Source organism: Anabrus simplex, chromosome 2 (genome assembly GCF_040414725.1).
Source record: "Anabrus simplex isolate iqAnaSimp1 chromosome 2, ASM4041472v1, whole genome shotgun sequence".
In the NCBI taxonomy this organism is placed as follows: Eukaryota; Metazoa; Arthropoda; class Insecta; order Orthoptera; family Tettigoniidae; genus Anabrus; species Anabrus simplex.
Genome location: NC_090266.1, coordinates 404,623,718 through 404,912,075, shown reverse-complemented (window position 1 = coordinate 404,912,075; position 288,358 = coordinate 404,623,718).

The following is a 288,358-nucleotide window of genomic DNA, read 5'->3' as shown; positions in this document are numbered from 1 at the left end:
ATGTATATTATATCATGATAACCTAAGATTCTTACAATGTTTATACGATTGTACGTTACATTCATCTCAATGAATGTGAACCAAACCTGCATTGTAGTGAAATTGAAATCGTATTTAAGTCATCTTAGAATACTCAATTAGAGCCTTGCTTAAGAGGATATCAAGCATAGGTTATGAAATCGATGTATTTGGCTAAGTAGAGGTCATCTAAGGAAGAGAAGACCTAACTTACAGTACATTGTTTATTACTCGTATTAGAATTGATTATGCCGGGTTAATTCAATTGGCAGGAATTGCTTAATTATATGGAAATGGGAAACAGAGCGCAAATGTGAGAACACAACTTGGAGAAGGTATATTGGTATATTTTATTTAATAAGAATGATACAACATATGATGTTATATATGTTGTGTAGTGAAATATGTCTTTGATAGTAAAGAAATAAGTTATCCAGAACATGTTTGGTGAAAGTTACGTTGTTAATGGGCTCTTCAGTCTGCTGAAACTAACGTTGAGTAAAGATATTTATACACTGCCTGAAAGAGAAAATGTTTGGTAACAGTATTACACCTGCAAAAGAAACAACTTATTTAAGATAGAATGAAATGTTTTGTTCTTGAATGAACATCATCAGATTCTATCAAATCACACTCAGATATTTAGAAATAAATACAAGGTTGTTGTAATTAAACATTCACTACTTCAGAAGGCCCCCATGAATAACAAGAGATCGTAGGACTATGAAACTTTGTGAAAACATTTGTAAGGATGTGTGGAAGAGAAATAATAAATAAACAATTGAAAGGAACACATTTTAATTTCCATATGAGACGTTAACATTTGTTAATTGCGTACTATGTTCACATTCCAGGTTACTTAAGTTGCTCACTGTGACGACCATCTGCATCCACGACAGCCTGGAACCACAATAGATATTGCTCTACTGCTCCCCAAAACATCTTGGGTGGGATGTTGGCTACCTTCCTCGCTATACTCACCTTCAACCTCCAATGTATGTTAGTGTCCTGTTGATATACCCTGTTCTTCAGGTAATCCCACAGCTAGAAATCACGCGGGTTGAAATCTGGTGATCTCAGTGGCCATGCAGTTTGGAACGATCGGCCAATGATTTGGTCTTCTCCAAATGTGTTACGGAGTACCTGAGTGACCTCATGAGCAGTGTGAAGTGGAGCTCCATCGTGTATCAAAACAGATGAGTCCAAAGCACTTCTTTCCCGTAGAGAAGGGTTCACATGTTGGCGAAGCAGATCACAGTAATGTGTTCCATTCATGCTGCATGTCTGTGGTCCTTGGGGTCTGAGTTCCTCAAAGAAAAATGGACCAAAAATGGACCACTTATGAACTGTGCCATGAAGCCACACCACCCAGCAATGCGTTCACTATGCAGGGGAACTTCATGAGCGTTCGTTGGCTGTGATGATCCTCAAATGCGACAATTGATGCTTGTTATTTAAAGGGGCCTAACATCGAAGGTCATCGGCCCAATGCGACAATTGTGTGTGTGTAAAGTGTGATTCATCACTCCACAAAATGTTCCATGGCCGCATGTCATCAACTTGAAGCCTTGCATGAAATGTAAGAGCAAAGTCTACTCGAATGTCTGCATCACATGGCAACAGTTGGTGAGTAGGGTGAAGTTTGTACGGATACCATTTCACAATTGTTTGCAGCACTTTTTGAACGATGGACCATGGAATGTTCAGCTGTGTTGACATAACTCGTGCACTGCTTGAAGATCGCACATTGCGTCCAGTATTTATAGCCATGGTAACAGTAACTTCTTCAACAATTTCTGGTGCAATTGGCTGTCGGCCTCTCCCAGAAGCAATTCCAGTTAATCCAGTTAATTCAGACTCCCGAATCATGTTGTTCAATCCCGGTGCGGAAAGAGGACCTGTCCATATTCCCTTAATGCTTCTATACTCGCGAAGAGCAGCAGCACTATTGCTGTTGTTTTGATAAAAACAGCTTTACAAATAAAGCCCTGCTCACCTTGTCCAGACCCATGTTAACTGTCTGTAATGCACACTGATGCCAGTGTTTCAGTCCTTTGTCACTAACGGCAAGTCATGACACTAACAATACTAATAATGCAGATCTTGCAGCACACAATCTGAACATCATTGCTATAAAGTTGGGTACCCGTACAGTACATAGTATTCTGTCTACACTGGCTTAAGTAGCGAAAGTTTAATTAAAACTACATGTTTATTTCTGTTTAAACACTTAGGAAGCTGAAATCTGGAATTTATCTTAATGATGTCCTCCTTTGTCTCTAGTCCAGCACATACTGCAAGGTGTTCAAAAAACCATTGCTCTGCCATTGGTACGGATCCAAATGGCTGCAGTCCATTGACCTACTTCCGCTATATCATGCCCCTCCCTTTGGGTAGGTCAATAACACTCTTTGTTTTATTTTTAGTGCTTTCCTCAGTATTATTATTATTATTATTATTATTATTATTATTATTATTATTATTATTATTATTATTATTATTATTATTATTATTATTATTATTATTATTATTATTGTAAACTATGCAAGGGCTCTTAATGAGCATCTGATGGGCTGCCTATTATATCAATAATTTTTATTTTATTTTCGCTCACTTCAACGTTTTGGGAACTGCATTTTAGTTCATTTAGATTAATCAACCATTATCATTTTTATTATTGTTACATTGTTATCGTAATTTGAATTGTTTTTGAAAATTATTTGGGATTTAGAACCCTTGCATAGTTTACAAAAAGAATTGTAATACAAGAAAAGTAGTAGTGGTGGTGGTGATGATGATGATGATGATGATGATGATGATGATGATGATGATGATGATGATGATGATGATGATGAGGGAAGTGCTAAAAAGAAACATTAAAAACCCAGCGTGTTATTGACCTGACCAAGGGGATGGCGGAGAAATGGTTTTTTAAACACCCTGCGGCAAATGCTGGAGTAGGGACAAATAAGGACATCATTAAAATAGGTTTCAGGTTTCACGTTCGTAAGTATTTTAACAGAAATAAACATGAATATTTATTTCTACATATTATTTGAGTGAGATTTGATAGAATCTGATGACGTTCTTTCAAGATCGAAACATGTCAATGTATTTTAATTAAGCTGTTTCTTTTGCAGGTGTAATACTGGTACCATATGTTTTCTTTTTCAGGTGGTTTATAAATTTACTTACTCAAAGTTAGTTTCAGCAGACTGAAGAGCTGAACAGTTAGTTGAAACTAAAAGGAGATGGCTTCAGATATGACAAAAAAAGTTAATGGGAAAAGAAGTAAAGAAGTGAATAGATCTTCAAAAGAATACTAATGTGGTAATGTGTAGTATGATGAATTTTAAGGTAAGTTTATGATTACATTACCATCTCTAATTACAACATATGTTTCCAACGAAATATGATTTGCGTGTAAGTGTCAAATGTGAGTCCTCGAAGGTTCATCAGTCCAGTATACAATTGAAGAAGTGGCTCACACAACAGAATACGTATATGAGATAATTACCATGTTATCAGATATCTGTTGGCGAGGTGTTGTTATGTAAAAGAGGGTATCTTCCCAAAAACTTAGATTATGAATATAGAAGAGTTTGTTGTTGAGTAAGGTCCTCAAAAGATAAAAATTATATTATAAATGCATATTTGGTCAGATTCTGGAACAATATCGAATAATGTCATACAGAGACTCAGTATACTGTCAAATAGCATTATTATTCTTATTTGTTTTCTTCTTTTCAGGTTATTAATGAATTCAGTGCCTTAATTCTGTAGTTTGAGGTGGAATGCGGATTTCTTTGATTTATTTCATATTATACAGATCTAGACGTCTTGATCTGATGTTAGTTGATTAGAAAGGAGTCATTTATATTTATTAGATAGTTTCCTCGGTATCGTTTACTTTATTTGATGATGTGATTTCAGGCCTTTTCGAGGTTCATCATGAGTTAAAATATTTAAATATGTTATTGTATGTTATGAGACTATTGAGTGTCGAGAAGGAATAATAATAGGGTAAGAAGTAAAATACGCCGGGGAAATTGCTGTGAATGAAGAATTTTATTTTGGGAATGATTTAAATTTCAATCAATTATAATCTAAATATATCCATAATAATGGGTTCAAGTTTAAATTCATTTACTATATAAGGTTTGGCATGTCAGTAAATTGAAATAATTATTTGATTGTCTATGCAAGCTGAGATAGTAATTCATATCAAATATTAATAAATGATCATGACTAATTATGAGACCTTCGTTTATTGTCATAATAATAAATAAAAATTATATTGTTGTAACCAATCTCATAATACGTAATGTGAATGTAGTTGAATATGTTGTCACGTGATTGTTTATTCCGTTCGAGGTAGATATTTGTCGATTCTCTGAGGGATGTTAAAGTGAATCAATTATACACCTTTTTTTTTTATTTATAGATAATTGCTATTTTTTTGATGCTATTTTGCTTTACGTCGCACCGACAGAGATAGGTCTTATGGCGATGATAGGACAGGAAAGGCCTAGGAATGGGAAGGAAGTAGTCGTGGCCTTAATTAATTTACAGCCCCAGTATTTGCCTGGTGTGAAAATGTGAAATCACAGAAAACCATGTTCAGGGCTGCTGACAGTGGGGTTCGAACCCACTATCTCCCAGGTGCAAGCTCCCAGCTTCACGCTCCTAACCGCACGGCCAACTCGCCGGGTTTAGATAATTGCAAGGAGTTATAATTTAACAGATTAAGCTTTTTAATGTATTGTTGTCAAATTATGTACCAGTGACTACGGGAATACTTCTACTTTAACCCTTGTTTTACCATAGCCCCTGATGAGATCTCATAAAAGAAGACTGAGCAGTGCTGCGGATAATTCAAGTAGAATTAGAGTAGGCAAAGATTTATCTGGGCCTGTAATAATTAAGGGACATTAGGACTGAAATTTTGGCAAAATATATGAAAAATATTGATTTTCGGTTTTTTCCATATTAATACACCCCTGACCCCTGTGGATCAGATAGGAGTGTTTTTGTCTGAATTTTGCCATTTTTAAAGCTCTAGCATAGCTTTTAAATGCCTGGCATGCAGTCCTTTAAACGCCTACTTTTGTTCGACTTACGATCAGCGCACATTAGTGGTGTATTCAAGCAGATTTCTTTATTTCATTTCATAGGAATAATTCAAAAAGGCCTCCTACATCTGTTGGTCTGCATTGTGCTGCTGTATAGTGGAGGAATGTGCCAACCGTGTGTCAAAGAGAATGGGAACAGGCTTGCGACATGTGGTACAGACTTGGAAGCTAAAAGGTGTACTGATGCTATGATAACAAAACTTACAAATTATTATAGGAATGCAATAGTACAGAACATAGCTAACAATGCAGATATGAAGAAAGCAGTGTATGCCACTCTATGCCACTACATGTCAACTGACAGTAAGCCCCAGCACAGAAAGTGTCCTGAAGGTTCTGAGTCTTGGTGCTTTTATTATCAAGTATCACAGCAGCTAAAACCCCACAGAGCCATGACAAAATGGCTGTAAAACTTTCAGAACATTTAGTTGTAAAGATTATGCCTATTTATGAAAGGCTGGCATCAGATGAGCTACTATCCAGGTACATCCGGGGTGCAACTCAAAATCAGAATGAGTTTCTGCATTCTGTTATCTGGAGAAAATGCCCAAAAGAGATTTTTATTTCAAGGAGGAGACTTGAAATTGCTGTTAGTAATGCTGTAGCAGAATTCAACATGGGGTGTAGTGCAACAAGAGAGTTGAAATCAAGAATAACACAAACTTCAGTATCTCATGTCACAGCACAAGCACTTAAAAGATGTGACAGTCGCAGGAAGTATGAAAGTCTGCGGTCATCAATGGAGAAGCGCAAGGCATGTCGACAGAAGGTGAAACTGACCAAAATGGAGGAGGCTACAAAAGAGAAGAAGGAGGGTGTCACCTATGGCGCAGGACAGTTCTAATGTCTTTGGTAACGTGAAACCATGTAAATTGTTCATTATTTTAGAAAATTGCTTTTTACTCCGATTCACTTTTTCAGGCATTCAAAATGTTACACACATCATAAATCTTATGATATTGCTTTCAAAATGTGTATGTATTATTGTCATTGCAATGACAATAAACCTGCGGACCGATTTTAGGATTGCACTTTTGGTCTGGCTGCAAAAAATTTTCAAACTTAAAAAATTGAAAATTTTTTGGTAGAATACAACTTGGATATAAAAAAAAAAAAAGAAAGAAATTTCTTCGTACTCATTAATGCAATTCAAAAACAATTCCATAGGTTTCTTCCAGTTGTTTTAGTGCAATAGATTATTACCTAAAAGTTACACTATCTTGATTGGTTTAATGCGGCAGACCTTTATAAATCTCAATAATTTGTATATGAAAATGTGCAAAATAATTAATATCTCAAGAACTGATCAACTTGCAATGCTCAAATTTCCCATAGTGGTTTATATTGTAACTATTCATAAGCATATAATGTTTCAAAGTTGTACCTCAGTTTATATAGAGTTCGGAATTTCAGTCCCAGTTTCTCTTAAGAGGGGAATTCCTCAAGGCAGTATTATTGGACCTTTGTTTTCTTGTATATATAAAGGATATGAGTAAAGGAGTGGAATCAGAGGTAAGGCTTTTTGCGGATGATGTTACTCTGTATAGAGTAATAAATAAGTTACAAGGTTGTGAGCAACTGCAAAATGACCTCAGTAATGTTGTGAGATGGACAGTAGGCAATGGTATGATGATAAGCGGGGTTAAAAGTCAGGTTGTGAGTTTCACAAATAGGAAAAGTCATCTGAGTTTTAATTACTGCATTGATGGGGTGAAAGTTCCTTTTGGGGATCATTGTAAGTATCTGGGTGTTAATATAAGGAAAGATCTTCTTTGGGGTAATCACATAAATGAGATTGTAAATAAAGGATACAGATCTCTGCACATGGCTATGAGGGTGTTCAGGGGTTGTAGTAAGGATGTAAAGGAGAGGGCATATAAGTCTCTGGTAAGACCCCAACTAGAGTATGGTTCCAGTGTATGGGACCCTCACCAGGATAACCTGGTTCAAGTACTAGAAAAAATCCAAAGAAAAGCAGCTCGATTTGTTGTGGGTGATTTCCGACAAAAGAGTAGCGTTACAAAAATGTTGCAAAGTTAGGGCTGGGAGGAACTGGGAGAAAGGAGACAAGCTGCTCGACTAAGTTGTATGTTGAAATAATAACAATAAGTTAATTTATTAATTTGACCACCTAATCAATACAATAAATCTTGTCTTTGTTGAATTACATTGACATGTTAATTAAAATGGTACATGTTTTGCCTTACATACAAGCATCATCAGCCATGGGTTTAACCTTGAAATAAAATCAGACACATGATTTACATAAAAATAAAATAAAAATAATTTATAAAAAACCTTGAAAAGACTTGAAAGAAAAACTACATATGGTAAGGACTAGTACAATGTTGGTTTTAAAGATCTTTTTTTGTCATGGCTGATGATGCCTGTATGTAAGGCGAAACATGTACCATTTTAATTAACATGTCAATTTAATACAACAAAGACAAGATTTATTGTATTGATTAGGTGGTCAAATTAATAAATTAACTTATTGTTATTATTTCAATTAAATATCATCAATACGGATCAAAAATTATATTTATCACATGTAATAAGTTGTATGTTCCGAGCTGTCAGCGGAGAAATGGCGTGGAATGACATTAGTAGACGAATAAGTTTGAGTGGCATCTTTAAAAGAAGGAAGGATTACAATATGAAGGTAAAGTTAGAATTCAAGAGGACAAATTGGAGCAAATATTCATTTTAAGGAAGGGGAGTTAGGGATTGGAATAACTTACCAAGGGAGATGTTCAATAAATTTCCAATGTCATTGAAATCATTTAAGAAAAAGCTAGGAAAACAACAGATAGGGAATCTGCCACCTGGGTGACTGCCCTAAATGCAGATAAGTATTGATTGATTATTATATCAAATCCAACTTATGATGAAAGAAGGTCATGAAATGAGAGACCATCATTCGGGTACGGTATCCTCAGCAGTGTTTAAACATTGTCTTTAGACAGTGTCTGAGTGATGAATATCTTCTACCTGCAACAGTCATATTTAGGCATTGTTTAACAGTGAACATTGTCTAAATACCTTTTCTGCAGCCAGTCTTCATCATTTTCTTCTCTCTTATGTAGATGGAGACTGCACAAAAAATAGTGGACCATGTGAATTTTCTTCATGGTATTTGTTCGATATCACATTCTAATTTAATGAGTCACTGCTTTTCTTCTATTTACTTAATGTATTGTTATGTGCCAGCCTCGTGGTAGCGCCTTTCGGTACTTCTAAGAAGGGGCTAGTGAGTCTGATGACTGGGGGTCTCCCAGCCAGCCAATTGGGTGGGGCCGACCTGTCCGTGTGTTCTCGCCCTGTGAGTTTCTGGGAGATGCAACGAGAATGTTCCATCTCTAGACACATCACAAATACTCTGGTACACATCATCCGAGCTGTAAAACAGGAGGTTAACCGCTGACAGTCAGTCAGTCAATGTTGGCGCTGGACTCTGAGTCAGTATTGGACTCCATGGTGGAGTCATTGTTGGACTCCGTGGTAGAGACAGTGTGAGACACAGTGTGTTGGTATTGGATGGCTGAAATGAGGGTGACAGGTGTTGGCTCTTGCTAATGTCCCCCTGAGGTCTGGTTGTCGGAGTGTCCAGTGAGTATCTGGACTGCAGATGGCTTACAGGACAGAAGACTGTGTACTGCTTTAAGGTACTCTGTGTGCATGCACGCGCGTGCATTTCTGTGGACTGAAGAGTGCTGTGAGTCAGCTACAGTGAGTGTAATTGGATTGGTGGTAATAGTCACTGTGCGGAGTATTGCCCTGCTGTTTAACACTGTTGAGCTGTTGCTGTTCAGTTGTTCTCTGTGTTTGACTGTATGAATTCCTGGACTGTCTCTGGAGTCAAACCAGTGTGTGTTGTGTGACGAGTAGCCCTGTGTTCAAACCCAGCAGTCTGTATGCAGTTGCTGTGTGCTGTGGCTGGACTGGTGAACACAGGTGAAAGCCCTGTCAAACAGGATTAGAGCTTCCGTCAGGTAAAGACAGTCCAGCTGAAGTCCTGCTGTGAGAGAATAAACAGCAATCAGTAAGTGTGGCCATTCGTGGTTGAATAGGTGTATATATGTGTTTGCATTTATTGGGTCATCCTGAAAGAAATTAGAGTAATGAAACAGTGTTTCGTTCATAACAGTATTATCTTCTATGCTCAATTTTCTACCTGATTGAATATTTTTTAAGTATATTTGTGTAATTGTATGATTTCCTTTTCTTTTTTGCCTAGACCTGCTGGGAACAGAAAGTATTGCTGCTGTCCTTCCTGCTCCAGATCCTCAGGTAATATGGAAGTACAGTAAATTCCTAACTTTTTTTTTTTTTTTTTTTTTTCAGTGGATTGATAATGAGATCATTGTTTGGATTATGTGATGTAGAAGAAGATCATTCCATTTTGAGTGACTTCTCCTCACTAACTGGACTGAATAAGAAAATGTACATACATACATACATACATACATACATACATACATACATACATACAGTTGAGGGTATGTGCAGATATACACCATTTACCCTCTGGTTAACACTCATTAGAGTATACCTTCTGATTTCTTGCGTATGCCTTCTACTTTTTCTTGCGTATGCCTTCTACTTTGGCTTCTTTTCTTTTTAATTTTGCCATTGGGTTTTAACTCTCCAGCTATGGTCGTAACTGTGAAGATTGAAGGTTCAGCTTGATGAGTAACATTATTAGTCATCACTTATTTAAGGTTACCACTGTTCTTTGCTTACATCTTTAACCTTATGTTCGTACATTCAAATGCCTCACCAGGTGACCGATTTAAACCTGAGAAATATATGAAGACGTGGCTGCAAAGCCACCGTACTGCTACATACATCAGTTCTAGAGTTTGTTCCAGTGTTTAGTGTGACTGCAAATTAAAAGAGGCACCTTGGATTGTTTTTTAATAAATAGCTGGAAGTAGGGCCAGTAGAAGGTAACTTTGTAAGCAAATTAGGATTTTTAAACTAGCGCATTCAAATATGAATTTCTTCTTTGTTATCATAATGTATCTTCTATATGCCTGGTTTATGTCAAATTGAGGGAAATTTGTTGTAACTAGCTGTAACCCACTAATTTGAAACGTCAGGGTGGTCTTGTATCCGGGATTTGTCATGCCTTGTCTTCCAAGGGACACTTATGAGTGCGAGGTTGCCGGTGCGATGTCTAGTAAGAGGCAGTTGAAAGTTTTATAGTAACAATTGGGGCAGGAAACAGTATTAACTGCTAATGACACACCATGTGCATAGGAGGGCAACAGCAAATGAGTGTCCAGGTGGTTCAGAGATCAACCTTCTATGGAATGTTACTTGTGTGTTACACTTCACAAAATGGACTTCATTCAAGTTCACAGAAAGTTCAAAACAAAACTTTAACTTGCACTATGAGCACCAAATAAGAAAGGACACACTGAGTGATCGCAAAAGTTAGCGCCAGGAAGATTGAAGGAGAACACTTTGGGAGTTATGAATCATTCAGGATGATCAGTCAGGTATCCACTCTTACATAATGTATAAATAATCATGTTGATATAACGCGGTGACGAGAACTGATGGAAAGTGATGGCGTGCAACCGAATGCGAACCAGTCTGTAGTGCAGTTTATTGTGAAACTAGCTATCCTTTATGGTGTAGCTGCAGGTGGTGCGATAGTATGTTTTATAGGCACAAAAAGCAGGCATCCACAGGTTGAATTTGTCCTATGGTTTCATGTGGTATGAATTGCAATGTCGCACACTTTCTGGGAGTGATGATTTTGTCTAACTCATTATGATTTTTTATAGGCAGACCAGATGTCAACCAACAGGAAGTTATTTTCACCGGCTATGGGCCGAAAGCAGTGTTCATACCATAACTGTAGTTCTGGTAAGCCCATTTTCCCACTCTTGCTTGATGTGATGTAAACATTCCCTACTGCCCTTGCTAGGTTCCTGACACGCAACAGAATCAGTGTAGGCAAACTACCTCCAACATCTTGCAGCACAATAAGTAACTTCGAAGCTAATATGCCATCCGAACTAACAGTAGGTGTAACTGTATATGAATGCATTGGGACATTGATGTTCGTTCCTCGTGCCATAACTCTCTTGGTACCTCTAACTCCCAGAGTGCCTTTCGTATGCATTTCCATGTCAGATCTTTATTAGACATTGTTGAAAACAAATTCCGCACTAAACGATAGGGTAAGGTTGTTTACCTCATCTACGAATGCTCGAGCTGATTCTGCAGTTTGCTGTGCATTGTCAAGTTGCTGCTAGGTTTGGAATCTTGTTATTTTGTGTTGTCCAATGCTGTAGCTCCATTTGAAGTTGTTCAACCACCCCTCGAATTCATTGTAACGTATGTCCTGTGAAATTTGATGCTCATAACATAGCAGGTCATTATCAAGTAAGTCATGTAACTTGTCTCGGTTGTCCTTGAATAGTGTAAACAACAATATTTTTAACAGGTTCGCCTTGTCCTCCCTTGAAGTACCATTGTTTTTCTCATGCACCATACAGTCATATTGCTAGAGACTTTTTCAAAATCTGTTAGTAATTATGTTTTTACTGTTTTTAATGTATGTAATTATGTCTTGTACCTGCTTTCTGGACAGCAATTGTTCTTTACTACGCTTCACTGGAGCCGGGAGTTGTGGCTTGGGTATGGATGATCAGCTACATGCCTGGACGTCTATTTCTATATCACTTTCACCTGCATTGTCGTCAGTGCAATCTGCATGTGCAATGTCCACGTAGTCAAGAGTATATGACACTACACATTCCACCGACTCATCTTGCGGAAATGCTAATATGTTATCTGCCACTTGCTTCTCACTGTGTGAAATGTCTTTTGTTCCTTTTTTGCGGAATGTTACAGCCTGCAACTGTTGCTGTAGATGTAAGGCAATGTTGGCATCATTTATGGTTGCCATTGCACTGGTTTATATCAATACTACTAGCAGTAAAACACTGTTGTGATGTATGTGTCGACTATGTGGTTTAACTACATCTCATAGCTTCGCATTCTGTTCACTTTTGGATACCTACAGTACCGCACCCTCTTGCATCAGCAGCCAATACTGCACAAGTGGGGTAGACGATAGATGGGGCTTCGAACGCATCAATACCATTAGCCATTCACAACCTTGCACTCGTGAGGGTCCCTTGTTAGGGTGTACCCTGTGAGAATTTTGGGACTACGGCACTCCATACATACATACATACATACATACATACATACATACATACATACATACATAGTTATTATAGGTACAGGTACTGGTACTTCAGTAGTTGTTGGAATCCTCCCTATCCTGTTGCTTATAGATTGATTCAATTGATATGAATGAAATGAAGTTCATGCTCATTCTCAGCCCAACTAGTACCTAACGTACCGGTACTCACTTTGTAAGAATGAAAAGGTTCTTCAGTATAGTAGATACTGAAGCGCACCACTAAGTGAATCATATGGAACTGTGTGGATGCTCGTGTTGTGTAATATCTTTTCATAATTCAACATAACCTCAACTATTGAGTACCAATTTCCAACCCGTCTGCTCACAAATTAAGTTGTAGTTACAGAGAAAAATACTCCAGAAATGAAGTTCAAGACTTTGGTATTAATTCAAATTGAATTACATGCCATGTGAAAGAAGACGAGTGAAGTATGTACAGTAAAGAAAAATATAAACATTCTAAAATTCAGAGTGAAATAAAACTATGATGTTAACCAAACATGTATGTTAATAATGTCATACCCTTTCCTATTTATATACCATCAGAGGAGGTTACTTGGGACAGTCCGGACTGTTACAGTGGTGTCCCTCTGCCTACAGATGTGTTGGCGAGGTCACACAAAAATACAATAAATATGTATGCTTAGATTCCTACTTGAAATATATACCCATTCTGAAGTAAAATTAAGGTAAGTGTATAACTGACATTCACTTGACATTGTGTAGGTGAATTTCATTCAAAATCAGCTTAAAAACGTTTTGTCAGTGGAATCTAAAGTACTAATGTTAACATTGTAATCTATCTCCAACTACTGCTCCACTGTTGAGTGATGGTTGTAATCTACTTAAAATATCCACCCTACTGTTGGATGCTAGTTGTAATATAAATAAAATACATAATTTCACTGAGCAAAATATGAATTCTTTATACCATAATTGAGTGTAAATATCACTTGGAGACTTCCATGGAAATAAAATTCAAAATGAGTGAATAAACAAATAAATGAAGATGATGATGATGATGATGATGATGATGATGATGATGATGATGCAAGAAAAAAGGGTTTATCTAAAAACCTCAAAATACAGTACTACAACACAGTAGTCAAACCGGAATGCCTATACGTGAGTGAATGACTAGTACTGAATTACAAGCTGAATAAATTAGAAGTATTGGAAAGAAAACTTGTACAGAAAATACTCGGTCCACTAAGATGTACAGAACTCTGGAAATCAAGAAGTAATGATGAAATGTACCGGAACACAGTGTCGGGGCGACGATATAATTAATATTATAGTAGAATATATCACAATGAAATAAAATGTACCATAATTGATAAGACAACGTTAGGTGATCAAACGTGCTTAATAAAATATAATAAGAAGTAGGCTATGATGAGGAAAATCGCGCAGTAAGGAAGGAACTAGGCCCAAAAGAAGATGACCAGAATAACAGTGCAAAATAATATATAAATATATTTTAACAACCATAAGTTAACAACCAGATAAAAATTTGGAAATGGAAGAAAAATCTAAAAAAAGATGTGCCACATTTACTAAAGTATACAATATGCATCGAAACCAGAACCCTGAAAAGAAAAAGGACGCATGGGAAGGGAAAGGGGACTAGGATGAGAAAGGATCTTCTTCACCGGGTAATTGAATAGTTTAGCAGTAGCAATAGATCATAAATGAGAACTGAAGAAGCTTTCTTTTTTGCAAATAGTCCGTAGCGCAGTTCATAAGTAGAAAAAGTCTATGTGAAAGTTTTTAAAGCGAAGCATTGCCACTCGACTGAGTAAAGTATTTATAACAGGCAAATGCCAGAATGAAGGTAAAGTCAAAATGTAAACAAATGCGTTATAAGCCTTGCTCACCGAGTTGCAGCAGATACTGTCCAGCTGAAGTTGACATAATAACACAGCACACAGTTGTTAGCGTGTGTAATCCACCACTCCGCCACGTAAGCCCAACTCAAGGATGGATGGGCGGAGAGGGCAATTTAAAGAGGAAAGGAAGTTTCCAGAAACGAAGCAAAGGCTATACACACTAGCGAGTTCTAGAAAGAATAAAGTCACGTGGTGCACAGTACACAAGCACGGCAAAGTGTAGCACAGCTGATGTAATCAGTCGAGGTGACAGTAGGTGAGCAGAATACAGCATGCGGCGAGTGTGGAGTTGAAGCAAGCAGCGCCAGGCAAGGTAGGGAAACGTAGAGTATATACGGAGATCGTAATAACAGAAAACTTTCAATGCGGAAGAGGGGATTGATATTTTATGGACATTTATACAGAATGGATGACAATGGATTAACCAAACAGATCTTCAAATATCTTTGGAACAAGAAGTCAACAACAACTTGGATTCATGAAGTCAAGAAAGATTTGGGAAGAAGCAGCAACAGAAAGAGAGATTTTTAGAAAGAAAGTGTCAAAAATGGAAGGATTCCAAGGTCGGGAGGGAAAGAAAACGGGCCCAAAATGGTCCAAGGAGAGACAAAGAAGGCATATTGAGTAAATTGGAGGCAGTGGTGGCCGGTCACTATGTGCTACCGGGCTCCAGCACATAGGAATTAATTATATTCAGTACAGTTATCCTGGTGCCTTGTCTTTGTTTTGAATACGATATGAATTTGTGTTTAGTGAAAATCAGGACGAGATCTGTTGAACACCTAGCTCCGTTATCCCGGAGAACTTGGCTCGTGCTCATGTGAAATGAGCTCTGGCGTGTAGCCTGAAGGAAGCAGTACGCAGGCGCTGCCACGCTTGCAACATTCCCCGTAGCCGGTGGAGTATACCATCGACCGGGATCTACTTTCACTGATCTCGTCTATAGTTACTTTTCCTCCCGCAAGGGGGTAGAAGTGCTCGATGCCTCCTGCTACCCTGTGGTTGAATGTGATAAGCGATTCTGAACTAGAGAGTAGCATCATCTGGGCTCAAAGGTCAAGAGTAACTGGGGGCTATCTATCGCAAACAGAACATTCTTATTAAGGTAACCAACCAATGCTTATTAAAATATCCATCTTCCTTTTGTGTCAAAAATAAGGAATTCGTACGTGAGTCAAAGAATCTTGGACTGACTCTAAATGTTATCCCGCATTAGAATGTAATTATGCTGGTAATAGAGAGGTCTCAATGATTTAGTTGGCAGCACTTTCACTTGCTTTGTGCGGTGTTTGATCTTGCACTTATATTGTTGGTGCGTGTTTTTCTATCACTGTGTTAGTGCTAAAGTTCATACGGAGATTTATCCAATTATTTATCCACTACAGTGTATATCAAGTGAAATTAAACTAGTGTTCATAGTGAGGATCTATATTTCCATAATCCTATTTGCACTGATGTAAGTTGGGAAGTGAGTATACAGCATGAATAGTTTGGACAGTTTGATGAAAGAACCACTTTCTAGGAGAACATTAGAAGAAAAAGTGAACATAAAAATTATAGGTCGCCCCACTCCAGTCTTAAATTTAACCCAGAAGGCTACGAGAGGGCAAAATTCCAGTTATATCGGACATTTCAACTGTAAAGTTTATGACAATAACAGTGGGATATGTGGCTGTGATATAAGAAATGCTTTGTTTTGTTTTCCTTGCGTCTTATTTGGAAATAATGACATCTGGAGTACGAAAGGTGTAAAGGATCTGGGGCATTTAAACGAGTATATGAAGAAGCATTCTTCGAACAGAAATGACATTGATAATATAGTGGACCTAAGTGCTCTAGGAAATGTGAATATTGCAACACAACTTACAGTAGTAGGGCATATCATGACAATTTGCAGACATAATGCAGAAATAGAGAAGAATGTTTGTGACCCTCCGTGGCTCAGACGGCAGCGCGTCGGCCTCTCACCGCTGGATACCGTGGTTCAAATCCCGGTCACTCCTCGTGAGATTTGTGTTGGACAAAGCGGAGGCAGGACAGGTTTTTCTCCGGGTACTCCGGTTTTCCCTGTCATCTTTCATTCCAGCAACACTCTCCATTCTCATTTCATAGCATCTATCATGCATTAATAAATCACTTTGAGAGTGGCGACCCCATCGTACTAATAGCCTATATCTGCTTCATTCATTACATCCCTGACCCGGTCATTGACTGGAAAACAGGTTGTAGGTCTTCATTTTCAGGTATATTTTGTCTAAAATAATTGATTGTATAAAATTTTGTGGAGCATTCGAACTAGCTTTACGTGATCATGATGGGTCTTCCGTATCTGAAAATCCACAAGTATTCTTGGGATTAGTTGATTTCATGAGGAGTCTAGACAGTGCCATTAAGGAACACATAGAATCCAATAAGGTATGTAAGGGCACATCAAAAACCATCCAGAATGAATTGCTAGACTGTATGCTGGAAGTTTGCCGTGAGAAGATACTGGAGGAAATACATAACACTAAATACACTGCTATCATGGTAGATGAAACTACTGACGTTTCTGAAGAACTTGAAAGATTTTGGGGATTCTTTAATCCAGACGGACAAACTGCAGATGCATAATGCAGCAGATCAATAGTAATTTTCGGGTTAATCCAGATAAAATTATCGCCCAAACTTACGATGGAGCATCTGTGATGAGTGGTGAAAGAGGTGGAGTTCAAAGGAAAATCAAAGCTCGCTATCCTCTAGCCAGTTATATTCACTGCTACACCCACCTGCTCAACCTCGTATTAGAACACGTGGCCTCTCAAAATCAAGCTGCGCGCGTATTTTTCTGCAGCCTATCTGCATTTCCTGCATTCTTTTCAATCAATCAATCCATCAATCAATCAATCAATCACTACTGATCTGCATTTAGGGCAGTCGCCCAGGTGGCAGATTCCCTATCTGTTGTTTTCCTAGCCTTTTCTTAAATGATCGCAAAGAAATTGGAAAATTATTGAACATTTCCCTTGGTAAGTTATTTCAATCCCTAACTCCCCTTCCTATAAACAAATATTTGCCCCAATTTGTCCTCTTGAATTCCAACTTTATCTTCATATTGTGATCCAGACCACTTCAACGCCTGGCAGCTTTGGAAAAAGTGGTAGCACGAAGAATTCCAGCATGTTCATTAACAGGGTGGAACTTGAAGTCTAGAACCGTCAATGTCGTGCATGAAAACAAAGATGCTTTGTTGCAATACTTTTTGGACCTGGAAAAGACAAAATCTGTAAGGACAGTTCAAGATGCATGTGGAATCAGACACAATTTAGAGAGTCAAAGAGTTCTTATTTTGGCTGTCCTTCTTTCACAGAATAATGCCTCATGTGGATATTTTGTACTCCCAGCTAGAAGCAAGATTGACAGATGCAATCAAAATAGGAAATGCTGTTGGCATTTTTAAGAAGACTGTTGCTTCAGTCAAGGATTCTGTCGATAACATAGCAAATGAAGTTTCTTCAGAAATACCACAAAGCAAAAAACACAGAACGGAATCCTACAGGACAGCTGATGCTAAGGATGTTTGTGATCGAATCACTGAAGAGTTAGATCGTAGATTTTAGTCTGTTTCTTATTTAGAGGTTGCAAATTTATTAGATTCAATGAATTTTAGTGAATATTCAAAACTGTTCCCTGTAAAAGGAGTTAACACTGTATGTGACGTATACAGACTCCCACAATTAGAATTAAGGAAGGTTCAACCTTTTCAATACAAAATGTGTTGTATAAGGTGTTCACAACATATTATTTATTATATTATTAGTACCGGTTTCGACGCTTATTGCGTCATCATCAGCTAAAAAATCACAAGTGGGCAAAGTACATATCACAAAAGTTGTATAAATAATTCTTGCATTGCAAACTACAAATGATGGACTGCTTTTCTCTTTAAAGGCTAGAAGAAAAATGAGTAAAATATGATATAACACATAAAAGCGTTATAGTCTAATGAGGTGAGTATTGTGCTATAAAATTGGTCTGATGATTGAACATAAAAGTCTGAATGTGATAATAAAACAATGTAGTAAAATTGTCCACTCTTCTGTTGCTGTTCAATGGAGACACATAAGTCCGGGTCCGATGTTATGTGAGGTTGGCAAGCCCATCAAAAGGATTTTGTCTAAGGCCGGGACACCTGATGTTAAGCGATGCTTTTTGATGCGATCAACAGTATTCTGTAAGAAGGACGTCAGCTCCCAGATGAAACTGTGTTTACATCGGTCTGTTTTCAGACCAACTTTGCTTTACGGGAGTGAAAGCTGGGCGGACTCAGGATATCTTATTCATAAGTTAGAAGTAAGAGACATGTAAGTAGCGAGAATGATTGTTGGTACAAACAGGTGGCAGAAGGGTACTCAGAATAAGGAGATAAAGGCTAATTTAGGAATGAACTCGATGGATGAAGCTGTATGCGTAAAGCGGCTTCTGTGGTGGGGACATGTGAGGCGAATGGAGGAGGATAGGTTACCTAGGAGAATAATGGACTCTGTTATGGAGGGTAAGAGAAGTAAAGGGAGACCAAGACAATGATGGTTAGATTCAGTTTCTAATGATTTAAAGATAAGAGATACAGAACTAAATGAGGCCACAGCACTAGTTGCAAATAGAGGATTGTGGCGACATTTAGTAAATTCACAGAGGCTTGCAGACTGAATACTGAAAGGCATAACAGTCTATAATGGTGATGTATGTTATTATTACTATTATTAATAATAATTTATGGCCACTAGATTATTATTATTATTATTATTATTATTATTATTATTATTATTATTATTATTATTATTATTATTATTATTATTATTGTTCCGAGGTTTTGGTGGATCAGCAGAGGTGAAAGAAGGTGCGGGCTGGAATGGGTCTAACTACAAGTTCGAAAGATGAATTAAAATTTAAATAAAGGTTATATTTTCAGAACAGCCAAACTTAACAGATTGATATAGACTTTGAACAAATAACAAGAAGTTAAATCAGGTACAAGATCAAGAAAGCCAAAATTTAGATAGACTTTGACAATCTGGGCCACAAGCCCTAATTTTTACAATTCCTGAGCACTCAGCTCATAATCGACATCTTACCAAAGGGCAGAAATTCCCTCAATACAATGGAGCGTTTGCTCCCACCTTTAAATCTCAAGTCTCTCTGAGGCACGTTTACTACAAGAGGAAAGAGCTAACCCGCTCTCAATTTTTCAAGCCTCTTAAAGGCATTACCTAGACTTCAGAATTCACTGCCATCAAGGCACAACTTACAAATATAAACAGGGGTATCTCGTACCCAATCTACTGGGCCTTCGTGGAAAAGAACAGATTAATTAAATGACCGCACAATACCAAGATGAGTGGAGGCGTAACCTTGCACTCCTACATGAAGCTTGTTAAAACTTAAGTGGCGCTAGGCCGATACTATGGAGGTGACACGAATCTATATATATAAAATAAGAGTTTTGTCTGTACATTGCTCAGAATTTGAAAATAATGGCATTTCTGTATCGGTCATGTCCATAGTAACAAGAAAATGCACTTTTTACTTTTCCGTAATGTCTGTCTGTCTGTCTGTCTGTCTGTCTGTCTGTCTGTCTGTCTGTCTGTCTGTCTGTCTGTCTGTCTGTCTGTCTGTATGTCTGTCTGTATGTACACGCATCACGAGAAAACGGTTGAAGCGAATTTAATGAAAATCGGTATGTGAAGTCGGGGGATGAGCCTCTACAATCTAGGCTATAAATCATTTTACTCATGCTGAGTGAAATGGTAGTTTAGGGGAAGGCCTAAAATGTAATTCTCAAATATTTCTTATTAGAGGTGTAATCGATGAATGCTACATAACTAAGGTTTTATAGTATTGTTAAATTTCCTATTATTCATGTCTTATACATTGTTACCGTACTGGCTATGATCACAAAGATATTAATGAATTTTGATTTTTGTTACTAAATCCATATCAGCGCCGAATAACGAGAAAATGGGTAAACAGTATCTAATGAAAATCGGCATGTAAAGTCGGAGAATAAGAAACTACAGTTTATGGTATAAAATATTTTACAAATCACAGAATCGAAAGAAAACTAAATGTGAAGGCCTACAATATAGAAAGCTCATAACATTGATCAACAATAACATTACATTGACCATTGTTTGTCGTGATGTGCTTTGTGTCTTCTGTTGCCCCTCATCTCCAGTAGATAAGATTACTGCTGCGTACAGAGTATTTTTATTTGATTTACGTCGCACCAACATAGATAGGTTTTATGGCAACGATGGGATAGGAAAGGGCTAGGAGTGCCTTAGGCCTTAATTAAGGTACAGGCCCAGCATTTGACCGGTGTGAAAGTGGGAAACCATGGAATACCATCTTCAGCACTGCCGACAATGGGGTTCGAATTCACTATCTCTCGGATGCAAGCTCACAGGTGCGCACTGCTAACCACACGGTCAACTCGCCCAGTCGTACAGAGTGTAACAGCCTGCCTGAATATTGATGGGAAGTAGCTGGGGAGTTAGATAACTTTCTTCTTTAGCATGCCATTCCCCTGGTTTATAAATTTTCTGATATTACTGGTACGCAACACACTGGATCATCATAGCATTCGGGCTATTCAATCCCTACTCTGAGGCACTGACTGGAATGAACAATGTGCATATTTAGCGGAATAATGGCAGATGAGTGTTCATGGCAATCTGCGGCCTGGTCATCCCAGCTCTGGAACTTTGGATTATTAGATTGGCACCGCAATCTAACCGCAGCACTGTTCGTTAAAAGTGATAAAACGTGCGGCTTTCCATTTGATCGAGTATTTTATATGATAGCATTGCTTTTAATCGCTACATTCATACTTACGTTTTTGTAATGACCTATGTTGATTTCAGGTTAGGAAAACCACAAAGTCAGTCCTTCTGAGAATCCCGTAGCGAAGCATGGGTACATCAGCTAGTACAGAATAAATTTAATACATTAAGAAGGAATAGAAGAACGGTTACAAAAACGTAGTCACCTCAAATTCAAGATGAAGGGGAGCTTGAGAGGGTAAGGCACTCTCTCTCCCCGATTTACAGTTAAAGTTAACACGTTCCCTGCGGCAGTGAATTTCGATGACTTAATGTTACGTCGTATCGGCCCACCGGTGACCCGATGCTGCCTTTAGTTATTATCGGTTCGGGTCACCGGTGACCTGACGAATTTGACTTTGATTACTCCCTAGTATTAAATCCTAAAGAATGCAAGTGCACTTGTTGTGTGCGTTATTGTTGAGGAGACATTCCAGTGTATTTATCTGTGCGACAGTGTTCCGATTCAACAATTGCGTGAAACAGAAATGACCCCGAAAATAATTGGGTCACCGGTGGGCCGATCAAAACTAGCAGTATGCCTCGATCCTTCACTTCAATTGGAACACTATGTTGCCATTAGTTAACAGAAATTCGTAACTAGGACGTAGTTACTTACTTCGCAATTATGGGAAATTCGCACCGACGGATAAGAGTAACATGTTTCGGGGCACATGGTGACCCGAACCGCACGGAACGTAATATAGGCCCACCCCAGTGCTGTCCTAACCCTCTTTCTTTTCCGTGCCACCGGTGTGTCAGAATGTGAAAGCTCCATACCTAAAAAAGGACTTGAAATTGCTTGTAAATATTATATACGGAAGATAGTAAATATGTCAATAACTATTCCAATAACCTCTATTGGCTTTCCTAAGAGCAATGTAGAAAGCAGATATCAGAAGGGTGGTACTCCTTAAACAACAATCTACTATCTGCGGGCAGCAACACTCTATTTTTCATTCACCGTAACCGCGCCAAGCGATTCCCGCGTAAAAATTTAGGTCAGACAACAATCGGGACTCAGGGTGACCCGAAGCGATATGAATGGAAGATGAAAAAAACTACTTTCGGTTCACCGGTGGGCCGATCAAAACTAGCAGTATGCCTCGATCCTTTGCTTCAATTGGAACACTATGTTGCCATTAGTTAACGGAAATTCGTAACTAGGACGTAGTTACTTACTTCGCAATTCTGGGAAGTTCGCACCGACGGATAAGAGTAACATGTTTCGGGGCACATGGTGACCCGAACCGCACGGAACGTGTTAAATGAAAAGACCGGAAAGATTTACACGTTTCAAAGGATAGTTTACATATTAAAGTTTTCGGACCTGCCCCGAGAGATAAACTGCTGAGCTGGCAAGAAATAAAGATGTTAAACCGCCATTACCTTGTTGAAGAACTGCTTCCAAAAGAAAGGGCGCTTCCCGCCCCCTGCTACATATTCACACACAGAGCTAGATGTTGTTCGAGTGGCGAAGAGCCGAGAAAATCAGCAGTTTTAAACCCTCGTGGAAGATTCGAGACCCTTCATGAATAATAAAGGCACACCCACTCAACTTTATTGGGTAGCTAAGAGTTACACATGGAAATTCGAAAAAGAAAGCTATGATTGGAGGAAAATTAATTACAGAAATTGCTGATTGGCTAAATTCAAAACTGGTGGAAAGAAAGCTTAATATTGCCAACCCACAAAGGAAAGAACAAAATTTAGTAAAGACAAAAACTTTTGAACACAAAATTTCTTGGAGAAAGTTCATTTCTTCGCACCAGGGTGAATGATCCTAGTTTTTTTTTAGGCAGTGACATCTACGAGAGAATGTCCACACTTCTTGATCCACCAAAAGAACAAAAACAAATCGAAATACACACAGTGGCATCTTCTGAGGAACTGTTGAATTAATTCAGTTGTTAAAGTTCAGAGTTTCTCCAGTAGATAAGTACTTTATTGGCGGAAGATTTAAAACTGCGCGTAGAGGTGTACCGCCCGGTACAATTATTATTATTATTATTATTATTATTATTATTATTATTATTATTATTATTATTATTATTTCACCGTCATGCAAAAGTTATGTTTATTTTGTGTTCATAACTTCCTTATTATTATTACTCCTCCATTTAATCCTTTTAATCTGTCATGAGTAAGAATCTACCATGTCATTCAGCGACAAATTGCCGGTTTAATATTTTGAGTCTTAACTCTTTGAATAACCATACAGGCAGTCTATCTCAGTGGGGTTCAATCCATAGACAATCCGTGATTCAATCTTCGTTTATCTGTGTCCAATGGGCCTGCAATATCATCTGTCAGGCATCTGGATGCTTATTTTTTCTGTTATTTCATCGCAGCTTATTCCTTATTTTATTCGACTTTAGATTAATTTATATATATTCGTATTTCGGGAACCCTCTTCCCTCTGACACCCAAAACATTATTTATGTCATTGTTGCATTTTCTTTATTAGTATCCATGTTGCGGGAATCCTTTTTGCCCCTTTACACCAAACGGAGCTTCTTTATATTTATATATTCAAGACTGATTATATTCTCTCATGACCCAGTACCATCAAACGTGGTGATTTCAGATGGTTTTGAGGTTATATTTATTGTAATTCACGAAGGGAATCTTAAATTGTATTGTTTATCATCCTAATAATGAGGATATATCCAATTAATACAGTACCCTACAAACGAAAAATTTACACCAACATGTATTCCTGAGAAAACAAAGGAGTGTCCGAATTCACCCCGTACACCAGGGTGATTTTGGGCGCACATGCTTTTTAAACTGCTGTCCGAAGTTTTAAAGTGTATTAGGTGATTTTGGACAAAATAGTCCGTTATTTTAATTCTACGTCCTTTCTGCCTTAGTGTTGTAATATTTAAAGTGTTCTGAGGGTGTCCAAATTATGACTAGCTGGTTAACATCATTGTAATGATAAATTTAATGTGTTATTGATCGATCTTTATTTTCTGACAAGGTAAAAATTTTCTGGTATAAATTGAAATATTAATAGTTATAAACTGCACATAAATCCTACTGGAAGTTCTTAATCATTTTTCTTACAAACAGTACAAATCATAATGATATAAATAATGTTTTGGGTGTCAGAGTGAAGATGGGTTCCCACAATATGAATGTATATGAATCTAAAGTCCAATAAAATAAGGATAAGGTGTGATGAAATAAAGGAATGCAAAGAAGGAAAGCCTCTTCTTGCAACACCAGAATGTCATTACCTTGGTCTTCAATGTGTATTTCATCGCATTCATTTTCACTGCTGCTGCCCATTATCACTTACTTCTGCACTGCTTTCATCTCGGCAAAAATCAAGTCCAAAAATTGACTTCCCAGGAAGAATATTTAATTTGCAGCACCGGGAAGTAGCAGGTTGTGTTGGAGGGTAACAAGCTTCCTTCAGTATTTCCTTCTTCCTCATTTAGCACTGGTTCTCCTCCCATTTTTTTCGGATGTACTTTCTGCACTTTATTTCTCTACTTGGGCTGGAAGTATTTTTAAAATTTGTTCTTTAGTTATTGCATCCTCGTCAGGGATATTAGGCAACACAAGCACTTTTCTGCTGATTTTATGTGGGTGCAAGTATTTCCACAGCAGTTGTTTATAAACACTTCAATCAGTTGATCTCACTAAGAACCATACTTATAATGAATGCATTCCTTCCATTTGCAACAATCGAAAATATCCACTTAATGGTAATGCATGAGCATTCAACAATGCTGGTGCACACTAGAAATTTTCCGAAGTATGAAGTCGACTTGTAATAAAAAATGCAGAACGCGGGAAGCATAACCTCAAGGTCAAACTAAAATGCGCGCGGAAGTGCAAAGCAGCAGCAACTCATTGCTATACAACAAACCAATCCACCTTCATAAAAGGAAAGAAAATCTAGGACCGGTTTCGACCCTTCATAGGTCATCCTCAGCTATATCAGAATCACATTTGCATTTCTATCTTATACCTCTGAAAGACCTTCATGATGTATTGTTTCATAATTTTCAGTGAAAACTTATCTAAAAAACTTACAAATTTCTAAGCGTTGTGTTAAAATTAAAAATTAAAATTACAAAACTTTGTCTATTATATACATGCCCTTGGGCTGACAGAATGCATCCTTGGGTTGATTAAGCATCTATCTTAAGTATTGCTTATTCTGTTGAATCGAAACCCTTTTATACTTATGTACAATCATGAATAGACTATCAGTAAAATTTGATAAATAAAGCTTGCGTGATAATTATAATAAAATATCATGTTACATCTTTATACCTTATTGCTGGAGTGATATTATTTTAGGCAAAATATAAATGCGTGTTGATCTCTATAAAATATTTTTACATAAACACACTAATGTACTTTAAAGTCTAATCATTGTACTTTAAAGTCTAAAATACTTATTGCTTGGATCTTGCGTTGTTATGTAGTAAAATATTATAACAATTTGTCTTATATAACATCAGATATTGATAATGTTTAAATATGCCGTGTATGGTTGGCTTTTAAACCTAATGATTAAATGTCAGTTCCTTCTTGCATGAAATTACAAGTTTCATATTATGTTGATTATGTATTGTATAAAACATAAATGTCTATTAAATTGAATGCTTATCATTTACTACAGAAGTTTTAAAAACACTTGAATGTCTAGTAATATAGTCAGTGTGTTTAGTGACACTGAAACATGTTGGCCTTGATTCTTGCGTTATATTTCCATAATTTGCCTTTTTTATATATGTCGAATGTTGATCTTTATAGGTTCCATTTGTAAATAACAGCACATACCTATAACTGTGAAATGGATCAATATAAGCTTGATACGTGTTAAATTATGGAATATATGTGTGGTTCAGTTCTGGCCTAACTTCTGGAGTTTTCTCCCATCGAATGCCGTAAGACTGTGGTGGTTCCTTTCCCTTTTTTAACGCTGGTAAAGTTGCTGGATGTTTGAAATGCAAGTTTCTTGGCCGTTTGACGAGTAATGTACCTCGTACTGATTCTGAGAACCAGTACGAGGTACATTACTGATTCTGATTCTGATCAATCAAGAACGCGGAATCCACTCTTCAAGACTTGAATAATATTGACCCATACATTAAATTCATACTAGAGTCAGAAACCAATAAAGCAATCAATTTTCTAGATATAATCATTATTAGAAATACATCTGGCCTGTCTTACAAAATATACAGGAAACCTACACAAACTGCTAACACTATACACAAAGATTCCATACATCCCATAATGCACAAACGTGCAGCATACAATAGCATGGTATATCGAGCCTTCGCCATACCCATGGCAAAGAAAGATCTTAATAATGAACTTAATACCATAAGGGCAATTGCTAAGTTCAATGGGTACAACAGGCAGTTATAGAACAAATAATAAACAAATATAGGTACCGGCCTAAAACCAAACTCATAAAAGAAAAAGAAAAAACTCATATTTCAACCACCTTCACTTATAATAATGACGTCCACAAAATCACCAAACTTTTCCGAAAACACAACGTAAGAATTTTATTCAAAACTAACAATAGAACCTCCGAAATTTTACACAACTCTGCATCAATCAATACCCCCAGTATCTATTCCAAATCTGGGATATATAGACTAAAATGCAATGAATGCAGCAGCTCCTACATAGGTCAAACAGGACGCAACTTTATGATTAGATATTCGGAACACGTCAACGCGATGAGACACAATAAGTTCTCCGCCATGGGTGTACATATGCACGACACTAATCACAAATTTACCGACATTGAACAAGATATGGAAGTTCTTCAAACAGTAAACAAGGGACCCACAATGAATATCATTGAAAGTTGTTACATCAACTACGACCAATATTTTAACCCCAATTATAATTTAAATGAGATTTACGAGAAACCCAATATCCTTTTTGATCTTTTAATCGATTGGCTTAAAAATACCAAACTATCGAAAAACAGTTCGATTTTCCAAGTAATCCGGAATACACACTCCCGTCAATTACCCCCACTACCCCATCCTTCCGCCCGGCCGTAGTTCCATTCCCTCACAAGTGCTCCGCCTCCTTCCTTCCCCTCGCCTTCCCCTAGCCTCCTTTACCGTTGCTCACACACTTCGTCCGGCTCCGTCTGTGTAACAACACGTTCACATGCTGCTCAAGATGAGTCAATCATCATTTAACGATTCTAATGTTTCTAGTAACTTCCATACATTGCTTCCAACATCTAACTTAGCTATTTTCTCCTTCAGGTTCAAATTGAAGTGGGAATTCATCTCTAAGTACATCACGCTCTTACATGATCAAAGTAAACTTCCCTGGAACCATCTAATATCTAAAGGAACAAATGTCATTCACATAGACAGCATACAACTGTAAAAATTCACTTATCCCGGATGCACACAGACTGAATTATGTAACGAACAGCCGGAATTTTTAGAATTTTATATCACACCAATTGTATCATAATTTTATCGTATTTCACGTATCACCACATTAATTGTATGTTATTTTATAATGTGTTAAAATGTGTTTTAGATGTTTTAGGAATATATATCTTGTTTTAATTTGTACTCAATGCTGATGATGGCACATAGATGCCGAAACTAGTACCATTTGACTATTTGACATGTGATTAAATCACAATAAAACGTCATTGTATTGAATAGGTGGACCTTGAAAGAATTTAATTTTGTTGTAATCCCACTTCAATACGGAACCAATGAAATTCATAACTATAAGTACTTTCAAAAGAGTAGAAATTGACATATCAGGAAAATCCGCCATATTTTCTAACAGTTTCATGCGGAGGCTTTTAATTGTAGGAAATACCTTATTCATATAAAAATCATGCATATTTCTTCGTATTGTGCTCAAAGTAAAATCGAGATGGATTTTCGGACGCCCCGGTCTCACACACTGCTTCTATCTTGACCTGAATGACGTATTTCCATCATTCTCCTTTGAAGCGGCTCCTACTCTCTTGCAAGTGACTAATCTCATGTTTTAATCCGTATTGAAATCTGTTGATATACCATAATAAAGTTTTATTATGAATCCACCTGTTCAATACAATATAATGTTGTTATATTTAAAATAACTTCATTAGTTAAAAAGTTATATATGGGAAATGTTTCGCTCCCTTATAGAGCATCATCAGCCAAATCTGAATCTCAAATAATTGTTATTTACATAAATAAAGACTTAAGAACTATTAGAACATTTTTGACAAACTTAAAACTTATTCTATTAGAAAATCATAAAATATAAAATCTTTGTATACATGGCTTAATTACATGTGCTTAATAGGAAGATACATTAAAATTATGGAAGAGAGAGTACTAAAATATAAAATAAATAATATATATATCATGTCCAAAATCCTAGAAAGACGTGAAGATCAATCTTAGGAGCTAAAATTTTAGGATTTTCTTAGCAATGAGATCTGGTAAAAAAGATATTTATCCCTTGTGGATAAGAGTCTATAAAGATTCAAATTTATCATCAATTTGATGATTGAACTTATAACAGGATAAATGTTGGTCTTCAAGAAATTTAAATGCTTGTTGTCATGTGACCTCGGCGAATGCTGTTAAAAAGATATGTTCTTATAGATGCCAATGACCGTTCGTTGAACTAATGGATTTGATAAGGTGATTGAAAGGGACGTAAATCAACGTTATATTGAAAGCTGCTGCTTGGTTTATCTTGTTGAATGTCTGTAACAAGAAAAGGAATCTTGTAAGTAATCGGAATTTGTGTTGTTAGTTAAGAGTGTGCTTCTAGAAACTTCACTTACCCCTCCAATTGCTGTTTGTCGGTTTGGTGTTGTCCGAGGTTATGTGATGACTGTCTGTTCTGTGTCTACTCCTTGTGTTGTAAGAGTGAGGTGGTGGGGGTTGAGGGGGGGGAGTAGGGGTAGGAGGAGAAATGTTTGTGGGTGTGGTTTTGGAAGGGGAATATCTAGTAGGAGCGCAGGGAGGGGTTGAGTTCTTTAATGTTGGATGATTATTAGTTGTTTTGGGAATGAAAACTTTGGCAAAAAACTAAGCAGTCCAAATTCGCAACATTTACATTCACCAATCCAGCCATTTTTCAAATAACTAATCCTATCAAAAAACGAGATGTGAATGTAGCATTCAAAACACAAAATACAAACAGAAACATTTTTTTCAACCACAATAGTATAAATTCCAACAAGAACCCTTATCTAAGTTCTGGCATCTATAGATTAACATGTGTAGAATGTAAATGTTCATATGTTGGCCAAACTGGCCGTAACTTTCTCACAAGATACTTAGAACACGTTAATGCTACAAAGCACAACAAACATTCTGCGATGAGTGCTCACATGAGAGAGTCAGGCCACCAATTTACAACCATAGAGAAAGACCTAAAAATTATAAAGAAGATAGAAAAAGGTAAACTAATGACAGAATTAGAAAATATTTATATCCACTTAGACCAGTATTTCAATAAGGAAAAAAATTTAAATGATGAAATTGAAATAAGAAATCCGTTACACGAACAATTACCGAAACTCTTAAAGACGCTTAATCTAGAAAAAAGTAATTTTGCCAAAGTTTTCATTCCCAAAACAACTAATAATCATCCAACGTTAAAGAACTCAACCCCTCCCTGCGCTCCTACTAGATATTCCCCTTCCAAAACCACACCCACAAACATTTCTCCTCCTACCCCTACTCCCCCCCTCAACCCCCACCACCTCACTCTTACAACACAAGGAGTAGACACAGAACAGACAGTCACCACATAACCTCGGACAACACCAAATCGACAAACAGCAATTGGAGGGGTAAGTGAAGTTTCTAGAAGCACACTCTTAACTAGCAACACAAATTCCGATTACTTACAAGATTCCTTTTCTTGTTACAGACATTCAACAAGATAAACCAAGCAGCAGCTTTCAATATAACGTTGATTTACGTCCCTTTCAATCACCTTATCAAATCCATTAGTTCAACGAACGGTCATTGACATCTATAAGAACATATCTTTTTAACAGCATTCGCCGAGGTCACATGACAACAAGCATTTAAATTTCTTGAAGACCAACATTTATCCTGTTATAAGTTCAATCATCAAATTGATGATAAATTTGAATCTTTATAGACTCTTATCCACAAGGGATAAATATCTTTTTTACCAGATCTCATTGCTAAGAAAATCCTAAAATTTTAGCTCCTAAGATTGATCTTCACGTCTTTCTAGGATTTTGGACATGATATATATATTATTTATTTTATATTTTAGTACTCTCTCTTCCATAATTTTAATGTATCTTCCTATTAAGCACATGTAATTAAGCCATGTATACAAAGATTTTATATTTTATGATTTTCTAATAGAATAAGTTTTAAGTTTGTCAAAAATGTTCTAATAGTTCTTAAGTCTTTATTTATGTAAATAACAATTATTTGAGATTCAGATTTGGCTGATGATGCTCTATAAGGGAGCGAAACATGTCCCATATATAACTTTTTAACTAATGAAGTTATTTTAAATGTAACAACATTATATTGTATTGAACAGGTGGATTCATAATAAAACTTTATTATTGTATATCCTACTCTCTTCACTAACGACAGCGATAATCCAAGACAATCTGCCACCTTCTTGTACACAGAGAACCTCTTGTCCCCTACCTTTCCCCCTCACATTGAAAGAAACAAATAGCACTCAAAATCATTGCAAGTTAACCCTCTGATAACGGCGGTCTCGGAGGCATCCTGAAGTGACGTCGCCAATATGCAGAACATAGGACAACTGAAAATAGCTTGCGGACAAACCAAGGCCACGGGCATTCCGTTGCACAACTGCCCGGAACGAGTGTACTGTGTTCGTTGCGCGTGTGATTACTACTGAACGCGGCAACACTGCGCCCGATATCACCACCCGGCCTGCTGTTAATCGCACGGTCCGGCGTACACAAAACCTCCTTTCAATATTACTCTTCATAAATTCGGTACCACACTGTACAGTTACAGTTGTTGTAGTTTCTGATAACCATCAGTGAGTGCTTCAAAACAAGCCCAAGTTTGCTGTTGTACGTTTATCCTGGGCTGAGAAAGAGTTGCTTTAGAAAAATGATAAGAACGTTTTTCTGGGTGGTTGAAAAACATTGTAACTTGAGTATTACACTACAAATACATGTGGTTATAACATATAAGAATTTCATTACCATCAGATAAGTAGTTTTCCTCGTATGTATTCCTAAGTGAGCGCTTCCTAGAGAAGAAGCCAAAAACTCGGGCAATATTTATTACAACCACAATAAAAAATATTTAATGAATGTCGAAAACAATGTGTCTTATATACGCTAATGTAGAATTAAACAAGGAGAATATTGGTGTAACTTGCATTGCAATAGGCCTGTTGGTTCGTTTGTAATTAAAGCCTAAACTCGGGTGTCCATAATAAAAAATCCGACAGTAGAAGTCCATGGTGCTGATATCCATTACAGGGTGCAGAATTAATTCAATACACACACATGCCATACACATTTTAACTTAACGTAAATAATTACAACAATTACTAATTTAGTACAGAATCACATGAATGAAAGTTTCCATCATAGTACATAGCTTTTGGTATTTGACTGTTGCTCATTCAGAGTAGAAGTAAGGGCTGTTTTGTTGTAGACACTAGTAGTTCGCGTGTTGCAACGATAGCATGCATCGTGTGCCGGAATACCTCGGGAACAATAGTGCTCAGTTGCAGCTCTGTTGCTAACCTGTACGGTTCTGTTCTGTGCTTGCTCAAATGTTTAAGATTATAGACTCGCCTGCCCTGTTGTTTCTGAAAACCTAAACTTTAGGAAATTGTGCTCCCGTTAGGTTCCTAAACTCCTAACGGAGGACCACAAAAACAAAAGATTTGAGTGTTTGATGAAGTTTTTGACTTGGTATGCCGAAGAAGGTGATGACATGTTGAGTTAGATCGTAATGGGAGATGAAACATGGGTTTTGCATGTCATGCCCAAATCGAAGACAGAGCATGGAATGGAGAGACACACATTCGCCTGTAAAGGTGAAGGCAAAACAGACTCTGTCACAGCACATGGTTAATGGAGCAGGCAGCAAGTTTCTCTGAAGAGGGTGTTCAAAACTTAGTTGTAAGGTATGATAAGTGTTTAAACAAACTTGGCAGCTATGTTGAAAAATGGAGTAAAGTATGTAGAATCTGCAAATAAATGTGGTGTTTGAAAACCGTCTTTCCTTACTTAAAAAACACGCCTTGGAGCATTCCATTAGGGACATCTTGATATATTGGATGGAACTGTGAAAGCAAGTAAGGTTTGTTTTCCAATTCAGATCAAGTTCATAAATTGTCTGAAAAAAAGACGATAAAGTAAAATTAACTATGTAATTGAAAAATGGGGAAATATGGCCATATTAATATGAGACTAACCCCTTGATTGTGAAGCCCAAGGTATTTCAAACAACAAGCAGAACTGTGATGCAGTTTTTAATTCGATGATGTATAGCAACCAAGACTGTCAATTTTAATTTCTTTCATTCTACAGAACTTTATTTTAACAATCATTCATTGTATATTTTCATGTCATGACTTGTTAATTTTAAAATTTTTGGCTGAAAATAACCTCATGTGAAGGTCGAGACGAATCCCAATTTAATGGAGGTCTTATATTAAGAAAATATCGAATAGGTGGAACCATTTTTAGCTTTTTAGCATTCTAATTTGTTGTAATTTTATCAAAAATTGATTGTGGATTTAAAAGATATCAATAAATTTCCTTCTGTTCATTTTTTGGGGTTTTATGGTTTCCCTCTTGGTGTCCTGTGCCTCTGACCAATAGCAAAAGAGCTGGGGTTAATTTTAGGAAATTGACACACTAGATTATTAAAGTTGTTGCAAATTGTCATGAAGAAAACCTTCTAAAATCCTGACAGTTGAAGTCCCCTGATTAGAATAATAATTTATTATCAATTGGAAAGTTAGCCGGATCACATTTTTACAGAATGAAAGCTGGACCTCCTGTATTTCCGTAACATGGTAACAGAAATTTTGTGACTGGACTAGGGATTTTAAATATTCCTTCTTCTTCTCTATAGCCAATCTTCACGAGTATTGGGCTGCAGACTGCGTATTTTTTGTTTCCCTATTTCTAGGAATATTTGGCATACACGCCACCTCGCACGGAGCAGAAGTTTCATCTTGATTTCCGTGTAGCAATTAGTGACATAGTAATCTTGGCTCCCCTTTCCAGTTTGGCAGTTAAGGGAATGGCCACTTCCTATGTTCTCTGCCTAGATAAGCAGCTAAACTTAACCATGCTGTAAACGTATAGAAATTGTTCATTACTATTGTCCATAAATAATCTGAATGGAGACAGCTCTGTCTATACTTCCAGGTGTGGTAAATGTTTCCCAGAGCCGATGACCTTCAATGTTAGGCCCATTTAAACAACAAGCATCATCATCAAATGTTTCCCAAGTGAGCTACTCATATCCCCAGGGCTGTATGCTTGTATGATGGTAATCTATATATATATAAAAGAACATGTCCTGGCTGGCTGGCTGGCTGGCTGGCTGACTCATCATTGCCGAGACAAAACTACTGGACATAAAGAAATGAAACTTTGAAGATACATTTATATTACAATGTAGGTGCTCACTAAGGGAGGATTTTGGGATATTCCTTCGCTAAGGGGGTGAAAAGGGGGGTGAAGTTTTGAAGTGAGTGTACCTATATCTCAAAACTTTAAAAGTTTACAGATGTAAAAATTGGTATTTAGAATCTCCTCTAAAAATAAAGAAACACATCCTTCTTTGTTTTTGGAAAATCCTAATGGGAGGGGTAAAAAGGGTGAAACATGAGTTGAATGCCTTTAATGAGGATACTTATATCTCAGAAACTGAAGATATTACAGATCTGAACATTTGTATTTGGGAACTCCTTTAAAAATAAAGAAACACGTATTTTTTCGTTTTTGGAAAATCCTATTAATGGGGGGGTGAAAAGGGGGATGAATTTTTAAAATGAGTGTATGTACATCTCAAAACTTTAAATGTTTACAGATATAAACATTGGTATTTAGAGTTTTCTTTAAAAATAAAGAAACATGCAATTTTTGTTTTCGGTAAAGCCCAATAGGAGGGGTGAAAAAGAGTGAAAAAGCAGTTGGATGCCTTTAATGAGGATACTTATATCTCAGAGACTGAAGATATTACAGACCTGAAAATTGGTATTTGGGATCTCATTAAAAAAAAAAGAAACACATATTTTTATTTTGTTTTTGGAAAGTCCAATTAATGGGGGTTAAACGGGAGTGACAAATTGGGGTGAATTTTTAGAAATTATAACTACAGTATATCTCAGAAACGTAAAATGTTACAGACGTAAAAATTGATATTTAGAATTTCCTGTAAAAATAAAGAAACATAGGTGATTTGTTTTTGGAAACTCCACTTAAGGAGAACTAAAAAGATGGTGAAATTTTAAAATGAGCATTTGTACAGTATATCTCAAAAACCTAACATGTTACAGAAGTGAAAAGAGGTATTTTTTTAATCTCTATTATAAATAAAGAAACATGTATTTTTGTTTTCGGAAAAAACACTTGGGTGGGGGTGGGGGTAAAAGTCACTGAAAATGGGGTTGCATTCTTTTAATTAGGATACTGATATCTCAAAAACTGAAGATGTTACAGACGTGAAATTTGGTATTTGAAATCTCCTTTAAAAATAAAGAAATACGTAGTTTTTGTTTTCGAAAATCCGCTTAATGGGGGGAGGGAAATTGAAAAATTTGTTGAAATATTTGTGTGGAGATATTATCTCAAAAATGAAAGATTTTGCAGACATGGAAATTGGTATTTGGATCACCTTTAGAAACAAAGAAAACACGTTTTGGGGGCAAATCATCTTGGGGGCGGGGTGAAAAGGAGTCCTTTTATGAGGACACGTATCTCAAAAACTGAAGATGTTAGAGTCATGATAATTGGTATTTAGAAGATTCTTTACTATTAAAGAAACAAGTATTTTTTGCCGGAAAATTCACTTGGGGCGGATAGTGTGAAAGGAAGTTAGTGAATTATTTTTATGGGGATACTCATATCTCAAAACTGAAGGTAACAGGCGTGTACATTGGTATTTGGAATCTTCTTTAAACATAAAGAAACATGCCTTCTTTATTCTTGGGGGGAAGTAAATCAACTTAATGGCAGTGGGGTGAAAAAGTAGTTGAGACCAATTGATTTTACTGTTCATAATGTACTTATTGTGATCACAAACCCTGGGTTCGTCTTCAAGAGCCATCTTTTCCTTTGGAGAACTTAAAGTTAGATTACAGGAGATTCTCCTGGCATATAAATAAACATTTAAACAAATTTGAAATAAACGATAGGAATGATATTGACTGTGGAATTGTTCACCTCTATAATAAGGTCAATAATGCACGGAAGTATATCATTCGTATCGCCAGAAATCCCGCGCACTTGCCTACACGCGACATTGTCACATAGTCAGCAATGATAATGGCAGCAGATGTAATTTACTGCCAAGTAGCGGTCTTGCATCTTGCTGTGGTGTCCAGAACATCAATAATAATAATAATAATAATAATAATAATAATAATAATGTACTGGACCGTCTTCAAAATGTGCGGACCGCGCTGGAAACGGGACCTGGCTGGGTAATAACTATGATTGCAGTCCGGCCACGGGTTCAGTACCGCCAAGGCACCCAAGACGGCACCACGTCGGATCTCCTCAAAGATTTGATCCATATTAAAAATGCTTATAGGAAAAATTGGCAAATATTTAGGGACCCAACTGACTGGGTGGAATACCTGGACCTGGCCCGGGAAGTACGAAATCGATTGCTGGAAAGAAAGATTGAAAAATGGGAGGAACTTTGCCGTAATCTCTCAGAAAACGAATTTTGGCGGATTCTCTCGGAAAACGAGTCAGATTGCGAATTTTTGGAGGATTATATTTAAAACGTTAAGCATTCAATTATAATATTTATTATAATACTGTAGCGAAGCATGGGTATCTTGCTAGTATATCAATATCAATCATGATGTGATGTCCATCCTGTATGGGTACTGTTATGGAGTTGTCCGTGGTAGGTAGAGGTGAAAGAAGGTGCTGGGATGAACAGGTCTCAAGCTACGAAATTAAAGTTAATTTAAAATTTAACAAGGTTATATTTTCTTTGCAAAATCAAGAAATAACAAGAATGGCAGGTACAGAGTAGCAAAGCAACTATTCGAGAATGTACAATTACAGAGTTACAGGATTTGGGCTCCGAGAGCCAGACACACAATTGTTGAGCAATGAGCCCAACTTTCCTTCTATACAAGGTTCAACAAAGGGGCAGAAAACCCCAATCATGCCTAGGAGCACTTGCTCCCCTTTACACAGTAAAGCCTCCTCGAGGCACGCAAAAACAAATTTTTATTTTGGAAAGAGCAACCTGCTCTCAAAGTTCTAGCCTATCAAAGGCCACACCAAATTCCACCTTCAAGCTGTCCTCCAAGGACATAGACACAGGGGTACAAATACCCAACCTACTGAGGCCTATTAAGTGAAGAAACAGAAATATTACATGGCCTCGATAACACCAACTTGAGGGGAGGCACAACTGCACTCCTAATATATTTTACTAAAACCTACTTGGCACTAGGCCGCTTATGCAAGGGCTAATCCCATACTAAAGAGGTGACTTATATAAGAAAATGATTTACATTACATTAGAAGGGAAGAAATGGTTGTGAAAGTAAGTTCACCTCAAAGCAATATGAGTGGGAGCTCGAGAGGGTTAAGCACTCTCTATCCCAATTTGTAGTTTAAAAAGATAGAATAGATACCAAGTGTTTTTACATTCTAGGGGAAAGTTACATGGTAAAACGCTTCGGACCTGCCCCGAGAGTTAAACTGCTGAGCTAGCAAGAAAAGAAGTTATTAAACGGCCATTACCTGGTGGTTGAACTGCTGCCCGAAGAAAGAGGTGCTACCCGCCCCCTGCTACATAATTTACACACTGATAGCTGTTACTGAAGTGGCCCGGAGACCCGAAAATCAGCAGTTTATATACGCTCATGAAAAGTTCGAGGCGTTTCAGGAATGAGAACACCCGCCCACAATCATTTATTGGTTAATAACGAAAACCCCTACACTAGATGAAGAAGAAACACATTATTGGTGGAAAATTAATTACAGAAATTCCTGATTGGACAAATTCAAAACAAGGGGAAAGAAAGGGTTAATATTGCCAACTTAAATAAGGACTGAAAGAAATTTAACAAAGAACAAACTTTTGAACCCAAAATTTCTCCAAAAACACAGTTATTTCACTTCGCACTAGGGTGCACCATTGTAGTTCTTCAGTAGTGTCCTCTAGAAGAGAATGTTCACACTTCTTACTACAGGCAAAACAAAAATACATCGAAAATGACACTGTTCAGAACACTTCAAAATTTACAAGTGGTGACATCTTCTGAAAAACTTGAGAATTAGCACTGTAGTTAAAGTTCAGGCTTCCTCCAGTAGGAGAGTTTCAACTGGCGCAAATTTTAAATTAGCGGCGCGGAGGTGTACCGCCCGGTACAGACCTCCCCCCCCAAAAGTCCCTCCAAGGGGTTACACATCAAATTTGTTTGAAAGCAAAGTTCAAGTTATGATGTTGATATAGACATTAATTGCAGAAGAAAAAAAATTTTCGTAAATGATCGGATCCAGTTTCAGATTTCTTGTAGTAACTTTTGAAGTAATGTCTTTATGCTTGTAGAAGTTGAATTCAGAAGGAAAAACTTTTAATACTTGAAAGTGGAGAAAAAATTTTCTAAGTCCACCAAATATTGCAGTTGAATTCAAAATTGTAGTAATTGTTGAGATTAAATGTCCATGTAACTGATTCAGTATATCAGTTGCTGATGACTTTGACAGCCAGACCAGCCGCCGCTGTTTGAGTCCAGAGGAGGCCGCTCGGACCCCTCAAGTACCCTGAGATACCGCTCGCCCGCACTATGAGAGGAGCCGTGGAGTTGAAGCACGCCGCGCCCGCGGCGAACATGCAGGTCGCGGGCAAGTTGCAGGTTGTGCGCCGCACATCAACCTTGGCCGGGAGGAGGGCTCCGGCTCGCCGTACACTGGTTGGCCTCACTGAAGAGGAGCGGGCCCATACCCCACCTCAGTGGTGAACGGCGCCGCGCTGGTGCGGGAGCACTGAAACATTAAAGCTCGGCGGCAGAATTTTGTTGGACCAGATGATTTTAGGGTACATTCATTGTGGTGGAACTGAGGGGCCAGCGGCGTGGAGATATTTATTTCATTTCACTCAGCCACTGTTTTATGTAAGCAGGAGACGGGAGCAATGTAATGGCCATGGCAAGGACAGGATGGCAGTTTAACTAGTCGGGGAAGGTGTACAGTAAATGCTTAAAGAACCTGACTCCAAGGGCAGAAGGCCTCAAAATGTAACCAAAAAAAAGAAAAATATAACCTTCTGAATTCTTTCAAAAATGTTAAAGCAAACATAAAATCAGCTACGTTAGCGCGGAAGCTACACAGGTTTCACCTGCGACAGGTGCACCCTAAATATCCTCTCGGTGGCTGGATTGCTTAATAACAATGTGACCGGCGTAAGGAAATCTAGAATTACGCACGGCCCATGAAATCTGGGGGCAAGCTTGCCCGCAGGAACAAAATTTTTGACCATCACCTGGTCGCCTACCTTCAAATGGGTGGGTCTCCGTCCACGATCATATCTTTCCCTAACTTTTTCATGAGACACTTTAAGATTGGCTTTAGCCTTCTTCCAAAAATCTTTAATGTTATCTGGATCTATTGTCTCAGGTAGAATGTCACTCAGAGACCAGAGGTTAGAGAGCGGCGTGTTGGGAACAAACTTGAACATCAGCGAAGCTGGAGTAAATTTATGAGATTCATGAACCGCCGAATTCAAAGCAAAAGCTAACCAATGCAGGGACGTGTCCCACCTAGAATGATCTTCATGATGATAGGCAATCAACGCGGACCTCAGATTACGATTAACCCGTTCAGCCAGAGATGGTTGAGGATAATAAGCAGAAGTTGTCACATGAGAGATGGACAGGTCAAAACAGAATTTACGAAATAGATTAGATGTGAAAGCCTTGGCATTGTCAGACACAGTATATTGACACGGACCGAAAGAAGCAAAGATTGAATTTAAACAAGTAATGGTGGACTGAGCGGTAGCCAGCTTAGTCGGAAATAACCAGGAAAATCTAGTAAAACCATCTACACGTACAAAGATGAACTTGTGGGCATTTCCCTTTGACTGGGGGAAGGGTCCTACATAATCAATATACAGGCGTTCCATAGGGCGCGACGCTTGATGAGAAGACAACAGGCCTACCTTGGTGGACATGGTTGGTTTACTAAGCAAACAAGATTTACAAGCCTTTACTAGTTCACGAATTTCACCGTCCATACCCTTCCAGATGAACCTTTCACGAATCTTTTCACGAGTTTTAAAGATTCCTAGATGCCCCGCTAATGGGGTCTCATGATAGTACTTGAAGATCATAGGTACAAGAACAGCTGGAACGACAACCTTCATCATCTTATCATGCCTCGAAGGGCAACATAAAACACCATTCCTCAGTACATAAGGGACAACATGTTCCCCAGAAGAAAGGGTTTCCATTATCGGAGCCAGTGTCGGATCTTCACGTTGATATTTCTCAATGTCCCTAAAGAGCATGGGAGCATCTGTTAAGATGGCATTAACCTCAGATAGTATGGACTCGGGAGGTGATGAACTATCGTCCGGTTCATGGGTCTCGATGTCGTTGGAAAACATACGGCTGAGTCCGTCTGCAACAACATTTTCAGTACCTCTGATATGCCTGACATCAAATTGGAAGGCAGAAATTCGGATGGCCCAACGGGCTATACGACCAGTACGACGCGGCCTACCTAAGACCCAGCTTAAGGCTTGATTATCCGTCTCCAGGTCGAATTTGACATGTTCCAGATAGAGACGGAACTTTTCTAAGGCAAATAAGACTGCCAGACCTTCGAGCTCATAGATGGAATACTTGGCTTCTTGAGCCGATAGAGTCCTAGATGCATAGGCGATGGGTCGCCTCCCTAGTTCAGTCTCTTGAAGAAAGACTGCAGCTACCGCCGCCGCCGACGCATCGGTTTGGACGATGAATTTCTTCGAGAAATCAGGCATAGCAAGGACAGGTGCGTTACAGAGAGCTAATTTAAGATCTTCAAAAGCGGCTTGTTGAGAAGGTCCCCACTCAAATTTGATGCCTTTCCTACGAAGAAGGTTCAAGGGCGCCGCTCTATTATTCAAGTTAGGAATAAACTTCCTGAAGAAATTCACCATACCAATGAACCTGGCGATACCTTTGATGTCCTTGGGAGGTTTAAAATCATGGATGGCCTGTGTTCTAGAGTGATCGACTGCAACACCATCGGGCGAGACAATATGCCCTAGGAATGACATGGAGGGTTTAGCGAAGGCGACCTTGGACAATTTCACAGTTAACCCAGCCTTACGAAGGCGATTGAGAACTTCCTTTAGATGATCTAGGTGTTCTTCAAAAGTCTCCGAAAATACGACAACATCATCAAGATAGTGGTACAAGTACTCGAATTTGATGTCGGAGAAGACTCTATCTAGCAGTCTAGGGAGTACAGCTGCTCCCGTGGGGAGCCCGAAAGGCATGCGGTTGTATTCATACAAATTCCAATCTGTGGCAAACGCTGTAAGATGTTTAGACTCTTCCGCTAGGGGAATTTGATTATAGGCCTGATTCAGGTCCAAGATGGTGAAGAATTTAGCTTTACGAAACCACGAAAAGCAAGAATGAAGGTCAGGAAGGGGCACATATTGTAACACCACCTTCCGATTGAGAGCCGTATAATCAATGACAGGCTTGAAGCCACCTTGGGGTTTTGGGACTAGAAAAATAGGCGAAGAATACGCCGACTTAGAGGGCCTAATAATACCATCCTTTAACATCTGCCTTTAACAATGCCTTCATTTTAGGTGGAGATAGCCTATAAGGTGGAAAACAGACAGGAATCGAATCCGTGACCTCAATTTTGTATTCAATAAGGTCAGTAACACCAAGAGTATCAGAGAACACCTCTGGAAACGACTGACACAACTTACGAATACTATCAGTCTGCTCCTCAGGTAGATGTCTAAGGTCGAACAACATCTCATCCTGGGTAGGCGAAATAGATGAACATGATGCAGAATTACATTTCAATAATGGGATTTTACAATTAGACGCAAATTTGAAAGTGCACGACCTACTCTGAAGATCGAGCACAAGACCAGAGTGAGAAATGAAGTCGGCTCCCAATATAATGGGGCAAGACAAGTGCTTGGCCACAAACAATTTAACTTTCCACGTAAATTTAAAAATACGAATTTTGACATTTAAAGAGCCTAAAGTTTCTAATGGAGAAGAATTAGCCGAAACATATTGAACAGGAGATGAGCAATAGTCAGGAAGTTTACAAATAGATTTCAATTTTGAATACCATTGAGCCGAAATAATTGAACAAACACTGCCTGAATCTAAAAGAGCTGTTACAGGTTCATAATTTAATTCAGTCTTAAGAAAAGGAACAGGTGCGAGGGTATCCGCCGCAATTCTAAGACATTCTCTAGGGCCTTCAAATGATAGATTAGAAGACTGACATTTCCCCGATCTTTCGACATGTTTGCTTAGGGCTGAGCCTCGAGAAGATGGATTAGTCGACTCAGCCGAAGCCACTTGTCACTTATTATTATTGGCATTGGTGGAAGTTGCACCAGAAGTTGAGCAGGAGAGGGTGCTATTCAAATTTGGGCAATTCTTGGCGATATGTGAGAAAGCCCCACATTTAAAACAGCCTTGGGATGAACTTGCTCCATTATTTGTCCTACTAGATTTGACCAATGGACGTTTATTGCGAAGATGCTCAGGCGACCCACAAGCATAACATTTACGGGGTGTGACCGGTCGGCGAGGTGGAGGCCGAAAACTACTAGAGGATGGAGGGGGTTCTTTCGCAACACGCAAGGTATCGGCGTATCTAACTCCTTCGGCCGATACAGCCATAGCTTCTAGCTCAGCGAAAGTTTGCGGACGCGACGCAAAACACAAGTATGATCGGTAAGGAGGTGAAATACCTTCTACAATAGCCTGTACAATCTGATCTTCAGGAAAATGAAGAGCAAACACCCTGGTATAGAACTTAATATCTTGGATGAATTCTGCCAAGTTTTCATCCAACCGCTGTACACGATAATAGTACTTCTGAATCAGAGATGACCTCGCACGAGCAGGAATGAAATTTGCAAGAAGGTGTGCATGAAAATCTTCAATGGATGATTGTTCCGCTATTGCCCTAACAATTTTGTCCGAGAGAACACCAATGGAAATTCTAAGTTCCCATGGAGGGAATTAGATTCTTTTCCACCAATAGAGCATATCAAAAATCAGATCAAAAATTAGATGGAAGGCTTTTCCGGCGTTTGCTCTATTAACCAGTGTTTCATCTTAGGTCTGACACTAGACTCTTCAGAGTGGGATGTGTCAGACCAATGGCATAGGGATAAATTATCTGCAAAATTTGACATGGAGAAAGAGAAAAAACAAGAGCATGGTCCTGAAACTCAACTAAAAACCTTAAGAATGAAATTACGTCACTGGTAGTGTTAACAGAAAACTTCGAAATACCTCTAAGCAGCATGGCTAATGGATGAGGCAAACTACTGAACCCTGGTGACATAGTAGGTAGAGGTTTAAGGGGTGAAGAAGCTAATTCAGAACGTGCATGGTTCAACGAGGTACGACGCTCAGATTCGTTGTCTAATGGGGCAGAGATTTGTTGAGCTCCAACAGTTTTCCTATGGACTTCTCCCTTAGGAGACTCTTCCTCGCTACCTACATTCGCCGTAGAGGGTTGATCGGTTTTGGGAGGAACTTCCCCAGTTAACAATTGGGTCACCTTACTAGACAATTCGAAAAGATTTTCAAGAATAACACTAGCTTCCTTCCTTTGAATGTCATTCAACTTCAGAGACAATAGATCGTTAACTCTATTAGAAAAATGAAATAACCTTGCTTGCACACGTTTAATTGGTTAGGAGAAGGGTCATTTTCTTCAAAAAAACTAACTACAGATGCTAGCTCAGTAGTATTATCATTGATCGTGGAGAGAGCGTCGTCAATTTCTTTCTCTCCCAAAGTCGGGATGGTAATAGGCAAATCAGGGAATCTTTTAGTTTATTGGAGTCGACTGCAACCGTGCCTCCAGATTGAACGTTTCTAAGAGATAGTTCATAAATTAATTCCTCTTTACGCAAATAGAAAGGATGAAGAACCTCGCGAGGGCCGGACATGATGACAGAACAATTTTGAAAAAGGAAAAATCAAAAATTCCAGCAACTGAGAAAATTGTTAGAGTTCGAAAACAAAGCAATGTTTAGAGCCGTCAAAAGGGGCTAAATTGAGACCCATTCAACCACGCTCTGCTACCACTTGTTACAGAGTTGTCCGTGGTGGGTAGAGGTGAAAGAAGGTGCTGGGATGAACAGGTCTCAAGCTACGAAATTAAAGTTAATTTAAAATTTAACAAGGTTATATTTTCTTTGCAAAATCAAGAAATAACAAGAATGGCAGGTACAGAGTAGCAAAGCAACTATTCGAGAATGTACAATTACAGAGTTACAGGATTTGGGCTCCGAGAGCCAGACACACAATTGTTGAGCAATGAGCCCAACTTTCCTTCTATACAAGGTTTAACAAAGGGGCAGAAAACCCCAATCATGCCTAGGAGCACTTGCTCCCCTTTACACAGTAAAGCCTCCTCGAGGCACGCAAAAACAAATTTTTATTTTGGAAAGAGCAACCCGCTCTCAAAGTTCTAGCCTATCAAAGGCCACACCGAATTCCACCTTCAAGCTGTCCTCCAAGGACATAGACACAGGGGTACAAATACCCAACCTACTGAGGCCTATTAAGTGAAGAAACAGAAATATTACATGGCCTCGATAACACCAACTTGAGGGGAGGCACAACTGCACTCCTAATATATTTTACTAAAACCTACTTGGCACTAGGCCGCTTATGCAAGGGCTAATCCCATACTAAAGAGGTGACTTATATAAGAAAATGATTTACATTACATTAGAAGGGAAGAAACGGTTGTGAAAGTAAGTTCACCTCAAAGCAATATGAGTGGGAGCTCGAGAGGGTTAAGCACTCTCTATCCCAATTTGTAGTTTAAAAAGATAGAATAGATACCAAGTGTTTTTACATTTTAGGGGAAAGTTACATGGTAAAACGCTTCGGACCTGCCCCGAGAGTTAAACTGCTGAGCTAGCAAGAAAAGAAGTTATTAAACGGCCATTACCTGGTGGTTGAACTGCTGCCCGAAGAAAGAGGCGCTACCCGCCCCCTGCTACATAATTTACACACTGATAGCTGTTACTGAAGTGGCCCGGAGACCCGAAAATCAGCAGTTTATATACCCTCATGGAAAGTTCGAGGCGTTTCAGGAATGAGAACACCCGCCCACAATCATTTATTGGTTAATAACGAAAACCCCTACACTAGATGAAGAAGAAACACATTATTGGTGGAAAATTAATTACAGAAATTCCTGATTGGACAAATTCAAAACAAGGGGAAAGAAAGGGTTAATATTGCCAACTTAAATAAGGACTGAAAGAAATTTAACAAAGAACAAACTTTTGAACCCAAAATTTCTCCAAAAACACAGTTATTTCACTTCGCACTAGGGTGCACTATTGTAGTTCTTCAGTAGTGTCCTCTAGAAGAGAATGTTCACACTTCTTACTACAGACAAAACAAAAATACATCGAAAATGACACTGTTCAGAACACTTCAAAATTTACAAGTGGTGACATCTTCTGAAAAACTTGAGAATTAGCACTGTAGTTAAAGTTCAGGCTTCCTCCAGTAGGAGAGTTTCAACTGGCGCAAATTTTAAATTAGCGGCGCGGAGGTGTACCGCCCGGTACAGGTACAATAAAACTTATTAACTTCCTCCTCCAAGTGCCAAATCTACCCACATGATTCACTTATTTACATGCCTAACTCAAACTGTGTTGCATCCAATATAGTTCCTGATGAACGGTCCTAATCCACACTCTGCCTTACCTTTTTAACAGGGCCGATGACCTACATGTTAGGCCCCTTTAAACAACAAGCATCACCTTTTTAACACCGATCAAGAACAATTTGTAATCTCCTATCTCTTCCTCCTTATCTTCCATTACCCGAATATAATTAACTGCTAACACATGCCAACACATCATGTTTGCTGACTCAGCCAATTCTACTTTCTGTCTTCTGTAAGTCCCATTAATATTGATAGTTCCCATTGAATTCCATTTTGTTTGCCAGGTTGTTTCCAAGGAGTCCCTCAACTGTCAGATGGAAGTGGGACTCAGTTACTCCTTTAGATCCAAGGCTTTCTTAAAATGTTCTCAGCTTGGTAAATTCTTTGAACATGATGCCACCCTACTTGCACATAATCCCAGTGAGGATCCCTCCTCTAATGGATCCAGGACCTCTGATGTGTTGTATAGTCCTAGCTGCCTGTGCTCAAGGAGGGCCATGACTCAGAATATGTCCGAGATGCCCGCTCCCATTCCATAGCAACTGGTATCCTGACTCTCAGGACCATTTACGAGGTCACTCAACTGTTGCCCATGGTTCATGAACTAGGATGTGACTACAGTAACCAATCCCACAAACCACTGTTGCATAATGTTATGCAACAATTTTGCTACATCACTTTATAACTAGAGTTAAGTAATAATATGAGATTCATAATGTCCATTCTTCACTCTACTCAGGAAGCAATAAAATGTTTATAGGATAAATTTATTACATTAATGGGGGACATAGGAACTATATTGTATGTCGGCTTTGCCTTTTCTCCATTTTCAAACGTGAATTGTAATTAAAAATCAAATCAAAATCTCTCTATTTGCAGATGAGGTGTCTACCTCGGTGGCAAATGGTACGCTAAAATACATTATTGTCAAGCACTAAATATTAAATTAACAAGAGAAGAAAATTTTTCTATAATACAATATTATACAATTTACACGAACAATGTTTTCTATTAAACACACAGCTCATCCTTAATAAATTTATATTGTTTACAAAATTCTACTTATAATATCTCCTGTACTACTTACAAATATAGTCAACTGATATACAGTATGTGGAATTACTCCAAATGATACTATACAACTGGTATAAGATTAATATTTACATTGCATTTATTTACTTATTTACTTTTTTTTTTTTACCCGTTCTGGAACCTAAGTAGCATAACGACCTGCTGCGTCTTAACCAGAGCCCCTTTTGCCACCACTTTTCAGAGTTCCTGAAGGGCCTTCACAGCTACTGTAGCGGTTCCAGGGCCCTCGAAGTCCCCACTGTACTTCACCCCTACAGGCAGTCCGCTACTTTGGCTGTCCAAACTCCTTAGACCAGGGGATGGAATTAATTTATTCACACACATTTCTTTTTATTTACAATAACCTGCACTGGTCGAATGCCCTCTAACACTTCATTTATTTTCTCTGTTGCTGTTTATTCTCTTCTTGAATATTTGTACAGATTTTGGAAAAGGATCAAACACTACCCCTGGTAATCTGTTCCACTCCTTCACACCCTTCCCAATGAATGAAAATTTACCCCAATCGCTTCTGCTAAAATTCCTTCTAATTTTATATGTGTGGTCAGTCCTGCCGATATAATTATTTTCCAACTGAAGCCTCTCATGGATATCTCCCCATGCTTCTTCTCTTGTATAGGCTCTATATAATCCTATAAGTCTAGTTTTCTCCCTTCTCTTACTTAAAGTTTCCCACCCAAGTTCCTTTAACATTTCTGATACACTACTCTTTCTCCTGAAATCCCCTGTTACAAATCTTGCTGCTTTCCTCTGCACACTATCTATTTCTTTTATACCGAGCTCGATAGCTGCAGTCACTTAAGTGCGGCCAGTATCCAGTATTCGGGAGATAGTAGGTTCGAACCCCACTGTCGGCAGCCCTGAAAATGGTTTTCCGTGGTTTCCCATTTTCACACCAGGAAAATGCTGGGGCTGTACCTTAATTAAGGCCACGGCCGTTTCCTTCCCACTCCTAGCCCTTTCCTGACCCATCGTCGCCGTAAGACCTATCTGTGTCGGTGCGACGTAAAACAAGTAGCAAAAAAAAAAAATATATATATATATATTTTATTAGGTATTCTTGGTGAGGATCCCAAACACTGTTTGCATATTCCAATAATGGATGAACCATACTCAAGTAACTTTTTTCTTTTAATTCTTTGTTGCATCCTTTAAGTATAGAAGAAGAAGAAGAAGAAGAAGAAGAAGATGATGATGATGATGATGATGATGATGATGATGATGATGATGATGATGATGATAAAATCTAGAGATGGTGTTTGAACCTATGGTTTTACAGACCTCTATATTGTAGGTAATAGTGACACACACTAGGTAGCTGAAGGATCTCTGTAAGCTAATAACTGAAATAGATTTTTGTAGAAATGTTTTCAATTGTTTGTTTTAGAGCCCTTCATATCTCCTGCATCAAACTGATTCTGAAGCTTCAAGCGGTGTTCCATTAATAGAAATGCAGCTACAGGAAGGTTGTGAAGATGATGTAACAAGTGGATCTGCCCGTACAAGCTACACCTACCAAGATATTGTTCAGTATCGAGGACGAAAAAATGATGAAACAACTCACCCCACTGATTCCCCAGGCTTAAAGCTGCCAACTGATGTTGTTTTAGGCACTGGTATACTTGGAAATGCACCTGATATCACAAATACTCTCCTCTTGCAGGTAATAGTTATTTATTCTATCTACACATTACACTTAGCGCTTGAGTGATACACATTCAGTTGAACACCAGGTTTGAGAACAATAATTCTCATTGTTCTGCTAGCTTCCTCTTTCTAGTTGTGATATTCCTCCATATTTACTCTGAGAAAATGTTAGAATATTTCTATATTTTTTGTGTCTCAAGTGTGTGTGTCTCTAAAATAAGTGCAATTACACACTTATTACAAACACCATAAGGACACGATATTTGATGACATTTTGCTGTAATAATGGTGAAATAGCACCCAATCTGTGAAGCAAATAATAACAGTGGAAATATACTGTAATATATTTCATTAGTCATTACATTATTATTCAAAGAATGGGATTCAATTCCCAGTTACCTCAGAAAGGACATTTCAGACATATTTTATATCATGATTTTTCTTTTCCTCAAGCAATTTGGACTACAATATCCACCAAAATGTTATCTGAACTGTTAATGGCACAAATCATGGGGTATTTTTGTTTTTTCTTTTTTAAGTCAGCCTAGCAACATGCTCCTCGGATATTTATTTCCTGGTTTAATAAATTGTCATTGCTGATATAGTTGTTATTATCGAGCTGGTAGAAGGAAAGGAAGGATGGTATTTTGGTATTTTCAAATAATAGGCCAGCCCTTATTTTCTTCATATAACTTTGTATTGAAATGACGGTTGAACCCTTTCTTAATACTTCATATAAAATGTGCTAATTTAGGCACTTGTCTATCCCGATAAAGTATAATCTGCTTTTTCTCAACATTTAAAAGTTGGAAAGTTTTCAGTTTAAGTTTTCCTATGTCACACGACACATTTTGCTGCGATCACCCATTATTACAATCCTGCGTAAAACTACTAAATTAATTTTCTCGCTGAAAACACTGTCCACTTCACATAGCAATCGGCAAAAGCACTTTGAAGACTAAACTGTAAGATTGTGAGCTAAGAGAAGTAAGTGTGGGTTCTCGAATGGAAATTAACAGTGTCTTGTTAGACAGTTCACTGCATTCAGGGCTTTTGAGGATAAAATTGCATGTTCCCCATCCCCTTTCTTGTCTCCTTTGCCATGGCTTGTTCCTGATACTCTCAATCAGCAAGTTGCCCCGGCATTCAGAGTCAGTTCTGTAGTTGAATGCATGCGGTCCATATACTATCTTGCCTGACTTTATACTTGCTTGCAATCTAACCTGAAAATCTCTGAATGTAATAATAAAGTGCAAAAAATTATGTAACAGATATGCTAATGAGAGCATGAGTTCACAAACTGTGGTATGCGTACCAGTACTGTTACATGAGCCTTCAGACAGTGGAATGCATGATTGGTTTAAAAATATTGTATTATCTGCTATATTTATTTATTTATTTTAATTTTTTAGCCAACATAGGACTACTTACTCAGGTTTATGGAGGTTTTTCTTCTTTTTGTCAGCCCAATACTATTTCTTTCTGAACATAATTTTCTTTCTGCTTCTGGAATCACTCTTCCTATTCTCTGCTTGTTGATTTTTTTCTGTAGTCTAGTATGTTGAGTGTATTTGTTTTGTATTTTGAATCTTCTATTGTAATATGCAACTCTTTCGTGTCTTCTTTAAGTTCTGTGATCCATCTAATATTATTCTTACTCTTACTCCCCCATAATTTTTCTATTGTTTTTCTACTGATTCTATTTTCTGGTGACCACATTAGATGCCCTAAGAATGATATTTGTTTCTTTTTCATTGTGCTAGTCACAGGTTCTATTTCTTTATAAACTGTCTCATTGGAAGCTAGTCTCCAGACTCTCTTTACTTGATAATTTTTATTTAAACAGGTTCTCACAATTCTCCTTTCTAACTTGGGTAATCTATCTATTGCAACTGTGTTTGTTGATTTGAATAATGTTTCACATTCATATGTAGTTTGTGACTGAATGATTGTTTTGTAGTATTTCAATTTGGTTGCTATTGAGAGACTCTTTTTATTATATGTATTCTTGACAACATGCTGTGCTGTAACCAATTTATCTATTCTATTTTGCCATGCTGGTTTCTCATTCAGGCTGTATGTGCTTATTTCACCTAAATATATAAATTTTTTACAATTTTTATTTCTTGGTCTCCCAGCTTAATTTTGTTTGCAAGCAGAATTTGAGTTAGCATAATTTCTGTTTTTTCAAATTAAATTTTCAAACCAATATTTTGAGTTATTTCCTGTAAAGATTTTATTTGTTGTTTTGTTTCCTGATTATCATTGGCCAGAAGAGCTAGATCATTAGCAAATCCTAGACAGTTCAAATGTACGTTATCTTTCTGGATTCCAATTTATATATTTTTTGAGTTGTCTTGTACCATTCCTTCATAACATACTCTGGTGCACAGTTATTGCCAAGAATGGTTCAGAAAGTTGTTCTCTGAACTTAATTTTAGAAATTGTATTAGTTAGTTTAAGTTCAATCAATTTGATTACCTTTGGGTGAAGTCCGAAATGTCTTAAAATTTTTAATAATGACGGTCTGTGGATGGAGTCGTAAGCTTTCTTGAAATCTAGAAACATTATTGAAAGGGGCTTGTTTCGTTTTCTGTAATATGCCATGACGAGCTTCAAAGTTATTATTTGTTCAGAGCAGCTTCTCCAAGATGTGAAGCCTCCCTGGTATTCACCTAACTCTTGATCAAGTTGTTCTTTAATCCGATTATATAGTATCTTAGAGAAAATATTACACTTCCGACTTGCAGTAAAAGATGGAAATAATTCTATAGTAGTCTGGATTACTTCTGTCACCTTTCTTATGAATTGGAATAATTATAGCTGTTGTCCGTTTTTCTGGGAATTTTTCTGATATCCAAATCTTTTGTGATATCATATGGAGGGATGTCTAAGTTGCACTGCCGGCATATTTCCACATCTCTCCAAAAACCTGGTCTTCTACACACTCTTTGTAGTTCTTCATTTCCTTAAGCACTGTTTCAATTTATTTTGCTGTAGGTGGGTTTATATTTTCTGGTTTAGTTTCTCTCGGGGTATGTGTATCAATTAATAAGAGCTTTTCAGGTTCATCACTATTCAAGAGCTTGGTAAATGCTTACACCATGATTTCCTTATTTTCCTTATTGTTATGCACTATTTTTCCATCTTTATTTTTCTACAATAATGTGGGGGTGGGGGTGGGGTGTTGTATTTTTGCAGTTGTTTACCAATGGCTTTGTAATAATCTCTAGAATTGCTTTTGTAACAATTTCCTGCTATATTTAACAAAACTATATTTCTGTATTTTTCCTTGTTACTTCAAAATTCACAGCCACATCATCATCATCATCATCATCCCCTCCTTTCCTGAACATAGGAACTACATCTGTGCACTTCAAGTCCTAAGGAAGTGTCTCACAACGAAGGGATAGGGATCGCCTCAGTGCATTCTCGAATATTAATAATTGCTTGGCATTTTGTCTTGCTTAACAGATACCCCAAGATTCCACCTATTCAATACAACTTATAATCTTATAGATTACATATATTTTATTTTCGTGATATTAAAACACGGGACATATTTCGTCTTGTCTTTGAGGCATCCTCAGCCGTAAAATATCATTAATATTAAAATACAGTACCAAATGGGCCGTTAAGAGTGTTGTTATGATACATTTAATATTTTTTCAATCTTTTTTGCAGAGTTTTTCTCTGAAGAAAAAGTCCTTCTCACTTACCTTAAAAACAATGTTAACTATACATATACATTTTAATCTAAAACACTTTTCTGTTTTGTTTTTGAGATCATCTATTGTTATCTGTAGTTCTTCAGTATCTTCCTTTATTTCCATGATCCATTTAATCTTGGTCTTGCTATTCCATAATTTTACAATTATCGTTCTGCTAATTCTGGCGTCAGGTGTTCTGATACGATGTCCAAAGAATGATATATGTTTTTTCCTAATTGTGCTCAATACTGGTTCAGTTTCTTTATAAACTGTTTTATTTGATGATATTCTCCATTGTCCATTGACAGCTAATTGCCTTACATCGCACCAACACAGATAGGTCTCATGGCGACGATGGGACAGGAAAGGCCTAGGAATGGGAAGGAAGCGGCCGTGGCCTCAATTAAGGTACAGCCCCAGCATTTGCCTGGTGTGAAAATGGGAAACCACGGAAAACCATCTTCAGGGCTGCCGACAGTGGGGTTCGAACCCACTATCTCCTGGATGCGAGCTCACAGCTGCGTGCCCCTAACCGCATGGCCAACTCACCCAGTCCATTGTCCATAAACTTGATACTGTTTATTTATGCATGTTCTAATTATTCTTCTTTCTGTCTTAAGTATTTTGTCTGTCTCAGCTGTATTAGTGGTTTTAAAATTGGTTTGACTAGCATAAGTTATTTTTGGCTGTGTGACTGTTTTATAATGTCTCAGTTTTGCTGCTATCGAAAAGCTTTTTTTATTGTATGTAGACTTGGTAATATAATTTGCTTTGTTTAATTTATTTATTCTGTTGTGCCAAGCTGGTTTCTCATTAAGATTATAAGTTATGATTTCTCCTAAATACATAAATTACCGAGCTCGATAGCTGCAGTCGCTTAAGTGCGGCCAGTATCCGGTATTCGGGAGATAGTAGGTTCGAACCCCACTGTCGGCAGCCCTGAAAATGGTTTTCCGTGGTTTCCCATTTTCACACCAGGCAAATGCTGGGGCTGTACCTTAATTCAGGCCACGGCCGCTTCCTTCCCACTCCTGGCCCTTGCCTGTCCCATCGTCGCCATAAGACCTATCTGTGTCGGTGCGACGTAAAGCAACTAGCAAAAAAAAAAAAAAAAAGAATACATAAATTTATCAAAAATTTTGTTTTCTTACCCATCAATTGTTATTTTATTTACCAGTGGGGGATGTGTAAACATGCATACATACATACATACATACATACATACATTATCATTATACACTGTTATGCCTTTCAGCGTTCAGTCTGCAAGCCTCTGACAATTTACTAAACGTCTCCACAATCCTCGATTTGCAACTAGTGTTGTGGCCTCATTTAGTTCTATACCTCTTATCGTTAAATCGTTAGAAACCGAGTCTAACCATCGTCGTCTTGGTCTCCCTCTACTTCTCTTACCCTCCATAACAGAGTCCATTATTCTCCTAGGTAACCTATCTTCCTCCATTCGCCTCACATGACCCCACCACCGAAGCCGGTTTATGCGTACAGCTTCATCCATCGAGTTCATTCCTAAATTAGCCTTTATCTCCTCATTCCGAGTACCCTCCTGCCATTGTTCCCACCTGTTCCTACCAACAATCATTCTTGCTACTTTTATGTCTGTTACTTCTAACTTATGAATAAGATATCCTGAGTCCACCCACCCTTTGCTCCCGTAAAACAAAGTTGGTCTGAAAACAGACCGATGTAAAGATAGTTTTGTCTGGGAGCTGACTTCCTTCTTACAGAATACTGCTGATCGCAACTGCGAGCTCACTGCATTAGCTTTACAACACCTTGATTCAATTTCACTTACTATATTACCATCCTGGGAGAACACACAAGCTCAATACTTGAAATTATCGACCAGTTCTAGCTTTGTATCACCAATCTGACATTCAATTCTGTTGAAATTCTTACCTACTGACATCAATTTAGTCTTCGAGAGGCTAATTTTCATACCATACTCGTTGCACCTATTTTCAAGTTCCAAGATATTAGACTGCAGGCTTTCGGCACAGTCTGCCATTAAGACCAAGTTGTCAGCATAGGCCAAACTGCTTACTACATTTCCACCTAACTGAATCCCTCCCTGCCATTTTATACCTTTCAGCAGATGATCCATATAAACTACGAACAGCAAAGGTGAAAGATTACAGCCTTGTCTAACTCCTGTAAGTACCCTGAACCAAGAACTCATTCTACCATCAATTGTCACTGAAGCCCAATTGTCAACATAAATGCCTTTGATTGATTTTAATAATCTACCTTTAATTCCATAGTCCCCCAGTATGGCGAACATCTTTTCCCTCGGTACCCTGTCATATGCTTTCTCTAGATCTACGAAACATAAACACAACTGCCTATTCCTCTCGTAGCATTTTTCAGTTACCTGGCGCATACTGAAAATCTGATCCTGACAGCCTCTCTGTGGTCTGAAACCACACTGGTTTTCATCCAACTTCCTCTCAACGACTGATCGCACCCTCCCTTCCAAGATGCCAGTGAATACTTTGCTTGGTATACTAATCAGTGAGATACCTCGATAGTTGTTGCAATCCTTCCTGTTCCCTTGCTTATAGATAGGTGCAATTACTGCTTTTGTCCAATCTGAAGGTACCTTAACAACACTCCACGCTAATTTTACTACTCTATGAAGCCATTTCATCCCTGCCTTCCCACTATACTTCACCATTTCAGGTCTAATTTCATCTATTCCTGCTGCCTTATGACAACGGAGTTTATTTACTATCCTTTCCACTTCGTCAAGCATAATTTCACCAGCATCATTTTTCTCCTCCCCATGAGCTTGGCTGTTTGTAACACCACCATGATGATTTCCTTTTCAAGATTTCCTGTTCAAGATATTCCCTCCACCTCTCCAGTGATTCCCTGGGATCTATTATGAGTTCATCTGAATTACTCAAAACACTGTTCATTTCCTTTTTCCCTCCCTTCCTAAGATTCTTTATTACTGTCTAGAAAGGTTTCCCTGCTGCTTGACCTAGCCTTTCCAGGTTATTACCAAAATCTTCCCACGACTTCTTTTTGGATTCAACAACTATTTGTTTCGCTCTGTTTCTTTCATCTATGTACCAATCCCTGTCTGCCTCGGCCCTTGTTTGGAGCCATTTCTGATAAGCCTTCTTTTTACATTTACAGGCTGCTCTCAATTCATCATTCCACCAAGATGTTCGCCTTTCCCCATCTTTACACACAGTTGTTCCTAAGCATTCCCTTGCTGTTTCTACTACAGCATCCCTGTATGCCTCCCATTCACTTTCTATATCCTGAACCTGCTTACTGTCTACTGTTCGAAACTTCTCACTAATCATATCCATGTACTTCTGTCTAATTTCCTCATCCTGGAGATTTTCTACCCTTATTCGTTTGCAGACAGATTTCACTTTCTCTACCCTAGGCCTAGAGATACTTAGTTCACTACAGATCAGATAGTGGTCTGTATCATCGAAAAATCCGGGAAAAACTCATACATTCCTAACAGATTTCCTGAATTCAAAGTCTGTTAAGATATAGTCTATTATGGATCTGGTACCCCTAGCCTCCCATGTGTAGCGGTGAAGAGCGTTATGCTTGAAGAATGTATTCGTAACAGCTAAACCCATACTAGCACCGAAGTCCAGCAAACGCTTCCCATTCCCATTAGCTTCCATATCTTCTCCACATTTACCAATCACCTTTTCATATCCTTCAGTTCTATTCCCAACTCTCGCATTGAAATTGCCCATTAGCACTATTCTATCCTTGCTGTTGACCCTGACCACGATGTCACTCAATGCTTCATAAAACTTGTCAACTTCATCCTCATCTGCACCCTCACATGGTGAATACACGGACACAATTCTTGTCCTAATTCCTCCCACTGACAAATCTACCCACATCATTCGCTCATTTACGTGCCTAACAGAAACTATGTTGCGTGCAATGGTATTTCTGATAAAGAGCCCTACCCCAGACTCTGCCCTTCCCTTTCTAACACCCGTCAAGTACACTTTATAATCTCCTATCTCTTCCTCCTTATCTCCCCTTACCCGAATATCACTTACTCCTAGCACATCCAGATGCATCCTCTTTGCTGACTCAGCCAGTTCTACCTTCTTTCTTCCATAAGCCCCGTTAATATTGATAGCTCCCCATCGAATTCCATTTCGTTCGCCAAGTTGTTTCCAAGGAGTCCCTCACCTGTCAAATGGGAGTGGGACTCCATTACTCCCATAGGTCCGAGGCTTGCCTAAAGTGTTCTGAGCTCGGTAAATTCATGAAGCAGGATACTGCCCTACTTGCACATAGTCCAAGTGAGAATCTCTCCTCTAACGTGTTATGGACCACCGGTGAATTGTATAGTCCTAGCCGCCTGAGCACAAGGAGGGCCACGACTCGGAATATGTCCGAGATGCCCACTCCCATTCCATAGCAACTGGTATCCCGACTCTCAGGACCACTTACTAGGTCACTCAGCCATTGCCCATGGTTCACGAACTAGGACGTGACTGCAGTAACCCACAAACATGAACCATTGTGTAAACATGATCTCAATTTTTTCAAAGGATATTGTAAGACCTATTTTTTGTGCTATTTCCTGTAGAGATTTAATTTGGTGTAAAGTTTCCTGAATATTGTTGGACAATAGAGCAAGGTCATCAGCAAATCCTAAACAGTTTGAACTTAAATTTTGTTTGGAGCTTCCAACTTTTATGTTCTTTGGGTTGACCTTGTACCATTCACTTATTATAAATTCTAATGCACAATTAAATAGTAATGGCGATAAACAGTCTCCTTGTCTTAAACCTACATGACTGTTATTCCTGTTTATAATATTGAGGAAGGGCCGATATTGCCATCAAGCTTTGATAATGAAATGTGGATGGTAGAATATTTATTATGTGCGTGGAACATGGGTTCTACTCCTGTGACTATTCTTTGACTAATTTTTCCATTTTTGATGAAACCAACATATCATTGAAAGTAGAATTTTGTACATATATTTCCTAACAGTGGACTAATGTGTACGAAGTGGAGTAGGCACGCTATGGCTACAGAGCCAAGCTCTGCAGGTGGAAGATGCGTGAGTTCGATCCCTACCATCAGCTGTCCCGAGAATTGGTTTTCTGTGATTTTCCATGTTCACTTCCAGTTCAGTGGTGGGACAGTTCCTATTCCTAGGCTACAACCTTTTCCTTATACCTACTTACCCTGTTTCCTTCACCATCGTCTGAGTTTGATGTCAGGAAGGGCATCTGGCCATACAAACAGCTATGTAAATTAATATCACGTCATTCCCGACCTTGTATCAGTAAATGGGACTATTGTTTATATTTTTGTGTTTTTTATTTTAATTTTCCAAAAATTTGCATGCATTTTTTCAATTTTTTTCACTGCCTATGGCCACGAATTACCACCACTTGCAAAGGGTTTGATATAAGGAAAGATCTTCATTGGGGTAATTACATAAATGGGATTGTAAACAAAGGTTACAGATTTCTTCATGTGACTATGGGCATTTTTAGGGATTGTAGTAAGGATCATTCAATCAATGATCTGCATTTAGGGCTGATGCCCAGTTGGCAGATTTCCTATCAGTCGTTTACCTAGCTTTTTTTTAAAGGTTTTCAAAGAACTTGAAAATTTATTGAATGTTTCCCCTGATAAATTATTCCAGTCCCTTACTCCTCTTCTTAAAAATGATTATTTGCCTCAATTAGTCCTCTTGAATTCCAACGTTATCTTCATAATTTGATTTTTCCCTACTTCTAACAGCTCTGCCCAAGCTGATCTGTCTACTAATATCATTCCATGCCATCTCTCCACTAACAGCTCAAAACATACCACTTATTACACATTCTAAATCTAATTTTTGGTCCATATGTGTATAAATAAAACATTTTTATTAAAGATCCACCTTTTCACCACAACTCCTATACTGTACATCCAGACAGCAAGATTTGAGGATAATAATAAGAATCAACAAAGATAGTCTGATGAATGCAACAGAAAATTTGTTTATTTTTCTAGATCAGTTTTATAATAGTAAATTTAATCTGAATGATGTTTTAGACAATAAGCATCCTCTCCTTGAGAAAACCCCTTCCTTGTTTGCATTGTTAGGCTTCAGTGAGGATGTTTTTCAAAGAAAAAAGAAATTGCCCCCCCCTTGACAGGCAGAACACTTTTCCTCTGCACCTCCCTCCCCTTAACCCTCCATCCCTTTTATTTCCCCTTTTCCTCCTGCTGCGCATACAGGTCCTGCAATGACTCTCAGATACAACACCAGACGGAAAACAACTGTCAATACAGTAGATGGCCGTAAGTGAGTCAGCTGTGGGAAGGAAGCATGGGGTAAGTACGCTTAAGAATGAACCACACACGATAGTTTGACTAATTTCACATATTACATACTTTCATTGTATTTCCTCCTTTCTCCAGATTTCAGATATTACAGTATGCACAGGATTTTCCACCTCCTTCAAGTAATACATGGTCCATTTTTTCTAACGACAATATAAGAAATCCCCTTCGCTTCACAGCAAGTAGACTGTTGATATATTCCCATATTTTTTAAAACAATGTTTGTGTAAGTTCCAATTTCTGGTTATTTAAAAACAATATTTTGAGACTATTTTGAAGAATACAAAACAGTGTGTATAAGTGCTATTTATTAGTAACATTTTACTTGTAAACAAGAGGTGGTACAAATCTGAAGAGAAATATCAAATTACAAGAGTCTTTAGACATTCATCCGTTTTCCCTTAACATTTATCCCCCAATGACACTTAACACCCTTGAAAGGGCTCTGGCCTGCCCAGCGAGCGCTGCTCAGCCTGAATGCCTGCAGATTATGAGGGGCCGTGTGGTCAGCACAACACATCCTCTCGGTCGTTATTCTAGGCTTTCGAGACCGGGGCCGCCGTCTCACTGTCAGATAGCTCCTCAATTCTAATCACGTAGGTTGAATGGACCTCGAACCAGCCCTCAGGTTGAGAGAAAAATTCCTGGCCTGGTCGGGAATCGAACCCGGGGCCTCCGGGTGAGAGGCAGGCACGCTACCCCTACACCACGGGGCCGGCTCCTTAACAAGTATAACATGTTTTCATTTTGTTAATTATGTAGGACCTATTCTTTGTATTAATCTGTAATAAGGGAACGTGGCTGAAGATGTCCACATAGGACGAAACATGTTCTGCAATATTCATGAGGATATAGAAATAAAATAATCAAAGGCTTATTTGCTGTGGTGAAAAGGTGGGTCTTTAAGAAACAAGTTTTATTCATACATACCAGTATTACATGTTACAAACTTCATATTTGGTCCGTATTGAAAATGCACATCAATTTAAGATTATTAAAATTTTGTTAGTCAACTAATTCAATACAAATGATATTTGCAAAGTTAGGACTTACATCCTATTAAACTAAGGTCTAAAGGGACATGTTTCGCCCTTTAAAAGGGCATCATCAGCCTTTTTACATTCATGCTAAAGGTAAAAATCAGGATCCTGATTGTCGATATAAGAAAAAGTATATAAAATGAGAATAGAAATTAGAATGAATATTATACAATATGTGCAATCATGAGTTCTTAAATGACAATTGACAATTAAAAATCATTTAAAATGTTTGCGAAGAAATAAGAGTTTGTATGGTTATTACATCAGCAATCTTAAAACGTATGATACGGCAACTTTAGCCATAGACTTTCTTATTATTTATTTGGTCAAGGCCTAGTTTGTACAGTTTTGTAAGATCATTTTAAGATTGCTGATGTAATAACCATACAAACTCCTATTTCTTCGCAAACATTTTAAATGATTTTTAATTGTCAATTGTCATTTAAGAACTCATGATTGCACTTATTGTATAATATTCATTCTAATTGTTATTCTCATTTTATATACTTTTTCTTATATCGACAATCAGGATCCTGATTTTTACCTTTAGCATGAATGTAAAAAGGCTGATGATGCCCTTTTAAAGGGCGAAACATGTCCCTTTAGACCTTAGTTTAATAGGATGTAAGTCCTAACTTTGCAAATATCATTTGTATTGAATAGGTTGACTAATAAAATTTTAATAATCTTAAATAGATGTACATACCAGTAGTCGAGCATCTCTTCTCCTAATTCCAAGTTCTTCCCAGCCCAAAGTTTGCAACATTTTCTAAAAAATACTACTCCTTTGTCGGAAATCACACAGAAAAAATCGTGCTGCTTTCCTTTGGATCTTTTGTAGATCTCGTATCAAGTAACCCTGGTGTTTGTCTCGTACACCAGAACCATACTCTAATTGGGTTCTTACCAGAGACTTATACGCCATCTCCTTTATATCCTTACCACAACACCTAAATATTCTCATAACCATGTGAAGAGATTTCTAACCTTTCTTAATAATCTCATTAATACGATAACCCCAATGAAAATCATTCCTTATATTAACATATAGGTACTTACTGTGTTTCCCATGAGGTGTTTCCCATCTACACAGTAATTAAAACTGAGAGGACCTTTCCATGTTTGTGAAACTTGCAACTTGACATTTCATCCCATTTACTATTGTCTTGGTCCCCCTGCGGTCACTCACAATGTAAAAGAGAAGGCATATGAGTCACTGGTTAGACCACAGTTAGGTATGGTTCCAGTGTATGGGACCCTCACCAGGATTTCTCGATTTGAAAAAAAAATCCCAACAAAAGCAATATGATTTGTTCTGGATGATTTCCAACAAAATATTTGTATTATGGAAATGTGCAAATTTTAAGCTGGGAAGATTTGGGTATAAGGGGATGAGCTGTTCGACTAAGCAGTAAATTCTGAGCTCTCAGTGGGGAGATGACATAAGTAAATGAATGAGGCTAAATGGTATTTTTGAAAGTAGGGAAAATCATTATATAAAGGTAAGGCTGGAATTCAAGAGGACAAACTGGATCAAATATTCATTTATAAGAAGAGTTATTAAAGATTAGTATGATTTATCAAGGGATATATTGAATAAATCTCCAACTTCTTTGAAATTATCTAAGGAAAGACTAAGTGAACAACTGATATGAAATCTGTCACATGGCTGACAGCCTTAAATGCAGATCAGTGATGATTGACAATTGAGCATGAAAGATAGCTGTTTCATACTGAGGAGTGATGGCTTTCACGGGGAATTGTTTTAAGTCACTTCTTTGAACTTTATTCAGAATTGGAAATGTTTCTCTCCAACAGTACTTCAGACTTAAAGGTCCATTTTCTTCAACTATGGCTTTTGCCGCCTGGTATAGTTGCAGATATATATATATTTTGTTTTCTGAATGAGCTAAATAAGAACCTTGAAAGACACTTCCACACTTTTCTCAGTCCATGACAAAACAAAGGCCTTTATTAAAAAAAATGAATTTCGCTGTGAATGAATTAAAAAGTGGAACTTTGCCATCGCTTCCATTATTGTACAATTCTGTGAGTGAAAATTGACTAGTACAAGTACATCCTGAACTGGCGAATGATATAACTGAACATTGTGAGAGACCAATATCAAAACTGAGCAGGTTGGCTATGTGGTTAGGGGCGTGCAGTTGTGAACTTGCATTCTGGAGGTAGTGGTTTCAAACCCCACTGTTGGCAGCCCTGAAGGTGGTTTTCCATCACTTCCCATTTTCACACCAGGCAAATGCTGGGGCTGTACCTTAATTGAGGCCATGGCCGCTTCCTTCCAGCTCCTAGCCCTTTCGTATCCCATCATCGCCATAAGACCTGTCTGTCTGTGTCAGTGCGACGTAAAGCCAATTAAAAAAAAGAACCACAGAACTTGTTCAACTCTCCTGTGATGGAATTCTTGAGAACATTTTCAAGATTAAGAATTTAACAGAGTTTTCGTTTGTGAGAAAGCTATAAAAATTTATGCTTGTGTTTAGCACTACTTATCTGCAAGGCGTGATTTTTTATGTAAGTCCAGTTTTGTTATAGAAAAAAAGTAATGCAATTTTTTAAAGAATTCTTTTTTTTACATCTAAGCCTGTACCTTTATCTATTTCTCAATATGAGTTCCAGGCATATTAATTCACTTGTCATATCATTAAATCATTTTCCGAATTCCATCCACGTAGAAATTGGCCGCCTGATGTACCAGCCACTGCAGCACGGTCACTTTTAGGTCGTAATCATTATGGCGCTGACTTTCTAAGTGCTTCTTTCAAATCCAGGAACGTGTGCTAGTTGCTAGGCACTAGGTCAGGACTATACTGAAGTTGATCAAATTTTTCCCACCCGAATAAAGCAATGATGTTTTGGGTTTGGTTAGCCGTGTGGTGTCGTGCATTGTCACGAAGCAAAAGAATCCCCTTTGTGAGCATGCCACACTGTTTGTTTTGGATTGTAAAAGACGTAACTTCTCACAATAAGTCTCAGCATTTATTGTGTAACCTGGTGGAAAAAGTCCACCAGCAACACACCCTGTCTATCCCAAAATACAGTGCACATGAGTTTGTGAGCTGAAATTGTTTGCACTTCACTTTCTTGGGTGATGTTGAGTGTCTCTATTCCATGGATTGCTGTTTTGATTCCGGCGTAACATAAGCCACCCATATTTCGTTGCCGATGACAATTCGGCTTAGAAACGCATCACCTTCATTACTATATCTCTTAAGGAAAGTCAAAGCACTGCCTATGTGCTTAGTTTTGTGCACCTCTGTCACCTTCCTTGGTACCTAGTGTGAGCACAACTTCCGATAATCTAAGCATCCTGACACAATTTCATAAAGAATACTCTTTGAAATTTCTCGCAATTCGTAACTTAATGATGAAATCATAAAGCGTCTGTTTTCTCTAAACTTTGCATCAACGTTTTACACCAAGTCTTCAGTAATGACAGACGTTCATCCACTACGCTCCTTGTCATGGACATTAGTATGGCCTTCCTTAAATGCTCTAACCCATTTTCTTACCATTCCTTCATGCATAGTGCGTTCTTCATACACTTCACTAATCTGCTGATGAATTTCAACAGCTTTTACGTCTTTTGCATTTAGAAAATAAATCACAGCATGTACTTCACACTCGGCAGACTGTTAATTGTCAGAGGCATTTTCAATATATACAAACAAAATGTAAATACGAGTGAATGCTTCCGGAATGGCGTTTGTGGATAGCCTACAGATGTACGTACTGAGCACGCATGATCTGAACATCAACAGAAGTGCTGCTGCGGCCGTATTTAAAAACAGTATTTATTAAAACAACATGCTATACATAAGCAACAAATACAAGAATATATTAAATATTAATTCTGACTTATGACTAAACGTAATAAACATTGAACCGGCCATAAAGAAACTGTGTTTGGCTAGGCAGGCCCACTCCCCAAATTAATTAACAAGTCAGAATAAATATCTTTGCTATAATGATTCGGCACTGCTTCATTTAGGAATAATTTATCACACCAAATTGTAGTATTTTCTGCAAATAATTGTGTTATGTACACATGATTAATACATAATTAGAATATTATTTATTATCTTAATGCCAAGAAAAGTAGATAATCTAAGTACCATTTTAGCAGTTACTTGTATAATCACTGGCTACTAACATTAGATGATAAACTAATGGAATTGTAAATATTAGCATTGAAAACCTGGTAATATTATTTGGTGAAACAATGAAAGTATGAATGTTGGTTTAGTGGTATGCTAGTCTAAAAGTTTGGGAACCCCTGCCTTACAGTATGCCGGCCCCCGTGGTGTAGGGGTAGCGTGCCTGCCTCTTACCCGGAGGCCCCGGGTTCGATTTCCGGCCAGGTCAGGGATTTTTACCTGGACCTGAGGGCTGGTTCGAGGTCCACTCAGCCTACGTGATTAGAATTGAGGAGCTATCTGACGGTGAGATAGCGGGCCCGATCTAGAAAGCCAAGAATAACGGACGAGAGGATTCGTCGTGCTGACCACACGACACCTCGTAATCTGCAGGCCTTCGGGCTGAGCAGCGGTCGCTAACTAAAAATTCAGATCTGAAAATGTATTGGATTGAGGACCCAATCATACATTTGTATTTTACTAAGAGCATCTCAGATTTAGAAAATATTCTCTCTTTTCTCTGCATCCTGGGAAGTGTGACATCCAGTACTGCTAGAGAATCTCCTGAAGGTATGTAAAAAATGTCAGTTTTAAATGCAGTACCTTAGGAGCAGTGATAAAAAATATTCATTGTTCTCTAGTTGAACCCTTTTGACAACACTGTGTTCATCAGTGTAGGATGCAGTGGAAATATGAAGGTGCACATACGTGTTGAGAATGCTCGGGTTGACCCTGGTGGACGAACAGCAGGGAGGATGAATTCGTTGTACAGCAGGCTGTAAGCACTCCACAGGCATCATTGCAAACTGTCCAAAAACATGTCAGGGCAGTTGGGAATACACCTGTTATCACCAGTATCATATCCAGACAGGATCTGTCAGCATGGTGTGCCTTATGACGTCTGCCATTACCTTCTGAACATCACCGAGAAAGTTAGAAGTTCTGCCAGAAACGGGTACCATGGTGGATTGACAATGAGTGGACTAAGCTCGATAGCTGCAGTCGCTTAAGTGCGGCCAGTATCCAGTAATCGGGAGATAGTGGGTTCGAGCCCCACTGTCGGCAGCCCTGAAGATGGTTTTCTTTGGTTTCCCATTTTCACACCAGGCAAATGCCAGGGCTGTACCTTAATTAAGGCCACGGCCGCTTCCTTCCAAATCCTAGGCCTTTCCTATCCCATCGTCGCCATAAGACCTATCTGTGTCGGCGCGACGTAAAGCCCCTAGCAAAAAAAAAAAATTAAGGCCACGGCCACTTCCTTCCAATTCCTAGGCCTTTCCTATCTCATCGTCGCCATAAGACCTATCTGTGTCGATGCGACGTAAAGCAAATTGTAAAAGACAATGAGTGGTGATCATTGATAATGAATCTTGTTTCTGTCTGGATATAGAAGACTGTTGAATTTGAATCTGGAGTTGCCCTGGCTGGCGCAGTGATCCACACTTCATTGTAGAATGGCACATCGTCCCACCGAGAAGTGTCTTTGTGTTTAGTGCCATTTCCTCTGTTTTCTGCTCCCTGATGGCACATCTATACATGCAGGAAATTCTGTTACCGTGTCTTCTTCCCTTTCTGGTGCAACTCAACATCCACGTTTGCCGGCAGGATAATGCCCAATCTCATGCAGCACTGATATCTCTGGCCTGCCTACATGATTTCTGTAAGGGCTCCAGACCTCTTGCCCATTGCAAATGTTTGGGACCAGATTGTATGGCAACTTTGGCCAGTGACAGCTACAGCAGTATTTGATGGGTCAGTTGTGACAGCTGTGTCAGGATCTTACGTAGGAGAACATCCATTGTCTGTAAACCTCCATGCCCTCACCACCTGTCTCCATGCTACGAGTTGTCCAACACAATACTAGGTACAACCTGGAAGTATTTGTTACCCTGCGATAAATGCTTGATGTGTTGCTATGTTGATGTTTTCTTTATACAACCATGTCTTCTGCATGTACTCAGTTATGTGCCCCTGCGATGACATTTTTCATGATGTACATTGCTTTTGTTTTGCAAATTGGGTGTGTTTACTGCTTGTCCAGTTCAATTTATTGTATATATTCTTGTTTGTTTGTTTGTTTGTGTTCTCACCCCCACCCCCTAAATTGTGTTGTGTAGTTACCCTCATCAGCAACTCTACATTATAGCATTCTTTACAGGCTTTGACATTAGACAGATATGTTATAATTTATTACATGTACTTCCATTTCTCTTTCTGCCTAAACATTATCTGTGCTTAACGTCCCAACTGTTTCCTGACTTGGACTATTCCACATTTTTACTTCAGTCCACTTTGATGTTGATGATGCTCAAACAACCGAGCTCGATAGCTGCAGTCGCTTAAGTGCGGGCAGTATCCAGTATTCAGGAGATAGTAGGTTCGAACCCCACTGTCGGCAGCCCTGAAAATGGTTTTCCGTGGTTTCCCATTTTCACACCAGGCAAATGCTGGGGCTGTACCTTAATTAAGGCCACGGCCGCTTCCTTCCCACTCTCAGGCCTTCCCCGTCCCATCGTTGCCATAAGACCTATCTGTGTCGGTGCGACGTAAAGCAAGTAGCAAAAAAAAGATGCTCAAACAAATATCAGTTGAATACATATAGGAAGTGGAAATATTTATATGTAATGATGGAAGAAGTTCATTAAATTTGCATACATAAAGAAACAGGAGATCAACAAACAAATTCTACACATCCATTTACAAAGGGCACTAGGGAAGTTGTGCAATGTGAGTGAACGCTTTAGATTTTTTCAAAATAATTTCCACCACACTCAATACACTTCTCCATACGTTGAAACCAGTCACTGAACCAACTCTGCCACTTTTCTTCGGTTACATTTTCACACTCTTGATCCCATGCTGCCAGAAGCTCCTCGTTGGAGGCAAAACGCCACCCTTTCAGCTTTATCTTCACTTCTGGGAAGAGTGTGAAGTCACATGGGGCAAGATCAGGACTGTATGGAGGGTGATCAAGCACAGTCAACCCTGATCTGGCAAGAAAATGCATTGTTACATTAGCACGATATGCTGGAGCATTGTCGTGATGCAAGAGCCAAGCGTTGAGCCGTGACCTTGAACGGAGCCGCTTGATAAGCTGGATGACCTGCGGCAGACAAGTCTCACTGTACCACTTCGCAGTAACTGTCCTTTGTGTTTCCAGCACAACCCAAGTCAGGATGCCCTGTTTAGTGAAGAATACTGCAATCATCCTTTTCTTCACTGACCTTGACTTTCGCACAGTCACAGGAGTACCCTCATCTTCAAACAGCCACACCTTGTTCTGGGATTTTGTTGGGACATCATAATAATAAAGCCAAGTTTTGTCACCAGTAAAGATGCTATTGACGTTACGTGAAGTTCCATTTTCAAACTGTTCTGGCATTTTTCGGCACCATTTCACTCGATGATCCCTTTGTTCCTCTGAAAGTGAATGGGGCATCCAAAGGGAACAAACGTTTCTAACATGGAGATGTTCGTGTAGAATTGAATGAATAGCTGGTGCAGGGATGTGGAAGTTTCTCTTCTACCTGCCGATATGTCAACCGCCTCTCTTGCTGCAACATTTTCCTCACAGATTCAATGTTTTCCTCAGTCACTGATTCAGATGATCGCCCAGAACGAGGATCGCCTTCAACCCCCAAAATTTCCCCTCTGGAACTTTTTGTACCAGCGGAAAGTTGTTATCCGATGAGGACAGTCTATCCCCAGCACAGGAGTCATTTCCTCCAGGCACTGGTCAAACAGTTAATCCACGAGCAAAAGTAGTGGATAATTGGACGATATTCACCTTTAGACCACACTGACATCTTAACTTGCTTTCAATGCCACTGCTTGGTAACAAGTGGTGTGAAGGTCGCGCCTTGATGTCTTCTAGACTGGCCTTCACCCCTCTTTTCATCCCTCACCATGACAGGGGTGTCCAGCTAACTGTTTTTGCATATAGCAAAACTTTCCAGTTTACAGTAGTAACGGATGACATTATGAGAACAGAAAAAGCAACATATGCAGGAAGAGAAATGAACATTATGTTATTTGCAGATGATATTGTGATTTGGGGAGAAGAGGACATGAAGGTTCAAGAACAATTGGATGTGGTTAGTGGGAAGATCAAAGAATGTGGATTTAAAATAAGTGTAGAAAAGAGTAAAACTCTTGTTATGACTAGAGGGGAGAAAGAAGGGAAAGGTCGGATTAGACTTGCAGACAAGCCCCTGGAAGTAGTGGAGTCGTTCAAATACCTGGGGAGTGAATTAATGGAGAATGCTCGACTGGATGCTGAGATTAGTAAGAGGATTCAAGCTGGAAATTGTTTCTATCATAGTGTAAGAAACATGTTATGGGACAAAGATGTGCCAATGGAAGCAAAGGAAACTATGTACAAGATGTATTACGTACCCATCACAACTTACGGAGCTGAAACTTGGACAGTGACAAAGAAGGACGAGAGTCGAATACAGGCAGCCGAAATTAAGTTCTTGAGGTGTATGATACAGAAGAGTAGGAGAGACAAAATAAGGAATGAGAAAATCTGGGAAGAAATTGGAGTGGAAAAAATGAATGATAGAATAGAGAAGAGCCGACTAAGGTGGTTTGGGTACCTAAAGCGAATGAGTGATGAAAGAATGCCAATAAAGGTGATGGAAATGCAAATGCAAGGAAGGAGAGGCCGTGGATGACCACGATTGAGATGGAAAGACACAATCCAATGCAGTATTATAGAAAGAAACCTGTACTGGTCACAGTATTGGAGGAGGAGTGGTGGAAAGACCAAAGAAAGTGGAAAGGAACCATATTTGCCCCTACCCGGTTACAGCTGGATAAAGGGAAATGATGATGATGATGATGATGATGATGATGATGAATTCAAGCGCTGCAATGTGACCCAACAAATCAATTTCCAAACAAAATGAAACAAGCAATCAAGACACAGACTGTATTCTCACAAAACAAGAAAAAGAAAGCCTTACCATCAAAAATCCCAAACTCCCCACACTATGACCCCTCCCCAAAATACACAAAAACTCGTGTCTGTGTCCGATTAGACCAATAGTAAATTTTAAAGGTGTGCGAAGTTACACTTTAAGCAAAGAATTCAACCAAATTTTAAAAGAAAAATTTTCATTTAAAGAAGATAGGTCAGTTAAAAGCAGCTTAGAACTAATTAAATTAAATAAACAAAAAAATAACAGAGATCACACAAATGATATCCTTTGACATCACCAACATGTACACCAATGTACCAATAGAAGAATCCATTATAATTATAGAAAACCATCTAAAAGAAAATGCTTCACCACAAGAAACAAAAGAAATAATTAACCTTCTTAGAGTAAGATTAAACCAAAATTGCTGTATATTTGACAAAATCTATTGTCCAAAAGGAGGATTATCTGTGGGCTCACCACTATGGGGTATAATAGCAAACATTTTCCTAAATAACTTCAAAAACATTTTCTTAACCGACCAGCATTCTAAAGGAATCTTTCACTGGAGCAGATATGTAGGTGATGTATTATGCTTGTATGATAATGACATCAAAATGTACAACAGTTATTAAACACAAAAAATTATTTACAGTTACATATTGGTCCATAATCTCTAATATTATTAAGTGATGAAAAAGATGAAAACCTACAACCTGTTTTCCAGTCAATAATCGGGTCAGGGATGTAATGAATGAAACATATATAGGCTGTTATTACAATGGGGTTGCCACTCCCAAGGTGATTTATTAATGAGTGATAAATGCTATGAAAGGGAAAACCGGAGTACCCGGAGAAAAACCTGTCCCGCCTCCGCTTTGTCCAGCACAAATCTCACATGGAGTGACCAGGATTTGAACCACGGTATCCAGCGGTGAGGGGCCGACGCGCTGCCGTCTGAGCCACGGAGGCTCCAATATTATTAAGTATGAAGACAAAAATACAAAGTATACAAAAGTAAAAATAACAAACTGGATGCAACAAATTGAGGAATAAATCTAAATTAGTTAATCTGTTACGTAACAGTTACAACAGTAATAAAATCATTAACACAATAAAAAGAAGAATATAACCAAAAAACAAAAACAGACAATATGTCATCCTTAACTTAAATAATAATAATGCTATTTGCTTTATGTCCCACTAACTACTCTTTTATGGTTTTCGGAGACGCTAGGGTGTCGGAATTTTGTCCCACAGGAGTTCTTTTACGTGCCAGTAAATCTACTGACACGAAGCTGACGTATTTGAGCACCCTCAAATACCACCGGACTGAGCCAGGATCGAACCTGCCAAGTTGGGGTCAGAAGGCCAGCGCCTCAACCTTCTGAGCCACTCAGCCTGGCTAACTTAATTACTTGTGATAAATGTCTACGAGATTTCAAGGAGTCAGATCTTTTTATCTTGTAATGAATCATTATTAAGAGGGTGTAATTTATTATACAGTGACATCATTCTATGTAGAGGTGAACTTAAATCTTTGTTTGTATTAACTCTTGGCAAGAAAAACAAGTTCCTAAATTTACCTGCTGGTTTTCTAGGCACATGGAGTAGAAGTTGACAAGATAGTTCCATATCATCTATGTCATTATTAACAAGCTTATGGAGAAACATCTTCAAGTGACATTTTCTTCTGGTATCTAGCCTTTCAAACCCAAATTTTTCAATAATTTTGTATTATGATAAATATTTAGGATATTCTCTGGATTGTCTGAAATATATGTATTTCGGGAACTTTTTCTGGATCAATCAAATTTCCCTGTAACTTAGTTACTGGATTGCAAATAATGGAGGCATATTCTAAATTTGATTTAACTAATGCAAAATAAAAATTAAATATCATCATCATTGTACGGTTCCAGTTTCCTGGCTACTTTTAATGAACCTTTTCCACTTCTTCCTGTCTATATACAACTTGTCATGGAGAACATCATCCACTTTTCATCGTCTGGTAACTAGATCAACCTTGATCATGTCCATCCATCGGTTTTTAGGTCTTCCTGCAGGTCTTTTCCCCTCCACCTGCCTTTCCAAATTTATTCTGGCTGTTCTTGTATGTTCCATCCTCATCACATGCCCGTACCACTGTAGTCTGGTTGTGCCGATTCGGTCTAATAGAGATGTCTTTATTCCGGCTTCTTTCCTCGCCTCCTAATTTCTTTTTTTGTCCATCTTGGTCTTCTAGATGGTGGATCTAAGAAATTTCATCTCTGATGCTTACAGTCTTGATGAATCTCTTTTTGTGAGGGTGCACGCTTCAATACCATAGGTCAATGTTGGTATGAAATAGCTGTTAAACATCATCAGTTTGGCCGGTTTTGGAATCATGTCATCCCATAAAAGTGTTCTTACTTGTTGGTAGAATTCTGATCCCTTTTGCACTCTGTTTGTAATTTCCTATCTGACCAAATTATCACTGGAGATTACACTTCCAAGGTAAGGAAAACTATCCACACACTCTAGCTGGTGGTCTCCTAGTTTTACACTTGCTCGACGCCTTTCTCTGTTGACTGCCATCACCACTGTCCTGGTCTCGCTGATATTGAGGTGGTATTCCTGGAACTGGGATTTCCATACGTTGAGTCTGGTCTGTATTTCCTCTTCTGTTTCACCCCAAATCATGATATCGTCAACAAAGGCCACTGCATTCAGTTCACCTAACTTTTTCCTTGACGTTCTTCATTATATTGTCCATAATAGTGATGAACAGTAGTGGGGACAGTGCACTTCCTTGCTGAGCTCCACTCTTGGTCTTAAACCATGATGATCGACCTTCTCCAATTTGTACACAGCTAATACAATCTTTGTACAACATCTGAATTTTCCTTACCAGTCCTTCAAGCACATTTCTTTTCCTCAGGCACACCCAGATCTTATCTCTTATAACACTATCATAGGCTTTTTTTTTTTATATCCAGGAATACAATGACCAGGTTCTTGCCTTTTTCCCAATACTTTTCTATCAGCATGTGGGTGCTAATAATTAGATCCATTGTTGATCTGTTACTTCTGAATCCCTCCTCTAACTGTGGTTCAATAATGGTTCTCAATCTCCTTTCAATGATCTTCTCTATAATTTTTAACCCAAGACAGCAGTGTTATTCTTCTATAGTGGGTGGGTTTCCATCTGCTGCCTTTCTTAAACAGGGAATTATAACGCCCTTGCTCCAATCTGCAGATATTTTGTTGTCTGTCCATATGGCATTAGGTACTCTGTGCAGCCATTATATACCCTGGATGCCTGCTGCCTTTATCATGTCCGCATTCACTTCATCTGCACCTGAAGATTTTCCTTTAGGCATAGATAATAAGGCTGTCTCAGTTTCTGTCCAGGTGATGGGAGGTTCTTTATTGTAGTTTTGGATTTCTGATTCTGTATTTTGTTCTTGAACTAGTCTATTCAGTAGGTGGTTGAAATGATTCTTCAGGACTTCTCTCATGTTACTTTCTGTCCTAACCAGATTTCCATTTTCATCTTCAAGTGCCTTTATGGTATTCATTGGTTTCCTTTTACCTCTGATAACACTATACAGTAGTTTCTTATTGCCTCTGCTGTCTTCCTCCAGTTTCTCAGTGTAATATATTTTTTGTCTTAGTCTTTTCTTCTGTAACTGTTCTTTTAACGTCCAGTTCCTTGTTTTGGTATAATTGTTTGAGGTTTCTGATCTTTGCCTCGTCTCTAGTATGATCCGGTTTATTTTTCTCCTGATCCCTTTCTTCCTGCAAGAGATTTCTTTTCTGGATTGCTGCTCTCACTCTTTCATTCCACCAAGGTGTTTCCTTCTCCCTTGTTTTCATACTTGTCTTTCCACAAACTTCAGTTGCTTCCTTAACCAATGTTTCTCTTAGTCTGATCCATTCTGCTTCTCTATTTTCCCCTTCATTTCTTGGTAACAGGGTTTTTAACTGGTTCTGGTACTCAGTTCTGTTATCTGTTTTCTGGAATTCCCATACTTTGATTTTTGGCATTTTGCTGTTCTGTACTTTTTACACATAGAAGTTTCTCAGGTCTGCTACTAATAGACGTGGTCACTGTCAAGGCTCTCGCTGGGTATTACTTTGACATATGTTACCATTCTGCTCCTTTCTTCATCTGAGGTGACATAATCAATTACAGTCTTTTGTAGTACATCCCAACTGTATTGTGTTATCTTATGGCTCGGTCTCATCTGAACCAATTATTTTTCACCACCAACCCATTCCTCATACAGAAGTCAGAGATGTTCACCTTCTATATTTCGTCCACTGTATCCATGAGGTCCCATTACGTTCTCATATCCTGTTCTATCTCTCCCAATCTGTGCATTCAGATCTCCTATAATGATTACTCTCTCTTTACTAATAACTTTTTCCAAATCGTCAAGAAACTGGTTCTTATCCTCTCAACAACATCCATTTTGTGGTGCATACACCTGTACCAAAGTTAGTTTCTCTTTCCCTAAGTGCACAGTCACCTTTATTATTCTCTCACTAACATACTGAATGTCAGCAACTCCTTCTAGACTGTTATTTATGATGAAACCAACACCATTCCTCATCTCTTTATCATTTCCATGCCAAGACAGTGTGTACTGTTTTCTTAATGTCTTCATTCCTTTTCCTCTCCATTTGGTTTCACTCAGCCTCAGTATCATTAATTTCATCCTTTCCATGAGATCCACTAGTTCTTCACATTTTCCTGTGAGACTGAGTAAGTTGATGGTCCCAATCTGTGTTAGTCTCCTCCGGGATTTTTTGCAGGATTCTGTCTATCATCAGGTCATAAACCATCATCCCTGACATGAGTCTGCTCATGCTGGTATCTTAATTTAGTTGATAAATGTGTTCTGAGGCCCTTCTGTGTTTTGAAAGCAACTACAAATAAGCTCCTTTACTGGGTTGCTAGGCCTAACGTAACTGAAGATTTTCTTTCGGGGTTTACTCCCTTAGCCTTTGACGATCCCTCCTCATTCCACAAGGCAGTGGGTTCCATTTGTACTACCCCCAGATGAATGGCTTGCCTCCTCCGCCAGCTTCACTGTATCAAATCATATTCTCCGCTTTTGCTGCTGTTGAGGTCTTCACTCATTACCCTGAGCTGGGACCCTTTACCAGATGTCACACACCGGGTCAGAGTCCTCTGGGACTCACATAGTCAGGGGTGCCACTCCCTGGGCAGGGCTGCCTCTAAGAGGGTCCCTACCTGTAACTCTGTAACTTTGTTGCTGGGTTGCAAATAATAGAGGCGTATTCTAAATTTGATTTAACTAATGCAAAATACAAATGAAATAAAGACTTATTACTTAGACCATACAAATCTCTAATTTAAAAACCCAAGGTTCCACCCCACTTTGGGTGGGGGACGCAGATGAAGAATACACCCACGGTATCTCCTGCCTGTCATAAGAGGCGACTAAACGGGGCAACCAAGGGATGATGGATCGTGAACCATGGGATTGCCTGTGATTAGTACCATCACGTGAGAAACACCATGGTCAACTTCACTTGTGATTAGTACCATTATGTGGGTGGGTGATGTGGGTTTACAGTACCCATGATTAGTACCACTCTATGCCGAATACCATGGGTTTACACTGCCTGTGATTAGTACCACTATATGAGGAACACCACGGGTCTGCATTACCTGTGATTAGTACCATTATGTGAGTAACACCACAGGTCTGGACGTTGCCTGTGACCAGTACCACTAAATGTGTGACACTGTGAGTCTGCATTGCCTATGACTAGTACCACTCTGTAGGAACATCATAGTTCTGAGCAGCTCTTGTTATTAGTGCCACTATGTGAGGAACACCAGGGTACCGCTATGTGATGAACACCATGAGTCTACGTTACCTGTGATTAGTAGCGCTACATGAGGAACACCATTGGTCTGTGTTGCCTGTGGGTGGTACCATAATGTGTGATACATCGTGGGTCTGCACTGCCTATGATTATTACCACTATGTGAGCAACACAATGAGTATACATGGCCTATGATTAGTACTACTATGTGAGGAGCACCATGGATCTAGCTGGTGCCCGTGATTAATCCCACTAAGTGAGAAACATCATGGGTCTACATTACCTGTGATTAGTACCACCATGCGAGGAACACCATGAATTTACATTACCTGCGACTAGTACTACTATAGGAGGAACACCCTGGTTCTGCTTTACCAGTGATTAGTACTATTATGAGGGGCCGATGACCTGAATTTTGGACCCCTTTGGACAACAAGCATCATGTCAGAAAATGCAGTATTGTGGATTGGATTCACTGATTGTTTTGGATTCATGGTCATTTTTCATCATCGTGTGTTTTAGATTCTAGTCGGTGGATACACTTTGAAGTTTTCATTATCGTTTCATTTTGTTGCACCTCATATCATTAGGGGACGATGACTTAGCTGTTAGGCCCTTTACACAAAACAATCATCATCATCATCATCATAATCACCACCCAAGGTTTCCTATATGCTTTATTCACAATATTTTCTATGTGGGAAGTGAAATTTAAATCGCTAGGTTAATATTATTCCTAATTCATTAATTTCATTTACTTTTTCCAGTTGGGTACAGTTGATTATGTGAAATTTATTTTCTCTTTCCTCATTGAAAATGATCGTCCTTCATTTAGTGATATTGAAGGAAAGTTTGCAAATTTTTTTCCATTCTACCAGGATATTTAAATCAGATTGGAGTTCTAAACAGTCATATACACTTGAAATTGATTTATATATTTTATTATGATCACCGTGTGGAACTCCTGATTTTACAACAAAATTGTAAGATGGGAAGTGTCTATAGCTTACAAACTGACTTCTTTGTTGCAAGTACAAAACCAGAAAAGATATCAGGGATGGATCTCAATTATAATCTGTTCATTTATTAATTAAACAATCATGATCTGATTTATTGATAGCCTTTTGGAGTTCATATAAATAGCATCTACTTGGGAACGAATATCGATCTCATTAGATACGTACTGTACAGTGTTACATAAATTGGATGCTGTAGATTTTTCAGCATAAAACCATGCTGATTACCTTGGATAATTAATTTAACATGATTAAAAATATGAACATAATAATAATTATAATTTCGTGTGGCTATTTCTAGCCGAGTGCAGCCCTTGTAAGGCAGACCCTCCGACGAAGGTGGGCGGCATCTGCCATGTGTAGATAACTGCGTGTTATTGTGGTGGAGGATAGTGTTATGTGTGGTGTGTGAGTTGCAGGGATGTTGGGGATAGCACAAACACCCAGTCCCCGGGCCATTGGAATTAACCAATGAAGATTAAAATCCCCGACCCGGCCGGGAATCGAACCCGGGACCCTCTGAACCGAAGGCCAGTACGCTGACCGTTCAGCCAACGAGTCGGACATTATGAACATATAAAGTACTTTCAAATATTTTTGTTGGAGATGACAGAATTGTAAATGATCTGTAGTTATTAACTAACTGTTTCATCCCAGATTTATCATTGGCATGACTTTTGTATCTTTCCTTTGTTTTGGGAAAGTAAAAATAGCTAAGATAAGATTAAATAATATCTGGAGAGGTTCAGTTAGTATTTCCGTACAACCCTTGAATGTGTAAGGAGGTACCTCATCAGGTCCTGCTAATAGTTCTTCGCTGGTATCAGTCACCTCCTCCTACCTGAACATTACCCCTATATACAAAAATCTTTACAAGCTACTGACTAAAGAGTTCTTTCTTCTGTAAATTATGACTTATATATTCGCCTTGGCCAGTTATGATTCCTGGAATGTCCATCCTGAAATCTATTTCTGCCTTAAAGTACCTATACATACCCTGCCATTTTTCACTAAAATTTGTGGTTTGGGTTACAGTAGTTCGTGAACCATAGCATCGGCTGAGTGGCCTAGTAAGTGGTCCTGATAGTTGGAATATCAGTTGCAATGGATTAGGGGTGGGAATCTCAGACATATATTCTTAGTCATGCCCTCCTTGTACTTAGGTGGCTGGACTGTACAATTCACCATGGCCTCTAACCCATTAGAGGAGAGATCCTCACTGGAACTATGAGTAAGTTGGGGAGCATCCTGCTTCACAGAATTTACCGAGCTCAGAACATTTTAAGCAAGCCTCAGATTATAGGAATAATGGAGACCCACTTCCATTTGATAGGTAAGAGACTCCTTGAAACAACTTGGCGATAAAAAACGGAATTTGATGGGGAGATACCACTATTAATGTGGCTTAAGGAAGAAAGAAAGTGGAACTGGCTGACTCGGCAAAGAGATATGGATGTGTTAGGAGTAATGATATTTGGGTATGGGGAGACAATGAGAAAGAGATTAGAGAGTATTCCTAACAGGTGTTAAAAAGGAGTGGGCAGAGTGTAGGGTAGGATTGTTCATCAGGAATACTGTTGCAGGTAACATAGTTTCTGTTAGGTATGTATATGAGAGAATGATGTGGGTGAAATTAGCAATTGGTGAAATTAAGACAAAAATTGTCTGTACTCACCATGTGAGGGTGCAGATGAGGATGAAGTTGACAAGTTTTATGAAGCACTGAGTGACATCATTGCAGGGTCAACAGAAGGGATGGGATAGTGCTAATGAGTGATTTCAATGCACAAGTTGGAAATTTAACTGAAGGGTATGAAAAGGTAATAGGTAAATGTTGGGAAAATATGGAAGCTAATAGGATTGGGAAATGTTTACTGACTTCTGTGCTAGTATGGGATTAGTGCTTATGGTCTGACTCCATGGCTAAATGGTTAAAATGCTGGCCTTTGGTTACAGGAGTCCCGTGTTTGATTCCCGGCGGGGTCGGGAATTTTAAACTTAATTGGTTAATTTCGCTGACACGGGGGCTGGGTATATGTGTCGTCTTCATCATCATTTCATCCACATCACGATGCGCAGGTCACCTTCGGGCGTCAGATCAAAAGGCCTGTATCTGGCGAGCCAAACTTGTCATCGGACAATCTCGGCACTAAAAACCATACACCATTTCATTTCATTTCATTTCATTTCATTTCATTTCATTAGTGCTTACGAATATATTCTTCAAGCATAAGGCTATATACTGCTACACATGCGATGAGAAGGGCACCATATCCATAATAGGCTTTGAGTTCAGAATAGAGAAAGTGAAATCTGTTTGCAGATAAATCAGGGTAGAAAATATCCAGGATGAGGAAATTAGAAGTACAATAATATGATCAGTGAGTTCCAAACAGTAGACATTAAGCAGATTCAGGATATAGAAAGAGAATGGGTACCATATAGGGATGCTGTAGTAACAGCAAAGGAATGCCTAGGAACAACTGTGTGTAAAGATAGGAAAAAATAAACTTCTTGGTGGAATGATGAAGTGAGAGCAGCTTGTAAACATAAAAAGAAGGCTTATAAGAAATGGTTCCAAACAAGGGCTGATGCAGACAGACGAAACAAATAGTTGTTGAATCCAAAAAGAAGTCATGAGAAGATTTTGGCAATAACCTGGAAAGACTAGGTAAAGTGGCAGGGATACCATTCTGGACAGTAATATGGGACATTGCAAAAGAAGGGTAAAAAGGAAATGGCTGTGAGCTTGCATTCAGAATGTTGTGGGTTCGAACCCCACTGTCAGCAGCCCTGAAGATGGTTTTCGGTGGTTTCCCATTTTCATACCAGGCAAATGCTGGGGATGTACCTTAATTAAGGCCATGGACGCTTCCTTCCCACTCCTGCACTTTCTTATCCCATCATCGCTGTAAGACCTATCTATGTTGATGCCAATTGTAAAAAAACAAGGGAAATGAAGTGTTTTGGGTAAATCAGGTGAACTCATAATAGAACCCAGGGAATCACTAGACAGGTGGAAGGAATATTTTGTCAGACTAAAAGGAAATATTTCTTGTCATGAACAACCATGGTCATGGAGAGAAGGGCAATAATGTTGATGAAATTATGGAAGGGAGGGTGCGATCAGTGGTTGAAAGCAAGTTGAATGAAAACCAGTGTGGTTTCAGACCACAACCAGATTTTCAGTATGCGTCAAGTAATTGAAAAATGCTACGAGAGGAATAGACAGTCATGTTCATGTTTTGTAGATCTTGAAAAGGCATATGACAAAGTGCTGAGGGAAAAGATGTTCATCAGACTGGGGGACTATGGGATTAAGTGTAGATTATTAAAAGCATTCAAAGGCATTTATGTTGACAATTGCGCTTGTTAGAGAATTGATGTTAGAATGAGTTCTGGATTCAAGGTACTTACAGGAGTTAGACAGGGTTGTAATCTTTCTCCTTTGTTGTTCATAGTTTAGATGGATCATCTACTAAAAGGTATAAAGTGGCGGGGAGGGATTCAGTTAGTTAGAAATGTAGTAAGCACCTCGGCCTGTGCAGACTACATGGTCTTAAGGTGACACCCCGGAGATATAAAGATATTTTTACCTAATGCATGGATTTTCACAAAAATTTGTGGGAATGTCACCTGCATAAAAGTAGAGATATCATTTTCAGTTCCATTTGTTTACATGAAATTTAATAAACATGTTAATGTAAATTTGTAATTAGGTAGATAATACTTCTTTTAAAAGCACTACTTATCAATTTTTCTGTACATCATTTATTTTTTTTTATTTTTTTTTTTTGCTATGGGCTTTACGTCGCACCGACACGGATAGGTCTTATGGCGACGATGGGATAGGAAAGGCCTAGGAGTTGGAAGGAAGCGGCCGTGGCCTTAATTAAGGTACAGCCCCAGCATTTGCCTGGTGTGAAAATGGGAAACCACGGAAAACCATTTTCAGGGCTGCCGATAGTGGGATTCGAACCTACTATCTCCCGGATGCAAGCTCACAGCCGCGCGCCTCTACGCGCACGGCCAACTCGCCCGGTACATCATTTATATAAGGAGATATATCATACTAAAGTTTGTGTAATTTTTTATGCTCTAAAATTTTGGACTTAAAAATCCCTAATACTTGTAAAAATTCTGCGTTAAAAATTGCATACGCAGGTTTCTTAATATAGCTGCGATACATATACTATACAAATTTTGTTACATTTGGCAGAATATTATGGGAGAAAAATGGGATTTAAGTGTAAAATTACAATTGACAAACAAAGCATTATTACAGTGATAAATTGTTTGAATTCAGTGGGATATTTTCATGACAAAAAATAAGAAACTCAATCCTTTCAATTCCAGTTATAAAAAAATTTCACCAAAAATTACGAAAATATTGTTTTTTATCTCCGGAGTGTCGCCTTAACTCTTTGGGCCTGAGCCACAGAACCGTTCCAAGCTCGTCTTGGTGAACCAAATGCCAGACCACGGAACTGTTCCATTGTCTCACTTTGCTACGTAATTCATATTTTTCTCAAGAGATGACAGAGTGAGTTGCATTTTTGATTTGTGTAGGGACTCTTCCTCTCCAATGTTATATGTTCTTTGCTAACATATATGGATAGTGTGCTTGGTAATATTAGTTTGATGTTGGCTATCTCTGGACTTTGAGATTCACTTGTAAACAATATGGCTACCAGTAAAAGACTGAATGTTACCAATATATAACCCCTTTTAGAATGTAATAATGATTAGGAATGTAATTTTTTTCAGTGAAATTAGTAGCAGTAGTAGTAGTAGTAGTAGTAGTAGTAATAGTAGTAGTAGTAGTAGTAATGCTCCTGATGAACAAATAGATGTGGGAATCAAAGAGGAAGTGCAAGGATATGACCATGTTACAGCTCAGCATGCGGACTGAGTATGGACCCGTGATGCTAATAGAATAAATGTATTCCTTTTTCCACAGCTTGTGGTGTGAATGCTGTTTGTTTTCATGTTTATTTAAATCTTCAATGCTCTTGTAAGTAAGAAATTTCTCATCAAGTGAAGCATCACTCTATTTCCTTCAAAATAATCAGAGCCCCAATGCAGTTTCAATACTTGATATCTTGAAACTTGAAAATAGGTGCAATGAGTATGATATGAAAATAATTCCTTCCAATACTAAAGTGATGTCAGTAGGTAAGAAAACTAAGGGAATTGAATGTCAGCTTGGGAATACAAAACTGGAACAAGTAGATAATTTCAGGTATTTAGGATGTGTAATCTCCCAGGTTGGTAGTAGTGAGATTAAATCAAGGTGCAGCAAAGGTAATGCAGTGAGTTCGCAGTTGCGATAAACAGTATTCTGTAAGAAGGAAGTTATCTTCAGGACGAAACTTTCTTAATACCAGTCTGTTTTCAGACCAACATTGCTTTACAGGAGTGAAAGCTTGGTGGACTCAGGATATCTTATTCATAAGTTAGAAGTAACAGACATGAAAGTAGTGAGAATGATCGCTGGTACAAACAGGTGGGAACAATTGCAAGAGGATACTCAAAATGAGGAGATAAATGCTAAGTTAGGAACAAACTCGATTGATGAAGCAGTGCGCATAAACCGGTTTTGGTGTTGGGGTCATGTGAGGCGAAGGGAGGGGGTAGTTTACCTAGGAGAATAATGGACTCTGACATGGAGGGTAAGAAAAGTAGGAGAAGACCAAAATGATGATGGTTAGTCTCATTTTCTAATGATTTAAAAATCATAGGATATAAATGTAATGGTTCTGATCTGTATTGAATTCTAATTGTAGTCATTTAAAAATAAGAGGTTTAGCAGTAAGCATGGCCCCAGAGCTAATTGCAAATAGAGGATTGTGGCAATGTTTGTTATATTCACAGAGGCTTGCTGACTGAACACTGAAGGACATAAGAGTCTATACTAATGATGTAATGTATGTATGTATGTATGTATGTATATATGTACAGTTGAACCTCAATATCTTGAATCTTGGGAGCTGAATTTTATTCTGAGTTATCGGAATTTCGAAATGCAGTGAATTTCCACCTTTGAGGATTTCACCTAATCGTATAACTACATGTTGGTAGCCTACTGTAAGAAATGCTTTTAACCAAATAAAAATGAACTCAGAGTACTTTGTAATTTTATGTTGAAGACAGAATACATACAGTTGAGGAACATGAGACATACCTACGTTAACACCTTGGGTAAAATTTGTTAGTTTCCTCTGGTTTTCACTCTTAAGCTTCTTTCCTTCCATCTAGCTTTCAACAACAGTTATTGGTGTAAAAACATTTACATTCAACCAACTCATTATGTAGGATCGAAGAATAGTCATTGCACTTAACGTCTATTGTCGATCTAGCAGAGGGCTCGTGCAACTCCAACTGCCTATGCTCAATGTACCACGGGTGGACAGATAAGTAACTGTGTAAACATACTGAGGTTTGATGGGAAGATATACTGTAATACATGATGGAACAACAACACACAAACCTTAAATGCTGTATTACATGGTTAATGTTGTACAAAATCTGAGTTAATTTTTGCTAAATTAATTTTCCTAATACTTTCCTTCAGTCTCTCCCTACTTGTGTAAGCATTTTTAACTTATTTCTTTCTAACCTGTTCCTCCTTCTTAAAACATTCATTTTCCTACTAGAGGCCATTGAAATGTGGATCTGGAGAAGAATGCAGAGAATAAGTTGGACTGAACTGAAGAGCAATACCGAAGTCCTTAGAGAGATAGGAGAAGAACAGAATCTGATAACTGAAATTGAAAAATGGAAAATAACATTTATTGGTCACATTCTGCGGCATGAGGAGTTCCTTTATCATTGAAGGAAGAATTGCTGGAAAAAGAGGAAGAGGATGACCCAAAGTGTCTTATTTCAAGAACCTACTTCTGAGGATGAAGTGCAAGATATATGCTGAGTTAAAAAGACTGGCTCAAGATAGACATCTATGGCTGCAGCGACAAGGCTTAGCCTTTAGAACAGGGTCAGCCAACTGCGTGTACGTGTGATGTCAGGTAACACGTCACACACTCTGCTCGGACAGCGAAACAAAGTACTTAGTACTGTAACTGAGAAGTGAAGGCTCGAGGGGAAACGCAACTTCATTCGTAGAGGGAGGCCCAAGGGCTGCAGGTAGTACAATGCGGTATGTGTAGTACATATTTCTCTCCACATAATTTATTGTAACGTAACTTTGTTATGAATTAACATAAAAGTTATAAAGCAACTTTATTTCTACATATACAAACTAAACTAATTTTTTCCGGTGAATCTTCGGAACTGATATTGAACACAAAATTGCTGTGTTTTACAATATCACCCACTGTAAAAAATAGTGCTAATAGTAACAAACAGCACAGTTTTACAACAAAAATAGTACAGAGAGTAATCTGTAAACTCGAAACATACGTTTTATCTCATGATATCGATACTCAGTTGCCACTCGTGGGTTTCTTTGATTTTTGTAGTCTTGTTTCGTTTATTAGTTTTGCAATATTTGGAGTTAATGTTTGAGGAAACACTAAGTTTAAGAGCACTCTTCAAATCGTGATCTGACAACTGGCTTCAATATTTTGGTTTTGTTGATTTAAAATAGAAAAGATTCGTTCACAGGCATACGTGGAACCTAATATACTCAACATTCCCGCTGCAAACCTATGCAATCGGGGAAACCTTTCTTTTTAATATTATGAGCCCAACTACTCCAGAATTGCGCCCTACCATAGAAGGTGCACCGCACCATCTGCTGCTATTGAAACTAGTTTGTTCCATGGCAAAGAAGCATTTTCAACAACACTTACAATGCAGTTGAGAATGTCGATGCCTTTCGTGGTATTCTTCATAGGCACTAAATCCAGTATTTCCTCCCAAATTGTGAAGTTTTTGTCAACCCCTTGTATGAAAACAGCTAGCTGGGCCGTGTCAGAAATATATGTGCCCTATGCCCGGAAGCTTTTTTGTCAGTTCTAATAATTGTAGGTGGACATCATCAGATAGGTCTTGAATTTTTGTCGACACTGTGTGCATGGACAAGCTGGTAGCTTCGAACTCTTGAATGATATTTAGACAAAACTCCTCACCTGCTAGAATTAAACATTCCTTTACGAATTCACCACCACTGAACGGTTTAAGTTTCTTTGTAATTAAATATGACATTTTATAACTCAGTCGAACTGCTGACTGACTGATCGAATGCTCGACATGGTTATTTATTTTACCTTTTAGTTCTGTAATTACACGTACCCTTTCCTCGCCTTGATACTGATCATAATCTGCAGCGTGATACAAACTTTTAACCACGCCATTTTCAGTTGTTGTAGATAACGTTGATCTAGACCTACAGTTAGAGTTATTAGATTTACAATGTGATAGAGAACTAAGAGATAAATTTTTAAATAAGAAGGATTTGTGTGGCTTTTTGTGAAGTGTCTATAAAAGCCGTAGCCACCAGCATGTATGGCACTTCACGTGTTTACTACAGAGCGAGGCTGTCTCTTCGTCTCCAGTGTACGACAGCGGCTCCCCACCTTCTGCGCTCTTACGTCACATGGTCTCTCTGACGTCACACAGTCTCTCTTACATGACACACCGGCCAGTTGGCCGACCCTGCTTTAGAATATGATGATGATGATGTAATATAGTGGTTCTTTACCATTCCTTACCTTCTTTAAAGGTACATACCTGTTTCCACCATTCTCAAAAAAAAAAAAAAAAAAACTTATTCTATATGCTGTTTTAATTTTTATTTACCATTTTCCACTGATCATAATTACTTTTAAAAAATTCCTTCATTCCTGTCTTATCAACCATATGCTACTGCTTAACAGTCCTAGTTTTACAACCTTCCTTTCTATCACATTTTTTAACTATGTCGAGGATATGTTTGTGATCACTTATACCATCTATCACTTCATTTATTTTATAGAACCCATCTGGTTTTATCAGCACTACATCTAGAATACATCTAGAACTTATTTACCATTTGTTGGTCATGCTTTCTGGCATTTGCATTACCTTCTCAGTTAACTTTCGGTAAATTAACATCACCCATTACAATCTTGTTTCTTTCTATGTCGTCCCTGACGTAGTTAATTATATTATCAAATAATTCGGCGTCACCATCTGCATCATTCCTTCTAGGTCTATACACCTCAAAAACATAAAGTAGTTTATTATCTTTAGAGATGTACCTTACACCCAAATTTTCATGTTCTTATCCTTAAGATTTTTATATCTTCGAATTCGTATTCCACCTGTATGAATACTCCCATCCTTGTGATTCTATCCTGTCTCCACAATGAATACTCCAGTTCTGGGAGAAAACTTTCACATCCATAATATCACTTCTCGGCCATGATTCAACTCCTATTATAATATCTGGTAAATATACAGTAAATCTTCCAAGTGAGTTGCTGCAGGGTTTATGTCGCGTAGCTGTCCGCTTGTATTTGGGACATAGTGAGTTTGAACCCCACTGTCGTCAGCCCCAAAGATGTTTTCCGTGGTTTACCTTTTTCACCCATGGCATATGCTGGGGCCGTACCTTAATCAAGGCCACAGTCAATTCCTTCCCACTCCTAGCTCTTTCCTGATCCATTGTCACCATAAGACCTATCTGTGTTGGTATGACATAAAGCAGATCGTTAAACAAGTACAGTATATCTATTTAAACACTTAAATCTATTTCTTTCTTTACAATACATCTACAATTTAACTGTATCAACTTTGGCATCCCTAATTGGTTTCCAGTTCCCTATACTGTGATTACACCTCTCTAGTCCACCCCATTTTGCTAAGCAAACTGCCTAACTTTTACATACCCATGCTTTCAGGTGAAGGCCATCTGAGTGCAGATCCCTCTCTTGTACTCACCCGTTATGATCTACAAATCTTACTCTCAGTTTCCCACATATCTAATCCATAGCCTATTTAAATCCACTATCACCCTCCATTCAGTATCCGTCCTTCACCGTGTCTCTGTGATAACATACTCTGCTCCCATAAACTTATCCCTGTCCTGCCATAACCAGATCCCTCACATCCCTAACTATGTTGGTACTGACGTAAAAGACTACCACCTACTCTTTACGCTCCTCCTCCCCTTCTACTTTCTTCATCATCGGTCTTAACCTAATTCCTGGATAACACTCTACCCTGATTCCCTTTCCTCCACACACTTGTACCACAGTAGAGTCACCCTTGATGAGAACATCAACCCCATCCACCTCATTAGTTTCCCAACCCTGCTGCACTCCCTGATCTTCCTTGATTACTGTAGTACTGTACTGTACTGTACTGAATGTGCACAAGGCCAGCCCTCTCTGCCACCACTCGTTTACCTCACCGGAGGCCTCCTGATGGTGGTAGAAAGACCTGGAAAATTGGATTCGAGAGGACTCTAGGGCTTTTCCTTTCACAAATTATTAGCAAGGGCCAGCGTCCCTATTTAAGGCAGTCCAGATAAGCTCAAGTGATTCGGATTGGCTTCAGTTCAGTTGGAGATTTAGTGCTGTCGAATGAGTGCTGCTGTGAAGCACTTGGTCAACCAGTGGACAGTTCAGTTCCAATTGAGGTTCAGTCTGATTTGAGAAGTCAGTGCAGCATGTCCGTTAAGTAGGCATTCGTTCTGTTCTGTCTGTTGCTGAGGAACAGTGGCAGTTCATGCACGAAGGACTTTTGGGCGCCACCCCGCCGTCTTTTCAAAAGCATTTAATGTTATTTCACTCTGTAAACCTGTATATATAAAATAACATGTCCTGACTGACCTGACTGACCTGACCTGACCTGACCGACTGACCGACCATAATGGCCGAGCCAAAACTACTGGACATAAAGAAATGAAATTTTGGGGATACATTTATATTAGGGTATAGATGCTCGCCAAGGGAGGATCTTTGGATATTCCATTGCTAAGGGAGTGAAAACAGGGGTGAATTTTTAAAATGAGGACATCTGTATCTCAAAAACTTAAAAGTTTACAGACATAAAGATTGGTATTTGGAATCTCCTTTAAAAATAAGGAAACATATATTTTTTTGTTTTGGGAAAATCTCAGTAATGGGGGGGGGGGGGGGGGAGGTGTGAAAAAAGGGGGAAACGGGGTTGAACACCTTTTATGAGGAGACTTATATCTCAAAAACTGAAGATGTTGCAGACATAAAAATTGGTATTTGGAATCTCCTTTCAAAATAATCTGATGAATAGGGGTGAACGGGAGTGACAAACGCGGTGATTTTTAAAAAGGGCTATATCTGTAAATTTTCTCGGATACGTAACATATTACAGATTTGAAAAGTAAAGACAAAGACAAAGCCACCTCTGTACAGGCCATGAAGGCCCTTGGAGGAGTGGAAGGTAAAGGCTTCCACCATTGTTAACCACGACACGTGATGGGATAGAGTGGTTAGCTCTACGCCCAGATGCCTTTGCCCCCAGCAATTAACCTGGTACTCATTTTTGGTGTAGGCTGAGTGAACCTCAGGGCCATATGCACCTCCAAAAGTGGAAACCTCGTTTCTTAAATTTTACAACTTCCTGACGGGGATTCGAACCCACATCCTTCTGGGCGAACCGAGCACGCCTTTACCGCCTTGGCCAGAGAGCCCCTGATTTGAAAACTGGTATTTGGAATTTTCTGTAAAAGTAAAGAAACATAAATACTTTTTTCAGAAAATCCACTTAAGGGGAACTGAAAATGGGGGTGAATTTTTAAAATTAGCATATCTACAGTATATCTCAAAAACTTAACATGTTGCAGACGTGAAAATTGCTATTTGGAATCTCTTTTAAAAATAAGGAAATATATTGTATTCTTTGGTTTTGGGGGAAAAAGCCTAAACAGGGGAGGGGGGGGAGAATTGAAAAATTAATTGAATTATTTATGTGTACAAAATAAATCTAAAGATGTTGCAAACATGAAGAATGGTATTTGGAATCTCCTATAAAAATAAAGAAACACGCATTTGGGGGGGATCAACTTGGTAGGGGGAGATGAAAACAGAGATGATTTCCTTTTACGAGGATACTTGTACCTCAAAACTGAAGAAGTTATAGTCGTGATAATTGGTATTTGGAAGCTCTTTTAAAGAAACGGGTACTGTTTGTTTTTGGAAAATTCACTTGAATGGAGAGTGTGAAAGGAAGTGAAAAAATTTGAATTCTTTTTCTGGTGAAACTTATATCTCAAAACTGAAGGTTACAAGCGTGGAAATTGATATTTGAAATCTCCTTTAAAAATAAAGAAACATGCATTTTTGGCGGGGGGAGCCAACTTACTGTAACGGACGGGGGTGGAGTGATAAAGGTGTTGAATTCTTTTCATGAGGGTACTTATATCTCAAAAACTGAAGATGTTACAGACATGAAAATTTGTATTTGGAATTTTTTTTCAAAGAAAAGAAACATGTAATGTTTTTTCTTTGGAAAATCTACTTAAGGGTGTGAATTAATTGAAAAATTAGTTTAATTCTTTGTATGAGGATACTTATATCTCAAAAACTAAAGGTGTTAAAGATGTGAAAGTTGGTATTTGGAATCTCCTTTAAAAATAAAGAAACGCGCACTTTTGGGGAGGGGGGAACAATTTAACGGGCAGGAAGGGGGTAGCGGGGTGAAGAAGGATTTGAATTACTTTTATGAGGATACTTATATCTCAAAAACTGAAGATGTTACACGCGTAAAAATTAGTATTTGGAATCTCCTTTAAAAATAAAGAAACATACATGTTTTTTTTTTTTTGGAAAATCGACGTAAGGGGTGTGGGGTTGAAAATAAGTAAATAAGGAGTTGAAATATGTTTATGAGGATACTTTATCTTAAATAATAATAACCATCGGATGGCCTCAGCTACCATGTGCAGACATTTCAATTTGATGCCATCTGGCTGTTTGGTCATCAATTTCGATGTTCCGTTTTACTCTAGGCCCACTAGATGGCAGACTGAGTAAACCAAAACTCTCTTGGGCGTCTATGGCTGAGATTTAATGAATTTTGTCGGGTAAACACCAAATGTGTAACCAGAGATCTTTTACATGCTGACATCATACGACATGGAGTGTCAAATTGACTTTTTTCCGCCCTTCAAAAATCCGACTACCTCTGCCGGGTTTGAACCCGCTATCTTGGGATCCGGAGGCCGACACTCTACCACTGATTCACAGAGGCAGCTTTTATTTTAAAAACTGAAGCTGTTACAGACGTGAAAGTTGGTAATTTGAATTTAGAAAATAATAAAGACGTATTGTTTGCTTTCGGAAAGTCCACTTAAGGCAGGAGAGGGGTGGAAACAAGTGAAGAAGAAGAAGAAGAAGAAGAAGATTAATTATTTTTATGCATATACATTTATCTAAAAAACTGAAGGTGTTACAGACATTCAGACATGGAAACTGGTATTTGGAATCATCTTTAAAAATAATGAAACACATATTTTTTTGTTTTCGGAAAATCCAGTTAAGGGGTTGAAAAGAATTGGAAAAGTGGTTGAATTTTTAAAATGAGGACCGGTATATCTTCATTATATGTCAAAACGTTAACATGTTAGAGACAAGATATGTGGTATTTGGAAAGTACTTAAAAAATACAGGAACATGTATGTTTTTGTTTTCGGAGAAGGCACTTAACGGGGAGTGAAAAGAAGTGAAAATTAGTTGAATAATTTTCTATGAGGATACTTATAAAAGCTGATGATGTTACAGATGTGAAGATTTGTATTTGGAATATCCTTCAAAAATAAAGAAACATGTATTTTTGTTTTCGGAAAATACACTTAGATGGGGCTGGAGGTGGGGGTGGGGGAAGGACTGATCAAGGGATTGAATGCTTTTTATGGGGATACTTATGTATATCTCAAAAGCTGAAGATATTACAGATGTGGGAATAGGTATTTGGAATCTCCTTTAAAAATAAAGAAACATGTATTTATTTTTTCGACTTGAGAGAAGACTGTTACATGTGCAGTTCTGTATCGCATGGTCGTCTTAGCCCGAAAAGGTAATACCACAAACATGGTTTACAAAGAATTTCTGGGGTAAATGAAACTCAATTTTTGGGTAAGTTTTTCTACTTTAGAAATTTTCAGTGCCGAGGAACGATTACTTTGATCAAATTACAAAATCCACGTGAGCGGTGCCACGGGTAATTGCTAGTGATTACATAAAGAGATGGACAAATATAGTGAAGTCGAACTTATGTGGTGTGATATTCAGTTATACAATGTTATGTTTATTATTTCGGCGGTAAATATTTTGCTTTTCTGTTTTCAAGAAAATCGCAAAGGCTTTCAGACCGTGACTGCTGTCCAGTAAGCATGATGTTTTCTCTTTAGTCATGAGGCACTCGGACTGTTGCAACAGAGCCCTGAGTATGTCCCCAGACTTTGCTAGTGTGAGGGGTGCGGGAGGAGCCTGGAAGGACGATGTGGGCTTGTCAGGGGAAGGAAGAGTGCAGGCGGGTATGATCTGTCCAGCAGAGCCCTCAGTAGGTGCCAAGAGTTTGCAAGTGTGCGGGGTGTGGGAGGATCCTAGAAGAACGATATGGGCTTGTCAGGGGTAAGAACAGTGCAGGCGGGTGTAAGTGCTGAATGGCAGAGCCCTTAGCAACATTGACAACCAATTTAAAATGTACCTAGGCTTTTTTCCCCATGTTTTATATTAGTTGTTGTTAAAGGTTAATTCCAAAACATTTTACAGAACAATGAATTCCATTATACTGACTATTTAAACAATTCAGTTCTATAAAGAAGCTAAAATAAAAATTCAAAATATAACTGTAACGTGACGGCACTATTTGTAGGGTGGTCAAATTGTAAAATATGTTGTCATGCTTTGAAATTTGAGCAAGGAGATAGAAATTCGAGAGTGCACTGTTTATTTGTTTTCATAAATGTTGTTATTATCAGTTGTGATTGTGATCAGTGAAACAGTGCAGTGCCATAATAGTTGGGATTGCATTAGCTGTTAGCCTGTTAATGTGTGTGTGTATAAATGCCATTGTAGTGTAGTTAATTAATGTTGTAGTGCAAGCAGATTTCTATTCAGCCAGTGTCATCGGATTATTATTATTATTATTATTATTCATCTGAAAGTATCGTGGTGCTGGTCAGGGAAAACTGGACTGATTGGGGGGGGGGGGAAGAGATGGTGCCACAGCCCTACCAGAGTAAAAAGTCACGAATTGCCACTGCTGAGGAATTGAGTGTCTTGCTGTGAAGTGAATGTGTGTGCCTCTGGAGCAACATTAGAGAAGCCAGCAAGGGACAGTGAATGGAGTCTGTTGTGAGCATACAGACTGTATATACAGCATACAGGATTGTGACCATAACTATGAACTAAGTGGCCGTGATAGCATATTGCAAGAGTAACTGCGGAACTGACTAGACTATAAGTGACAGTATTGGAAGAGTGTGTAACGTTTGCATTCATTGTATCATACAGGTGTTGTATGTGATTTAATTGATGGAGATTCATGCCTGTTGTACTTGTTTAGTTAAATCAACAACGGTTAATGCTGGTATTTGATGACACTGGATTTGTCGTTTCAAAATGTTCCGTACCTGCTCAGTGGGCGAAAGGTCTTGTGATCTTGCCGGCCAAAGCAACTGGTCGACACTCAAAGGAGCACTTTGGGTGACAGCAGTGGCATGAGAACGAGTGTTATCCTGTTGGAAAACACCCCTTTGAATACTGTGATTGAATGGAAGCACAACTGGTTCAGTCACCAGTTTGACATACAAATCCGCTGACAAGATTCTTGGGATAATGACGAGAGTGATCCTGCTATCAAAGGAAATTGCTCTCCAGACCATACATCCTGGTTAGTGCTCATCTGGCCTCTTCCTTACCAACCTATGGCAATGACAGGCACCAAGACAGGAATAGCTGTCATCTGAGAACACAACAGATCTCTATCCCACTCCACCTTCCAACAAACTCTAGCCTGACACCACTGAAGTCTCAGATGGCAGTGATTTGGAGTTAGTGGCATGAATGCTATATTATGTCTGGCTTGGAGCTGTCCCTCAAGTAATAGATTTGTTATAGTTTGCTGTGTCAGTCTGGTGCCAACTGAAGCTCTAATGGCTGCTGCGGATGCAGTATGATCCACCACAGCCATGCTGCATATTCGATGGTCTTCCCTAGTGGCCTGCATGCGGCCGGACCCCAGCCGATAGGGCCTTTCTGTGACCATTGTTGCCAAAACCGATGCAATGTGAATACATCCCTTCCAAGTCTTTCTGCAATTATCATGGAAATAACATCCACCTTCCCATAGCCGTATTATACGGCCTCATTTTAACTCAGTAAGCTGCTGATACTGCCTTCTTCATCTCCTTACAAGCATGTTTGACTCGCACATATCTCACAGCGTCAACACTGGCTGATGACTGACGCTCACAAAGTGTACAACACGTATTCTAAGCAAATTTGCAAAAACTAATATTCTTTAAAATCACTATAACAGTGATTTATTGTTGACCAGTATCCTCCTTATTCAATACCTTACTGGGTGAGTTGGCCATGCGGTTAGGAGTGCGCAGCTGTGAGCTCGCATCCGGGAGATAGTGGGTTCGAACCCCACTGTCAGCAGCCCTGAAGATGTTTTTCCATGGTTTCCCATTTTCACACCAGGCAAATGCTGGGGCTGTACCTTAATTAAGGCCATGGCCGCTTCCTTCCCATTCCTAGGCCTTTCCTGTCCCATCGTCACCATGAAACCTATCTGTGTTGGTGCGACGTAAAGCAATTAGAAAAAAAAAACCAATACCTTATAGTTAATGTGAATTTGAAAAGCTTAAATTTCACATTCATCACAATTATACATGTTTCGATCCTAATTGGATCATCTTCATAAGGTATTGAATAAGGAGGATACTGTTCAACAATAAATCATTGTTATAGGGATTTTAAAGAATATTAGTTTAACTGTCAATACGGAAACATAAAATTTATATTTTGTGGTAACTTGCAAAAGTCATAGTGGTGCTACTAGCACAACTCTTCATCAACCAGCATGCAAATTTGAATAGGTGTCATCTTTCAGATTTACAAACACACCTCCCGAATTTTGTTTATCTTGCCCAATTCCTTCTTGGTGTTGGGATTTCATTTGCTGCTTGTGTAGGTGGAACACTTCTCTTGTGGGCTATATATGAAGAAAACTGCTGTAAAAATTCTCTTTATAATTTTCTTTAAAGCTTTATCATTGGTTCATCCTTTATATTTTCTTTTTCTTTTATATCTTCTTTTATATTTTCTTTTCCTTTATATTTTATTTTCTTTTCAAAAATATTTCCTGGCTGTTCAGCTAAATGGCCTACAGATTTAGGAATGTTATGTGGTCACCATTAGACTTCCGTACCCTTATTACTCGTAACTTGTTAATAATGCATGCCGATTTCATTTCTGTCCAAATTCCCTTGTTCATTCTATGATTGAGAAGGGTGACATCTACTCTCCTCATAAGCAATCTAATTTTTACTGAATGGAGCATTTTCTCTTCCTTGTTTCATAATGCCCAGCTATCTGAGCCATAAAGCATGCTTGGTCTTACAACTTGTTTATACACCTTGCTCTTTAGTTTCTTTGTGGCTTTTTTTTTTTTCACCACAAGCACTCCTAACATCAATTGAAATTTAGCCTAGCCTGCCTGGATTCTTGCTTTGTCATTGTCCTTGAATCCATCATTCTCATTGAGCACACTCCTAAAGTAATTACAGTTCTCAGTAATAACAAGGTCAGTATCTCCTATGTAAACTGTGCCATTCTCCTGCTTGTTGCATTCCATGTACTCTGTGTTTCTTTCATTAACTTTCAGAGCTTCACACTGCAATGCTTCCACCCACTTCTTTAACGCTCCCTGGGCTTCTCTTCTGGTCTTTCAGATAAGCACGATGTCATCTACGAAGAGTAAACTTGTTGGAGCTTGACCCTGGATTCGTCACATCACGGTGTCCATGATGAGGTTAAAAAGGAATGGGAACAGGACTGACTCCTGATGGAGGCCATGCTGGACGGTGAATGGGCCGCTCAATCCAGCTACACTTCTCACTCGTCTTGCTGCCTTCCTACATATCTAGAATGACTACAATATAATGATGTTGTACTTTCTGTTTCTTGATGCTTTCCCAGATGAGACATCTTGGAATGCGATTGTAGGCCTTCTCAAGGTCAATGAAAAGGTAGTGCTGGGGTTTCTGAAACTTGTGATGTATTTCTTGCACAGTCTGCAAAACATCGGTCCCATCTGTTGTTCCCTGGTCTTTCGTGAGCACCAGTTGGTTTTCTGTAATCTAGGTCTTTCACAAAGCTGGCCCTCTGCGAGTTTCTCTACCCACTTCATACAGTCGTTCATGACCTTGATTGGATGGTAGTTTATGCATTGCTGTGCATCGCGTTTTCTTTGATTTACTGGCACTGTTACACTCTCTCTCCAGGCATCTGGTAACCTCTGCTTGCTAAAAATGCTCTTGGCAAACTTCGTCATGAAGCACACGCCATGTGAATCAAGTAATTTAGAGGTCTCAATTGGTATATTGTCCAGACCGATGGCTTTGCCACTGCCCATCTTCCTTATCTCCATTCAGGACTCCTCCACTTCCTTCTGGTAGTCTCCACCTCCACCCATTCGCTTTCTGCCTGAATAATGATAATAATAATAATAATAATAGTAATGTTATTTGCTTTATGTCCCACTAACTATTTTTACGGTTTTCGGAGATGCCGAGGTGCCGGAATTTAGTCCCGCAAGAGTTCTTGTACATGCCATTAAATCTACCGACACAAGGCTGGCATATTTGAGCACCTTTAAATACCACCAGATTGAGCCAGGATCAAACCTGCCAAGTTGGAGTCAGAAGGCCAGTGTCTACAACCGTCTAAGCCACTCCTGCCTGAATTCATCCATGAGTTTCTCAAAATAGTCGTTTCAACTTTTCAGTATTTCAGAGTCTGCATTGAGAACTCCCCCATCTTTATCCTTCACGCAGACTACTGCACCGATGTCTTGCTTCATGTCATCCCGACTCTTAGCTATCTAAAATATCCTTTCTCCCCTCTCTTGTATTTAACTTTTTGTACTACTGGTCTGTTGCCCTACCTTTTGCTCTTACTGCACCTTTTGCTCTTACTGCACCTTTTGCACCTTTCTTGCATGTCTTATAATTTTGGAGTCGCTTACTCTTGCGCTGCTTGTACCACACTTTGTATCTCTCATTTTTCTGCCTTACAGCTGCCTGCACATATGACACCTCGTTAAGTTGTGTTTCTAACGTCGTTCCAGGTCTTAGATGCAACTCACTACCACCTCATTGAGCTCATGCTTCATTTTCTTGTCTTGTAGATCATACCATTTCACCTTTGGATCCACTTTCTTTTCTCTTTGACACTTTCGTGCCATCATGAGATTACCGACGACAAGTCGATGATGATCAAAGAGACATTTTATATTTGGTTCTTCTCATCATGACATAATCTAGTTTTGTTTTATGTGTGCCACTTTTTTATGTTATCAGGTATATTTTTCTTTTATTAAACCATATATTAGCGATCCAAAATTCATTAGCTACAACCCACTCCAACATGTTCACTCATCCTTCTTACATGGCTGTTCATGTCTGCTCCCAGTTTCCTGTATTCATTATTTGGGACCCCCATTATCACAGAGTCCAGGTCTTTATAGAAATGCTCCTTTTCTTCCTCATCACAGCCCAACTTTGACACATGCATACTGACTACATTTAAAACCAGTCTGTTAGTCAGAGCAGTTCTACACAAAATTATCTGATCATCCTATCCCATGACGTCACCCACTGACGATTAGATTTTTGGGACCAGGATAATTCCCACACCATTTTTTTTACTAGTCACACCGCAGTATATGGGTTTATCCTTTACCTCTTTATTTCTCTCTCATTTCTCTTCATTACCTCAACTACTTCCAAACTCTTCTTTGTCATTGCTCCGACATTGACTCTGGCAAACATGACCTTTATCTCACTCACCTTCTGTTTCTTCTTGGGCTCTCTTATTTACTTGCATATCTAGTGCCTGAGCACTAACAAATCATCACATTCTAGAAATTCATCCATGTCTCTTCTAATAAACATGAATGACAATGTTACAGTTCTTTTTGCTGCTGGTAGATGAGACCCTTGCCAGTTGAGAGTATGAACACTTGGTTTGAAGAGTATCAAGCATGTGTTCTGCATGCTTTGTTTTCCCCGCTCATTGCTACAATGATTTTCTGAGTGAGAGCATGATAGAAAACCTGATAAACAGAGCATAAGGCAAGACCTACAGGAGTGTGCAAAGTCTGCTCAGAAAAGTCATTGTCACACAAAGGCATAAGTTTTTTAAGTGGGACTGTTGAAAAAGGATTATCTTTGTCTGTCAAATATTTTCTTTTAGATAGCATATTAATACAAATGGAACAATGTTTGATGTGGATATGAAATCATTATTACATACATTATTTGAAATAAATAAAAGAAAAAAGCCTGAAAACATTATAAATATATTGACGCCCTTTCATAGCTCATCGTCGGAAAATAAAATAACCAAACAAGTTCAGTGCAGAGACAAATAATTATAGTTTTGGTTACAAAAAGAATAATTCATTTTGCTCAAAATGTGTTGCAGTTATAAAGTCTCAGAATATGATTAAAATGCTCAGTATACAGCATTTAACACACTCCAAATATGCCAGTATTTAAATGGTTAAAACCATGAGACTATAGTTATTGAAAGGTAGTCAACATTCATAAACTTTCTAGCAATAGTGAGAGGCAGGTCTGCCATGTACACATTAAGGAGCAGAGGGGAAAGACCTGAACATTTTAGTAGCCCATAATTTAATCTATAAAAACTACTTATATCACCATTGAGATGAAGGTCTATTATTCTGTTGCATAGCATAATATTTAGTATGGCAAAAGAAGCTTAGGAGATATTGTTTTAAGGAACTTGAGGATCATTCCCTTTCTCCAAACAGTATTGTAAGCAGGTTTCAGGTCCGCAAATACAACAACAGTCTTCTTTTGATCTTGAAATCCTTTCTCAGTATGGGTAGTTAGGGCCAGCACATGGTCTGAACTACCGTACTGTGGTTGGGTCTAAAACCAGTTCGCTCAGTTGGTACATGTTCCAGAATTTTTGTTGAGATTCTGTTGTTCTGCAAACACCATAGCTCCATGGAAAAATGTCTGTTATGAGAGTAGTCCACTGAAACAAGGTTGTAAAAATGAATTAAACATATTAATGGCTTAAGCATACTTGAATCACTTGTATACTGCAATGTTCACTTCTGCAAAAAATCTAATCACACTTTTTTTCAATCCTTGATTTCTAGTTTCCTCCCACCTACTTAAAAATTTAATTTTTATTCTTCAAAGTTGTGTTTATTTGAGTTTTCTACATTTGAAATTTTCAGCAAGCTTTCTCAAAGTCCTTTCACACTTTCTGTAATTATATTTCTCCCTGTTTCGAGATCTAAACATGCTATTATTGGAAGACGAAAGAATGGAACAGACAATCAGTGATTTTCCTCTATACCTTGTGCTAGAGCAGGGCCTCTCAAACGCCCAAAATCTCACGCGTGCAAACCGAGGCGCAGAGACTCTTTGCACTGTGCATCGGTCCGGCTCGGCTCAATTCGGCTTGACTCGGGTGGTGTGGTGTGCAGAGGGCGACGAAGCGTTCAGTAATAGACAGCTTGTTTATCAGTGAAATAGATAAGCGCAAGACAAAAACATAATAATGGAGCAATCTGTTTCAAAGAAAGCAAAGACTTCCAAAAGTTCATTTCAATCAAACTGGGAATTTTCGTAATTTTTCTCAGTCGTGACGATAAAGCCAAATGCTTAGTCGGTGGGACAATAATTACATTATCATTAAACAGATTTATTTTTTAATATAAAGGCTTTGCTGGAATTCTGTGAGAATTTGTCAAAGGAAGATTTTCCTAAGCTGCATCAAGAAGCATCTAAGGTTATTTCTGTGTTTCATTCCACATACATATGTGAAAGCTTTTTCCTGTTTTGACTTATAGGAAAACTGGGTTGTGTGCAAGTATTTCTGATTGCAAATTAAAGAACGCTGTCAGAATTGCTGTCAGCCGATCGCATGTTCCAATCATTACTGGTATAATTGCAAAGAAATAGGAAAAGAAGAGCTAGAGAAGATAAATTATGTGCTCAAACCAAACTGCATGAAGAGTTTTTTAATAATACCAATATAAATGGTCCGTTATTGGACATTATAAAATTTCCAGCTAAATCATTCCTGGTTGCCAGCGTTTAGTCTCCATGTGCTAGGTTGGGCTCATCATTTGGTACCTAGCACACCCACCAAGATGCTGGCTAGTGCATACTGTGGAGGCCACTGCCTAGGCTACTTGGAGCCACCGGCAGTGCCAATGCACTATGAGAGATTTTCTCTCACTATCAAAAATTGATGCCTGCTTGGCCATCAGATGATATAGATGTTGATTCCCATAGGGAATCTGAAATATTTGTCCCAAATGAGTAAATTTATAATACCAATATAAATGGTCCGTTACTGGACATTATTAATTTTCCAGCTAACTCATTCCTGGTTGCCAGCGTATCGCCTCCATGTGGTAGGTTGGGCTCATCAGTTGGTACCTAGCATACCCACCAAGACGCTGGCTAGTGCATACCGTGGAGGCCACTGCATAGGCTACTTGGAGCCACCAGCAGTGGCCTCCACGTTATGCATTGTCCCATACAACAGAGTGTCTCCACTCACCGCACATATACATTTCGCAGTGAGGGGAGAATCAGCGGGAAATGTGAAGAGGGTGGAGACAGGCCGAACGAGTGAGACAGATGTAGGGAAAGAGGAGTGGGGGTTTGCACTCTGGCCAATCTAGTGAAGTCGTGTCCTGCATCTTGCGCCGTGCAGTGCACTGGCGCATACACCCTGAGAGGCCCTGTGGTAGGGTATTCAGTAGAGAAGTTGCTCACACTCGTCTCTTGTTACTCATGTTTACTAGGTGACTGAAATGCTATATTGTTTATGTCTTAACAATTAGTGCATGTAAGTCTCTTCTTTGTCAAGTTTAACTAACTACCTGACCTTGAGCTTATCAGTGACAATCTGAGTTATTAGTGGAATTGTGCAAGCTGGGATGGAAAATCCCTTTGTAACTTGTGAGTAAAGGGGTCACTGGCAGCATTCCTGGACAGCTAGAATTCTTGAAATGTACACTAATTAGAACTCAAGATGACCAAAACAAAAGGTTTAGAAAGAGACCTGTACAAAAGAATTAACTTTGCAGCTGCTACATCATACATATGCACTTTTCCTTCTATTCCTTGGACTCGAAACAGTATAAACATTCAAAAAGAATTCCTGTATGTCTGCAGAATGGTTTTAATAGAATGGATGACATAGCTTGGTGTAAAAAAAAAAAAGTTTCCTGCATGTAAAGTGTCTGCTTATGACAAGTTGATAAGACTAATTTCTTACAAGTTGCTTTACGTCGCACCGACACAGGGGTCTTATGGGAGAGGAAAGGGCTAGGAGTGGGAAGGAAGCAGCCGTGGCCTTAATTAAAGTACAGCCCCATCATTTTCCTGGTGTGAAAATGGGAAACCACGGAAAACCATCTTCAGGGCTGCCGACAGTTGGGTTCGAACCCACTATCTCCCGAATACTGGATACCTTATATAACATGTATCTTTTGTAAAATTTTAAAAAATCAGTTCCTTGGAAAAATATTCAGATAGGGAGGTGTTCGCTGAATGTAAGTGTCCATTAGGGCAGGCTTGACTGTATATAATTCTCTCCAGCAACTTAACAGCAAATGCTGAGAAAGGCAGTGATCATTCTATATTTAACACTCTTATTTACATTGATTGGATCTGAACAACTGTAATTACAGTGATAAGATGGACTTGTACTGGACAAAATCATCTTTATCATAATCTTCACTGTCAGGAGATCACAAAAAGAGAAGCTAGAGAAGGCCCGGTGTCAGGTTATCTTGATTTTTTAATCTTGATATCTGAAGCACCAGTGTGAACGCTCTTGTTCTCATAGCGAGCACCATAGGTCGTATCGGCTTTCTTGGTAAAGAGCCATTCTAGAAATGGTAAAGTTTTGGGTTTGTAGGTAGTTCTAAGCAATACCTTAAATTGCGCATGATATTCTGGTGTAGACATGAGTTCCGATAAGGGAGTATCTTTTGACATGGTAGGTGTGAAGCTGGTGCTGAAAGAAACTGTGGAGAAAACACTTCTTCTTCCTCTTCTGTCGGAGTACATGTTGACTTCGATCGCTCATCGCCTGAAGTATGCGTTGCCTTTGAAATCGGTTTCAGTAATATTTCCAGTGGACATTTCAAATACTTTTGAACAAAGAACTTAATCATTAAAGGTTACAAATTTCATGTTGTTGGTCTGTATTGAACTGGGATTACATATAAATTATAAATATAAAAGTTTTCCACCTATTCAATACATAGTTTTATTTATACTGCGTGTATTTACATTACATGGGACTAGTTTCAACACTACTCGGGGTCATCATCAGCCTTATTTAAACAATACACAATATGTGACAAGTTCCTAAAACATGTTTATAATAAGCAGTAAGAACTGTATGAAACAAATATACAATTAACACTATGATGTGTGGTTGAATTAGGCAAAGTGCTATGGTGATAAAAATGTTGCATATGAAAGTGAAATATTACATGTGACAATAGGTGAGCAATATACAATACAAGTACACAAATACATTAAAATGTCTGGGTATAGAAGTACAAATGAGATGCTCTATGATGTGGATCAACTTGAGTCGAATTTTTTAGACTCTGGTGTTTCAGATAGAATTCAGTAGGTCCTGGCAATACATTACGGTTGTGGACCAAGTGTTATGGTACTAAGAATGAGCACAACATAACGTGACACTTATAATAAAGGTATACAAGTATGTACAAATGTTTGAGTAACAAATGTGTGCATGATTCTCTCTAGAAGAATCTGTGAGGAGTTGATTATACACTGTATCAGCTTAAGCAGAAATTTTGATACTTGGTGTATTAGGTAACCAAGCTATGTTGATATGACTGAAGGATTGATTGTTGGAACTGTGCAGACTGAATAGAATTCTGGAGTTGTAAGTAGACACTGCACGTGGTGATATGAATGGGTGGAACTCTCAGTTCATAGTGGAACAAATGGGACCTATTACAATGAGAAAAAGCCAGTAAAAATGCAAGTACACAGAAAGAAGAATAGATAACAACAAAGTGAATGGACACTCACCTTGCGCGGCAGGTGCAAGATAGTGCTGAGGTCTTCACCCGTAACCCTGGGCATGGGTTCCACATTATACCCCGTGAGACTGGGTCCCTGCCTGCACTTAGCTCTCCTTCACACCGGCTTACTGATGTGGAGGATACTCACCCCCACAACGTGGATGCGCCAGACAAGAATTACTCAAGTGAAGGATAGGGAAGGTGACCGTATCTCCCTTGAGCTGGGTTAATGGTTATGTATGTTGCCACAACCAGCCTTATGGTCACCTATTCCTTCAGTTACCTCAGTTTTATCAACAATTTCCCAGGTTTTAACCAAGAATACATCTAGCAAGTTATTGAGACGAGTTGGTTCTTTTACTACTTGTGTAAATCCTCCCTCTCAAATTAACTTATGTGTCAGTGCGACGTAAAGCTAATAGAAAAAAAAACCCAACTTATTTTCCAGTTTCTGTTCATAGGCTTCACTTGCAGCTCCATCCCGTTCGACTTCAGGCACTGGGCGAATTGGCCGTGCGGTTAGGAGTGCACAGCTGTGAGCTAGCATCCAGGAGATAGTGGGTTTGAACCTCACTGTTGGCAGCCCTGAAGATGGTTTTCTGTGGTTTCTCATTTTCACACCAGGCAAATGCTGGGGCTGTACCTTAATTAAGGCCATGGCCACTTCCTTCCCATTCCTAGGCCTTTCCTGTCCCATCGTCACCATAAGACCTATCTGTCTTGGTGCGACATAAAGCAAAAAGCAACTTCAGGCAGGTTTAGATCTCCCCCAATTATTACGATATCATTATTATTGTTTTTATGAGTATAATCTATTATTTTCTCAAATATTTCCATGTCTCTTTCCTCTCTTTGAGGCCTATATGTTCCTATAATTCCCACCTCCTTTATGTTATCACAAACTAATTTTATCCCTAACATTTCATCCCTTTCGTCGGTAAACCATTCATGTGAACAAAACGTTTCCTTCACAAGAATACCCCCCACCCCCCACCCCTCCCCCCTTTTCCATTTTATCTCCTCAGTCTCTACAATAGACTGTATACCCTTCTGGAAATACTTCTCTATTACCCACCCCTTCTCATCAGTTTCAGTTTGTCTAGTGTGTGAGTGTCAATCTGTACAATTTGAAAACCATGTTACAAGTGCGCAAAATGTTCATGAACTACTTAGTTTTGTGACATCTTAATACTGAGTATTATGTAATTAGTAAAGAAAAGTTGTGTGAAGGTGCTAGGTTCTGGATTGTGCTGCAGAGCCATATAGGATATGATATTGGAGAGACCAAAGAGAAAAATATGGTGACCATGAAGAAAGCTTGTAAATGTTTTTGGTGCATAAAGAAAGGAAAGTATAAAACAGTTGGGAAAAGAGTATTGGAATGGGTTGTTGTTGTTATTATTATTATTATTATTATTATTATTATTATTATTATTATTATTATTATTATTATTATTATTATTAACAAATACAACCCTTGACAATAAAGTTTGGTGAATGAAGTCAGAATGGTCGATATGGCAACACTGGCGACACACAATGTTGCACCTACGTAACAGCAGGTTTTGACCTCTTGCTCCCAACGTTCTTAAGTTGAGCATTGTGTGTGTGCCGTGTAAGACCTGTTTGACACAGTGTGTTGGTTCTGAACTGTGAACAGGAACATGAACGACCAAAAGATCAATGTACAGTTTTGTTTTAAGCTTGGCAAGACACCGAAAGAAATGCGTGCGATGCTGGTACGTGTTTATGAAGATCAAGCACTGTCCTTGAAGTGTGTGTACGAGTGGTTCGCCCATTTTGGAAGAGGCCAGGAAAGTGTTTCTGACAACCCCTGTATCGGAAGACCGGCGACCGCCGTCAGTGACAAAAACATTGAGAAGGTGAGGACATTAATCACAAATGATCGGCGATTAACTGTGCGTACAATAACAAATGAACTGCAGATTAACCGTGAATCCATGCGACAGATCATTACCCAGAAGTTAGGGAGGAGGAAAACGTGTTCTCGTCTTGTGCCACATCACTTGACTGATGATCAGAAGCAGGCACGTTTAGAGGCTTCACAGGATTTTGTCGAAATGGTGGATGCGACACCAAATTTCTTGAACTTTATTGTCACTCAGGTATGACCCTGAAACGAAACGGCAAAGCATGGAATGGCGTTCTCCAGGATCCCCTCATCAGAAAAAGGTCAGAGTCGAAAAGTCACGCATCAAACTCGCTTTGAAAGGAAAGAGATTTGACGATATTCCTGACATCCAATGAAATGTGACAAGGCGTTTGAACACCATACCAAAGGAAGCCTTCTTGCAAAGTTTCCAGGACATGTATTGCTGATCTCAGCAGTGCATAGTTATGGGAGGGGACTATTTCGAAGGACAGTAAGGTCACTGTCGTGCATTGTTCACCTATGTTGTTGATAGTACAGGACTATTCACTGAACTTTATTGTTACAGGTTGTACATTGCAGTTTGTTACAAAAACATGAAGGTTCTCCGTGGCTCAGACGGCAGCACGTCGGCCTCTCACCGCTGGATACCATGGTTCAAATCCCGTTCACTCCATGTGAGATTTGTGCTGGACAAAGCGGAGGCAGGACAGGTTTTTCTCCGGATACTCCGGTTTTCCCTGTCATCTTTCATTCCGGCAACACTCTCCGTTATCATTTCATAGCATTTATCACCCATTAATATCACCTTGGGAGTGGCGACCCCATTGTAATAATAGCCTATATGGTTCATTCATTACATCCCTGACCCGGTCAAAGACTGGAAAACAGGTTGTAGGTTTTCATTTTCACAAAAACATGAAGCAGTGTTACAGTTCAGTGACCTTCCACAGAATTTCAGGGTTTTGGGTGAAATCATGTAATGTTGTATGTTAATGTCCCTTCAGTTACTATAATTGAGATATTTTGTTGTTGTTCTTGTTGGATTTTGTCTTTTTGCTAGTCATTGTAACACAATCCAGCTTAAGCCCAAGCAAGACTCGGGGTGGGTAATTTGGTCATGCGCTCAAAGCCTGAGCCTGCATTGGGCTGCTTTCTGTGGTTCTTTTCTGTAGAAACTCTAGCTGTTCTTGACTTCATCAATCTGGAGAGTATCTCTGAACAGCCGTTTTAGAGTATACCATCTTGTGCTGCCATCTGCCAGGAATTTTCATACTACTTTCTTTTCAAATGCTACCATGCTGTGCTTGGATGTCACTTGCTTTTGAGTGCGTGTTTGTTGTTGTAGTGGTGTGTTGATAGTCTAGTTTTGTATTTAAAACATGGAAGGTAACTCCATTGAAAGTGACATTATTGTTATGTTGGAAGAGATTTTAGACCAAGCGAGTTGGCAGTGTGTTTGGAGTTGCATAGCATTGAGCTTGCATTCAGGGGATATTGGGTTGAATCCCATCATTGGCAGGCATGTATATGGTTTTCCATTGTTTCCCAATTTTCATACAAGGCAAATGCTGGGGCTACCATCCCATTTCTAGTCCTTTCCTATCCTTGCATTGCTGAAAACCTTCGATGTGTTAGTGCGATGTTAAACCACTAGCAAAAACAAAACAAAAAACACCAGTATTTTGAATCGAAAGGTATCTTAGAAGAATTGGAAAACTTATCATTAGTGGGAAGCAGAATCAATCAATCAATCAATCAATCAATCAATCAATCAATCAATCAATCAGTCACTACTGATCTGCATTTAGGGCAGTCGCCCAGGTGGCAGATTCCCTATCTGTTGTTTTCCTAGCCTTTTCTTAAATGATCGCAAAGAAATTGGAAAATTACCGAACATTTCCCTTGGTAAGTTATTCCAATTCCTAACTCCCCTTCATTTGCCCCAATTTGTCCTCTTCAATTCCAACTTATCTTCATATAGTGATTTTTCCTACTTTTAAAGACACCGCTCAAACTTATTCGTCTACTGATGTCCTCCCACGTCACCTCTCCACTGACAGCTCGGAACATACCACTTACAAGTAACAACTCTCATTATTGAAGATACCACTTAATCGAGCAGCTCATCTCCTTTCTCCTAAGTCTTCCCAGCCCAAACTTTGCAACATTTTTGTAACGCTACTCTTTTGTCGGAAATCACCCAGAACAAATTGAGCTGCTTTTCTTCGGATTTTTTCCACTTCTTGAATCAAGTAATCCTGATGAGGGTCTCATACACTGGAACCATACTCTAGTTGGGGTCTTACCAGAGACTTATATGCCCTCTCCTTTACATCCTTACTACAACCCCTGAATACCCTCATAACCATGTGCAGAGATCTGTAACCTTTATTAACAATCATATTTATGTGATTACCCCAATGAAGGTCTTTTCTTATATTAACACCTAGGTACTTACAATGATCCCCAAAGGGAACTTTCACCCCATCAACACAGTAATTAAAACTGAGACGACTTTTCCTATTTGTGAAACCCACAACCTGACTTTTAATCCCGTTTATCATCATACCATTGCCCACCGTCCATCTCACAACACTATCGAGGTCACCCTGCAGCCGCTCACAATCTTGTAACGTATTTATTACTCTGTACAGAATAACATCATCTGCAAATAGCCTTACCTCTGATTCCACTTCTTTACACATATCATTGATATATATAAGATTACATAAAGGTCCAATAATACTGCCTTGAGGAATTCCCCTCTTAATTATTACAGGGTCAGATAAAGCTTCGCCTACTCTAATTGAGTTCTGTTTTCTAGAAATATAGCCATCCATTCAGTCACTCTTTTTTCTAGTCCAATAGCACTCATTTTTGCCAGTAGTCTTCCATGATCTACCCTATCAAATACCTTTGATAGGTCAATCGCAATGCAGTCCATTTGGCGTACTGAATCCAGGATATGTGCTGTGTCTTGCTGATATCCTACAATATGACCTTCAGTGGAATAACCCTTCTTAAACCCAAACTGCCTTTTGTCAAACCAGTTATTAATTTTGCAAACATGTCTAATATAATCAGAAAGATTGCTTTCCCAAATCTTACATGCAATGCATGTCATACTGACTGGCCTGTAATTTTCAGCTTTATGTCTATCACCCTTTCCTTTATACACAGGGGTTACTATAGCAACTCTCCATTCATTTGGTATAGCTCCTTCAACCAAACAATAATCAAATAAATATTTCAGATATATCCCAATCCATTGCCTTTAGTATATCCCCAGAAATCTGCTTTTCTAGTTTTCAACTTTTGTATCTTACTGTAAATGTCATTGTTATCATAGGTAAATTTTAATACTTCTTTAGTATTACTGACATCCCCTATCTGAACATTATCCTTGTAACCAACAATCTTTACATACTGCTGACTGAATACTTCTGCCTTTTGAAGATCCTCGCATACACACTCCCCTTGTCCATTAATGATTCCTGGAATGTCCTTCTTTGAACCTGTTTCTGCCTTAAAATACCTATACATACCCTTCCATTTTTCACTAAAATTTGTATGACTGCCAATTATGCTTGCCATCATGTTATCCTTAGCTGACTTCTTTGCTAAGCTCAATTTCCTAGTAAGTTCCTTCAATTTCTGCTTACTTCCACAGCCATTTCTAACTCTATTTCGTTCCAACCTGCACCTCCTTCTTAGACTCTTTACTTCTTTGTTATAATATAGTGGATCTTTACCATTCCGTACCATCTTTAAAGGTACAAACCTATTTTCACATTCCTCAACAATTGCTTTAAACCCATCCCAGAGTCTGTTTACATTTTTATTTACCATTTTCCAGCGATCATAGTTACTTTTTAAAAACTCCCTCATGCCTGTTTTATCAGCTATATGGTACTGCCTAATAGTCCTAATTTTAATACCTACTTTTCTTTCACATTAATTTTTAACTACAACATAAACAGCTTCGTGATCACTAATACCATCTATTACTTTGGTTTCTCTATAGAGCTCGTCTGGTTTTGTCAGCACCACATCCAAAATATTCCTCCCTCTAGTTGGTTCCATCACTTTCTGGATCAGCTGCCCTTCCCATATTAAGTTATTTGCCATTTATTGTTCATGCTTCCTGTCGTTCGCATTACCTTCCCAATTGACATTTGGTAAATTGAGATCACCCGCTACAATCACGTTCCTTTCCTTATCGTTTACCACATAGCTGATTATCTTATCAAATAATTCTGAATCAGTGTCAGCGCTACCCATTCCCGGTCTGTACACTGCCTATTATCTTTAGAGATGAGCCTTACACCCAGAATTTCATGTTTTTCATCCTTAACTTTTTCGTAGCTTACAAATTCTTCTTTCACCAGAATGAATACTCCCCCCTCCCCCCTACCATTCCTATCCTATCTCTACAATACACACTCCATTTCCGTGGGAATATTTCTGCATCCATTATATCATTTCTCAGCCATGATACAACTCCTATTACAATATCTGGTAAGTATATATATCTATTAAATTACTTAATTTGATTCCTTTGTTTACAGTGCTTCTACAATTGAGCACTAACATTTTTATGTCAACCCTACTTGACTACCAGTTCCCTGTTCGCTTAACACCGCTCTCTAGGCCACCCTGTTTCCCTGAATGTACCTGCCTATAACCCTTCTAAACAAGTTTCCTAACTTATATGTACCACTGCGGTTTAAGTGAAGGCCATCTGAGCGCAGATCCCTGTCTCCTACCCACCCATTAGAATCCAGAAATCTCACTCCCAGTTTCCCACATACCCACTCCATAGTCTCATTTAAATCCCCAATCACCGGGCGAGTTGGCCGTGCGCGTAGAGGCGCGCGGCTGTGAGCTTGCATCCGGGAGATAGTAGGTTCGAATCCCACTATCGGCAGCCCTGAAAATGGTTTTCCGTGGTTTCCCATTTTCACACCAGGCAAATGCTGGGGCTGTACCTTAATTAAGGCCACGGCCGCTTCCTTCCAACTCCTAGGCCTTTCCTATCCCATCGTCGCCATAAGACCTATCTGTGTCGGTGCGACGTAAAGCCGCTAGCAAAAAAAAAAAAAAAAAAAAAATCCCCAATCACCTTCCAGTCAGTATCCCTCCTACACAGTATTCCACTGATAACAATCTCCGCTTCCTTAAACTTCATCCATGCTGCACTTACCAGATCCCACACATCCCCAACTATGTTGGTACTTATACCTGCTTGCCTTACGTTGTTAGTACCAACGTGAAACACTACCACCTTCTCCTTTCCCTCTTCTTTCTCTTCTACTTTCCTCAACATCTGCCTCAACCTGATTCCTGGATAACACTCTACCCTGGTTCCTTTTCCTCCACACACTTTATCCACACTTTTTATCCACATGTCTAATGATGGAATCCCCCATGACCAGAGCCTCAACCCTACCCACCTCATTTGAACCCCTCCCCTCTCCTGGTCAGCCCTATCTTTCCTGATAGCTGCAGAAGCTACTTCCTCCTCCCTTTTCTCCCTCCCATGACCCTGTTCCACCTGTCTTTTCCTTTCCACTACACTACATTTCCCTTTCCTACCTTTTTCCCTTCCTCCTACTCCCACACATATCAACAACAGTTCCCAGTTCCTCATCTTCCCTTGGTTGTTCTACCTGCAGTGACTCTTTCTCACAGACACCTGTCCTGAATTCTGATCCTGAACAGAGCCCTTAGCCTGCAATCTCCTTCCCCTTAAAACATTAGACCACCTGTCTTCTACAGTTCCCCCATTTCCTTCCCATCCCTCCTTTACACCTACTGTATCCTGTACATTATTTGAGGGAGGCCTACTTTCCTTCCTGTCCTCTGAGAGAATCCTAATTATCTCCCTCAAACTCTCCAACTCCTCCTTCATACTCCTTAATGCCTGGCCACACCCACAGTTCCTACACTTGCACTGTGTAGCCATTATTTATGGAATATTGGGAAGAAAAGGAAAAATAAAATAACTTATTCTGTGCAAATAAATTTGAAAGGAAAGAAATAATGCCTATAAAAATGAAAGGAAAGAAATATTGTCTAGGATAGTTCCCAAAGATCACACAACAACAAGGCAATTAATATAAGCTACTACTACACTACAGTACTACTTAGTTGTATGAATTTTTTTTCTACATCACCCTAACAGAATGAAAATTGCTGTTAATTACTGAAAACCAAAGGTAATACACAAGAATTAGGTCTACACAATTCTAAACTGCAGTTAAGTTTACCCTAATTACTGCAACAGAATTCTAGTAAGAGAGTTAATACAGATACAACAGATACTATAGATACTACAGATACTATACTAAACAAATATTTCACAGTAATAGAATAAATACACTAATTTATAATAAGATACCTACTATAATACACTACAATGATTTTAAACTATGTTCAGGCGTATCCTAATTATAATACAACAGCTTATTACTATGCACAAACTGAAATGGAAATTACAATTAAAGTTTGAAATTTGCAAGACTACTCAAAATAATAGAATAAGCACTCTAATTTCTAATACGTCACTACAGTACACTACAACAGTTTAAAAACTACGTTCAGACATATCCTAATTACAATAGGTTATTATTAAGCATAAATAGAAATGAATATTGCAATTAGGCCTAAATTTTGAAATTCGCAAGAACTACCGTACTCAAGGATTACCAACAAAGTTAAACGCGTAGACAAAAGATTATTTCTTTAGTATTACTTTATCCTACTATGCTCTAATAGAAATGAAACCTTGCATTTGGTTAAATGCTTAAGTATCAAAAGGATTGCCATACACAAAGAAAAACATGAATATAACAGGCAAGATACTATCTAATATACCTTATCTTTACTATAATTCTCAACTGAAATGTGGTTATGTGATTATTACAGCTGGTGGATTACTATTATTTTCCCTACTCCACGGGACGGAGAATAAAAGTATCCTTAATTAAGCCTACTGAAAAATACGAGGTTGTCTACAATAATTTCTCAAAAATACTTCTGTCAAAACTACTCCTACTACTCCAGGGACTTGAATTGCACTGACTGGGATATATGAACTTTATTATTATTAGCTAACCGCCCATAAATACTGAAAGTTCGAGGGAGCGAAATATAAATTACAGATACTGTAACTACCTACTCAGAACTACCAATGATTGGAATACAAGATCAGCTGATTTTTATTTATATTTACTTGACTACACTACACCCTTTGTTCATGGCTGTAGCCAATAATGCAATATTTGAATATGAAGAGCGACAGTAATCAATAACAATACACCGACTGTTAACTATTACCGTGTAATCTCTTCAACTTCATTTTAAATGGAAGTTAACAGGCGTATCGTGTTTTTTAATGTACTAAATTAGTACCTTCGCGATAGTTTGAACGGACATCTATACGAAATACCGGAGAAGTTTCGGCGTAAGTTACGATACTATTCCTTATGATAATCTGCCTTTGTAAGTATTATAGGTACCAACGAACTTACAGATATTTACAAATATTTTAAAAGTTAATATTATTACCTAAAGTATTTCCTAAACCTAAATTCGAAACAAGGTACATCTAGCTAGCCTACTTAACCTAGAAAATGTAATTTACTGAAGACCAACTGAATTACTTGTTATAAAATTTATATAAATAAATATCACTACTCCCAATTTCTACCAACAAGCACTAAACACCACTATATAAATAGCACTAAATGAATCATAAATACACAAAAATAAGCTATTTCAATAGGTTTTAACTACTTTATCACTACCATAATGCAGGAGCTCTCAACAGCCAACCGTTCTCAAGCGCATGCAACAATATACAGTACTCTGCCAACAGCTGGAAACTGCAGATATGATGATGATGATCTGTTCTTCCACATTCACCATGTCCACATCTTCCACAAAATACATAAATTACTAGTAACAAAACTCAAATACAAAAAACCAAACACACTGAATGTCATCGGAAGTATGTCATTGAGTTTAGATCTAACTTGCTGTCAGAATGGTAGTTATGTGTAGAATGATGATGTACATCTTTTGGGTATAATAATTATTATTATCACCTTCTTCATTTGTTTATAGAATTTTATACTCCTCCATATATTCTGAAAGAGCAGATTTTAAGCTTTATAAAATATGAATAATCATAGTTTTATCTTTATCCTGTTAGAAGTAATGAATTGTTTTTAAAACTCCAGAAATGTGCAGTGACCATTGTATATGAGCATCTATAAAGATCAGGCACAAAACTGAAAACATAACATTAGTGCATGAAACATTTTTGAGAGATGAATGTGTGTATGCACTTTTTTGCAACCATTAGCTTGTATTAAGGGTTTTTATGTTACAGTTTGCAGTAAAAAACCAATGTCAAATTTAGAAACAACTTTTTAAATTAATCATGTAATCCTTATCAAAATAAATTGTTTACTCACCTCAATTAAATAATGTAGATTAAAATATAATGGTGTGGGTTACTGTAGTCACGTCCTAGTTCGTGAACCATGGGTAACAGCTGAGTGGCCTAGTAAGTGGTCCTGAGAGTCGGGATACCAGTTGCTATGGAATGGAAGTGGGCATCTCGGACATATTCTGAGTCATGGCCCTCTTTGTGCTCAGTCGGCTAGGGCTATACAATTCACCGGTGGTCCATAACCCGTTAGAGAAGAGATCCTCACTTGGACTATGTGCATGTAGGGTAGCAACCTGCTTCAGGAATTTACCGAGCTCAGAACATTTTAAGCAGGCCTCGGACCTATGGGAGTAATGGAGTCCCACTCCCATTTGACAGGCGAGGGACTCCTTGGAAACAACTTGGCGAATGAAATGGAATTCGATGGGGAGCTATCAATATTAATGGGGCTTATGGACGAAAGAAAGTAGAACTGGTTGAGTCAGCAAAGAGGATGCATCTGGATGTGCTAGGAGTAAGTGATATTCGGGTAAGGGGAGAGGTAGTTGAAGAGGAGATAACAAGGAAGAGATAGGAGATTATAAAGTGTACTTGACGGGTGTTAGAAAGGGAAGGGCAGAGTCTGGGGTAGGGCTCTTTATCAGGAATACCATTGGACGCAACATAGTTTCTGTTAGACACGTAAATGAGCAAATGATGTGGGTAGATTTGTCAGTTGGAGGGATTAGGACTAGAATTGTCTCCGTGTATTCACCATGTAAGGGTGCAGATGAGGATGAAGTTGACAAGTTTTATAAAGCATTGAGTGACATTGTGGTCAGGGTCAACAGCAAGGATAGAATAGTGCTAATGGGCGATTTCAATGTGAGAGTTGGGAATAGAACTGAAGGATACAAAAGGGTGATTGGTAAGTGTGGGGAAGATATGGAAGCTAATGGGAATGGGAAGCATTTGCTGGACTTCTGTGCTAGTATGGGTTTAGCAGTTACGAATACATTCTCCAAGCATAAGGCTATTCACTGCTACACATGGGAGGCTAGGGGTACCAGATCCATAAGAGACTATATCTTAACCGACTTCGAATTCAGGAAATCTGTTAGGAATGTACAAGTTTTTCCCGGATTTTTCGATGATACAGACCACTATCTGATCTGTAGTGAACTAAGTATCTCTAGGCCTAGGGTAGATAAAGTGAAATCTGTCTGCAAACGAATAAGGGTAGAAAATCTCCAGGATGAGGAAATTAGACAGAAGTACATGGATATGATTAGTGAGAAGTTTCGAACAGTAGACAGTAAGCAGGTTCAGGATATAGAAAGTGAATGGGTGGCATACAGGGATGCTGTAGTAGAAACAGCAAGGGAATGCTTAGGAACAACTGTGTGTAAAGATGGGGAAAGGCGAACATCTTGGTGGAATGATGAATTGAGAGCAGCCTGTAAACGTAAAAAGAAGAATGTACGAGTTTTTCCCGGATTTTTCGATGATACAGACCACTATCTGATCTGTAGTGAACTAACTATCTCTAGGCCTAGAGTAAAGAAAGTGAAATCTGTCTGGAAACGAATAAGGGTAGAAAATCTCCAGGATGAGGAAATTAGACAGAAGTACATTGATGTGATTAGTGAGAAGTTTCGAACAGTAGACAGTAAGCAGGTTCAAGATAAATGGGTGGCATACAGGGATGCTGTAGTAGAAACAGCAAGGGAATGCCTAGGAACAGCTGTGTGTAAAGATGGGAAAAGGCGAACATCTTGGTGGAATGATGAATTGAGAGCAGCTTGTAAACGTAAAAAGAAGGCTTATCAGACATGGCTCAAACAAGGACTGAGTCAGACAGGGATTTGTACATAGATGAAAGAAACAGAGCAAAACAAATAGTTGTTGAATCTAAAAACAAGTCGTGGGAAGTAGCAAGAATGATTGCTGGTACAAACAGGTGGGAACAATGGCAGGAGGGTACTCAGAATGAGGAGATAAAGGCTAATTTAGGACTGAACTCGATGGATGAGGCTGTACACATAAACCGACTTTGGTGGTGGGGTCATGTGAGGCGAATGGAGGAGGATAGGTTACCTAGGAGAATAATGGACTCTGTTATGGAGGGTAAGAGAAGTAGAGGTAGACCAAGACAACGATGGTTAGACTCGGTTTCTAACGATTTAAAGATAAGAGGTACAGAACTAAATGAGGCCACAACACTAGTTGGAAATCGAGGATTGTGGCGACGTTTAGCAAATTCACAGAGGCTTGCAGACTGAACGCTGAAAGGCATAACAGTCTATAATGGTGTATGTATGTATGTATGTATGTATGTATGTAGAATATAATTTCCAGTATGTAATGTTCATCTATACTTTACTAGATATCGTCTTTTTCATTTTCTGTGCTGTCTCCATTCTGAAATACAGAAATGTAATGATTTAAGGGAAGCAAATTGAAGTAAAACATGGTCGTCTGTGCATCTTTTTAGCTTACATTGGCTGAACTGTTAAGGTAAAAATGTTGATTGCTAACTAATCTAATTCATGGTAAATGTCTGCTTTGGCATGATGACAAACAAAGCATAGGGCGAGACATTTAACGTGGCTGGAATTTATCTCAGAGGAGAATGTTTTTCTCATGGACAACATTACTTGGCCCTTTCACATGTTGCATGAAAACAAAATATTTTCATGTTCATTATTGGAGAAAAATGACTAATGCCTTATACAAGGAAATCTTATAAGTCCTTGGTTAGAAGTAGCCTATTGTCTTATGTTTATAACTGCTCCCATGAGAAACTTGTTATTCTACAGAACAGTAAATAGAAAAATGTTCCATTACCCAACTGTAATGAATAATCTTTTGTCAGGGTGAATGATGAATCAGTTACAGTATCTTCTGTCTTAACGATTGGAGTTACAAATCTTATTAATTCTTCAAATGATTCTTTGGACATTCTGTAATATTCTTCAAATGTGTTCAGTTACTTAGAAGTTCTACCAATAAAGCACTGTAAGCACCATGACATTTGTATTTTTGGTGCTCATTTGGCAACTAATGACAACTCTTCTTAAATGCCACGGATTTGTTAATGCTCATGATTTTGATTTAAAGTGATTTGAGGTTTTTGCTTTGTAATTTGCATGACTCGCTGAATAATTTGTGAGCAAGGAAATCACTATTTTTTTCATTTTAACATTTTAAAAAAGCAAGGTATAAAAATAGCCTTCAGAAAAAACACACACTAACGAGACACTTCAGTAAATACATCCTAAATAAAAATGACTTTTTCTCCAAATCTCATGAACTAAAATGTCAAGAACGGAACTTCATCACCACATATATAGACCAAACAAAATGCAATTTGGACACCAGATATAAAGAAAATAAGAACGCTGTGAGATACTATCGGCATTCAGCTTTAGGAGAGCACTGTACCAAATTTTTTTTGGGGATCTTGAATACAGGTCGGTTATTGAGATATTTGAGTATTCTATGGAGGGAGTCTGAATACTTTAGGGTTTGTAGTTAAATGATTGGTACCAAAAATTAAAGAACCAATCTACAACACCAAGTCGTAGTTCCACCAGTAGAGTGTCTTTAAACCTTTGTGCCTACACATATATACTGTATAACTTACAGAAGTAATAGTCAGTAATTGTAAATGTAGAGTAAAATCATATCCTAATCTGTGTATGCCAATTTCTTTAAACCTATTAGTTATTTTTGTGTTATTTTTCCAAATTTTGTTTTTGTAATATCAACTAGATACCTAATGCTTGTTGTAATTGTAGTACAACACTGTTACAGGAATAAATAAATAAATAAATAAATAAATAAATAAATAAATAAATAAATAAATAAATAAATAAATAAATAAATAATACTAGTAAATTAGAAGATAAATTACAGTTGGCCAACAAGATATATGAATGTGCAGGTTTTAACTCTCCATAAGAGGCATGCTGGGCAAGGAGAGGGATCGAAGACAGTACACACAGTATTAGGGTTGACAAGGAATATTGGGCTTCTTCCATTTATCTGGAGCTAATACCCTCTTCCTTGCTTTATTTACTTCTTCAGGAGTATCACAGTACTCATCTGAGATATCTGATTCCCTAGTTTGAAAAAAAAAATAGCACACAGGAACAAAACTTAGTTTAAGAATGGAATGAACTGATATTTACATTTTTTCTTCATATCTCCTTTGTTCTCTTCCATTTGTATGTGTCGTGATATTTACTTTCCTCTTTGAAGAATCTGTCATAATGTTAGTTAACACCATCATTTCTTTGTTTTAAATCTGTTAATCAAAGCCATTACATAATTATAAACTAGTAAGACAACAGTAGATATTCATGTTGAAGGTAAAGGACTACTTTGTCTTATGTATGCTTTCTCTTTCAGGATGACCAAAGTACGTATCCGGATGACTCGATAGTGTCTGGTGTGGGGGAATTCCAAGTATTGTTACTTGATCCTGGTGGCAATGCCCAGCAAGAGTTTGCTGAATCTACTATTAACCTTCGGGACCTTGAATGAGTGCCAAAGTAACAGTTGTCTAAAGCAAAGTACACTTGCTTTTCAGTTGTGAGTGAGAACTAGGATTTACTGTATATTTATGTAAATGTTCAGACCGAAATAACTGCCCTTCCTTGAGCTGCAGATACCCACTATAAGAGAATGAAGATGCTACTATTTGTTTTGGGTGTAATTTTTCTGCCAGGAAAAGACCTGTACTAGTAATTCAGCCCTTAACTACTTGTAAATGTCTACCCATTCAACCTGTTATATAGCAGTTAGGGGCCAGTCAATAACCATGCAGTTAGCTTAGTTTAAACCATCATCGTTAAAATCATAAATCTTTTAAGAGTTATATATCAAACTGGTATATCCATTATCTGGTTTTGTACAGGTGCCCACTTTTGTAATATAGGTATAACTGTTACATAATCTTTTAATTTGAAGCTTAACTATGTGCCACAAATTTTGCATGTACAGTCCACTTCACACAGCTGGAATTCAAACTTCATGAAGTATTTGTAAATCATGTAATCTATGTAGCTATCTTGCAATATCCATCAAACATAACTCAGTGAATATAAATTATTATAAAATAAGGGTAGAGTGTAGTATACTAATCAAATTGTATATAGCCTAGTACACAACTCAGCTATCCCAAGACTTACGTACTGGAACCAAGTCTCAAGAAATACTGTTAAACCATCCTCATATGATGTTGCAACAAATATACCTTACATACAGGTACATACAAAAATTACGTTGAACCTATTTTTTATTTCTATATGCCTAATCGTGGATAATAACGAAGTCTTAGGCAAAAAATAAAGTATACAGATGTTATAAGGGCTATTGACCACATGGTTTTGCAACTTATAAAAATAATCACAGCCACCACTACCATTATAATTAGACCCCAGATTTGTAGGCTGTAACAGGTTAGAATGCAAATTAATTTTAATGATGATGCTTGTTGTTTAAAGGGGCCTAACACCAAAGGTCATCGGAAGAATCTCTCAACCCGCTCTTTCATAATATAGCATGAGTGACAGAAATTCTAGGGTTTCTGATGGGCTGCACCCTTAATTTATATGCAAAACTCCTACCATAACCATTGCACAGGGTAGAGTATCTTGTTACTTTCTTTAGTAAGTTTACATTCTAACCTGTTATTGCCTAAAATCCAGACTCTAATTATAATTAAAATGTGTATTTATATAGATATCTGTTGCAAAGTATCCTTTTTTTTCTCCAATACTATTATGGCTGTTACCGGGGTTTCGTGGATCACAGAGAGAGGTGAAAGAAGGTGTGGGCTTGAAGGGGTCTATCTACAATATCAAAGATTATTTTAAAACTTTGAAATAAAGGTTATATTTCTTGTCAGAATCTCAAACATAACAAGGTTCTTCACTTAGTGAAGGAAAACCAATGTATCTGACACAATGACAATCTTGATCCAAGAAATAGAAAACCCCAAAATAGCAAATTTAACAGTTTTACGCTTCAAGCTCCAAATTTACAAGTTTACAATGACACCGATGTAGCGTTTAATTAGACACAAATTTCCAGAGCACTTTGCTCCAACTGTTACAAATTTACGGCCTTCCATAGGCACCGCTAGTATCACACAAAAAACCAGAAAGAGTTTACAAGCTCTCCGAATTCAACAAAGGAGACTGGCTCCCAATTTCTTACAGCCTACTCAAGGCAATGTTACATAAATCCTAACAACCTCTGGCCCCTCTAGGCACAACCTGCAATTTACCATCTAGTTAATACAGGGGTATCTAGTACCCAAACTACTGGGCCTTCGTGGAAAAGAAGAACAGGTTAATTTACTGGCCCAAACTCAAAATGTATGGAGGCATACACGTGCGCTCCTTGAAAGCCAAGTATAAAACCCTAATTGGGCTCGCGGCCCGATGATACAGGGGCTAATCTCAAGCTACAGAGGTGACTAGAAGAAAGGTTAAGTTAATGCATTACAGGAAAAGAAACAGTTACGAAATCGTAGTCACCTCAGGATAAATTGAAGGCGAAATCGAGAGGGTAACGCACTCTTTGTCCCCGATTTACAGAGTAAAACTTTATGAAATTTTACATGAAAAGGAAGAAGTTTACATTGTAGAAATCAAACAGTTACATAGTTAAAGCTTAGAACCTTCCCCTCGGGCAAGTTGTGGATATAACTACAGAGTTAGAAAACTGGTGGCCATTACGGGGCTGATGTTCTGCCTGCCGAAGGATGAGGCACTCCGCCTCCTGTCTTAACACACACACTCAGTACTTCGGCGATCAATAAGACAAGGTAGCTTGAAACAGCTGCAGGGGATGGTTCGAGAAGGCTCTGGACTAAATCCGGACACACCCTCTCATTTTTATTGGATAGTTTAGAAGTTACAAGAAGCCTCTTATTGGCTGAAAAATAATTACGGAAAATTTCCCTTTGGCCAGAGTCAGTGCTGGCGGGACGAGAAGGAAGTGTTGCAAACCTTGAAATATCAAAATTAATGAAAGTTAATTTAGTTGAGAAAACATAAGAACACAAAACTTTTTTAAATCACTAGTTCTTTCACTGTGCACCAGAGTGCATGACCACAGTTTTTGTAAGGACATCTATGGAGAAAAGTTCAAACTTCTTGCTGTATACCAAAACAAAATAAATAAATCCAGTCAGTTTAGGAAACTTTAAAAAATAACACAATATTCTGTTATTTATGAGTGACATCTTCTGATTAATGTCCCAACTTCATGCAGTGGCAGTTTCACGTTTTGTTTGAGAGACAGCATTCCTTAAGGCGCTTCTTTTAAATGTGCGGAGTTGAGGTGTACCTCCTGGTATCAACCTCCCACTCCCCAAAGGTTCTTCCCTGGGGTGACACTGTAACTTTGAAATGAAAAAAATTTCTTAACGTTGGAATTTTATAAATGAGAAGTATCTTGCTGAAAGTCCATTTTAGAAAAAATAATTTGCAGAACAAGATTTGAAGTCTTTTTGCCTTCGTAGAAATCTAGGATTTGCCGATTAAGTTTGACAGCAAGACCGGCCGCCGCTGCTGATACCGAAGGTGAAGTCCGCTGGACCCCCCAAGTACCCTCAGATACACCTCTCCTGCTACTATGAGAGGGGTAGTCGCAGTGATGGTCGCCACAGATCAGATGTAGAAGTGCAGTCCCCAGATGGGTTGGGGTAGAGTTACCGCACTTCAGCCCTTGCCAGAAAGATGGAGCTCCGGCGCGCCGCTCAGAAGGATACTTATCTAGAGTGGAGTGGGCCCTTACCCCACTCCGGTATCGCTTGCCAGACGTTGAGATACGGCCGCCAACGGCTGACAGTGCACTGAAACAATAATTATCTTGGCGACAGAGATTGTTCTGCTGGAATTTGAGAGTACAACCTTTATTTTGCAGGAGGCAGAAGGGCGGGCGGCTTTGATTTTGAGTGTGTGACAGCAAAGCATGGATGGAGACGGGGGCTTGGTAATGGACAACAGGAATTTTCAGAGGTTGTACAATTCAGATTATAAACAAATTTACATACATATGCGGGGCAGAAGGCCTCCATGTTGTTGTTTGTCCTACCCTTGTCCCGTTTCCCTATGAGGTTGGGTATGAGGTGAGATGAATCTGTCGTGGTGGGTTTTTATGACCGGATGCCCTTCCTGACGTCAACCTAATCAGAGGAGTTAATGAGATGAAATGAATGACGTGATATATGATAATAGGGAGAGGGTGAAACCCGGTGCCGGCACATAACCTACACCTGTCGAATAGCACCAAGGAGTCTGCTCAAGGCTTAACGTCGCCATCCGACGGACGAATCACCATGAACAGCGTCATATGCCCTCACTTCACATCAGCATTGCGGAGAGGTTTGGAATTTAATCCAGGCTTTTGGCACGCAATCTACTGATTAGAAATTGTATACCACGACCTCTACTATCCTGCCGGCCAACGTGATGGTGAAAATTTTTTTTGACCAACGGACTCGAACCGGCTAACCTCAGTGTCAGACCATTTAGACTTCAGCACCTTAACGATCATGGCCACCAGGCAGGCTAGAAGGCCTCCATATTACCATTAAATTAATTTTAAGATCTAAGCCCCTTCTTCAAAGAAAAATAACCTTTGACTCCTGCCAAAATTTAGTGGCTAATGTAAAACAACAATGAATTTACACTGGTTTCACCTGAGAAAGATGAACCCTAAATATCCTCTCTGTGGCTGGGTTACTGACGAATAAGGTGACAGGTGTTAGGAAATCTAAAACAAAGCATGGCCCATGAAATCTGGGGGCAAGCTTGCCTGCAGGAACGAAATTTTTAACCATGACCTGATCTCCAACTTTTAAATTGGTTGGCCTCCGTCCACAATCATATCTTTCTCTAACCTTTTCGTGGGAAGTTATAAGATTGCTTTTAGCCTTCTTCCATAGATCTGTAAGATTATCAGGATCTATTGTCTCTGGTAATATGTCGTTAAGTGACCAAAGATTAGAGAGCGGCGTGTTAGGAACAAACTTAAACATGAGAGATGCTGGAGTGAACTTGTGGGACTCATGAACCGCTGAATTTAGAGCAAAAGCTAACCAATGGAGGGAGGTATCCCACCTGGAATGATCTTCATGATGGAGTGCAATTAAGGCAGAACGGAGATTACGATTGACCCGCTTAGCCAGAGACGGTTGAGGTTAATAAGCAGAAGTGGTTACATGTGAGATATACAGGTCGAAACAGAATTTGCAGAATAAGTTAGGTGTGAATGCCTTAGCATTATCAGAAACTATATATTGACAAGTACCAAAAGAAGCAAAAATAGAATTCAAACAAGATATAGTAGATTGAGCGGTTGCCAGCTTAGTTGGAAATAACCAAGAGAATCTAGTGAAGCCGTCTACAAACACCAGAATAAATGTATTTCCGTTCCCCTTGGATTGTGGGAAAGGTGCGACGTTATCTATGTATAGACATTCCATGGGGCGAGACGCTTGATGGGATGACAATAGTCCGAGCTTAGTGGACAAGGTGGGCTTACTAAGCAAGCAAGCTTTACAAGCTTTCACCATTTCTCTAATTTCACCGTCCATACCTTTCCAAATGAACATCTCTCTGATCTTTTCCCGAGTTTTGAAGATGTCTAAATGTTCCCCTAATGGGGTTTCATGATAGTACTTGAAGATCATAGGCACTAGCACAGCTGGAACCACAACTTTCATCTTTCGATGGTGCCTCGAAGGGCAACATAAAACCCCGTTTCTCAACACATAAAGGATGACATGTTCCCCAGAAGAAAGGGTTTCCGTTATAGGAGTCAGCACTGGATCTTCACGTTCATATTTCTCAATATCCCGAAATAACATAGGGGCATCAGTCAGGATAGCATTAATACCCGAAGGTATGGGCGTGGGAAGAGAAGAACTATCTTCCTGTTCGGTCGTCTCCACTTCATGAGAAAACATGTGGCTTAGTCCATCTGCAACTACATTTTCACATCCTCTAATATGCCTCACATCAAATTGGAAAGCGGAAATCCTGATGGCCTAGTGGGCTATACGACCAGTACGACGGGGCTAGCTAATACCCAACTTAAGGCTTGGTTATCCGTTTCAAGGTCAAATTTGACATGTTCCAGATAGAGGCGCAACTCCTCTAGTGCAAATAAAACTGCCAAACCCTCAAGTTCATAGATGGAATATTTGGCCTCTTGAGCCGATTAGGTCCTAGAAGCATAGGCGATGGGTCGCCTTCCGAGTTCCGTTTCCTGAAGAAGGACAGCGGTAACCGCTGATGACAAGGCGTCTGTTTGAACAATGAATTTCTTAGAGAAATCTGGCATGGCTAATACAGGGGCGTTACAAAGAGCTAGTTTCAGATCTTTAAAAGCGGCTTGCTGAGACGGCCCCCATTCAAATTTGACGCCTTTCCTATGGAGTGTATAGACAAGAAATGTGTTTTCCACCAATCAATGCTTAATTTATTGTAAATAGACTACACTAGTACCGGTTTTGGCCCTTAATGGCCATCATCAGCTAGTACATGATTAGTTTCCAGCCATTAGACAAAATCACAAGTTGTTATTATGTTAGACATCCGGATGTCTAATGGGGGATGGAAATGCAATATACAGTAGCATGAAGTTAAAATATCTGTGGTCAAAGGTAAAAAGTTACAATAAGTTAGAACATGAGTATTACAGAACAGATTAAAATATATGGGCCACAATATAAAACACTTGAAAAGTTTTAACACTTTAAAATTTGGTATGTATAGGTTAGACACTTGTTAAAATTTAAGTTCATGTTGCTTAGATTCCATTCTTCTATCTTCTGTGTGGTTCCTTTGCTTCTATGTCATGTTGGTTTAGCTGTGTGAGGTAATATTCGAGAATTTTCTGAGGCTGATATGTGTCATATTGGTATGGACCTTTGTCATGAAAAAAATTGTTTGTGTTATGTAATTCAACTGTGATGTACTCCAGTAAATTTTTAATATAATAAACTGCAGGTCTTGAGTTTGAATTTAGAAGCTGTTGGTGGCGACACCTCTCTCGTCTATGTTCGTTTTTGGTTGTAGTCTGTAAAGATAAGCTAATATAAGTATAGTGTGTGTATGAAGGAATGCCTGGTGTGTATATGGAAAGAGTACTTACTATTGTTGTTGTGGAGGTCTTGTACCAATGTGTCTGATGGCTTGCTGTGTTCTGCTACGAGTGCATCTGGGGCTCATATTAGCTGTGGAGGGGGATGTAGGTGGAGGGGAAGAAGGAGTGACTATTGGGGAAGTAGGGGCGGGGTGGGGCTTGTGATTCATTGGTTTGTTAAAGCGTGTGTTTACTATTTTGAGGTAATCATTCTTTAATGCCGGAATGGCTTTATAAAAAATGATGCTGGTTTTCTCTGTAATATCGTTAATGTTATGATTGGGATTAGCGTATTGGTCCAAAGAAATATAGAAATCTTCGGTTATGTTGAGCAGGGGGCCCTTAGAGTTTATGTTTAGTATCGTCATATCGCTATTGATGTCTGTGAAACTATGCTTAGATTCTTCTTCATGTTGGCCTATTGATGAGAAATGGTTATGTGTTACTGCATTTATATGTTCATTATAGCGGATGGTGAAGTTTCTGCCTGTACGTCCAATATAACTTGTGTCACAGTTGTTACATTTGATACGGTAGACAGCTGATTGATTGTATTTGTTATTATTATTATTATTATTATTATTATTATTATTATTATTATTATTATTATTATTATTATTATTATTATTATTATTGACTGTTTTAGTGTTATGTATAGTGTTGGTGCTGTTGTGTGTGGGCGATGAATATGCTGAGTGAGAAGGTCGAATAATACCATCCTTTAACATCTGATCGATTATTTCCTTAATAGCCTTCATTTTAGGAGGGGACAGTCTATAAGGCGGGAACCTAACTGGAATCGAATCCACTACCTCAATCTTATATTCGATAAGGTCAGTAACACCAAGAGTATCAGAAAATACATCAGGAAAGGACTGACACAACTTTCGAATACTTTCAGCCTGCTCCTCAGGTAGATGTCTAAGATCTAACAACATCTCACCCTGGGTAGGCGAAAGAGATGAACATGATGCAGAATTACATTTTAAAAGGAGAATGTTACGATTACCAGCAAATTTGAAGGTGCACGACTTGCTCTGAATGTCGAGCACAAGACCGGTAGAAGACATGAAATCGGCCCCCAATATTACAGGGCAAGACAAGTGTTTGGCAACAAATAACTTCACTTTCCGGTAAACTTCGAAATACGAATTTCAGCAAAACTAAAACCTAAAATTTCTAATGGAGATGAGTTAGCCAAAACACATAAGAGGAACTATAGTCTGGAAACTTACAAACAGTTTTTAAGTTAGAATACCATTCTTCCGAAATTATGGAACACACACTCCCTGAGTCTAATAGAACAGTGACAGGTTCATTGTTTACTTCAATTCTAAGGACTGGCACAAATGCAGGGGTCTCTCCCGCAATTCTGAGGCATTCTCTGGGGCCTTCAAACAATAAATTAGAAGAACCTTCACCTTTACCAGAACCTTTACTGTGTTTAACAGGGCCTGAGCCTTGGGAAGATGAACATGCTGACTCAGCCGATGGCACTAGTCATTTCCTATTATCAGGGTTAGCGGATGTAGCACCAAAAGTTGAACAGGAAGGTGTGCTATTGAAATTAGTACAATTTTTGGCAAAGTGAGTAAACGAGCCACATTTAAAGCAACCTTGAGATGAGCCTGCTCCATTCTTAGTCCCACTCGATTTTATCAAGGGGCATTTATTGCGAAGATGTTCAGTTGAACCACAAGCATAACATTTTTGCTAGTTGCTTTACGTCACACCGACACAGATAGGTCTTATGGCGACGATGGGACAGGAAAGGGCTAGGAGTGGGAAGGAAGCGGCCGTGGCCTTAATTAAGGTACAGCCCCAGCATTTGCCTGGTGTGAAAATGGGAAACCACGGAAAACCATTTTCAGGGCTGCCGATAGTTGGGTTCGAACCTACTATCTCCCGAATACTGGATACTGGCCACACTTAAGCGACTGCAGCTATCGAGCTCGGTAGCATAACATTTGCGGATGGTGAAAATTCGGCGAGGTGGAGGCCGAGAACTATTAGAAGACGGAGGGGGCTCCTGAGGAACTCATAAGTTGTCGGCATACCTTACTCCTTCGGCTCATACAGCCATAGCCTCTAACTCTGAAAAGGTTTCGGACGAGACACGAAACATAGATAAGACCTATAGGGCGGAGAGATACCTTTGACAATAGTTTGCACTATTTGGTCTTCAGAGAAATGAAGGGCGAACACCCTGGTGTAAAATTCAATGTCCTGGATAAAGTCTGCAAGATTTTCATCCAGTCGCTGAACTTTGAAATAAAACTTTTGTATCAAGGATGACATTGCTGTAGCCGGAATAAAGTTAGCCAGTAGGTGGGCGTGGAAGTCTTCTATAGATGATCGATCAGCTATGGCTTTGACTATTTTGTCCGATAGGATGCCTACAGAATAAGGATACATTATTTGAAGCATTTGAGAATGAGAGAGGGCAAATACTAATGCATGATCTTGAAATTCTACTAACAACCTTAGAAAGGAAATGACTTTGTTAGTTGAGTTCACTGAAAATTTTGAAATGCCCTTAACCAACATAGCCAATGGATGAGGCAGACTACTGAAACCGGGTGACATGATAGGTGACGACATAGGAGGTTGAGAAGTTTCAGACACAGCATTATTCAAAACGAAAGGTGGGCTTTGTCTAGGATGATGGACCTTTCTAATGAGGAGTTCATAGATCAATTCCTCCTAGTGCAAGTACCCTGGAGCGAGGACTTCGCGAGGACCAGACATGTTGACAGAATAGTTAATAATTTGGAAAAATTCCCAGCAACCGAGAAAATTCTTAGAGTTCGGCGCGGATGCTATGTTTAGCCGTCAAAAAGGGCTTAATCTAGACCCATTCAACCACGATCTGCTACCACTTGTTACCGGGGTTTAGTGGATCACAGAGAGAGGTGAAAGAAGGTGTGGGCTTGAAAGGGTCTGTCTACAATATCAAAGATTATTTTAAAACTTTGAAATAAAGGTTATATTCTTTTCAGAATCTCAAACTTAACAATATTCTTCACTTAGTGAAGGAAAACAAATGTATCAAATACAATGACAATTTTGATACAAGAAATAGGAAACCCCAGAATAGGGAATTTAACAGTTTTAGGCTTCAAGCTCCAAATTTAATAGTTTACAGTGACACCGATGTAGCGTTTAAGTAGACACAAATTTCCAGAGCACTTTGCTCCAACTGTTACAAATTTACGGCCTTCCAAAGGCACCTCTAGTATCACACAAAAACCAGAAAGAGTTTACAAGCTCTCCGAATTCAACAAAGGAGACTGGCTCCCAATTTCTTACAGCCTACTCAAGGCAATGTTACATAAAACCTAACAATCTCTGACCCCTCTTGCCACAACAGGGGTATCTAGTTCCCATACTACTGGGCCTTCATGGAAAAGAAGAACAGGTTAATTTACTGGCCCAAACTCAAAATGTATGGAGGCGTACACTTGCGCTCCTTGAAAACCAAGTATAAAACTTTAATTGGGCTCACGGCCCGATGATACAGGGGCTAATCCCAAGCTGCTGAGGTGACTAGAAAGAAAGGGTAGGTTAATGCATTACAGTAAAAGAAACAGTTACAAAATCGTAGTCACCTCAGGATAAATTGAAGATGAACTCGAGAGGGTAATGCACTCTTTGTCCCCGATTTACAGAGTAAGACTTTATGAAATTTACATGTTGTAAAGGAAGAAGTTTACATTTTAGAAATCAAACGGTTACATAGTTAAAGCTTAGAACCTTCCCCTCGGGCAAGTTGTGGAGATAGCTACAGAGTTAGAAAACTGGTGGCCATTACGGGGCTGATGTTCTGCCTGTCGAAGGATGAGGCACCCTGCCTCCTGTCTTAACACACACACTCAGTACTTCGGCGATCAATAAGACAAGGTAGCTTGAAACAGCTGCAGGGGATGGTTCGAGAAGGCTCTGGACTAAATCCGGACACACCCTCTCATTTTTATTGGATAGTTTAGAAGTTACAAGAAGCCTCTTATTGGCTGAAAAATAATTACAGAAAATTTCCCTTTGGCCAGAGTCAGTGCTGGCGGGACGAGAAGGAAGTGTTGCAAACCTTGAAATATCAAAATTAATGAAAGTTAATTTAGTTGAGAAAACATAAGAACACAAAACTTTTTTAAATCACTAGTTCTTCCACTGTGCACCAGAGTGCATGACCACAGTTTTTGTAAGGACATCTATGGAGAAAAGTTCCAACTTCTTGCTGTACACCAAAACAAAATAAAAAATCCAGTCAATTTAGGAAACTTTAAAATAACACAATACTCTGTTATTTATGAGTGACATCTTCTGATTAATGCCCCAACTTCATGCAGTGGCAGTTTGAGAGATAGCGTTACTTAAGGTGCTTCTTTTAAATGTGTGGTGTTGAGGTGAACCTCCCAGTACAGTGACCATTTTTAGGCTATGTGTGAAAATTTTTTTGGACCTAGTACAGAAAGATTGACGCACAAAGGTGTTAATATCAATCCGAAATGTTTGGCACACTCGGTACTCAATCTGAGACTTTCTGATTGTAACTAGGTTCACTACTATGCATGACTCACTGTATGTATCACCTTTACATAACAGCTTTTGTAACATTGTCAATACTGTATGTTAAGAATACAAGTAGAATGTTTTTATAACTGCTATGGACAAATTCATTAGTACATTAGTTCTTTGCCCCTTTTGTTGGTTTACTTGATAGAGATATTGTTGCACTGCTTCCAGTTTTTTCTTCTTTCTCAATCTTTGGGCAAACCTACAAGTGACCCAGCTGTTTAATAAATATTTAAATATGAAGGATATTTTTCTTCACTGCAAGTTTAAGATACATTTTTAATTGTCTAAACACTTTGGAAATTGAATAAATTTGGATGCTATTCATATTATAAAATCTGACGTGATAGCTAACTGAAACTGTTCACAAATGACCAGGGCAATAAAAATAAAAATATATTTCTATGCACAAACTGAGCACATGTACCCATTGTCTTCTCCTCTTACTATGTGGGTCCTGCTGCTCAAGCATCCACCTTCCACAAATTATGAAATTGTTACTTTGTTAATTGTGGATAATTGTTGCATTGTTTTGAAGTTATGTAAGAAAATTTACCAAATTTGCTAATCATGAATAGGACATTTTTATTTTTTTTATCTGTATATACAAGTTACATTTGTAATATATGTATGTTTTGGAGAAGTGTTTCTGGATAGAAATTTACTTGATAGTCATTCTAATTAGATGTTTGTTACAAACAAAAATGTTATTTTTTTAAAGTCTTCTCATTATGTGTACATAAAAAGTATATATATATATATGTATGTATGTAAAAATAAAATATGTTTGAATATTCACTTTGAGACCAACCATTTTTTCATGTTGAAAAGCTACCTTAATAAGATCACTAAATCAATTAATCTCCCTATTTTGTCCCCGACAATACCGAGCTCGATAGCTGCAGTCGCTTAAGTGCGGGCAGTATCCAGTATTCGGGAGATAGTAGGTTCGAACCCCACTGTCGGCAGCCCTGAAAATGGTTTTCCGTGGTTTCCCATTTTCACACCAGGCAAATGCTGGGGCTGTACCTTAATTAAGGCCACGGCCACTTCCTTCCCGCTCCTAGCCCTTCCCTATCCCATCGTCGCCATAAGACCTATCTGTGTCGGTGCGACGTAAAGCAACTAGAAAAAAAAAATGTCCTCGGCAATAGATGATTTTATAAAGGTTGGGTTGCAGTTTATGTTACCCTTTGTGCTTCAATGTTTTTGTTATTCCAGCTACTTCAGCTGGTGGTTATCTCTTTCATATCAGCAACAGTTCCTGTTCTGCCCCTGTCTCTTGTGACATTTTAATCAGTTTGTATCAATGGTGATATCTTTAAAAGTACAGTGCACTCCCATGCAGCAATTAATGCACGAACTTCTGTGAATTATTCAGAGATTTGTCATTGTTCCTAGTAAAAAGGAAACTGTTGGTTAAAATATTGAAATGTATTATATAAATGAGCAAAAAAAATAATTATAACATTTTACAATAACTTACTTAGTAAGTCACATTATAGGAAAATTATTTTGCAAAATGCAATGTGGATTATGCCAACATTAACTTCTAACAAAAAATCTGTGATCACTTTTTGTTTCATGGATAATCATGCTTTTTTTCTAATTTTGGATTGTAAATTTCTCAAGGAAACAATACTGTGTATTAGAATAAAAAGTTGTCTCAGTTTTCTTTGTAAGACATAGGTGTATGTATAGCAACACTAGCCTGGCTGTGTGGAACTTTTGGGACATCCGTTGCATCACTCCCACACTTGACATCATCTGGATCCCCAGTTTCCTCACCAACAGTCTAATTCCATATGATAGCCTCCTCACTATCATGTTTGAAACCATATATTGTCCTTATTAACCATCCAATTATGTAATTTTCTTGTGCATCTTGGCATTTATCAAAGTTTTGCAGTACCGTAATGCTGTTGTAAAGAAAATACCTTGCACATTCTAAATTTGCTTGCTCTATACCTAGAATCGGTTTCCACAACAGTGCAAATGCAGTAGGTAGCATTAATTTTGTTCCGTGACTTGTTTACTACATAAAGGGCACCCAAGAAGTAAAAAAAATGCCAAAATGTTGGAATATCAATGTTTTCTTCAATTGCTTTAACAGAGATGACCTGTAGTTCTTCTTTAAAGCAGCAAAAATATCACATTTACAAAAATATCACCTTCACTAAGTTCACTTTTGTATGGGAGGGTGCATTTTCAGTTCAGGGCACTGTTTTGAATGGCAGTGGCCACTTAGTAGGGTAGGCTTTCACTTCTTTAGCAAAATGGTAGTGAAACCAATCCTTAAATATTTGTGTCCATCCTTGCTGCCTTTTGATTATAATAATGCAGTGGGACACTTTCTCTTTTAAACCAAGTAGATGTTTTAGATTTTCTTATCGCTAACACCATAATTTTATTTTGTGATCAACAGTGGTGTAAGCACATGCTGTAATGGTTATTCTTCCCAAGGATTGTTCTACAATCTGGGGCTTGATTTTCTTGTTGATTCACTTGTGTACAGACGGTAAACATTTCCAATACAATGTTGTCCTGTCAGTATTGTAAAGTTGTGTCATGAAGCTGTTCTTTTTTAGTGAATGATGAAATTCTTGTGTGAACTTTTCATTCAGCAGCTTCTGTGTCTGTGCATAGACATTCCCAATGAATTGCAATTTTGCATATTCCATAGCCATAGCACTTCTTAAACCATGTATGCCAGCCAGAAGATGTGTTAAAATCTCCTTCCAATCTAAGAGCAAAGTGAAAACTTCTTGCTTGCTCAGCACACATTGAGCCAGATACAGGAATACCTCCTGCTTTTTATTTCTTATTACACCACCATACCATGGCTTTGTCTAGATTTTCATAGCCTGATGTTCTCATCGATTTTTGGGACAATAAACTATTGCACCTAGTGGAAAATTTGATCAGGATTACCCTTTAGACATGATACTGTATTGGCTTTTGGGCTTGTGCCGTGTCAAGAAAATATGGTGAAATTCTTTACGTTTTGCAGAGAACTGTGCTCTGCATTTTCAGAAGAAATCTCAACTGATCACAAGAAAGGATTTTTAAACAATGACTCTTTGAATTTAGACGTTATGATAGAAGTGGAAATGGTATGTTCATTCGCCACCAGATGGCTCCCAGGACATGGCACAATGCTAGCGTTAAAAGCGGATGCTGACCGAACCATCAGAACCAGTCTAAGCGGTTCACATAATGTGTGTACGTAACATATGACATTGACAGGTGTATAGCAGAGACACAAGCCTGGAATTAAACATCTGGCGACGAGGAACGTACGAATTTGGAAAACACCGAGACGAAATAACAATAGTGAAGGGACAGGGAAGGGAACTACCTACGTAAATTCTTAATGGCTGGCAACCAGGTATTAGGTATTACGTAATTGATAGCCGGTGTCCCTGTTGAAGTTGTTAGGATTTCTACGTATTTCCACAGCTTCCCTTATAATCCTGGACCTGTAGTGTCTAGTGTGGTTAAGAGCTCGAGCATCTTGGAACATGACATCATGACCCGACGATAGAGCGTGCTCAGCTATTGCCGATTTGTCTGGTTGTTTGAGATGAATATTACGTTCGTGTTCTTTGATACAAGTACCAATGGACCGGCATGTTTGGCCGATGTATACCTTACCGCAAGTACAGGGAATTTCGTATACCCCCAGATGTAAAAGTGGGGACAATTTGTCCTTGGTTTTACTCAGACTGTGAGCAATTTAAGTGGCAGTGCCAAACACGGTTTTTATGTTGTGTTTGCGGAGGACCTTGGCAATTCGATCTGCGGTGATGTGAATGTAAGGCAAGTAGGCAGTTGTTCCTTTCACTGCTTCCTTCTGTGAGCTTTGCTTGGTCATTCCTCTGGGATGCAGGGCTCTTTGAAACTGCAAATTGCTGTAACTATTACCCTTGAACGCGACTTTAAGCGTGTCCATCTCCACCTGGATATGTGGTGGCTCACAAATTCATCTCGCCCTGTTAGCGACTGTCGTTAGAATGCCCTGTTTTTGTGCTGGATGGTGGTGAGAATCTGCAGGAAGATTGCAATTTGTGTGGGTATGCTTACGATTGATGGTATGTCCTAAGGAGCCGTCTGGTTTCTTTCTTACTAGAACATCCAAGAAAGGAAGACATCCGTCCGACTCCATCTCCATAGTGAATTATATTGAAGGATGTTGCTGATTTAAGGTAATGGGACCAGTAGATGACACTTTAAGGGAAATTTCAGACACAAATATTCATATTGAATTTCATGCAGAGTGAACTATTAAATTTATTATTGATTTGTTTACTTCAGTAATTCTTTTACATAAAAATATAATGAAAGTAATAAATGGGTTCTTCCCCAACTATAAAATGGAACAAGGAAAATAGGTATGACAAGTCACCAGTAGATGACACCTGTCTTTAGCCGTTGCGCCAGAAGTTGACACATCACAACACCGGTAGTTGTCAGTTTGTTTATAAAATGTTGCTAACCCACAAACTTTTGATTATTCATATATAGAAAACTTTAAATTAAGGGAATACAAAACAATACTGAAACAAAGTTTTATCATTGAACCAGATATCTTAAACTGTGCGATATTTATTAATTTCTGGTACTCTATAGTGGCCTCTGTTAGTGTACAATTTGGGGCTTGAAATCACTTCTTTTATATCTTCCTTATCATACCAACATACATCGTCAGTTTTGGCCACTTCCATGCATTAATTCCTGCTACTTTGATATATGCCCGATTTGTATCTAACTTCAAAATAATTCCAGGATAATATTCACCCTCATAATTGCATATCACATAAACTCCCTTACGTAAATTCATTGGGGCACTGGTCAAAACACATTCTTCTGATTCACTGCCATTTTCTATAATTTCAGTCAAATTAAGCCTCTTTTTGGCTTTTTTCATTTCTAATTCAGCACATTTTTTTCTTCATACTTTCTTCTCTGAACCTTGCTCTTTCTTCTTTCAATCTTTCTGCTTCATCCTTTACTTTTTTTCTTCCTTTCCTGGAAAAACTGCCAATCTTTTGATACCACAACACTTGGAATTTTTCCTTCTTTCTTTTGGCATTGTTGAAAGTAGTTCTTTAGGGTAAAGTAACGCTCATTTGAAGGGAGAAGGGACATTTCTTGTGGAATATTCTGCACCAGTAGCATTGGTATGATGATACCTATTGTCCTCAAGTGAAGATTGCATTGTTGGAGTGATTGAAATATTTTCAGTTGGATTTAGATTTTGTGTTGATGTTGAAGGGATGGGCTGAAAATCTGATGATGATCCTTGTGTTGGTGACTGAGTTGTGAAAGGAGAAACCTCTGAGAATGACAGTTCATTTTGAGGCATATGTGCTGTGTTTTCATTTGCAACTGACTTGATTCATGACAGTAGGCGAGACATCAAGCACTGGTATTTCCTTATCAATTATTAATAGGCTCTTCATCATGGGAGGTGAGTGGACTTCAACAATTTCCACCAACTTCCTCCACAATAATAAGTTTTGTCCTCTTCTTCAATATCTTCTATCCAGCTGCCACAGTTTTTTTTTTTTTCTGCTTGAAGTATTCAATTTCACTTCCACCAAATTATTTTTTCATTACTTCTATGGCTACTTGGTATTCATGCCACAAGCTGCTAGGTTGCCGAAAAACTGGGACATCTTCCTTCCCCTCTGTGGAAGGTATCTTTGAAAAATCAACTGCGTTTGGATCCTATGGTGACAGCCCACACTTTCTAAATTCACTTTTGACTACTTGTGGTGTCACAGAAGCTATTATAGCCTCCTTGAGGACAGAGGAAAAATGTCTCTTCTTGAGTGTAATGTCTTGCCTGTTATGCCGAAATTCATTGTTCTTCTCTCGCCAAGCACTTTTCAATGTCCTAAACACAGCTACATCCATCAGTTGTATTAGATGCGTTGCATTAGGAAACAAAGCAACCAAGATAATACCATTTTCCTCCCAAAATTTGCTAAGGTGCAGGGACATATGTTATTTATGTCCATCTACAAAAAACAAAATTGAGAAGGGAATCTTCTTCATAAGCCAAGGATGAAACGCATTTGTAACATACTCAAAAAACGTTTCGCATGTCATCCAACCATTGCTTGATCTTCCAATGGCCCAGACACTTGCAGAGACATCCGAAGGTATTCTTTCTTATGTATACAGTCCCATCGGTGGTGCAATTTTACCCTCTGCATTAACATTTAAGAGCACAGTTAGACATTCCTTCTCGTCTGTGTTCACAACGCTGTACACATTTCGTTCGCCCTTGGGAAAAAGCACTTTAGAGCCTTTGGGGTTCAAGAAGAATGCTGCCTCATCAGCATAACTGTGTTATAATTTATAGGCGTACATAGACTGCTACTTATCACTACTGTAATATTACATCACCTGTAATTGTTCCTTATCAGCCTACAATATAATTTACCCATTAGAGATTGAAATGATCTACTTTATTCACTAGAATTTGCTATCACATTAAAGTATACACATTCAGGCTGTCATGTCAACTACTAGACCCATGAGGTTTTGTGGACGGGTTGAGAAGATGGCATACCTGCCAACTACTAGTCCACTAGCTGTATTAGGGACCAATGGATGACACTAACAATATAATTCTTCAGTCGAAGTTATAACTTCTGAATATGCTAATATCACCCGCCCCTAAGAGTGTATTTGGTAAAATAAATCAAATGACCATGGTAAAACAAAACCCTGCCCAGCAACATGCCTGTATTTTTACCTCCTCGTTAACAATAATTTTAAGCAGACATCTATTGCTCATAAGGCACTTTAGAAAACCTCTTTGGAAATATGTAGAAGGTACTACTATATTCATTTTATTTCATACGCTGCACTCTGGAATCATAGAAGGGGAACTATTGACTGAAATCGATTATAACTTCTCTTACAATCTTAAGAATTGGTTTAACATCTGTAAGTGCCATCTACTGGTCTACTGTCATCTACTGGTCCTATTACCTTAGGTGGTTTAGAAATAGATGACATTTCTCAAGACCTTCTGTCCAGACCACAAATGCATTATCAACATACCTCAACCATATTATAGGTTTGACAGGTGCCGAAGCAATAGCCTCCTCCTCAAAATGCTCCATAAAGCAATTAGCCACTATGGGCAAAAGTGGTCTTCCCGTAGCTACTCCGTCCGTCTGTTCATAAAAATTCCCACCCCACAAGAAATAGCTGGAAGTCATGTCTTGTTCACTAAAGTGCCGATTGACTCGGTCATGTCTCTCACTGAAACCTGTTCCCTGAGGACATTATTAAGCTATTTTTCACTTCAAACACTGTTTTGTCAGTGATCACAAGATCTCAAAAAATTAACATTTGGACTGTGCATGGCACTGAAAACTAGATAACACTTCACAATACAGCTTGTAGATAGAATAATATGTAGCTTGCTGGCTCGTAACTCGACAAAGTCAGTCACCCGATGAGCAGATGGAAATCTCTACACCGGTTCTCCAGCTCGCAACACACAGCCAAGTAGCCAACAGGTGTTCAAAGTAGGTCAAGGAAACAGAACAGGTTGCAGACTCTGAACAGACAAGAGTAATCTCTCCAACAGCTGGACAGCAGACCAGGTGACTAGGCAGCACATAGTATATTCTAGACGAAGCAAATTGTAGCTGGTATAGAATCATAATGCCCAAACTACACATAGGACATCACCAAGCACCAAACAGGAAGGCTCCCAACTCCTCTTCCTAGTTAATTGACTGGCCATCTCAAACTACCAGGATTAGATTACTATATTCTCTCATGTCTTGTTATGCCACGATGACTGCAAGGGGAATTCCTGCGCAATACATCAAACACAGCTGAAAGGCAGTACAATACAAGGCAGCAAGAGGAAAAACAGGGCAAAAGGGAATGTGCAACAAAGAACACTTCTCAAATTTAGTAAACTAGTGAACGACAGGACATTATGTACACACACGGCACTTATAATATACTTAATACAAAGCCTCAAAACAAATAACTGACATTTCAGATGCAGAAGAAATACAGTCATAGTAAAAATATTTGTACACTTAATACTGAAACTAAAAATACTTTATTTACTACACTCATTGTCATATACGTTCATATACGTTGTATAATAAAAATAGGTTAGCTTTCTGTACACTATGTAAAGATATATACTACACCCTTCCGGGCCTTGAATGGATGACCCACGCATAAGAATGCCTCCACATAACGGGGTAAACATCCACAGATGAGACTAGAGTGAAGAGCGGCTCGAATTGCCTAACAAGCTTCGAACCGCTCCCGTTCCTACTTTCTGTACTGGCCTCGGCAGCTCGAGCACTTGGGGGGTGGTATGTTCGAAGGAAAAAAACACTAGTACTTAAGATGGAGCCTTATGTAATCTGAAAGTAGGATTCTCTGGGTTCAACTGTCTACTGGATACTGCTTAGCACTGCTGCAAATGACAAGAATCATGTACGGGGAGTTACAAAGACTAATTTATTCAAAATATGACCTAAAAAAGAGATACAACCCTAGACAATGAATTCTCCGCATACGGGAGGAAAAGAAATAATTAACACTTTCAAATTCGACTCACCTATGGGCGTCGTCTGCACAACGGTATAATTGAGGTTTTGCGATTGCTATCGTTCATCTTTCCCTCATTAGTTTAAACCGTTCATGACATTTTTTAAAATATTCTGTCAATCACACCGTGAGATGAGCTGATGTCCCTACACATAGTATTTCATGTTCTTAGCACGTAACTAACCAGTTCCTGCACTACATGATTACCATATTAAAAGATATATTTACGTAATACATAGACAAAACACACATACCATTAGCTAAAATCCCCGGCTTCCCCTATCTGTCGCCAAGATAAAACAACGTTGAACATAGGTTCTGTTTGAACTCAAAATAAATGCACATTAAATACTAAGCACACACAGATATATGTATACATCATGCATAAAGGAGGCTATTCCTGAAAGGAAAACATGGTTATCAGTATCTTTTGCCCCCAGCGAAAGCTTAATGGAAGCCTGCCCAAGGTGACCCCTCCTGATCCGGGGCTCGAACTGGATGAATCCCGACTGAGAGGTACATTCCTGAAAAATCCCTAACTAGCTACGGTCTCATATCACCGGATATTGGGGGAGATCCATATTAATATATTAATTACCTTCTAAATCACCGTGATATCATTATATAAGTATTCTTAGCTGAGCCATTTAAACCAAACAAACAAGCACGGTGAAAACCCAGAGCCTCGAGTCTTACTACACTAGCACAGCAGGACAGCTCTGTCGCGAAGGGAGCGGAGCAACACGCACAAAAAAAGAAGGGACGGTCATTCGCCGTACTGCAACTGGCACTCATTCATTAGCTACGCCGGATTCTTGACCCCTCTCTATTATAATGGCCAGCCCTCCTTTTCTCGGAGACACATATCTCTGGCCCATTTGTTTATTCATCTTACCGCAGAATTCCCAAGAAATACTCATTTATTCTATACATTCTCATTCTTTTCGTGAGCACCATCACTTCCGAATCATCTCATCATAAAACTATCTGGGCATTCAGCCCTCTCATTACGTCTCATATCGCGTATCTTCTTTCCTAGGGCATAGGACTCTCATGGTTCCTTGATTCCACGCTTCCTCTTCGCTCACCGCCCAAGGTTATGCATATACTTATATTTTTACCATACATAAGACTCTGGCTTCCCTGGATCTCAGCCGGTTGCAGACAAAAGAAACCCCATACAATTCTGGTAAAATAATCAAGAATCACGGGAAACTCGCACACTGTCCCTCACAATTATACTTAAATAACACCTTTATGTACTTCTCTCGGTCAGGGATCTCTTCTTTCTTGCCGCATGCACTTATTATATGTGTAAGTTCGCATGCATCGTCTGACTGAGCCATGAGTTTCCCCAGCAAATACGATAGCCATGTTGGACGTTAACTAACAACCTTTGGACATGGTTTTCCCTGCTCATCCACTATTGTTCCAGCCACCCCTAGGGGAACTCAAATACTCTCCTATCCTTGTTCCATACTTGCTAGGATATTCTACATGTTACTAAGAATAACCCCTCACGATAATCTAATCATTAAAAAAACAAATGGGTCGTCCGGGGAGTTAGCTTCCCTTGAATTTTACATTATAATGATCAAGAACAATAAAATGTCCATATTAGGACATGCATTATTTTATAACATTTAGGTATTACCGGTACAAAGGAAAGCTCATCCTACTACCGGTTCTGCATTAACGTGCTAAGAAAAATTATATTTTCGACATCACTCATCTGTTTGGTGGCCGTGGTTTTTCCTTCCACGGGAGACCCATGGCGGCGCTTAGGCCCCATTCACAATGCAAACGTAACCGTAAACTTAACGACGTAACGTAACCGTAAAATTAACGTAAAATTTGTGGTATTCACAGTGGAGGAACGTAACATTAACGTAAAGAGTACACAGCAGCCAATCAAAACACTGCCATGTTATTTAGTACGGAAGTCAGGTTTTGGGCTATCTCGCAGTTTTATATTTCAATACCTCGATGGAATCAAACAGCGTGGTAGCGGAATCCATATTAATTCAAACATCTATTGCTTTGCTCCTGGGAGCTGTGTAGGCCTACGGTACCGGTACCTGAAAAGGCGATCTAAACAACGGTGCAGAAAATGGGTTCATCCCTTGAATCAAAGAAGGTTATCTCAGGGCGATTTCGGTAATCTACTGTAAGAAATGACCCTCATCAGTTCGTTTTGGACATGCGGATGAAACCTGAACTGTTTGCCTTTCTTACGATTTGCTTCCACTTTTGTAATAAAAAGAAATGTAAAAGGTCTCCTTTACCGACATCTATGACCCTATCTATCACATCCCGATGAGATATTTGGATCTATTTGTTTGGATGATATCGTTTTCGTAAACTAGTAGTCCGTCATAATGTTAAATATACAGGGACACTGTTTTATTTATGACAGGGATTGTCTCTCGTCCGTTTGCCAGCGCTGCGAGCTTGTCTCCCGCCATTTATTGTCAGATTTCATTACTACAGGATATTAATTTCCACCTATTATTTTTCGGTACAGCGTATTTGTAATTCTTTTTCCTTCTATCATACATAGCCTATACACAAAGATTATTTTGAAAGAGAATTGCAAGTGTTTCGTCGAAAGAAGTCATTATATCGTGCACAACACACAATGTTTACCTCTGCTCTGATTGGCTGGTTAACGTAAAATTACCGCAAGAGCTTGGAGTTTGCAAACCCTTAATTTTACGGACTCGCAGTTAAGTTTACGTCGGCGCATTGTGAATGGATCCATTAGATAAGATGGCCGCTAACTTCTAAGTTAACGTTAATTTTAAGTTTACGTTACGTTACGTTTGCATTGTGAATGGGGCTTTACTGCTGCATGGCCTCGGCGCTGGAAACGGGAGTGCTGTCCTCCAACCCTGGTCCACACAAGTCTGATATCCTGGATATCTCGCTCACAGCTGAAATCTCAGATTAATCCAAATGGGTAACACTTCTTCTTCTTCTTCTTCTTCTTCTTCTTCTTCTTCTTCTTCTTCTTCTTCTTCCTCTTGTATGTTGTTGGGCTTAGTTTTAACTCTGTACCCAATAACCACACCGTTTGGTAATGCGCTTATTTGTGTTGAAATAATATCCGTAAGTTCTAGGTTGGTAATCCTGGGTAATGCAAGGTTTGGAAGTTGTTTTGCGTGGTTGAGGAAGAATCAGAGGAGTAGGCTTGTGCTGGTAAAGAATGATTAAATTATTAATTGGACCCTATGTTAGATTGTAATGAAAAGATAATATTCGCCGATATGTGATATCCATGATAGATATGGAATTTCGTCTATTATCGGTGAGCTGATTTGTACTGTTGTTAACACGTGTAGTTTGAAGGAATAGTCAGGTTATGTAATGTAAGTGCGAGAATGTTAGTGACATGTGTAGGCTACTAAAGGTGACTTTTAAGGCGATTTTACATTCATCAAGGAAATTAGTGAGCATATTTACTAATGGTTCCGTAGGAGCATGAATAAGACAAGCGACACTAATTGGTAGAGGAACGTTATGATTTATTAGTGCTTGAAAAAACGTTTTTCGTTGGTTAGAATAGTTACAACATTGGAATATTATGTGATGAATCGTACCACTTGCTTGCTGACAGGTGCAAATATCTGTGTCACTGATATGAAATTTATACTTATATTCGGGTGTAAGCGCATGATTGAATCGTAAACGGATTAGTGTAGTTATATGTCTTCTAGAGTAAGTGCCCATAGTGAACCAGGGGGTTCTTTGCAGTTCCGGTTGTAGTTGATAATAAGCTTTACCCTTCGTTTTTGCGGAATTTTTCCATAGAGAAGACCATTTTTGAAGTACGTTCTGTTTGATAGTAGGGGAATAATCCGTGTGTGAAATGGCGAGGTAATAGGGAAGTCCTTGTCCTTCAGCTGCAGCTTTAGCTAAACGATCAACCTGAACATTACCTGGTATGCTGCAATGACTTGGTATCCAAATTAATATTATATCATGCTGAGTTACGGAAAGGTTGTATAACAATTTACGGATGTTCCATATATACCAACTAGTAGATTCCTGCGGGGTTTTGATACTTTGAAGTACACTTAATGAATCGGTACAGATGATGGCATTGGGAATATTATATTGCCGTAAACATAAAAGAGTTTGGCGAATAGCAAATGTTTCAGCAGTGTATATGGAAGCGTTGGGTGGTAACGTAAATTGTTGCTGAAAGTTAAGCTGGGGGATGTAATAGGCAGCTCCAGTTCCCTCTGAAGTCTTAGATCCGTCTGTAAAGCAATTTGTGTATTGTTTATGCGGATTGAGAAATGCTTGTAAAGTTTTATTAACTAGAGTGGGATTATTCTTCAGATTACCCGGAAGGTGTTCGAAAGTAGTAGTTATGATGGAAGGGTGGTATGTAGATAAGTTGTATTCGTTGGAGTATGCCGGTAATGATCTTGTCTGTACAACATTATTTCTTAAGGGAAAAATGACTTCATATGCCAAGAGAAGTGCCGGTATGTTGTTGACTTTCAATTTTCGACATATTTGGTACTCATTTAAAAGCTGCAATTTAGGTAATATGGGATGACGATTCAGAGCTATCTTTTTAAGTAAATATTTAGACGCTAGATATTCTCTTCGTATAGCCAAGGGTAGTTCTGCTGCTTCAACCAGTAAGGCATTGGTGGGTGTTGTCCGTAATGCACCTAATATGATTCGTAAAGCGTTGAATTGTAACGTGTCCAGTTTTTTTAGGTTGGTCTTTGACGCCGTATCGAAGAAATGGCAGCCATAATCTATCCTTGCCCGGATTGAATTTTTATATAAAAGTAGTAGTGTGGCCGGATCCGATCCCCAGTTTCTACGAGTTAAGGACTTAAGAATTTGGATTGTATTTTCAATGTTGGACTTCAGTCGGTCAAAATGTGTCTTCCAATTTAACTTATTGTCTATGAAAATTCCTAAATATTTGGTATAGGGTTGAATAGCAATATGGTGGCTAGCATATGGTAGTGCAGATTTGTCATATGTTCGTTTTTGGGTAAATATAACAGCTGCACTTTTGGAGTGTGTGATTTCTAAACCGTGGTGTTCCATCCACTCATGTATATGAGAGAGGGTTTGGGAGATGGAGTGACGACATTGGTCTACGGTATTTTGTGTGGTATAGATCAGTATGTCGTCTGCAAATTGCAATATACGTGCATGAGGAGTTACTACTCGTTCCAAATCACCTGTATAGAGAGTAAAAAGTATTCCACTTAATATATCCCCTTGCGGAATCCCGACATTGGCCTATCGTGCACAAGTATTAAGTCTATAATTTTTCAAATTTAATGTTCGATTTAGCAAAAGGTTTTTAAATATATGAATAAGGGGTAGTGGGAAGTGTAACTTATGTAATTTTTGAAACAAAATGTGAAGATCAACATTATCGTAAGCTCCTTTAACATCTAGAAAAACCGCTATAGTAGCTTGTTTTCGGCACCGTGCTAATAAGAGGTCCGTTAGAAAAATATTTAAGGCATCTATGGTACTTCGTCCTTTTATGAAAGCACATTGACATTTTGGTAAATCATTATGATACTCTAATTGCCATATTAATCTGCGGAGAAGGATGCGTTGAAAGGTTTTACGTAGACAGGACCCTAATATTATACCTCTATAATTTTGAGGTTGTAAGGGATCAGTACCTGGTTTGTGTATTGGAATGATGTCAAAATTATTCCATTCTGAAGGTATTACAGTATCTGTGAAAATTTTATTAAACCGGTTAAGAATAATGGATTTAGCCTTAGTTGGTAGAGAGCTGAGCATCTTGTAAGTTATAAAATCAGGCCCTGGGGATGTAGTTTTTTTATGTAGGGCGACTTCTAATTCCTGATATGTAATAGGATTCATCAAAGATTGATATTTATTAGAAGAGTATGAACAACTTAAGAGATAAGCAGGCTGAACAAAATCGGGTGTTAAATTGCTGTAGAATTGATATAATTGGGGCGGAGATAAAGCTGTAGGTTGGGGTGTGTGCCGAGAGTTACTAAGAGAGCGAAGTTTTGCCCAGATGATCTTGCTGGATGTAGTACTGTTAATACTCTCTACGAAGGTTTTCCATGCGATTCGACGTTTATTGTTAAATAAACATCTAATTTTTGCACATATTCGTTTATATTGCATGTAATTAGTAAAAAGTAAAATGTTTTCGTAAATTTTGCAGCAGGTTTTGCCGTCGTCTAATCCAGACCTCACATTCTTGATCCCACCAACGGATTTTGAGCGTTGGATTATGATTGGTTGAGGTTTTGTAAATGATTGGATGATAGATGTCGAGATACGATTTTATACAGTGTAAAAGCGAATCATATTCCGCGGATGGCATTTTATAGGTATGACTGAACTGATCCTGTATAAATTGCGAAAAGAGATCGTAATCCATATTATTCAGATTGCGTATAGGTATCCGAGGAAGCGTGTAAGTTGAAAAAGACCTGTGGTTAGACCATGTAACGAGAATGGGGAAGTGATCACTACCATGAAGGTCCTTAATAGTTTGCCAAGATAATTTATGCGCTATGTCCGTGGTACATATAGTAAGATCTACCGCGCTCGGAGCATTTGTAGGAGCTGATAGCCGGGTAGGTGATCCATCATTAATTATGGTGAGATTGACTTGAAGAGAAGAGGTTAAGATATGAGTTCCTTTGGAGCTATTGCTCTTGCTTCCCCAAGTTACGTGATGAGCATTGAAGTCACCAAATATAATATTTTGCTTCGCACCGGTAAATTGGTTAAAAGAATTGGACCAATTATGGTAGGAACCATGTATATCGGGAGTGCAGTAAAAGTTAGAAAAGATAAAATCTTTTATTTGAATGCGCTGAAATTAAGTGCCTGCAATAGCTTGTTCCGATGGGAGAAGATGATAGGGTATGCAATTCTTAATTACAATTGCAATTCCACCATATCCTGCACCATCTAATCGTTCAATAGTATATCCATTAATGCGAAAGTTAATGTAATTTGAAAACCATGTTTCTTGTAAGAAGATAATATCTGGTTGGAATTCGTTAATGAGTAGGATTAACTCATGTCGCTTGTTTACCACACTCCTACAATTCCATTGCAGTATCTGCATATTTATTATCTAAAATGGGGAGGATTTTATCAAGTATCAACTTTAATAAATGTCGCCATTGGACATTTGGTCCCATTAGTTCCATCAGATTAACAAAATCGTCCTGGATCTCTTTGCGTATATCTTTAACAGGGGCTACTTTTGATGTGGAAGGGGTCATTCCCTGCTCGTTTTCGCTAGCAGGATTAGTAGAAACCGCCGGTGTACTAGTATGGGTGGTCGGAGTTTGGTTAGCTAGTGATTTTTCCGTTGGTGGGGTTCGCATTAGATTGAGATAGGTCTCTCGATCATAACCCGGGCGTGGGGGTGGACGAGGTTCCCGGTGTACATAGGTAGTGATTTTACGTTTACGCGGGTTGAAATTATCAGGTCTGCTTCCCAGAGTTTCAGCCAAGGATGGAAAATGATGTGGTAGTAAGGTAGGATTATAGTTAACGGGTTGCAGCCTATTTTTGGCTTCTTCAAAGGAAACGTTTTCTGTACACATATGCTTCTTAATGGCTGTCTGTTGTTGGTGCACAGCACATCGCGAGGATCCGACTTGATGATTCTGATCACAATGGAGGCATTTGACAAGCGTTTGTTGACAGTCCTTCGTGACATGGTTATTGCTGCATCGGCCACAACGAGGAGTTTTCGCCCGACAATTAAGGGCTGTATGTCCGTAACGTTGACAATGTTTGCAAATAATAGGATTAAAGATGAAGACCTGAACGTCCAAAATGACGCTAAAAATAGAAATCTGCCGAGGGAGAACTTGAGTTTCAAAAGTGACCTTCACAGTTCCTGTCGGAACATACTCGAATGAATCAGCGTTAGATTTCCTTCTTTTAAGGCGTTGGACACCTATAACCGGCACAGGTGAATCAATAAATTTCTTAAGTTCATCTTCAGTTAAAGTCAAATCCACTCCCCTTACTAAACCGACCCTGTAGACATTGGAGGAAGGTATATAAGCTTTCAGGTTTTTCTCACTGAGAATGGGGTGTTGCATAAAATGATTAGCATCGTCAGCTGTGAAACAAGTTAATTGGATCCGATTTTTTCCTTTTCTATGAATAGCTTTGATACCCGGAATTTTACGCTCATAAAAGAGCCTACCCAATGCCATTGGGTGTAAGTTGCCCACATTTTTGTTATCATTTGCTTCAACAAACACAAGATAGGGGCCCATATGATTGGCAGGGTATCGGGTCGCTGGTGGAATTTTACTGGTGGGTATTGGATGTGAATTAGTTTTCTGTTCATCCCCAATTGGAGGGTTATCAGATTGTTGAATGGCGGTACTAGCTTGTGTTGGGTTAGGCGTTCTATCCTCAAGAGAATCCATGGAGGCATCGTCCCCATTGTCTGAATTGAGAATAATTGAGTCAGTCATATCAACTGGACCATCTACCAATAAATTATCACCCTCTAGAAGGTTCGGACTACGATTAGTTCCTCCTCCCCCACTGGCAAATGCCATGGTGAGTAAATTACATGAAAAAACACAATAGCACTCAGAATATAGCACACGATATTTAATACGAAGTCACTCTGCTACGAAGGCAGCAACTTGCACACGCTAAGAGGAATAACACTCGTTTTCGCTGGGAACAACCGCACTCAATGAGAGCTCGAACACGACTGGGTAACACTTCACCACTCGTCACACGGCCCTCTGTTTACCGCGACACACACAGAGTTTACACCACGATCAAGCAGGTCATTCTAATCCCAGCGGGTGCGTTCACAGCAGGAATCGGGTGGCTCACGACACTTGAGCACCCTGACTTAGAGTAGCAATTTGGGTGATACCAATTTACTAATATCACGGACTCATTTAGGCCGGCATTTTATATAGCCGAAACCCGCTACTCGTTTATAAATTATGCTCGCAGCTTATTTAATGACATGCGGCACAGAGACATTCGCCTAAGCTCGCTTGGCTTCCCGTCCACACATCACAAAGGCTTCGCATTTCACGGCCGCGACGGACACAATAACACTGTCCTGGTATGCGGTCAGTAGGGTTCGGATTGTAAAAACTAGAGCACAACGGGACACACTGTCCACTCTCAACGACCCGCTAAGAACTGTGTCCAGCGAGGGTCAGCTCAGCTTTCATGGTCTACGCACCGGAAAACAATGGGCGTACTCGATTCACGGTTCATTAAGGACAGCAGCTCCTTTCATCCCAGGAATTCAAAACATTTAAATGGTGCATATTGTAACCCACTCATTCCTCTCTTATTTGAACCAAGTGTGCTCTCCCGACGATCGGCAGCTTTTACGTAATTTGCTTCCCGCTTTTAATTATTCCATGAGCGTCATCTGGGGGGTGGAGTCAATTTTGAGCGCGACTCTTAGCTTGGGGGACGCTTTCTCGTTCACATGTGTTTGCGATATGTCACGGCTGGACATCTGGTGACCTCCTTTCGTCCCCTGAATAAAGTATTCCATACTTTTAGTCTGGGTTACGCAGAAAATTCAGCTCTATTCCTTGGTGTGCCTCTCATAATTTTCCCCTGTCTGGATCAAAATATCTTATAATTTTTACCCGCCAAAATTCGACGTTGGCACCCGTGAAACGTGCATAAAAACCGGAAGTTCCTTCTGTTTGTTTGGATCCCTGGTAAAATAAGCAACACCTCTGGGCATGTTTGACTACTCCAGCGTCGCGTCATATCTCCAACTCTCTGCAAGTTGAGAGGGCCTTTTTGCGGGGGCTTGGCTCCTGTTCAGCCTTCCCTTTGTTTTCCAGGCGCTCTTTCGCGGGTTCCGTTCTGGCCGGACGCTGCTCGATCCCCATCGCCCATACTACTGCCAATGGCGCGAATTTTAAAGTGATTTTATGAGGTAGAAAGGCACCTATGATTTCAATGAGCTGTACAGGACACTGTACGGTTTCATTCTCCCCCTGCTTCATCAAAGAAAAATCACGAGTTCCGTTTCAACTGTCTCGAAAAGTCGTCACTGGCGATGTTCACGTAACTTGTTGACCTTCTCAGTCAACTCTGTGTTCTCGAGCTGTATCTGGTAGCACAGATTAATTAAAGCGTACCTAAGACCGGTCCTCTCAGAGCATTCTGGACAATCTCGACAGGCTGATGCCTCGGACTCGCTCCCTTCTTCCAAAACAATGTGATTCACGGTGTCATCTCCTTCATCGGCTTCCATTTCTTCCATCGGATCCGGAGTGTCCACGTCATCTTCGGCTTCTCCTCGTTCTTTCTCCGGACCTTCTTCAGGGTGTTGTCCTGGGGCGTGGTAAAGTTTGAGATTCGCAGCATTGTAAGTGGTCTCTGTTCTCCCGTCCATTGACTGTACTTTGTAAGCGTTATTCTCTAGGTTGTGGATTATCCTATATGGCCCGATGTAATGTTCTGCAAACTTGTGGTAGTACTTCCTCGGAGGGTCGGACATAGCTAGTCGCTTGACTAAAACTAGTTCTCCCACACGGAGTGGCCGATGAAATCTCCGGTTTCGATGACGTCTGAGCCTCTTCTCTGCCTGGGCTTTGAGATGGTCCAAAGCTATCCTAACACGAATTTCAGCCGAAGGCCTGGTATCTTCTGGACACTGCAGCACGCGATGCCACGGTCTCTCTGGTTTCTGATCAAAATGTACTACTATCGGGATCTGCCCCGTAGATTCATGAATCGTACTGTTGATGCACTCCATGATGATTGGAAGAACTTCAACCCATCGCCAACGCTGTCTGGCGCAGTAAACTCTGCAAAATTTTGCTATTTCGCGCATGATCCTTTCTGATGGATTGGACTCGGGATGCCTAACCCCTCAGCGTCGCAGCCGTTTAAAGAGCTTCCTACGCCGCGGCCGGATGAGATTTCAGCTACGCGCGACTGAAATACATTGATTCACTTAAAGCGTTACTACTAGTATAAGAGTAGCCCGATATTCAGGAAATTTGGAATTCCTTATGGTAGAACTATGTACATGAAGATAATTACATAATTATTTCACATGTCCCTAGTAATTTAGTTCCGTGTGATAGAGTTCGATGCACTCTTCGAGACAGAGACTCAAGGCACACTCCTGGCAGCAGTACACCGATGTCTTCTTTTCACCGTGTTTTGAACACGCGATACAACGTCTCTGAGGTTTGGATTTCTCACTCTTGGGTGCTAATTTCCTGATAAAACGTATTTCCTGTAACCTAGGAACTGTATTATCAGATGCGCGCCGGCCTTGAATATTTCGTTTCCCGCCCGAGAAGCGTATTTTGTACTACGTAAACAAACCTTCCATCAGCTGAAACTGATAAGATAACTACTCAATGTTAGTCCCTGTGACTTGTCTAAATATTATTAGAGAATTCAGGAATCAGCTTTCACTGTTGAAAACTTCCCTTTGACCTGTATGCGTATCTATAGTCTCCTACACGAAATTTCCAAGTACTGGTTCCTCCTCATCGTCACTCTCATCATTTACCACTGCATCGGCCACAGCCAAATCATCTATTTCATGATCACTGCTGCTAATACTGTCACTGCTACTTCCGACTAACTTTCATTTGAATTATACAATATTTCAAGCATGTTACTCTCAGCAGGAGCTAGCCATTGAGCGCGGTGCGTCACACAAGCTGATGAAGCTGCAGCGGGACCGAAAGAGGCAGGACGAAACTGAATGAGGGGAATAACATTTATGACGAATCAAACCAACTCGATACATTTTTCAGATTAAAAAGTCGATACATCGTCTTTCAAACGAGGTATATACCATGCACAACTGCTTCTCGTGTCGTATGACAGAAAGCAGCACTAACTGATGCCTACACAGAGCACTCGTGGAGAGTTACGAAAACACTACAAGCTGAGAAATAAAGACAAACATAATAAATAAACCGCACTCTTAATACAAAATTAGAGCAAAGAACATCACACGAAAAGACAAACTTCTCAGATCACCATTTCTTTATTTTATTCTGTGGGAAAGAATGAAGCAAATGGACTATTAAAAAAGCAGGGATTGGTGCTCAGACATAATTGATAAATACTTATCCTTGCAAAATCAACTACGCTTTAACGATTTTCAGTTCTTATTTAGAACACTGATAAACGCGAAAATGTCTTCTTGGAAACAAACCAATTTGCATATCCATAACACCAAAACTCTTCACGCTATAGCCGTAAATGCGAAACCATGTATGAGTCTATACCACATATAGAGGTCGGCGGCTACGGAAGAAAAGGGGGTCTATACCACGTATAGAGGTCGGCGCTGAAGGGCTAATAGAACTGAAGATATGCTGGATTTGGAGTTGCTCGATCTCGCGTTTGAACATGGCGGACGTAAATTAGGACCCATGTTCACTCAATATCTTGTCTGGCTTCCCCATTGATGGAATGATCTTATTTCGGATCTGTGTCAGTACCGACCTGGAGTTCGCCTTCTGTACTGGTCACAGCATCACATACTTCGAGAAAACATCTACGCAGACCAAAATGAATTATAACCCTCTAATTGCCTTGGGTAGAGGCCCATAAAATCTATCGCCAACAGCTCTCGTGGCTTCTCTGGCAGCAGTGGTTTAGGTGGTTGCCGCAGGAGATAAGTATAAGGTTTGAATCGTTGACAATTGTCACATGTTGTCAACACGGTCCTAATCATCCGCCTCATTCTAGGCCAGACAAGTCTCCTGTAGTGTCGAGGTAACTTTATCGATTCCCGCATGGCCGATGGAATGATGCGCGAGCCAAATCAGTTCCACTTGAAGCACGGGCGGAACAACAATACGGTATTTCGTATGGTCTTCATCTATGAACTGGTGAAGGATCCCGTTGAAATAGTTATATTTGGATGCCTGTCTCTCAATCTCCTGGTATTCAGGTGTTCCTGCTGGTATCCTCTTCTTGAAGAAATCGATCAACCGTCTGGTCGCGGGCCAATTCCCTTGCTCTTCGCCGATGCGTTGCAGCCTGTCCAATGTCTCGCGGTCACCCTCGCTCAACTCGATGTGATGAATAACTTGGGCTGCCGGTTCGGAGTTTCAGCTTAACGCGTCAGCAATCACGTTGTGCTTTCCTGCACAATGCTCGATCTCTAAGTCGAATTGTTTATGAATAACGTCCAGCGATTTACTCTTTCGGATGCCATCGTCGACTTAAAAGCAAAAGTCAAAGCCTTATGGTCTGTTCGCAGCACGACTGGGAATCCGTATATATACTTCCTCCAGTGACTGAGGGCCGTAACGATTACCAACATCTCCAACTCCGTGACGGTATACTGGCATTCATGAGCCCGAAGTCTACGACTCATGAACGCGATGTAGTTTCTGCGTTTTTCCTGATCCGGCGTCTCGTAGTACAATACCGCCCCTACGCCTATCATGGACGCGTCGGTTTGGACCACGAATTTGCTCGAAAAGTCGGGAAACCCAAGCTTGAAGCTGTAGGCAAATAATTCCTTTGTCCTTTGGAAAGCTTCTTCACATGTCGAATCCCATTTCCATCTATTCTTCTTCTTCTTCTTCTTCTTCAGGAGGTCCTGAAGAGGAGCTATCGCCTCGGTGTAACCGGGGCAATGATCGGCGAAAAACCCGCAGATTCCCAAAAACCGCCTAATGTGTTTGACTCTTGTTGGTTTGGGGAAATTTTGAATAGCCTGAATCGGGGTTCGGAGAGACACCCTCCGAATCTATGACGTATCCCAGGAATAAAATGCTTTTCTGGCAAACGTTCGACTTATCCAAATTAATTTTGAAGTTGGTTTTATTCAATTCTGCTAATAACAGGTTCAAATGTTCCAAGTGCTCCTCCAGAGTCTCGGTCGCAATCAGAATGTCGTCCACGTAACGCACCGTAATGTCCTTCATCTTATCGCTCAGATTCCTATCAAGTGCTCTTATCAAGGCGGATCTTGCGTTCTTGATCCCGAACGGCAAGCGTTTGTAGACGTACGTCTGTCCGTCGAATATGAATCCCGTCAGTACTTTGGATTCCCCTGACAACTCAATGTGGTGATAGGACGATCTCAAGTCTACCCCAGAGAAATAATTTTTGTGGCTAAATTTCTTCAAAATATCCTTAATGTTTGATGCCCTATCGTATTATGGTACCAAGCGCTCGTTAATGGCACGTGCGTCTAGGCACACTCTCAGCGAACCGTTCGTCTTCTCCACGAAGATTGAAGGGTTTAAAAATGGCGTCGGAGCTTTGGAAATTAACTGGTTTTCTTCCATATCCTTGATGATAGGTCGGACCTTGGCATTATGTTTCTCGGGAATCGGGTATGGATTCCGTCGAAAAGGTTCCCAACTGGGACGACGAAATTGTATTTGAAATTTGAAATTTTTCCCGATTTTGGCCCAAATGCATCGCTGGCGTTCCAAGATTTCTTTCAGTCTAGCTCTTCCCTCTTCACTTATCATTGCTTTATTAAATTTTGATAGCACTGCCTCCTCAAATGTCGGTTCTTCCTGTTCAAGTTTGCAACCATTCCCTCGAATCCAATTATTATCTCTTCTTCCTGACGTTTCCCATCGAGAATCTGCTCAGGACGAACTTCTTCGTCGTAGGTCACTTGAGTAGTCCAGATCCTCTCATTAACTACGCAGTCTCCACTTTAATTTAATTTCACTCCTGCCGAATGCATGTTGATCTCTAGTCTGATCTCATTGCGGTGCATGTCGATAACTGCCTTATAGTCCCTCCAGAAGTCGGTGCCTAATATAATGTAGTATTCCATCTTCTCGAGGATGATAAATGGGTGTGAAGTTACGGCCTCTCCGATCTGCAAATCTAAATAAACCCGAGCCTTGCACACTGTGGTGCGATCTGGGATGATTCCTGGTACCTTCATGTTAGAGACCGGTAATAATGGGTTCTGCTCCTTCGATTGTATTTCCCGTATGAGCGTTCGAGATACGACGCTTACGCTGGCTCCCGTGTCTACAAGAGAATGCACGCGCAATCCATTAGCTCTGATGTACACCACTGGTAATTCCCTGATAATCCTCTTATTCTGTCGGAGTGCGTCTTCGATCAAATCCTCGGGTTGGATCACCCACGCAGCTATGGTAACTGACGTCCACTACCGATCGATAGAATGGTTGCTCCCCGAACCGCAGGCTATCTCCTCACTGATTACGCGACATTTTTTTGCGCCCCGGAGCTACTGACATACTCCGGAGCCTGGGGGTTCAATTCTCTTCCACGCCCTTCTCTCCTGTGGGCTTGCAGTTGTAGGCTTTCAGCCCCTTCGCACAGTCGCGTGGCGGCCACACCCTGTATAAATATCTGCCACTTGTCAATCCCGGGCGGCGTGTTTCGCAGTTGTTCTACATACTGTCGTGACTCATTCCTGCGATCTCGTATGTACTCTTCTCTCCTTCCTGGTCGCTGCCCTGTCGACCGTTGTCCGCTCGGTCCCCAGTACTGGTACCGTCTCCTCCGCTGTCATTACTGGCGATACCGGAGTCTTGGCCCCTGATACATCCTCTCCCGGGGTCCTGGATCGCGGGTGTTCCAGCCATCCTGGTATTCCCGTTTCGGTCCATTCCATGTCTGAGGTCCCCGATCATTCCTGATTCTCGAGGGATACACCTCCCGGACTTCATTCGTACTAGTCCCCTGACTCTTCCTTTTAGGTGGGCTTTCATCTTGAGCTAAGTCCACAGCGTGGAACGCCTCGCTATGGCGCTGTCGAGACTGTAATCCACTCGTTTGATCGAGCTGCCTCAATATTTGTTCAGCATCGACCGCATTTCGGACATTCGCCGCTGTGAGCACCTTCTGCACTTCCGGTGGGAGCTGTTTACCAATGGCGGAAATCATTTCTAACTCTGAGGGAGGACTGTTCTTTTTCCTCCACACCTTTTACCATGTTCTTGAAAAATTGTGAATTTTTCTTTCGTCTGTACATATAACTCGATACCAGAATTCTAGGGAAGCATGTTTATAGTCTGTAACATACTGTAATCTTATCTTCCTATTTGTTGGGGTAATTAAAGGTGTTCGCCTGGCATTTATACAATGATACTCATTCGTATATAAAAACTTTTGAATTGTGAAACGCCAGATATTGAGTTTTAAAGCGTTTCCTAGTTCAGAGCTCAGTTTTGTAGCACTGATTCTACGATTTTTCTTAACTTTCCCAATGATTAATATTTTAGTTCAATCGTCTAGTTTGCATGGATGTCCACATCTACGTGCATTTTTGAATGATTTTCCCTCACCATACCTGTCAATAATTCCCTGAAATATAGAGCTTGGTCTCTTCACAAGTTTCAATATTTCTAATAGCGATTTACAGGAATTATGAGCCTGGGTTATAACTATTCTCTCTTTTTTGTTGTTTCTTTCATTTTGCGGCCCATCTGACTGACTGTACCACTTGTTATTTAGAATGACGGAAGCACAACTGATTTGGTAAAAGACGTGACCTTTACTGCTTACAAGCGTTGCAAGGGATGCCATCAAGGTCTTTGATGTGAAGATAAACCACCTGTACGAATACTTTTTATGCATCTATATTTCAAACTTGTTGGATAATACGCTTGTTAAAACAAACATTTCCAATGTACTGTGCCATTGCATTTTAAGTCATGTACAAAAATTTGCATACAAATTTGTATTTTTTATATTTCTATTCCACCTTTTCAATGCAATTGATTTTTTGTTGTTAGAAATTCATATTACTACAACACTACATTAAAATTGACATGTTTTGCTCGGTTTCGGGCATCCTCTGCCTTTGTAATTTATCTCAAGGTTAAGACCTGTCATTGTTAATTTGCTTATAAATAATTTGTACTTAATTATGATTCTAAAAACTAAGTGGTAAAATACGTGAACATAGGCATTTGTAAACACAATGGACAGTTTAACAATTTAAAATGACAGTGCTAAAATTGGGATATACATTCATTCTAGTTACACTGACGTCCAAAACACAGTAATATCTTCTCAATAATGAGATGTCCGACTCGTTGGCTGAATGGTCAGCGTATTGGCCTTCGGTTCAGAGGGTCCTGGGTTCGAATCCCGGCCGGGTCGAGGATTTTAACCTTCAATGGTTAATTCCATTGGCCCGGGGGCTGGGTGTTTGTGCTGTCCCCAACATCCCTGCAACTCACACACCACACATAACACTATCCTGCACCACAATAACTCGCAGTTACCTACACATGACAGATGCCGCCCACCCTCATCGGAGGGTCTGCCTTACAAGGGCTGCACTCGGCTAGAAATAGCCACACGAAATTATAATAATGAGATTTGGCTAAAATTCTCATGTTGTTTGTTTTTTAAAAACAATTATTAGGTGACTTATTGTTTTAAAATTTGAGTCGTAAATTCTGTTAAAACTCAATAGTATCTAACACTTAGTCTTAAATGAGTTGGAAATATTCTGCATCATGTATGGGTTTGAGGCATTCTTCTGTAATTCATTAGTGGTAAGCGGTTAAATGCAACTTATTGGTAGTTTCCTCGAACTGGTCTTGGTTTGACGAGCAGATTTTACGTTAGAAGTAGTTAGTTTTTATGAGAGCTTAGTCGAAAGGGATCTCAATCCGAGAATCTTGAGGTGTTGATATGTTTCCTTTTTCCACAATATTTAAATGATGGTGCGTCCCGTTGACTGCTATTACCTTGCCTCGCGGTACTTCCGAAAGCAAGCAGTCATGGTAATGTAACAAGTACCGCAAGGCAATGTAGTAGCAGTCAAAGGGATAAATATTGTAAGTTAAGAATAGATAGATTTTTTATCTTTCGCGTCGTATGGTACGTGGATAGAGACGTCCGCCTGACATATTGATAGGTCACAGTTGTGGAGCACCGTACTCTTACTCTGACCTCACGTTAAGCCAATATTTGTCAAGATGTACCCTGAGATAATCTGAGTAGTCAGAGTTTTCTTTTACTCTTCTACTGGACGCGGTAGATGGGTAGAGGAAAATTGGCTACCCAACCTGAGGCAAGAAGAGAAAGATGATGCGGAATATTACCCTTTCAGACCGTGTATGCACAATTGTGTGGGTTCATATTTTACTTGTGTCTGAGCTTCATTGACATTTTCTTGGCTCTAGACCGGAATGCAGTGCTTGTGCGGGACACGTAGCATATACTTCAGTTGTTTTCATTTAGCGCTTGACCACCAGAGGGCAGGAAGATGAGTTTAAAAACACGGTTCATCGGCAAGATGGCAGGAAGCAGTAATGCCTAAAGTAAGTATTTATTTATTGCATTCCTATTATTCTAAAAGCTTTATTGAATATCACAATATAATCAATGAAGTGTGTAAATTGTTTAGAGAACGTAAATTGTGAACTTAAAACATCGTACGTCTTACCATGAAGTTTTGAATGTTGATACGCACAATTCTGCAGGCTAGGTTTCCCTACAGGCAATGCATGCGGAAGTGCTGGATGCTGCCACTAAATCGACTGGAAAACAGAACTCGTACTCTACGTGAGAAATGTAATGTATAATGCTTTAATTGTTTAAAATGGTTCCACGCTGCAAATTAGAACATTTGGTCATATATGTGTGTATATTCACGTGTACTGAGCTGATTTTTTATTTTTTGTAAGTAGTGAATTAAGTCTTGACACACACAATTGTGTGGGTTGTTTTTTAGCCGATAGTTCTTATTTTGTAAAATAAACTACAAAAACATGTGTTTGAGAGCATTTTAGTAAGTTTTTGACGTACAAACAAAAACTCACACCTCCGGTTTTCTTTCAGGTCTGACGAAAAGGTGCTGCTGCCAAAAGGGCAGTAAAAGCAAAACTCATCCTCAGTGTAGAAAATGTAGTGTTTATTTGTGTTTGAATGAAGATTTTAATTGTTTTAAATTATTCCCCACTGTAAAATAGAACATTTGATCGTGTACATATGTATATTGACATGCATTGAGGTCATTTTTTCTTTTTTGTAAGTAGTGAATTAAGTCCTGACACCAATTGTGCGGGTGCTTTTTTTAGATATTAGTTTTTATTTTGTGGAATAAACCAAAAATATATATATTTAAGAGCATTTTAGTCAGTTTTTGACGTACAAAGAAAAATTCACGCCACCAGTTTTCTTTCAGGTCTGAAAGTGGATAAAGAGAAATTGATGCCAAACGTGAAGTTCGAAAAGAAGAGAAAGATGATAGGAAAGAAAGAAAAATTGGAGTTTACCGTGAAGGCAAGAGAAAGAGGAGGAGATAAGAATGCATAGTATGCAACGTGCGAGCAGGAAAGGAGAGAAAGGCAGGATGGAAAGTTAAGAATCCCAATGTGAAAGCAAGAAGAGAGGAGAGCAAGAGAAGAAAAGATTGAATGCAAGTTAGGACACTGCGGCATTAAGCAAGAGGAAGAATACGGGATGAAGAGAAATATGATGCATAACGCAGAGAAGAGAATGATAGATGAGAAAGACTGGTCGTGAAGATGATACTAAATGTATTTAAGATGTCATGGAGTAGGATAGGATTAGTTATTGATATTATTAGTGTGTAAGTTAGATAAGTGAGGTGCATGATACAGGATAATTTTGATGATGGCAATACAGAGATATGCTAATGTGACTAGGCCCTAAATTGTCTTGGTTCAGGACTGGGCTGATCCAGGTTGCTGGATATATCTCAAGGAAATCAACTAGTTTATAAATAAGAAATAGTTGGTTCATTATTAGAATAATTATAAACTTAGATATAAGTAGATATAAGTTAATAGAGAATAACTTAGGGAGTCTTTACAGATTGTTAGGCAATTAGAGAAGCAATACTTAAACTCTTAGAAAGATGGCAAACCATGTTAGGGCTCAACTGGAGCAATGCCAGAAAGAGCAGGAGGAGGAATTGCAAAGGAGGGATGAAGCGATAAAGAACAATCTGGAGGAAATAAAGAAGACGAAGGAGGAGCAGAAAGGAATATTGGAAATTCTACAGGAAATGGCCAAGAAACAGGAACAGAAACAGCAAGAAAATTTGGAGAAAAAGAGAAGAGATAGGAGAAAAGATCAATAGAAGCAACAAGAAATGCTGAATAAACAGGAAGAGAAACAGCAAGAACTGCTGGTGAAAATGAGAAGAGAAAGAAGAGAGGATCAGAAGAGACAAAAAGAGTTCCAACAGAGACAAGGGCGCCCATACCCGAGAGGAAGGTGGGGCCGCGGCCCCCTCTAGCTCTCAGGGAAAGGGAAAATCTAGAGTAGGTGTTTTCCTTTCAAGAAAATGATTTAAAAGTCAGGATTATGTAAAAGCGGTAGTACCGTCCACCACCAACAGGCTGCTGATACCGAGGGTTATTCTACCGCAGAATACAATTTGCCATTTATCTTCCAAAATATTAAAATTACTACGTACCAAAGGTCTGGCCCCTCTCTAGAAACTGACATATGGACGCCCATGAACAGAGACAGGAAGAACTTCAGCAGAAGCAGATAGAAGAAACAAGAAAAATGGAGGAAAGGCAGAAGGAAATTGTAAAAATTGAAATTGGAAGAATTCGATCAGAAATTGCAGATATCAGAAATGATATCGTGAATATGCGCACAGAGATGAGGGAAATTATGGAGATAAAAAATAAAGAAGTTTACGAGGAAGTAAACAAAATTAGAGAAGGACTGTCCGAGAATCGAAATGTCATTCAAAACATGAATGAAGAGGAGATAAAAAGAGTGACAGACAACAACGAGGGACTGAGAATTACTTCTCAGCAGAGATGGGAACAATATAAGGAGGAAATAGCTTAATTAAATGAAGGAGTTAAGATAAGTCGATGAAAGGGAACTTTATAGTAGCCAGAGACAAAGTGGCGGATAAAATAGGCATCATCAAGGAGGAAATGGAGCACAATAGAGATGAGGCCAATCAGAGGACAGACAAGGTAGAAAAGGGATTGAAGCAGATCAGAAAGGAAATACAGGAAGTAAAGATGGAACACCAAACAACAAAATCTGTAATGTCGAGTTACAATGAAAACAAGAAAGGAATTGAACTGCAGATTAATGAAAGAGGCTCAACACCAACAGGAACGGCAGAGTCGAAGTGGACTATTAATGATATAATATTCGGGAATAATAGCAAAGGTAACCCGGGATAATAAATATTATCAAAACATATGATGATAGGCCCAAACACTTCAATAATTCCACAACGATATCTCTCAAGATATTCTTAAGAGAGATGGAAGAACATTTTCGAGAAAATAGAGTCCCAGAAGACAAGAAATTTAGGATAATTGAAAAATAGCTGGACTCAATCCCACGTATTTGGTACCAGGCATTTAAATATAGCTTCCATGATTATGATGAGTTCAAAATTGCATGCCTAAGACTTTCTGGAATCCGGAAACACAACAGTGATTGGAGTTATATTCCAGATGATATGCCACGACAAGACAAACTCGATTCAGCGATTACTTCGCATACAAGTTTCACAGATTCCAAGACCTAGATGCAGCACCAAGTGAGCTAGAAGCAGTCAAAACTATACAAAAGGAATTTCCACCTGAAGTACAAAGACTATTACCAGCAGCAAATGTCGAAACAGCAGTAGACATGGAGAACATCCTGAGACAACTGGATATGACTTCAACACACCCAACAGGTCGTATCATTCGGAAGTCAAATACGGAAGAAGAAATAAATCCATATCGCGAAGGAATGCCAACAACAGTGAACCAATGGAGCAGAGAAACAATATTAGAAATTGTGGTAAGGACATGGAGAAGGGACAGAATACATGTAATTGTAAATGGAGTAATGATTCATTCATACGGAAGGTATAACCAAAATAACAGATTTATGCCATACCGTAGATCAAACCAGAAGTTTAGAGGAAACAGAAGCATATACCATTATCGAGGAAGACGAAGATATGAACCTAGGCAAGGACATCAAGTTGAGGAGAAGGAATATGCCAACAGGAAGTATATTCAGGCTCTGCAGGAAACAACCCAGATTGAACAAAAATGGGAGAATGCAACCCGTGACAGAGATGTCAGTGGGGACGTCGAAGGGGTTGAAGGCCTAGAAATGCAGAAATATAAGCGAAGTGAGATGGAAGAGCGTAAGCTAAATCCAAATTCCCCGAATTTGAGCATAAACTCAGAGGCACCTGAGAGAAATAAACGCCAACGTCAGACTGAATGAGGAGATAGAGGGAAACTGGAAAGAAAAGTATTCAAAATTCACAGTTGTATAATAGCGCAAATAAATTCATGGGATATACAACCAGATGATTTAATTGAAGACAATACAGTAAGTCCAAGGAAACAACAATATAGTTTGCCGATAGTCATAGCAAGAATAACAGAAACGAAAGTATACTGCTTGATTGATTCTGGCGCAAGCATCAGCGTAATGTCAAATGCATTATTCCAAGATATAGGGAGAAAAGGCCATCTACCCACAATACCAGTACCAGGGGTGAAGATAAAGGGAATCGTGCCCGACAGAACAGTAGAATGCAAGATACATACCTACCTCAAAATTAAAAGTGCAAAAGAGATCTATGATCATCCTTCATTATAATGAATTAGATAAAATCCCGTACAACATAATCCTAGGCATAAATTTTTTGATAGCAACAGGAATGAGCATAGACATGGAGAGGCAAGAGATCAGATTTCCAGTATTAGAGGAAGATGGCAAGGGGTCAGCTGAGAGGATCCAACTGAATACCGACATAGATACTAATAAACACATGAGAATTGAAGGAAAAGAGTGTAGAAAACGTTCCGAAGTAAAACCTAGAATCGTATGAAATACAGAGCCATGTCAGCGATATTGAAGTTGAATTGATTGATAAAATTTAAAGGATCATCGCCATTGAAGGAAAAGAAGAAGAGAAAGGAGAAAACTTGGAAATTGGGAAAAGCATTGCAGAAACAGAAATTTCAACAACAGAGAAGAGAAAGCTATACGAAATCTTGAAGTATTATGAGGAAATATTTAAGGATAAACCAGGGAAGATCCCTAACTTTAAATACAAATTACTGGTAAACGATTGGACCCCATATAGAGGAAAAATATACGACGTACCAGAAAAACATTTTCAAGATGTCAAGAAAATCGTGAATGACATGTTAGCTGATGGAATGATCATTAAAACCACCACTCCTTATTTAAACCCGTTGGTCATCGTGAAGAAAAACAATGGAAGCCTGAGGATTTGTATTGATGCAAGAAAACTGAATGAGAAACTGATCCCAGTATATGACAGGTCCCTAAGAAAAAGAAGTTCAGAAACATGCGATACTTCACCAGCATGGACTTTACGTCGTCTTTCCATCATGTCGTGCTAGAAGAAAAATCAAGGCTATTAACAGGATTTATGTTCAAAAACCAGACGTACGCATACTGGCGTTTCCCGTTTGGCCTGAAAAACAGTTGTGCGGCACTGATAAGAGCCTTAGATAGGAACCCGGCAGCAGAAGTGAAAGAGTACGTGAACTTATATGTAGACGACCTGGTATTCGGAACGCAGACATTTGAGGAACATTGCGAAAAGCTCACAAAACTTTTAGAAAATCTATAGAATACAGGATTTAAAATAAACCTTTCTAAATACAAATTTTGTCAAGCGCAGATACTCTTTGTATGCCATGTGATAGACGGAGACGGAATAATACCTAATCCAGAAAAAATAAAACCTATCTCTAATTGTCCACGTCCTACAAATGTGAAACAAATAAGGTAATTCCTTGGCATGACGCGATTCTTCTCCGATCATTGTGAAGGGTATACAACAGTAGCCGCACCATTTCAAGAGCTGTTAAAGACGAACAATAAGTGGAAATGGAACGAGGAAGTAGAGTGAGCATTCCTCTGAATGAAAGAACTAATGCGAGATAGCATAAAGCTGGGATTCCCGAATTATGAAAAAGAGTATATCATTCAATCTGATGCGTCGAACATCGGTATAGGAACATGTTTATACCAGGAGGAAGATCAGGGTGATAGGAAACGAACGTACTCAGCATTTACGAGCAGGAAGCTAAGAAAGCATGGGCAACACTATACTACCACAGAACTCGAGTTGCTTGCAATAGTCCATGCCCTACAACAATGGTAAAAAGTGATATATGGATATTCTATAATTATTCGAACCGATTATAAAGCCCTGACGTTTGGATTAAAAGCAGTAATGATAAGCGAAACAATAACTATGTGGACATTATTCACTCAACAGTTTCAGTTGAAAATCGAGCACTGTAAAGGCAAAGAAAACATACTAGCAGATGCGTTGAGTCGAAACCCAACAGATTACGAAGAAGGCATTTTTCAGATAGAACTTGATCAGCGAGATGAGGAGTTGTTAAACGAGCTACGGAATTTCGGTGCAGTACTAAGGTCCGATGAGAATTTGAGTCATATAATTTGCGAAACTTGAAGAAGGCGCACCAGAAATCCAGATGGCGCAGAGATATGAAATGAAGGATGGATTACTGACCAAATACGTTGATAACGGCAAGGAGAAAAAGCGAATCGTACTAGCAAAGGAACTACTGAGAAATCCAATATGGCATACACACACAATTACTGGTCATGCAGGCGTTGATAAGATGGTACACAATATCCACGAGAAGTTCACATGGAAAGGACTAAGAAACGTATTCAGGAAGACGATTAAGACATGTGATATCTGTCAGAGAACAAAATAGATTACATGTCTCACTATCCATCAGCCTATCGCGATATTACCAGCGACGCCTAGGGAGATTTACGCAATCGATATCTGCGATATCTCCTACTGTGAAGAGAGGGCGCAAGTATATATTGGTCATAATGGATATATTTTTTAAATATATATCGTTACAGACAATACAGCGGGCTAATACAAAACAAGTCTTGCGATGCCTGATAAACAACGTATTGCCAAAGATGGTAAAGGCGGACAATATACGGTACTAACAGGTAGAGGAACGCAGTTCACGTCTACTCAGTTTCGTGACCGAATGAAAGAACTTACCATCATACGTGTCTTATGTTCAGTAAAACATCCAGCTTCGAATCCAGACGGAAGATCTATGAGAGAAATAGCCAAGTTCTGCCGAATATATTGCGGTGAATGTCATTGGAGATGGATAGACGTGATAGACGTGGAAAGCGCAAATAATACAGTCCATGAGCAAATTCCAAACGTCGTTCATAACAACATATATCCCCAAAGACCATGGGATACCGTAATCAGTCAAATAATGGAAGCTAAACCGAGTGCCCAAAGAATCAATGAAATGGTAAGAGAAAATGGAAAAGCAATCCCAGAAAATTTAAAAGAGTAAAGAATGCAAGATTCCAGCCGTCATTGAAGGAGCGCGATTTACTTTTAATCAGAAAGGCACCAATTTCGAACGTATCAGCAAGAATATATGAGAAGTTCGCGCATCTGTATGACGGACCATACATAATTAAAAAGTCATATGGGAATAACACTTACGAAGTTGAAAATGAAGCCAGTACCTACCGAAACGTATATTACGCAGCAAACTTAAAGTTATACTACGAGGAGGAGGATCAGAATGGAAGAAAGAATTGTGAGCTAGAAATAGTTAAGGAAAAGGCTTGTCCTGACGTCGATCCGCAGTCAGATAGTAGTCGAGAAGAAGGAGAAATTGAGTAAGGAATCTTACATCAGAACGTATGCCGAACGAGATTAGCGTAACTTAGATAAAGGGGACGTAAAGAGAAATCACAGCATACTCAAGACCGACAACGCGGTATAAACGAAACCTAAGCCAGAAAAATGCAAAGTCACATTTGAGTTAAATGAGCTAAATAGATGAGTATATTGCGAGCAATATATTTAGTCCACCTGGAGGAAGAAAATGTGCCATTGCATTTTACGTTATGTAAAAGAAGTCGCCTGATTGTACGAATGAAGATACGCGAAATGGAATTATGCAGAGTGAAGTTGAACAAGAGTATGATTTAGAAGTAAATCCGGGCCTAACTTAGAGAAGAAGAGCTTAATCGATATGGCATTTGAGAAGTAAACAAAGAAAAGCGAGCTAAATTGTTAAAAAAAGGGATTATTAAACTGCGACAACATCGCCAAGACAAGCAAATAGACGACAAGTTTTAAAGTAATTTTAAAGGAAGAAAACGAAAAGCCCTTCAGGAAGAAATATACCCATTCATAGAAGAAGTATTTCTTGCAAGAGAAGAAGAGAAGAGATTAACAACCAGACCAAGTTGTTATATGGTAGCCGAGATAGCAGTAGTCAGGGAAATACCGAGAATGTGGAGTGGAATCGAAGCTATATTCAGGAAGAAAAAATAGAAATTATCATGGAAAAACTAGCAGATCGTTAAAACCTGATCATCTTGGAAACAAAATATAGATTGGGAGCAATACCAAGATCCCCATGATACAATTCAGAGCAGTCTTATATAGAATAGCAAAGCCAGAAAAGCAATATATATTATCTACTTCATAAGGATATCGGTATGAATTCCCATATCATATCTGTGTATTTTTAACATGTGCTCAAGCCAGAAAATCATCATGAATTCCAGCTAAATGTCCAGTGGACAGCCCTAGAGATGTCAACCTGATGTAGAATTTGAAGGCAGCGGGTCGTTGGTTTTCCGAGCGGCCGAGAGAGTAACAGACCAAGGATGGATGGCAGCTGAGTCGCCCCAAATTGGAGAATTGTAGCATTAATAATGTAATAAATATAATTTGGAATAAAGAACTTCATTCAAGACATATTTAAATTGCGTGCCTTATCGGCACAGTTGATCTTCTGTGATTCACGCCTTGTGCAATTGAACTCTACTTAAAACGTGTGTCACAATAATCATATTAAATTGGGATCTGGTACTATTACACGAACTGTATGATTAAAGGACGTATCTGTATTACACATATAATCCTCAATGCAAGGGCGCACGGAACATGTGGTCTACATGTGTACTACTCATCTGATGTGTGTCCATTGAGACATCTCGTCACCTAATTATTCTGTAAGTAATTATCTCGGGTGTGAATGATCGTACTGTGGACACAGCAACACGAACTCCTACGCCATCTGTGTGCGTCCATTGGAACTGCAATTTGTGTTCTGGCTGTTATCGCCAGTGCGCGTACCTATGCTAGACGGTGTCGCCGCGAGTGCCTTATAGTGGAGTGTGTCTGTTGACGGGTTGGCTTGATTGGAAACGGACGGTTCTGCAGCAATGGAGTGCTTAGCGGCTCCTAAAACAATGGACCTACCTAGTGGTGTAGGCTGAATGGGTATGTATATACACTGACTGACAGAGCAAATGCAACACCAAGAAGGAGTGGTCAGAACTTTATGCCAATTGCAGGGTAGACTGACGTCACTGAGGTATGCTCATGATGTGAAATGCGCCGCTGTGCTGTGCACGTAGCGAACGATAAATGGGACACGGCGTTGGCGAATGGCCCACTTCGTACCGTGATTTCTCAGCCGACAGTCATTGTAGAACGTGTTGTCGTGTGCCACAGGACACGTGTATAGCTAAGAATGCCAGGCCGCCGTCAACGGAGGCATTTCCAGCAGACAGACGACTTTACGAGGGGTATGGTGATCGGGCTGAGAAGGGCAGGTTGGTCGCTTCGTCAAATCGCAGCCGATACCCATAGGGATGTGTCCACGGTGCAGCGCCTGTGGCGAAGATGGTTGGCGCAGGGACATGTGGCACGTGCGAGGGGTCGAGGCGCAGCCCGAGTGACGTCAGCACGCGAGGATCGGCGCATTCTTCAGCATGTGCAAGACACCCTGGCTGTTCCAATATCGACCAGAACAATTTCCCGTCGATTGGTTGAAGGAGGCCTGCACTCCCGGCGTCCGCTCAGAAGACTACCATTGACTCCACAGCATAGACGTGCACGCCTGGCATGGTGCCGGGCTAGAGCGACTTGGATGAGGGAATGGCGGAACGTCGTGTTCTCCGATGAGTCACGCTTCTGTTCTGTCAGTGATAGTCACCGCAGACGAATGTGGCGTCGGCGTGGAGAAAGGTCAAATCCGGCAGTAACTGTGGAGCGCCCTACCACTAGACAACGCGGCATCATGGTTTGGGGCGCTATTACGTATGATTCCACGTCACCTCTAGTGCGTATTCAAGGCACGTTAAATGCCCACCGCTACGTGCAGCATGTGCTGCGGCCGGTGGCACTCCCGTACCTTCAGGGGCTGCCCAATGCTCTGTTTCAGCAGGATAATGCCCGCCCACACACTGCTCGCATCTCCCAACAGGCTCTACGAGGTGTACAGATGCTTCCGTGGCCAGCGTACTCTCCGGATCTCTCACCAATCGAACACGTGTGGGATCTCATTGGACGCCGTTTGCAAACTCTGCCCCAGCCTCGTACGGACGACCAACTGTGGCAAATGGTTGACAGAGAATGGAGAACCATCCCTCAGGACACCATCCGCACTCTTATTGACTCTGTACCTCGACGTGTTTCTGCGTGCATCGCCGCTCGCGGTGGTCCTACATCCTACTGAGTCGATGCCGTGCGCATTGTGTAACCTGCATATCGGTTTGAAATAAACATCAATTATTCGTCCGTGCCGTCTCTGTTTTTTCCCCAACTCTCATCCCTTTCGAACCACTCCTTCTTGGTGTTGCATTTGCTCTGTCAGTCAGTGTATATATATATATATATATATATATAATGAATGTAATGAAATATTGGTTTACGAGTGAGCGAGCGTCAGCTGATTACCGTGCCGTTCCTCTGCCGACAAGTGAGAACTGGGTCAGCTGGCCGGTGAAGGTCGCAACGTCACGAGGTTACGTCACCTAGCGCGCCGATAGCCAAGAGGAAAGCGACATTCCAGAGAAATCCACTCGCAAGTTTGAAGGAAGAATCACGTTGCAGGATAGTCGACAGCCAATGAAAATCAATGAAGGTGTTGGATGGTCGGAGGATCTTTCTAGAAAGAAGTCGAAGCCGAGTCTCTGGAAGATAGTCGAACAGTACGGTTTTTAGAAAAAAGTCGAACAGTACGGTCTCTGGAAAAGAGTTGAACAGTAGAGTCTTTAGAAGAAAGTCGAACAGTTTAGCTTCTAGATAGAAAATAATCGTTCGTATAGTTACAGGAAGTACAGCGGACAATATTCCCCAGAAGAGTTAGCAAACAGTGGTATTAACTGTCTATTTCTTGTATTGCACGACGACTGTTATTAATGTGTGCTAATTCAACCTTTCGTAAACTCAGTTCAGTATAGGGCGATATTATTACCGCCGCACATTTTCCCGGGTGGAACTTTCTAAACCACGGACAGTCAGTGCGCTCATTACGCCGAGTGTTGTGGCAGAAACTTGTAGAATGTTCCAGTAAGATCTACAAGGGAGGATGACCATCTAAAGAGAACCTTCGAGAATGAAACTGGCCTCTGAACACCGTTTTACCAGTAATATAATGTTCCGCCAGCTCAAAGATGTACTGTAGACTGGTGAATGTGCTCGAAATTCGAAGCTTTTGGTAGAAATGAACCTAAGTGTGCATCATTGCGCCAGTTAAGTGCCGTAAGACAATCTAGTGATATACAAGAAGTGTGAATCCTATTTTTAATACACAATTTCAGTTTCAGCTATCCCCGCGAAGACCAGCCGTCATCATGAAGCGAACCAGACGGAAATCCTGGAATTTCCTGAAACATTGCTGGAGTGATGCAACGCTATTGTACTTCGCCAGGGTCATGATGTGTTAAGCCAACGAGTGCACGCCAGCACGATGAATTTGTTCGTCTACAAGCCACCATAGTGAAGAAGACGAACCGACATCTATAGCTACGTCCAGACGCCGGAGATTTACATCGAAACAATAAATACTTTTGTCACATTTCTTCTCTTTCAGTAGATGGCTAGTTAGATTGTATTCTTATTTAATGAAATGTAGTTCCTTTAGAAATGTCTGTATTTAGGCGGTGGTGATGGTAGAGTAGTCATGGATTCATTGATTCATTAGTTTCAAATGTTTTCTCTTCTTTTGCATTCTCTTGGAATATTATTATTTGATTTAGTGGTGAATAACCCCAGTTGCCAGCGAATTTCACAAGGTCACGAACAATTAAGGTCTTCAAAAGGAATTATGTGGGAATGAAGCCTAATTATAATCATAGTAATAATAATAATAAAATGTGACTTCTTAATAATCATGACGACGAGGATGAAATTAAATATATAAGATTAAAACTACAATTAAATCGAAGTTTTAATGAACGACTGGTTTGTGAAATAAAACTTGATCTTAGAAGGGATGATGATTGCTGTGAACAGTAGGCAGCTCATCGAGAAGACGCTTCCAGGAGCAATGATCGGGGAAATAATAATAATTATAATAATAATAATGAAGAGTCGGAAATTTTAAGTGGTTGTTGAGGATTAAAAATGAGCGGTTATTGTGATGATGGATTTTTATGATGATAATTGACGATATGGGACCGCTAGGGTGCATGTCAGTCGTGATAATTATAGTGATTTATGGTGATACAATAGTGTTTAGGGAATAATAATAGTTTTTTCTTCGCTCAACAAATGGTATTGTGTAATGTATGACTCGAATATTACTTTCTTTTCCCTGAGGGTTATAAGCGCGTTCTTCGAAGTTCTTTAACCGATGGTGATGATGATTATTTCTTCGAGATTATGCATTTACTCATCCTATTTTTCGTTAAACACTAGTCATGGTGAATCCTTACTATGATCGGTTAATACTATGAGGGTCTTCAACCAAATTCTAAAGGGAGACATAATAATAATAAATAAATAAAATAATAATAAAATATAATATTTTTTACAGTGTGATAAAATCTGCTGATAGACAGTTGGGGGAGATTATTTTATTGCGCGACAGGATTTCCCTGTATTTCCATGAATGTTTATTCTTTTAGTGATTTTGTGTGATTTATTATCCAATGATGTTATTGTTGATTGCGCGTGGTGCTACGTGATGCTTCATCTATCCACAGTGTATTAGTAAGTGAGAAGTCGTTTCATGTGATGTATAAAGAGAATACAGTCGAGCGAAATCTGCGAGAGAGGGGAAATATGCCAAAGAATTTTCCAAAAATGTGTTAAAACAATTTATAAAAGAATTTCCAAACGTGTTACAGAATTTTGTAATGAATTTCCAAAAGCTGCCAAAATGAAATTTGTAAAGGTAAATTCCCAGTGAATTTGTAAGGAAATTTGTCGAAGTATTTTTGACGATAATGTTTTGCAAGTAGATTTTCAGAGTATGGGAAAAATATTTTTATTATTAAATGGTACGGAATCTTTTAAAGCATGATAAAGGAAACTTCTAGAAAGAAAGTAATAACTAATATTTTCTGATGAAAGACACTATAATTTCGAAAGAATTAAGTCATGGAAAGGTACCCAAGCTCTTATGATGAGGAATAATAATTTATAAAGATCAATGAAATGAGAAATACGGTAATTTCATGTTTATTGTAGCTTTTTTTGTTTTTGATCATAACGACATTATCACTAATTTTGTGATTGATAAAATGTTAGAGTATGACTTCGGGTGGAGTTTCATTGAAGATGTAACCGAATCTAATGGAACCTCTAAGCATGCTGAGGACTTACATTCATTTTTGCTAACGAGAAACTATTGATTTGAATTATGTTTATGAAAATATTATATATTTTTTCCTGCATTATCCAGACTGGGTTCTTTTTTATATTTTAATAAATAGTGTTGTTATTTTGTTCTGATTTTTATTCCACGTTATGTCACCTATCCAGACACTTATGGCCCTGCAAAATAAATTTTCTGAAGGTCGGTCCCGAAATAGTAAAGTTGGCCCTGCTAAAGGTCCACCCTTTTGGGACTCTCGCTCCGCCGACTTTTTTTGCTATTTGTTTTACTTCGCACCGACACAGAGAGGTCTTACGGCGACGATGGGACAGGGAAGGGCTAGGAGTGGGAAGGAAGCGGCCCTGGCCTTAATTAAGGTACAGCCCCAGCATTTGCCTGGTTTGAAATTGGGAAACCACGGAAAACCATTTTCAGGGCTGCCGACAGTGGAGTTCGAACCTACTATCTCCCGAATACTGGATACTGGCCGCACTTAAGCGACTGCTGCTATCCAGCTCGGTGCTCCGCCGACTGAGCGACCCCGGAAAAGGGGGCATACGACCACGGTGGCTCCCAACTTTCAGGGCCATACCAAAAACCTCATTGCTCAGGTATTGATCTTTTTGGTATGTTATTTTCAGGGCTCTTTTTCGTTAATACTTACGATCTTGTTGCTTAGGCGATCACTACCGTGATGCAAAGGCAAGAAGATGGTGATTTGCACTTAGTTTACTGGTGACAATTGAATGGATAGAGATACCAAGTTTGGTGATGACGTAACACAGCTGGACATTGCTTTGGTATAGGTCTTTTTGTTGTATTAAGGAAAGCATGGTTATTGATTTCATATTTTTTGTTTTGGCAAATTCTTTGGCAATTTCCGATGTAAATCCAAGCGAAAGGGGCAAAGATGTACATGTTCATCGTCGCTGGCGAGCACAATAATCATGAATTATTATGGATTTGGAAACTCTAGCTAGGATGTTGACGGAGATGAGAGCTGAGTGTAAGGCTAATACTGAAAAACTGGGTGCTGAAACTAAAGCTAGTATAGAAAGGCTTGAACATAATCAATCGCAGATGTCACGTGAGTTTAAGGACAATCAGGCTAGGTTAGCCCAAGAAATGAAAGTGATGTCTCGTGATTTTAAAGATAGTTAGGCTAAACTTAAACAAGAGATTGAAAGAACAGTTACCAATTCAGTAGCTAGCATAGCTCAAGAGTTTAATGGAAGGCTAGGTACATTCATGAAAACAATCGTTGATAAAATGAGTAAACATAAGAATGAGGTCGAAGCTAAAATTACGGAACTTAGTGACCAAGTAAAACCCCACAAAGAACACATGACTGACGCTCAACTAAGATGGACAAAACGGTTCAAAGAAATGTGCGATAGCATAATTCAGGTGGATAAAGGAGTCCGGCAGGAAATTCAAATGAGTCAGGAAACCATTACTAGCGAAGTAGACGATCTAAAAACAATTGTAAATGAAAACAAGAAATCTGTCGGGGAAGTAATGACCAAGGTGGATCATGAACTTCTTACATCCCGTGGACTTGTAGGACAAATGGAAGATAAGATAAAGGAAATGTCAGACGAAATGTCGAACATGACAAAAGAAATGCAAACGTTGCGGATGCATAGCGATGGTACACGAGTCGTAACTGCTTCCGTGATAGAAAGCCAATCAAGAATGGAACAGCAAATTAATGCAGGGTTGGTTTGTTCTACTCCTAACATCGTAGAGGAGAGAGAAGTTCAAGGTCAAGCCGGAAGTAACACTGTATCTCCAATTCAGTCGGACAACAGGGGGAACAGGCCGCAGATAGTAAACATTATACGCTTGCAGGAAAATCAACATCGGAAGTTTAATAATCAGAACGGACCGACACCTAAAACATTTATTAAAGACCTGCAGGAATATTTTAGGGATAATGACATACCACCAGAACGACAATTACGAGTAACGGAGAAATACCTAGATTCTTCCGCTCATACTTGGTTTATGGCGTTTCAGTACAGTTTCGACGATTTCGACGGATTTAAAGCCGCATTTCTGGATAAATATTAGAATTCTGATATTCAGCATAATTTAAAGACAGAATGGTACACTCGCAAATATGCTTCGACGCTGCCCACGAAATTCTCCGAATTCGTTTCAAATCAGATTCGGAAGATCCGAGAATTAGATGATCCACTTCCAGAGGAGGAATTGTGTCGATTTATTATTCGTCAACTACTTCCAGACGTCCAGAGAATATTAATAGCGTCAAATGTTCGGACAGCTATCGAGCTTGAAAGGTTATTGAGACGGCTGGATATGACATCTAAGGATCAAACCCGAAGTAGTCGAGCTTTAAGTCACGAAGTCCATGCGGCCTACGCCGGAAAGGAAAGGACTGTCGTTCTGCAGGAAAACAAAGAAGTCCAGACCCAAGGAAGACCAGAAAGGAGTGAAACAAGGGAAGAACGGAGAGTACAGAGGAACTTCCGTTGATACCTGCCGTATTCGATGAGAACAAGAGGAAGAGGTCGCTATTTCGACCGAAATTCTGGAGGAGCGATATATTCCGCCGAGAACGGGAAGAATTATTACCGGTTTCATCAACCAAGGGGGACAGATGAAGAAAACAAAGAATACATTAAGGAATTGAGAAGAAAAGCAGAAGGAGAGAGATGGAGACGAGCCATTTTAAATCAGAATACAGATACAGATATGACGGGCGCGGAATCACTTGCTTTCTAGGAAGAAGGAAGAAGGCAGAAAGAAGAGGAGGAGAAAGCCCGCATGTCCGAAATGAGTCAGGGAGTTAAAAAAAGTCAATTTTTCATTGAAGAGAAAACCGATGTATTGGCAAGTAGACAAGGGAACAGTTTTAAAATAATTCAGGTGGACATACGGCTCACACGACCACAGGATTTACTGGAGTTATGATGTCGAGACAACAGCCCGACCTTGGGACGGCTTAATCCCACATTTGAATCAGGGACGTCCTACTTACGCTGAGGCTATTCTACAGGCGAGAGAAAACCTTGTTGAACATGCCGAAAGGAGGCAGAGAAGAGTCCGAAAGAAAAGGTTTCATCGTCCTTTAAATGTTGGCGAATATATATTACTCCGGAAACCGGCGATTTCAAACCCCGTTGAGAAATTCTATGCTACGTTCGCACCCTTATGTGTTGGACCATATAGAGTAATCTAGAATTTGGGCAATAATGCATACACGGTGGAGAGCCTAGACGGACGTTTTAAGGCGACCTATAACGCTGGGAATTTACGTGTCTATTAAAAACCCAGAGGCAATCCTAGGAATTAACCTAGAGGATGAGGTGATGTTAAAAATAAAATAATCCGTGCACGACATGTGAACACGTAAGGCCAATATGAGAGTATTGAACGTGTACATTTTGCGAAGTAAACCAAGCTGTTATGATTTAACCTTCCAATTAAATCATAAATCAACCAAGGGGGATTTATGTACCCGTTCAAATGGTGCTTTATTGAATTCTGGGAAGCTGATGAAATTTTGTAATGAAATATTGGTTTACGAGTGAGCGAGCATCAGCTGATTACCGTGCCGTTCCTCTGCGGACGAGTGAGAACTAGGTCAGCAGGCCGGTGAAGGTCGCCACGTCACGAGGTTACGTCACCTAGCGCGCCGATAGCCAAGAGGGGGCGACATTCCAGAGAAATCCACTCGCAAGTTTGAAGGACGAATCACGCTGCAGGATAGTCGACAGCCAATGAAAATCAATGAAGGTGTTGGATGGTCGGAGGATCTTAGAAAGAATTCGAAGCCGAGTCTCTGGAAGAAAGTCGAACAGTACGGTCTCTGGAAAAGAGTTGAACAGTAGAGTCTTTAGAAGAAAGTCGAACAGTTTAGCTTCTAGATAGAAAATAATCGTTCGTATAGTTACAGGAAGTACAGCGAACAATATTCCCTAGAAGAGTTAGCAAACAGTGGTATTAACTGTCTATTTCTTGTATTGCACGACGACTGTTATTAATGAGTGCTAATTCAACCTTTCGTAAACTCAATTCAGTATAGGGCGATATTATTACCGCCGCACATTTTCCCGGGTGGAACTTTCTAAACCACGGACAGTCAGTGCGCTCATTACGCCGAGTGTTGTGGCAGAAACTTGTAGAATGTTCCAGTATGAACTACAAGGGAGGATGACCATCTAAAGAGAACCTTCGAGAATGAAACTGGCCTATGAACACCGTTTTACCAGTAATATAAAGTTCCGTCAGCTCAAAGATGTACTGTAGACTGGTGAATGTGCTCGAAATTCGAAGCTTTTGGTAGAACTGAACCTAAGTGTACATCATTGCGCCAGTTAAGTGCCGTAAGACAATCTAGTGATATACAACAAGTGTGGATCCTATTTTTAATACACAATTTCAGTTTCAGCTATCTCCGCGAAGACCAGCCGTCATCATGGAGCGAACCAGACGGAAATCCTGGAATTTTCTGAAACATTGCTGGAGTGATGCAACGCTATTGTACTTCGCCAGGGTCGTGATGTGTTAAGCCAACGAGTGCACGCCAGCATGATGAATTTGTTCGTCTACAAGCCACCATAGTGAAGAAGAGGAACCGACATCAATAGCTACGTCCAGACGCCGGAGATTTACATCGGAACAATAAGTACTTTTGTCATATTTCTTCTCTTTCAGTAGATGGCTAGTTAGATTGTATTCTTATTTAATGAAATGTAGTTCCTTTAGAAATGTCTGTATTTAAGCGGTGGTGATGGTAGAGTAGTCATGGATTCATTGATTCATTAGTTTCAAATGTTTTCTCTTCTTTTGCATTCTCTTGGAATATTATTATTTGATTTAGTGGTGAATAACCCCAGTTGCCAGTGAATTTCACAAGGTCACGAACAATTAAGGTCTTCAAAAGGAATTATGGGGGAATGAAGCCTAAATATAATCATAGTAATAATAATAAGAATAAAATGTAACTTCTTAATAATCATGACGACGAGGATGAAATTAAATATACAAGATTAAAACTACAATTAAATCGAAGTTTTAATGAACGACTGGTTTGTGAAATAAAACTTGATCTTAGAAGGGATGGTGATTGCTGTGAACAATAGGCAGCTCATCGAGAAGACGCTTCTAGGAGCGATGATCGGGGAATAATAATAATTATTATAATAATAATGAAGAGTCGGAAATTTTAAGTGGTTGTTGAGGATTAAAAATGAGCGATTATTGTGATGATGGATTTTTATGATGATAATTGACGATATGGGACCGCTAGGGTGCATGTCAGTCGTGATAATTATAGTGATTTATGGTGATAGAATAGTGTTTAGGGAATAATAATAGTTTTTTTCTTCGCTCAACAACTGGTATTGTGTAATGTATGACTCGAATATTATTTTCTTTTCCCTGAAGGTTATGAGCGCGTTCTTCGAAGTTCTTTAACCGATGGTGATGATGATTATTTCTTCGAGATTATTCTTTTACTCATCCTATTTTTCTTTCAACACTAGTCATGGTGAATCCTTACTATGATCGGTTAATACTGTGAGGGTCTTCATCCAAATTCTAAAGGGAGACATAATAATAATAAATAAATAAAATAATAATAAAATATAATATTTTTACAGTGTGATAAAATCTGCTGATAGACAGTTGGGGGAGATTATTTTATTGCGCGACAGGTTTTCCCTGTATTTCCATGAATGTTTATTCTTTTAGTGATTTTGTGTGATTTATTATCCAATGATGTTATTGTTGATTGCGCGTGGTGCTACGTGATGCTTCATCTATCCACAGTGTATTAGTAAGTGAGAAGTCGTTTCATGTGATGTATAAAGAGAATACAGTCGAGCGAAATCTGCGAGAGAGGGGAAATATGCCAAAGAATTTTCCAAAAATGTGTTAAAACAATTTATAAAAGAATTTCCAAACGTGTTACAGAATTTTGTAATGAATTTCCAAAAGCTGCCAAAATGAAATTTGTAAAGATAAATTCCCAGTGAATTTGTAAGGAAATTTGTCGAAGTATTTTTGACGATAATATTTTGAGATTTCCAAATGTTTTGCAAGTAGATTTTCAGAGTATGGGAAAAATAGTTTTATTATAAAATGGTACGGAATCTTTTAAAGCATGATAAAGGAAACTTCTAGAAAGAAAGTAATAACTAATATTTTCTGATGAAAGACACTATAATTTGGAAAAAATTAATTCATGGAAAGGTACCCAAGCTCTTATGATGAGGAATAATAATTTATAAAGATTAATGAAATGAGAAATACGGTAATTTCATGTTTATTGTAGCTTTTTTTGTTTTTGATCATAACGACATTATCACTAATTTTGTGATTGATCAAATGTTACAGAGTATGACTTCGGGTGGAGTTTCATTGAAGATGTAACCGAATCTAATGGAACCTCTAAGCATCCCGAGGACTTACATTAATGTTTTCTAACGAGAAACTATTGATTTGAATTATGTTTATGAAAATATTATAAATTTTTTTCCTGCATTGTCCAGACTGGGTTCTTTTTTATATTATAATAAATAGTGTTGTTATTTTGTTCTGATTTTTATTCCACGTTATGTCACCTATCCAGACTCTTATGGCCCTGCAAAAATAAATTTTCTGAAGGTCGGTCCCGAAATAGTAAAGTTGGCCCTGCTAAAGGTCCACCCTTTTGGGACTCTCGCTCCGCCGACTAAGCGACCCCGGAAAAGGGGACAATATATACCCCAGCATGGAAGTTGTTTTTTAACATTCTCGTTATGTTATAATTGTTATTGGAATGTAGATATGTAGTAATTTATTTTTTTACTTGGGAATGTGGTAGTGTTAGGCCAAACACCGGTAAGTTACCTACACATAACTGGCATCAATGTAAATACGCCTTTAATGATTTCCTTAAGCTTATATTATTTTACTGGTGTGATATAGTTATATTCTAGTTCGTGTGTTTATTGTGATTTAATACGATATCTCAGTTTTGTGGTATGGCGTCCTTGCTTCAAGTATGTGTCGTGTGTAACGGAAGCCTATTTTCGTGCGTAGGTAGCTTTCGAAATTCTCCGTTACCTTGATTTAAATTCGTTTTTCCTTCGGATTAATTATATTTTGCTGTGTATTTGCGGGCGTTTTTCTGTGCTACGTCCTGGATGCGTGTGCGGTTACTATTTTAAGATTTCTATATTATAAATTTTCGCTATCGTTGCTATATTTTGTGCACATATTCGTGTTGATTTTTGGTTGTAATTCTCTTATATATAATTCGTGCATCCTTTCGTGTGTTTCGGCTTTCTCGTGTCAGTGTTTGACCTAATACTACGCTTACACTAGTCTCTACCTTTTTAAATATTATTATTATTATTATTATTATTATTATTATTATTATTATTATTATTATTATCATCATCGATAGTTTGTAAATTTTAATATCTCTTGGGGAATATATAATTTGGGTTGGAATGCTTTGTTTTCGTCTCTACTGAGGGTGTTTTATGAGATTATTGTCCTAATTATTTTGGTATATCCTCATTAATTTCAAAGATGTAGTACGTTAATAATGTAACTTTATGTGTTTTAATTGAGGGTTTGGACAGCCCTAGTATGGAGCGATCGTAAGCTCGGGTCTTATCTATCCTTCTGATTGTTATTTGCTTATCTTATCGTTGCGTGGTAGTTACGCAACTGAATATAGATTATTATCTCGTCTGGAATAGCGTCAACTTGTGTGTACCGTTGTGAATATAATAATGTATATTTTGTGGTCTTGAGGCGAGATCGTGTGTTTACTTTCTTATGGTTGCGTGTCCTACCTCATTCTATTATTTATATCGGGTTGTGTATTTGTTAATTTTCATGCCTATTGTTGTTGTGTGATTTAAATTATAAATTATTTGAGTTGATATATATTTTTCAAATTTCTGTGCGGTATTGTGTTTATCATATAGGTCGGTATTTGTGTGGGTTTTAATTTATGGTGATGTGTTGTAGGACCTACGTTATGTGGTTTTGCGGGGAATGATCCTTCCACTGGGGTATGTCGGAAGCCCTCTATTAAGCAATTTAATTGTTATTCTAATTAAAATTTTAAATTTTATTTAAAGTATTTACTAATAACTCGTGATGTTTGGGTTGATCTGGTGCACCAGGATTTTCCTTTAACCCTGGAACCGGCAATCGTTTTACCTTCAAGCGGCAACCATGTAGGCGACTTTTGCAAGCAACTTTTAAAAAATAAAAAAAATGTTTTTCAATTTATTTTCAAGTATAACAAGTCATTTTGTTCAGAAGAGGACGAAGATTACTATAGTAAGAAATTAAACTTACTAATTTAGTATCCTGAAGCAGTATGGGCGAAGTATTCAACACACGCTAAGTATTCCAAAATAATCCGAAAGTTCTGGGCAACGTGTACGTAAAAAGAAACATTATATGAAGATTTTACTATATACAAAATTTGCAAATTTTATGCTGATAAAAAATATGTGGAAAGGTTTCACTACATTGAAGTATTGTAAAGTAAAATAGAACTGAAATAACACAAGCACATCGCACCAAAACGTGAGTCTACTTAGTCAGATTCATCCTCGCTACCTGCGGGGTGGCTCCTCTTTCTTCCTGCTTTCATAATCCTCCAAAAATGTTTTAATTTATGGTAGTACTGCTTATGGACACCACAATTACATCCTGGGTACCAGTAGTGGGTACTGACTTTTCTCTGCAGTCGAACAGACAGGGTACAACCGCAGTTTCTTCCCTGGGAGGCGTACCAGCTGATCTCTCATTTCTCCTGAAAGTCCGGGTGGAATGTTTTGAAGAGTTTCTTCATCTACAAGACCTCCGACAATACTAACCATAAATTCCTCATGTTCAAGGGGTTTGTCGGTGATCAAACTATAGAGTATGTAGGCATCAAAAATTACCATTACCAACAGGTTATAGAATATTTCTTTCCAGTCGATACGTTTAAGTGACATGACTTTGATTTTTGATACTGTAACGTCAACCCATCTTTGCAGACGAGAATATGGATCCATATTTCCGGAATTCGTTTTTTTCGAATAATTCCCTGCGCGTATTTATTAGTTTCAGTCACTAAATGATTCCAGATAGCATTGGAGAAAAACAAATAGAAATATGTTAGAGGAGGACTGTTTCCCGGAGGGCAATTTCGTACACCCGCGTTTCGAACCTCGAACCTCGAACCTCGAACTTCTCTTCCACTTTCATTTTTGGCTCTGGAGGATAAACTCTTGTCCACTTCGGTTCTGTTTGGTCAACTGCATTACCGACATTATCATTATCATCATCAGTGGCTGGTTCATGGTGTTCCACATCATCGTCAATATCAGTGTCAAAATCACTTAGCCTAGGTTCATATAACTCGCTACTACCTGAAGAATTATTGTCAAAATCATCGTCAATTCCTTATAAAAATAAGTCACTATCACCTTCGCCGTCCAAATCAAACAAACATTTACGAATTTAACTACTTCCTGGCAATTCAATAATTTTGCGCCACGAAGGGAAATGCACATCGGACAACCACAGCAAGCACAACAGAATGACAGTCTGCAAAGCGTTCTCGTTTTTCGACGTGTATACTGCACACACTGTCACACTAAACTACTTCAGAATAATGGTGTATTATAGAGTAGAGTTTCCTCTTCAGCATGATGCAAGATATGTCATAAAGATGTTGAATGTCAAGGCGCTATCTCGAAATTAGTCAACGCTGGCGTAATGCATCTCGATAGCGACTCTGCCGGTTGAATAACAGGGAAATGAGTCGCGATCGCGACGACTGCCGGTTCCAGGGTTAAGTTGAAGAAATGATATAATTTTAAAGAATATTATATTTATATCTAAATTATCTATTTTCAAAACTCTTAAATATGCTATTATGTATGTGTTGGGTTTTCAGCCCGAAGGCTGGTTTAATCCTCTACAGTTCCACCAACAGCTGTCATAGATAGCCTAGGTGTCGCTAAAGAGGCATACTAGGAAAGTGAGGAGTGAGGTAGTTTCCCGTTGCTTTCCTCACTGAGCCAGAAGTTGCTATTGCATATCAGTCTGCCAAGCCCACTGAAATGCATGCACCAACCGACCCTATGAGCGATATTTTCACACCATTCAGAACAGGGACTGGCTGCATAAGGAATGGCATTACTGGCATCGCTCATACCTCGGTCACTTTCATATTGTCAAAGCCAAGGATGAGACTGAGACAGGTCAATGAAAGTAACAATTTTATTCTAGCCCATACCAGAAGACATAGTGCACTGTAAACACTACATCCTGCCAGCAAAGGCAAATATGCTATTAATACTTCCATTCTTTCTGGTGAGTGCCTCAGTAAGTCCATGGGATCCTTACCTCTTGTTTTCTTACATGGATGTGTTTCAGTACTCTTCCTTGCTTCCTAGTATGCCTGTTGAATCGTCGCCTGAGTGTTCTGATCTGTTTGTCCATTTTTTATTGTGTGCGCACTTCCCTATGACGTTGCACTAGCCTAGCGTCATTTACTATAATTGTTAGGGGGTGTTGCAGAATGATTGAGCTCTGGCAAAAAGGCATTAATTGACCTGAGATAGGCTAAGGTTGAATTAGACAGAATGCAAACATGAGCTTGAAAGGAATTTGCTCATGTGATACATGCTTAGCAGAATTAAGTGTTAAGGACAACCATTGAAAGTTAGAATCCCAACGAGAGTGATCATTCGAATGATAGGCAATCAATGCCGATCTCAAATTGCATTAAAACGTTACACATAGGAGGAATTTGGATATTGCGGAGAAGTAGTAATGTGGGTTATCCCTAACCCAAAGCAGGACTTCTTGAATTCATGAGAAGTAAACACTGAAACATTGTCAGATGCTACACTGGTGGACAAAACGTTGGTCACTTTCATTTAAGAGCAATAACTGTATTTATTTATCTTAAGCATTGCGTTTTCTTCATTCCTACCCAGATTATGCTCGTATTATAAAATGAAGTTAATCTTTGCTCTGCACACTCCATACTGGTTATTGAAGTTCTTCTTTTGAAGCTTACCCAAAAAGTTCTTAAATGCTGTAATTTATGAAAATGTCATTACCTTAAATTACCATTGCATTACGCTGAGAAAACTTATGAACAAAACACTGAAATTTTTCTCGATGACACTCTACACCTATCTTGCCTTAGTATCTGCTGTTACCACCGCTGGCGATGATTACACCTCCATCCTTCGCGGCATGCTAGCTAGAACGTCCTGGATAGTTTCCGGGGAGGGATGAGCTCCCATTCTTCCTGTGGTATTGTCCGCATTTGTTTGAGGGTGTCAGAGTTTCGACGCCGTACATTTCGGCCAAGCATATCGCACAGGTGTTCTATGGGATTGAGGCCCGGACTGCGAACTGGCAGGTCGAGGGTTCGTAAGCTGATGTCGCCTAGATATTCCATCACGCAGCGAGTGGAATGGGCTGTGCATTATCATGCATTAGGTTGAAATTTTCACCAACTAAGGTCGCATAGGGTATTACATGCTCTGTTAACATCTCTACGATGTAATGGCATACATTCAGAATACCTGTGTTGATGAAAAAAGTTGTGTCTGGCCTCAAAGCTGATACTGGCTTATGTCATGATGGAGCCACCTTCAAATGGTGACCTCTCGGAGATGTTGCAAGGTGAATATCGCTCCACAAACCTTCTCCACACTCTCTCTTTACCATCACGTGACTGGAGGCAAAATTACGACTCATCTGTGAACACTATCATTGACTACTGCTCTATAGTCCATTTACGATGTTGACGTGCAAACTGTAATCGAGCTGCTCTGTGCTGTGGACCAGCAGCAGGTGTACTTGAGATCAAATTGGCTTCTGGGAGTCTTCGTCTGACAGTCCTCGCAGCCACGGTGACATTTCCTACTGCTTTGAGTCGATTTCTGGCTTAAATTGCGGTAATTTGGCGTTCTCTCAAGATTGGATGACCAGAAACCTATCGTCCCTAGCAGACATAGACCTCCGATGGCCAGATCCAGGTCGTCTGTGTTAACTGACAAGTTCAGAAAATCGTCTTAGAGCTCGTTGGACGCTTCCATATGATAAACCGATGGCATCGGCCGCATAACAAATGTTGCGTTCATCATCCACCAATGCTCTTGCAACATCTTCTGGGCTATACAGCATCTTAACTTGTCAAATGTGAAAGAAAAACTGAAGAAATATATTCCTTTGTTAAAGATATTGTGTCACACACTGATAATCCAGCAATAGCTCCCACCCCAGTATCGTAAAATTAAAAGGTTTATTGCTAGTCTATGCAATAAAATTGAGTGCCTAGCACTTAGGGGCGGAAACTGGCTTTTTAAGTGTATTTTTGATCTCTAACCATCATATTCTCCTCCAAAACTGCAGAATACACATTAAAAACCACCGTAATGGAACAATTCCATTAAACAGCCACTCAGAGCATCTATCGGTTGCGGCGGACAAAATATTTCGCGTATCAAACTTTTCAGATTCAATCATGGATAGACTAGTTGACAGCGCCATTGACAGGCTGAAGGAAATTATTGATGTTAATAATAACGTAATTGAAGATTTAAGATTGGAAATCAGTAAACGGGATAAAAGGGTCTTGAATCAGCTTGAATTATGACATGAACATTTTAGAGGATCAATTAACAAACTTATGTCAATTTAAAACCAGTAACTGCAATCTCAGAACATAATATGCTAACTCCCAAAGTATCTATAATAAATGGCTAAATTTGTCCAGTTTAATTGCAGATGTACAGATGCCCGAAATCATTATAATAATAGAAATTTAGTAATTCCCTCAAGATGAGAAGTATTAAATATGACAGGTTTTGAAGTTTATTTCTAATTCAGAACAAAAGATAGAGGGAGAGGAATTGCTACATACACTCAAGTTTATAAAAACCAGAACACATTGAAAGACTAGAGATAGGAAGTTCATATTCACAGGACATGTGCATTAGTATGTTCTAAAGAAATGCCCTCAGGTTCAAGGTCCACATTGATATCGCAGCGCACTACCACCGACATGAAAATTGTGCCCGCGGCTCTCGTTGTCTCTATAGACCGAAGGTAATGGATCATTGTGCCTTGAGCAGACGTGCAGGATGCCTCACAGACGTATACGAGAACCTTACCGTCAAATGAGTGAGTTTGAAATATGGCGCATTATTGGCATTAGAGAAAGTGATGCATCCATCCGGGAAATTGCTGCTCCTGTGGGACGAAGTGTGTTGGCAGTGCACCGGGTGTGTACAGAATGGTTCACAGAAGGCCGTAGAACACGACAAGATGGGTCTGATCGGACCACCCAGAACCCCCCTCCCCGAGAAGATCGACACCTCATCCGAATGGCATTGCAGGACAGATCTGCAACCTCCTCGGCTCTGGTGCAATAGTGGAACAGTGTGACACATCGTACACTATCAAGAGTGACAGTCCATCGCTGTTTATTACGGTCTGGGTTACCGGCGTGTCGTCCACTTCTCCGCCTATCTTTGACTAATGTGCATAAACATGCTAGACTGTGATGGTGTATGGAACCATGTCACTGCTGGGGACAGGAATGGCAGCAGATAGTGCTTTCGAACGAATCCGGGTTCTATTTGAAAATGATGGCCACAGACAGGGGGAGAGGCATCACATAGACTTCATTCGCACAAGACATACAGCACCAAATCAAGGCCTTATGGTGTGGGTTGTTGTTGGGTAGGCTACTATTGGGTACAACCACAAATCACAGTTGGTATGTGACCAGGGCACTGTAACCAGTTTGACCTACGTGAATAACATCCTGCGACCCGTAGACATAGCCTTTCTGCATGACACCCTAGGCGCCATATTTCAGCAGGAGAACGCGCGACCACATGTTGCCACACGAATACGTGCCTTCTTGATGTCACAGGAAGTCAGACTGTTGCCCTGGCCCGCCTGACCACCGGATTTGTCGCCAATCGAAAATGTGTGGGATATGGTGGAATGACGGGTGCGGCGCTGTGACTCAGTGCTAACCACCAAAGATAAACTGTGGAACCAGGTGAATGCAGCGTTGATGGTTATACCGCAGGATGCCATTCGCCCCTTATAGGCATCCATGCCATCATGCATGGAACAAGTTATCATTGTCCATAGAGGACCCAGTGCGTACTAGGCAACAGGACACATGCTGAACCTAGGTGACTGAAATGCTGATAGTTTCTTCAGAACATACTAATGAACATGTCCTGTGAATATGAATTTCCTATCTCTAGTCTTTCAAGGTGTTCCTTCTTATGAACGTGAACGAACATTAAAGTGCACCAATAAAGCTAAAATATTAGTTTCGATCAACAGTCCTGGTATTCTGTACATTTCTTATTGGTTAAGTTGAGTGGTCTGGAGAGGGATATTCATACCTTGAGATTTATAATCCCCATTTGAAATTTTCCAAATAATTTCTTAATGTACTTGAGGGCATATGAAATAAATACAGTAATTATATTTTTACTCTAGGAGATTTGTATATCGACAAACTTCAGCAGAGTCCACTAGCATCTGAACGTAAGAGGTTATATGATTGATATAACCAAAATCCATGAAACAGCAGATTTCCCACCAGGATTATTAACAGTACAGCAAGTCTGTTAGATCATGTTCATTTCAATAAGCTCTGTAGGTGCAAATTGTATAATATATTTAATGATACATTTAATGGTATATTTACTCCACCCATGGCACTTGGAGTTCACTCTGGATACATAGCAATTCACATTTTCATAAACATGACTCCCCAAGCAATTCTCATCTTCATTATCATGACTCCCCGTCTCATAATACTTGATTGGGGCGTGCCCGTTACTTCTAAGTTATAGGGCACTTCAAACTACCCCTATGACTGCTATTTTATGACATCAGTATCGTAACATGACTTTTTAAATTACTCGTATCCACTTACTCGTGGGACCTTTCTGACATCACATAACTCTGTTTATGTACTTCTGCATCTTGTGTAGCCTTCCTTCCCCCAACACATGGCTGTACGTTATGCTTTCTACTTTAAAACGTGTGTTCGTGGCCAGATATGACAACTTAGAGTAAAAATGGGCTGTGATTTTTCATAGCAGCAATTGATAGGTGACTATGAGCTATTATGTAAACAGGCAACTAAACTTAAAAGAGAGCTGGAAAATGCAAATTTCGTAAATAGATTAATTCAAATCAAAAACAATCCTTGGGAAATTGTCAATGAAATCTTAACACCAAATTATAACAGGAACAAGTATTTCCAGCTCCAACTTCAAGAAAAAGTTAAGACTAAAGTCTCAGTTAGTGAGAAGTTGCGAAGTTTTGTTCGCGTGTAGCTTGAAAACATGTTTAATACGGATGGAGTGATATCAACATTAATTAATGACCATTTTATTAATATAGGAAAAGTTAGCCACCAATACTCCTACTCACACCGGGCGAGTTGGCCGTGTGGTTTTGAGCGCGTGGCTGTGAGCTTGCGTCCGGGAGATAGTGGGTTCGAATCCCACTGTCGGCAGCCCTGAAGATGGTTTTCCGTCGTTTCCCATTTTCACACCAGGCAAATATTGGGGCTGTACCTAAATTAAGGCCACGGCCGCTTCCTTCCAATTCCTAGGCCTTTCTTATCCCATCGTCGCCATAAGACCCATCTGTGTCTGTGCACCATAAAGCCACTAGCAAATAAAATACTCCTACTTAAGAATCTCCTAATATTGGAACTGGACCAAGTAATTCACTGTTTTTGAATCCTACTAATGACTTTTAAGTTGCAGAAATAATAAGAAAGTTATAAACGAGCAGCAGTAGTGATGTCTACGGTTTTAGTGATAACAAGAGGGCGGATTTCTATGATAAGTCTTATATTTCCTTAAAAATATATCAGATAGTCTTGGATTTTCACAATACATTTACATGAATGATAATCAAAATTAAACACGTTTTATTGTGGTTAAAAATGCATATTTAGACATATTTAGTGTTGTAGCATATTTTGAACAAAATCTCATTATAACGACATATTTTGGTAATTTCCATTTGAATTTTGTTTTATAAACACCAGAGCAAGCTCTAGAAATCATTTTTCAGGATAGACTGGAATGTGCTTCTACTGAAGAACCATCGAAAAGTAATGTATGGAATATTTCTAGCAGGTAAGAGGTACTGGTTGCTGTTTGATAATTCCTGGAAACCGGGCTGTTGTTTACACGGAAGCAGGGGCAATTCTACAGTTGTTTGACATTCTTCACATCTCTCCCCTTTGCTTTTCCCTTTGCCTCCCTCAACACACCCAGTGACTTGGTTATTGATGGAACATCAGTCATTCAGTTGCTTCCAATGCACCTAACAACCAAAGTATCAGTTAGTAAGAAGTTGCGAAATTTTGTTCGCGTGTAGGTTGAAACATATTTAATACGGATGGAGTGATATTATTCTGTAAATTGTGTGAGCATGCAAAAGGATCAGTAGCATCTATGGTGTGTAGAAAATTAGAAAATATACTGAAAAAGAATACCGGACTTTTGTATCTGTGTGGAATAAGTGACACACTTTGTGGAAACCCTTTCCCTGCAGATTTCCAGGAATTTTCTCAAACTCTATTCAACTAGGCTCCCAATATATCATGTGATGTCGAAAGAAGTTTTCTCGCTACAACATGATACTCAGCGACAACAGGAGGGCATTCTCATTCAACAATAATAAGATGCTTGTGGTCATAAATTGGAACAATCTTGATAATGGAGATTAAATTAGGTATGAAAGCATCATTCACATAACACATATTTTGTGTATAACGTAAAACTAATTGAATATTGAACAGTGAAATTAACTGTACTTTATATGTCTTCCACATAGCCAATCCTTACCTAGGAGTATGCAGTGTAACCTTAATGAGTTCATGAACTATTCAGCATTATAGTGGATTTTTAGGTTAAAGATTTCGAAGAATTACAACTGTTTTAACTCTATATTAATTGCAGCCTCTAGCAATTGTAGTAAAAGTGTTTTTATGTAATGAAGATGCTATTCATTAAGTCATGATTTGAATTTTATATGACATATTTATATGTTTTAGGTCATAAATTCATACATTATGAACCATACTGTTCATGATGAGAAAGGCGATATTTAACGCAATTATTATGTTGCGCAGTAGGGCGCAATGATTATTGGCGCGAAGCCAGATTGGACGCAGGAGCTTGGATGCAGTCCGCAAGGATGGGCGTGGCATTGCATGTGTGAGACAGAAGATATGTCAGAGTAGGACAGAAATATGTGGATCTTGTTTAGGCCACCTTAACAAAACTTAAAGCGGCAAGAAACAGGCTAGTCACTTCGCAGGAATCGAGCGATATCTTCTCTCCCTGAAAGTTTTTAGAGAAGATGAAAAGATAACAATGATCCTCAGAATTTTAGGAACATTATGATGTGTCTTCTGCAATTAATAAGTAAAGAATTCTATAATTCTGCATTAGCGCGAAAACCGTGGGAAACCGTCAAGTATCTACATACTAATCTGAACTGTGTTCCCTGCTAAGTCCCCTAGCGTGGCTTGGCTAGATGCTCCCTATAAGATCTGGGTGATTTGGAGGGAGGTATCTCATTCTGTAGCATGATTTACTTGTGTGCGTGTCGTGAGTATGTCCGTCTGTTTCAGTAATTGCGCCATAAACTTTGCTTAGGATAAAGACTGAGATTACCTTACTGCGGTTGCACTAGTATTTATTCAGCGGATAAGTGATCTATTAACCTTTTAGTAACTGTTCAATCGAATGATTGCATTCAGACGCTTTACAGTGCGGTTGCGAGTGTATAATTGTCCGACCGGAGGAAATGCCGTACGCATAGACTTCATCATAGAAGCGGTACGGGCAACCGTGTAAATATATAGAAATATGCGGTATAAGTGGAGGTATAGAATAAAGCAATTAATGTCGTTTCCACTAGATTTACGTGTGTGAATAAGTTGAGCAATAGGTAATGACAATTTTGTCCGATAGATTAGGCTATTGATTTCAGCTTGCAGTTAAAGTTAGCCTACGCACACATTCGTGCGTGATTAAGCAGTCGACGGAGAACAATGATGTTTAGCTTTGCAGATCGCCAGTAACTGATTTTATGCCTGTGAAATTGAGTAGAAGCGCCGGTATCCAATAATCCAATAATTAGGCATTTAATTGCAGTGAAGACCTGTATCGAGTTCAAGAGCTGATAAGCGCGAGACCTTCCGACCTTAACCTCAAGAAGACGACGTCGCGATGGGGCCATCCACGGAGACTGGACCAATAGGATCGACCCAGGACGACATCTTCCTCATGATGGGCTAAATAGGAGTAGCCATATCCAGAAGGATGAAGCGGAGAGGTCATCAGCAATGAGCTGAGTGAACAAGTATTTTGGCATGTGTTAGGGGTAGTAATGATTTCACAGGTAGCTGTTTGTTTAATTATGTAGATAAGATGTTAGTTGAGCCCTTTTGGCAATTGTGTAATATAGTTAGGATGCTAGTTACGCCATTCGGGCAGCTGTGTAATATAGTTAAGATGTTAAGCAAGCCCATCAGGCAACCTGATGATATAATCATGAGACTGAGTAAGCCTTTATGGCGATTAGGTAACTTCCACAGGAATATTGCACGGGGGAATTTTATAGTTATGATTTACGGGAAATGTGGGAGCTAGGTGTAAAATATGATTGTCTCTAGGGAAATATTCCAGTTATTCTTTAAGCATGTTAACATAATTTGTTGTAATGTAAATGTCTTCAAAAAGGAAAGCTCTGATACTCTAAGACGATGTATAGGAAGATAGTAAAATGTTAGTTAACTTTATGTCCGGATCTGCACGATTTACATGCATGTTTTTCAATGATTTGGGCTAGGCTGTGTGTAAGCTGTTGCAGCGTCGGGACAGAAAGATTATCTGAATTTCGACAGAGTTTTTCCACCACTATGCCCTCGACTTGAAACTGGGACTCAAGGATGAGATGTTGCGCCGTATGAAAGATGCGCCATAGCGTTTGTGATGAGTTAGTACATGAGAGTATTTTTATTTAATGAAGTAGACCCGAGATGAGGTCAGGAGCCTGAGCCTTTTTATTTATGAATGAGAATGATCCCGTGTGTGTGTCAGGGAATGGCTTTGCGAGCCACATACGCCTGCTCTTGTAGTAGCGGAAGATAAAGAGTCCTTGTCTTGTCGAGACAGCATCAGCGGAGTTGAGACTAGGTCGAGGAGGCGTGTTTGTTTACATTTTTCTGCTGGAAGGGGATAGCTCCTCACTCCACTCTACAGGTCAATGACATAACCAACACCCAGGCAGGGGAGACCTTCGTCTTAGAAGTCTGCATGTAAAATATTTCCTTTTCTATTTTATGTGCTTTGTTCCCAGGTGACAAATTTGATGTCTGACTGTTGGCATCATTGTGTGTGTTTATTTGCGCTGTTCATGTGTGTCATATTACCTTATGCTTGTCGTTTAGGAAGTGACGTAACACGCAAGTTACTAGGGGTCGAGTTTCCATACTCCTCTGTGTTTATGGGAGCGCGCCCACATTAACCTCTGTGCTTTTGGTGGGAGTAATTAGTCCTGTGTTTATGTACATTTTTATATACATCCCGCATGTAAGGGAACTTTCTAGTGTTAATTATTGATCTGCGAAGCGTTACTAGTCCTAACACTACAATTCATTTACTTTATGCCATGGTGTTATACACCAAGGCCTTGTTCACGTTTAGCTTAGATTTCAAATGGTGAAGCCACATCCCGAAGATTCAATGTTTTGTTTATGTTATTGCCACTTCTTGGTATTTACCGCACTTGCTTCTAGTGCATTTTATTATGTAAGTACTGGGATTTTAATATTTTTCTGTGCTTTCGCTTATTAAATTGGTTCAGTATAAGTTGCTCCTCATTTACGCAAATACAACGCAAATTCCTGTCCATTTAGATCTTTAAGATCCTTTTAGTTGTGTATTTTGGCCACCATACCGTACTGGCGTTCTCCGGCTGCTAGGCGGTGCATTCTGAACTGGAATAACAGGTAAGTTATTGAACCCCGAATACTCACTTGACTTACCCATTTACTTATGCCCTTATAGGGTATAGTATCTGTGTGGAATAAGTGACATACTATTCAAGTAGGCTCCCAATATATCATGTGATGTCGAAAGAAGTTTTCTCGCTACAAGATGATACTCGGCGACAACAGGAGGGGATTCTCATTCAACAATCATAAGATGCATGTGGTCATGAATTGGTACAATCTTGATAATGGAGATTAAATTAGCTATGAAAGCATCATTCACATAATACATATTTTGTGTATAACGTAATACTGATTGAATATTGAACAGTGAAACTAACTGTAGTGTCTATATCTTCTACATAGTCAATGCTTGCCTAGGAGTATGCAGTGTAACCTTAATGAGTTCATGAACTATTCAGCAGTATAGTGGATTTTTAGGTTAAAGATTTCGAATATTTAAAACTATTTTAACTCTATATTAATTGTAGCTTATAGCAATTGTAGTAAAAGTGTGTCTTATGTAATGTAGATGATATTCATTAAGTCATGATTTGAATTTTATATTGTAACAGTAAATATGGTACTTTGACGAGCATGAGTTAGACGCAGGGCGTGCACCGTTCTGATTGAAGTGCTTACAGTGGGATAGGGGTTTCTTGAAATGATTCTCTAGTTCTTTTTAAACCGGGCGAGTTGGCCGTGCGCGTAGAGGCGCGCGGCTGTCAGCTTGCATCCGGGAGATAGTAGGTTCGAATCCCACTATCGGCAGCCCTGAAAATGGTTTTCCGTGGTTTCCCATTTTCACACCAGGCAAATGCTGGGGCTGTACCTTAATTAAGGCCACGGCCGCTTCCTTCCAACTCCTAGGTCTTTCCTATCCCATCGTCGCCATAAGACCTATCTGTGTCGGCGCGACGTAAAGCCCCTAGCAAAAAAAAGTTCTTTTTAAAATTCTGAGTTTATTAACAAAGTTCAATCATATCACCTTCATACAGCAGATGTGCCGGAAAGGGTTATTTCCTCATCCAGGCTGGGGATGTACTCGAAGTCCGGCTGCCCTCCTCGTACTGCCATCAGTCTCCTCTCGGCACCATGGAACCACGATTTATCCCACGATGGAAGTTCTAGAAGCTCTGGAATAGCCATACGACGCCCAGAAGTTTGGGGTAATGTAGTAATGTGAGCATTGAGATTTGGTCGCACAGGGAATGACTTATGACTGTACACATTAGCACCTGGGACACGGAAAGAGTTTCTTGAATAACAGATTTGTATGTTGAACAAAGAAACTCTCGTAGTGTAACGTAACCAAATGTCAATAAAATTGACTAAAGAAAATGTGATACTTGAAACAGCTTGAAATGATCATACGCGAAATATTTGCGTGCAGTTTTAACTCAGTCACTTGAATAGAAAATGTTTTACTTGTAAACCGGTTCATTAATTTGAAATTAAATGAAATAGGTTTCACTCTTCCACAGTCCGTGGTTTGATCACAGAAGAAAATACTGTCTATTGAAAACTCACAGTTTAAATCCACAGTTCATTACTAGTCATAAATAAACAGTCAGTTCAAGATCTGCACAGATTAAATGCGTAGTACACGGATTGAAACTAATCACAGTCCAATGTCTATTCTGAATACACGAGATATTGGAAAACCTCACGATTTCTATAAGTCCGAAGACACAGTCGTAGATTGAAGTTAATTCCTTAATTAATCACTTGTCACAGTCTGAACAGTTCTAAATCTGACACACAAAATTTGCGAAATATTTCAATTAGTTGGCAAGGTGAATATTGTTCACAATTTATCACTGTTCGAATTGTTTCATCAATCATGGGTTATAAACACTCGTAAGAAATGTAAGTTTGAAACATCTGTCCGAATAAACCACCATTAAAGTTTAAATCAGCCTTAAATGAGGCTAGATTCTATCGCTCGTGAATCACGGGAACTTGGCGAAATAAAATTATCACTTGCAACTCGCTGAAATATTTATAAGTTCAAATGTGGAGTTTAAGTCTTGAACTCGGCGAAATGAGGTTATCACTCGCGTAGCGTTGAAGTTCTTTGAAGTCCGAACTCAGTACTGTGGAGTTTAAGTCTTTTAACTCGGCGAAATGAGATTATCACTCGCGTAGCGTTGAAATTATTTAAAGTCCCAACCCAGTACTGTGGAGTTTAAGTCTTTAACTCGGCGAAATGAGATTATCACTTGCGTAGCGTTGCGGTCCCCATGAGCCGACCGCCCGCTGCTCGCCGCACGAGCTCCACACACACTGTTCTGCTGAGGGAACCAGCTTTCAATTTATACACGATCCAAGCCAAAATATGTCTTTACATTTCACTCAACAACTTCGTAGTCTCTTGCCGGATTTTTACCAAACCTCGTAGGAATAGAGATAAAATATGGATCTACATGATGATGTAGTTGATTTATCCAGCTATTACTGTAAGGAAGATTATTAGTCGAAGAAACTCTTGGAACATTCCATATTGACGTAGGCTGTCTCTGTGTCACGGCGAGGCAGGCTGTGACGTCAACCCGCTCTACGTCACACACACAGGTTGCTCGCTGTTCCTGGCTGACTTCTGCTGCTGTGCCGGCGCGTAGCGCGAAGTTTTAAATTTTAACTGCGGGGACTTAGTTCCGTACCGCTGTTCCCGGTACAATATGTCATATTTGTGTGTTTTAGGTCATGAATTCGTACATACTTCATACATTTGTATGTCATAGAAAAACACCCGGTAGTAATAACTTACTTAAGAGTCTATCTTTGCATCTAGTTCTGTACATTACAAAGTTAATCAACAAATCGTTAGTTGAGGGTATTGTTCAAAGTGAGTTAAAATTGTCAAGGGAGTGCCTGTGTATATAGGGTCAGATAAATTTGATCTCAATAAGTGCAGACCTATATCAGTCCTTCCCATTATATCGGAAATCCTACAGATATTGGTCAAAGATAAGCTATTGGAGGTTTCCATAAAACCAAAGAGAGAGCGTGACTTTTTGTCTCAAGGTCGAACTCAGAATGCTCGATGTAAAAACTGACTTTGTCCAGAGTGAACAACACAGCGTGCGCTTTAAGCTCGCACACAGAGAGCTCAGCTTCCACAGAGGTTAACGTCCTGGACGCGTAAGTCACTGGACAGCACCCTAACTCTGTTTCTTGGAAGAGGACGCCAGTAAACAGCATACCCATAAGCATCCGTGAACAGTAAAACGCTTGGAGAAATGTGGAATAGGTAATACTTAGTGTTCTGATCCCCAAACAAACTTGACTCATTTCGTCTGTAGAGAATTCAGTGAAACAGACCTCTGACTAAAATTGGGCACGAACTTTCTAAAAAAAGTTACACATTCTAATGAAACGCGTGACAACTTTGACATTACGAGGAATAGGAAACTCTCTTATTTATTTAGTGCGATGAAGATCAATAATTACCCCTCTAGATGACACAGTGTGTCCCTAGAACGAATATACTGTCCAGCAAAGATGATCTTGGTTAAACCTGCCTTTTATGAACGGAGAAACTTCCCGAAGATGATGTACATGATGATAAAAATACAATTACATGATCCAAGTAATTAATTGGAAATATAGAATGATGTCTGAAATAATTTTGTCCAACAAACGGCTTAATACCGAATCCCCCTAGGGAACCCTAAAAGGAACTCATCGGAATTCTTAAAGATTCCAATTGATTGCGAACGCTGTTAAATGCTTAGACTCTTCAGCAAGACATAGCTGGTAGTATGCCTGATTTAGATTTAATGAAGTAAAGATTTAGGCATTACTGAACCATACAAATCACGATTGTAAATCAGGCAATGGGAAACATTCAACAACAATATTCTTATTCAGCGCTCGATAATCTATGACAGGACGAAATCCACCTTGTAGCTTAGGAACCAGAAATACCGGTGACAAATAGGTAGGTGTAGATATTCGATGTACACCTTGATCTAACATAGACTGTATTTGTTGCCTGAGGACTTTGATTTTGGGCGGGGCTAACAGATACGGCGGTGATTTACCAGGGGACTTATTGGGTAAGTTCAATACCGTACTCGAAGTTTGTTAACCCAAGGTTATCCGTAAGGACTCTCCTAACACAGTCTGAGAATACACCCAGCTTGCTCAGACGACAAGTGTGACAAACGAGGCAGGGCAAATGCAACAGGCAACAAATTCGCAGTAAACCTGAACTTTCCATCAGAGAATATTAAGAAACGCGGGGATAAAAATTGTGGATTTAAACTGAAAATGAATATATCCTGTAGCTAAATTAAGAATGACTATGCGATGAAGTCGTGTCCCATTATGACTGCAGGGGATAAACCTTTCACAACCACGAAGCTGAATTTCAGGGAAAAGAAGCAGTACGTACAGAAACTATAAGTCTACCAAGCCAACTTACTGCTATCCACAGTCACATATGTAGAAGAAACAGGCTCTGGTCTATTAAACTTATTACATAGCTTCAGCAGTTCATATAGTTTAGAATCTATTAAAGACACTATGCTTCCAGAATCAATTAGGGAGGACATCGGTACCCTAAACACTACCACGTTAAAACAGGACAATTTGGGATGTTGAATAGCCATTACACGACTCCAATCTCGCAAATAACAAGGAGACTCAGACGAACGGCATTCAAATAAACTTGAATGATCAGAATAACTTCCAGGTTCAGGAATATACTTCGACTGATGAATATCAGTAACGTCAGAAAAAATCACTCTTCCACTCTATTACATAATGACTTACCTAGTCAACTGATTTAGCTTAGTTCACCATAAGACGATTGGAGACGATTTCGTTGAAGTACTTATTTTTATTTTGCAACTTGCTTTACGTCTCACCGACACAGATAGGTCTTATGGCGACCGTTTAAGTACAGTACATTCAGGACATAAATGTGTGGTAGACCCACACTCGTAACACTCACGTTCAACGGGCTCATAACCGGAATTACCCTTGCTAGATTTAGAGTACTGCCACCTAGGACCTGCATTTCCTAAATGATCAACAAATTTGCAAAGAAAACAAATTCGTGTTTTGCCTTTAGTAGACAGAAGTGCTACTAGCTGACGGTCTATCGATATAAAAGTTAGTCACTCCTTCTGAAACACAACACAAGCTTTCTGTAGCTTAAAGAAAGAATTAGGCCTTAATCTAAATGACAAATAATACCTATACTCTGGTGTCAGACCTTCAACAATGGAACTGACAATCTCACTTTCCAAATACTTCAGGATGTTGACTCTCGAATATATCTTAATTTCCTGATTAAGCTCAGATTCTGATTCGTTGCTCTCTATAGGAATATCGCCACACTAAAGATGATAGTGTTCTCGTGGGAGTACATTTTCGTAATAGTTCAGCGTGGAAATCTCCAATAGAGTCACGCTCAGACTTTAGCGACAGTTATGCGACCGGCTAACGCTCCACATGCATGCGGATAAATTATTTGAAAAATCAAATCATCTTGGACACATACAGGGAACTGTGCTCGCAAACTTCAATCAGAGTGCGCAGGAACTCAATAACTTGTTCGATAGAGTCTATAAAATAAGACTTCATCCCTTTCAGAAGGGGGTGAGGTAACGTCGTGAAATTTAGACCAATAGTAACATATTCGGTAGCACATGAGCCAGCATTGGGAGAAACAGCGCAAACAGGGGGTTGGTTGTGAAATTCCCCGATCACTAACTTCTGCAGGCTTGTTTTCAGCAGTGACGGAAGACAGGCCCTCACCCACTCTCGCAACCGACTTAAAATTACCAGATCACGGGACTAATAATCATTGCAACAAATTTGTGCCATTAGAATGGCTTTTATTTGCAGCTGGATCCTAGAACAGGACCTCTCGTGAGCTCCAGCTTGTGCTATTTTCGTAGTTATTATCTAGTGTCTTGACAAGTGGCTGACAAAGACATATTCCGTGATTTTGTCTGAAGTGCTTTGAAGTGTACCGTATTTATACCAACACTCTCTCACCAGGCGAGTTAGCCATGGGTTAGGGTCGCTTACATTCGGGATGTGGTTGGTTCAAATCCCACCACCGGGATCCCTGAAATAGTTTTCTGTGATTTCCCAATTTCCCACAAGGCAAATCCTGGTGTTTTACCTTAATTAAAGCCACAGCCACTACCTTCCCAATCCTAACCATTTTCCATTTTCGCGTCACTGAAGACTTTCTATGTGTTAGTGCGTCGTTAAGCCAGCAGAAATAACTCTCCCTATGAGTTTGATTTTGAATATTTATTGCATTGTACACTCTTTTCTTTAAACGTAAGGCCTCTGTAGTCTTAAACTGTACTTATATGTTTTCAGAGTTTATGGTGATGTGATAACATTGTTTTAAAATTTGTACATGCCTCTGGCGCAATGAAACGTAATGATACTTGGCAACAATGCTAATCTATACAAAATTTATCCTATTTAACACGTTCATAAACACACTCATGATCAATCGGAACTACAAATAGTTGCCGTAGTGGGAAAATGGCGCTGAATTCGGCCCGGTGAATGTAATAGGAGGGTATGGTATGTAACAGCATGGACGTCAGATTTTGTAAGGGATGAATGAGTAACCAGAGTGCATTATGGGTAAGATGCGATACCTCAGCGCATTTCATTGCGGCCGGATTGGTGGCGCCAGACATATGGGTCTCTCCGTCTCTGAAGTTGTGCAGGCCCTAGGATTTCCAAGGGCCTCTGTATGAAGAGTGTACCGTAAGTACGTAGATTCGGGTAAAACCACTGCCACCAGGATGAACTGTCGTGGTGTACAACGCGTTGGTGACCTTGTTCTCCGTCGGCTAGCTCAGATCGTAGGGCAGATAGACGGCCCACTGTGCAACAGGTCGGTTATCAATTAAATGCTTTACAATGACGATGTGTAAGCAGCCATACGTGAAGAGCCATCTCCTTGCTTGGGTTACAGAAGCGAACATCCCACAAAAATGTACCTCTGCTCAACACCTGTCACAAAGCACGACGACTGAGATGGGCAAAGGACATCACCATTGGATGCTCAAAGCATGGATAAAGGTCGCCAGGACTAATGAGTCTAGGTAACGTTGATGACCGGGTACGATTGCTTCGTTAACCACATGAGGGAATGGATCTCTCTTCCCAGCAGAGAACAGTTCACGCCGGTGGTGCTGGTAACCTCGTATGGGTCTGTTGAGATGGGATGAAATGGGACCCCTGGTATATCTGACAACGTCCCTCACCGGCGAACTTTACGCGAATCCACTAGTAGATGATGTTCTCCTCCGGTACTCTGTAGGCGACCTGTACCTACAATAAGACAATACTCAAGCCCATCGCCCCACAATTGTGGCTGACTGGTTTGATGTGCAATCTGCAGATGTGAAGATGCTTGCTTGGCCGCCGAGAAGCCCCATTGAACAAATCTGAAATGCTGTTGAGAGGGATCTGAGTTCCCAGGATCCTGCTCCGACCACTCTTCGTGGGTTATGGGAGACTCTGCAGCCATTATGGATCAGTATGGCTCCCCAGTACTTCTGGTGTCTTGTGGAGTCCATGCCACACCACATCACAGCCATCATCAAGGCAAAAGTGGGTGCTGAACGCTACTGGACAGGTATCCCTAATTCAAATGTTGATGTGTGTATAATTGCTACTGAAGGAAATAGTCCGACTCGTTGGCTGAATGGTCAGCGTACTGGCCTTCGGTACAGAGGGTCCCGGGTTCGATTCCCGGCCGGGTCGGGGATTTTAACCTTCATTGGTTAATTCCAATGGCCCGGGGGCTGGGTGTTTGTGCTGTCTCCCTGCAACTCACACACCACACATAAAACTATCCTCCACCACAATAACACGCAGTTACCTACACACGGCAGATGCCGCCCACCCTCGTCGGAGGGTCTGCCTTAGAAGGGCTGCACTCGGCTAGAAATAGCCACACGAAATTTAAAAAACTGAAGGAAATTCACAGTTATACATCAAGTATGTCAAACAAGCAGCCCAGTTAATAAAAATCACGGCGATTTAATTGTGCAATGTACTGCGTCAGCCTCAGTTAGTCTACCGAAGATGCTGTGACGTCACCACTCTCATCGTGTCAACATACCTACTACCTATCTGAAGTCACACTTACTAATTAGGACGCGTTATTTTCTGGGAGATGAACTATCTGCTGTGTGTGCCACCTGTTTTTCAAGTTAACTACCGTAAACTGAGGTGAATTTGATAAAAAATGGAAGTAAAAATCCATTCACTGCAGTTAAATTGCGATGTAAATTTGAAATGTTCACTACGTCACTGTGATAGTGTTAGATCCACAAATTAATTTATATTTTGTTCAGTATTTTTATCTATTATTTAAATTTAATTGTTGGTCAGTTTCACCTCAGATGTATGCTAAATATTTATAACAATGTATCTATTTTATTACAGTCTTAATTTGTAAAAATAGTACAATACACGAAATTCTAATAGTATTGCTATGCAATATATCTGAATAATGAATGATTCTCAAACTAATCTAAATTACAAACTGTATAGCCATCCTCTGTCGTCGTCCGGTCGTTCTCCGTCTTCTGCTGGCCGTCTCCTCCTGTTGGTCTTCCGATGTCTTCTGGCCATCCTCCACCTTTTTATGGTCGTCTTCAGTCTTGTTTCGTCCTTGTTCCACCATCTTATAGCCGTCTTCGGGCTCCTTCTGCCCATATTCCGTCTTTTTTCCGGTCGTCTTCCATCTTCTTCTGGCCATTTTCTGTCCTCTCCTGGTGGTCTTTTGACTTCTTCTGGCCGTTCTCCATCTTATTCTGGTCGTCTTCAATCTTCTTTAAGCCGCCTTTCATTACCTTATGGCCGTGTCCCGTCTCCTCCTGGTCGTCTTCCATATTCTTATGGCCGTCTTCTGTCGTTTCTGTTTCCTGATAAATAGTTTTAATTTCCGTGTTGATGTTAACTTACTTCAAAATTACCGTAAAATAATGTTTCACCAAATCAACTTTTTATGTACTGAACTAGTTTTATTACACTAGAGGACCAGTTTAAACTCATCATGGGTCACCTTCAGCTCGAATATTAAAATCAAGATCTATTATACAATTACATACCGGTACATAGAGATAAAACATTTTAATAAAATATCACATGTTGCGTAATAACAAACCGTCGAGGTTTCTGGAAAATAATTCCTCAGTGTCCTGTTATTTACATTCAAAAAATTGTCTCTGATTTAAAAACTCATATTGAAAATAATTAATGTTACACATAAATAAATTATGCTGCAGTATAGCAGAAATTATTTCTTGTAGAACTCTAACACTTCTGTTAAGTGTGATATATTTGTCTTTTCTGGTACGGTATATATTAAACTAATATCAAATGGGCCTTGTTTACAAAGTTCTGTCTAATCTTGGCAAGACATTGGTATTTTGGAAGGGAACATTCTTTAAGGTTAGTATTGTTATTATGACGTTATGACGCGGAGTAAGCTTGTGATGTTTGATGTCTATAGTACTTGTGGTATTGAAAATATGTGAATGTGTGTAAATAAAAAGAAGAAAAATGAAATTTAGCCTCTATAAAATATCATAGCACTGAGTGTAGAAACTATTTGACCGTAGTTACCCCCTTCCTTGCCGGTGTTGTCCTACCGCTGGGAGTGTTAGCTGTACTCAGCTTGTTTGTTTTGGTGCGGAGCTTTTGTCTCGTTGAGTCTGGAGGGGGTGTAGGGGAATATAGAGAGCTTTGTTTTGGACTAGGAGGGGAAGCTCGAGGGATTTGAAAGACGTAAAGTACTAAATTATGATGAAGATCAATATTCTTTTGATATGATTTCATGAAACCATTTCATGCAAGGTATTGATTTTATCTAGTGGTTCAGTTAAATTATGATAAGAATTTTTTTGGTCCAGAAATATGAAAAGTATATTTTCAATATTTGTAAATCTTGATTAATATAGGAAAAGTTATGACCGGAATCCTTCACGTGTTGCCCCACAGCTGATAAACGATTATGCTTTATTGCATTTGTATGTTCAATATATCTTATATTAAAATTCCTTCTTGGTTTTTTCCAATATAACTGGCTGAACATGTAGGACGTTGCAGTCTATAGATCACAGAATAATTCAATCTGTTGTTTCATTGATCAAATTTGAGTTATGAAAACCTGCAAAATTACTGTTAATTGTTCTGAAAGCTATCTTTATATCAAACTTCTTAAAAACGTTAGTGATTCGATAAGTTTTTTATTATTATAGTTGAATGTGGTATACTCTCTTTTGTGTTTACCAGGTGTATGTATAAGTCTCCACCGGTTTCACTAACAGTACGCAGCGTATACATTTGAAACATACGTCAGTTTGTTCGTCTGATAATAACATATCAACACACACAAGTTGAGTCCACCAAACATTAGCGTCTGTGTTGTATCGTTCAGTGATCATGTCAACGTTTGTGTCTGAAAAGGAACATTTTCAGTACGCATTGCTTTTCTTACTTAATCAAAAGAAAAAGGCTGTGGAAAGTCATCGTTTGCTGGTAGAAACATATCGATGGCAAACATGCAAAACCTTGTATCTCCTGAAGTCAAAACTTTTCAGGAGAACAATAATATGACATTCTAATTAGGTCGTTCCATTTATTAACAAAAATTAGTCTGATAAAATCACTTGATAAGTCCATCGAATAAAATATAACACATTTTTAATTATTCGTTCCTTTTAATATTAATAAACAGATATATGTGGTTTTGTTCGTTTTTAATGACTGTTATACGAGTTTTTTTAACACTGAAATCTAATGGTGACTGTGTGTCAAACAGTGTCAGCTGTGTTATTCTTACTTTGCTATTCAGTCTTCCGCTCAGGGTTCAAGTTTCATGACCTATGACGCAGCTTAGATGTTAGATTTTAACCGAAATGATTATGAGAAGAGAGGAACAGAGCTTGGAATAGGTATTGGGGGAGGCAAAGGAATTTGAATTAAATATAAATTACTTTATTAACGGGACTATAGGATTTTATTATTAGGCCTACCAGAACTACTGTACATGTATTATTTTATAAAGTGTACAATATTTATTTATTTAATGATGTTACAGTTTTAACCGGATTAAAATAAGCAACGCCAGTGAAAAACATTATTCTCATTTCTGAGAAATAAATTTAGGAGTTTGCTTATGACTTAATGAGCAAGGCTGTCATAAAAGTTCCAACATTCACTTGGGATAAGGCACTTGAGCTCTTGCAGATAATTATATTTCTTATGTTTTATTTTTCTTTGTGACTTGTACAAATCTCCAGGCAGAGGAAAGGGCCCCGTGTTTGCCCTATTGGGCAATGGAATCCACTCATCACTGAACTCCAGCTTGAAGTTTATTTCTCCTTCTGTCGAATACAAAATACTGCTGAGGTCATTAACAGTTGGGTCACCGAGTTCATAACCGGGACGTATAGATAGACTTATAATATGATACGGCACTGTAATCGCGGGAATATTTGTAGCTCAGGTAAAATTCATCTTATAAGGTTGTTTAGGGAAGTCCGCAAACAACCGCATAGTCTGAGGGTAGGTGGATTTATCTATTTTGAGCCTCTTCTCAATAGCTACATGGACAGAATCTACTTCCATTTGAGTATGACCTCTTTCTAGATAACTTTGAACAATGGTCACCGTTCTATTTATGGCTAACCAAAGAGTGCACTTGACAGAAGACCACTTTTATTCTGATAGCCACAATTATCACTGAACAAATTATCTTTTTAGTATTAGAGTGCGTATCTAAATACGAAATTAAATGCTGAATTATCATTGATGCAAATGCCGCATCTTCTAATCCACCTTTTCCTTCATGCCATAGATAACGTGTAACATCCTTGGAATTCAAATAAAAAATTGTAAAATTATGACGAAGAGTTTTGTTTCATAATAGACCGCAGACGCATTCAGAAATGCCGCGAGTTCGACAGCTTGTGCATCCTTTGTAAATGCTGCTACTTCCTTGCCATTTTCTAACGTTTCCTGTTTCCCTTTAGTTTTTTCTTGTCTAGCTTCTTCCTTCCTTCTAATGTGTTCACTGTGTGTGTTTCTTCAGAGATATGGCATAATTTGTGTCCCACACAAATATTGCATTGATCTTTCCTTGGTTTGAAAATAGAAAGTTTTAATCTTTCATACTCTCCGTTTAATATTGGCAAAGAAAGAGCCTTAGCACCGTCTTCAGAGCACTTATTCTTATACTGCATGTATAAATCTGTCATGCTTTTGAATGCAGGCTCAAGATACTGCTTATTTGTACTAGCCCTGCAATATTGTGAAATTAGAAATGACACTAAATAAACTTAGCTGTACCTCCCATCTCTAGTGACTCTACTTTCCGTCGGGTATTTTGTATTGCTTTTTATTTGCTAGTTGTTTTGCGTCACATCGACACAGATAGGTCTTATGGCGACGATGGGACAGGAAAGGCCTAGGAATTGGAAGAAAGCGGCCGTGGCCTTAATTAAGGTACAGCCCCAGCATTTTCCTGGTGTGAAAATGGGAAACCACGGAAAACCATTTTCAGGGCTGCCGACAGTGGGGTTCGAACCCACTATCTCCCGGATGCGAGCTCACGGCTGCGCACTCCTAACTGCACGGCCAATTCGCCCGGTATTCTGTGTTGTTGCTGTCCTCATGAATTCCAGATCCATTCATACTCGATTGTGCCCAAGCTCTAACACTCCACTCCTTCACACCTAATGCATTTAGCAACATTACTTTTCACACTTGAATTTGTTTTGACTTTTTCTTTAGGAAGAATTTGAGTGTAATAACTCTCTTTTGTGTTTACCAGGTGTGTGCATATGACTTTACCGGTTTCACTATGAGATGTCGCCAGCGAACAGTACGTAGCGTGTACGTTTGACACATACGTCAGTTTGTTCGTCTGATAATAACCTACCAACACACACAAGTTGAGTCCACCAAACACTAGCGTCTGTGAAATATATCATTCCTTTCTTCTTCACAGAGAATATTTCAATGACGAACTTAGGATTTTGCACATTTTTCACAAGAATATATTGGTCCGATTTTTCTTTCTGCTCGCTCTGCACAGAGTAGAAACTTATTTTCTGCTTTTCTGGAACCTATGTATGGCTTACCTTCCATCTTTACTCGTTTATTTCTTTCTCTTTCTATACGTAGCCTACTTTCGGAAGTTCGCTTCTTACTATTATTATGCATCTGTCCCCCTTCATCTACACTTCCACCACCTTCTTCCATGTCAGGATTGGAATCATTATCGTCAATCTAAAAAAAAGAACGTATAGATGACATAAAATAAGCAACTGAGCGGATTAAGGACAAAAAAGCACACATAAATCATGTCTTCTCATCGTGACCAGGAATAAGGAGAACAGATTAATCAGATATTTGTGACAGGATAATAATAATAAAATAAAATATGATTAACAGTTATAATAATGATAATAATAAAGATTTACATTGTTAGAGCCTTTATGAGAAAATAAATAACTATCGTTACTTCCATCCTATCATTCATCTCTTCTTGTTGATCTATACTTCCATCTCCTTCCTCCGTAGCACTGGTGTCTCAGCAATTTCCATATTTAACTTATTTTCGAAAACAACATCCACGGACAGCAAGCTCTTTTCAGTAATGAGAGGGATATCGCTGAGCGAAATAACACCATCTTCCATGTGGGGTGTAGGATTATCATCTTCAATCTACAAAAAAATTAAAAATTAACATGACTAATTTACTGCATTCTGCATCTATTTCGTACTACTACTAATATTTATAATAATAATAATAATAATAATTGTTACGGAGCTTTCCGTGGTAGGTAGAGGTGAAAGAAGGTGCGGGTGTGAATAGGTCTCCAGCTACGAAAGTAAAATTAATTTAAAATTTAACAAGGTTATTTTTTCTTTTCAAAATAAGGAGATAACAAGCATGGCAGGTACAAAGTAGCAAGTCAAAAGGGTAGTTACAATATTTACAGGATTTGGGCTTCGCGCCCTGACTTCACAATGCTTGGGCAATCAGCTCAGTTTTACCCCAAACACAAGTTTCAACAGAGGGGCAGAAAACCCCATTCATGCCTAGGAGCCCTTGCTCCAAATTACACTGAAAAGCCTCCACGAGGCATACAACACTCAATTTTCAAAAAGAGCCACTCGCTCTCAACTCTAAGCCTCTCCCAGGCCACACCAAACTCCACCTTCAAGTTGTCCTCACTGGACATAGACACAGGGGTAAAATACCCAACCTACTGAGGTCTATTAAATGAAAAGAAGGTTGATTACATGACCTCCAAAATAATAATTTGAGAGGAGGCGATCTGCACTCCTAATACACTTTGTTTTTAAAACCTACTTGGCACTAGGCCATTAATACAAGGGCTAATCCCATACTACAGAGGTGACTTCAGAAAAGAACAATTTACATTATATTAACGAAGAATAGGTTGAGAAAAATAAGTTCACCTCAAAACATTATGATTGGGAGCTCGAGAGGGTTAAGCACTCTCTATCCCGATATGCAGTTCAAAGGATGAAATAGATACAAGTTTCTTTACATTTTAAGGAGGGTTACATAATGGAAAAAGCTTCGGACCCGCCCCGAGAGTTAAACTGCTGAGCAAGCAAGAAAATAAGTAATTAATCGGCCATTACCTTGTTGTTGACCGCCGCCGAAGAAAGAGGCGCTACCCGCCCCCTGCTATGTACTTTACACACTGAAAGATGGAACAGAAGTGGCTCAGAGACCCTAAAATCAGCAGTTTATATACTCTCGCGGAAGGTTCTAGGCGTTAGGGGAATGAAAACACCCGCCCACAATCACTTTATTGGAGAAAAAAGAGAAACCCCTACACAAGATGAAGAAGAAACACATTATTGGTGAAAAATTAATTTCAGAAATTCGGGATTGGCTAGATTTAAAACAAGGGGAAAGAAAGGGGTAATATTGCCAACTTAACCAATGACTGAAAGAAATTTAACAAAGAACAAACTTTTGAAATACAATTTTCTCCAAAGAACAGTTCTTTTTCTTCGCACTAGGGTGCACTATTGTAGTTCTTCAGTAGTGTCCTCTAGAAGAGAAAGTTCACACTTCTTACTTCAAGCAAAACAAAAACACATCAAAAATGACACAGTTCTAAAACTCCAAAATTTACAGGTAGTGACATCTTCTGAGAAAGTAGAAAATTAATACCGTCAATCAAGTTCAGACTTCCTCCAGCAGAGGAGTTTCAACTGGCGCACCTTTTGAATTAGCGGCGTGGAGGTGTACCGCCCGGTACAATAATAATAATAATAATAATAATAATAATAATAATAATAATAATAATAATAATAATAATAATAATAATAATAATAATAATAATAATAATAATAATAATAATAATAATAATAATAATAAAATAAAATGAAATAATAATAAAATAATAGTAAAAACTATGATAAATACCTTGTCATTTTTTTCAAGTTCTGTAGGATCTTGGGCGATGCACTTTTTTTTTGCTAGTTGCTTTACGTCGCACCGACACAAATAGGTCTTATAGCGACGATGGGACAGGGAAGCTCTGGGAGTGGGAAGGAAGCCGCCGTGGCCTTAATTAAGGTACAGCCCCAGCATTTGCTTGGTGTGAATATGGGAAAGATGCACTTTTGAAGAACCTGATACTTTCCTTTTTGATTTTCACAAATGGACACAACCTCGGTAACGGGGTCCAATTCAACACATTTGGAGTTTAAATGTGTTAATAACGATCACCTATTGGAAAATACTTGCTTGAGTTAAGTTTTTTTTGGTAGCTTAACAGACTTTTATATTTTTATTCCGTATACTGAAGCTATCAAAGTTCTGAAAGTTCAGTATCGCGCTGCGTGGTATTCAATCAAAATAAAGAGAAGTCCAGTTGATGTTAGTTGTTTTTAATATTATTAACAGCCGTCCAATTAATACAGTGTCTGAACTACATATTGGTTGATATGTTAGAGTCCAGTATCTCTGATGGAGAGACGTGCAGCCTAGAGATGTTGTGTGAACGAATCGTGGTTGGCGACTAGTTAATTATAGCTTGATTGCGCTATCTTATATAGTATATTCATCTCTGGATTTACGTGTCAACATCATACAAAATATGTTATGACAAAGGTGACGTACATTGTCTATTTACTGGGAGGTTACAATAACAAGTTACTCATGAGTTGCACTCAAGGATACATTGTGACACAGTCAGGAAATATACTGTAATATGTTAGGGTTAGTTGTTATTGAAACTAGCCTCTTATCTTATTGACAATTCATATAAGCTTGTCTTATTGATCATTTATATAAGCCTTGTTATGAACCAACAGGGAGTGAAGTAATTACAATGTACTTCTTAATATAATAAAATAAGAAGTTCTGCTTAGAACTCAAATGGATGGACCGTTACGGTCCTACCTTCGACTACTGGGTTGGTATACATAACTCCTCCCCCCTCGGTGGGTTGTTACCGTCCTCGGTAATATCTATGTTAATTTTTCTTTTCCTAAAATTAGTACCTATAAAGTTTATACAATAATTTTCTAAAAACTAACAGTATTATACATATTATAACGAGTATAAAAGTTCCACTTACAGCTTGAAATTGTTTTATAGTGGTGTTACCTTCAGGGATAGGTTTTAGATCTAGTTTCATTTTATTTACCTCAAGGTGGGAATAGTGGAAATTTATTTCATTCTTTATTAGAGGATTATTTTCGGTTGACAAAATTGGGAACGAATGGATATAATTCGTTGGATTGGGTTGTAGGGTTGCGCCCATACTTGAAATAGGACGAGATTCATTACTATATACAATATGTGGTCCAGAAAGTTTTATAGTTTTCTGGTAACTAGGACATGTTTGTAATATTATTTTGGGTTCATTATTATAGAACAAAATATGTTCTTTGTTCAGTGATTGAAACAATTGTACATTATTCTTAATGAAAGCAAATTCACATCCTGAAGTTTCTGTCAGATTACAACTAGTAATTCTGATATTGTAGTATATACATACATAAGATTGTGTATTTTTTACACATGGTACATTAGACCATTTTAAGGTAGGTCCTTGTAAATAATATCTCTCTGTAGGAATTAATATTAAGTTATTCTTGTTAGGTACAGGAGAGATTGCATACAGTTCATATTGATTGGCATTGCTAGAATCACTATCATTTCCTCATTTAGCATTAGAATTTGTGTTTTAGACATTTTTAAGTTTTCAAACTGATGATAAGGGTCAGCATGAATTATTGATTTGGTTGGATAAATTGATCTCAAATGGTTTACAATATTAGTTAAGTCTCTTTGAGAAAATAATTTAACATTTGTCATTTCAATGAATGATAAACTAATTGTCTCTTGAAGCACTTGCACAATTTTATTAAATTTATTAACACTGAATAGAATATATTGCAGATGTTCAAGTATGTTTATCTTGAAGTCTTGTTCTTGAAGGATACCTTGGATTACCTTCATATTGCTGTTTACCACATTCATTTCATTACAAAATTTTTGAGCAATAGAATTGCTAAATATTAATTTATTTATATGTTTAATTTCATTAGTGTGACTTTGTCTTAATGCTTTTAATTGTTTGTTTAAATTATCTAAATCATCTTGGTCTAGATTGCCTGAGATGAATTTTATTACAGAGCCTAAACCGTTTATTAAACCTCTTTTTATTCTAAAAGTGGTAGGCAGTAATTTATTTAATTCTTTCTTAGATTCCCTAATAGTTTCGTTTAGTTCTGTCATTAAATAAGGGAAAGTATTATTACTTCTTTTTATTAGACTATTAGCGGTATTTTGAATATTATTAAAAGAATATCTCAAACTAGTGAGGTTGAAATGAAACATGAACTTATGGTAACCATTACTTATTATTGCGGATCCCATTGAGTCAGCATTGAATCCTTGTGTTTTTATGGACTGGTAGTGGATGGTGCCATATCCGGCGGCGAACCTGGAATGGTAAGAATCCTTTTAGGTTTTATATCTAGAAAGTTTCTTACGTGGATTTTTCCGTTTTTCATTTTGCAGTATACCCTGTTTGCTTCAATTCGGGTTATTATACATTCATTGTACAGGTTCTTGGATTTCTTATTCCTAGTGAGGGGGTCTAATAAATATACAGTATCATTGATTCGATATGTATGATCCCAATTGGAAGAGTTAGATTTAGTGTGATCGACTTTTAAGGTTCTCAGTTGATTACATTGTCTTTCAATGTATTCATTGATATTGAGTGAAGGTGGTAATATATAGTCGTCTTGGTTGGAGTGCACAGTTTCATTGCCCATATCATTCTGGTATGTATCAGCTCCGGGGATGGCTACATTTGAAACTGTTTCGTCATTTGCATTTATTTCTATTGGTTGAATAGGAATATTTTCCAAAGGTTCCACTAGAACTGGATTTGTGAATTCTCGTTCTAACTGAGTATCCGAGGGATATAAGATTTGATAATCTTCTGCGTCTTGAAAGTGTACGCCATCGTATTCAAACCTAGGAACATATACATCTACTTGTTGAATATTAACGGGAATAGCAATTTTATGTGCTTCATTTACCGGTCGGAAACTCTTTTGTTTAGCAGAACAGTGAAAATAAAATGGTATGTCCTTGTCAGCTAGAGTGACTAGGTTCGATGCATAGTCGATTTTTGCTCCTAGCTGGGCTAAATCGGGTGTACCCATTAAGGCATCAAAGTAATCATGCCATTGATGATTCTGAAATTTACTGGTGAATTTATTTTGTGTTCAGAAAAAATAGGGAATTGCACATTGTCTTCTCCTATTGTTTCGGAATGTACTGATTTAATGCAGAAAGGTTCTTTGAATAAGAATTCTGAAAATAATGAATGTCCTATGCCTGGATTCATTATTGAATTGTAAGCTGCGCTGTTAATTAATATCTTCAATCCGAATAGACTGATAAACGGTAGCTTAGGGGTGTTGCTAATGTGATTCAGGTCTTCGACTCTGATGGCTGGGTAGTACTAAAATCCTGATTTTGATCTTTATTTCTGTACTCATTCAACTCATAATGAAAATCATTCTGGTTGTTATATTTGTCTGACTGAGGGTCGAACTCGTCTGTTTCTTGAAACATTTGTTCTATGTGATAAGAAGTTTCTGGCTGTGTGTCTTCGTGTGAGTTCATATTACCTCTTATTGTTGAGACACCAGACATAGGTTGTGGGAAACCTCTGTTAGGAGTGAAACGTCTACCAATATTGCTTGGTGTCGGGTAAGGACGATTTGTGGGTACATTAGTTTTAAAAGGTGCTTGTCTTGTCTGTTGGAAAGGTTTGATACTTTATTGGGTAGCCATTGGGCTAGGCAACGTTTGTTTCTGAGGAACGAACTGATTATTCTGTCCTCCTTGAGTGGTGAAGTTAGAGTTTGTAAATGGGTTGTTTCTCGTGTAGTTTAAAGGTGGTGTGTGTTGGAATACGTTTTGAGGTACTCTCTGGGTTCCTCTTAACTGGTCCATATAGTTTTCATGAGCCCTGCCGTTATCATACGACCTACAGTATCTGAGAGCTTGGTTCAGATCAGTTACAGTGGCATATCTTAGGTAGGAGCGATAAGGCTCTAGTATGCCAGCTTTGAACGTGTTTAAACTTAGTTCATCTAGCTCTCTGATTTTTAATTCTAGTATCTGATCTCTATAATTAATTTTGCATAGGCTTTTGCATTGCAGTGTCAATGTGTCAAGTTTATCGTGGTAATCTGTGTACTGGCCATATTCCCCAGTTGTATCCCCCGACCAAGAGTCTGAAGCTCCAGCACACTGCCCTTGAGGCGGTAGAGGTGGGATCCCTCGCTAAGTCCGAGGGAAAAACCGAACCTGGAGGGTAAACAGATGATGATGATGATGATGATGATACTGAAGCTATAAAGTTTCCGAAAGTTCAGTATCGCGCTGCGTGGTATTCAATCAAAATAAAGAGAAGTACAGTTGATGTTAGTTGTTTTTAATATTATTAACAGCCGTTCAATTAATACAGTGTCTGAACTACATATTGGTTGATATGTTAGAGTCCAGTATCTCTGATGGAGAGGCGTGAAGCCTAGAGATGTTGTGTGAACGAATCGTGGTTGGCGACTAGTTAATTATAGCTTGATTGCGCTATCTTATATAGTATATTCATCTCTGGATTTACGTGTCAACATCTTACAAAGTATGTTATGACAAAGGTGACGTACATTGTCTATTTACTGGGAGGTTACAATAACAAGTTACTCACGAGTTGCACTCAAGGATACATTGTGACACAGTCAGGAAATATACTGTAATATGTTAGGGTTAGTTGTTATTGAAACTAGCCTCTTATCTTATTGACAATTTATATAAGCTTGTCTTATTGATCATTTATATAAGCCTTGTTATGAACCAACAGGGAGTGAAGTAATTACAATGTACTTCTTAATATATTAAAATAAGAAGTTCTGCTTAGAACTCCAATGGATGGACCGTTGCGGTCCTACCTTCGACTACTGGGGTTGGTATACATAACTCTTGTACTGTTCACAAAAAGTGATGCTTTTTTAATGACATCGACGATAGTTATGAGAATTGTTCAGATGCGTTTATGGAGAGCAAACATTGGAGGGAAACACTCAGCCAAAGCAAAAGACTGCTGGTTGTTTCAATGAAACAATATTATACCATTGTTAAAGAATCATTTTACTATTTACTGTTTCTAAGCACATATCAAGTAGACAGAAAGTTAAGGGTCATCGGCCAAAACTTCGTATTACTGGAACTGATAGTTAATGAGGTTTTGCACATTGATTGCACGTGGTTAAAAACTCGTATCATATTGGCCCTTGATATACAAGATTTTTACTTACGCATTTAAATAATGCTTGTAATACGAGGTTGTGAAATATTGATTTTTTGTACTCATGAAATATTTTGCAATTTCTGAGGTTCTGCACGTCGACAGTGTTAGATACGAGGATTTGAACTGTGTAAAAATCTAAAAGTGTGAAAAAAGTGGAGAGTTTTGCACTTTTGCCATCGATATGGTGAACACGCTCCATCGATTAGAACTTGCGAGACATAGTTTCGACAATTGAAATGAAATGAAATGGCGTATGGCTTTTTGTGCCGGGAGTGTCCGAGGACAAGTTCGGCTCGCCAGGTGCAGGTCTTTTGATTTGATGCCAGTAGGCGACCTGCGCGTCATGATGAGGATGAAATGATGATGAAGACGACACATACACCCAGCCCCCGTGCCAGCGAAATTAACCAATTAAGGTAAAAATTCCCGACCCTGCCGGGAATCGAACCCAGGACCCCTGTGGCCAAAGGCCAGCGACCATTTAGCCATGGAGCCGGACGTTTCGACAATTTGAACGTGGTGATTTCAGTGTGGTCCGCTTCTGTGGTGTAGTGGTTAGTGTGATTAGCTGCCCCCCCCCCCCGGAGGCCCGGGTTCGATTCCCGGTTCTGCCACGAAATTTGAAAAAGTGGTACGAGGGCTGGAACGGGGTTCACTCAGCCTCAAGAGGTCAACTGAGTAGAGGTGGGTCCGATTCCCACCTCAGCCATCCTGGAAGTGGTTTTCTCCTCCAGGCAAATGCCGGGATGTTACCTAGCTTAAGGCCACGGCCGCTTCCTTCCCTCTTCCTTGTCTATCCCTTTCAATCTTCCCATTCCCCCGCAAGGCCCCTGTTCAGCATAGCAGGTGAGGCAGCCTGGGCGAGGTACTGGTCATCCTCCCCTGTTGTATCTCCCGACCAGAGTCTGATGCTCCAGGACACTGCCCTTGAGGTGGTAGAGGTGGGATCCCTCTCTGAGTCCGAGGGAAAAGCCAACCCTGGTGGGTAAACAGATTAAGAAGAAGAAGAAGAAGAAGATGAAGATTTCAATGTGAAAGGCAGTGCGCGCTCTGGTAGCGGTGTTGTGTATTATGAACTCTTGAAGCCCGGCGAAACCGTTAATGCACAACGCTATCACCAACAAATGATTAACTTAAATCACGCATTGATCGAAAGACGACCGAAATGGGCCAGAAGACATGGCAAAGTTATTTTGTTCCACGACAATACATCGTCTCACACAGGGAAACCAGTGAAAGACACCTTGAAATTACTTGGAAATGACATCCTTCCGCACCCGCCGTACTACCCCCACCTGGCGCCATCTGACTATCACCTCTTCGCATTAATGGGGCACGCGCTCGCAGAGCAGCACTTCAGCAATTTCAAGGAAATTGGAGAATGGCTCGACGAATGATTTGCCTTAAAAGACAAGCAGTTTTTCTGGCATGGTATTCATAACTTACCTGAAAGATGGGCGAAGTGTGCAGAAGCCGATGGTCAATATTTTGAATAAACAAAAAATGAATTTCGCTTGAAAATGAACGTGTTTTATTTACCACAAAAAACCGACAAAATTATGCATACACCTGGTAGCTGTCTTGATTAAACTTGACTTTAACTTGTGTTTTACTTTAAAAATTAATTTGTTAACAAAATCCCTGCTCTTCCATTCCTTTTAGCGATTAAATAAATATTATCTAGTTCTTCTTTAAGATCTGACTGCGAGAGAGGAACCTTAGAAAGCTCTATATATCATGCTATAAAGGGGTGCGCGTTTGTGGAAGATACGATGTACTGAACTATGCCTTATCGTGCTGTTAGTTTGTGTAGGTTTTCTATATATGCTAAATGACAGATGCTAATCTTTCCGTTTATATTGAGATCCAAGTAATTCAATTTAGGCCTACGGTTCTGTTCTATCTCCATAGTAAATTGTATACACAAGGACTGACATTACTTAGTACTTCGAGAATCATGTCACTGTTGGTTTGTTGTTCATCAATAGTAGTACAGCCTACGGGGGCGATACGAGAATGAATGGGTCACGCAACATATCAGGGTGAAGCCGCCGGTAGTTCAGCCGAATGTACAGTTACTCCCATAAATATTCGGTCAGTCTGATTTTTCACACACTTTGATTGGGTAGTTATTCTTACACTATAAAGATAACGTTAAATACAACGAAACATGTAGGAAAACATAGTAACACGTTCTACAAACATTGTGATGTAATTCAAAATCTTCTGACAGTCATTAGTACGCCCTCTGTTGTACATTAAATAAAAGCAATAAGTCCAGTGCCACCTCAAAAATATTCGGCCACTATACAGAAAGCAACATAAACTCGCATAATTCACAACAATGTTACACATTAAGTACTTTGTAGGTCCACCTTGATGTTTTAGGACCTATTTCAGTCGATTCGGCATACTGGCGATAACTTTCTTGATATAATCAGGGCTTAATGCCGCCCATTCTTGTAGCAGTCTCCTCTTCAAGTCTCTGAAGGAACTTGGCCGTCGCAATTGCAGAGCTGCCTTCATTCGACTCCATACCTTCTCGATGGGGTTCAGGTCGGGTGATTGTGGTGGAGTTTCAAGACCTTCGGGCAGTTGTACAACAGCCACTCCCTGACAAGTTACGACTTGTGCTTGAGGTCGATATCTTGGTAGAAATTGAAAGTACACTGTATATCAAGTTGTTCCGCAAATTGTCGCAAATTGTTTTTGAGGATAGCCAAATACACCTTTTTTGTCAAAGTATCTTCAATGAAACTCAGTGCACCAACCCCGTTCGATGCTACACATCCCTACACGATTGCTCTTCCTCCACTTTTTTTTAACCGTTGCTTCTAAATTGCTTGTTCTCAGTTCCTAGTGACGTTTCCGCCACACAAATTGCTTGGCATCGGACCCGAAGACGTTGAACTTTGACTCATCAACAATTAAAACATCCTCCCACCAAGCACTGGGTTTGCGTACGAAGGTTTTTGCGAACTCTAGCCGCTTGTTTTATTTACTGCACTAATGTATGGTTTCCTCCTAGCTCTTCTCCGAAAGAACTCATTCCTTCGCAGTGCTCTTCGCACGGTATCAGTACCCACTTTCTTTCCACACTCCTCTAAAACAGCTGCTGCCAGTTTCGGAGCACTAATTTTCGGATTCCGTTTTCCATTCTGAAGCACAACCGCTCCTCTCGTTGTGTTAGCCTACTTCGTCTGCCTGTCTGGGGAATTGAATCAATTCTGTCTTCATTTTTGCATCGTATTATATCTCCAATTGTTGTTCTGGTTATGTTAAGCATCTGCGATATCTTTCTATGCGATTTACCTCGAGCACGATGGAATATCACGAGCTGGCGTTCTTCAAAAGTGGTATTGTGTTGTCTTTTGCACCCCATTTGATACTATTCCGCAACACTGCAGCAAATGATTTCTGCACGACGTGTCTCGCGACACCGCACTCCTGAACTGAACATTTTGCAACGCTATCTGCCCTGTCTCCGTCAATGAACACAAAGGCAATCCCGGCCTTTTCAGGTGACCGAATATATTTGAGGCGTGTCATTTCACCCATGTCCACTATGGCCTTTCTTTTACAGCATACTGTACATCAATGTTCCCTGATTCCTCTTCGGCCTAAGCAACGAAATGTAGTTTCATAACTTGGACACATTTGGTTTCACATTCGACTCATGGGTGCGTTATTGTTATAACTTTTTCGCGGATTTCATCAGTGGCCGAATATTTATGGGAGTGACTGTATGTCGTACCGGGGTATGTCAACATGTATCGCATGGGTAAGATCAAGAGCTGAGTTTCTCTATTACAAGGAATATATTTCTAGATGAAATATACGACCAATGAACCGATATCATTCATATGTGTAAGACTATGTCGAATGCAAAATTAAATGCTTATCAATTAACATTAAATGACATGTGATAGTGATGCCTGGCTATAAATGACAAGAATGATTAAAACTAAAGGGAGAGAATCTCCCAATTTATTAATGAAATGTCATTTGTAGTAATGCAAACAAAGAAAAATATTTGAGAATACCGAACAATTATACACAGTAGCTGTCACATCTTTGACAGCCCAAGTATGTATGTATCAGCTGGCTCTCAACAAACACTTATTGAATGAATGGAGCCTGCCAGACATTAAACGTGCAAAACAACACATGTGCGCATAATATAATCACGTTGTAATTAAATACTGGACTTCATGGTCCATGTGCCATACATTTAAGACACTGTAAAAACGGAGATAGTGTTCATTAAACAGTGGGGTTGTCATAAATCTCATTCCTATCCAAAACACATATCCTACTGACTCATCACATCATTCAAAACCTGTCTAATCATGAATTTGCGTTGACAGTTAGTAACTCGCTAGTAATCGGAGGTCTTGTGCAATGAGTAAAACTTCTAACTTTCAGATAACCAGTCCAACTATCTTGCAAATGTTCGAAAGCGTACATAATATATCTCATCACAATTTATTCAGAGCTTATTGTATCAATACCATTGTCTATTGACCACATATCCTACTGTCTTGACTGAGTTAATGAACACCATATAATGTCATTCATCTTGCATACAGCACATTTGACCATTCAATGTTTTGAGTAACAATTCAAAGTTATATCTAGGTATATATATATAAAATAAGAGTTTTGTCTGTACATTGCTCAGAATTTAGAAAGGATGATATTTCTGTATCAGTCGTGTCCACAGTAACAAGAAAATGCACTTTTTAATTTTCCGTAATTTCTGTATGACCGGGCGAGTTGGCCGTGCGCGTAGAGGCGCGCGGCTGTGAGCTTGCATCCGGGAGATAGTAGGTTCGAATCCCACTATCGGCAGCCCTGAAGATGGTTTTCCGTGGTTTACCATTTTCACACCAGGCAAATGCTGGGGCTGTACCTTAATTAAGGCCACGGCCGCTTCCTTCCGACTCCTAGGCCTTTCCCATCCCATCCCATCGTCGCCATAAGACCTATCTGTGTCGGTGCGACGTAAAGCCCCTAGCAAAAAAAAATTCTGTATGTATGTATGTACACGCATCACGAGAAAACGGCTGAAGAGAATTTAATGAAAATCGGTATGTAAAGTCCGGGAATAAGTCGCTACAATCTAGGCCATAAATAATCTTACTCGCACTGAGAGAAATGGTAGTTTAAGGGAAGACCTAAAATTTAATTCTCAAATATTTATATTATTAGTGGTCCTACCTTAATGAAAATCGGTATCTAAAGTCGGGAAATATGTCGCTACAATCTAGGTCATAAATAATCTTATTCATGCTGACAGAAATGGTACTTTAAGGGAAGGGTTAAAATTTAATTCTCAAGTATTTATGTTATTAGTTGTCCTATCTTAATGAAAATCAGTATGCAAAGTCGGGAAATAAGTCGCTACAATTTAGGCTATAAATAAGTTTATTCACGCTGAGTGAAGTGGTAGTTTAGGGGAAGGACTAAAATTTAATTCTCCAATATTTGTGTTATTAACGGTCCTATCGACAAATACTACATAACTGAAGTTATACAGTATTACATTTCCGATCATTTATGTCTTATACAGTTTTACCGTATCGGCTATGATAACAGATATTCATGAATTTGGATATGTGTTGCTAAGTCCATATCAGCGCCGAGTCACGAGAAAATAGGTAGGCCTAACAGAATTTAGTGAAAATCGCTATGTAGAGTCGGGGAATAACGAACTACAGTCTACGCTATAATTCATTTAGTAAGACGCCCTAATATCACAGAGTCAAAAGAAAACTAAACGTGAAGGTCTACAATACAGAAAGCTCATAACATTGATCTACAATAACATTATATTGACCATTGTTTGTTTTGAAGTGCTTTGTGTCTCTGTTGCCACTCATCTCCGATAGATCGGATTACTGCTGTATAGCGATTTTTAAAAAAAATGCTTTACGTCGCACCGACGATGGGATAGGAAAGGGCTAGGAGTGGGAAGGAAGCGGCCCTGGCCTAAATTACGGCACAGCCCTAGCATTTGCCTGATGTGAACATGAGAGAACATGGAAAAACATCTTCAGGGCTGTCAACAGTGGGGTTGGAACTCACTATCTTCCGGATGCGAGCTCACAGCCGCGCGCCCCTAACCGCACGGCCAACTCGCTTGGTCGAACCGAGTGTAACAGCCTGCCTGACTGTTGGCGGGAAGTAGCTGGGGAGTCAGATAACTTTCTTCTTTAGCATGGCGTTCCTCTGGTTCATGAATTTTCTGATATTACTGGTACGTTGCACACTGGTTCATCATAGCATTCGACCTATTCAATCCCTACTCTTAGGCACTGATTGGAATGAACAGTGTGCATATTTAACGGAATAATGGCAGAGGATTGTTCACGGCTGTCTGTGGCTTAGTCATTCCAGCTCTGAAACTTCGGACTCTTGGATCGGCACCGTAGTACTGTTCGTTAAAAGTGAGAAAATGTGCGGTTTTTCATTTGATCGAGAATTTTATATGATAACATTGCTTTTACTCGCTACTTTCTTACTGACGTTTTTGTAATGGCCTAAGCTGACTTCAGTTAGGAAAACCACAAAGTTAGTCTATCTGAGAATCCCGTAGCGAAGCACGGGTATATCAGCTAGTTGTCATATAATCTACAACATGCCGAGTTTCAGTACTCCTAAAATATCTCGTATGGGAAGTCATAACCCGGATTGACAATTACAAACTTTCACGTAATAATATAAATCAAATCTGTACGGTTAATTACAACAAATTCTTATATTCGTAAATAACCTGCTTAGTGTTATGAAATGGGATTATACCAGGCATAGGACTGATCATATCCTGAGGTAACAAACCAATTTGTTCCACCACATAGTGATTATCAACATATTCGGACTGGCAATGGTTCTAGGAGTGAAGCGATATAACACTATTGTCCACAAAGGGATTGTATGGAAATAATAAATAAACGTGACTGTTAAATAAATATCATCAAGTAAAAAGACTTGCCGAGAAATCAACGGGTCAAAAGAAATTGAGACAAGCCTAAAATAATTTATAATTAAAATCAAAATATGAAAAGTTATACAAAAGCTACTAATTAAAATTATTATTAATTAACATTTATTCCCGCAATCATCGACATTCAAGTAATCTAATTTATCAAATTATGTTCAACGATTCCTAAAAAAAAGTAAATAAAACACGAGCAACTGGCAAATGCAATCAAATAGGGCCCATGTACATGAAACTAGACTCCAGATAAAGAAACATTACCCATCAATATGTGAACAAAAGACAACCATCTTGAAATATCCAAAGGCAAACAAAAGTCAATTTTGAACTGCACCTGTACTTGACCAACAATAGGAATGCAAGACAATGACCTACAACGGTGTCTACTTCCTGAAACGCCACGCATGATCCTCTGCACTCTCCGGCTAGAAATAGTAACATATGCATCATTTCGAGATTTCTACCTACCAAGCCTGCTTCTACCATTACGTAATAAGCTTTTAAGATTCCATCACTATCCGCTATCACATTTAATTAACACACAGAAATATACTTGAGGACCCAAACTATGTCATGACGAATACAAATATGGCCAAGGTACAGGAATCTGCCACTGATGGCTCTGGATCTGTAAATAAAGACAGTACAAACAATAATACTCCTTGGCTCTACTTCAATTGATCCTCCGTAATCTGTGCGTTAGAATATCTGTTCAACTTGTTTTACATACAGGCAGTAATTACTCTCGAGAACCTATTCTCACAATACATCATATCGAAGACATCGTTACAATGTTACCCTACGTATTGTGACATTTCACGTATTTCTGATTCAGGGTTCAAGTTGTTAATGTTATGCCTCGGCTGGTGTCATGCTGAGATGCAAGGAACGACTCAAAGGACGTGCAAGTTCGACGTGTCTGATCACAGTGTCTCACCGTTTAGACTTTTGAGATCTGACTGACGTACGAGAGCTCATATTCAACATTTACTTAAAACTATACCATACTATGAAACTAAACTTAGTCTATGAATGAGAATTCGGAGAATGATTCTTTTCCTTGGAAGGATATTCCGTTTAATGAATATCATCTCACGAAACATAATTACAAATTAATTGAAGCAGCAATATAAATGGATGTCTAGTTGAAATTGAATATAATGATTAATTTTAAACGTCCAAAGTCCCTAACTTTTGTTGGTTATAATATGTCACAATATCAAACTTTCATAATATAATTAAAACATGTTGGCTCCATCATTAACCTTAAATTCCAAGAAATAAAAGAAACCAGCGTACGAATTGCTGAAGCCTTAATTTACGTAACAAATCCATTATTCACGTCATTTATTTTTTTAGCTAATAAAATGAAATTAGAGAAATCTTATTCTTTGGCACTAGTATTCGTTGATCCCAAAAATTCATGACTTTCAGTATTCCGTTATCTTTTAAAAGCATCACCTAATTCAGTAAAATCTAATAAAACAACTTGGATGCTCCAATGATATGTTCACAACGTTGTCACTTATACCAACATACGATCAAGAAATAAGATCCCTCTCTAATTACTAAAGTTGCGTAATAAATTGGAAATCAGCCTCCTTCGAAATTCTGCAACAGTTGCATCTAGACAACAAATTCCTGAAAATAGGGTTATCACCAATAATAATAATTCAATAACTTCCGATGACTCTGCAACCTCTGGTATTCTCCATGAAAAATCCTGAAAAGATACATTCAATGCTAATTACCAACTCTGTGATCTACCAGAAGAATATCATTTAGCAGGAAATCAAGCTACACACTGCTCTACACATCTCATCTGCGACATGGTTCACATCTACATGATGTCATTTATTATCGAAGATTCTATTTCATCCCTTCAGATCTTCGCGTAATTCGCTTACATTAAATCTTAGGTTATGGCATCCTTGACGACTATCACATAAAAACAACTTCAGTATTCTTCGAAAACATCATCACAAATATTTACATTCATGCCTAAGTAGTCATCACTCCTTATCACCATGAAATTCATACGCATGACGAACATCAATCCTTACCTCAATAACATATCACCGGGACTTTTTGAAGACCGTATCATATCATTCAATGCATAACCCCAATGAATTATTCCCCGTCAAACAACACATACATTATTCACTTTATTTCGACGATCCTGTTCCAAACCTCTCTCATTTCACATGCGCGTCATGCTCAATAAATTTTCAGTTCATCTTCCAAGTACTCAAGAACATTATTTCTCGAAGAGTAACTCATTCTTGCATACCCATAAAATCAATATCAATGCGATAATACTATCATCATACTCGCGAAAGCTACGCATATGACGTGAAAATAAGATCATAAATGACTCTAAATTACACACATGTTAATCATCTTGTGGTCACCTTCAAATAAACATATCTGTGCAATAAATTACACACTGAGGTTCACTTATGACGACATTACCTTAATAAAATGCAGCGACCATGTCTAAAAGTCTCCCGCGTAATATATACTGTTGATTGCTTGGATTCAAAATATGGCACACGACAGATTATAATTTTTCCTGTAGTATTCATGATGAAAATCACAACATTCCCCGTCCATTATGAATTAATGATCGACAACCATACGGTATCACTCAAGTTGTTTACCTATATATGTCACATTCTGACACCACAAATTGATTCTACACTACTATAAGCAACTACATAGCAAAATAGACCAAAGACATTTATTTTTTGTACTTATCGAACCAATGGCTTCGGGAAGATGACATCTCCCATCTCTTGGGTCTTATTTTTATCATTTGGCATCTATCTCAACACTCTCCAGGTCCTTCAGGACCACTTACCGAGTTTAACTCATCATTATCTGGTAGTTGGGCATCATATAACAATCTTTCATCATGTGTGGCGACATCGTAATACCTGAAATTTGTAATATGAAATTAGCAGAATGTCATATACATAAATAACATTGACAATATACTGAGTTAACACTCGCCGTATTACTTGAGAGAATAAGATATATCTTTGTTTAATCCTTTACAATAAATAATCCGTACTATTCGTACAATATTTATAGAATTAAAATCAGCCTTTGATCTAGCTTCTTCCTAGCCGTGTGCGATGATTCTGATGACTATTAGAATCTTTTTTCATTATCCGCATTGTTCTCTCAAAACAAAATCCAATTCTAAAATACAGCAATAAAAGTCGTTTTGCATTTCATAAATCTTCCGAATTCTGTAGCCTGTAATCTCCCTTCCAGATGATTTTGACGTTTAACGCATAACCTCTTTCATACAGAACGCTCTTGTAATGACTAATCTTGGCAAAGGAACATATTTAACAATCCGTCGCCTTCATAGCTAGACGTACCAATCAACTATCTCACAATGGATCTCGATTCTCGAATTATATCGTAATAGATAGACAATGTATGACCATCGTATGTGAATTGTACTTGGCCCGTTTGATCCAACCCATTCCATAGCCTCCGTTACACGTTTTCGTCATTGAGATTTCATGCCATCTATTGATATTTGTTCATCTTCTGCTGAAGAAAATGCAATATTTATTCAATATTATCTCATCGTACTATAACATTCAGTTACCGACCGTAACTTAATAAAATACCAGGGGGTTCTGAGCTTGCGAATTCACCGGTACCTTCAATTCGTTATCTGTTATTTATTCAGTTCATTTACTGGCGTACCTGGACGTATGATTTAATTAATTTTACATTACCATAAACTTCCAATGTTTTCTTAAACTCTGATCCAGCAGCCATTGGAAGGTTATAACATATACATTCGATGACCGTATGCAATATTCAATAACCTCTCTCTCTGGACCGTTATATTCCCGTCTTAATATTATCGAAGACCTGGACATTACATCCTGGATATCACGAAGACTTGGTGTTTATCTATCAATAAATCTATTTCCACACAACACTCATTCATTAAATAAAGAGACTATTTCTTGCCTGTATCGTTTCCGTATCTGTACCTGGTAATCTCTATGATGAACTGATGTCATCAGACGGCATATCAATTCGGAAACAATGTATACATATCCCGTAATAGTAATTGAAATAACATCGTATGTTTGGCCTACATTGGCTTAGGTGGTCTCAAAATCACTAGTCTCTACTTGCATATCCCAAAATTCGGTCCGTGAAAATTGACTTTCACACAATTATATGTATTATGACAGTGCCGTGGAATCCAGGTGAAAACTTTCCTTCTCTTCAGCATATGAATCTTGCTAGGTAACGAAAAGGCAAAATTTGGTATAAATTAGGAGTTCCATTCAGTGGATCAATCTTATTTCCATCAGGTTGGTCACTATCAGGTTGGTCACTTTTAAATAACACACGGTAAGCTTCTACATAAGACTACTAAACTACTCCACGACTACCTGAGGAATCTTCAAAAACTAAAACACATATCTACAAATAATGAGGAATGAGGTACTTAACGCTGGTGAGTTCACGTCACATGATTGTGGTTGTAACTATCCCAACTCACTGCACTCAGCTCGAACCATTGCCTGACTTCATGCCCATGTTCAATCTACAGGCATATGTTATTTTTGTAAGGTGGCTTTATCCTGGAATAATTACCCTCACCTCTTATGAACATCACATGGAAAATGAAAAACATTGTAATACAGTTCTGATAATATCCAGCTGGTAATTCACATTCATACTTGAAATTGTGATAATACTGACCTTGGAATTCCTTAATTATATACACTGATCAGCCAGAACATTATGACCACCGGCGAGTTGGCCGTTTCGTTAGGGTCGCGCAGCTGTGAGTTTGCATCCGGGAGATAGTGAGTTCGAGCCACACTGTTGGCAGCCCTGAAGATGGTTTTCCGTGGTTTCCCATTTTCACACCAGGAAAATGCTGGTATGTAACTTAATTAAGGCCACGGTCACTTTCTTCCTAATCCTAGCCTTTTTCTATCCCGTCGTCGCCATAAGACCTATATGTGTCGGTGCGACGTAAGGCCAATTGTAAGAAAAAACATTATGACCACCTACCTAATAGCCGGTATGTCCAACTTTGGCACGGATAACAGCGGCGACGCGCCGTGGCATGGAAGCAATGAGGCCTTGGTAGGTCGCTGGAGGGAGCTGGCACTACATCTGCACACACGTCACCTAATTCCCGTAAATTATGAGGAAAGTGCGATGAGCTCTGACGCCACGTTCAATCATATCCCATATGTGTTCGATCGGGTTAAGATCTGGCGTGTTGGGGGCCAGCACATCGATTGCAACTCGCCATTGTGTTCCTCGAACCACTCCATCACACTCCTCGCCTTGTGACATGGCGCATTATCTTGTTGAAATACGCCACTGCCGTTGGGAAACATGCTCGTCATGAAGGGGTGTACGTGGTCGGCAACCGGTGTATGATACTTCTCGGCCATTATGGTGCCTTACACGAGCTCCACTGGACCCATGGATGCCCACGTGAATGTTCCCGAGAGCGTAATTGAGCCGCCGCAAGCTTGTTTCCGTCTGCAGTACAGGTGTCATGGTGTTGTTCCCCTGGAAAACGACGGATTCACACCTTCCCATCGACATGATGAAGAAGGCTTCGGGATTCATCAGACCATGCAACGCTCTGCCACTGCACCAATGTTCAGTGACGATGGTTACGTGCCCACTTCAGTCGTAGTTGCCGATGTCGTGGTGTTAACATTGGCACATGCATGGGTCGTCGGCTTCGGTGGTTCATCCTTGGGAGTGTTCGGTGCACTGTGTGTTCAGACACGCTTGTACTCTGCCCAGCATTAAAGACTAATGTTAGTTCCGCCACAGTTCGCCGCTTGTCCTGTTTTACCAGTCTGCCCAGCCTACGACATTCGACAGCTTTAATGAGGGGTGGCCGCCCAACCCCTCGACATTTGGACGTGGTTTCACTTTGGTTTCGCCACTTGTTGAAGACACTCACCACAGCACTCCTCGAATACCCGACAAGTCGTACAGTTTCCGAAATAGTTGACAAGTCGTGCAGTTTCCGAAATGCTCGTACCGAACCTCCGAGCCATCACAATCTGCCCTCGGTCAAACTCATATAGTTCGCGCACGTTCCCCACTCTACACACGGGCAGCACGCTCATTGATACTACATGCACCGTGCGTGTGTCTGAATAGCAGTCATTCCTCGTCAGGTGACGCTCCTATCGCCTGAACGGTTTTATATAGACAGAAGGTAGGTGGTCATAATGTTCTGGCTGCTCAGTGTACAACTTACAGCAATTAAATTAAACTTAATTCTAACATACACATACATATTCTATCAGAGCTATTATTGTATGATATCGTGAGGCGATAATAACACTCCCGAACATCCATATGTATCTCACACGGCGATAAAAGTTATTTCCAATGAATGAATACACTTCACATATAAACCAAAATTTTCTTTACATATCCCGTTGACAAATCATAGATTTTTGCATAATCGCAATGTAGAGATTGAATACATTCCCGTGACAATGATACCCATACTATAGTTTGGAATTAACGCTGTTAACATTTGCCATTGTTTTTGTAATCGATTTAAAAAGTGGACTGAGAATTACACTGTTCATATAAAAACAATTGCAGCTTGGTTCGAGAACACGTATAAATAATTTCAGAACTCATAATATATCTTGCACTCTCATTCTTAAAATACACCACATGTATAGAATTGTTTTACTGCACAGAGCGAATAATGGCGACCTTTTTGTCTTGGCATTTCCAACGCTAAGCTATGGGTGAGTACCGGAACTGGCATATGAGTCAGTACATAGTCTTTGAATGTTCCAAATTGAGTCATAATGAAGAAACATGACATTCATGGTGTTCAAATGGGAAGGCATTCTTTCTGATTATATTAGACATGTTTGTGAATTAATAACTGGTTCGATAGAAGGCAATTCGGTTGTTTTAGGAAAGGTTATTCCACTGAAGCTCAACTTGTAGGATTCCAGCAAGATATAGCAGATATCTTGGATTCTGGAGGTCAAATGGACTGTATCGCGATTGACCTGTCTAAAGCATTTGATAGGGTGGATCATGGGAGACCACTGGCAAAAATGAGTGCAATTGGACTAGACAAATGAGTGACTGAATGGGTTGCTATATTTCTAGAAAATAGATCTCAGAGAATTAGAGTAGGTGAAGCTTTATCTGACCCTGTAATAATTAAGAGGGGAATTCCTCAAGGCAGTATTATCGGACCTTTATGTTTTCTTATATATATAAATGATATGAATAAACAAGTGGAATCAGAGATAAGGCTTTTTGCAGATGATGTTATTCTGTATAGAGAAATAAATAAGTTACAAGATTGTGAGCAACTGCAGCGTGACCTCGATAATGTTGTGAGATGGACAGCAGGCAATGGTATGTTGATAAACGTGGTTAAAAGTCAGGTTGTGAGTTTCACAAATAGGAAAAGTCCTCTCAGTTTTAATTACTGCGTTGATGGGGTGAAAGTTCCTTTTGGGGATCATTGTAAGTATCTAGGTGTTAATATAAGGAAAGATCTTCATTGGGGTAATCACATAAATGGGATTGTAAATAAAGGGTACAGATCTCTGCACATGGTTATGCGGGTGTTTAGGGGTTGTAGTAAGGATGTAAAGGAGAGTGCATATAAGTCTCTGGTAAGACCCCAACTAGAGTATGGTTCCAGTGTATTGGACCCTCACCAGGATTACCTGATTCAAGAACTGGAAAAAATCCAAAGAAAAGCAGCTCGATTTGTTCTGGGTGATTTCCGACAAAAGAGTAGCGTTACAAAAATGTTGCAATGTTTGGGTTGGGAAGAATTGAGAGAAAGAAGAAGAGCTGCTCGACTAAGTGGTATGTTCCGAGCTGTCAGCGGAGAGATGGCGTGGAATTACATTAGTAGACGAATAAGTTTGAATGGCGTTTATAAAAGTAGGAAAGATCACAATATGAAGATAAAGTTGGAATTCAAGAGGACAAACTGGGGCAAATATTCGTTTATAGGAAGGGGAGTTAGGGATTGGAATAACTTACCAAGGGAGATGTTCAATAAATTTCCAATTTCTTTGAAATCATTTAGGAAAAGGCTTGGAAAGCAACAGATAGGGAATCTGCCACCTGGGCGACTGCCTTAAATGTAGATCAGTATTGATTGATTGATTGATTGAAAACAATTAATTCGATGAATTATGAAACTCTGCTGTGCCTTCTAAATGACCTTTGGTCCACATTTAAATAAAAAATAGAGATGAATAAAATTAATCGGTAACTCCTGGTGAAGGCTATTTTGCCAAAATTGGAATATTGTAGGTGATCCAAGAAGATGTCCGCCAAAATGCCGGATGCTGGGCAACTCATGGGTAAACCGTTCTGTTGAGATACAGGGTTATTCACCTAAGATGTTACACGGAAATAACTTCTAAACCATTAAACATATCGCCTTTCTGTTTTCGTATTCGTAAATGGTACTCAGGGTCTTGTAAAATAACGCGCTATTTATTCTCATGGGTTGACTAATAACCGAGATATTGATACTAATTCCATATTCTTAAATGGAACGGCAGGAATGCATAGAGCTGGCCCAAAAGTTCAACTGCGTAAAAATTAAAATATCTAAGTATTTTCAAAATCGGACAGTTACTTTTTGAGATATCAGTAAGTACGCATTTGGTCTTTTGCGTGCCGCATCAGACAGCGTACGGTCGGCCAAGAACGTGCAAGCTGTTTTCTGGCATTGATTCCAGCCACAGAATGGATACCAGGCATGTACGCTAAACTATAGTACATATACAGTATGTCACTTTCTTATTCATACAGTTTCATATTGTGAAAAAGCAGTATATTTTGGACATTCAAATGGGTGTTATAGTAATTGTCTTTAAAGAAATTTATTTCTGGTAGATTTCTTTACAATACCATACAAAAATAATATTTATTACAACATATAGTAAAAAATACTGGATAATATAACAAAACATAACCTTTTCCTACGTCACATTGTTATTCATACAGATGCCAGTTCTTCAATTAAACATATTAATGAAATGAACCATAAAACCAATCCTAGTACTTTGTGGAGTAACCTTTGGCTTTAGTGACAGCTTGACACCTACGCTGCATGGAATTTACTAGCCTCGCACACGTTCCATAGCTGATACTGTACCATTCTTGGGTCACCATTCGTTTTAATTCATCTTTGGATGAAACCTTTCTACTGAGAACCCTATGCTTCAAAAACACCCATAAATGTTCAATAGATTTTAAGTCAGCAGACTGGAGAGGAGTTTTTAATTGTTTTGGAATGTTCCAAATTAACCACTCCTTGTTCAGAGCAGTGGTATGTTTGGAGTCGTTTTCCTGTTGAAACATGTAGATCGGTAGCATTCCCAATTTTTTCAGCATTTTGGTTAACATTGTTCTTCAAAATATTATTGTACGCTACTTTATCCATCGTTCCTTCAGTAAATTAATATTCTTTACACCTTGTGCCGACATACAACCCCCTCCCCCCACATCCTAACCGATCCAACTCTGTGTTTCACTGAGGGAATTGTATTGGCGATATCATCGTCCGTATTGGTCTTTCTCCACACCCTACGGGCAGCATCGGAACCAAACAGGTCGAGTTTAGTTTCATCGGACCAGATAACATGGTTCCAAAACTCTTGGCCCTTGATTACGTGTTCTTTCGCAAAGAGCAGTCTTGCAGCATGGTTCTTCTTTCTAACATAGGGCCCTTCCTTTGGTACACGGCCATGGTAACCGTGTCGATGTAAAACTCGTAGGTACGTCTGAGTTTTCTTCCCAGTAGCAGCTTCCAGCACTGCCCGCAGTTTTGGAGTACTTATGAGAGGGTTGGATTTCACTTGCCTCACAATAAGTCTTTCTGCTCGTAGGCTTAGTTTCTTTTGTTTGGGCTTTCTTGGCACATTCTTCACCGACCCTTCGTACTTAAACTTATTCACGACGTTCTGAACAGTGGCATGAATTTTCTTCGCCATGACTCCTATTTTTCCTGGGGTGTACGCTATAAGTGCTAGATGAACAATTGTCTGTTTCAGCTCATATCCAAGCTCTTTACCCTTGTCCATTTTTACCAGCACTCTCCCAGGTCTAAGACGAACACAACCAGCAACACCTCTCCTCGCACCACACCTACATACAGTACGTATGCCCCGTTCAATGTTGTTGGATGACGCCATCTATACTAGTGTATGAATAACAAAGTGACTTGAAGTTTTGTAGTGTATGCACTTTTTATTTGTGTAAACACAAATTATTTGCACTAACAAAAAATTGTGCATTGAGTGTTTACGTCTTGTTATTACATTCACGACACACAACTCTTTAAAACGAAATGGGTTGTGTGTGAGTAGGAAAGTGACACACTGTAATGCGATGTACCGTAACATACCCTGGTTGTGTAACGTTATTGTATGACTGGCGAACACACACCGGGGAAGGGAGGTTATTCAGATATTATTCATTTTCTTTTCTAGTAGGAGCTCTTCCGGTGCCCTGTATTATGTTTATTTCTCAATTCATACGGTAGTGTGTACTGTACACTCAAACCAGTGGCAATTATAGCTTTCGTTATGTTGCTTTGAAATCAAAGTAATAATTATTTTATTCCTTTTAAAAGCATTACACCTCCCTGTCCTGTCATTAATTCGCATGCCATACACACTTTGCAAACCCATCACATGTGTACGATATGCTTACATTCTTGGTATCCATTCTGTGGCTGGAATCACACCCAAGAACCTGCTTGCGCGCCAATATGTCCTTGCCCGACTGCACGCTGTCTGATGCGGCATGCAAAACAGCGCATTCTGTTCTTATTGATAACTCAAAAACTAACTGTCCGAATTTGAAAATACTTACATATTTGAACTTCTACGCAGTTGAACTTTTAGACCAGCTGTATGAATTCATGCCGTTCTATTTAAAAATACGGAGTTAGTATCAATATCTCGGTTATAATTCATCCCATGAGGATACGTAGCACATTATTTTACAAGCTCCTGGGTATCATTTACGGATATGAAAACAGAATACCGATATCTTTAATGGTCTGTATGTTATTTCCGTATAACATCTTAGGTGAATAATAGGTGAAATAATTATTATTGAAAATTAATTTAATAACTATTACAAATTCTTCTATCTCATTTACGCTCAATTTGCTATACTGTTTAAGATTGTTCTCTATAATGGACATATAATCCTTAATGGGAATGTTCTTCACACCGGAGGATACTAATGTATGATATGATTTAATCTCAAGTTCTTAGTCATATTACAAAATTCAATTGTACTCTTAACACATTTTTGAACTCGAAATTTGTAATGTTTCTTTAAAAACTTTTGTACAAATTCGGCTAACTGATAGGTAGGGCTTGGTTTGAAATTAATTATGGGCCTGATTGGAATATTGGGTTTATGAATTTTGGGAAGTGCCCTAGATGTAGGTAGACTGGGGTTCGTATTGATAAATCTGTGTGTTTCTTTCTCACTTAGAATCTTTAAAATTCTTTTGAATTTGTTTTTCTTTCTTAATGATCTTAAAATTTCCTTCTTGAAAAAGTGCTTGTGTTTTTCTAAGATAGTCCTCTTTGCCCATTACTACTACTGCATTGCCTTTATCGGTTTGCGTTGTTATAAGGTTATTGATTTTAATTTTATATTTTAATTTCGAAATGTGTTGGAGGTTACTTTTATTGTTACTGTATTGTTATTTCTGAGATAATTGATATATATATATATATATATATATTTACAATTTCGCTTCACGTCGCACTGACACAGATAGGTCTTATGGCGACGATGGGATAGGAAAGGGCTAGGAGTGGGAAAGAAGTTGTATTGGAAACCACGGAAATCCATCTTCAGGCCTGTTGACAGTGGGGTTCGAACCCGCTATCTCCCGAATGCAAGCTCACAGCTGCGCGACCCCAACCGCAAGGCCACTTGCTCAGTCCATTGATATATTATTGAAGTCCTTCTTTGACCTGTAATCTAATTTCATCTTGCTGTTCTACCGGTAATTTACTAATTGTTTGTTGTATTTCTGTTACTGTTGTTAGCATCTCTTCGTGTGAAGAACATGTATCCCAGTTGTACTTGAGACCCCTACTCAATATTTTAAGTTCTGTTTATTTAGAAATGTTCTTAATAGGAGAATGAAATTTATATTTTTATTTCACTAGTGGCTATATCCGTTTGACTATTAACTTCTTCGTGTGGAACGAATTCACTTCTTGGTGAGGACTCCGGAGGGGTACTATTTTTATGATGGGATCGAGATATTTTAAGGTTTTCAATCTTCATGCTTCCGAATGATAATGGTTTCTAATGTGATATGTGCGCAATTGAGAAAATTGTCCCAATATAACTTTGGAAGACTGTGTGATGATCCCAGATGTGCTTCATAAAATTTAGTGTTTAAATTGACTTTTTCCTGTATTTAAATTTAATTTCCTCGTTTAACCATATTTGATTCGTCTTAGTCTGAATTCGTCATGTTTGTGTAGTAGATCTATGTTTCCTGTTATAGGCTTTCAAAAATTTTGGTGTTAGGTTATGTGTCAAACAATCCTTCGTAAACATAAGATCGTCACCTACGGTAGCTATTTTGGTACTAAAATTTAAATATATAAATATCAATTTGTGTGCCTGTTTGGCTTTATAATCTTGATAAATAATTTTCATTTCCATGTTGATCTACTGTACACTTACTTCAAAACTACAGTAAAAATATGTTCAAACAAATCAATCCTCATTAAGTACTGAACTAGTTTTATTACACCAGAGGACCAGTTTCAACTCATCATGGAGTCATCTTCAGCTCAAATATTAAAATCAAGAACCATTATCCAATTAAATACATACAGATAATACGTCATAACAACATATCATATATTGCGTAATATCAAACCGTCGAAGGTTCTGGAAAATAATTCCTCAGTGCCCTGTTATTTCCATTTATAAAAGTGTCTGTGAAAAAAAAACTCATATTGAAATTAACTCCCACCACGCCCCTGCCAGGTGAGCTATTGGGAGGCTTGACATTCAGCGCGCAGTTTCCAACCTACACAATACCTACTCCTGGTCTCTGTGGGCACCTCCTGTAGGAAGGTACGTGTTCTTCGCATCTGTGCTCGTTTTAAGGATTCTTTCTAGCTACCCATAATGAATTAATAGTGATGCTCACGATTCCTGCTGTCTTCTAGCCCGTAAACACACATCTCGTTATATTTCCCCGATTTAGGAAGAGGGACTGATGTATTTCATAACTGTAGTAAAAGCGGTGGGATGCATACTAAATAGCATACGGCTAGTGAATCACCCGATATATGCGTGTGAATAAGGAAAAGCTGTCATTAATCTTTCATCCGTTGTAATCAGTGCCAGTTGTGGCCGGGTACTTTCAATTATAGGTCTTGATTGTTTCGTTGGTCGTCATATGTTCCAGTTGTGACTGGGTGCATTCCATGACTAGTGTCATTGGTTATCAACTGTCCTTCAGTGGTTAAGATTATTTCATCGGTCGTTATGCTTGCCCGTTGTGGTGAGGCACTACTTATTACTATAGTTCATTCCATGTTAAGAAAACAGTATTGCTCTTATGACAACAGGGTTGTCATATCGAACGGCTCTGCTCAACACCATCAGGGGAAGACGGCGGCACATAAATTTGCGAAATTCAGTATTTAAGTTTAAAACAAAACGCGGAAGAAACTAAGCTGCAAACTATGTTTATGAACTAAAGGGGATGGGGGGTTTACAGGGGCTATTTTTGGTTTGTACAGAATCAGAGGTGAACTAGGGCACATAGAAGAACTCAGCATTGAAGTATAAGGAAAACTGGGGAGAAAATAGAAAAAAAAATTATGGGTTCGAGGGGTGAAGGATGCATTTAATTGCATTTAATAAATTTTCCCAGGCAACGCGGGGTACTACTGTCCTGTCTTATCACTCACAAAAAGAAACAATCGTAAAAATTAAATGCGGTCGTGAAAAAATGGTAAAATTAAAATGTGCTTAAGAAATAACAGTTAAATAACAAAAACAAGCACAAATAAAACACTTGGCTATTTTTTTATCAGTCCAAGTTATTCCGTTACGTATTGCTGCACACCACAACACCAAGATATTCAGTAACAAGTACGCAGTGATTTGAAGCCTTAAAACACGCCCGAAACAAATAAATACTGTAGTTGACTTCACTGTAGAAGTGACGTGCTGGCGGTTCACAGAGTGAGGGACAGCGCGATACTTGTACCAGAGCAACACAGAAGCAAAATGAAGGAAGGCAACGAAGCGTTGGCTGTTCCTGCAATTCTGCTTCCTCATTGTTTGTTGGGTATTCAGCCCGAAGGCTGGTTTGATCCTCTGCAGCTCCGCCAACAGCTGTCATAAATAGCCTAGGCGTCACTGAAGAAGCGTACTAGGGAAATGAGGAGTGAAGTAGTTTCCCGTTGCTTTCCTCACCGAGCCAGCCGCTGCTATTACATATCAGTCTGCCAAGCCCACTGAAATGCATGCACCAACCGACCCTATGAGCGATACTTTCACACCATTCATAACAGGGACTGGCTGCATAAGCAATGGTATTACTAGCATCACTCATACCTCAGTCACTTTCATATTGTCAAAGCCAAGGATGAGACTGAGACATGTCAATGGAAGTAACAAATTTGATATAGCCCATACCAAAAGACATAGTGCACTGTAAACACTACATCTCGTCAGCAAAGGCATGCTTCCTCACTAAATATATACATTTATGAAAAAGAAAATGTTGTGTAGTTATTTTAATAACTAACGGACAAAAATACCTCACCCTTTTTATCTGTCTTTCATAATACATTACAAAGTACAGTGTAATATCCTTTAATCACGAGGAATTATCCGTGTCTCAGAGGGGATGTGTTCCTGTTCACTCCTTGTAGGTCCATAAGAGCAGTACTGTTTTCTTAACGTGGAATGAGCTATAGCACTAGCAGGATAGAAATTCAACGTTATGCGACCTAGCCTAAATAGGAGCTGGTAATGTGGACATCGGCTGACCGAGCAAATGACGGCGTGGTTTGGTTCACGTAGCTATCGGCTTGTATTCGAGAAATAGTGGGTTCGAACCACACTGTCTGCAGCCCTAAGGAAGGTTTTCCGTGGTTTCCCATTTTTACACTAGGCAAATGCTTTTGACTGTACTTTCATTAAGGCCACGGTTGCTTCCTTCCCACTCCTAGCCATTCCCTATCCCATCGTCGCTAAAGACCTATTTGTACCGGGCAAGTTGACCGTGCTGCTGGGAGCGCGCAACTGTGAACTTGAATTCGGGAAATAGTGGGTTCGAACCCTACTGTCGGCAGCTCTGAATATTGTTTTCCGTGGTTTCCCATTTCCACACCAGGCAAATGGTGTGGCCGTGCCTTAATTAGGCCACGGCCGCTTTCTTCCCACTCCTAGGCCTTTCCAATCCCATCGTTGCCATAAGACCTTAAGCAAATTGTAAAAAAGAATAAAAGACCTATCTGTGTCGGTGCGACGTAAAGCAACTGGTGAAAGAGACATCTGCTGAACCATGGACGGGAGTGGTCCATCAGGACATTGTGCTAAACCAGATGGAAGGAGGGCAAACATGGAGACTGAATCATTTGGCCTAATTGACAATTTCTAAATGAAATGGCAGTGAGTTGTTATTTTAATACAAATATTATATCCAGCCAGTTAGTTAAATACCTTCGTAGTAGGCTACTTGTATACTCCAATTAATATTCTATCGTTTTCAATGGGTTTCTAGTAGGGCCCAGGCAACAGAATACCAGATTTCCAGTTTATGTGCGCGACCTGAGATAAGCTTTCAATGATCTATTTTTGTGATTATTACTACCATTATTATCAAAATATGAGGGATGCTTTGGTGACCTCTGATGCCCATTTACACGGATTTTCGGGATATTGTTGTTATGATTAACTAGAAACAGAAACATTACAACTGGCTTCCAGTTAAAGAGCGAGTAGAATCAAAATGTATTACAACTGGAACCTATCTGTTAGGCTAATACAAATAATAGTAGATGTAAGGAATACCACAATGCTTTCTCACACTCGGGTCTATAGCATTTTTCTTGATGTACGAATGTTGGTCCCAAGTGAGATGTCCGTCAAAGTGACGAACTTCCCTGTTCCATTTGTCAAATTTTACATGCAGCATGACTCAGAGGTGCCAGCGACACTCAACACATACCAGTACTTCGACCTTTCTGCGGTCTCTTGGCACTCTTACCCGTCAGTTGTATACTAAACATAGACTCATGGGAAAGGATGACATGATCTGCTTTTAAGTACAGATTTTTTATTTTCTGTGATAGCAACCTACAATTTGACCCTCAGAGGAGCAGACATGTCTTTCGAGCTATTCCGTCGATGTCCATCACTATCAGGTATCTAGACGCTGTTTGATCAAGATCTAGCGCTACAATGTTGAATACCGATTAACGAGCTGTTAAGCTCCCGCTTTGGACTATATTTAGAACACATCTTTCGTAGCTTTTCCGCAATGGTGCATCTCGCGATAGATTGTCGCACTGGCGCGTTGACTCATTTCGAACTCAAATTATGGTCTGCCATCAACGCAGAAACGTGGACATCGGGGTAAAGTAACAACTGTAGATAGGATTCGAATATCTGATGACTCAGCCAGCTCAAATTACGTCTCCCCACGTGTTTGACCGAGATTAAACTGTTGTTTTTTTTCCGATCTAACCTTACCTCTGGTGGTCGCGTATGATAACCACATATAAAAAATAAAGTACACTTTCGGAGGACCACTAAAATGTTATTAAGAAAATACAGTATGTAAAACATAAAGAGCACACAAGTCATTTATTTATTCAGATGTACGTGAACTAAAAAACACACTAGTACTGTAAGTACTTCTTGTACATATACAATTATATATTTACACATGAGGTACGTACTGACACAAATTAACACTAGAAATATTCTTTACACTTGAAGACGTAATTGTTATTGTGCCAATGGTTTGGCTGTACTTGAAATGTTAGTACTGTTGTGCAATTATTTTATGAGACTGTTGTCTCCACATGTTACTCGCGGCATGTCTGACGCGCTTCTCCCCGTCCCTCGTCAGTCACTCGCGCCAGAACAACGTCCCGGAAGCGAAGTGCTGCCCTCTATACACAATTTCAACAAATATAAATAAAATACTACAATGATGTTAAGTTAAAACACAAATAAGTTATAAAATTACTTAAATATAATTGTTAATGCGATATGTGCAGTAACACCACGTTTTCACAACACCAGAGGTGGTCTTGCTAATTACACATTTACATGACTTATGAAGGTTTTGGAAAGTAGAAAGTGAACACACTAAACCATTTGTTAGCAGTTTCGATGAGCGCCACTGTGTACTACCGAAGATAGTCAGTGTGGGACGCAAACAGACGTTCATTCTGTTGACTATCGAATATTTAAGGTTCCTTATCTGTCATCAAAAGTATTTCGTGAACAATCATATTTGTTCACACTGTAAAATGTGATGTATACACATAAATTATAAGTGTAAGGCCTTTCCAGTAATAAATTATCCTACATATTGGTGATATGTGAGAAATGATATGGACCAATTCCATTCTATACGCGGTTTCTGAATACTGTACTTACCAAAGATGGAGTTGTCCTCATAAAAGCTGCACTTGAGTTACTGTAACATGATATGTGTCGCTTGTTGGGACCTCCAATGCCGTTATTTAACTTTGTCAGAAATCCTGCCAGATCAGATTGGATGAAGAGGGCAGATATGATCATGTCTTAAAGACAGATAGCTCTTCGGTATGTGGGAATAAAATTATGGAGTATTTGCAAATGTCTCTACACTGAACATGAATTAGTAAATTTCAATCTAGGAAAAACAAACCAAAACAAGATTGATCTAGTAAGGAGGGCTCAGGGACGGGAGTCGAAGGAAGCTGCTCCAATTGAGACTAATGACACTATAGACCATTGTGATGAAGGATTTTAATTTGGTAAATGATATCTGCAGGGAGAAAGTGAGAATCCCTCAGCGACACGGAAAACGAAAAGCTTCCACTTGAGATAAGTAGTGAGCCAAGACAAGCCGTTAATAGCTCCCCAAGTCAAACAGCTGGAACAGATAAGGAGGCCAGAAAAACTGGACGAAAGAAGGAAACAAGAAAGGAGAGGACAATGCCCCGTCGCAGTGAAAAATTTATCACACTGCGTGGAAGCTAGGTAGTTACTCACTTCGAAGTAAATTCTTTTAATTGCAGTCCTCTTGGGCAGTAGCTATGCGCTATGACGATGAATCAAAATGTCAGACCTGATATGGGACGGTGACAGTGGCGCTGGATTTAGAAAATTAGTGGGGGTGCTCTAATTCACAGGCCGAAAAGGGGGGTGGGGAAGCCCCGGAAAATGTCGAAATTTAACCGTAATGAAAATGCATATTTAGGTGTTTTGAAAGAGCGATACTTATTGGAAAACATTAACTATTGTTTTATTAGACGCATTTTCAACAATAAAAATGAGTAAAAAACAAAAGTCCTCATAAATCCACAAAAATCCACATACAAGTTATGGTGTGCTTTAATAATGAAAAATAAGAAATGTTACATCTTATAAATAAAATTCTAGGGTTCCGTTGTCTGTAATGTCATTTATTTCGCCAACATTTGATATATTTATCCGTTTCAAGTCAATTCAAGATCGTATCAGTAGTTTTTAGTTATCATATCTGTCTGTTTGTTTGTCTGTTTGTTCTACCATCACGGCTGAACAGATCTCGACCAATCTTCATATTTAGAGTATAGCGATCCAGGAGCAGGTTTCGTTACGCATATCATTTAAAAATCACTGCACAGACTGGGGGTTTATACGAACACCAGATACGTTTTTCTCCATTTTTTCTCACACTATAGATTATATCTCGACCAAACTTCATATTTAGAGTCTGCTCATCCAGGATCATGTTTGAACATGAATACCATTTAATAATCACTAAATAGACTCTTACCGAGCTCGATAGCTGCAGTCGCTTAAGTGCGGCCAGTATCCAGTAATCGGGAGATAGTGGGTTCGAGCCCCACTGTCGGCAGCCCTGAAGATGGTTTTCCGTGGTTTCCCATTTTCACACCAAGCAAATGCCGGGGCTGTACCTTAATTAAGGCCACGGCCGCTTCCTTCCATTTCCTAGGCCTTTCCTATCCCATCGTCGCCATAAGACCTATCCGTGTCGGTGCGACGTAAAGAAAATAGCAAAAAATAGACTCTTTTAATTTTCTCACCGGGCGAGTTGGCCGTGCGGTTAAGAGCGCGCAGCTGTAAGCTCACATCCGGGAGATAGTGGGTTCGAATCCCACTGTCGGCAGTACTGAAGATGGTTTTCCACGCTTTTCCATTTTCACACCAGGCAAATGCTGGGGCTGTACCTTAATTAAGGCCTCGGCCGCTTCCTTCCAATTCCTAGGTCTTTCCTCTCCCATCGTCGCCATAAGACATATCTGTGTCGGTGCGACGTAAAACAAATAGCATTAAAAAAAATTCTCTTATACTATCGGTTATATCTCGGCCAATCTTCGTATCTAGACTCTACTCATTCAGGAGCAGTCTTCGATATGCATATCATTTAAAAATCACTGAACAGACTGGGAGTTTATAGGAAGACCAGAAGAGTTTATTTTCAATGTTATCTTATACTATTGATTATATGTAAAACACGTAGACTATGTGTGAAACGCCTTTTCATTTTAAATAATGGTTGTACATAATTTCGCTTATTCTTCAAATGACGGAGAAAATTACTATTTCCTACGGGCTTCATGCTCTGCAGCCGCGTCCCCATATAGCCACTAAAATCTGGTGATGCCCCAACTAGCCAGTCCCTCAGGCTCTCTACGCAAAATGTAAATTTTACCGCTAATACAGATTTTGGGGAACATATACTTCGACAGACGAACATTGTATAACGGGTGAAGCTATCTACTAAAATAATGGGCAACAATTGGTGAAAACAAATAATTCCTTATTTATTCAAAATATTTACAAACAATAGTAAGGCAAAGAAATCAATGAGAAATGCAGATTAAGCATTCCGAATCCAGTAACTCTCAATCTCACTGCGTTTATAAAAATCCAGAGTCCTTTACGACAATCAGCATGAAAGTTACCTCTACATTCTTGGCTTTAACATACGTGGTGTTGAGTTTTAACCGAAGTGAACTTGTATTTTATTTTTCGTCGAACACATGAGTAGCTAATTTCATATCCACAAAACATTGTGGTGAAATCCTAACCAACCTCTACGTGAATATTTAGGGGATAACAACTAAACTATAATATTTCCTTAAATGAATCGCCATTAGGTTATTTATTATGCACAACACATTATCTTACAAAAACTTATAGAATCCCTCACGTGGCTTTCAATTCACCACGGACACAAGTTATTTACAACACAAGTTAAATCATCAAATAATATATAATGCACTGACAATACGTGAAAACATAATGTCAGTCTCACATACAGACCAAAATACACAACATTGACACTCGGCCATCAAACACTTCTCGCCTGCCATGCATGCCGACGATGATTAACACTGATAGCAACCTCGAATATACCCTTCCCGGGTCTCGAACACCGAAAACCCTCCCTCGCGCTGCTTATCTTTCGTCGGGATCACGTTCGCTACAAACCCAAACCTATTAAATGACAAGGTGGACAATTACTATGCAGAGGCATACATTTATAACAATCCTTGGGATTTTAATTATTACCTCGCCAGACAATATACTAGTCCTGAGGGCATTACTCACTAGGAGATCACACACGATCCCTGCTCTCAATACGTTCGACGATGCCATCTTACGCATACCAATGACCATGGCAATTCAAGTCATGTCTGTAACTTGAAGAGCTCAATTCTCAATATCACTATCATTTTTCCAAGGCCTGTCAATACATTAATTTATTCATATCGAAGATTTCTATGCACTCCGCTCATTCAGTATTACAATCTTATTCCTCACGATTATTGTAGCATGGTCCGGCTCCATGGCTAAATGGTTAGCAGGCTGGCCTTTGGTCACAGGGGTCCCGGGTTCGATTCCCGGCAGGGTCGGGAATTTTAACCATCATTGGTTAATTTCGCTGGCACGGGGTCTGGGTGTATGTGTCGTCTTCATGATCATTTCATCCTCATCATGATGCGCAGGTCGCCTACGCGCGTCAAATCAAAAGACCTGCACGTGGCGAGCCGAACATGTCCTCGGACACTCCCGGCACTAAAAGCCATACGCCATTTCATTGTAGCATGGAATGAGACTCTATCCACATCTGTCCTTAACATTCTACTTAGTTCTATGACCTCTTACTGTGTTAATTACTCCTTCGGCGATGTCACCTATGTACTGAATTTTTATCTCACTGCTAGGTTCATTTCTTGATGACGTAAATTTAACAATTATCAGCACACCTGACAACAGAACACATTTTCTGAGTTAATTTAACACTTTGAAATTCACTTGACGATTCTCCTATCGATTAATATCGAAAACTGACAACACGGACATAACAACCAATTTCAAACCTCTAACATACGGAGAAATTTCACACATTTCCATACATATAATTCATTTTAAAAGCGCGCATATTCTTCGATTACACTAGATCCGACATTACATTTGTGGCTTGTCTGAGCGTTTATTAATCAAACATTCTCTGAATGAAACACAATCGTGAACAGTAATCTTCCTTTATTTACATTTATTTTAAAATGACATGCATCTTTACGTTATTCTACCCCTAAAATGTAAGATGAAACGGCATGAAATGGATCCGATTCATTAACCAATTTTATATTTTGACCTTTTTGTTGCTGGCGGTTGCCTCTTAGAAATGAAAATTCAAACAAACTAAGACCACTATTTACAAAAACCCTCTAAATATCTACGTAGAGTACTACATAATTAAAATGGGATTTGCTACTCAGCCTTCATGTTACGCCTTGCCTTAGATCGGAAGGCCCCATCCTTCTTACGCGACCATGGTCACGGACATAAAATATCTAGGATTCGGGTCCATCTTCAATCTGGTCCAGTTGCTTCTATCCACCGCTGTCTTCTCGTACCGGATCTGATGATTCTGCGGCTGGGTCAGCCCGTACAACGGTATCTCGGTGCTAGCCTCGTAACACTTTGTAACTGTTGTTACGTACTCAGCTATCTATGGTTTAGCTACTAATTTTTTATGGCTGCTATAGCATCCTAAAAAGATTGATTTGCATTAATCTAGGTGCTATCAGAGCCTGTCTCCGTCTGCTCACAGTTCATGGGTTTATCAGTTGATTCGTTCTGACCTTTCCCGCACTGTTATTAAACACTGTTCTGTACTCTCGGAATACGATCTCGGCACCTCGACGTCGGCCAAACACACGCGTACTGTCACGCTGCTAGGCGAAATGCAGCTTTCCACTGACTAACGTGCTCCACACGACTCAGTCGCGAAATGAGACCTTTAGTCGTGACTGACTGTCTATCCGAAGAGTACTCTTTTCCAAGTCTAACTCGTCATGACTCTCATAGTGAATACGAGCAGTGTGAATAGTGTGAATAGTGAATACGGTCAGACTTAAAGTCTTTGAAAAGTTCAACTGTTGAAGTGTCCACTCCAAGCACAAATGTTCAAGATCGAACTGCTGCATGAGTACAAGTTCAGACAAGTGCGTTCATACGCAAGTAAAGTTAAGGATGCCTACGCAGCTCCATAACACAAAATAAAAAAATAGTAAAGAATATTTACGTGCAAGTAAAATGTAAGAATGTCCGAGTCCAAAAATTAATGTCAGAATATCTCAGACTAATGTCGGAATGCCCAAGACTGATGTAGAAATGTCCCTACGTGCTCCGTGCGGCTAAATTTATCATCTCGGTCACCTCCTTCTTGAGTATTCTTCAAATCGGTTTCTCTCGGTCTCTTCCAATCACCAATCGGTAATTAATATGACGCTTCCTCTCATTAGCAGGCGGGTTGTGCGTCCCCTCCCGTGGCTCTTGGATTCGATTCCTCCCCTGCTCACTTAGGCCAGGGTTAGAGATTTTCTACCCTTTTGTTCGAGCTTCGCATTTTTCTTGACCTAAAATCTATCCGTCCCCTTCTCGTTGGTTCATGTTTGTTGTGAATTTAAAACTGGGCTCAATTGCGTTTCTTTACACATTTTATATGACGTTTTCATCACACATTTCGCCGCCGTGGGCCTGGATATCGAGTGTATTGTTTCCCCTAGTCCTTTCGTCTTGTCGTGCGTCGACCCTTTTTCGTTGTTCACGCCCGTTTCTTAAGAAAATGTATGACTGGGATGTCATTTTTACCACCCGCTTATTATCGCTCAAGCGGCTGGTAGACCAACTCTCGGCTTTCTCTCACATACATACATACATACATACATACATACATACATACATACATACATACATACATACATACATACATACATACATACATACATACATACATACATACATACATTATCATTATAGACTGTTATGCATTTCAGCGTTCAGTCTGCGAACCTCTGTGAATTTAATAAACGTCGCCACAGTTCTCTATTTGCAACTAGTGCTGTGGCCTCATTTAGTTCTATACATCTTGTCTTTAAATCGTTAGAAACTGAGTCTAACCATCGTCGTCTTGGTCTACCTCTGCTTCTCTTACCGTCCATAACAGAGTCCATTATTCTCCTAGGTAACCTATCCTCCTCTATTCGCCTCACATGACCCCACCACCGAAGCCGGTTTATGCGTACAACTTCATCCATCGAGTTCATTCCTAAATTAGCCTTTATCTCCTCATTCCAAGTACCTTCCTGCCACTATTCCCACCAGTTTGTACCAGCAATCATTCTCACTACATTCATGTCCGTTATTTCTAACTTATGAATAAGATAGCCAGAGTCCACCCAGCTTTCGCTCCGTAAAGCAAATTTGGTGTGAAAACAGACCGATGTAAAGATAGTTTCGTCTGGGAGCTGACTTCCGTCTTACCGAATACTGTTGATCGCAACTGCGAGCTCACTGCATTAGCTTTACTACACCTTGATTCAATCTCACTTACTATATTACCATCCTGGGAGAACACACAACCTAAATACTTGAAATTATCGACACGTTCTAGCTTTGTATCACCAATTTGACATTCAATTATTTTTAATTTCTTACCTACTGGCATCAATTTAGCCTTCGAAAGGCCAATTTTCATACCATACTCATTGCACCTTTTATCAAGTTCCAAGATATTAGACTGCAGGCTTTCGCCAAAGTTTGTTAATCAATATCAATGATAATCAATCAATACTGATCTGCATTTAGAGCAGCCGCCCAGGTGGCAGATTCCATATCTGTTGTTTTCCTAACCTTTTCCTAAATGATTTCAAAGAAATTGGAAATTTATTGAACATCTCCCTTGGTAAGTTATTCCAATCCCTAATTCCCCTTCCTATAAATGAATATTTGCCCCAGTTTGTCCTCTTGAATTCCAACTTTATCTTCATATTGTGATCTTTCCTACTTTTATAAACGCCACTCAAACTTATTCGTCTACTAATGTCATTCCACGCCATCTCTCCGCTGACAGCTCGGAACATACCACTTAGTCGAGCAGCTCTTCTTCTTTCTCCCAATTCTTCCCAGCCCAAACTTTGCAATATTTTTGTAACGCTACTCTTTTGTCGGAAATCGCCCAGAACAATTCGAGCTGCTTTTCTTTGTATTTTTCCCAGTTCCTGCCATTAAGACCAAGTCGACAGCATAGGCCAGACTGCTTACTACATTTCCACCTAACTGAATACCTCCCTGCCATTTTATATCTTTCAGCAGGTGATCCATGTAAACTACGAACAGCAAAGGTGAAATATTACGGCCTTGTTTAACTCCTGTAAGTACCCTTAACCAAGAACTCATTCTACCATCAATTCTCACATAAGCCCAATTGTCAACATAAATACCTTTGATTGATTTTAATAATCTACCTTTAATTCCATAGTTCCCCAGTATGGCGAACATCTTTTCCCTCGGTACCCTGTCATATGCATTCTCTAGATCTACGAAACATAAACACATCTGCCTATTCATCTTGTAGAATTTTTCAATTACCTGGCGCATACTGAAAATCTGACCTTCACAGCCTCTCTGTGGTCTGAAACCACACTGGTTTTCATCCAACTTCCTCTCAACGACTGATCGCACCCTCCCTTCCAAGGCCAGTGAATACTTTGCCTGGTACACTAATTAATGAGATATCTCGATAGTTGTTGCAATCCTTCCTGTTCCCTTGCTTATACAGGGTGGCGCACGATAAGTCACCCGATTGAATTTTGATCCAACAAGTATACTATTGGGGCAAAGCTTTCAAATTGTCCGCTCAACTTCGTGCAGTTCATGGAAATTACTCCAGATGCTGTTACGAGTTCATCGCTTCCGTTTTGAGTCCTCCATTTCAGTTTGCCGCGATGGCGGACAAAGGACGGTTGACCGTCGCACAAAAGACGAAGATTGTGTTACTGTTCGCTGCGACGAACAGTGTTACATTGACACAGAGAAGGTTTCGTGCTCATTTCGGCACACGGTGGGCTCCCAGCCCACAGACAATACGCAGATTACATCACAAATTTGCAGGTACTGGATCTGTTTTGGAGTGTCAGATGCCACATACACGTACCGTACGTTCGCCGCAAAACATTGAAGCAGTTCGAGTGGCTTTGACTCGTCCGAGTAAATCAACAAGAAGAGCCAGTGCCGTGTTTAGAATTTCACGCCGATCTGTACAAAGAATTATTCAATCCGAGCTTCGCTTGTATCCATACAAGATGACTGTGACGCATAAGCTTACTGCGAGAGATAAGGAGCGGAGACTACAGTTTGCAAGGTGGGCAATCGAGCAAGACCAAGAGGCAGTGCTACACAACACATGGTTTTCGGACGAAGCTTATTTTTACGTGAACGGTGTTGTGAACAAACAGAACGTTGGATTTTGGGTACGTGAACCTCCGCGAATAATCCACATGAAAGTCACCTACGGGGAGAAAGCGTGCGTGTGGGTAACGATGTCAAGCCATTGAATCATCTCTCTTATACTGCCAGCTCCTCTGTGGTCTGAAACCACACTGGTTTTCATCCAACTTCCTCTCAACTACTGATCGCACCCTCCCTTCCAAGATGCCAGCGAATACTTTGCCTGGTATACTAATTAGATAGTTGTTGCAATCGTTCCTGTTACCTTGCTTACAGATAGGTGCAATTACTGCTTTTGTCCAATCTGAAGGTACCTTACAAACACTCCATGCTAATCTTACTACTGTATGAAGCCATTTCATCCCTGCCTTCCCACTATACTTCACCATTTCAGGTTTAATTTCATCTATTCCTGCTGCTTTCGACAATGGAGTTTATTTACCATCCTTTCCACTTCCTCAAGCGTAATTTCACCAACATAATTTTCCTCCTCCCCATGAGCTTGGCTGTTCGCAACACCACCAGGAATATTTCTTTTTACGTTGAGAAGATGATCAAAATATTCCCTCCACATCTCCAGTAATTCCCTGGGATCTATTATGAGTTCACCTGAATTACTCAAAACACTGTTCATTTCCTTTTTCCCTCCTTTCCTAAGATTCTTTATTACTGTCCAGAAAGGTTTCCCTGCTGCCTGACCTAGCCTTTCCAGGTTATTACCAAAATCTTCCCACGATTTCTTTTTGGATTCACCAACTGTTTGTTTCGCTCTGTTTCTTTCATCTACGTACAGATTCCTGTCTGCCTCGGCCCTTGTTTGGAGCCATTTCTGATAAGCCTTCTTGTTGCGTATACAAGCTGCTCTCACTTCATCATTCCACCAAGATATTCGCCTTTTCCCATCTTTACACACAGTCGTTCCTAGGCATTCCCTTGCTGTTTCTACTACAGCATCTCTGTATGCCACCCATTCTCATTCTATATCCTGAACCTGCTTACCGTCTACTGTTCGAAACTTATCACTAATCATATCCAAGTACTTCTGTCCAGTTTCCTCGTCCTGGAGATTTTCTACCCTTACTTGTTTGCAGACAGATTTCACTTTCTCTACCCTAGGCCTAGAGATACTCAGGTCACTACAGATGAGATAGTGGTCTGTATCATCGAAAAATTCCAGAAAAACTCGTACATTCGTAACAGATTTCCTGCAGTCGAAGTCGGTTAAGATATAGTCTATTATGGATATGGTAACCATAGCGTCCCATGTGTAGCGGTGAATAGCCTTATGCTTGAAGAATGTATTCGTAACTGCTAAACCCATACTAGCACAGAAGTCCAGCAAACGCTTCCCATTCCCATTAGCTTCCATATCTTCCCCACATTTACCAATCACCCTTTCGTATCTTCCAGTTCTATTTCCAACTCTTGCGTTGAAATCGCCCATTAGCACTATTCTATCCTTGATGTTGACCCTGACCACACCGTCACTCAATGCTTCATAACACTTGTCAACTTCATCCTCATTTGCACTCTCACATGGTGAATACGCTGAGACAATTCTCATCCTAATTCCTCCAGCTGACAAATCTACCCACATTATTCGCTCATTTACGTGCCTAACAGAAACTATGTTGTGTGCAATTGTATTTCTGATAAACAGCCCTACGCCATACTCTGCCCTTCCCTTTCTAACACCCGTCAAGTACACTTTATAATCTCCTATCTCTTCCTCGTTTTCTCCCCTTACCCGAATATCACTTACTCCTAGCACATCCAGATGCATCCTCTTAGCTGACTCAGCCACTTTTACTTTCTTTCTTCCATAAGTCCCATTAATATTGATAGCTCCCCACCGAATTCCATTTCGTTCGCCAAGTTGTTTCCAAGGAGTCCCTCGCCTGTCAAATGGGAGTGGGACTCCCTTACTCCCATAGGTCCGAAGCTTGCTTAAAATGTTCTGACCTTGGTAAATTCATGAAGCAGGATGCTACCCTACTTACACGTAGTCCAAGTTAGGATCTCTCCTCTAATGGATTACGGTCCACCGGTGGATTTTATAGTGCTAGCCGCCTGAGCAGGAATGCCATGACCCAGAATATGTCCGAGAGCCCCACTCCCATTCCATAGCAACTGGTATCCCTACTCTCAGGACCACTTACTAGGCACTCAGCCGTTGCCCGTGGTTCACGAACTAGGACTTGACTACAGTAACCCACCCCGTGAACCATTTTCTCTCACTTTGCTATTCAAATTTTATTTCATTGTCCAACTTCACGGAATAAAGACAATTGATACCATGATACTTTTTCAATGACCTCGTATTGATACGGATTGGGATTATATGTAAAACATGTAGACTATAATTATGTGAAACTCCCCTTCATTTTAAATGATTATTGTACATAATTTCTCTTAATCTTCAAATGACGGAGAAAATTACTATTTCCTACGGGCTTCATGCTCTGCAACCAGTGACGGACACCACCGAGACGTATAGTTATTTGAAGGATCCATAACAGGAGAAAATCAGAGGATGCCTCATATTACCCCTCCTAATGTATCTGAACACCAATGTAACATGAGGTAGAACTTTTACCTTTGGCGTCTGTCTACATGCCTGTCTGTCTGATTATCTATCTCTTTGTATATTTCTAAAAGTGAAAAATTGCTGGACTTATTTCAACCATACTACCTATTTGGATTCTATTCACTCAGGATTGTGTTATCAGATGCATATACCGGGCGAGTTGGCCGTGTGCTTAGGGGCGCGCAACTGTGAGCTTGCATCCGGGAGACAGTGGTTTCGAACCCCACTGTTGGCAGCCCTGAAGATGGTTCTCCGTGTTTTCCCATTTTCACACCAGGTAAATACTGGGGTTGTACCTTAATTCAGGCCTCCACCGCTTCCTCCCCAGTCCTAGCCCTTTCCTCTCCCATCGTCGCCATAAGATGTATCTGTGTCGGTGTGACGTAAAGCAGCTTGTTAAAATTGTTCAGATGCATATAATGTCATGGTAATCCCATGGAATTCGTATTTATAGGAAGATTATTCTCAAATATTTTCGTTAACATTTCGTACATTAAAAGACTGTATACAACAAACGTTTAAGAATATGTTATTTTCGTTCCTTTGTGCCATGTACGTATTTATCGTACGACGGATAATAACGCAGATGATTAAGAAAAAATAAATTTTCAGTCCAAGTCCCGTAGGACATGCATGCATATCACTTCAAGGTGGGCAACGGGAACATTTAAAGAGCCAATTTACTCTTTTCGATAGGACAGATATTACGGGAGGTGTCATCAATGTCAGAGCTCCACGACAGTGGTCAGAGGTACAATATGCAATCTGAGAACCACGGAGAATTTCTCTCAACTTCGGACCAGGCACTGTACTATACAATATATTCGGACATCGTCATCATTCTCTCTCGACTTTGTTCAGCTTCATCATATTTCACGTTACTACCACGCGCTTTCGTAAGAAAATATCATTTTAACATGTCGCATTAAACGTGTGAATAAAGCCGTGATGCTTCGCATAAATTTCTGAAGGCAGCATGTAATCCACTGCAAAATCCCGTGCGAAGAACGGGTTCAAATGCTAGTTTTGAATAAATATTTGAATTAAAAGGATGGAAGCTAAAGAAGTATAAATTGTGTCTCTAAACTCTTAAGGCAAAATCATAATAGTCTACTTTTCTCTTCGAAAGATTCCAAATTGAGTTTTAAAAACATACATTGCTTCGAATTTGGCGTTTACTGTTAGTGTAATAATTAAAGAGATACTGAAAATCTTAAACCTTTAGTGCAAAATTTAAAATTTGTAATTCTTCCTGATAAAATTTAAGAAATGAGATTTCCACTTCCAGAGGTGCATATGCCCTGAGGTTCACTCAGCCTACACCAAAAATGAGTACCAGGTTAATTCCTGGGGGCAAAGGCGGCCGGGCCTAGAGCTAACCACTCTACCCCATCAAGTGCCGAGGTTACGGATAGTGGAAGCCTTTACGTTCCAACACTCCCAGGGCCTTCATGGCCTGTACGGAGATGACTTTGCTTTGCTTTGCTTTAATTCTTACTGATAAAGAGGGCGTTTCTACGAACAGCCGATCGTTTAATGAAAATGCTCGCCACAGTTTCTAGGTTCAATTTATTTTCTGATTGTGGACATGCATGATTGCGTTGTCATTTATTTTTCGTTGCGTCATGGTAGCAGGTAAGTATTTTTATCTTCGCAGGGCGGAAAAAGAACTTTCTGATATACATGTAAAAACGGGGATAGTTAAAGCGATCTTTGGCGACTCAACTACCTCTGAAATCAGTTAACAATGAAGAAGTTTTGGATGAATCAGATTTAATTCATACAATATCCATGTAAGGTACCTCACTTGTTATTGAGAATAAAGTAAAAAAATCTTAGTGGGCTGCTCAGCCCCGCCGTTCGTAACGCACGGGACAAAAATACCTTGGTACGGTTAGGGTTAAGAACTACGACGAAAAATTGAGATTCCCCGTTTTCTTCTTTCTTTCATTCTTTCTTTCCTTTTATGTTATGATCTATTTTATCTATCTTCTCCCTATTTGTGCGGGGTGCTGAACATCCCCACACAAATGTTGATGGGTGCTCGAGCATCGTAGCACACCTGGAGTCAACGTCCCTAGATGGAGATAGTAGAGGTAAGGGTTGTTCTGTCCGAAGGCAGGTCCGAACCTCCGCAGAGGTGTTCCTGAGCCAGAGTTAACGTGCGGTAGGGTGGCCAGTTCCTTTCCGCTCCTCCATTCCCTTACCCCCCACCAACAGCGCGTGGCAACCCATCCAACTCCTGACCACGCCCAATGTTGCTTAACTTCGGAGATCTCACGGGATCCGCTGTTTCAACACGGCTACGGCCGTTGGCAGATGGAGATAGGGGCTCTTTAAGAGGTAAAACAATATCTTTATCGTAAGATGGGCAAGTCTAAGCAGAACGAGTATGCCTTGTAGTAACGATAACTGAATATTAAAAATACTGCGTACCATTAGAAATATAAAATTCCATGTTGCCTTTGTTATTCCACTGAAGCCCAACTTGTAGGATTCCAGCTAAATATAGCAGATATCCTGAATTCAGGAGGTCAATTGGACTGTATTGCGATTTACTTATCTAAGGTATTTGACAGGGTAGATCATGGGAGACTAATGGTAAAAATGAGTGCAATTGGACTTGACAAAAGAGTGACTGAATGAATGGGTGGCTCTGTTTCTAGAAAATAGAACTCAGAAAATTACAGTAGGTGAAGCTTTATCTGTCCCTGTAAAAATTAAGAGGGGAATTCCTCAAGGCAGTATTATTGGACCTTTATGTTTTCTTATATATATCAATGATATGTGTAAAGAAGTGGAATCAGAGATAAGGCATTTCGCAGATGATGTTATTCTGTACAGAGTAATAAATAAGTTACAAGATTGTGAGCAACTGCAAAATGACCTCGATAATGTTGTGAGATGGACAGTAGGCAATGGTATGATGATAAACGGGGATAAAAGTCAGGTTGTGAGTTTCACAAATAGGAAAAGTCCTTTCAGTTTTAATTACTGCATTGATGGGGTGAAAGTTCCTTTTGGGGAATAAATATAAGGAAAGATCTCCATTGGGGTAATCACATAAATATGATTGTAAATAAAGGGTACAGATCTCTGCACATGGTTATGAGAGTATTTAGGGGTCGTAGTAAGGATGTAAAGAGAGAGCATATTTGTCTCTGGTGAGACCTCAACTTCAGTATGGTTTCAGTGTATGGCACCCTCACCAGGATTACTTGATTCAGGAACTGGAAAAAATCCAAAGAAAAGCAGCTCGATTTGTTCTGGGCGATTTCCGACAAAAGAGTAGCGTTACAAAAATGTTGCAAAGTTTGGGCTGGAAAGACTTGGTAGAAAGGAGACGAGCTGCTCGACTAAGTGGTATGTTCCAAGCTGTCAGTGGAGAGATGGCGTGGGAGGACATCAGTAGACGAATAAGTTTGGATGGTGTCTTTAAAAGTAGGAAAGATCACAATATGAAGGTAAAGTTGGAATTCAAGAGGACACATTGGGGCAAATATTCGTTTATAGGAAGGGGAGTTAGGGATTGGAATAACTTACCAAGGGAGATGTTCAACAAATTTCCAATTTCTTTGCAATCATTTAAGAAAAGGCTAGGATAACAACAGATATGGGATCTGCCACCTGGGCGACTGCCCTAAATGCAGATTGATTGATTGATTGTAAGGCAGAGCCTCCCCCCACCTCCCCTCCCGACGAGGGCAGAGTTTGCCACATATGAAAAAGCTGCGTGCTCGTGTTGTGGAGGACTGATATGCGTGGAGTCTTGGGAACTGCACGGACACGCAATCCCCAAGCCAAGGGAATTAACCGTTTAATGTCGTCAAGCTGGCTACGTGCCACTCCACTACCAACCAACAAGTGACAAATGCCGGAATGGTTCCTAACTTAAGGCCACGGCCGCTTCCTTCCATCTTCCTCTGGTACAAGTGGGCGCCGAGGTTTGGGTCACTTAGCTATCAGCTTGCATTGGAGAGATAGTGAGTTCAAACCCCACCGTCGGCAGCCTTGAAGATGATTTTCTGAGGTTTCCCATTTTAACACCAGGCAAAATGCCGGGGCTGTTAAGGCCACAGCGCTTCCTTCTAACTCCTAGCCCGGTCAGTGTCCAGTATTCGGGAGATAGTAGGTTCGAACCCCACTGTCGGCAGCCCTGAAAATAGTTTTCCGTGGTTTCCCATTTTCACACCAGGCAAATGCTGGGGCTGTACCTTAATTAAAGCCACGGCCGCTTCCTTCCCACTCCTAGCCTTTCCCTGTCCCATCGTCGCCATAAGACCTATCTGTGTCGGTGCAACGTAAAGCAACTAGCAAAAAAATAATGCCTAGCCCTTTCATATCCCATTGTCGCCATTAGACCCATCCGTGTCGGTTCGACGTAAAGCAAATTGTAAATAAAAACTCAAATATGTGGAGGCCAACCCGGCTGGATAGCAGATGGTGGTTCTTAATGTGCTGTATGTGCTACGGGATATTTTTTAATAATCCAAGAAAACCAGCTTAACATTTACTCCTAGACCTTCAGACCAGTACCCTCTAGAGACGCCAAAACCGTTTACCATCTGATGGATGATGGCTTGCAACTACTCGCAGCCGGCAAGCGCGGGGAGAAGGGAAACGTGCGGTGGCGAACCAATTGGAGCGTGGAGGGGAGGAGGTGCAGAGGCGTGTCTCCAGCTACGCAGTGTGCCAGCTTAGCATTGGCCAGCAGGTATTCATCGCTGATCGCGCGGAATTTGAAATGTCGCAACTTTCAGGCCCCTTAGTTAACGCCCTAATGAATGTTGGCACCCAAAATTGATGCCAACATCGTTTTTACGTGTACCTCCACGTGTTTTCCAAGTTTCATCGCGATCGGCGACTTACCCATTGCCGATGTTCCCTTGTGAGTATTCGAGACGTAGAGAAGCAGGATGGCGCAGATAAGATTGAATGAAATTACGCGTTGTGGATCATCGGCTGACTATATCCGTAATATTGAAAGAAGCATTCGGACAGCTGGGACCGTAGGGAGGAGCATTGCATGTGCCATTGCAGGGCGTTGACACATTCCTGCATTCCCATCCCCTCGCCAGGCCCCTGTTGAGAATAGCAGGTGAGGCCGCCTCGTTTCCGACTCATTTGCTCGCTTGTTCAGACCGCTCAGAAGTGAGAGGTTTGGCAACTCTACGCAACTCGACCAGGCTTATCTCCATGCTAACCATACCACCTACTCCCTCGCCCCCCCAAAAAAAACAAGCCATAGACGAACCTCTCTCTAAGAACTGTCAGATTTTATCTTTCAGTATTACGACCACAGAGGCCGGCCACAATCAGTACTAGGTGGGTCAAGAGACGAATGTCACCCGCAGCGTCATTTTACAGCTGTTGAGAAGATTCTAGGACGGAAGGGACATTCAACCGCAGTATGGGCGACATCGAACACGCGATACAATCCCGCGTCAGGATTGTGTCCTAAGACGTCCAACCAGCATTGTACCTGCACTGGTTGGAGACCTGGCAGCAGCCTGTGTATCTTCGGCTTCGAGAGGTTGCTCTGTACGCTTGGTGATGTGCCAGATGTATTTCCTCCACACAAAAGAATTGTGGTGTCTTGCCCATCGTGGCTGGACTCAGAAACAGTGAATCACGGTTTAGCCTGGAGAGTGACTCTCGCCGTCTATTTACCTGGCGTATCCGTGGGACACCTTAAAACACTACCAATATTGTGGAAAATAAACCTAAGTTGGTGCGACATCAAACCACTAGCAAGAAAACAAAACCCGTCAGTTCCAGCCGTAGCGTCTTTCAATTATTTAACGCATACCGTACAAAGAATCTCGGCCCTATTTAATGAAAGTTGATATCTTATGTGTGACAGGTAACAGAAATTGCCAGACTGGTTTACATATTGACAACGGTGTGTTTCATAAAAGCTTACAAGTTTACAAAATGTTTACGGCAATTTCAAAAATGTCGGTTTCATAAACAAATTCAACTGACAGGGAAAAAAGAAAATTTTAGGTTTCATATAGTGTTATGTAACAGATATGTATTTTACACTGTCATTGCAGATGTGAAAGGTAATCCTTGACATGTGTATTTAACTTGGGAGTACGATTTTAATTAATGCTTTCTCATTTAAATTCTCGCGTGGGTAATTAACTATAGTAGTAGTAGTAGTAGTAGTAGTAGTAGCAGTGAGAGTAATTAAATTGAAAAGGGGCCACACCGGGTTTTTATGCAACGGATTAATGTAAATTCAATTTCAATGCCTTTGTAATCAAAGAGAAATTTCGTGTTAGCAAGATATTAACACTGCATTGGCCCTTTAACAACGCTGTTTGGCCGAGCTGAGTGGCTCAGACGGTTGAGGCTCTGGCTCTCTGACCCCCACTTGGCAAGTTCGAACCTGGCTCAGTCCGGTGGTATTTGAAAGTGCTCAAATACGTCAGCCTCATGTCGGTAGATTTACTGGCATGTAAAAGAACCCCTGAATTCCGGCACCTCGGCGTCGCCGAAAACCATAAAAGTAGTTAGTGGGACGTAAAACTAATAACATTATTAATATCGCGGTTTTATCAAAATTAGTTGCCATTCTGCGTGAGTAATAACAAAATGTAGGTCAATTTTCAGTCTTGGATTTTACAGCTTATTTTTTACGTATTGACAGTCGATCATTTATGCATCGCATTCAATGATTGATATCGCACTTCAGAGCCATGTAGAAGTTAATACAGTAAACTTCAGGTCTGACATAAAATTGTCGCTTTTATGAAACACGTTCTTTAAGTTTGACAATTACAATATTTTGTCCGTTACGTAAAGGAAAAAATAACACGTATGAAAAAGAAACTTGTCATGACATATTGACCAATTTGTCGGATCTAACATAATTGTCGAATTTGTAGCATCTATCGAGTTTTATGACACAGGGCCCTTGTCCGGACAATCCCTCTGTGGTATGAAAAACAGCATATTTGTTTTAATTTAATTTACTCTGCATTGTTGAGTAGTCGACGTCTTCGTCTCTAGTCCTCAGGTCCCCGGCTTTGATTCCCGTCTGTGTCGAGGGATCTTAGTCGTAAATCTGTTATTCCCTTCGCTTGGGAATTGTTTCTTTTTGTGCTGTGCAGTTCCAAATATTCTTGGAAATTCCAACGTAACACCAATCCTCCACCGCACTAACACGCAATTTCCCATCCACGGCACACTCCACGTTCGTCGGAGGGTCTGTCTTACATCAGGCTAGCAATAGCCACAATAAAATAAATTTACTTTCCACCATGGATCGCTCGTTGTTTTCTAAAATGTATGTGAATACCTTGCGTGGTACACTAAACAGAGAAATGCCTAGAGAGTTGTTGCAACCCTTCCACACCCCTTGCTTGTTGGCAGGTGCAATTACTGCTTTCTTCCAATCAGAATGCACTCTACTCAAATTCCTTGCTAATCCTACTATTCTATCAAGCGATTTCATCCCCGCCTATCTTCCCACTATATTTTACAATAATATTTCGAGTAATACTAATAATAATAATAATAATAATAATAATAATAATAATAATAATAATAATAATAATAATAATAATAATAATAATAATAATTGATACGTGTATTAGGCCTCTCGTGCTATTCAAAACGTCCGCCAGCTCTACTGTAGTGTAGCCTACTTCTGAACTCATGAACATTCTAATGGATGAAGTTTGAACTCTAAGGAACAGATGTATCTACTGGCGATTTACTAGCGCAGCCTAGTGTTTAAAGACTTTAACTATCATCAAGAAAGTTTTTGTTGTTATGTTTGATCATGAAATCGATATTCTTTTGTTTGTGTGTTACCATCCCTACTGTTAAATTAATCCCCCAATCTTATTGCTTCTCCCCTGAATCCTATCATCCAATCACGTCTTCTCTTTCTTTTTCTTTGTGGAAACTTCTGCTGAGTAGCTATTTGAAGGGCGAAATTTGCTGGATTCTTGGTCTTGTCTGGCGGCAGTGAAGCTTGTATTCTGCGACTGAGAGGACTGATCTTCTGAAATGGGAAGCGATGGAGGTGGGGGACCAGCAGGCGTGAGAAAACAGAGCGTAGTGTGGTGTATTGTGTGTAAATTGTAACGGTTCAAATCCTGTTACAAGCATTCGTCTGTATTATTATTGTTATTATTATTATTATTTTATTTGTATTACTATTATCGTTACTTGTATTATTATTATTATTATTATTATTATTATTGTTTGATTCAATTCTATAATCTGATTTCGCTAGGTATGAATTAATTATCGCTTGCTTCATTGTAGTTAATTTATTGTGTGTATGTGTGTGTATATTAGCATTAAACCATGTAGAGTGAGAGTTGCTGCCTAATATCAGATATAGATAATTATGTTTTATGAACCCTTTTGACATTGCAACAAATGGTGGTATACTGTTACAGTAACTGTCGAGTCATCGCTCTGTCATTGTATGCATTTAGCGATGAGATCATATTTAGGGAACTCCTAGTTTGCCAGAGGCTGTTTCGTCACTATATGTAATACTTTGTAGCTGGGTGGGAGTGACATCATAGCTGTTTTCAGATATGACGTGGGTGTGACAACTTATGTCTATATAAAAGGCTGTATCCGTAAGCGTCAAGTCATTTGGATAGTTCAGTTGGTTGGAAGCAGTTGGTTGGAAGGAGTTGAATGGAGAGATTTGCCACGAAGTCAATTGGAAGGAGACGGATGGCGAACAGTGATATGGATACGCAATCGTCAGTGACCAAATGGATTATATGTTCGGAGTGTGTTTCGTGTATCTGTTCGGTAGAGTTCTTGTGTCAGTTCGGTGACAGCCGAATATTGAGTCGGCGTAATGCAGACTAACAGTTATCAGTGGATTACTTGTAAAGTTGATTGTGAAGTGTGAATATAATTTCAAGCCATGCTCTACCTCGTTTGTGAAACTAAAAGGATACATCACCAAATTAGATTTGAGATGCCTACAGCTGATACCAATTCAAAGGTGCAAGTAAGTGAACCAGTGAGGGATAAATTTCTTGTACAACCTTTAAATGTCCGGTCAAGAGGATGCCAAATGTTATGCCCAGAGTTTCCTTCAGTTATAATGTCAGAGTTTTATATTATCTTTTGAATTAAAGGAGTAAGTCTCACTCGTTAAAATCGGCATTTAAAGAATATATTTTGTTTGGTATCAAATACAGTTTGTTGTTTTATTTCAATAGTACATCAGATAACCACAAATTTTAATGGGGAAACCGAACGCCAAACTCCTTTTCCCAGAATCTATATGTTATGCTGTCAAGGTAAGCTTATTACCTCACATCCTAGAGATACGAATCAAGACTCTCATTCTATTATCGTTACAATTGCATGTGTAAGTAATTAGGTAAGTACTGAGTGTGAATACATAGACCGACGATGAAATATTTTATTTCATGAATATTTTCATTCAGTTTCATATTGTACAGTAATGAGTAAACCACAATATGAAGAGACGTGTATTAAGTTGAACACAAACAGCCAGTCCTTGAGCCAGAGAAATAAACCAGATGTGGCTAAGATCCCCGATCAGGCCGGGAATCGAACCCAGGGCCCTTTGAACTGAAAGCCAAGGAGCTGGATGTGTGGAATCTGTACTGAAGTGCGTATATTCTCTAGGAATAGGATTTGAAATGGATTTGATATGCATGTTAGACACCTGCCCGGCATTTTCCTGGAGATGAAGAAGGAAATTATGGAAACAATATCTATAGGATAGCCGGGAATGGGTCTTACGTCAAGTGCCTTCCCAATGTCGTAGGTCCTATCCTAGACCTCAACCACATTTTTAAACATGTGAGCCAGGATCCATCCTCGCGGGATGTAACTACTGTAATCACTAGACCACCATACCAGTCTTGCTGTAGCAAAAGGGTATCTTCCAATCAAGAAGACTTTCTGTTAATTTTTTCCGGGGAACTGGTTTGACAATTATGTGTGCTGAAGGGAGATGCATCTCAAAAATATCTTCGAAATCAGTCTAAGGGACGTGAATCGTTTTGTTACGAATAAAATTTCATCTATTTCATTACTCTAATTTATTTCAGAATGACCTAATAAATGCACACACACACACATATTCAAACACAAATATTTCTAACCAGTTATTAATGGCCACACTTACTAATTACTGGTCTATTTACAAATCTCTCCATCTTATGGCGCGGCATGAGTCCAGCCCGTTCCTTTACCTGGGACAGTAATCCTTACTTTCACATTCCCCCAACCCCAGTCACCTCCTAGAGCCACTGTGCATAGACAGCTGGATTTGAACACAGTAACCCTGGCTATACAACTCACGACGACTGTTCGTTTGCTCGACTCCAATGATAGTCCAGTACTTCGCACAGTCCCATGCAGTGAAAACTGAACAGCTCAACAGTATTCAACAGCAGGACGATACTCAAAACGGCGAACATTAACACATGTCCATTTATCCTCGCACTAACGATAGCGCGTTTCCTCGCTGGCTCACGGCGATTCTCAGTCCACAGAATTACACAACACACAGTACAGCCTACCGCTCTGTCGCCTCCAGTTACACACTCACTGGTCTCTCCGACACCACAACAACTCCTGATTCAAACCTCGGTGGGACACTAGTGACAGCCAACCACCGAACCCCAACTCACTGAGTGTCACTCACTGTAACACTGACTTCCACACGGAGTCCAACTCTGACTGACTGTCCGCGGCTTGCCTCCCTTTTTTATAGCTCGCGTGATTTGATCCAGAAATTTCACGATGTCACTGTAGGCAGAAAATTCCCGTCGAATCTCAAAGCCGGTAAGCCGGCCGCCGAGAACAATACACGGAAAGGCCGGCCCCACCACATAGGCCGGCTGGGAGATTCCAGGTCGTCCGAGTCACCAGCCCCTTCCTGGAAGTACGGAAAGGAGCTACCACGGGGCTGTCACGTAACACTATTCTCTAAACAAATAATATATTCACTGCCCGGCTGAGTGGCTCAGAAGGTATAGACTCTGGCCTTCTGACCCGAACTTGGCAGGATACTTTTTAGATCCTGGCTCAGCCCGGTGGTATTTGAAGGTGGTTAAATACATCAGCCTCGCGTCGGTAGATTTACTGGCATGTAAAAGAACTCCTTCGATACTAAATTCAAGCACCTCGGCGTCTCCGAGAACCGTAATATTACTTAGTGAATAATAAAGCAAATAACATTATTATTATTATTATTATTATTATTATTATTATTATTATTATTATTATTATTATTATTATTATTATTATTATTGCTCGATGATGATGCTTGTTGTTTAAAGGGGCCTAACATCTAGGTCGTCGACCCTTCTTCTTCTTCTTCTTCTTCTTCTTCTTCTTATCATTATACATAGTATAAAAGGTATATAAAATATAAAGAAGACCTTAATGTGTTCTTGGAATAATTCAGGATGAGCGGATGTATGATTTCTATTTGTAACAACGGATATAATAGTATGGCACTATTTTGATAGTTGCTTGCATACGGGGATTGAAATATTTGTGGGTGTATTTCTTATTGTTGATATTGATCCATGTTGAAGAAAACCGTTGACCAAACCATTTTGGGAGTTTATTTGTGTTGACTGATGGGCATTATTCTCTTTATGGGATGTCCAGCATCTCGCATGAGAGATCACGAGCGTCTGTTATAGCCACTAGAGAATAGAATAAGACGTAAGAATAGAATGGCAGGGAGGGACGGAAACGGTCGATGGAAGGGAAGAGAGAGAAAAAGACGAAATACAGAAGCCAGCCCAAGAAAGGGCTATCCGACAGTCGGGTGTAAACATCACCACACAGCTTACTTTTTTAATGCATCGCTATTAAAGAAAGGAGACTGTCTTATATTAGGGCTGTGGAATTATTGGGGTGTTTACCGGAAATTTCTGCTCTTGGAAGAAGAAGTAACCCAAATAAAATATAAGGTAGAATGGGAGGAGGTATTTCAAAAGAGAAATATATCGTCCCTAGACTGCTAGGAAGACTGTGCCATCCGTCATTTTTAAGAAGACCCTGCGAAGAGAAAGAACTAACGCCACTGGGTAAATATGACACTCTGGTGCGGTATAATAATGTTGTTGGGATCCGTGCCAGAGCTGGGGATGGTTCTATGTAGCTCAGAGGGGAACTTCAACGTTTGCTGCAAACGTAGCCATATCTTCAACTCACTTCCTGCACAAATATTAACTCTCCTGAGATTCATGTTGCACTTGTTAAGATGATTTTTTAAAATCTCAGACTGCGGTCTAGATAGGAAGATACTAAAATATTACGATTGCATGTATTTAAAGAGAACATCTCTCTACCGCTTCGCAAAATATGGGCTACAAGTTTGTTCATGGCATGCTACATTTATAGGGAGAAGGTTGCGAAATTAAATTAAGATGAAGATAAGCTTAATTAGTGAGCACATAATAATAATAATAATAATAATAATAATAATAATAATAATAATAATAATAATAATAATAATAATAATAATAATAATAACGGTCATCTCAAACGAATGGATGGAAACAGGCTGACTAAACATACCTTTCCCTCTTTTGACTCCAAACCCAAAACCACATTGCATTGGTTTATGAACACCAAAGAAGACCCGAAGACGCCTTCAGTAAAGATCTCCTCCGCAAACAGATACTGACGAATGGACTAAACCGAGACAAGCAACCGAAAAGAAGACAAGTATCACCCTGACCGAGGAACGCAAGCTGGCCCACTCACAGACAGTGAGGGAATTCTGGGCTCAAAAGAAAGCGAAGCAAACTGCCAAATGTAACAAAACTTAACGTGGTCCTAGACGGCCCCAGCGAATAATAATAATAATAATAATAATAATAATAATAATAATAATAATAATAATAATAATAATAATAATAATAATAATTGTACCGGGCGGTACACCTCCACTCCGCTAATTTAAAATGTGCGCCTGTTGAAACTCCTCTGCTGGAGGAAGTCTGAACTTTATTGACAGTATTAATTTTCTACCGTCTCAGAAGATGTCACCACGTGGAAAATTTTGAGTTTTTGAACTGTGTCATTTTTGATGTGTTTTTGTTTCGCTTGAAGTAAGAAGTGTGAACTTTCTCTTCTAGAGGACACTACTGAAGATCTACAATAGTGCAACCTAGTGCGGAGTCAAAGAACTATTTTTTTGGAGAAAATTTAATTTCAAGAGTTTGTTCTTTGTTAAATTTCTTTCTATCATTGTTTAAGTTGGCAATATTTACCCCTTTCTTCCCCTTGTGTTGAAGCTAACCAATCCCGAATTTCTTAAATTAATTTCTATCCAATCAGATGTATCTTCCCCCAACTTTAATCTGTTGCGGGGTCCTATCCAATAAAGAGTTTGTGGGAGGGTGTTTTCTTTCCCCTAACGCCTAGAAACTTCCGCGAGAGTATTTAAACTGCTGATTTTTGGGTCTCTAGGCCACTTCTGTTCCATCTTTCAGTGTGTTAAGTACATAGCAGGGGGCGGGAAGCGCCTCTTTCTTCTCCAGCCGTTCAACACAAGGTAATGGCCGATTAATAACTTCTTTCTTTGCTAGCTCAGCAGTTTAACTTTCGGGGCGGGTTCTAAGCGTTCAGCCATGTAACCTTTTCCTAAAATGTGACTACTCCTTTCATATATTCTCTTTTAAAACGACATATTGGGATAGAGAGTGCTAACCCTCTCGAGCTCCCACTCACATTGTCTTGAGGTGAACTTATTTTCCCAACCTATTTTTCGTTAATGTAAAACAAATTGTTCTTTTCTTAAGTCACCTCTTTAGCATGGGATTAGCCCTTGTATTAACGGCCTAGTGCCAAGTAGGTCTTAATCAAAGTGTATTAGGAGTGCAAGTTCGCCTCCTCTCAAATTGTTATTTTAGAGGTCATTTAATTAACCTGCTTTTCTTTTAATAGACCTCAGTAGATTGGGTATTTTACCCCTGTGTTTATGTCCGTTGAGGACAACTTGAAGGTGGAGTTTGGTGTGGCCTGGGAGAGGCTTAAATTTTGAGAGCGAGTGGCTCTTTTGAAAATTCTGGGTTGTATGCCTCATGGAGGTTTTTCAGTGTAATTTGGAGCAAGGGCTCCTAGGTATGAATGGGGTTTTCTCCCCCTCTGTTAAAACTTGTGTTTGGGGTAAAACTGAGCTGATTGCCCAAGCATTGTGAAGTCAGGGCGCGAAGCCCAAATTCTGTAAATATTGTAACTAACCCCTTTTGAATTGCTACTTTGTACCTGCCATGCTTGTTATTTCTTTGTTTTCAAAAAAGAAAATATAACCTTGTTAAATTTTAAATTAATTTTACATTGCACTATAATTTCGTAGCTTGAAACCCATTCACACACGCACCTTCTTTCACCTCTACCTACCACGGAAAAGTCCGTAACAAGTGGTAGCAGAGCGTGGTTGAATGGGTCTCAATTTAGCCCCTTTTGACGGCTAAATATTGTTTGTTCCGAACTCTAACTATTTTCCCAGTTGCTGGAATTTTTTGAGTTTTTCAAAATTGGTCTGTCATCATGCCCGGCCCTCGCGATGTTCTCCTTCTTAACTATTTGCGTAAGGAGGAGTTGATCTATGAATTAACTATCAGAAATGTGCAATCTGGAGGCACGGTTGCAATAGACACTAACAAACTTAGAGAGTCCCTTGATTTGCCCATTTCTATCCCCAATTTGGGAGAGAAAGAAATTGACGACTCTCTTTCCACGATCACGGAGAATATTACTGGGCTAGCTTCTGTAGTTAGTTTTTTTGATGAAAATGATCCGTCTCCTAATCAAATTAAGCGTGTGCAAGGCAGGCTATATCATTTTTCGAATAGGGTTAACGATCTGTTGTCTCTAAAACTGAATGACGTTCAGAGGAAGGAAGCTAGTACGCTCCTGGAAAATATTTCCGAATTATCTAGTAAGGTCACTCAATTGTTTACTGGGGAAGTTCCTCCCAAATCTGATCAACCCACCATAGTAAATGCAGGTAGTGAGGAAGCGCCTCCCAAGGGAGAAGTTAATAGAATAACCGTTGCTGCTCAAACTATCCCTGCCCCACTGGACAACGAGTCTGAACGCCGTGCATCGCTGAGTAACATCCGTTCTGAATTAACTTCCTTGCCATTGAAACCTTTACCTACTATGTCACCCGGGTTTAGTAGCTTGCCTCATCCATTGGCAATGTTGCTCAGAGGTATATCTAAGTTTTCCGTTAATACCACCAGTGACGTAATTTCATTTTTAAGATTTCTAGTGGAATTTCAGGATCATGCCCTTGTTTTTTCTCTTTCTCCATGTCAAATCTTGCAAATTATCTATCCGTATGCTATTGGTATTCTCTCTGATAAAATCGTAAGAGCCATTGCCGAGCAATCATCTATTGAGGATTTCCATGCCCATTTGCTAGCTAACTTCATCCCTGCTAAGGCCAGGTCCTCCCTTACTCAGAAGTACTATTATCGTGTACAGCGCTTGGATGAAAACTTGGCTGATTTCATACAGGACATTAAGTTTTATACTAGGGTGTTTGCCCTTCATTTTCCTGAAGATCAGATTGTACAGGCTATTGTAGAGGGAATTTCACCTCCCTATAGGTCATATTTGTGTTTCGCGGCGTGCCCGCAAACTTTCTCGGAACTTGAAGCATTGGCCGTCTCAGCGGAAGGAGTTAGATACGCCGATTCTTTGCGTGTCGCGAAAGAACCCCCGCCTTCCATTAGTAATACTCGGCCTCCACCTCGCCGATCAGTCACCCCCCGTAAATGTTATGCTTGCGGGTCGCCTGACCATCTGCGCAATAAGTGTCCTCTGATCAAGTCTAGTAGGGCAAATAATGGAGCGGGTTCATCACAAGGCTGTTTTAAATGTGGGGCTTTCTCACATATCGCAAAGAATTGTCCCAATTCGAATAGCACCCCCTCCTGCTCAACTTTTGGTGTAACTTCCAACAACAATCAAAAGTGACTAGTGGCTGCGGCTGAGTCAACTAATTCTGCTTCCCAAGGCTCAGCCCCTGGCAAAAAGGTCGAGAATTCAGGGAACGATAAGTCTTCGAATACATCTTTTGAATGCCCCAAAGAGTGCCTTAGGATCGCGGCGGATACCCCCGCACCTGTTCCTTTACTTAAGATTGAGTTAAATAACGAGCCTATAACAGCTCTCTTAGATTCAGGCAGTGTTTGTTCGATTATTTCGGCTGAATGGTATTCTAAATTGAAATCTGTTTGTAAACTACCTGACTACGTCTCATCTTCTATTCAATATGTTTCGGCTAATTCATCTCCATTAGAAATTCTAGGTTCCGTACTGGTCAAAATTCGTATTTTTAAGTTTACTTGGAAAATTAAATTGTTTGTGGCTAAGCACCTGTCTTGCCCCATCATACTGGGAGCGGACTTTATTTCTCACACTGGTCTTGTGCTCGATCTTCAGAGTAAGTCGTGCACATTCAAATTTGTGTCCAATTGTAAAATTCCCTTGTTAAAGTGTAATTCTGTGTCGTGTTCATCTATTTCGCCTACCCAGGATGAGATGTTGTTAGACCTTAGACATCTACCTGAGGAGCAGGCTGATAGTATTCGTAAATTATGTCAGTCATTTCCAGAGGTGTTCTCTGATACTCTTGGTGTTACTGACCTTATTGAATACAAAATTGAGGTCACGGATTCGATTCCTGTCCGTTTTCCACCTTATAGGCTATCTCCACCTAAAATGAAGGCTCTGAAAGAAATTATCGATCAGATGTTGAAGGATGGTATTATTAGGCCCTCTAAGTCGGCGTATTCATCGCCTATTTTTCTAGTCCCGAAACCCCAAGGAGGCTTCAGGCCTGTCATTGATTACAGGGCTCTCAATCGGAAGGTGGTGTTGCAATCTGTGCCCCTTCCTGACCTTCATTCTTGCTTTTCATGGTTTCGTAAGGCCAAGTTCTTCACTATCTTGGACTTGAATCAGGCCTATAATCAAATTCCCCTTGCCGAAGAGTCTAAACACCTTACAGCGTTTGCCACGGACTGGAATTTATACGAATACAACCGCGTGCCTTTCGGGCTCCCCACGGGGGCAGCTGTGCTCACTAGGCTACTAGATAGGGTCTTCTCCGACATCAAATTCGAGTACTTATATCACTATTTAGATGATGTCGTCGTATTTTCAGAGACTTTTGAAGAACATCTAGATCATTTGCGAGAAGTTCTCGATCGCCTTCGTAAGGCTGGGTTAACTGTTAAGTTGTCCAAGGTTGCCTTTGCTAAGCCCTCTATGTCATTCCTAGGGCATATTGTGTCACCCGATGGTGTAGCAGTCGATCATTCTAGAACACAGGCCATCCGTGATTTTAAACCTCCCAAGGACATTAAAGGTATCGCCAGGTTCATTGGTATGGTGAATTTCTTCAGGAAGTTCATTCCTAATTTTGCTAATAGAGCGGCGCCCTTAAACCTCCTTCGTAGGAAAGGCATCAAATTCGAGTGGGGACCTTCTCAACAAGCCGCTTTTGAAGACCTTAAATTAGCACTTTGTAATGCCCCTGTACTTGCTATGCCTGATTTCTCGAAGAAATTCATCGTCCAAACCGACGCGTCGTCGTCAGCAGTAGCTGCAGTCCTTCTTCAAGAGACTGAACTAGGGAGGCGACCTATCGCCTATGCCTCTAGGACCTTGTCGGCTCAAGAAGCCAAGTATTCCATCTATGAGCTCGAAGGTTTGGCAGTCTTATTCGCCTTAGAAAAGTTCCGTCTCTATCTGGAACACGTCAAATTCGACCTGGAGACAGATAATCAAGCATTAAGCTGGGTCTTAGGTAGGCCGCGTCGTACTGGTCGTATAGCCCGCTGGGCTATTCGTATTTCCGCCTTCCAGTTTGATGTTAGACATATCAGAGGTACCGAAAATGTTGTTGCTGATGGACTCAGCCGTATGTTTCATAACGACGTCGAGACCCACGAACCGGTCGACAGTTCATCACCTCCCGAGTCCATACTATCTGGTGTTAATGCCATCTTAACAGATGCTCCCATGCTTTTTAGGGATATTGAGAACAGTTCATCACCTCCCGAGTCCATACTATCTGGTGTTAATGCCATCTTAACAGATGCTCCCATGCTTTTTAGGGATATTGAGAAATACCAACGTGAAGATCCGACGCTGGCTCCGATAATGGAAACCCTTTCTTCTGGGGAACATGTTGTCCCTTATGTTCTGAGGAATGGTGTTCTATGTTGCCCATCGAGGCATGATAGGATGATGAAAGTTGTCGTTCCAGCTGTTCTTGTACCTATGATCTTCAAGTATTATCATGAGACCCCATTAGGAGGGCATCTTGGAATCTTTAAAACTCGTGAGAAGATTCGTGAAATGTTCATCTGGAAAGGTATGGACGGTGAAATCCGGGAACTTGTAAAAGCTTGTAAATCTTGTTTGCTCAGTAAACCCACCATGTCCACCAAGGTAGGCCTTTTGTCTTCGCATCAAGCGTCGCGCCCCATGGAACGTCTGTATATCGATTATGTAGGACCCTTCCCCCAGTCAAAGGGTAATGCTAACAAGTTCATCTTTGTGTGCGTAGATGGTTTTACCAGATTTTCTTGGTTATTTCCGACTAAGCTGGCTACCGCTCAGTCTACCATTACCTGCTTAAATTCTATTTTTGCTTCTTTTGGTCCGTGTCAATATATTGTATCTGATAATGCTAAGGCTTTTACATCTAATTTATTTCGTAAATTCTGTTTTGACTTATCAATCTCTCATGTAACTACTTCTGCTTATTACCCTCAACCATCTCTGGCTGAAAGGGTTAACCGTAATCTCAGGTCAGCACTTATTGCCTATCATCATGAAGATCATTCCAGGTGGGACACGTCCCTGCATTGGATAGCTTTTGCTTTGAATTCGGCGGTTCATGAATCTCACAAGTTTACTCCAGCTTCTTTGATGTTCAAGTTTGTTCCCAACTCGCCGCTCTCTAACCTCTGGTCTCTGAATGACATTCTACCCGAGACAATAGATCCGGATAACATTAAAGATCTTTGGAAGAAGGCTAAAGCCAATCTTAAAGTGTCTCATGAAAAGGTTAGGGAAAGGTATGATCGTGGACGGAGACCCACCCCTTTGAAGGTAGGTGACCAGGTTATGGTCAAAAATTTTGTTCCCGCGGGCAAGCTTGCCCCCAGATTTCATGGGCCTTGTATAATTCTCGATTTCCTCACCCCGGTTACGTTGTTATTAAGCAATCCAGCCACCGAGAGGATATTTAGGGTTCACCTGTCACAGGTGAAACCAGTGTAAATTTTGTGTCAACTTGCTTCATATAATTTGAAAGGAATATGAAGGTTATATTTTTTTGAGTTCAACTTTTAAGGCATTCTGCTCCTTCTATTTTATTTTATATGTAAGCATTTCTTGTAAACCTCCCTGATTGTTAAACTGCCATCCTGTCCTTGCCACGGCCATTACCACGCTCCCGTCTCCTGCTCCAACACACACAGTGGCTTAACTCAGGCCATGGATATTTGCACGCCGCTGGCCCCTCAACCTCTCCACAAGCCTGTACCCTCAAAAAAGATGATGGTCCAACACAATTCTGCCGCCAAGCTTTAATGTTTCAGTCCCCCCGCAGCCGCGCGGCGCCGTGCAGCAACTGGAGCTGAGGACGGGCCCCCTCGGCCCCAGCGAGGAAGACGTGTGCACGGCGAGCCGGAGCTCTCCTCCCGGCCAAGGCTGATGTGCGGCGCACGACCTGCTACTTGCCCGCAGCCTGTATATGTTCACCGCGGGCGCGGCGTGCTTCAACACCTCTGCTCCCCTCATAGTGCGGGCGAGCGGTATCTCAGGGTACTTGAGGGGTCCGAGCGGCCTCCTTTGGACGCAAGCCGCAACGGCCGGTCTGGCAATCCCACTTCATCACCATCTACTACATGAACAGATACCATAAGTAATGACTACACTTGGGAATTCAACTGCAATATTTGGTGGACTTTGAAATTTTTTTTCCTTCACTTTCAAGTATAAAAAGTTATCTTCAGAAATTCAACTTCTACAAATATAAAGACTTTACTTCATCTGCAACAACAAATTTTGAAACCAAATCAACCCAAATTAAGAAAATCTTATAAATTTTTGGCAATCAATCTTCATACCCACAGCATAACTTGGACCTTGTTTCAAACTGATTTCATGTGTCATCCCTGGAGGAACTTTTGGGGGGGGAGGTCTGTACCGGGCGGTACACCTCCACTCCGCTAATTTAAAATGTGCGCCTGTTGAAACTCCTCTGCTGGAGGAAGTCTGAACTTTATTGACAGTATTAATTTTCTACCGTCTCAGAAGATGTCACCACGTGGAAAACTTTGAGTTTTTGAACTGTGTCATTTTTGATGTGTTTTTGTTTCGCTTGAAGTAAGAAGTGTGAACTTTCTCTTCTAGAGGACACTACTGAAGATCTACAATAGTGCAACCTAGTGCGGAGTCAAAGAACTATTTTTTTGGAGAAAATTTAATTTCAAGAGTTTGTTCTTTGTTAAATTTCTTTCTATCATTGTTTAAGTTGGCAATATTTACCCCTTTCTTCCCCTTGTGTTGAACCTAACCAATCCCGAATTTCTTAAATTAATTTCTATCCAATCAGATGTATCTTCCCCCAACTTTAATCTGTTGCGGGGTCCTATCCAATAAAGAGTTTGTGGGAGGGTGTTTTCTTTCCCCTAACGCCTAGAAACTTCCGCGAGAGTATTTAAACTGCTGATTTTGGGGTCTCTAGGCCACTTCTGTTCCATCTTTCAGTGTGTTAAGTACATAGCAGGGGGCGGGAAGCGCCTCTTTCTTCTCCAGCCGTTCAACACAAGGTAATGGCCGATTAATAACTTCTTTCTTTGCTAGCTCAGCAGTTTAACTTTCGGGGCGGGTTCTAAGCGTTCAGCCATGTAACCTTTTCCTAAAATGTAACTACTCCTTTCATATATTCTCTTTTAAAACGACATATTGGGATAGAGAGTGCTAACCCTCTCGAGCTCCCACTCACATTGTCTTGAGGTGAACTTATTTTCCCAACCTATTTTTCGTTAATGTAAAACAAATTGTTCTTTTCTTAAGTCACCTCTTTAGCATGGGATTAGCCCTTGTATTAACGGCCTAGTGCCAAGTAGGTCTTAATCAAAGTGTATTAGGAGTGCAAGTTCGCCTCCTCTCAAATTGTTATTTTAGAGGTCATTTAATTAACCTGCTTTTCTTTTAATAGACCTCAGTAGATTGGGTATTTTACCCCTGTGTTTATGTCCGTTGAGGACAACTTGAAGGTGGAGTTTGGTGTGGCCTGGGAGAGGCTTAAATTTTGAGAGCGAGTGGCTCTTTTGAAAATTCTGGGTTGTATGCCTCATGGAGGTTTTTCAGTGTAATTTGGAGCAAGGGCTCCTAGGTATGAATGGGGTTTTCTCCCCCTCTGTTAAAACTTGTGTTTGGGGTAAAACTGAGCTGATTGCCCAAGCATTGTGAAGTCAGGGCGCGAAGCCCAAATTCTGTAAATATTGTAACTAACCCCTTTTGAATTGCTACTTTGTACCTGCCATGCTTGTTATTTCTTTGTTTTCAAAAAAGAAAATATAACCTTGTTAAATTTTAAATTAATTTTACATTGCACTATAATTTCGTAGCTTGAAACCCATTCACACCCGCACCTTCTTTCACCTCTACCTACCACGGAAAAGTCCGTAATAATAATAATAATAATAATAATAATAATAATAATAATAATAATAATAATTTTTTTACGAGGGATTGTGGAAAATCTTCAAAAAGACACTTGTGAAGGGTCCGCACTCCACAAGTGTGTGGGATTCTTACCCACTAAAAACCACACACCCTTTTCCCACGATGTGAGTCATCACCCCGGAACCGCTCTCGCATTACTTCAGGGTGATATCGTGCTTTGTCTTTCAGACGTCTTCTTTCTTCATTTTTCCTTTACGAACGTTCGTATGATTCCAAATCCTTCTTCTTCTGACGAAGGATATCCTCCACATGTACTGCCACGCGATCCCAGGATTCCTGGTTTCGCAGCATCACCGAAATAACATTATCTGTTGTCAATTCTCCTAGTTCAGTTTCCACACATCTTCTCTGAATTGTCCAATGGCCGCATATAAAAAAGGTGTGATATACGTCGTCAATATCATCGCAGTATATGCATGCTGCGTCACTCGCTCTGCCCACTTTATGCAGGAATTTCCGGAAATATCCATGTCCTGTTAGAAGCTGCGTGAGGTAGTAATTTACTTCACCATGGGCCCTTTCAACCCAGATATCCAAGCGTGGTATCAGTCGCTTGGTCCATTTGCCTCGAGGGTCACTTTCCCATCTGAGTTGCCATCGCCTCATCAGTTGACTGAAGGCGCGCTTCTTTGCACATTTCTTTCCCAGCTCTCCTTTGGTACGCCAGATTTCATGCCGCTCCAATGCGAGAAGGTCTATTGGGGCTATTGCTGCCACCGTGAGGATTGCCGGTTCGGAAACAGTGCGGTATGCACATGCAATACGTAAAGCCGCTCTCCGTTGTACGGCAGCTATCCTTCTCCGATACCAAGCAAATCTCAAGGATTCAGCCCAGATTTCAGAACCATATAGAAGCACTGACTGAACCGTCGACATGAGAAGACGTCGTTTACTGGATTTCGGACCTTTAATATTCCCCATTAGTCTGCTAAGTGCAGTCATGTATTTTACTGCCTTGTCTGTCACTCTCTGAATATGAGTCCAGAATGTGAGCTTGGAGTCAAGTGTCACTCCTAGATATTTTGTGCTCGCAGATGTTTCTATCGCTAACTCTCCAACAGTCATTGGTACAAGAGTTTCGATCCTTTTCCTCGCCAGAAGAACTATCTCCGTTTTGTGTTCGGCTAATGTTAGACTGTGGCTCGTCATCCATTCTTTTATGCGCCGCATCACCTGGTTCAGTTTAATTTGAGCCATTTCAACATTACGAGCTACTATCAAGGCGGCCACATCATCAGCGTAGCCCACAAGCTTCGTGTCCTCTGGCATCTCCAAACGTAACAAGCCATCATACATTATGTTCCAAAGAACTGGACCAAGGATCGATCCCTGCGCTGCACCAGCCGTCAGACGCTTTGTCTTTTCTCCATCTTCCGTATCATACAACAGAGTGCGATCTTTGAAGTAATCTCTCATTATGCGCATAAGATATTGTGGTAGCTTGAAAGTTTCTTCAAGAGCTACCAACATGTCGCTCCATCTTGCCGAATTGAAGGCATTCTTCACATCCAGGGTCACAAGAAGTGTCAATTTACGGGAATGATGGTTGCCCGTTTGTGCCCTTTCTGCTGTATTCACCACCTCCCACACTGCATCTAGCGTCGAGTGTCCTCTCCGAAATCCATGTTGGCAAACAGATAGATCCCCTGCTAGTTGAACTGCCGAGAGGATTCTGGGCTGCAGAAGTTTCTCCAGGCCTTTTCCAGCTGTGTCCAGCATACATAAAGGTCTATAACCACCAAGTTTTCCTTTGCTGATCAGAACCAAACGAGCCATTTTCCATCGGGGACTAAAAACACCCGTTTGCAGGCAATGATTGTACATATTCAGCAACAGTTCTGGGCATAGTTCTGCTATTATCTTTAGCACTTCTGCAGGTATACCATCTGGTCCTGGAGTTTTCTTGTTTCTAAGAGAGCTAATAACTCTATTCAGCTCTTCTACAGTAAAGAGGGGTATATCATCCAGTTCTTTCTCGTCGTCACAGTCAATCCTCTCTGGATGGTCTGGGAATAGTGTATCCACAATTTGTTTAATTGTTTGCGGATCCGCACTCGGGGTTGAAAATGTCCCGAGTTTCTTCATGACAATCTTATAACCTTGTCCCCGTGGATCATCTTCTACTTCTTTAGCCAGTGCCCACCATTTATCGACTTTACTTTTTCTGATTGCATTACGGAGTTCCTTCTTCGCTGACTTGTACTCCGCTGTGACTGAGGTATTCTCCTGAGCCCTGCGTCGAAGTTGCAGACAATTCTTTCTCAGTTCAGCAATCTCTTCGGTCCACCAGTACGCTGGGCGCTTGCTGTTTCGTGGTCTCCTTCGGGACATTGAGGCGTTGCATGCTTGATGGATTAGCTGCATAGTGAGTTCAACACATACACCAGCTGCTTCTTTCCCTCTACGAGCAAAACATTTTTCAGTTATGTTGTCCATTCCATTCCGAATTACATCAATGAACTTCTCCTTGTCAATACCGGCTATGTTCCACCGTGCTGGCCTGCGCAAGATGTTTCTTTCTTGAGGAGATTCTTGGAGCAGTCGAAAGATGATATATTGATGATCGCTCCCCGTGTAGTTCTCGATCACTTTCCATTCGCAAATCTTAGGCTAATATCCTCTGATGAGAAGGTTACATCCGGTATTGTTCCCTGACATCCTGGCCGTCGAAATGTTGGTACATTTCCAATGTTGTTGACCACCAAACCTGTTCTGGCTACCATCTCCATTATACGACGTCCTCTGGAGTCTGTTTGTGGCATGCCCCATTCCAACGCTTGAGCATTTACGTCACCAGCGACCACTAGTTTGTTTTCCATTCTGCATATTACGTCCTCAAGACCATCAAGTTTCATCTGAAAGTTAGAAACAAATTCATTTGGTGTAAAATAACAGCTTACAATAGTGATTCCCCCAGTCTGTACCCAAACAAAACCGTCATCGCATCCATGCTGTGTTACTGGGACTTTTCCTGGATCTGGTATCCAAATTGCAGCTGTTCCGAGGTTATCCATAAACCACCCTGGATGGTCTCTCTCTTGATATGGTTCGCTAATAATAACGATGTCTACTTCCATCTCGTAAATCAGCTGTGTCATAAGATCGTTAGCTGTTTGACTCCTGTGCATATTTGCTTGAAGTATTCGCATCATTTACTATGATTTTTTGCCTTTTCCAGAGCTTCATGAAATATTGCACATGCTCCCGATCCAGGAATATGATTTCGTTCAGCTTCATTGACACCCTTGTCTGAACAAAGCATGCATCGTGGATTGTTCTTTTTACAGTCTACTGCCTTGTGACCAGATTCTCCACACTTAAAACAGAGCTTGCTTCTGTCGGGGCCTGTGCAGTTCCTTGCCAGATGTCCATATGATAGGCATCGGAAGCAGCGAGGTAACATAGTTCTGATTCTTCCTGCTTCCAGTAGTTTCTGAGCGTCCTCGTCTTTGGTTTCGAAGATGGCAAGTTTCTGTCCCCAGCTGTTTGGTTTCGAGATCGATATTTTCAGTTCTCCATGGGGGTTGCCGGAATCTCGTCTTACAGCTTCCTCCACGTCTGCGGCGGTAGTAACACCATCCATGTCTCGAATCTCCAGTGTAGTTCGGGGGATTAAAGCCGTTACATCGCCATCTCGTCCGAGGGCATCTCTCAGAGAATTACTGAATACCTCCCTATTTTCCATCTTAGTTGTTTTGTTAAATTCAAGAAGAACAGCTCCCGCTCTTGTTTTACGGATAGATCGAATGCCTGCTCCACTGTCTTCCGGCTTCACCCTGTCCCTGATATCCTTCAAAACATCAGCGAAAGTCTTACCGTTCATTGGTTTGATGATTACGGCTTCTGAACGACTCCTAGATTTAGAATGAGGTCGTTTCCCACTTTCGCTAAGCACTGTACTTTCAGGATTATTACTGGCCTGTTTCGTTGGGATATCTTCTTGCTTCCTATCCTCACTCTTCTTCTTTCTCTTCTTCTTAGACAGAAACGTTTCCAATTTTCCTTGATCTTCCTCCGAGTCATATGTCACTGGTGATGTGTTGGACAATTCCTTATTCTCCGTGGTAGTTGGTCTCTGCTCTAGTTCTTCTGCAGATTTCTTCCACGACATCCTGCATGTTGCTCCAGCCTCTAAAGCTTCTTCCAGCTTCATGAGGCCATTCTTTATTTCCGTTTTTAGGTTTTTGAGAGGAATAGCCATTATCTTCTTCAACAGTGATCTTGCAGTCTCAAGATGCACCTCTTCTTTGTATTGATTCTCCATTATCTGCCGACTGATATCATCAGTCAGATTTAGGTCAATAATCCTACCATTTCGGCCATTGTGGATACTTTCCCTTGATAATAATAATAATAATAATAATAATAATAATAATAATAATAATAATAATAATAATAAAAATACCGGCTCCTTGGCTGAATCGTCAGCATACTCGCCTTCTGTTCAGAGATCCCCGGATTCGGATTCCTGGAAGAATCGGGAATTTTCACTTCTTCTGGATAATTCAGCTGTCTCGAAGGCTAGGTGTTTTCGTTTGTCTTAAACTGGTCAATTAATTAATTATTGTCGATAGATAGAAGAGGAGGCAGACTGTATTGAAATAGATAAGCAACGCAAGGTATTCTGGCGTGAAAAGTGTTTGATAAAAGGCATTTGTTTTTCATTTTATGCACGTATATTGCTTAATGGTTCAGTAATGGAGGTGATATTTTCTCAAGCATAACATTCTAGTGCAAGAATACGTTATTGCCATGAAAAGGTGGGGTGTCACATATTGTAGATATTATGTAGTCACGTAACGTAGACCTTATTGTCCAGTTTCAGTTATGGGTAGTATCTAATATTCACTTCATGTTTTCTCTTTCTTTTCCGCCTGATACTGGATGAGGTACTACGAATGCTGGAAGTTGACAGTAATAGTGCATCTTCTATGGATAATAGCGCGTCGTGATGAGGATGAAATGATGATTAATACGGCACATACACCCAGCCCCCGTGCCATTGGAATTAACCAATTAAGGTTCTAATCCCTGACCCGGCCGGGAATCGAACCTGGGACCCTCTGAGAACCGAAGGCCAGTACGCTGACCGTTCAGCCAACCAGTCGGACACTGAGCTCCAGTTTCAGGTACATGCAGTTCGTCGCTTCTGCTTTCTTCTTTGAACAAACCACCAAATCGTCGAATCGAGGATGTGGATTTCCAACAAAAGAGTTGATCTTGTGATGCCATCCCCCTACAGCATTTGTTGTTCGATGTCGCTTTTTGTAACAGCTCCACATAGTGATTGGTTTCTCGCTGTTTTCAAGCCATACGTGTACAAAATAGTAGAAGGAGCATGAGAATGTATCACCAACCATCCCTCACTGATGTCATCTGACTTCAAAAAGGCCAGAGCAGTGCACATTCGGATGTGGAGACGTATATCTTAGTTCTCCTTGTAGTCGCTCGTCAGGCCAAGTTCCTGTACTTTTATCCACAGAATTGCTTCATGTGAAAAAAACCAGCCACTTAACTCTGCTGACAGAAATACTTCTCGTAGGGCTGATATCGTAGCTGCTTCGAAGTCATTAGTGATTTTCTTAGGATTCCATTGAGAAATCGCTTCCAAGATAAGGTGAAAGAAACGCATATACGTTTCTTTCTTTTTGTTAGGCAGGAACGCAAAGGCGACTGGATAAACGTTGCTTTCATCACTCCGGCCTCCAAGGTCTGCGTGAATGGTGTATATCTGGGCAAACTGTTTGCTGCAACGTGTCATCTATAAAAAAAATTGCGTCTAATGCCTAAGATTTTCTCTACCTTTTTCGGCACTAAACTTATAATTCTTTCTCCTATGCCGTCGTCAGCTAAACGAAACGGGCTGCCATTATTCATTCTTAACGCCTCTTCATTAAGAAGCACTTGTTTATGGCTCTAGTCCGCGTGCATGATTTTGTTGCCGACGCATTGTTCTTTTTAAAAATTCTTGAGCTGGCGTGTCAGTGACAAAGTCGTAGCCTCTGTTATGCAGATCACCCAACTCATGCTCCTAAACCTGTGATAATGGAGTCACTTCTTCTCTTGCTCTCTTCTTTCCCTCTTGAACCTGCTTTTCTTACTGTGAAGGCCACTTCTTCAGGTCGTCCACGCTGATGAACGACGGTATGAAGCATTTCTTCACATCTTGTCCTCAGCCGTCCTTTACTCTTGTTCTTCTCCTTCAGACACACCCAGGAGACGTTAACAGGTTGACTCTCCCTATACTTTCTGTACACATAACGTTTGTAGAGTGCACAACGATTTGTTTGATTAGTAACTGTCAACTCCATTACAGCACACAATAGTAAATGCAGTACTCAAACCAGGAAGTTTCGGTATAGGATGGTGTTTAACGTATCAATCTCTAAATAACGCTGGCGAGAGAAAAATGTTGATCTAGAAGGAGCGAGCAGGTGCTCAGGTAGGTTATCGGGGATACCCCGAGATTAAGATAATGAGGCCCATCCCTTGCTGCAGTGTCCGCAAATGTCCTGTGACAACTGGGGAATTTCTGTGAGTGGACACAAGTTTATCTCAGTGACCGCAAATGTCCGGCGACCGCAAATGTCCGTGACCGCAATTGTCCGGCAACCGAGTAGATCTGTGAGCAGCGTGTGTTAAGGGTTGGATGTTTTGGAATTTGCTGCAATTTTGGGAGACTGAATCTCCGCTTTTAAGTCATTCCGCCGTGTGATAGGCGAAGATGACTTGTGTTTCATCCGAGGAGAGTTTGGTATAGCGGCCTAATTTGTTGTGTTCATTGGTTTCTGTCCATGTCACTACGGTTGTTGACGAGACGAGACTTTTATAGCGGGATGCTTAGTTTTTGACTTGTATTTTAGGGTATGACCGCGGTGAGGATTATTGTGTCATATAATCTTTTTCGGAGGCCAACGTTGAGTTAGATGATGAAGGTAAAAGCCTACTCTGTTTAATTTCTTGAATTTAATGCCATGTAATTTATTTCAGGAAACCATGTTGATTTCCACTTGACGTTGTAAGGTCCACCAGATGATTGTTTTTGTGTCATATAATTTTATTTCAGGAACCTACGTTGAATAGGAAGTGATTGCTCAAAGTGTAAGATTTATTTCTGTAATATTTCCATCAAGATTGTGTGTCTGAGAATTGCATAAATGCGGCATGCTTTCCTTGATGATCCCTGGAAAATATGTCAACATGTTTTGTTCTTTGATTTGTGTATATTTTGCCATTTATGCGATTTTTTGTGTGTGCCGTTCTGATCCACAGCTGTTTTTGTGCTCATGAGGATACTCATGATCGAGATGTATATATTCGTACTCGGCGTTTTTTTATCGTGTACAGTTATATTTTTTATATTTCAGCTCGAAGCGCGTTAAAACACGTCTTTTCTTCAAGGTTAGGAACCCCCACTGCAATGTAAAGTGTGCAGGAAAGAGGAAATACTCATCTTAAGTGGAAAAGAATTAACAAACCAGCCAGAAGCGCGGTGCGAACACGCGGGCCACAGTGTTAAATTGCTTAAGTTTACGATTTTTCTTGCTAAATGTTAAGTATATGTGTCGGCATACGGTTGATAAAATGCAATCCTTCTTGATCGTCAGGATGAACTCTATAACAATTGAGAGATATCTGAGTCATGTATTATTTTTATCACATTTGATGATTTTTGCTATACTTTTCGGATTTCTTGTTTTATCTTACTAAACATGTTTTCCTCTTAACTGACGTCATGCCTCACCTTGTATCATTTATCGCTATTAGTTTACCTCGTCTTGTCCATATTAGGTATACGTTCCCCATCAAATCCAGTGTGTAATTTCAAGTTATTTTTCATAGTTCGAACTGAGCACGCCTGGGAGCGGCTGACTAGTCTGGATCAGATTACCTTGATGGTAGAAAACGGGGACAATATTTCGTATTAGGTGTGGAGTGCGCGGAGATGAACAGTACGGATCGCAGGACAGATATCAGAAGTGTTCGGGTAATCCAGCCTTAATTAGAAACTGCGACAATCGGACTAATGTTCGTATAGTAGGAACAGTCAATTGGTTACCAAATTTCTTGATCAGGGTATCAGAGAACGTGAGTGTGAATGACGCTATTTGGGTGACGGCAATTCAAGTGTTTTGCGCCCAGTTCGAAAAACCATCAGGATCAACAGTTCAAGTAGAAGACACCAAACCATAGCCGGCAGCATTGGACTGGAGGTGGAGAGAAATAAGTTATTTGCGATTGCTTTATATGTCAATTTAATAGGTTTATTGTGAATTGGTGGTATAAGAATTCATGATGTTTCATTATGAGAGGAAGGAAATGCCTTTCTAGGAGTTCGAACCGGGAAGTTAGAGTTAGGGGCATCCCGTTAACGTAAATTCAGGATATTGCATGAACTGCTGTCTTAATTAGTGCATGATTTTTCAGCGGTAGCAATAAAGCGATGGGAGATAATTTCCCATTGTCGAAGTAGAAAGATCTTTAAGGAAAGCTACGGCTGGTTGGCTCATTACTGTGCTTTTAAATCGAACGGGGGTCTGTTAGATGAAAGAATGAGAATCGCTGAGAGCAATTGATGGTCTGAATGGAAGAATGTTAAAGGATCATCTGAGGAATAAGTCTGCGGGAGTGATCCCAGACATAGATATTGAATAGTTTATTTATTTGATTTATTTATTTATTTACTTATTTATTAATTAATGTCTTTCTGTACATGGTGGGGCTCAGGCTATTAAGCCTCCTATTATGCCAAACATGATAATTATGCACCTGCATAAACATAATAAATAGAGCATTAAGTTACTTAAAATTAAAAATAAGTTTAATATAATTTAAAGTTAACGTGAAATGTAATTTAACGGAAATTTAAAGTATCACAAAATAAATTTAACATTTTAAAGTGAATTTATAGTATTTACTATTATTAAAATTATATCTCGAAAAATTTAAACTATAATGTTACTAACCTTACATTTACATTTTATTAACTTAAATAATATAACATTTGAGGGTGCTTCTTAGAGTAAATTAATATCAATGAAGGTAAAAGTTCCAGCACATTCGTCTGTATAGCTTTAGGTTGCTTATGTCGCTTATTTCAGCCGAGAGAGAATTCCAGAAACGTATGGTCTCCGGTACAAATGAGTTGTTATACGTACTACTGTGGTTAGTGGGGATGGACAGCAGGGTTCGTATTGATGACCTTGAGGGTGCTCTACCAGAAGGAGAGAGGTAGTTGAAATCTATTCTGAGGTAATCTGGTTTACCTGTTCGCAGTATTTTGTGCAGAAGGGAAACATCATGGTACTTACGTCTGTCAAATAATCTTAACCAGGAGAGCTGATGGAGGAATGGGCTGTTGTGGGAATGGAGCGGAACATTTAGAATGAATCGAATGCAGGCATTATGCACCCGTTGAAGCTTAGAACCAAGTGAACAACTTATGTTATTATAGACTACATCACCATAATCAAATATTGGTATCATTAGTCCTTGAACAAGCAGTTTCCAGGTTTTGACCCGTAGAAAGTCCCTCCTTTTGTAGAGTGAGTGTAATGAACCGAATACACGTTGGCAAATTTGTGTTACGTGCTCTGACTCATTTAAATCAATATTAATGCTTTCTAATTTGGCATGCTCTTTGTTAGATCCTATTATGATTACTTGCGATTTTAATGGGTTTACCTTCAGGCAGTGGCTACTAGTTCATTCGTTAATGTTACATAGGTCTTAGTTTAATTTCATGGTTGCTTCTTGTATATCATTCGGCTTGGTATGGATGTAGAATGAGATGGCATCTGCGTATAAATGATATTTACAGATCGTCAGTTGTTCTGATAGGTCATTAATGTAGAGGAAGAACAGAAGGGCTGAAAACACCCCACCCTGTTCTACCCCGTCTCAGTATTTCGCCATCTAGACATATTCACTCCCACTGACACAGACACACTTTGTTTACGTCCACTGAGGTAGGAACGTACCCAGCATAATACAGTATTAGAAAATTTCTTCATTTCTAATTTGGCTAGTAAAATGTCTTTGTCTACGCACTCAAATGCTTTTGTAAGGTCGAGAAGAATTAGAATTGTCATTTGTCTGTTATCCATTGCTAGCTGAATGTCGTTAGTTACTTTTTATAATGCTGTGTTGGTACTGTAATTTGATCGATACCCTGATTGATATTTGTCGAGTAAGTTATGTTGTAAGAGATAGTCTGTCATTTGTTTGTATACTAGTTTCTCCAGTACTATTTTAAATACAGGGAGGATATTAACAGGGCGGTAATCGTCAACGGTTGTGGGGGTTCTATTTTTCGGTAAGGGTCGGATGATGGCATTTTTCCAGTTCTCAGGAAAGATTCCCGTCATCAGAGAGGTGTTAGTAAAGTGCGTTATTTTAAAAAGAATGATGTCTATAATTTTTCTTAAAAGGGACAGGTTTATTCCGTCGTATCCAGTAGACCATAATTTTATATCATTGAGGGCGCTTTTTACATCACCTGGAGTCACCTTAGAGAAGTAGAATGTTTCTCCGTCATGCTTTCTTTCCCTTAGAAGATATTCTGTCGATAGTGGCTCTCTTGGTATTTCCGTTCGTCTGGACGTTTCATGAGCTAAAATAATCATTCAGATCGTTCAAATGTACATTGCCGCACCTTTGTTTTAAAGCCTTTTTTTATTTAGATTCATACCGCGGAGAGTTTTCCATACAACAGCAGAGTTATATGTGTTTAAAATTTCGTACGAATAGCGTATTTTAGTGTTTCTTATCATCTGCGTTGTTTTATTTCGGAGTATTTTATAGTTTTCAAAATTGTTCTGTGCTGGATGTTTCACATAGTAACTATAGGCTGCGTCTCTGTCTTTCATTTGATCTCGAATTTCTTGATTGGGCCAAGGTTTAGAGGGTCGCTTTACTCGAGCAGTACGTAATGGGGCATGTCTGTCGTATAACGTTCGTTAAAATGAGATACTTTGTCGTCAATGTCCTTTATATACTGAATTGTGTGCGATGGTGTGCTCAGCGTGTTCTCAATGAGGGCTTATTCGTTCAATTTTTTTGAATCCCTGTATGTGATTATCTTAGGCTTGTAGTTTGGACACTTCAAAAAGTATACAGCGTAAATCATTTCATGGCGGGAAAGACGTGGCACAGGCATCTGTCCTAGTGACAATATACGGTCATTATTGTTTACAATGATTAGGTCGAGGAGTGTGTGCGAGGTTGCAACTTGGTGTGTGTGTCTTGTAAGGACAGAATTGTCATATTAATGAATTCAAACATGCATATTAGTTGCCTAGTCTCGGTAGTTTCATTTGTCAGGTCAGTGTTGTTAAAGTCTCCTATTAAAATCACATGTTCATACCTGGATATTAAATCCTGTAGCGCTTCCTCTAGATCCGTGATGTTTCCAGTCTTCGGTGGGTGATACACTACACCGAGTAAACACTTCGTACCACGAACTACAATTACTACGAACAAGAACTCCGCTCTGTGAGAGTATACACTTGTTGATTTAAATATTACCTTATATTTTAAATCGTTCCTAACTAAAGACACCACTCATTTTAACTAGTGCTGAAGGGATAGACTGAAGCAGCCATGGCTCTGAAATAATTGTAGCATGAAGATTACAGGTTGAAAATATTTTGGAGAATTCTGAGAAATGTGGGATAATGCTGTGTGTATTGACATGTGTTATTTGTAGGGAATTAGGGTAGGGCGCAAGAATGTCTTTGAGATGGTTAGCGGTATTCTTCGAAGGGGCTGGCACGACGGGGTAATGACCTGCCTGGGACAGTGGTGAAAGAAGGCTGAAATTAGAGGCATTTGTTTCCTGGTTGCTTAACGATGCCAATTTGAAAGTTGACAACTTACTACAACTATAAGGTTACTATCTAAACAAAAACTACAACTATGTGGAAAATTAACTTAAGTGCACTAAAAGGACTATGGCGGTCCTTATATTGCAGAGAGTCTGATCATGGTTAGTGAATACTGCTCAAATCTGAACGATTAGTTATGGCTATATTGCGGTTCCCTTGTCTTACATATATCATCCCATCTCTAGACCTTACGTTCTGGACGGTAAATTTTGGGACTGCGTCCTGAAGAAATCAGAGTCTTGCTGGAGCTAGGTCCTCGCGGATGGTTTTATTGGAGCCCTTAAATTTCTTTTCGTTCGTGAACATAGCGTTGCTCTTACGGTATGATACAAACTTGACAATTATAGGTCGCAGACGCCTGTTCTGGTTTTTTCCCCAACCCTGTGAGACCTATCAATGTCATCCACAGCAAGACTGACTCTGATTTCTTTCGCAGTGTCAAGAAATAAATTGTCAGTGTTCTCGTCCGCAGTTTCAGGTATACTGAACACACGAAGGCACTGCCTTCTTTGATACTGTTATAAACAGTCAGTTTTATCCCGCAGTTCAATTTTTAAATCACTGATTGTTTTGTCCCGCTTGCAGAGCCGTCATAAGTTCTTCAATTACACTCCTATCTCAGTTAATAATCTCCTTTAATATTTCAACAACTGACTTTGTTACCTGGTCCTGGATGAGGTTGGCAAACATGCCAAGTGCCTCCTTGCTGCTCAGCGCTTCCTGTACGGCCTGCTTAACTATGGTTTCCATTGCCACTTGCTTCACCTTGCGTGGCATTGTTAATTTATTACATTTTTGCCTTTTGCTTTCACCAATCACTTCACTAACACTCATTCGGTACCACTGCACTGGTAGAGAATGTAATACACTCCGAGCTGCCACACTACGGAAATTCACCTGCTAAATTCACGTTTACCACGAGCCTTGTATTCTGCGTCTATGCACTCTCCGCCATTACCTACTGCTGAAGGTTAACGCAGCAGTTATTTGACCAGCCGAAGAGCCTGGACTTGCGTTGAAAGCATGCGTAGTCACGAGGGTGCGTGTCCTGTGACGGTGACAAGCGAGAGTTAATCTCACGTGAGCGGTAACCTTGGCCAGCAGTAAATAGTATAGAGACCCGTTACCCAGTTCAAATAAAGGTAGGGTAGTCCGACTCGTTGGGTGAATGGTCAGCGTACTGGCCTTCGGTTCAGATGGTCCCGGGTTCGATTCCCGGCCGGGTCGGGTATTTTAACCTTCATTGGTTAATTCCACTGGCTCGGGAGCTGGATGTTTGTGCTGTCCCCAACATCCCTGCAACTCGCGCACCACACATAACACTACCTTCCACCACAATAACACGCAGTTACCTACACATGACGGATGCCGCCCACCCTCATCGGAGGGTCTGCCTTACAAGGGCCGCACCCGGCTAGAAATAGCCACACGAAATCATTATTACTTACATGTTTCCAGGGTTTTTTGTGACTTGATTTATTCGTCTCTGCTTATTGTTCCTGTATATATTTTATTTATTGTGCTGATGTCTATAGCTTAATGGTGATTAGTCCAACTGCTATTGCAGGGTTGCGAAGTTCAGTCCTCATCTGTGATCATAAGAAGCGACATACGTTAGAAGCAGTGCCATTTTAGGGGATGTAGGGCACCGTCTCAAAGCAGGTGTGATATTGTTTTATATTACATGTCCCCGAATTTGTTGGGAATTCACTTTCTAATATCCTTTGAATGCGAAATGTTCCTACTATTTATGTCATGTAAATGGACGATTGATTTCGAGGCCAGTGGCCAAACCTTGTTCCGACTTACTGCGTGTATATTCACGCGTCATTGTAATTTTCTCACTTTCCGAGGTATAAATTCAATTCAAAATCAGTTAAAGACCCACCGTCACTCTGTGATTTTTGTACCTTTGTCGTACAATGTGTGTTTGACAATTCATTGTGGATTTCGGTCCGCATTCTATGTTTTAGTCTAATAAACTTGTTTTTACCCCCTATCTAAATAGTTCTCATTTACATTTATGTATTTAGATACATGTCTTGTTATCATTAGTATGAATTTACCTAGATAGTTTGGGAGACCCACTCCGGACGTTCCACGGTCTCTACCGTTGAGTCAGCCAGGCGAAGTATAGGACAGGTGATAAGTTAAACTAAATACTTATAGTTACCGTAACTCGTGGATGAAAAAGACGTAGAAGATAAGGCCCTGTCTTACCTCGTGTAAGAGCTTTTATTAATTCATCTTTAGTCCAACCTGCTCCAATCATATTTGAACATTAACATGACGCTATCATATCATTGTTTTCATTTCGTGCGTCTGTCTCATTAACATTGAAAGTCTGATATCCCCTCATCAGGTAACACAAACTCCTAGCCTTGCGCTGGGCGTCATGGAAATCCGTCCGTTAACTTCTCGATTGTTCGGCCTGGTTCTTCCTAGCCTGGGAAATGTCGTCCTGGCTTGCACAAACGAGTCTCGTTCCTTTCTCTCGTAACGCGAAGTAAGCTTACTTAACGGCTAGACGGCTTCCTGGCCACTTGCCATACACGTCACAGAATGAAATATAACATTTATGAAGGCTATCCTTTCAATATATTGTTAATTTATCCAATAATTTTTCGAATTAATCGGCCTGAGCACTGAATAAGTGCTCAATATGGTAAGTTTCTTCCCATGATACTCTGTCATATGCCCTCTGTAGATCAACGAAACGCAAGCATGTGTCTGCTCCTCTCGTAGAAGTTTTCAGTTACTTGGTAGGCGTACATATATCCATATCGTGCTATTGTATGAAAGTTTAGCTTATTGATCGATCTCTGTACTTTCTCAACTATAACATAAAAAACCATTATAACAACTTTCTTAACTGTAACATTATTTCAAACATCGTCGTAATTCCACTGAATTTTGTGACCCAGGCATTATTGGAAATAAATAGGGTTCATACACCGATACCAGATCAAGTGCTGATTGGCTGTTGCTTCAAAAGGGGGGAAATTTGGAAAGTGGGCGCGGGCGATTAGGAACATAGGGTGGCTGACTAAGAGTGCATGCTTAACCTCAAATGACGTCATAACTTAACGGTGGCTACGTGAGCAGGCTTAGGCACGGGTTTGACACCAGCCTTAGGGGCGTTAACCCAACTGACGTGAGTTTGATGCCCAAGAGTCCAAGTTTAACCTTTCACGATTAACCTAATTGGATAAGACAACTGCTATAATTGTTTTTATGGGGCATGGTTCAGGACGAGCTCAGGGACTCACTACTTAGGTTGGGGTGAAAAATAACCCTTAACTTCAAATTCATTATTTCATCAACCGATCGTCCTAGAAAATGGATGTTTAGAGTAAAGTTTACAAAAATTATCCTACAAACGCTGATGTACGGAGTGGTACAGCTGCCCCTATTCACTCAGTTTTATGCAAAGTCGTTGACCTAGGCTACTCACAGCAATGTCTGGTCTTACTACGCTTTCTATAATTCGTTTTTCATGTCAACGAAATCAGCATTAACAATAAAATACCTATTGATGGTAAAAATCTTAAATATTGTGTATCACAGATACTGCATGTAGAGAGAATATGATGGCTTGTGATAGTTTGTATATATCACACCCTCGCACTATATGTAGAAGTGAGAGATATTATTGTCAGTATTCGATTTATTATTATTATTATTATTATTATTATTATTATTAATCGATACGGCCACCTGTGGGCCACGTTTACACAATCTTCCTTCTGTCACGCAGACTGATACCCTTCTCTTTACACTCTCGCCAAAGATTCTTGAGTCTTTGACTTCTTCTTGCTCGTTCTTCCACCGAGATGTTCCGTGGCTTCGCATGTTGCTCTTCAGACGCATCCCTCAATCCCGCAACCTTCTTCCTAAATGATGTCCTTTCTTTTATATCCTCCTCCTTGATACCTATTTCTGCCAAGTCATTGTGCACGTGTGTAAGCCATCCCGGTTGTTTTTTCCACCTTTCCTGCAGAAGAAGTATCCTGTTGGCCAATCTCTCAGGGTTCATTCTTTTGATATGTCCATAAAACGCCAGTCTCCTTTTTCTCATCACAGTCGTGATTCTTTCTACTGTCTTGTAGAGCTCCAAATTCGATCTTAACCGGAATGTGTTTGGGTCACTCGTCGACTTTCTAGGGCCTAAGATTTTTCGCAAGAATCTTCTTTCTCTTTTTTCAAGGACTGGGTCAGCCATCCTCGTCAAGATTTCTGCTCCATAAAGGCACTCTGTTCTAACCACTGTGCAGTAATGTTTTAACTTGGCCTGAATTGAGAGAGACTTGGACTTATAGGTGTCATGACATAGTCTGAATGCCAGCTCCATCCTTCTCACCCTCTCCTTTAATCCCTCCTTTTCATCTCCATTGGGGGTGAGTATTTCTCCCAGGTATTTAAATTTTTGCACACGCTGGATATCCCTATACAATGTAACAAGTCTGTCCGTGTCGCCTTTTTTTATAGAATCCATGAATGCTGTTTTCTCGAAAGAGATTCTTAACCCTGTTTTGACTGCAACATTTTGTAGTTCTTCGACTTGTTTCTTGGCTGTTTGACGGTTGTCTGTAATAAGAACGACATCGTCTGCGAAGGCAAGGCAATCCAACATCATCGCATTTTTTCCACAACCTATCTTTACCCCATTCTTCATTCCATTTTCAGTCATTCTCAGCCTCCATTCCCTAATAACTTTTTCTAAAATGCAATTAAAGAGTAGTGGAGAAAGGCTGTCTCCTTGCCTCAAACCCGTTTTTATCTCAAATGGATTTGAGAGTTCGCCCATAAATTTGACTTGAGAAAAAGTGTTTGTAAGAGATTGCCGAATTATGGCCAGAGATTTCTCATCCACTCCAAACTCCTGCAGAACGTTCATGAGCACTCCACGATCTATGGAATCATATGCCTTTTTGAAATCAACGAAGGTTATGATTGTCCTCTTCTGATTTCTCATAGATCTTATTTTTATAAGTGATTTTAGAATATAAATCTGCTCAGCACATGAACGCCCTTTCCTGAACCCTGCCTGGTATTCACCAATTTGTTTATCTAGATGTGTTTCAAGCCTCCGCTGCAATGCTTTGGATAGAATTTTGTATGCTATAGGAAGAAGAGAGATACCTCTGTAGTTGTTGACGTTAGTTTGGTCCCCTTTTTTGTGTAAAGGATGAATGAGTGCATTTTTCCAATCACTTGGTATTTCTTCTTTTTCCCAAATAAAAGCGAATAATTCCTCTAGTTTTTCCACTATATTTTCACCTGCAAATTTGAATAACTCTGCAGTAATTGAATCTTTCCCAGGAGCTTTGTTGTTTTTTAGTTGCTTAATGATGTCCCTAATTTCTTCCTTATTTGGTGGTAATGAATCCTTCAACTTGAATTGAGGCTCTCCAAATAGCAATCCATCATCGGGAGGTTCACAGTTCAGAAGATTCTGGAAATAGTTGGCCAGATACTCGCAGTTCTTCTTGTCACCAATAATGAGTATGTGGTATGAGTAACTTGTTTTGTACAACGGCTGAGAAAGTCATTGCTATAATAACCCAGGACATTTGTATGACTCATGCGGGCATCCCAGAGCCTGATGAGATGGACTTGTTGATGCAGTCGGAAACTTCCGATGACTCAGGTGAAACACCCCAAAGTCTGTTGATCTTGTGATTGTCTTGTGACATTGGGAGAAGTTCAGGGCGTGGTCTTGACTAGGGGGTCTACTCATGATTGGCTGGCCTGGATGAATCCAGATGGATCATATGAGAGGAAGGCTGAAATCTATATATGCACGTGTCATACGGCGAGGGACGACGACACTGTACGGGAATGAAGTAGTGCTGACACACGATACGGGAGTGAAACTACTCAATACGGTTCTGGAGTGACACTGCTGCAATATACTGGACTGGACTTCAAACGTTCGTGGAACGTAGTCTTTTTATGTTTGTGGAACGTGACTGACCCAGAAACTGTGGAGTGCTTAGGCACTTGATATTTTATAAATTGTGGCGGCTTGGTATTATATGTTGGTGAAAGCCGTGAGGTGCTATATCTCAGACTTTCCATAATTTACGTTTTAGAACGACAAGCGTGTGTTGTTCGAGTGAATATATCTTTAAAACAAGTGTTAGAGTCTGTGAACACAGTATTATGGAGTACAGTATCTGTGTGATATAATAAGTGTCAATTATGATAATCTACAAGTCGTGTTGTTACACAGAGAGAGTGAAGGGTACTTATCTGCATATATGTACATTGTTCAACGGACTAACTGAAAATGGTGGCTTAGTCCTTGCTTACGTTTTCCCACTGTTTTCATTGTTGTTGTTGTAAATATAGAGTCTTCCAGCAATATTTTGTGTGTGTATTATAATTTCGTGTATTGATGAGGTGCTCATGCACGGAATGTATTGAGTATATAGTTAGTTATTTTAGAATCAGTGGAGTTATTGATGCAATTCCTACCTATTTGATCGTTTTCAGAAGGTTAGGTAAGGCCTGAAGCAGATGTACTGTGACTACTGCTCATTTACACACGTGAATCTGAATTAAAATGAAACAATATTAAAATATTCATGAAAAATATTAAATCGTCGAACTATGTACTCACACTTAGTACTTACCTGATTATTTACACATACAATTGTTGATGGGCGCCAGCTACAAATAGATGTAATGATAATAGAAAGAGAGTCTTGAATATCTCTATGGTGTGAGGTAATAAGGTTCCATTGGCAGCATAACATATAGCTTCTGGGAAAAGGAGAGTGGCGTTCGGTTTCCCCATTAAATGTGAGGTTATCTGATCTACTTATTGAAATGAAACAATTAAATTATTTGATACTAAACAAAATATATTCTTTAAATGCTGATTTTAACGAGTGAAATTTACTGCGATAATTCAAAAGACAATATAAATCTCTGACATTTTAACAGAAGGAAACTGTAGGCATTTCGAAATCCCCTTGGCGGGACATTTAAAAGTTGTACAAGAAATTTATCCCTCACTGGTTCACTTAACACTCTACTGCATACTGTTGCCTTTTGGCAACAAATAACTTTTCACCTGTATAAATGGATAAATATTGTAGACAGAGGTACAACTGTACAATCAATTAAACACATATCCCAGTGATGCCTTGTTTTTTTTACATAACATAAGACAAAACAGCCCTACAACCAAAGGTACTCCTTCCACCACGTCAACATCCACGCGAACCAACCACCGTTTATTTTACGTGGGCCCTCCCCATCACATTACCACAGGCTTCAGGAGTACCTCTGGCTCAACCTCAAAGACATTACCGACCTACGGTTCTGCAAGTTGTACTTGCGCCTTGCAGTACGTACCCATGGCCAGTAGGTAGTAATGTTCGGTCTTTGAATGTTAAAAGCTTAGCGTAAAATTGTGAAAAATGGTATATATATTCAACTATGGCAATCCACATCACATATGAGTGTTAAGCTATTAGCCCCAGTTAAGAATTGCTAGTACATCTAATACACTGAGCGTATGTTGAACATTAAAGCTTGAAATTTTCTTCACCAAACGAAAACGAAAAATAATTCATGCAGCAGAGGGTTAATTGTACCTTGAACACTTTGAGTGTTATTATGACGTATTCCTTTGAATTGGTATCAGCTGTAGGTATCTCAAGCCTAATTTGATGATGTATCCTTTTAGTTTCACAAACGAGATATAGGATGGCTTCAAACTATATTCATGCTTCAGAATCAAATTTACAAGTAATTCGCTGATAACTGTTAGTCTGCATTACGACGACTCAATATTCGGCTGTCACCGAAGTGACACAAGAACTCGACCGAACAGATGTACGAAACACACTCCGAACATATAATGCATTAGGTCACTGACGATTACGTATCCATATCACTGTTCCCCATTCGTCTCCTTCTAATTGACTCCAATTGACTTCATTGCAAATCTCTCCATTCATCTCCTTCCAAACAACTGCTTCCAACCAACTGAACTATCCAACTGACTACCACTATAGGATACTATTTGCTTTACGTCACACCGACACAGATAGGTCTTATGGCGACGATGGGATAGGAGAGGCCTAGGAATGGGAAGGAAGCGGCCGTGGCAGCCCCAGCATTTGCCTGGTGTGAAAATGGGAAACCACGGAAAACCATATTCAAGGCTGCCTACAGTGGGCTTCGAGCCCTCTATCTCCCGATTACTGGATACTGGCCGCACTTAAGCGACTGTAGCTATCGAGCTCGGTCCACTATAGGATAAAGCACATATATATAGACATAAGTCGTCACCAACGCGTCATCTCTGAACGTAACTATGATGTCATTCCCACCCAGCTAAAAATGTTACATATTATGTTGAAACAGCCAAAGGCAAACCAGGAGTTCCGTAAATATGATCTCATCGCTAAATGCATACAATGACAGAGCGATGACTCAACAGTTACTGTAGCAGTATTACATCATATGCTGCAATGTCAAAAGGTTTCAGGAAACATCCATATCTGATATTAAGCAGTTAGTCTCACTCTACATGATTTTAATGCTAACACACACACACACACACACACACACACACACACACACACACACACACACACACACACACACACACACACACACACACACACACACAAGGCTGCCTACAGTGGGCTTCGAGCCCTCTATCTCCCGATTACTGGATACTGACCGCACTTAAGCGACTGTAGCTATCGAGCTCGGTCCACTATAGGATAAAGCACATATATATAGACATAAGTCGTCACCAACGCGTCATCTCTGAACGTAACTATGATGTCATTCCCACCCAGCTAAAAATGTTACATATTATGTTGAAACAGCCAAAGGCAAACCAGGAGTTCCGTAAATATGATCTCATCGCTAAATGCATACAATGACAGAGCGATGAAACACACACACACACACACACACACACACACACACACACACACACACACACACACCCACACACACACACACACACACACACACACACACACACACACACACACACACACATATATATATATATATATATATATATACCAGGTGACTTCCGGACGCCGTACTTTCTACTTATAAATGTCCCGCATGCATAAGTGATGTGTGGAGTGTCTACCACCTAATTTTAACAGGGGAACTACTGCAAGCGGGCAGGTTACATCAGAATATGAAGAGATAAGAAGAAAAGTCACACTCGCAGCACGTTACTCAGCGTTCCCGGTCGAATGCAACCCTTGCATTAATAAACATCGTTTTCGACCGCATACTTCTAGACTGGTGTATGGTACAGCCGCACTATATTTACTGTCTGCTTATCGACAATGGCTAGTGTGTTCAGCAGCGATGAATGCACATACATTACTTTTAACTAGACTGTCAGGTCGGAATGCAACCGAAGCTTCTAACAGACACATGCCGTCTACACAAGTATTTCACCGAACAGTACCGTGTTTGTTTCATACAAGCAACTCTTTTATCGCGTGGAATGTCTACACGTGTATAAATTAACACGTTATTAAATTTCCTTTTCTGCATCTTTGGCGTGTTACCAAACAGTTGCGGCGATTAGGGGGTGGGGCGAGAAGGGAACGTCGCCCCCGACCCTCGCCACTTTGTGGAGTAAACATTACATATTCACTTTAGCCACCTGGAATTAGGAATTATTATTTTTTGCTAATTGCTTTACGTCGCACCGACACAGATAGGACTTATGACGACGATGGGACGGGAATGGTCTAGGAATGAGATGGAAGCGGCCGTGGCCTTAATTAAGGTGCTTCCCCAGCATTTGCCTGGTGTGAAAATGGGAAACCACGGAAAACCGTCTTCAGGGCTGCCGGCAGTGGGATTCGAAACCACTATCACCCGGGTGCGAGCTCGCAGCTGCGCGGCCCTAACTCCACGGCTATCTCAGCCGGTACAATTAAATAGAAGTACGGCATGAACATGCAATTCAAAGTTATTTAGTATTTTAATACACACTAAGGAACTAACAGACACTGAAGAGGCTGCCAGACTGACGAATGCGTGCGTCATACGGGTGAATTATAACTCAGTGTCCACGACCTTGGCAAAAACATTGTACCCCTACTACCCTTCCCCACAGCACATGCAAAGTCTCCACTACTTGCCGTAGCGCTATACAAATCGGTTAGCCGCGACGAGCGGCATTTGGTGCTTATTTCCGCCAAACATTATGTTAATAAAATTAAAGAAAATAAAGGAAGGAATTAGCAGATAAGACACAAAGGCTTATACAGATAACGTTTCTTTTAAAACTAATTGGCTGTGAGCTTGCATCCGGGAGATCGTGGGTTCGAATCCCACTGTGGGCAGCCCTGAAGATGGTTTTTCCGTGGTTCCCCATTTTCACACCACGCAAATGCTGGTGCTGTACCTTAATTAATGCCACGGCCGCTTCCTTCCAACTCCTAGGCCTTTCCTATCCCATCGTCGCCATAAGTCCTATCTGTGTCGGTGCGACGTAAAGCAATTAGCAAAAAATAATAATTCCTAGTTCCAGGTGGCTAAAGTGAATATGTAATGTTTACTCCACAAAGTGGCGAGGGGCGGGGCGACGTTCCCTTCTCGCCCCACCCCCTGATCGCCGCAACTGTTTTGTAACACGCCAAAGATGCAGAAAAGGAAATTTAATAACGTGTTAATTTATACACGTGTAGACATTCCACGCGATAAAAGAGTTGCTTGTATGAAACAAACACGGTACTGTTCGGTGAAATACTTGTGTAGACGGCATGTGTCTGTTTGGAGCGTCGGTTGCATTCCGACCTGGCAGTCCAGTTAAAAGTAATGTATGTGTATTCATCGCTGCTGTACACACTAGCCATTGTCGATAAGTAGACAATAAATATAGTGCGGCTGTACCATACACCAGCCTAGACGTATGCGGTCGAAAACGATGTTTACTAATGCAAGGGGTGCATTCGACCGGGAACGCTGAGTAACATGCTGCGAGTGTGACTCTGTTTCTTATCTCTTCATATTCTGACGTAACCTGTCCACTGGCAGTAGTTCCCCTGTTAAAATTAGGTGGTAGACACCCCACACACCACTTATGCATGCGGGACATTTATAAGTAGAAAGTACGGCGTCCGGGAGCCACCTGGTATATATATATATATACAATAAATTAAATACAATAAAGCAAGCGATAACTAATTAATACATAGCGAAATCAGATTATAGAATGGAAACAAACAATAATAATAGTTACAATAATAGTAATAATACAGATACAATAATAATTATAACAATAATAATAATACAGATACAATAATACAATAATCAGATATCGAGAACGAAGAATCAGTCTTCAGTGATAAGAATCGAGGGCTTTGAAAAAGAAGCAGAAATCCAGAAAAGAGTGAGGC